The 286764-nt window shown below is 47.1% G+C and overlaps 4 protein-coding genes and 1 non-coding gene across 9 annotated transcripts; 4 read left to right on the forward strand and 1 right to left on the reverse strand.

Moving 5' to 3' along the window:
• Nucleotides 1–60422: 60422 nt before the first annotated feature.
• On the forward strand, nt 60423–67419 carry LOC128315007 (uncharacterized). The gene is made up of 4 exons (XM_053220347.1): nt 60423–60446; nt 63912–64057; nt 66565–67144; nt 67288–67419. Exons 1-4 carry the CDS (start codon nt 60423–60425, stop codon nt 67351–67353), a joined length of 816 nt encoding a protein of 271 aa, XP_053076322.1. The 3' UTR covers nt 67354–67419.
• Nucleotides 67420–67442: 23 nt separating this feature from the next.
• GFPT2 (glutamine-fructose-6-phosphate transaminase 2) lies at nt 67443–115074 on the forward strand. Its single transcript, XM_027076952.2, has 19 exons — nt 67443–67592; nt 83052–83159; nt 84744–84842; nt 85372–85497; nt 89128–89186; nt 89829–89963; nt 92524–92585; nt 95278–95357; nt 95801–95918; nt 100237–100400; nt 102013–102108; nt 102187–102284; nt 102564–102684; nt 104882–105039; nt 105202–105316; nt 108741–108868; nt 110653–110820; nt 111910–112071; nt 114198–115074. The coding sequence occupies exons 1-19, from the start codon at nt 67586–67588 to the stop codon at nt 114240–114242; spliced, it is 2049 nt and encodes a 682-aa protein (XP_026932753.1). The 5' UTR covers nt 67443–67585; the 3' UTR covers nt 114243–115074.
• Nucleotides 115075–125050: 9976 nt separating this feature from the next.
• Nucleotides 125051–183052, forward strand: MAPK9 (mitogen-activated protein kinase 9). 4 transcript variants are annotated; one of them, XM_027076948.2, is made up of 12 exons: nt 125051–125195; nt 141902–142072; nt 153415–153544; nt 156312–156370; nt 160280–160418; nt 169903–170068; nt 171404–171475; nt 174553–174735; nt 175889–176013; nt 177066–177129; nt 178152–178223; nt 179966–183052. In XM_027076948.2, exons 2-12 carry the CDS (start codon nt 141951–141953, stop codon nt 180106–180108), a joined length of 1275 nt encoding a protein of 424 aa, XP_026932749.1. In that variant the 5' UTR covers nt 125051–125195; nt 141902–141950; the 3' UTR covers nt 180109–183052. The 4 variants fall into 4 exon arrangements, with proteins under 4 accessions (XP_026932749.1, XP_026932750.1, XP_026932751.1 ...); XM_027076949.2 differs by lacking the exon at nt 171404–171475 and adding an exon at nt 170986–171057 and having other exon boundaries at nt 125056–125195; XM_027076950.2 differs by having other exon boundaries at nt 125056–125195; nt 179961–180117.
• Nucleotides 183053–196633: 13581 nt separating this feature from the next.
• RASGEF1C (RasGEF domain family member 1C) lies at nt 196634–283970 on the forward strand. 2 transcript variants are annotated; one of them, XM_027076947.2, is made up of 14 exons: nt 196634–196791; nt 245566–245748; nt 245904–246026; nt 247236–247373; nt 255038–255238; nt 256341–256415; nt 266673–266762; nt 268321–268423; nt 268917–268996; nt 269080–269175; nt 273828–273923; nt 275755–275878; nt 282720–282792; nt 283269–283970. In XM_027076947.2, the coding sequence occupies exons 2-14, from the start codon at nt 245572–245574 to the stop codon at nt 283291–283293; spliced, it is 1401 nt and encodes a 466-aa protein (XP_026932748.1). In that variant the 5' UTR covers nt 196634–196791; nt 245566–245571; the 3' UTR covers nt 283294–283970. The 2 variants fall into 2 exon arrangements, with proteins under 2 accessions (XP_026932748.1, XP_053075279.1); XM_053219304.1 differs by lacking the exon at nt 196634–196791 and adding an exon at nt 244174–245331.
• Nucleotides 202808–202913, reverse strand: LOC113604594 (U6 spliceosomal RNA). Its single transcript, XR_003426570.1, has one exon. It is a non-coding gene; the product is annotated as a U6 spliceosomal RNA (small nuclear RNA).
• Nucleotides 283971–286764: the final 2794 nt, after the last annotated feature.

Raw genomic sequence — 286764 nt, forward strand, 5'->3', positions numbered from 1 at the left:
GCTGCTTATTGCCAAATTATCTTCTGATGTTTGTATACTCTCACTATCAATAAATGAATATACTGGTTTTGCTACAGTGTTATTGGCATTGGTTCTTATCCTTAACTTTTCAAAACTTTTGCAAATAGCTTTAGTCTTCCATTTTCAGAAATACAGTTTGCCTGTCATAAGATTCTTAGACTATAGACAAACGGGCAGGTCACTGGTAATCAGACATCTTTCACAAAATAACTCAATTTTTGGTTGGCCATCATCAGAGCTTTACTTAAAAAGCAAATCCTATTTTGTCCCTACATTTCTCATTATGACACTAATGATCAAGAAGTCTTTGGTGTTATCAAATGTATAGTCCACAGTCACATTTCCCCCATTGCCTCAAAAATAAAGTCTCAAAGCTCCTGGGTGGCTCCGTTGGTTGAAGGTCTGACTCGATTTCAGCTCTGGTCTTGATCCCAGGGTCATGGGATTGAACCCCATGTGGGGCTCTGTGTGGAGTGTGGAGCCTGCTTGAGATTTTCTCTCACTCTGTCTCTCTCTAAAAAATTGAAAAAAAAACTTTTTAATTATAAAAATAAAATCTTTAAAAATAAAATAAAGTCTCTTCTCACTTATCTTTTTCAAATAGGCTCCATACAATGAATGGATGATATGTGGATGTTATGTTTCTTAATTCTCTTTTAATCTAGAATGCCACCCACCATGCCTTTCTTGCCACTGACTCGCTGCACGAACCAGGTCAGTCATGCTGTCGAGTTGCCCTCCTCCCCAGTTTGTCCAGGCTGCCCTACAGGGTCCTTTAACCGGACCCTCTATCTTCTCTTCCTCCTCTAACCTGGAAGTCAGTTTTAAAGTGTTCCCTAAACCCATTTGCACTGTTGGCAGGAATGCAAACTGGTGCAGCTGCTCTGGAAAACAGTATGGGGTTTCCTCAAAAAATTAAAAATAGATCTATCCTATGACCCAGCAATAGCACTGCTAGGAATTTACCCAAGGGATACAGGAGTGCTGATGCATAGGGGCACTTGTACCCCAATGTTTATAGCAGCACTTTCAACAATAGACAAATTATGGAAAGAGCCTAAATGTCCATCAACTGACGAATGGATAAAGAAATTGTGGTTTATATACAGAATGGAATACTACTTGGCAAGGAGAAAGAATGAAATATGGCCTTTTGTAGCAACATGGATGGAACTGGAGAGTGTTATGATAAGTGAAATAAGTCATACAGAGAAAGACAGATACCATATGTTTTCACTCTTTTGTGGATCCTGAGAAACTTAACAGAAGACCATGGGGGAGGGGAAGGAGAAAAAAAAAAGTTAGAGAGAGAGGGAGCCAAACCATAAGAGACTCCTAAAAACTGAGAACAAACTGAGGGTTGATGGGGGGTGGGAGGGAGGGGAGGGTGGGTGATGGGTATTGAGGAGGGCACCTATTGAGATGAGCACTGGGTGTTGTATGGAAACCAATTTGACAATAAATTTCATATTAAAAAAATAAAGTGTTCCCTAGACTCAGGCTCAGGTGTTTTTTTTTAAATTTTTCTCCAATGTTTATCTATTTTTTTTTTGAGAGAGAGAGAGAGATAAAAAGAGAGGGAGAGGGAGAGAGAGAAGGGGGGGGAGGGCAGAGAGAGGGACACACAGAATCTGAAATGGGCTCCAGGCTCTGAGCTGTCAGCACAGAGCCTGACGCAGGACTCAAACGCACGAACCACGAGATCATGACCTGAGCTGAAGTCAGACGTTCAACTGTCTGAGCCACCCAGGTGCCCGTGAGGCTCAGTTTTTTGAAAGAAACCTCAGAGGTCGGGCTGGGGGCTTCCTAGCACATCCCCATTTGGAGGCACAGGACATGTGGATGCTCCTCTCTTAGTGACTCCAACATTGGTCTCTGCAAAGTAAATGCCCCATCAACATTTTAGGCATTGATTGATGCCATCAAGGTTGAGATATGGTCTTGCCTGGCCTACGGACTCAGAGCCAGGAAGTGGCAGGGCAGGATGTGAGCCCAGGTTTCTTGCCTTCTGCCAGGCTCCTCCCTGCAGTTCAGGATGGGTCATGGATCACAGCTGGCCTTGGCATTGGCTGCCTTCAAGTGGTGGTAATTGAGGAAATGGTCACTGTGTAAGCATGCCCACCTAAGGCTTCTATGACCAACACTGTCTAGCTCAACAAATGTTTATTGGCCACAGTCTCTGCTCTTGTGGAACATAGAGGTCAGTTTGTTGGTGGCTGTGCCTATAAGCTGTCCATCAGGGTGGCCAGATGAGGTTTGCCCTGGAGATGGAGATGTGGAACATTGGCAAGAGATAAAAGCTGAGACAGGGTGCTTAGGTGGCTCAGCTGGTTAAGTGTCTGACTTTGGCTCAGGTCATGATCTCGAGGTTCACAAGTTTGAGCCCCATGTGGGACTCTGTGCTGACAGCTCAGAGCCTGGAGCCTGCTTTGTGGGTTCTGTGTTTCCATCTCTCTCTGCCCCTCCCTCCCCCACTTGTACTTTGTCTGTGGTCTCAAAAATAAATAAAACATTAAAAAAAATTTTTTTAAGCTGAGGCAAGGCAGTGGAGGAGACAGCCATAGAGCACGTGAGGAGTAAAGGGGGCAGATGGCCTTGGAGAAGTCCCATAATAATGGAGGAAAAATCATCTAACATAAGGAAGGGACGTGCAAAATCTTACCAGACCCCAAATATCCAACAGTAGGAGTGAGACTATGTGGGCCAGTCTAGTCATCCTGGGGAACACATTAAGAGAATGACATAGGGCCACGCACGGATGTATGTTCCACTTAACAAGACAGTTGATGGTAAGAAAATCAAACTGTAGAACAATATGGACAGATTATGCTGTTTATAACAGACATACAGATGCTTATAAGCACTAGAGGCGGACACTTGTGTCTGTAAATGCACAAAGAGTCAGCAAATCCAAATAATGTTTACCTGGGCCTGAGATTCACCGAAGGGCAAGTGGTCAAGGAATCCTTGGCTTTGTTGAAATAATTCCATTGGTATAAGAAAAATGTGTTCACCTGTTACTTGAATATTTAAAATTAATTGAACAGTATAAGTGGAAAGAAAGCTGCTCAGAGACTTTGTGGCAATGGCTGTTATCTCAGCCTGGAGGCTGCCAAGTCTGGGGACACTCCAGGCTTGGGGTGAGGCAAGATGGACAGCTCCCTGAGGCCCAGCCCCTGGCTACCACCCCAGGCACTGGGGGATGCAACATGCCAGCCTCCCATCATCCAGCCAGGCCTGCAGCAAGCCCTCCTTCAAGGTGGCAGGGGCTATTGTCTCCCTGGTTTCCTCCTGAGGATGGGGGAGGGACCAACAGGGGACCTGAGGGTCAAGACTCTGGTTGAGTGTATACTGAGAATGGATCCCTGGCCCACCTGCGACGTGGAGAGTTCTGGAGGTGAGACTGACCTTGGGTGGGGCATTTTAGTGCATCAGCTGCCATAGGCAGTCTATAGTCATCCAGGCTCCATCTGCGGTCACTCCCCCAGATCCAAAGCCCCTCCAGATGGGCTGCCATCCCTACCTCAGTCAGAACAGACCCAGGTATGACCAAGAGGACACAAAAGTCTCTTCCCTCCCAAGTCATGCTCAGGACCCTGGGACCCAGCTTGGAAAGGGTGCTCCTGGGCCTCTGGAAGGCTGGGGACGAAACGGAGCTGCAAAGTTAGAGGGAAGAGCAAACCCGGGCCCCTCCCTCTCTCTCTGCCCCTCCCCTGCTTACACTCTGTTTCTCTCTCTCTCAAAAAATATAAATAAACATTTAAAAAATTGAAAAAAAAAAGAATACAGCATGGGTTCATCTTCCCCAAAGAATTCCCCCATGTCACTCCTTTGTAGAAACCCAGTCCCTATATGTATCTCTTGGCCACCACTAATCTGTTCTTCCTTCCTATTGTTTTTGCTATTTTCAGGATGTCATATAAATGAAATCGTGGAAGTATGAAACTCTAGAGTCTGACTTCTTCATTTAGCATAATGTCTTTGAGATCTTTGTCTCAATAAATTTGAAAGGATTGAAGTCATACAAATCATGTTCTGTGACCACACTGGAATTAAATTAGAAACCCACAAAAGAAAGATATCTGGGAAATATCCAAGTATTTGGACACTCAATAATACAATTCCAAATAACCCACGGTGAAAGAATAAAGCAAAAAGAAAATTAGAAAGTATTTTGAATGGAATGAAAATGAAAGCAAGCCTATCAGAGCTTATGGAATTCAGGTAAAGCTGTACAAAAGGAAACCTTTAAAAAAAGGAGAGCAAATTAAAGCTAAAATAAGCAGAAGAAAGGACATAATAAAGATCAAAGAGGAAATCAATAAAGTAGAAAACCAAAAACAAAAAGGACAATAGAGAGACCAATAAAACTGATAGATGTTTAGCCACACTGAAATTTGAGAGCATACGAATTACCAATGACAGAAATGAGAGAGGTTCCATTACTACAGATTTCTAAAGATATTTAAAAATGATAGAAGAATATTCAGAAAAACTCTGTATAAATGTGAAAACCTGGATGAAATGCATAAATTTCCTTGAAAGCCACAAACTACTGAGGCCAACTCAAGACAAAATAGATACATATCATTGTATTCATTAAAGAAATTAATTTTGTAGTTACAAAGAAAACTCCAGGCCCAAATGGTTTCACCAGGGAATTCACCAAACATTTAAGGAGGAAATAGTAACAATTCTATACAAGTTCTTCCATAACATTGAAGTGGAGGCAATATTTCCCAACTACTTTCATGAGGCCAGCATTACCCTGGTATCAAAACCAAGCAAAGACATTCTAAGGCTAAAATTTCTATTTTACATGGAATTTAGATGAAAAAATTTAAGCAAAAGCTTAGCAAACCAAATTCAACAATATGTAAAAAGATTCATATGTCATGACCAATAAGGGTTTATTCCAAGAAGGTAGGGTTGATTGAACATTGAAAAATCACAGTGGAACTCAGTATAGGTAGTAGGTTGAATAGTGTCTCTCCCACCTGCATTCATGTCTACCCAGAACTTCAGAATATGACCTTATCTGGAAATAGTCTTTGCAGATGTCTAAAGATTTTGAGATAAAATCATCGTAGGTTTAGGATGGGCCCTAAACCCAATGACTGGTGTCCTTATAAGAAGAGGAGAAGTCACAAATACAAACATGAGGAAGACCGTGAGAAGGTAGGCAGAGACTGGAGTTATCTGGCCACTACTCAAGGAATGCCTGGGGCCACTAGAAGACACAAGGAAGTATTCTCCCTTAGAGCCTTTAGAGGGAGCATGACTCTTCTGACACCTTGTTTTCAGACTTCTAGCCTCTGTAACTGTGAGAGAATAAATTTCTGTTTTTAAGCCACAAAGTTAGTGGTAATTTGTTACAGAAACCCTAGAAAACTAGTAGACCATGCTAAGTAACTAACACCAAAAAACCGTATGATCATCTCAATAAATGAGGAAAAACCACTTGACAAAATCTGACATCCATTCCTCAGAAAAACCATCTCGGGGCACCTGGGTGGTTCAGTTGGTTAAGTGTCTGACATCAGCTCAGGATGCAATCTCACGATTAGCAAATTCAACCCCATGTTGGGCTCTGTGCTGACGCTCAAAGCTTGGAGCCTGCTTCTGATTCTGTGTGTCCCTCTCTTTGCCCCTCCTCTGCCCTGTCTCTCTCTCTCTCAAAAATAAGTAAACATTTAAAAAAAATCTCAGCAAATTAGGAATGGAGAGGGAACCTCCTCAATCCAATAAAGAGCATAGATTAAAACAAACAAACAAACAAACAAACAAACAATTTCCAGCTAACAGCATGAATAGTGAAAGATTGAGGGCTTTTCCCTGTGATCAAGAACATGACAAGGATGTTCACCCTCATCACTTCACTCAGGATTGTACTGAAGTTTTAGCCAGTGCAATCAGGCATGAAAAAGAAAAAAAAAGTCAGATTGGGATAGAAGGAGAAAAACTGACTTTATTTACAGATTACACAATCTTTTATGGAGAAAATCTGATGAAATCTATAAAAACAGCTGCTAGAACCCATGAGTTTAACAAGATTCTAAATTCAAAATAAATATACAAAAATCAGTTCTATTTCTACATGCTAGAATTGAAAAAATCAGATATTAAAAATAAATATCATTGACAACAGCATTATGAAGAGCTGAAAAAAAGTTGTATATTGACACTACAAAACATTCCTAAGAAATTAAAGAATATCTAAACAAAATAAATAGAGAGATAAACTTTGTTCATTGGTTGGAAAACTTTATATTGTTAAGATGTCAGTTCTCCCACAACTGGTCTAGAGATTCAGTACAATCTCAGTCATAATTGCAGGAGGGCTTTTTGTGGAAATTGACAAGATGATTCTAAAATTCACATGGAAATGCAAAGGATCTAGAACAGCCAAAACAACTTTGGAACAAAGTTGATGAGTTAACCTTACCTGATTTCAGGATTTATTCTAAAGCTACGACAGTAAAGACAGTGTGGTACTAGCCTAAAGATTCCATCTTTTGGATTATTTGAAAATTTTTTAGTATTCCATTTTAATTAATTTATATGATTTATGTATGTATGTCTGCATAAACTTTTTAGTGGGCATTCTAGGCATTATGATATGATATGGTATGTTATGATAATTTCTCAGTCTACTAAAAATCAATCCAGTAGAATGTAGACACCTTCACCATAACTTTTTCCTTTATACTGTAGCTGTCTTATGTATTATATCTACATACCATAATCTTTGCTTATAACATCAAATATGTTTTAAAGATTTTAAGATGAGAATATCTTGTTATATTTACTGAGATATTTGCCATGTCTTTTTTTAAATCAAAAAATATATATTTTTTCAGAATAGAATTTAATGATTCATCACTTACATGTAACACCCAGTGCTTATCCCAACTAGTGTCCTCCTTAATGCTCCTCACCCTTTGAGCCCTTCTCCCACCGAACACCCTGCCAACGACCCTCAGTGTGTTCTCTGTATTTAGGAGTCTCTTATGGTTTTCTCCCTTTCTGTTTTCCTATCACCTTTGCTTTCCTTACTTTATGTTCATCCATTTTGTATCTCAAATTCCACATGTGAGTGAAATCATATGATACTTGTCTTTTTCTGAGTTATTTCACTTAGCATAATGCATTCTAGTTCTAACCACATTGTTGCAAATGGCAAGATTTCATTCTTTTTCATCGCCAAGTAATATTCCATTGAATATACAACAAATCTTCTTTATCCATTCATCGGTAGATGCACATTTTGGATCTTTCCATACTTTGGCTATTGTCTGTAGTGCTGCTATAAACAGTGGGGTTCATGTGCCCCTTTGAATCAGCATTTCTGTATCCTTTGGATAAATGCCTAGTAGTGTAATTGCTGGGTCATAGGGTAGTTCTATTTTTAACGTTTTGAGGAACTTCTATACTGTTTTCCAGAGTGGCTGCACCAGTTTGCACTCCATCAGCAGAGAAAAAATGTTTTCTTTTCTCTGCATCCTCACCAACATCTGTTTTGACCTGAGTTGTTAATTTTAGCCATTCTGATAGGTGTGAGGTGGTATCTCATAGAGGTTTTGATTTGTATTTCCCTGATGATAAGTGATGTTGAACACTTCCATGTGTCTGTTAGCCATCTGGATGTCTTCTCCTCCTCCTCCTCCTCCTCCTTCTCCTCCTCCTCCTCCTCCTCCTCATTCTCCTCCACCTCCTCCTCCTTCTTTTTAGAGAGAGAGAGAGAGAGAGAGAGAGAGAACAAGCAGGGGAAGGGCAGAGAGAGACAGGGAAACACTCCAAGAATCCAAGACAGGCTCCAAGCTCTGAGCTGTCAGCATAGAGCCTGATGCAGGGCTCAAACCCATGAACCATGAGATTATGACCTGAGCCGAAGTCTGACATTCAACCAACTGAGCCACCCAGGAGCCCCTGGATATCTTCTTTGGAAAAGTGTTTGTTCATGTCTTTTGCCCATTTCTTCACTGGATTATTTGTTTTTTTGGTTGTTGAGTTTGATAATCTCTTCATAGATTTTGGATACTAACCCTTTATCTGATGTATCATTTGCAAATATCTCCTCCCATTCTGTCGGTTGCCTTTTAGTTTTGCTGATTGTTTCCTTCGCTGGGCAGAAGCTTTTTATCTTGAGGAGAATATATTATTATATTTACTGAGATATTTATCATTTCTTTTATTAATTAAAAATTATTTTAATTTTAGAGAGAGAGTGCACAAGCAAGGGAGAGGGGTAGAGGGAGAAAGAAAGAGAGAGAGAGAGAGAGAGAGAGAGAGAGAATCCTAAGCAGGCTCCATGTTCAGTGTGGAGCCCAATGCAAGTCTTGATTCCATGACCCTGGGATCATGACCTGAGCCAAAATCAAAATCAGATGTTCAACTAACAGAGCCATCCAGGCGCCCCAATATTGACCATTTCTGTTGTTCTTTTATTCCAGTTTTTCCAAGTTTCCTCTTCTGTCTGAAAAAATTCTAGCAATTCTTTTGGTGCTAGCAACAAATTATCTTAGTTTCCCTTCCTCTGAGAAGGTCTTTACTTCAAATCATTTCTGAAAGATATTTTTATTGGATCTGAAATTCTGTGTTCTTCCAACAGTTTTAACAGAAACCCATGGGGGAGGGGAAGAAAAAGGAAAAAAAAAGAAAAAAAAAAAAAGAGGTTAGAGTGGGAGAGAGCCAAAGCATAAAAGACTCTTAAAAACTGAGAACAAACTGAGGGTTGATGGGGGGTGGGAGGGAGGGGAGGGTGGATGATTGGTATTGAGGAGGGCACTTTTTGGGACGAGCACTGGGTGTTGTATGGAAACCAATTTGACAGTAAATTTCATATATTGAAAAAAATAAATAAAATAAATAAAATAAAATAAATTAAATAAATAAATAAACAAATAAAAATATTATTCCATTGCCTTTTGGGTTCTACGATTTCCAATGTAATATCTGTAGTCATTTGAATTGATATTTCCCTATATATGATGTGTCATTTTTCTCTGGTTGCTTTTAAGATATACAAATAGTCCCCAACTTACAGTGATTCAACTTACAATTTTTCAAGTTTACAATGGTGCAGAAATGATACACAGCCAGTAGAAACCATACTTTGAAGTCTGAATTTTGGTCTTTTCCCAGGCTAGTGATGTACAGTCCAATACCCTCTCTTGATGCTGGACAGCAACAGCAAGCTCCAGCTCCCAGTCATCAATATGATTGTAAAAGCAAATTACCAGGGAGCCTGGGTGGCTCAGTTGGTTGAGCATCTGACTCCTAGTTTTGGCTCAAGTCATGATCTCATGGTTTCATGGGTTCGAGCCCCACATCGGGCTCTGTGCTGAAAGCATGGAATGTGCTTGGGATTCTCTCTCTCTCACCCTCTCTCTGCCCCTCCCTCATTCACACTGTCTCTCAAAAGAAAGAAAGAAAACAACCAATGCACTTATAGCTACACTGTACCCATACAACAATTCTGTTTTATACTTTCAATACAATTTTCAATAAATTAGACAAGATATTCAACACTTTATTATTAAAACAGGCTTTGGGGGCACCTGGGTGGCTTCAGCTGAGAGTCCGACTCTTGGTTTCAGCTCAGATCATGATCTCACGGTTTGTGAGTTGGGATTCTCTCTCTCCTTCTCTCTCTGTCCCTCACCCATTATCTCTATCTCAAAATAAATAAATAAAAGTTTATAAATAAATAAATAAATAAATAAATAAATAAATAATAAAATGGGCTTTGTGTTACATGATTTTGCCCAACTCAAGGCTAGCCTAAGTGTTCTGAGAATGCTTAAGGTAGAGCTAGGCTAAGCTATGACGCTCAGTAGGTTAGGAGTATTAAAAGCATTTTCCACTTAATGCTATCTTCAGCTTACAATAGGTTTATTGGAACATAACCCATCATAAGTTGAGGAAGATCTATGTTTCTTTATCTTCAGATTTCATCAGTTTGATTATGATGTGTCTGGGCATGGATTTCTTTGAGTTTATCCTGTTTGAGACTTGTATGTTTCTTGAATCTGTAAATTTAAGGGGGTTTTTTTGGTTTGTTTTTGTTTTGTTTTGTTTTTTTGGAGGGGAGAAAACTTGGGGAGTTTTCTGCAATTATTTCTCAAATATTTTTTCCATACCTTTTTTTTTTTTCATTCTTTCTCCTCTACTTTCAAGACTCCGATGGGTTGAATGTTGACCTTTCTGTTATCCCACAAATTCCTGAGGCTCTGTTTATTTTTTTCTACACTTTTATCCTCTCTGTTGTTCATTTTTTATATTAAATGTAATTTATTGTCAACTTGGTTTCCATATAACACCCAGTGCTCATCCCAACAGGTTCCCTCCTCAATGCCCATCACCCACTTTCCCTCTCCCTCATCCCCCCATCTGTTGTTCATTTTGGATAAATTTTATTGAACTATCTTGAGGTTCAGTGACTCCTTTTTTAGTCAGGAAATTTATTTATTTTGGTTATTGTATTTTCCAAATCTAAAACTTCCATTTGGTTCTGTTTAGTATCTTCTATTTACTTCCTGAGACTTTCTATCTTTCCTTCCATCTCAAAAGCTGTTTGCCTTTATTTCCTGGGACATGAATGTAACAGTTGCATCAAAGTCTTCTCAGAATAACACCCATGTCATCTCTGGGTTGGCATCTGTTGATTGTCTTTTCACTTGGATGGTGATGTCAGTGTTTTCTTACTTCTTCATATGTCAAGCAATTTTGTTTTTTCTCCCGGAAATTCTGAATATTACATTTTGGGACTCTAGATCTTGTTTAAGTCCTGCACAGAATGTTAGGTTTTTAAATTTTTTGTGTGTTTTAGTAAGCAACCCAATTTCTGAAGGTTTTGGTTCTTTTTTTTTTTAAGATTTGTTTTATTTTATTTTATTTATTTATTATTATTATTATTCTTAAAGGCAGGACTCTAGGCTCCTGGCCTTTGAATGTTTACTTTTGAGAGAGAGAGAGAGAGAGAGGGAGAGCACACAAACAGGGAAGGGACAGAAAGAGAGAGGGACAGAGGATCCAAAGCAGGCTCTATGCTTATAGCAGAGAGCCTGACACAGGGCTCGAACCCACAAATGGTAAGATCATGACCTGAGCTGAAGTCCGATGCTTAACCAACTGAGCCACCCAGGTGCCCCTAAGATTTTATTTTTGAGTAATCTCTACACCCACCGTGGGGCTCACACTCACAACCCTGAGGTCAAAAGTCGCATGCTCCATTGCCTGAGCCATCCAGGTGTCCCTGAGGGTTTGCGTTCTAATCTCAGTTCTGTTTCCAAAGCCTTTGCAATGGTATTTATATATGCCCTGTGTGTGCACCACACCGGTGGCTAATTTGGGACCTGGATGGTGATCCGTCCTATAGTTCAGATCTCAAAGGCACTGATTTGCTGCTTACAGTCAGATCCATGCATGCACAGACACAGCTTAGAGGTTCATAGTCCAGGAATTTACAACCAATTTTATTTTGAGCTTTTTCGTCTAAGAAATCTCCCCAATGCTTTCCTGCTTCCACTCCCACCCTGCACACTACCTGGGTTTCTAATTAGAACACTAGGACTTTAGTTTTCCTGCTCTGGCACATACTTTCTGGAACTGTGTCTGCCTCTAGGACCAAGCAGTGAGAGGATCGAGAAAACAAAAGCCATGGGTATTATCCTTACACTCTTGAGCCGACAGTTCCTTTAGGCAGAAAGGGTTTTCCTACTTCAGAGTTTTAGGTGCCTTCCCAGCAGCCACTTCCGCTCTACTTCAGGGGGGTTGTCTGGGGTAGGGGTGTGAGCGAGACAGGAAGAAAATAGATTTCTTCCACTCTCTATTACACTTCTCTCCCATTCTTTGAATCAGGGGTTTCTCTTAGCGCTCTTTTTATTCACAACAGTGCATACATCTGGGTTTTGGTCTGACTTGAGTCTAGGCTGGGTAATACCAAAGGAGAAAAATGGGAAACTCACGGTGGTTCAGTTGTATATAGAGATCTGTTCTCATTCCCAATTCATCTGCTCTAATTTAAAAAAAATAGAATTTATTTTTTTCGAGCAGTTTTAGATTCACAGCAAAACTGAAGGGAAAGTATGGAGAGTGCCCATTTATTCCCTACCTCCCAACACCACAGCCTCTCCATTATCAACAGTCGATACCAGAGTGAACATTTGTTATGTCAGTTAACCTGCACTGGCATGTCATTATCACCCAAAGTCCGTAGTTTACATTAAGATTCACTCTTGAATCGTTGTACACTTAAGGGCTTTTTTTTTGACAAGTGTGTAATATGTACCCATCATTATAGTATCATACATAATAATTTTGCTGCCCTAAAATTTTTCTGTGATCCTCCTATTCATCCTTCCTCACCCCCACTCTATCTCCCCTCTCCCAGATTCCTAGCTACCACTAATCTCTGTACCATCTCCATAGTCTTGCCTTTTCCAGAATGTCACGTAGTTGGAATCATACAGTACACAGTCTTCTCAGACTGGCTTTGCTTTTTCTGAGTAATATAAATTAAAGTTGCTCTATGGCTTTCATGGCTTGATAACTCATTTCTTTTGAGCACTGAATAATATTCCATTGTATTCCATACATGTACTCATCCACTTACTAAAGGACATGTTGGTCACTTTCAAATTTTAAAATTATGAATAAAGCTGCTATAAATGCCCACATACAGGTTTTTGTATAAGTTTTCAACTCCTTTGGGTAAAACCAAGAAGCATGATTGCTGGATTGTGTAAGACCATGTTTAGTTTTGTTAGAAATTGCCAAATTGTTTTCCAGAGTGACTCTACCATTTTACACTCCTACCACCAATGAATGAGGTCCCTGCTGTTCCACATCCTGACCAGTATTTGGTGTTAGCGGTGTTTTGGATTTGGGCCATTCAAACATGTGTCCAGTGGTATCTCATTGTTGTTTGAATTTGCATTTCCCTGATGACATGTGATGTGGAGCATCTTTTCAAATGCTTCTTTGCCATCTGTATATCTTCTTTGGTGAAGTGTCTATTCAGGCATTTTTTTAAGGTTTATTTATTTTATTTTTTGAGAGATAGAGAGAGAGTGGGGGAGGTACAGAGGGAGAGGGAGAGAGAATCTTAAGCAAACTCCATGCCCAGAGCAGAGCCTGATGTGGGACTTGATCTTATAACAGTGAGATCATGAACTGAACTGAAAACAAGAGTTGGAAACTTAACTGACTGAGCCATCCAAGTGCCCCAAAGGTTTTGTGTTTTTTTTTTAAGTAAAGTCTATCTCCAACTCAAACTCACAACCCCAAGATAATGAGTCACATGTTCCAGTGACTGAGCCAGCCAGGTACCCTGTGTTCAGGTATTTTGACTATTTTTAAAATTGTGTTGTTAATTTTCTTTTTGTTTTTAATTTTTAAAAATGTTTATTCATTTTTTGAGAGACAGAGAAAGTGGGGGAGGGGCAGATAGAGAGGGAGACACAGAATTCAAAGGAGGCTCCAGGCTCTGAGCTATCAGCACAAAGCCTGACACGGGGCTCGAACTCATGGTCCTCGAGATCATGACCTGAGCTGAATTTGGACGCTTAACAGACAGAGCCACGTGTTTTCCTCTTCTGATATAATGTTGGGTGTCCTGGGTCTTCTTGCTTCTTATATAAATGTTAGAATCATCTTGTTGACATGCACAAAGTAACTTGCTGGGATTTTGATTGGGATGCATTGAATCTACAGATCAAGATGGGAAGAACTGAAATTTTGAAAATATTGTCTTCCTATCTACTAACATGGGATATCTTTCCACTTATTTAGTTCTTTGATTTATTTCATCAGAGTTTTGTAGTTTTCTTCATAGAGATCTTGTACATATTTTGTTAGATTATACCTAAGCATTTCATCTGGGGGAGGTGTTAATGTAATTGGTATTGTGGGGGGTTTTTTCCTCTTTTCTTTTTCTTTTTTTTTGATTTTATTTTTTATTTTTAAAAAATTTACATCCAAATTAGCATATAGTTAGCATATAGTGCAACAATGATTTCAGGAGTAGATTCCTTAATGCCCCTTACCCACTTAGCTCATCCCCCCCCACAACCCCTCCAGTAACCCTCAGTTTGTTCTCCATATTTAAGAGTCTCTTCTGTTTTGTCCCCCTCCCTGTTTTATATTATTTCTGTTTCCCTTCCCTTATGTTCATCTGTTTTGTCTCTTAAAGTCCTCATATGAGTGAACTCATATATTTGTCTTTCTCTGACTGACTAATTTCACTTAGCATAATACCTTCCAGTTCCATCCATGTAGTTGCAAATGACAAGATTTCATTCTTTTTGACTGCTGAGTAATACTTCATTGTATATATATATATACACCATATCTTCTTTATCCATTCATCCATCGTTGGACATTTGGGCTCTTTCCATACTTTGGCTATTGTGGATAGTGCTGCTATAAGCATGGGGGTGTATGTGTCTCTTTGAAACATCACATCTGTATCCCGTGGATAAATGCCTACTAGTGCAATTGCTGGGTTGTAGGGTAGTTCTATTTTTAGTTTTTTGAGGCACCTCCATACTGTTTTCCAGAGTGGCTGCATCAGCCTGCATTCCCACCAAAAATGCAAAAGAGATCCTCTTTCTCCACATCCTCGCCAACATCTGTTGTTGCCTGAGTTGTTAATGTTAGCCATTCTGACAAGTGTGAGGTGGTATCTCATTGTGGTTTTGATTTGTATTTCCCTGATGATGATTATGTTGAGCATTTTTTCATGTGTCGGTTGGCCATCTGGATGTCTTCTTTGGAGAAGTGTCTATTCATGTCTTTTGCCCATTTCTTCACTGGATTATTTGTTTTTTGGGTGTTAAGTTTGAGAAGTTCTTTATAGATTTTGGATACTAACCCTTTATCTGATATGTCGTTTGTAAATATCTTCTCCCATTCTGTTGGTGGCCTTTTAGTTTTGCTGATTGTTTCTTTCACGGTGCAGAAGATTTTTATTTTGATGAGATCCCAGTAGTTCATTTTTGCTTTGGTTTCCCTTGCCTCCGGAGATGTGTTGACTAAGAAGTTGCTGCGGCCAAGATCAAAGAGGTTTTTGCCTGCTTTCTCCTTGAGGATTTTGATGGCTTCCTGTCTTACATTGAGGTCTTTCATCCATTTTGAGTTTATTTTGTGTATGGTGTAACAAAGTGGTCCAGGTTCATTCTTCTGCATGTCGCTGTCCAGTTTTCCCAGCATCACTTGCTGAAGAGACTATCTTTATTCCATTGGATATTCTTTCCTGCTTTGTCAAAGATTAGTTGGCCATCTGTTTGTGGGTCCATTTCTGGGTTCTCTATTCTGTTCCATTGATCTGAGTATCTGTTCTTGTGCCAGTACCATACTGTCTTGATGATTACAGCTTTGTAGTATAGCTTGAAGTATGGGATTGTGATGCCTCCTGCTTTGGTTTTCTTTTTCAAGATTGCTTTGGCTATTCGGGGTCTTTTCTGGTTCCATACAAATTTTAGGATTGTTTGTTCTAACTCTGTGAAGAATGCTGGTGTTACTTTGATAGGGATCGCATTGAATATGTAGATTGCTTTGGGTAGTATTGATATTTTAACAATATTTGTTCTTCCTATCCAGGAGCATGGAATCTTTTTCCATTTTTTTTGTGTCTTCTTCAATTTCTTTCATAAGCTTTCTATAGTTTTCAGTGTATAGGTTTTTCACGTCTTTGGTTAGATTTATTTCTAGGTATTTTATGGTTTTTTGTGCAACTGTAAATGGGATTGATTCCTTGATTTCTCTGTCTGTCGCTTCATTGTTGGTGAGTGGTATTGTGTGTTTAATTTCAGATTCCACTTGTTCATTACTGGCATTTAAGAAAATGATTGACTTTTATATGTTAACCTGGTATATTATACAATCTTCCTTTAATTACTTATCAGTTCCAGGAGTGTTTTTGTCAATTCTTTTGGATTTTCTGCATAACATGATCATGTCATCTGTGAAAAAAGACAATTTTATTTTTTCCTTCTCAATCTGTGTACATTTTATTTCCTTTTCTTGTCTTATTGCATTAGCTAGGACTTGCATTATGATGTTGAAAGGCAGTGTTGAGAGGGGACATCCTTGCCTTATTCCTGATCTTAATGGAAAAGCTTTGGATTCCTCACCATAAAGCATGATGTTAGCTGTAGGTTTTTTGTATATGTTCTTAATCAAGTTGAGGAAGTTCCCCTGTAGTCCTAGTTTGCTGAGAGTTTTTATCATGAATGGGTGGTCTGTCATATCATTTTCCTGCATCTATTGATATGATACTTCTTTTTTTTCACTTTTCAGTAAAGTTGGCATTATACATTTACAACTACCTAATTTCACCTTTGAATACCACTATGCCTGTTCATGGATAGCGTAAGTACCTAACAAAAATAAAATATTCCTAATTCCTCCCTCTGATCCCTTGAATTATTGCTGACATTCATTTCACTTATATATGATCCTTGAATATACTACTGCTATTCTTATTTTAAGCAAATTATTATCTCTTAGATCAACTAAAAATAAGACAAGTAAGAGTTTTTATTTTACCTTTACTTACTTTTCTTCTGATGATCTTCTTTTCTTTATGTAGATCTCAGTTTCTGACCTCTATGATTCTCCTTTTCTCTGAAGCATTTATTTTAACATTTTTTTTTGGGGATTTTTTGGTGGTTTTATACCTTAATTTGACACAGAATGTTTAGTTCCCCTCTGTAGTAACTGTCTATGGATTTTTTAAAATGCTTATTTATTTATTTTGTGAGAGATAGAGTGAATGGAGGAGGGGCAGAGAGAGAGAGAGAGAGGGAGAATCCCAAGCAAGCTCCACACTGTCAGTGCAGAGCTGGATGCGGGACTCTTATCTCATGAACCAGGAGATCTTGACCAGAGCCAAAACCAAGAGTTGGAAGCTTAACCAACTGAACCGCCCAGGGGCCCTTGTCTGTGGATTTTTGAAAGCGATGACAAGTACTTAAGTAACCAACGTATAGAGCTTGTTTGGTGAGTTTTCATCCTCATTACTTTTCCTAAACAACAGCCCATGGATATTGAATGGGACGTTTCTTATTCCTTTGTCCCTGACAGCTTTGCTGAGCCTGGTGTCAGTGTGAACATCTGGTGTTCCCTTATCCTTCACAGCAAATTTCCAGATCTCTTTGAGTGCCCAAGGGACACGCTTCTTGAAACCCCATGGATGTGCTTGTGAATGTTGATGATATATTCTCTGGTCACTACCTCATTGATGGCAGAATGGTCCTCTTTCTTCTTGCCATCCATCATTGTAGATGCCATCTAACATCAGGTGACAAGGAGGCTCAGAGTGGAGTGGGACAAGTGCCAGTCAAGTCCTCTCTCCAAGCTCAGCTTCATGCTGCTGCACTTTGGGTGCTTGCAGGTGCCAGGACCCTGAGGCCTCAGCCGTGGAATTTCTTGCAAGGCATTTCCTTGGCAACAGTTTCTCCCAATTTTTCTTCATCCGAGGAAGTACTTCACTTTCACTTTTGGAAGATTATCTTGCAGAATATAAAATTCTGTATTTGTGGGAGGGGCAGTTTTACCTCAACACTCTAAATATTTCACTCCACTCTTCTTGCTTTGTGTGGTTTCTGAGAAGTCAGGTGTTAGTCTTATCTTTGCTCCTCTATAAGTAAAGTATTCCTCGCCCCCCTCTTGTTTCTTTCAATATTTTTTCATGTATTTTTTTTGGAGGGGCAGAGCACGTGTGAGTGGGGGAGGAGCAGAGGGAGAGAGAATCCCAAGCAGGCTCTGTGCTCAGTGGAGAGCCCAATACGGGGCTTGATCTCATGACTGTGAGATCATGACCTGAGCCGAAATCAGGGTGGATGCTGAAGCAACTGAGCCACCCAGGCACCTTGTCTTAGCTTTGATCTTCTGCAGTCTGAACATCATATTTGTAGTTTTTTGTTTGGCATTATTCCTGCTTAGTGTTCCCTGAACTTCCTACATCTGTGGTTGGTTCTGACATTAATTCGGGTGGATTCACAGTCATTATTGCTTCAAATATTTCTTCTGTTTTCTCTTTCCTTTCCTTCTGGTATTCCTGATATACATATGTCACACCTTTTATAGTTGTATCACAGTTCTGGGATTTCATGTGACTTTTTTTTTACTCTTTTTTTTTCTCTTTGTTTTTCAGTTTTGGAAGTTTCTTTTGACATATCCTCAAGCTCAGAGAGAGGTTCTTTCTTCAGTCATGTCAAATCTACTAATGAGCTCATCAAGGCATTTTTCATTTTTGTTACAGAGACTTTCATCTCTGGCATTTCTTTTTTTAAATGTTTATTTTGGTAGTGAGAGAGAGGGCAGGGGAGGGGCAGAAAGAGAGAGAGACAGAGAGAATCCCAAGCAGGCTCTGTGCTGTCAGCACAGAGCCCAGTGTGGGGTTCGATCTCACAAACTATGAGATCATGACCTGAGCTGAAATCGAGTCAAATGCTCAACTGACTGAGCCACCCAGGCGTCCCTCTGGCATTTCTTTTTAATTCTTTTTTGGGATTTCCATCTCTCTGCTTATGTTGCCTATCTATTGCATGTTGTGTATTTTTACTGTTTAGAGTCCTCAGCATACTAATCATAATTGTTCTAAATTCTCAGCCTGATATTTCCAATATCCCTGCCATATCTGAGTCTGGGTCTGATGATTGCTCTGTCTCTTCAAAATGTAGGGGTTTTTTTGTTTGTTTGCTTGCTTGCTTTTTGCCTTTAAGTATAGCTTGTAATTTTTTGTTGAAAGCCAGGTATGATGTGCTGCGTAAAGGGAGCTCCAGCAAGTGGGCCTTTAGTGATCTGTTAGTAAGGTGTGAGGGGAGAAGGGCTCAACAGACTTATGACTAGGTCCCAGTCTGTTAGCGAGCTTGTACCCTGGACTGTAAACTACATAAGTGCTCCTCAGTTTCTCACCCTGTTAGGTGGGACAGGATGGATAGAGGGGCTAGAGTTGGGTATTTCCCTTCCTCCAGGTACATAGCTAGTGGGGGCTGGCGACAGATATTTTCCTTCCCTGGGGTTAGTCAACTCTGCTAAAATTCCAATGGGTTAGGTTTTGGTAAACAGTTTCTCTTGAGAGGGGTGCCTGGGTGGCTCAGTCAGTTAAGTGTCCCAACTTCAGCTCAGGTCATGATCTCACAGCTTGCGGGTTTGAGCCCCATGTTGGGCTCTGCACTGATAGCCTGGAGCCTGCTTCGGATTCTGTGTCTCCCTCTCTCTCTGTCCCTCCCCTGCATGTGCTCTGTCTCTCCCTCAAAATAAATAAACATAATAAAACATTTTTTGAAAAACATTTTCTCTTGAGGACAGCACATTTATTTATTTGTTTGTTTGTTTATTGGGGTTGGGGGGGTAGACGTGAGAGAGAGAGAGAGACAGAGAGAGACAGAGAGCATGTGCACTCAGGGAAGGGGCAGAGGGAGAGGGAGAGAGAGAATCTTAAGCAGGCTCCACACCCAGCATGGAGCGCAATGCACAGCTTGATCTCAAGACCGTGAGATCATGACCTGAGCAGAAATCAAGAATTAGGTGCCTAGCCGACTGAGTCACCCAGGTGCTCCCAAGACAGGACTTTCAGAGCACAGTGTTCTCTGGTGTATATCAGAAAGGTTACTTCCCTGTCTCTACAGGCAGCACAAGGAGATTTTCTCTGATGTTCACTGTGAGGATCCGGTGGAGGTCTTGGAGGTAGAACTCACTCATGAGAGTGTGGGGGGCCCCCTGCCTGGGTCCCTCTGGGGTTTTTAACTCTCAGAACTGTCCACACCAAGCTTCCAATTGGTGGATTGCAATTCAGGTTTTCCTACTCTGGCACTGGTTCTGTTCCCCGGTTTCTCCTCCATTAAATTGTGATTCTCTGTATTCATCTGTGTGTCCAATTTGGGGAATAGCAATTTGCCCTGTTAAGTCACTTCTCTGACAGATTTAAGAAGAGATGTTGATTTTTAAACGTTTTTTAAAGTTTATTTATCTATTTGAGAAAGAGAGAAGCGAGCAGGGGAGGGGCAGAGAAAGAAAGAGAGAGAGAGAGAGAGAGAGAGAGAAAGAGAGAATCCCAAGCAGGCTCCGCACCATCAGCATGGAGCCTGATGTGGGGCTCAAACCCACGAATCGTGAGATCATGACCTGAGCTGAAACCAAGAGTTGGGTGTTTGACTGAGTCACCCAGGCATCCCAGGGGTTGTTTTTTAGTTTGTTTAGCCTTTTTCTTATCGTTACAGTGGAGCGATGACTTCCAAGCTCCTTATCTGCCAGACTGGAAACTGGACATCTCATTTATTTTTCAGAGGCCTCAGATAGCTGTTCCACATATTCTGTCCAGGGGTTTTCACTGCATTTAGAGGGAGAGATAGGAACTCTATCCTTCGGACAAAATACAATACACATATGATTGAAGATAACACTGAGAGGATATTTAACAAAATCTTACCAGTTATTTCTGGGTAGGACAATTTGGGAAGGGCTCTTATTCACTTTTTGGTCACTTCCAACTTTTGTCTAATGCACATTATTACTTACATCATTAGAAAAAGAAATCGTTAAACAATCTCCAAAAAACCGCAGGCATGGTAAACTCACATTTAGTGGTCAGAATAATTTTGAGGGCATATGTCATGGGCTGTTTGGACAGATGGAGAGTCCACACAAAGTGCTGCTTGGGGGAAAGATAGCCTCTAAACAATGTGAACATTCTCATTTCAGCCCCGGATACCACGTCTGCTCAGGTGGGAAGAAGAGGGAACCAGCAGATGCTGGCCCCCACTCTTTCAAGCAACAGGGCACTGACTGGGACTTTGTTTATTTTATTTTTCACTGTCTATTTTATATTGCCTAAACATTCTGTTATAAAAAAAAATGTAAAAGCCAAACAAAAGAGATATTATAGGGCGCTTGGGTGGCTCAGTCGGTTAAGCATCCGACTTCAGCTCATGTCATGATCTCACGGTTCGTGAGTTCAGGCCCCATATCTCTGTCAGTGCAGAGCCCACTTTCTATCTTCCATGCTCCTCCACCCCCCTACTCTGCTGCATGTTCTCTCTCTCTCACACACACACACAAATAAATAAACATTTTAAAAAGAGAGAGAGAGAGATGGTGTTATTGTTCTGAGGAGTCTTGAACCCTCATCCCACTCCTTGACCCTGGGGTCACACATAGTATCTGATTGGTGTGACCCACAAAAAGGAGGCCTAGGGGCACCTGGATGGTTCAGTCATTGAACATCAACTCTTGATTTCAGCTCAGGTCATGATCTGGCGGTTCATGAACTTGAGCCCCACATTGGCGTCCATGCTGACAGCACAGAGCCTGCTTGAGATTCTCTCTCTCCCTCTCTCTCTGCCCCTCCCTCACTCTCACTCTCTCAAAATAAATTAATTAATTTAAAAAAAAAAGGTGTGCCCAGGGTTGCTGGAACCTGTGAATGTTACCTCATGTGGGAAAAAGAGTCTTTGCAGATGTAATTACATTAAGAATCCAGAATACATTCTGGATTATCTGCATGGTCCCTAAATCCAATGACAAGTGGCCTTATAAGAGATACACAGAAGAGGAGACAGATTCAAAGGAGAAGGTGACATAAACATGAAGGGAGATATGGGAGTGGTGTGGCCTGAATCCAAGAAGACAGTAGTCACCAAAAGTTAGAAGAGGCGAAGGGTAGATTCTCCTCTGGAAACTGAGGAGGGCCTGTGGCCCCCCGACCCCACCCCATGCCTTTGTTTTGGACTTTTGGCCTCCAGAACCAGAGAGACTAAGTTTCTCTCATGTGAAGCCACCCAGATTGTGGCAATTTGTTACATCAGCCCCCAGAAACTCATATGGCTAGACTGCTGGCAGGTCACCCTGCCCAGAGCAGCTCAGGCCAGAAGCAAGACCTCAGGCAGACCGATGAAAAGTCAGCTACAGTCTGATGTGTGCAGGCAGAAGCCCTAGGCAAAGACTTATAACCAGAGAGGAATCCATGGTCCTCTGAGTAGGGATTCTTGTGATACCTGTGGAGATACCATAGCGAAGCATCTCTGTTGGGAATGCTACTCAGTGTTACAGCCTTTGGCAAATGGGTGCATCAGTTAGCACAGCAGAGGCCATGCTGCAATAACAAAGAGCCCCGAACTCTCTGAACTATAACCATAAAGGTTTACTTCTTCCTCGTGTTACATGTTTATAATGGATTATGCATGGGTTATGCTCCATATTTTCTATCTCCACTACCCAGGCTGAAGCAGCAGCCACCATTTGAAACACTATAGTCACCATGGCAGAGGTAGAGAGACCTGCATGGGCGATTAAAAGACACCAACTCATTTGTGTGATTCATTAGTCATTCAAACCCACCCAAACAAGGAAGTCATGAGGAGAGAGCTAAAACTATTTAGCAAACAGCATTAATGACTAGCACACTTTCTGTGAGTCCAAAGAGCCCCTCATTCCATTGATTTTTCAGGGATCACTGCCCAACACAGGGCCTGGCTGGGATTATGTTCAGTTACTACTGACTAAAAGGAAGGAAGGGTGGAAGGAAGGAAGAGAGGGAGGGAGGAAGAAAGGAAAGAAGGAAGGGAAGGAGGGAGGAAGGATAAAGTTCTTGGTGTGCAGAAAGTGTTCAAGATAGTTTCTGTAAACAGCAATGAAAATGGAACACAGTAGGAGCATTATAAACGTGCCTTGAATACAATTAAATTGACATTCATTTTTGTTACTCCTAGTTTTTTTTTTTATGTTTATTTTTGAGAGAGAGAGCTCAAGTGGGGGAGATGCAGAGAGAGAAGGAGACAGAGGATCTGGGCTGACAGCAGAGAGCCCAAGGTGAACCTTGAGATCATGACCTGAGCCAAAGTCAGACACTCAACCAACTGAGCCACCCAGGCAACCCTCCAAGTTTTGACTTGTAGCTTTTTGTCAAATCCAAGCCCATAGCCAGACATAGCCCAGGACAGGGGAGCTTGAATGCCTGAGGTCAGGAGTGAGGTTGCTGCTGATGGAGTTGATCTGAGCGGTCACAGCACAGTCTGGGTAGGTGTCAGAGCAAACTTCTGTGCTAGGTTTGGTGTCATAGCTGCTCTTCATTCCCCTGTCCTTAGGGTTGTGTCCTAATGACCAGAACATGCCCAATCCTACACTATAATTTATGTCCACTTACTCTTCTCTGGCAAGCTCTGTCTGAGCTAACTCTGAGAGGCAAGCTCTGTCTGCACCCTATCTCTAATCAGCCCATCTGAATGACAACACAAACCTAGGACTTCGTTCTCATTTCAGTCTTACCCCTGAATCACTTATGACTTGTACACAAGTGTCAGAAACTCCATTCAAATGGTTTACAAAATAGAGTACTAATGGTTTCAGGTATGGTTGGATCCAGCAGTCTAACCCAATGCTCTGTTTCTCAGTTTAGCATTCCTCTGTTAGACTCATTCTTGGACTGCCTGCTCCCCACTACACAGCCCTGGCCCACGAGCCTAGGCCAGTGCTAGGAATATTGTTAGGGTTCAACAAATACTTGTGGAATGAATGAATGAATAAACAACGGGTTTAGCACTCCAGGTTTACATCCTGTTAGCTTAGCAATTCCAGGAAAAAGAGAGTAGCTCTTTCCAAACCTAAGTCCTTGGGGATAACTGTAACTAGTCTGGCTTAGGTTTGGGTCATATATTTGTCAGAGTAGGCTAGACTTTGCCATGGTAACATGTAAATCCTGAAATCTCTTACTGCTTACTCACATCACAGTCCAATGTGTTTGGGACATGGCGGCCTTGTGCCAATTAGTCACTAAGGTGTCCAGGCTCCCCCCCATTTTGTGACTGTCTTCAATGCGAAGCCTCATGGTTATCAGGGAAAGGAAAGAGAATATTCCACATGGAACATACATTGGGGCACCTAGGTGGCTCAGTTGGTTAAGTGTCAGACTCTTGATTTCAGCTCAGGTCATGATCTCAGGGTTCATGAGTTTGAACCCCACATCGGGCTCTGTACTGACAGTGTGGAGCCTACTTGGGATTCTTCCTCTGTCTCTCTCTGCTCCTCCCCCATCTCTCTCTCTCTCTCTCTCTCAATAAACAAACAAACTTAAAAAAACAAAAGAAGATAAGTTGCAAACCTGAAAGTGACATTCACCACTGCTGCCCATATTCCACTGGCCAGAGCTGGTGCAGGAGGAGAATGAGGTGCCTTGTAAAATTGTAGTATTGTAGCTTGCTGTGGGTTTTATGACTCTCTGGGCTAATCTCTGAGGCCAGAAGTTCTCACTGCTCTAATTGGACAGGCCTGGGCCACACGTTCATCCCTAACGTTGGTGGAGTGGGTCAGCCCTTCAAACTTCCCTTGCTGGCTGTGGAAGAGGTCTGCTTCCCTGGAGGGATATCAGTGTGCTAATACCAGCAGGGGAGATGGGTGCCAGGCAAGCGGAGTTAATGCTGACCAGTAATCCCCGGAATACCCAGGTGATGCATCTTGACCCTCCGCCCAGGACCAGCAGACTATTTCTGAGCATTGTTTTCAGGGTCAGGCTGGCAAAGGGGCCCAGAACAACTCTGATTTTATTTAAATTACTCTCAAGTAACTTTTAGACCCCTGTGGTCCATCAAAATCTAATTTAGTGAGATTATTTAAGTCTTGTTTTTATAACAGACTCTGGACAGGAAAAAAGATTCAAAGTAATACATTAAATACCTAGAGAGTAATATGTATGTTAAAAACTTTTAGAAACTGATTGTCAGACTCATGTATAGTGTAGCAAACTTGGAAAATAAAAAAGAGTGTTAGTCAGCTTTCATTGAGATATGCTACAAATGATCCCCCAAATCTTAGTGGCTTATGGCAACAAAGGTTTATTTCTCCCTTGTGCTCTATCCTGGCCGTGGGTCTGCTAGGCTCTGTTCTGTGTCTTCATTCCAAGAAACAGGCTGCAGAATCAGTCCCATTAGGATATGCTGCTCTCATAGCAAGGAAAACAGAACTGGCTGAACCATACAATGGTTTATAAAGCTTCTGCACCGACATTGTACATTTCACTTCTGCCCATATAGCACTGGCTGAGCAAGTCAATGGCCAAGTGCAATGGCAGTGGAGGAAGGTGGCATATTCTTCTCAGGGGGAGGCCCTACAGTATCACAGGCAATGGGTAAAGATGTCTCACAGGAAGGTGAGAGCAAAAATTAGAAACAAAGTAGTATCTAGACAAATATTAAAAAGTAAAATATAATTACCACAATCCCATCATCCAGAGATCACCACTGTTACCCCCCAAGGGGGATTTCCTTCAGGATATGTTCCAAAGCAAGTGTAAATTAATTCCTGTATAATCACAGTTTATATGGATTACTCAAAACACTGAAACAGGGGCACCTGGCTGGTTTAGTCAGTTAAGTGTCTAACTTCAGCTCAGGTCATGATGTCACAGTTTGTGAGTTCAAGCCCCATGCCAGGCTCTGTGCTGACAGCTCAAAGTCTGGAGCCTGCTTTGAATTCTGTGTCTCCCTCTCTCTCTGCCCCTCCCTACCCCACACTCTGTCTCTCTCTCAAAAATAAATAGACATTTAAAAAAATACTGAAATCACACAGTAGTTAGCATATCAAACCCCAACCAAATGATTCAGTCAGTCTCCCCCAGGCAAACCCAACCTCCCAACCCAAATTGCCTAGACCAATTAACTGATTTGGCTGGAGAAACAGATTAATTGACACAACACTGGTAGAGTGCCTACACTATGCCACACATTGGTATTTGTTGTTGCCTTAATTGTATTGATTGGATGATGTCAGTTGAGTCCAACTGACTTCATTTGTGCAATACTGTAATCTATAAGAAATATAAACTATAGAAAACAAACTGAGGGTTACCAGAGGGGATGTGGGGGGGCGGTAAAAGAGATGATAGGGGATTAGAGAGTACACTTACCATGATGAGCCCTGTGTAATGCATAGCACTGTTGAATCACTGTATCATACAACTGCAACTATAATATAACAGTTTATGTTAACTATACTGGAATCAAAATAAAAAGCTTAAAAGAAAGAAATATATATTTGGCCATTCCGATGACCAAAATATATTTGTCCATGGTCCCCAGCTCACAGCAACCAAAACCCTTAAAATCTTTTGAGTGATAAGATAATTGGAACATATTTTGTTATATTGGGTCACCTGTCCTCAGTTCCTGAAAGCGCTTCACTGCCATAAAGGTGAAATGGGTGTCTTGCTTTTCATGACAAGCTCCTTTCCACACAACTGGGTTTTATGTCAATGAGGTGACTTTTGGAAAGTCCTAAGGGTGGGGGCTGGCTGCCAAGGGAACCAACCATGAGTAGAAGGTTGGAACTTTCAGTCCCACCCCCTGATGTCCACAGAGGAGAGAGGGGCTGGAGGTTGAATGGGTCACCAGTGGTCAATGATTTCATCGATCATGCACATGAAATGAAGTTTCCATAAAAAAACAGAAAGTGAGGGGTTCAGAGAACATCTAGGTTGGTGAACCAGACCCTCCATGTGTCACCATGCTGGGCCCAAGATCCATGGGAATAGAAGCAACTTTGTTGGGGATCGCCCCCTACATATCTCTTCGTCTGGCTGTTGACCCACCTCCTTTTATCCTTCGTAATAAAACAGTGATCTCGTGGGTAAATGGGTTTCCTGGGTTCTGTGACTGCTCTAGCAAACGGATTGAACCCAAGGACTGGGTGGTGGGAATCTCTGATTTATGCCAGTCAGTCAGAAGTACAGAATCCCTGGACTTGGGATTGGTATCTGAAGCAGAAAGCAGTCTTATAGGACCAAGCCCTCAATCTGTGGGATCTGATGCTGTCTCCAAGTACACAGTGTCAGAATTGAGTTGAATTGTAGGACATTCAGCTGGTTTTGCACAATAGCTCCATGGTGGGGAAAACACACACTCTCTATATATTGGAAATGGAGCTGAATCCTGGTATGTAAGTGTGTATTTTTTTCTAAATGATATCTGTTTTTTATTTTAAACTTGTGAATAAGGGTTTTATGTGTGTCTCTAAAACTTTTAATTTTTGTAATGTTTTATTTATTTTCAAGAGAGAGAGACAGAGTGAGAGCGGAGGAATGACAGAGAGAAAGAGAGAATCCGAAGCAGGTTCTAGGCTCTGAGCTGTCAACACAGAGCCTGAATTGGGGCTGAAACCCATGAACCTCGAGATCATGACCTGAGCTGAAGTCAAACACTGAGCCACTCATATGCCCCTCTGTCCCCATTTCTGAGACCAAGTGTCAGCAGCAACTTATCACTGCATTTCCCCGTTTCTCATGGTAGGGTAAGAGAAAGTTAAGAAAATGTTAAGATACAGAAAAATTTTGTTTCCATGTCTTCATTAAAGGCAGGTAAAGGTGAAGAGGGCCAGCAGTTCAGGCAGAGCACAGTGAATGACTCATATCTGTGCCATGTGACATCTGCTGGGGCCAGATGTCTGGGACGGCTTCTTCATTCGTCTGCTGGTGCTACAGCTAGAATGGCTCTAACTGCCAGGGATTTTTTTTCATTGTTTTCATTTTTAAGTTTATTTATGTTAAGAGAGAGTGAGTGAGTGGGGAAGAGGCAGAGCGAGAGAGGGAGAGAGAGAATCCCAAGCAGGCTCCATGCTATCAGTGCAGAGCCTGACATGGGGCTGGATCTCATGAATCCCGAGATCATGACCTGAGCCAGAACCCAGAGTTGGGCGCCCAATCAATTGAGCCACCCAGGCGCCCCTGCCGGGAAGTTGAGAAGTATGACTGCAGCTGAGCCAGATTGCAGGTTTGTGCTGCTGTCCACGGAATACACCTTATCACCTCTCAGGCATGGGCTGGACTGTACAATTGACTCAACTCGCCCATCAGGTCATGAGTCAGCCCCTTTACTCTGTGTCCCCAGCCAGAGACAGGGCCCAGCCTGATCAGGGATGCTCTAGGAGGAGGGCAGTTCTGAAGAAGCCATGGGTTAATGAATGCTAAATCCAGTTAGGGAGGTAAAGAGCAGAACTGAAGGCCAATGTCAAACCCCACCACAGGTCAGAGCAGAGGATAAGATGGAGAAAGCCAGAAACAGGCTGAATTCTGACCACCACCGCTGATGCCCACTTCATGTGCCAGTCATGGGCAGAAGCTTTATATAACTTCCCTCTAAGCTGCTGTTTGGTTGCGGGTGGGGGGATGGTGTCTTAAGACCAACCTCAAGTTTAATGATTCACTAGAATTCAGAACACTCAATGCCAGGTTATATCCATGGCTAAGGTTTATTACAGGAAAGGACACAGAGCAAAAGCAGGACAAAGATATGTGTTGAGTGAGGTCCAGAAAGGTCAGGCACAGACTTCAAAGTCCTTCCCTCATAGGGCCACCCAGAATACACTTTTCTCTGCAACAGAGAACTATAGGGACACATGTGAAATGTTCATCTAGGGAAGTCTACTGAAGTCTCAGGATCTCAGGGTCCTTTTTTTTTTTTAATGTTTATTTATTTTTGAGAGAAAGCACAAGTGGGGGAGGGGGTGCAGAGAGAGAGGGGGACAGAGGATCTGAAACTGGATATGGGGCTTAAACTCACGAAAAATGAGATCATGACCTGAGCCGAAGTCAGACACTCACCCAACTGAGCCATTCAAATGCCCCAGGATCTCAGGGTCTTACAGAGAGCTGGTCACATAGGCACATCCTGCTATGGCAACCAAATCTCAGGATCCCAAGGGTGAAACCGGGTGTATCAGCTGTCTTGATGTGTGCAGGAAACAATTCTGACAGGCCCTGAGAAGCCACCACTTCTCAGCAATACCCCATTGATCTGGGCATATGCAACATCAACAATCAGGAGCAAAAAGATTCCGGGGGTCACATTCCCAGGGATTGCCAAGCTTCAGTCTTGGTTCCAGGTTTGCCAGGAAACATACAAGGATTGGGGAACCGGACCTACTGTGTAAACTCTTTCCTCATAGCCTCATAAGGAGCTTGTGCGAGGGCATTCTAACAGGTGAAGAAACCGAGGCTCAGGGATACAAAGTAACAGGTTGGGGCAGAGACTTGAACCCAGGACTGTAGAGGTCGGAAGGCACACACTGACTAAAAGCAAGGACTCCAAGACGTGATGGGCCAGTGTTCCAGTGTGTTGTGTTTTTTTAATGTTTATTTATTTTTGAGAGAGAGACAGGGTGTGAGCAGGAGAGGCACAGAGAGAGAGAGAGGGAGACACAGAATCTGAAGCAGGTTCCAGGCTCCAAGCTGTCAGCAAGATCCCAACTCTGGGCTTGAACTCATGAATCCAGAGATTATGACCTGAGTTGAAGTCCAACGTTCAACTTACTAAGCCCCCCAGGGGCACGTCCCAACATCCCCCACTCCCTGCCAGTGTTGGTTGGCTCTGCCACTAAATTCCAGTATTGCCACAAGCAATTTCACCCATATAAGAAAAATAAAATAATAGTCTCGGAGGACTGTTCCTAGGAATGCGTGAAATAGCACAGCAGAAGGGTGCTTAGCATGGCTCACAGAGTGCTGTGAATGATGCATAGATATGCACTCTTGGGATCTCTGTGGTGGTGACAAGGTAGAATGGCTCACTTAATTCCAGCCAGAAGTGCAAAAATAGCTCTGGGGAAACTGGCAAGAGACACACTTTTTAATTTTTAATTTTTTATTAAAATTTTTTTTAATGTTTACTTATTTTTGAGAGAGAGAGAGACACACACACACAGAGTGAGAGCGGGGGAGGGGCAGAGAGAGAGGTAGACACAGAATCTAAAGCAGGCTCCAGGCTCTGAGCTGTGGGCACAGAGCCTGATGCGGGGCTGGAACTCATGAACCATGAGATCATGACCTGAGCTGATGTCAGACAATTAACCAACTGAACCACCCTGGCGACCCAAGATACACTTATAAAAAAAATTTTTTTTAAGTTTTTTTTTTTTTGAGAGACAGAGCTAGTATGAGTTGAGGAGGGGCAGAGAGAGAGAGAGAGAAAGGGAGAGAGAGAATCCCAAGCAGGCTCTGAGCTGCCAGCACAGAGCCCCACGCAGGACCCAAACCCACTAAACCAGGACATCATGACCTGAGCTGAAACCGAGAGTTAGACACTTAACCAACTGAGCCACCCAGGTGCCCCAGGAGACAACTGAACCACTTTTATTCCAAAGGGGGCTATCAAAGCTCAGCCTGGGGGACCCAGGCCTTTGCCTGCCACCTCCCCCCAGGGGAGCCACAGATGGGAAAGTCCTGGAAAGGTGATGGTGGCAGCCTCCTGGAGACAGCCCAGGCTGTGGGTCACATCTCTGGCATGCCAGCCTCTGATGGGATCTGTGGGGCAGAGGTTGGAGGTTAAGCTCAGCCTGCATATGTAGCATCTGGGCCTGGAGAAGCCTGGACCCCAGGCAGCATGTTCTCGTCTGCACAAAAGAGAAGTCAATGCCCAGGGTCTACGGATTGTTCCCAGGCCCAGGCCTGAGCTTCAAAAGCCTCTACTGGCGGCAAGACTCGGACAAGGTCCTCTGCATCAGGCATGGAACAGGGGCAGCAGCGGGGCTGACCATACTGGTTTGGGCCACCATCACGCCTTCAGTGAGGTAGCCAGCCCAGGGAGAGGTGCAGGGGGTGGTGGCAATTGCATTGACCTGGCTCTCCGTGCCAGATTCCCACATGGCTTCGCCCCCTGTGAGAGGCCACTGCGATGGAGCCAGTCTCCGGATCTCAGTAGCCTCTGTTGGGCACAACAGTGTAGTGAAAGGTCACGTGATTCAGAGAGAGGCTGTGCCAGCCCACACCCAGACCAGATGTATGTGATCTGATCCTCACGGATCATCTTAACATTTCCAGCTCGTTGCCGACATTTTAACATCCGAAGATGGGTGGCCGAAAATCTGAATTTGCAGCTCCTCTTTGAAGATGGGAACGGGCAGTGGTCTGACCACACGTGGTGACCCGCAGCCCCCCCCACAGCAGCCGGGAAGTAGCCCCGCCTTCCTACAAGGGCCTCCTCCACCTCTCCCATTGGCCATGGGCCCAGCTACTTGTTCCTCCAGGCAGATAGCCGGGTCTGGGCCTGCCAGCTTCACGGCACAGGCCTCCGGGTGACACTGCCTGAAAGTGTGGGGCACACCCCACCAGACGAGGCGTCCCCGGCATGGGTTCTCAGCTCCGGAACCAGCTCTGCTGTGTCCCAGGTGTTGTCCTCAGTCCTGCACGGGGAAGGCCCTCTTCCCGGGAACTGAAGCTTCCCTTCAGTTCAGGCCAGCTGCCGACTGAACAGGATGACTTGGGGGGGGGGGTGGAGGGCGTGGGTGACCGCAGACACCCAGAGTGGGGGCTGCCCTAACTGGTGCTCGACCTCCTCCTTCAGGTACAGGCCAGGACCCCCAGGGTGGTCTGGCCATGCAGGCCGGCCTTTGTAACTGAGAAGCATCTGCCTGGGGTGGGTAGGTGGGGTGTCCCTGGGAGGGAGGGGGGCCCCATCACAGAAAGCCATTCCTGCCATCCCCACGTGTTCTCCTTGCTCTAGGGGGCTGGAAGCAAGGAACCAAGACTGCCAGGCTGCTTGGAATCCGTGTGGCTCCTGCAGGGGCTCTGGGAGGCAGAATGCAGGAAACCAGGGGCAGGTGGGTCAAGAGTCCTGTGGTCCCTGCACGTGGCCTTCCTCCCCTGGGCAGCCCTTTCTGGCCTCCCTGCCTGGAGTCCTTTTCCTTAGCTTTCTTTGGAGAGTTACATCAAGACACAGTTGCAAAGCTTCCTCCTCCCAGAAGCTTTTTCTGACCCACAGCGGAAGAAATCCCTCTTTCTGCTGGGTGTCCTCAGGGCCTTGGACGCTGCTCCATTATCCCACTGGCCAGGCACTCTGTATTGTGATGGGAGAGTCACACGACCATGTTCCCCAGCAGTCCCTGAAAGCTGGGACTGAGGGCCATCTTCTGTGTCCCTGGTACCCAGGCCAAGGCCTGGCATAGAGAGGTGCCTGGTGCTTCCATGGTTCATGGGGCAGGGCCAGCGTGTCCTCTCCAAGCGGCCCATGTGCCTATGGCCCTTGCGCAAGCCATAGGCCCACCCCAGAAGTGCGTGCCCCATGGCGTCAGGGCCTGTGCGCAGCAGGCCCTGGGGACGGGAGGAGTCTGCATGACTTCAGAGGGGTGTGTTCGGGACGAGTGTGAAGTCATGCTTGTTTATGAGGCTCTGACACGGCGCCCGTCATTTCCTCTCTGCTGGGCCACACAGCACTTTCCCTACTCAGCCAGCCTCTGACTTATTCTCTGGCATCACACACTGTCACTCCTGCAGCAGCCCATTTCAGCAGGGATGACAGGGTCACAGCTATTTGTCTGCAGTTTGGATAATGAGCATCAGGGAAGCACTTTGACCTGGAGGTGACAGACCTTTCCGGCAGCTGTCTACCCGGGGTTGGCACAGGGCATGGGCTGTGAGGTGCCTCAGGGGCAGCTTGGCATCTCTGTGAGCAGCACAGAGCAGGCAGAGCTGGGGCCCCAGCTGGAAGCTCCTGGAAGGGAATGACAACAGGGACACAGAAGGGGATGGCCAGCTCTGTGCCTTATCCTGCCTTTCTGCCTCTGGATCTCCCATAAAAGAACATGCAAAGCCCAGATATAGGGTCCCAAGTAAGGGGGGCTAGGGAGCAGTCCTAAGGGCCTCAGAAAGAAGGAGGGAAAGAGGGCCCCACATGGGCCAGCACCAGGGAGGAGGGGGAGCAAACCAACCCTGGAGTTTTTGTTGCGAATAGGAGGGACCCTCAATTTCACTCCATCCCCCAAATACTGGTCCCTGAGGCAAAATGCCCTCAGGGACCAGATACTGAAGACACACACAGACTTAACCGACTGGAGAGTGCTTGCCCTACCCAAAGGCATTCACATTCATAAAGGTTAAAACACAAGTTTGACCTGATGTATGCCAAACATGCCTTTGGCTACTGGTATATGGGTGAGTGCATGAGGGGAGGAGAGTTTTTTGAGGCCTGTGAGGATGTGGCTGCCCTTGAGAAGGACTATGAGGACACTGGAGTGGATGGTGCTGAGGGAGAGGATGAGGGTGAAGAGTAATAGCCTGTCTGCTACAATCTGACACTCTGCTCTCTTATAACCGTCTCATTTCTGCTCTGGAAGGTGACCATTATGGTCCTAAATTGCCAATAAAGCGACCTTTCTTTCTTTCTTTCTTTCTTTCTTTCTTCTTTATTTCTTCCTTTTTCTCTTATAAATATTTATTTAATTTTGAGAGAGCGCAAGGGGGGAAGGACAGAGGATCTGAAATGGGCTCTGCATTGACAGCAGACAGCTGGATATGGGGCTCGAACTCACGAACCATGAGATCATGACCTGAGCTGAAGTGGGAGGCCCAACTGACTGAGTCACCCAGGTGCCTCTAAAAGTGATCTTTCTTGGGGCACCTGGGTGGCTCAGTCGGTTGGGCCTCCCACTTTGGCTCAGGTCATGATCTCACAGTTCAGCTGTTCAAGCCCCTTATCAGGGTCTGTGCTGACAGCTCAGAGCCTGGAGCCTGCTCCGGATTCTGTGTCTCCCTCCCTCTCTCTGCCACTTCCCCAGCTCTCGCTCTGTCTCTCTCTCTCAAAAATAAATAAACATTAAAAAAAGTGATGTTTCTATTTAAAACAAAACAAAACAAAATACTTTGCTGGCCAAAATGGAAGCTTAAACACACACACACACACACACACACACACACACGGACATATGCACACACGTACACACACTCTGTCCCATTTGGCACAGTTGCTTTGTGGTAACTGACAAGAAGCCTGACAGGTCCTCACAACTTGCAAGCAAATTCTTTTGTCTGCAAGGGCCAGACACTATGTCAAGCCATGCTGAAAAACAAGGAATTTATTATAAAGATAGCATGGGTGCGCAGTGGGGGGCAGGGTCTAGCTATTCTCTGTCTCCTGTTTTCTCATTTCTTCCTTATAGAGGTAGAGTTTACATACAGTAAAATGCATAAATCTTAAGTACACAGATGGTGAGTTTTTATCTGTGCCTACACCCGCATAACCTCCACCCAGATCAATATAAAGAATATTTCCATCACCCTAAAAAGTCCCCTTGTACCCCATCCCAGTCAGTTAGATGCACAGCTCCCCAGAGACAGCCACTGTTCTGATTTCTATCACTATGCATTAATTTCAGCTGTCCTGGAACTTCATATAAATTGAATCACACTATGCAAACATTCCTATACAAGTCTGTGTGAACTTATGGTTTGGTTTCTCTTGGGTAAGTGCCTGGCAGTAAGACTGCTGGATCACAGGGTAGTAGGATGTTCAACTTTATCAGAAACTTTCAAGCAGCTCAAAAGCAGTGGGGCCATTTTGCACTCCTACCAGAGATGCTCATGAATTCCACTCGCCCCTTTCTCTCTGTCAACACTTAGTATTGTCAGTTTTCCAAATTTTGCCAACACAGGGGGTCGGTGCTAGTATTTCATTGTGATTTTAGTTTGTGTTTTTCTGATGACTAGTCGAGCTAAGCACCTTTTCCTATGCTTATTGGTCACTTGGATATCCTCTTTTATGACATGCCTTTTGATTTTTTACAGGTTTTTTTTTTTGGTGTGTTTTATCATTTTCCTTTTTGATGAGTAGTATTTCTTTATATGTTCTAGATATTCTGTATCTTTCTTTGCCAGATATTTGTAGTATGAATATTTTCTCCCAGTCTGTAGCTTGCCTTTTTGTTTTCTTGATGGGTTTTGGGGGTAAGCAAAAGTTTTCAATTTTATTGAAATCAAATTGATCTTTTTTTTCTCATATTATTAGTGCTTTTACATCCAGTTTTTTAAAAGCTTTGTGTACATGAGATCATGAAGATATTTTCCTGTTTTCTTCTGGAAACCTTACCGTTTTATGACATTTAGGTCTAGGATTCATTTCAAGATAATTTTTCTGTGTGGTGTAAGGCAAGGGATCAAGGTTCTCTGTTTTGTATGGATCTTCAGTTGCTTCAGCTCCATTTATTGAAAAGATCTTCCTTTCTCCACTGAATTGCACTGGAGACTTTCTGGAAAATTATGTGAACATATGTGTGTGAATCTATTTTTTTTAATTTATTTTGAGAGACAGAAACAGTGTGACTGGGGGAGGGTCAAAGAGGGAGAGAGAGAGAGAGCTGACAGAACAGATTCGGGGCTTAAACTCACAAAACCTCAAGATCATGACCTGAGTCAAAACCAAGAGTCAACCACTTACCCAGCTGAACCACCCAGGCGCCCCTGTGTGAATCTATTTCTGGACTCCGTATTTCCACTGATTTGTGTGTCTGTCCCTATTGTGGCTTTATATATATATTATAATTTCACCCGGTGAAACCCTCCATCCAGGTTTCTCTTGTCTTTTTATGTTTCCATACACATTTGAGAATCAGCTTGTGGATCTCTACAAAAAGAGCTTGCTGGAATTTTTATGTGAATAGCTTGAGCTTATAGATCAATTTAATGAGAATTGACATTTTAACCACACTGAGAGTTATCAATCCATCAATATGGTATATCTCCCAATTATTTAGTTTTTTATTAATTTCCTTCAGTGATGGTTTGTAGTTTGTAGTATACAAATCATGTACATCTCTCATTAAAATTAAAATGTTTTATTCTATTGTATGTAAGATTTTTATACCACTTCGGTCTCTTTGTAATGGCAGTTGTCACAGGTTCCTCTCTCTCCCAACTATGGTGTACATGTTTTCAATGCAACTTTTGAAAGGAGCCAGTCTGATTGGCCCATTCAAAACCACAAGCTTCCTAAGTGTAATCTCCTTTGAATCTGAGGACCAACCTGATCCCATTACCAAGCACAGCATACTCCTCCCCTGAACAGAAAACTTCAGATGCAATGTTTTTTCATGGAAGGAAGGATGGTGTGTGGCAGCTTATTGACATGCCACAATTCTGTAGGGGGTTGGTGCTGCCCACCTGCCACCTCTAAAAGATAAGCCCTCCTGGAACTTCAGAATGTGGCCTTAATTGAAATAAGAGCCTTTGCATATGTAATTAAGATAAAACTCTTGAGATGACATCATCTTGGATTAGGGTGGACCCTAAATCCAATGGCAGGCATCCTTACAAAAGACAGAAAAAGAGAAAAGACCCAGAGAGACACAAAGGGGAGAAAGCCATGGGAAGATGGAGGCAGAGAGTGGAGTGATGCACCTATAGGCCAAACAACACCAAGGATTGCCCACAGCTACCAGAAACTGGAAGAGGCATGAGATGGATTCTCCCTCCCAGTCACCGAAAGGACCCATGCTGACACCTCAATTTCAGACTCCTGGCTTCCAGAACCATGAGAGAATAAATCTGTTCTTGTAAGTCATCCAGGTTGCAGTAGTTTGTTACCACAGCCCTAGGAAACCAGCACAGACAGAGAAATGTAACAGGCAACCCTAAACTGATGGATGGTTATAGCTAGAATACCTGGTCGATTGAAACACCAGAGGATGCAGGCAGAAGCACCTTGCCGTCACTCCACACCTTTCCCTCCATCTTGCGGAACTGTCCTCAAACTTCAATGGGGCCAGCCTCATACTGAAAGATTCCTGTAGTGGAAATGGGGGGGGGGGGGACTTGGCCAGTTCCTTTGCTGTCCTGTGCCGTGTTCTTCCAGCCCCTACAGGGTTGGGGAGAGAGGAGAGGTACTGTTTTAACTTGGTGTTGATTTCTTCTAGATGTGGCGTATATCCAGATGCTAATTCTTTCCCTGGTTGAGTGCTTCTGGGATTCCCTCAGCCACCACTGACAGGGAACCTCTGACTGGCAGTTTCCTTACACTGGCAGTGCTTCCTTCATCCTCTGTGAAGGACCCTTCCTCTGCTCCTGATCTGGAAGTTCACTCTGCAGACACCATCTTGGGTCTTGGCAACTCAAAGCCAGCGGCCTTCCAGAGATCCAGTGGCCATGGGAAGCTTACTCATCTTGCTGTGCCAGACTCTAAATACAAGCCATTCCCAACATGTTGTTTTAGTTAAAGGGATTTTAAAATGAGATTTAACATCTGGTAGGTCAATTCCCCCTAACCATTTTTATTTTAATAATTTCCTTTATACTTAGTCTTCACTATAATCTTTTAAATCCTTTGTCCGGCTCCCTATCTATTGTCCTATCTCTGTCCCCCCATTCCTCCAAAGCCAAAATATATTAAACTTATATTCTAACTAGGCAGAGGTTACATTTTTATGGTATTACATTTTCCCATTCAAGAATTTAAATTCTCTCTGTTAAACGTTTGACACTTTCTATTCAATTTCATAGGATTTCTCATACAGGTTCTGTATATTTCTTTTTTTATTTTTTCTAATGTTTATTTATTTTTGAGACAGAGAGAGACAGAGCATGAATGGGGGAGGGTCAGAGAGAGGGAGACACAGAATCTGAAGCAGGCTCCAGGCTCCGAGCTGTCAGCACAGAGCGGGGCTTGAACTCACGGAGTGTGAGATCATGACCTGAGCTGAAGTCGGATGCCTAACTGACTGAGCCACCCAGGTGCCCCTGTATGTTTCTTTTAAAAATCATTTCTGGGGCACCTGGATGGCTCAGTCGGTTGAGCATCCGACTTCAGATCAGGTCATGATCTCGCAGTTTGTGGGTTCGAGCCCCACATTGGACTCTATGCTGACAGCTCGGAGCCTGGAGCCTGCTTCAGATTCTGTGTCTCCCTCTCTCTCTGGCCCTCCCCTGCTCATCTCTGTCTCTCTGTCTCTCAAAAAATAAATAAACTTTGAAAAATAATTTTAATCATTTTTAAGATTTTATAGTTATTGTGAATGCATTCTTCTTGTTTTCCTTTCTAGCTATTTTAGAGAAAAACAGATATTTCTTATATGTCATATTTTCAGCTGCCTAAATTCTCTTATCGATCCTGGTAGCCTATTTCCAAAACTGTGTTGGCTTTTCTGTATAACAGTAATTTTATTTGCAAACAAAGATAATTCTGTCTTTATTTCCCCAATATAACCAATTAACCAATTATTTTCTTGCACTATTTCTTCAGCAAGAGCCTCTAAAATAGTCTTCGGTTTAATGGTGATGGCAGACATGTACTTTTGCTGGTAATTTTAATGAAAAATGGTTTCAGCCTATCAGTAATTAGTATGATATTTACCTTTGATTTTGATAAATATTTGTCTTAGTTAACACTTTTTTCTTCTATTCTTATTTTATTTGGCATATTTACTAGGAATGATTGCTAATGGGCAGCTGAGTGGCTCAATCAGTTAAGCACCTGACTCTTGATTTCGGCTCAGGTCGTGATCTCATGGTCCAGAATTCGAGCCCTGGGTTGGGCTCCAGGCTCAGCATGGAACCTGCTTAAGATTCTCTCTCTCTCTCTCTCTCTCTCTCTCTCTCTCTCTCACTCTCTCTCTCTGCTCCTCTCCCAGATGTGTGTGCACTTGCACACACACTCTCTCTCAAAAATAAAAAATAAAAAATAGTAATTAAAAAAAAAGAATGACTGCTAAATTGTATTAAATGCCTTGTTAATAGAGCCACATGATTTTTCACCTTTATGTAAATGTTCTCTGACTCTGACCCTGAATAACTTTTCATCTAGAATAAGCCTTATTTGATCACACAGTATAGATAGATAGATTATAGATACAGATATAGATATAAATATAGATGATATAGATAGATAGATACTGGTTTCAATTTTCTATCAACTTGCCATAAACTAATTATAATCATAAAAATAAAGTAGAAAGAAAATAGAAGTATAAATTAAATTCTCTTTATATACCATTGCCTTTGGGAGGCTATACAGCATAGAGGTTAGAGCACAGACCCAGGAGCCAGCCTTGCTGAATTTAAATACCAGCTCCACTACCTACTGTGCCCAGATGAGAAGCTACATTTCCCCGCCTCCCTTGCTGATGGAGAATGGCCAGTGAGTTGTAGATAGAAGTCTATGTGGGTCTTTGGAGAAAGCCTGCCCTTTCATACTTCTGTTGCTTACCTTTCCTCCCCATTCCTTCTATCTAGAAACTGGATGTAATGGCTGGAGGCCCAACATCCATCTTGTGACCTTGGGGATGAATGCTACATGTTGAGAATGGTGGAGCAGGAAGATGGAAGGAACCTGGTCCTGGTGACACCATGGAGCCACCACTCCAACCATAGCCTGCATAGGCCCAGACTACTCTTACATGAGACCGAAATGTATTTCTGCCTTGTTTAAGCCACTGTCCTTTCCTTTCCCAGCTGAGGGAAGTAACAAAAGAGTCAGCTCACCTTACTGCAAGAATAAAAGTGTGGCAATAAGCCCCATACCCAGTCCCTCCCACGTGCCACGGGTTAACCCTGAGGAAAGCAGGAGGGGGCTGCAGAGGAATCCCACGCCTGTGTTATCCAGCCATGTAGCCCACATGAGGATACAGGAGGCATCAGCCTGTTGTTCTGGGAGCCCCCAGGCTGTCCACTATACGCAGTAATCTTTGGGGGTTTCCCCAGACAGTCCCCAAACCTAGCCTTCTTGGGACCAAAAAGCCATGGATGTCTTCAAATCCATCAAGACCCCACTCCCCTATGTTCATATCCATGCTCGCTAGCCCCTTGGCCAAGACCAGTGAGCACCTCCCTCCTGCAAAGCTGGGCCTTATTGCAAAGAGGCTGCTATCTCCACCAGGGAATAGTTACCCAGGGTCAGAGGCCCTGCCTGAGCTCAGCACATGTTAGAACAGGGACTGCCTCGTGTAAGCTCTTCAGATTTCCTAATGTCTAGCATTTGTTCAGAACCACCGGGCACTTTTCCCCCAAAGTCTGAAGGTCTGGCGCTTCGACATTCTTTTCCAATCCCAGATGCTCAGAGACACTGTTGGCTGGGAATGTGTCCCAGTCTCCACTCTCACAGAGACACTATCCCTTTCCTGTGGGGACACTGATTCTCACCAAAAAGGTGTCTTCTCCCCTATCTGGTGTTTCCCAGCAGCACGGGCCCTGCCTTCTACTTCTGGTAAGAGCTTCTCCTCCATCCAGCTTCCTGCACACCCGACCTCCCACTGTGGCTCACATTTGTCTCCCAGTTTGGGAGGGCAGGATTCTTTCAGGGACATTTGGGATGCACATGACATAAAATCATGTCAAACTGCCTACAGTAGCAAAGGAAATGTAGTGGATCATGTACCTGAAAAGTCCAGGAGTGGACTTCAGGTGAGGCTTGCTCTAGCCTCGCAGAGAATATCACCAAGAACCCAACTCTTCTATGTCTGCTCTTCCTTCCATGGTGATTGCATCCTTTAGACGACCCTGGATCCTCCAGACTCTGCTCTCATGTTAACAAAACAGCTTTGCCAGCTCTACACTCATATACTTTCCCTGCAGAGGTCTCTTCTAGAGGTTCCACAATCAAGAGGAAGGGTTGCACTCCAAGAAATCTCAGCAAACAGCTCACATTGCATTTGCCCTGGTGACTCGATGAGATAGTCTCAATGGCACCTTCCTTGGGGTGAAAGTCATCCTGACTTTCCTTTGCTGACCTTGCAAACAGAGAAGAGCAAGACATCTGGCCACTAAGCGTACTCAGCCACTGTCCCCACTCCAGAACCCAGGTGCTCACTCTTGCTCCCTGGCTGACCTGGGGCCAGAAGTCTGAAGGTAGCAAAGGTGGGAAGGCCTTGGGGACATGGCGCCCCATGGCATGCGTGGGTAGGACCCACACTGGAGGAGTGAGGATCCCACTCACAAACTTCCCCTGAAGGCTCCAGCCTGTGGCCAAATTGGCCCAAAGGAGCCCCAGGCCAGGAGAGGAGGCCGTGGAAGTTTCTGTGAGGGGCGTACTTGTGGGCCTGATGGTCATGGACACTGAGGGCATCCCAGAGTAGGCCTTGAAGGAGGGGTGAGGGATAGTGTTTCCCACAGAAGACATGACCTGAAAACGAGGGATGCAGGGACAGGGACAGCTGCAGAGACAAAGCTGTTGGGTCCATCCAAGGGCCACATATGAAACAATCTATAGTGTCGCAGGGCTAGAGTGCACAGGGCAGGCCTCAGGGCATGGCCCCAGCTCCAGTGGACACATCTGGATCTTTCTCAGTGTCAAGAAGCTGTGTCCTGACCACGTGGCCCTTCCAGCAGCATTTTCCACCCTCCCAAGTGTCCAGTCTCTCCTCCGCCCCACCCCCACCCCGGCCAGCCAGCCGGGGGTCCCACCGCCCTGCCTGGTCAGGCTACTCAGCTGTACACCAGTCTGGAAGTCATTAGTGGAGAGTGGGGCCCTCCTGCTGTCTGCACCCAGCTGGGAAAGCAAACAGAGCTGGGGTGGGAATCATGAAAGGGTCCCCAGTCCTGGGCCAAGATGGGGAGGGAGGGGGATATGGAATGACATGCGGATCTGGGGGGTGTGGGCATCCTTGCGGGGAATAAAGAGGCCTGGGCCAGTCTCTGCGGGGGTGGGCGTAGGGAAGGCCTCAATGAGGACACCCACAGGTCACATGGCCACAGCTCTGCACAGTAGGCACAGCCATCCTCCCCTCACCAAGGAGGGTGAAAACTCAAAGAGGTCGGGGGGCATCCCCAGGGGGACCTGAGCATGACTGGAGCAGGCCTTCCTGAAACCCTCCTCTGGCCATTTTGATACAGAGGCCCTGGGGGCAAGGGCCCACTGAGAGGATGGAGCAGAGAGGTCAGCAGGGGTGGGACGCAGAGGGCCAGGCCAAGAAGGGACCAATGGAGGAATAGGCCTGGCCCACGGAGGCTGGGGTCAGGGGCACATCCCAGACCCTCTTACTGCCCTAGAGAAACAGCATCCCTTGAACTTTCCTGTTGTACAACAAACCCAAATGTTCTGGTTGCCAGAGTGAGCTTGTGTGCAAAAGGATATGTAGGGATGGGGCGGGAGGGAGACTCTGGCCTCACCGCTGGAGGACCAGCCTGAGGCAGGTGCCCTTGTACCCAGGGCTTCCTTCTGAAGTGTCACCACCACCTGGGGTGCTGTTAGCCCATTCTACAGAAGGGAGGTGACTAGGAAGCGAGGTCACTTGGGCAAGATCGCAAGTTGGGGCCTCCAGAAGCAGGACGCCCCAGCCAAGGCCTCAGGCTCCTCTGCCCCCCACCCCTCCCCCGGTCCTGGGAGTGAAGGGGGGAGCAGGGGAGCAGTGCAGGTGTGTTCCTGCAGAGCCTCCTCTGAGAACCTGGGAGTGAGGACACCAGCCTGCAGGACTGCAATGTGGACACCTTTATCCCAGGATCTGAAAGCCCCACTCCCTCCCACCCCCCTGTACGCCATCCCCCCCCCCCCCCCAGGGTGCTGGCTGCTTTCTCCAGCACATTCTTGGCAGCATCTTGTTCCAGTCCCCCAGAGGCAGACCTTTCCCAGTGCCTTCCTGTTCAAGTTCACGGGCACGGGATGTGGACTCACAGTTGAAAGGAGCAGGTGGGCGAACTTGGCTGAACAGAGTCTCTTTTCTTCCTCCACAAGAAGAGCGAAGGCCAGACCTTGGGCTCCTCACCCATGCTGGGAGGGGTTTGGCCCAGCCAAATTCTCAACCGGAAAAGAAGATCACAGCATCCTCAGATGTGGGGCTTCTCCTTTTCAAGGACTCGGAGTTCCAAGTTTCAAACTAGTCTCTAGGTTCATCTTAGAATTTTTGGCCAGGACTGGTGTCAGGTTTCCAGGACAGGAGGCCTCACGCATGTTACCAAGATGGTTTCAGGGTCCTCAGAGCTACTTCCCTTGCTCACAGATATCGCCCTGAGGACGAAACACAGGAAGCAGGAACGCTCATTAGCATTCCTCCCAAAAAGAACTTCTTAAAGTACTTGGTGAATTTCTTCTTTATTGTTTTTTTTTTGTATTGCTTTAATTGAATTAATTGCTTTAATTGAAGCAGTGAATCATGCTTTCATAAAACATAAATGCAAAATAGTCATTTTCTTAAAGAAAAGATTTTTTAGTGTTTATTTGTTTTTGAGAGAGAGACGGACAGAGCATGAGCAGGGAGGGGCAGAGAGAGAGAGAGACACAGAATGGGAAGCAGGCTCCAGACTCTGAGCTGTCAGCACAGAGCCTGACGCGAGGCTCAAACTCACAAACCGCGAGATCATGACCTGAGCCGAAGTAGGACACTTAGCTGACTGAGCCACCCAAGCGCCCCTCAGTTCTTTTTTTTTTAACTTTATTTATTTTGAAAGAGAGAGTGTGTGTGAGTGGGGGAGAGGCAGAGAGAGAGAGAGAGAGAATCCAAGCAGGTTCTGAGCTCTTAGTGAGGAGCCTGATGAGGGGCTCGAACCCATGAAATGTGAGATCATGACCTGAGCAGAAATCAAGACTTGGACACTTAAGGTGCCGCCCAGGAGCCCCAAGACGCAGTTCTTGAGAAAAAGATGCACAGGGAGCCTGTTACAGACAGACCCAGAGACAGGAGCAGTTAGACTTGGCAGTCGAGCAGATTCTGAAGGTCCTGGGCTTGAGTCTCCACCCATTTATGTAGAGCTTGGGTGGGCCCTGGGGGCCCCCTGTCTTCACCTCATCCTCCATCCTATCAGCACACACTGTTCAGTCAACATATTTATTGAGCAGGTACTACATGTCAGAGACCGTTCTAGAATCTGGGGCTGCAGTAAGGGACAAAACAGAAAAAAATCCGATCCCTCATGGAGTGGATGTCTTTATGAGGGGGATGGACCAGGGATACACACCCAGGGTGTTGCCTGCTGACAAGCCCTCTCCTCTGAAGACAGTCCGAGCCGGGAAGAAGGGAAGGAGACCTTGCCAGGACATGGGCAGGGGCACTGCATTAGTAAGCATGATGTTCAGGAAAAAGTTCATTGAGAAAGTGACAGGAAAGGAAAGGTCTGAAGAAGTGAGAGAGGAGAATGCAGGATTTTGAGGGAGGAGAGTGCCAGGCAGAGAGAACATAATGTTCCAGAAACATTCAGAGAGCTGACCATTCTGTGTGGCTGCACTGAAGGGATGAGGGTGGGGGGTGGCAGAAAGTGGAGGAAGGGGGCTAAGGTGGTGACTCTGAGCAGAGGAGGGACAGGACTCACTCGGAACAGGTTCCATCAAAACGAATGTCCACGTCCCAGAATCTGCAAACACCATCTTATTTGGAAGCGGGTCTTTGCCCATGTGATGAATTGAGGATCTCCAGATGAGAGCATCCTGGATATCCAGGTGGGGCCTCAATCCAATCACACGTGTCCTTATAAAAGACACACAGAGGGGAGGCATCGACACAGAGGAGAAGCCCATGTGAACTGGGAGGCAGAGATGGGAGCCATGCAGACACCAGCCAGGTAATCAGAGCCACCGGGTGCTGGAAGAGGCAAAGAAGGATCCTGCCCAAAGGGCCCTGCAGAGAGCATGGCCCAGCCGACTCCTTGATTTTGGCCCAGTGAAGCCGATTTCAGGCGTCTGGCTCTAGAACCATGTGAGGCTAACTGTGTTAAGTCACCCACTCAGTAGTGATTTGTTATGGCAGCCACAGGAAATGCATCCACCATTGCAAGGAGCCGGCGTGGATGTGGGGAGACCAGTGTGGAGGTCACTCTATGACATAGACACCCAGTGACACCCAAGCCCATCGGACCAGACTATATGCAGGGTTTGCCATGTTCACTCAGCACCTGGGTGTTCCCTTAATGTCTCACTTTGTTTTAACATCAATAAACTCATTTAAAATGCAACATTAGGGGCGCCTGGGTGGCTCAGTCATTTAAGCATCTGACTGCATCTCAGGTCACGATCTTGCCACATTCAAGCCCCACCTCGGGCTCTGTGATGACAGCTCAGAGCCTGGAGACTGCTTCAGATTCTGTGTCTCCCTCTCTCTCTATACCTCCCACACTCACACTCTGTCTCTCTAAAAAAAAAATTTTTTTAATTAAAAATAATAAAAATAAAAATGCAACATTAGATCACTAAGTTAAATATAAAAAGAAATTCATTTTCCATATGTAGAAAGTAACCATGAAAATAAATTCAAGGAAAAGCAGACTGTTGCCACACTCTAACGTCCTGCCCTGCCGCCCACCCAGCTGTCTGAGCCCATGGCCTCTTCTTTGTATCTAAAACCATAAAATAGTGCTAATGTCAGAGGGGGCATCAAGGTCATCAGCATCAGAGGGAGTCTTTCTCACACTGCCACTCCTTGTTCCTGTATCCCTGCGGTCAGCATGGCCCCATTCCACACAGCCTACATCTAGGCAAGCAGTGCCCTTGCCGGGGTAGGCAGGGTTTGGGGGGAACCACAAAGAAGGGGCACAGTAGCCAAGCTGGGACCCGGGCTTGACTGCAGAGGGGCCCCCTGGGAATGAATGATTTAAATTGGTATGAGCTTCTTCCTTGGACGATGGACAGGCCAGGAATAAGTCCAGTTTTACTGGGGTTTTTCAGATGTTTGGGTATAGAGTGAAGTACACCAATGTTTAGTTACAGCTTGGTTTTGCTTGGCATGGTTTTTGAATCATGTGCATGCATGAGTCTGACTTGAATTTTTTAAGACACAGGGAGCATGCAAAGGAATGACCCCATGGGCATACTCGTGTCCCCAAGCCCCAGTGGCCCCACCAGCTTGGGTGGGGGTGGAGACAGGGTCTCTGTGATGGAATGGGGTAGGGCAGCGAGTCCCTAGGGAGGTTTCGGGCTCAGAAGCTTGCCAGGTGCAAGTCATAGGAAACCCGACTCTCCAGCCATGAACTCAGAAAGGCAAGCAATGAATGCCAGTGACTTCAGTTTGCCCTGAAGAGCCATTCTGCGCCCTGTTTTGTGCCTCAGGTGCCTAACCTGTAAGGTAAATCATAAACCAACAGGCGAGGAGGTCAAGGTATTTCTTCCCAATGTCCCCTCCCCGCAAGATCCTCTAGGGCTGGCTATGTTCCTTTGCCAGAGATCACAGTTCCTGTTGGTGGCCCCTCCATACAGCCCCTTTCTTCCCAGGTTTCTGATAATGGCACCGCCCCTGCTCCTAAGGGCAGAGGGTGGTAGCAACACCTGGCTATTACCAGATGGACTGTACTCTCCCTCATGATTTTCCTATATCTCCTACCCACCTCCACTGAGCTCCTTTATTACACTTATCCTATTTGAATGTGCTTCATTCAGGAAGCCTTTCCTCGGAATGGTCTCTGGGATCCTGTTATTCACCTCTTTGAGGAACATCCCACCCTCAGCCAGGAGAAAAGGGGACATGGGACATCTGGCATGCGGTGGCATCGTGATTCCCCAAAGGAGAGCCAGTAGTGGCATGAGAGAAGCAGAGGTGGAGGGCAAGGCATTGGAGCATCAAGTGGCTGTGACACTCAGTTGCTATAGCAACCATGGCCCAGGGAATAGTAATGACCCTGGAGCATCATTTGTAAAAATGTGGCCCAGTCCACAAACTGGTGCCACCGACTGACTGCTTGCTGCTGATCAGAGATGAAAGAAGTACAGAAATTCGGAAACCTTTGTAGCATTTTGGTCCAGCTATGACATCCAAGTACATCCATGAGTATGGCCAGTGTTACTGCACAAGGCAGAAGGATCTATGTGGGTATTGTCAGAGTTACATGGTCAGCCGCACGTGCTGCAAGAATGTCCTGGGTGTGTGTAGCAGGATTGTGTCACCTGGTCACCTGGTGTGGGATTTTAGGATTCCAGTCTTTTGGGGGGGGGGAGGGAGAGAGAGAGAGAGAGGGAGTGTGAGCAGGGAAGGGGCAGAGAGAGGGAGACACAGAATCCGAAGCAGACTCCAGGCTCTGAGCTGGCAGCACAGAGCCCGACGCAGGACTCGAACTCGCGAACTGCAAGATCATGACCTGAGCCAAAGTCAGACACTTAACTGACTAAGCCACCCACGCGCCCCTGAAGATGCATTTTTTAAAAGCATTTTTTAAGAGCATTTGCTCCGTTGTACACAGAAATTTAAAATGAAAACCTTGAGGCTCACACTTTGAAATTTCTACATTCGTTTCTGTCAACATACCTCTGTGTGAGACTAATTTAACGACCATGAAAATTACTAAATTTAGTAGCACTGGTCAATTCAATTTATCTAATAAGTTAACAAGCAAGAAGCCAGTCCATTAAAACTTCAAACACGGGAATCATCAGTGGACTTCTTTTGGTTTATTTACAGTTGCAAAATGACAAAAAAGTTATTAATGTAATTATGATTCTTCATAATTGTTCATCTATATACACTTTCAGTGAAATATACAGCTTTAGTTGTTTTAATAGTTTTTCCTATGCTGTTTGTTGTAATTATTTTTTTAATTTTTTAATGTTTATTCGTTTTTGAGAGACAGAGAGACAGTGGTGGAGGGGCAGAGAGAAAGGGAGACACAGAATTCGAAGTGGGCTCCAGGCTCTGAGCTGTCAGCACAAAGCCCAACACGGAGCCTGAACTGACATGAGATCATGACCTGAGACGAAGTCGGACTCTTAACCGACTGAGCCACCAGGCACCCCTTTTCAAAAATTGTTTTTAATGTTTATTTATTTTTGAGAGGGAGACATAAAACAGGGACATCAGACAGACACAAATGAGACTAAACTCTGAATCCTCAAATGACCCCAAATTTCCCTTGATACCAGAGACAGCCCAGCCTGGGAGGTAGACTCCCCTGCATAAAAGCCTCTTTGACTAGGCTTGGGCACACCTGTGTCCCTCAGGACCATGGGGCCCATAGTGAGTCATGGCTCCCTAAAACCATTCAGAGAGGTGCAGGGTCTGAGGTCAGAGGGGAGAGCCCTAGTGAGACACATTCCTGCCAGAGAAGAGGAGGGAAATCATGGGAAATTCTGGGACCCCCCACATCAGCAAGCTTCCTAAGGATCCAGTGATGTTGGCTGATCCCTCTAAAGTAAGAGATAAGTTGGTACACCTTAGGCCACCTGCCAGGAAAAAATAAGCAAAACCATTGGATTTTGAAGCCAGTGTATGCCTGCTCCAACCACTTCCTGGGTAGCCAGTGGTTGCGAGAGGGGCCTGGAACAGAAAAGAGCCTTCCCAGGCACACATGCCGGAGGAAAGTCATGCCTTCTTCTACCAGCACAATTCTCCACCTGAAAACAGGCTCCTAACTTACAGCTGGGCCTTGGGAGGCAGCATGCATATTGACCTCAGGGGGGGCAGGTTGTAGGGCATGACCCAAAACACTCATCAGGAACTGGGCAGAATTGTATGTGCAGAAAGGCCTTCCATTTTTTTCCCTAAGTTTACTTATTTATTTTTGAGAGAGAGAGTGAGTGAGCACAAGCAGAGGGAGAGAGAATCCCAAGCAGGTTCCACGCTGCCAGCACAGAGCCCAATGTGGGGCTCGATCCCATGAACCATGAGATCATGACCTGAGTTGGAATCAAGAGTCAGATGCTCAACTGACTGAGCCACCCAGGTGCCCCCAGAATAGCTTTCCATCTTAAAATAGAAATAGTAAGCAAGCAGGTCTAGAAGGTCTGGAAGGTACAGAGTACCAGATGAGCTGGTCCATGACCAGTTAACAGAGTTAAAGTCCCTGTTTCATGCATGGGTACCATAGTAAGCCAGCACCACAAGTAACTGGCAGCCCCCTATGGACCCTCCCCCAGCTGACAGAAAAAGAACATGGTGAAGAGGAATCTTCCCCATGGACAGAACTTCAGGCAACTCAACCGGTTACCTGTTCTCTGTGGAAGGAAGTATGGCGGAGACAGAAACACTGGGATTCATGAGCGGTGGCTAACAGATTGGCTGGCTGGTCAGGGCCTGGAAAGAACAAGATTGGAAATTTGGGGGCCAGGTGGTCTGGGTCATTTGAGATGCGCACAGACTGTGATGATATCTGCGTCCTGTGTGAACACCTCCCCAAGGGCATCCACAGTGAAGGACATGCTCAGTAATCAAACAGGCAAGTTAACCCACCTGTGGCTGTCGGCCAGCTTCTCTCCCACCACCCCGTGCTTCCTTAAAGGGCTGCGTGTAAGGTGGCCATGGTGGCAGGGATGGTGGTTGGGTATGAAAGGGCCATGGTGACAGGGATGGAGGCCATGTACAATGTGGCTGTGGTGATGGGGATAAAAGCCATGTGAACGTGACTGTGGTAAGTAAAGGCTCAAGAGCACAGATTTTGCTGCATCAAGACTGACCTGGCTACCACCACTCCTGAGTGACCAACCTGCCAACAGCAGGGGCCAGTGCCAAGCCCCCCGCATGGCACCTTCCCTGGAGGGATCAGCTGGGCATTTCTTGGCAAGTTCATTATATTGAATCCCCGCCGTCACGGAAGAATTGCATTGTCCTCACCGGAATGTTGCATGTTCCAAATGCATCCTTGCCTTCCTGCCTATGGAACTTCTGCAGCACCACCATCGATAGACTCAGAGACCACCTTACCTACTGCATGGTCTCCCCACAACATTGCCTCCAACCAATGCGTGCATTTTGCAACAAAGGATGTGCCAGTGGTCTCTCACATGTCCCCTCACCAAGAAGCAGCTGGCCTGTGGGAGTCATGGAGGAGACTGCCGGAAGGCTCCTTTAGGACACCATCTGGAGGACAATACCTTTTGAGGCTGGAGTGCTGGCCTGCAAAGTGTGTTACAGGCATCAAACTGATGACCGAATATGGTGCCATCTCCCCGCTGTGCAGAATTCACAGGTTTGAGAACCAGCAGCAGGCACCTGACGTGTCCACCACTCCACTGACACCTTCCTACAGAAGTCTTGCATTCCCTCCCAGTCACCTTAGACCCTGTGGGAGCCTATAGGTCCTAGCATCCAGGAAGGAGTGCAAGTATGGTTTCCATTACTGGACGCTAAGAGTGTGCTCCCTGCCACGTGGGCTCTCCACTCACTGAACTAACAGGCAGATAGAAGGGGTCACTGTACCGGGCAGGGAATTGATCCCAATTACGAGAAAGAAATTGGATTGTTGTATGCAGTAGGAGGAAGAAGGACTCCGTATGAATCTAGGGGATTCCCTGGGGGTGCCTCCTAGTACCCCTGACCTAAGAGTACTAGTCAATGTTATAACCCAACAAAGATAGGCCCACTAAGAAAGGACTTAGATGCAGCAGGAGTAAAGATTTGGAAAAGAATCATCTGAGAAAGAACCTTACCTGGTCAAGGTACTGGCAGAGGGCAAGGGGGATGCAGAATGGGCAATGGAAGAAGGAGCCCTGATTGTCAACTCAGGTCTCCTGAGCATCACAAAGCAAGGACTTCGGCGGGTATGTCATCAGATTTTTCTCCACTGTCCCATCACACACTTTTTTCCTGTTATCACATGTGAAAAACGTATTTGGTGGTAAGCATTTTAGACTCCTAATGGGACCAACTAAGGAAGCACATCCATCCCATAATAAGGCTATAGCTGAGGCCCATGGACCAAACCCCTAATGCCACCTGTTTTTGTAAATAAGGTTTCAGTGGGGCATGGTCACATTCATTGTTTGTGTATCATCCATGGCTATTGCAGCGAAGTCAAATTACATCAAGGATAGTATGGTTCACAAAGCTCACATATTTATTATCTGATCTTTTACAGAAAACGTTGAGCTGGGAATGATGCGGAGAAAAAAGGAACTCTCGTGTACTGTTGGTGGGAATATAAATTGATGCAGCCACAATTGAAAACAGCACAGAGATTCCTCAAAACGTTAAAAACAGAACTACTATGTGCAGCAAACCCACTTCTGAGTAATTATGCAAAGGAAATGAAAACACTAACTCCAAAAGGTATATGCACCCAGTGTTCACTGCAGCATTATTTACAATTGACAAGATATGGAAAAAGTGTCCATCGATGGATGAATGAATATAAACTTGGTGTAGATATATACAATGGAATATTAGCCATTAAAAAGAAGGAAATCTTGCCATTTGCAACAACATGGATGCACCTTGAGGGCACTATGCTAAGTGAAATAAGTCAGACAGGGAAAGAAAATATAGTATGAACTCACTTATATGTGGACTCTAAAAACAAAAACAAAAAAAACCAAACTCCCAGATGCACAACACAGGCAGCTGGTTGCCAGAGGTAGGGGGTGGGGTGGGAGAAATGGGTGAAGGGGGTCAAAAGGTAGAAACTTCCAGTTATAAAATAAATAAGTTCTGGGAATACATTGCACAGCATGGCGACTATAGTTAATGATACTGTATTGTATATTTGAAATTTGCTAAGAGAGGAGATCTTAAAACTTTTAATCATGAGAAAAAAATTTCTAACTATACATGGTGACAGATAGTAACTAGATTTGTTGTGATGATTATTTCATAATAATGACATAGCGAATATCATCGTATTGTACACCTGAAACTTGTATAATGTTATATGTCAATTATATCTCAATTAAGAAAAGAAAGAGAGGGTTGGCCAAGCCCTGCTATTACTATTGGGAATCATCGGGCCCCTTGTGGGGACACAAAGTTTTCCCTGAATGAAAGGATGTGGAGGGCAGAAAGGGGCGGGATGTTTAGGATATCTTCCATTTGCCCCTCTAGACCCACTCTGCACCCACCCTGTTCTCTATCTGTTTAGCCACCTCAAGGGCTCTCTTTTCCTCTGACTTCCAGCAAATAGCAGGAGATTGGAGGCAGAAAGGAGAGTGTGATCTTTCCTGCAGGGTCAGCCTCCCATAGCCAAAAGTCACAGCTTCTGCTGGACAGCCCTCTCCACATGGCCCTTCCAGGAATGTCAGAGTTCCAGAAGCTTCTCCCTCCTCTTGCCCCTTCGGGCCTTGGCACACTAATGGTTCACTGCTGCTATATTCCCTCCATCCTCTCCACACCTTCACGAAATGTCCTTTTATGAAAATCTTCCCAAACTACCACGATTTGAAGGTGTCATCGTATCCCGCAGGAAGCCTGACTGGTACAAAGCATAACTTGGCTTATTTTTTTTCTATAACTGAATCCACCAGGATTGGGTTTAACTTTAGTAGATTTCTGGTAAACTCTGTTAATTCAAGGTTTCACACTCGCCTGCATCACAGACACCTGCCCCTGCCTTCTCTGGGGTTCTAAGTAGAGTGACCCTATGACTGACTTGTGGGGGAGACTCCCAGTTGACACCTGCTGTCTCAGGATCATTATTAATAGTGTCCCCTTCACTCTCGGAGTCCCGGGTTAGACAGTAAGTGATGTGGTGACCCTGTATAGAATATGCTGGGTCTGCCTAGAGGATGATCTTATTCTTTGTCTAGACTCTCCAGCTGGCATCAGCCACACTCTGCCTTATCTAGTATGGTCCTGAGATGTTAATCCTTGAAGACTCCAGTGGCATCCTCCTCCTCTGTCCTGAGCACAGAGCCTTCCCTCTTCTCTTTCTCTTAGTTTCTTCTGCCTCCTGTTCTAGGCCCTTGGGACTTATCAGTGAACAAGACAGGAAGGGGGGGAAAAGGTCCTGCTTGCAAGTACTTTTTCTTCTTTCTATTATTCTAAATGATGTTTTCATGGCTATGAGGTTTCCTCTGAATACCGCTTTGTATGCATTCCTCAGGTTTTCATGTGGATGTTCTTACCCAGCTTTAGTTCTTTGCTCTTTTTTTTCCTTTTTAATATTTAAATTTTAATTAGTTAACATACCATGCAATATTGGTTTGAGGAGTAGAATTCAGTAATTCATCACTTACATGGAACACCCAGTGCTCATCCCAACAAGTGCCCTCCTTAATACCCATCATCCATATAGCCCATCCCCCATTCACCTCCCTCCATCAACCTTCAGTTTGTTCTCTATCCTCAAGTGTCTCTTATGGTTCATTTCCCTCTCTTCTCCCCACCCCTGCCACCCCTGCTTCCCATATGTTCATGTTTTGTTTCTTAAATTACACATATGAGTAAAATCATATGGTATTTGCCTTTCTCTGATTGACTTATTTCACTTAGCATAATACCTTCTAGCTCCATCCATGTTGTTAAAAATGGTAAGATTTCACTCTTTTTGAAGCCTGGGTAATATTCCATTGTATATGTATACCACATCTTCTTTATCCATTCATCAATCAATGAACATTTGGACTCTCTCCATAGTTCAGCTATTGTTGATAATGCTGCTATAAATATTGGGGGTGCATGTACCCCTTGGAATCTGTATTTTTGTATCTTTTGGGTAAATACCTAAGAGTGCAATTGCTGGTATGTAGGGTAGTTCTATTTTTAGTTTCTTGAGGAACCTCCACACTGTCCTCCAGAGTGGCTGCACCAGTTTCAGTTCGAATCCCTCTTCTTCTCTAGGATTATTTAGAAGGATTTTGCTTCTTGGGTTCAAGACTTTTTTTTTTACTATGCTTTTACTGTATGTATGTATGTTCCTGACACCTTCTCTTATTTAGTCCTTATAGCAGCTCATGCAGCAGAATACCAGTCCCACTTCACATATGAGAAAACAGAAGTCCAGAAAGGGCCAGTAGTTAAGAGTCCTAAGGACAGAGTGGGGATCCCAGCCTAACCCGGAAGGCTGGGAGAGCACCCACTTCCCTGCCCTGAGAGAACAGGCTCTCCACAAAACAGCTTTCTGGGCAGCTGTTGTCAGCCCTGTCCTGAGCCTTGCTTCTTCTCAGTGGATGACAGCAGAGGGATGAGACTGTCTGGTTAGGGATGCACAGTCTCTCTCTCGGGCTGAGAAGCCACCCCTCAGATCCCAGCAGCATTCCGGGCCATGTTTGACCCTCCTTCCAGTGCAGCAGAGGGAAAAGTATGCTGGCAGGGAGGCAATCTATGGCCTGTTGTCCCAAAGGCATTGGAGTGACCAAAGCCAAGGAGTACAGGGCAAGTGGTGGGTGTCAGGTAAGAAGCTAGTACCATTAGGTGGCCACTTTCAATAGAGCTAGTGTTGGGGGGAGCTTTTCTTTCTTTTTTTATTTAATATTTATCTATTGTGGGGAGAGTGCAAGCAGGGGAGGGGCAGAGAGAGGGGGACAGAGGATCCTAAGTGGGCTTTGCACTGACAGGCTGACAGCAGCAAGCCTGATGCATGGCTCAAACTCATGAACCACAAGATCGTGACCTGAGCCAAAGTCAGATGCCCAACTGACTGGGCCACCCAGGTGCCTGGGGGTGAGCTTTTCTTTTTTTTTTAAATCTTTTTTTTTTTTTGAAGTTTTTATTTATTTTTGAGAGACAGAGAGAGACAGAGCACACGCGGGAGAGGGACAGAAAGAGAGGGAGACACAGAATCTGAAACAAGCTCCAGGCTTCCAGCTGATAGCACAGAGCCCGACGCGGGGCTCGAACTCACGAACTGCGAGATCATGACCTGAGCTGAAGTCAGATGCCTAACCAACTGAGCCACCCAGGCACCCTCGGAGGTGACCTTTCCTGATAGGTGACATGAATCAGACTGTGTGGCATTTTGGGACTGGAAAGAGGCTTCCCAGCTGAGGGAACAGCGAGGGCCTGGAACAGGGGACGAATGACCTGTGCTCACTAGAGAATGGAGCTCATACCTCTGAGAATGGCCCTGAGGTCTTTCACACTGTCTCCTGGCCTATGCTCTTTGTTCACATGCACGCGTACAGATGTACACACACACCTGCCCAGAACATGCTGGGTCATTCTGATAACATCCTGAACCAACGTGGCCATGGGTAGGTTTTGGGGATAATGGAGCATGTACCAACCCTGGGAGTTCACCCCACCTGCAGGTCCAGTGTCAGCACCAGCTGGTGGCTGCTCGAGGGTCCTGGCCCTGCCAGATGAATGCATGATGCACCCGGCCTCTCCAGCCCCTCTCCTGATCTGTTCAATGGGCGGATCGGCCCAGAAGGCCCCAGAGTCTCCGCAGTCCGGCACAGTCTGACTCACTCTGCAAACAAGTAACACACAGTTCATTTTCTTCATCTGCTGATGACAAGACAATCTTGAAAAATCCTGTTACGTTGGGAGGGGTGACAGAAAGGCCATCTGGGCAACACCCGTCCCTAAGGCCAGTGATCATTCACTTTCCAGCTGTGTTTTTAGGAGTAAATAATTAAGGCTCCAAATGCTCTCAAGAGGGTGGCTCTGCAGCTGTCCTTGGTGGTGACCCTGCGGCAGAGCCCCCCTGATTAAGCTCTCTTACCCTGGCTGGAGTCCCACTTGCTGGTCCTGGCCACGGTCACTTTACCTCAGATAATAGGGCACCGTCAATCCCTGGGCTGCGGTTCTCAGATCCTCTGTGGCCTCCCCTTGCCTCACCCACTTCTCTACTGTCCTGTAAGCACCTGTCCTGTGCTTGGTGGTTTGTAGAGGCCATCCTCATCCGTTCTCGTACTTGCCGGGGAGCTGGGCTTTCTCAGCCCCATTTCACAGAAGAGAAAACTGAGGCTCAGGGAGGCAAAGGGGCTTTCAGGGTCACAGGCCAGACAGAGGGGATTCCTCAGTATTCCTGTTCCCCCAATGAAATGCACCCTCCACCTCAGCTCCTCAGCTCTAAACCCTGCATCCAGTACAGTCCCTCTCTGGGCTCCAGACTCCCATCTGTGGAAGGGACAGGTATCCAACAGGGCCCTAACCTGCTCAGCCTGCTACCCTCTTGTGCTCCAAGGATCAGCAAATGGCTCTCTTGCTGCCCCCAGAGCTGGATACTGAGGGCCATGCCATGGCTCTCTTCCTCCCCACTGCCCCTAACTGATAGCTCTAGAGCTCTGCCTGTGCAGCCTCCTGGAGCTCCCTCCTGTTACCAGGCATGCACCCAAGCCCAGCCACCCAGCCTCTTCCTGCCCCAGACATTTTCTAAAGTGAAAAGCCCACCAAGTCACTTCCGCTTAGGGGCAATCACTGCGCCTCCAACCACAGAGCTCTGGTTCTGGCTGGTTGGGCTCCCCACATGCTTCTCTTCTGCCTGATCCCTGTCCTACCCACTTGTGATAGAAGGTTTTGCAACCCGTTCGCCATGCCCTTAGTCTGGTAACAGCACCTCAGACTTTCCTTGGCGAATGTTCACCTGCACCCCCATGGTGGGTATGTAACCCAGACCTATGATGGTGTATACAACAATTAGTTTGGGAATGCAAGAATCCCTGGACAATCTGAGGGATGTCCCCAGGACTTCTGCTGGGATCTCTGGGGAGGGGTGCTGCTGCCCACTGGGGTTGCTGTCAGTAACATATAAGCTTGGGACTGCCAGGGGCCAGCAAGTAAGGGAAGCTGACCTGAAGCCAAAGCAGAGCTGAGGGACTGCACACAGGATCCAAGCACCTGGACCTGAACCTACCCCTGCAATTTTGAGTTACGTGAACCAGCGAAGTCCCTTTATGACTTGCACTGGTTTGCATTTTTTTCCTCCTAGTTACACGCCATCCAGATCAGTTCTAGGAAGAGTGGGTGGCTTCCTCCACTTGTTCCCATTTATCTGTTGTTCTTTGCGTCTCAGTGAGGATTCACATCTGCCACCCAGCTTCACCGTGAGCTGTCAAGGGCAAGGATGGAGCCTGACTCACCATCATCCTTCACTGCCAGCATGAGGCTGGTGCATGGTCAGCCTAGGAGGGATCCAAGGGGGAGAGGAAGCCATGAGGGATATTTTCTGAGCGGATCCCCATCCTTGCTTTTGGTGTTACTGCGTTCCCTCTTGATCACCTCAGGAAAGAGATAAGATTCCTCCTTTTGGGAAAGAGAAGTAATGAGAAAGGAAGGTTCTCACTGCTTCTGCGGGCTCTCTCAGACTGAGCCCACCTGTGACCTTCAGACACTCAGTGAGTGTGATGGATGGATGTAGTGTTGGACTACCCAGCATCTTCCCTTTTTCCCATCTGAGGATGCTCCCTTCACCTCTCATTCTAGGTGGTTCCAGGGTGAACCCCTGTCCTCAGCTCCCAGGACTGGTCCTTGAGTGGGGAAGTGAGCTCATGTGTCTAACCTCACCAGGGTGGTGCATTGTATAGACCCGGCCACTAGGCCTGGGCACCTGCCTGACAGACCACAGGAGGTGGGGTGAAAGGGGGACAGCACCATGAAGATGCTATTTGAGCCCCTGGATCTACTTTTTGAGAATAGACCATTTCCTTCTTTTTTGATCAAGTTGATGTCTTAGTCAGTCAGGCTGCCGTAATAAAATAGTCAGGTGATTCAAACAGCAGACATTTATTTTTCACAGCTCTGGAGGCCAGGAAGTCAAGATTAAAGTGCCAGCAGATTCGGTTCTTTTAGTTCTTGGTGAGGGTCCTATTCCAGGAACATAGACCGAGCCTTCTTGCCGTGTCTTCCCGTGGCCTTTCCTTTGTGGCCCGTGTGTGGAGAGAGAGAAATCTCTTGTAAGGACTCAAATCCCACCGAGCGGGTCCCCCACCCTCATGACCTCATCTAAATCTAATCACCTCATCTAAATCTAAGTCCCCACCTCCAAACACCATTACACTGGGAGTTAGGGTTTCAACACATGAATTTTGAGGGGATGAAGACATTCAGTCAAATGGCCAGTTTGAGGTGCGTTCTTGGTCCAAGAACTGAACAGAGGCCTGAGGTCAGAACTGTGTGGGACTCCAGGCCAGCCTCGTGGCTGATTTAGGGTTTCAGGGGACAGAAGGCAGAAGACGGCCCACCAAAGTCCTGTGCTCAGTGGAGATCTTGGAAGTCCCATCAAAATGGAGCCATTGAGTGGCCCCAGTCACAGGATTACAAGGATTTCTTTGATGGCAAATGAGAGAACACAGAGTCACATCCCCCAGTATCTTCATTGTGCCAGGTGTGAAAGACTGGTAGGGGCACCTGGGTGGCTCAGTCAGTTAAGTGCCCAACTTCAGCTCAGGTCATGATCTCACAGTTTGTAATTTTGAGCCCCAAGTCGAGTTCTGTGCTGACAGCTTGGAGCCTGGAGTCTGCGTCAGATTCCGTGTCTCCCTCTTTCTCTGCCCCTCCCCCGCTCACACTCACACGCGCTCTCAAAAATAAATAAACATTAAAAAATAATAATAAAAGAAAAGCACCTGGTATGAAGTCCCATGGTCAGCCAGCATCCCTGAAATGGGCAATCACGGTGACCTGCCTGTGTGTGTGTAGGGTTGGTGGGAGCCAAGGCAGGGCTTTCCTTCCAGGAAAGGCTTTTCTGTGCTTGCTTGTTAGCAGTATCTCTGCCATGATTCCATCTGTGCACATGGGCATGCCAGGCTGGAGGGCTAAGAGTCTGGATGTTGGCCTATTTTCAGTTATTTTTGCTCACCAACATCTGCAGACCCACGAGAAGATCCAAAGTATTTCGCTCCATAGACTGAAATTGGTCAGCCTCGTGACATGGGACAATTTGCATCCCTGGAGGACACAGACAGCCTTGTTCTCCCTGCCCTGGCTTCTCCGCCACAGAGCAGGTCAGCCAGGCGGGCTGTGCCAAGAGGCCAGCCCCGCGTGTGCCTCCATAGCTTTTGGCCTCACAGGGCCGGCCGGGGCCTAAGTCACAGGCCTGCAACTGGTCACTTTGCAGGCATGACAGGAGGCCCGCACTGTTCTTCCTGGGCTGGGGTGGGGCTGTCTGCTTCCCAGGAGCAGGAGGCCCTTTGGACAAGAAGCCTTTCCTGCCAGGCTTGAAAGCTTTTGATTTCTTCTTTACGGGAGGATGATGAAAATATTCTCCAACGGATTGCAGTGATGGTTGCACAGTTCTGAGAATATACAAAACCATTTTACGCTGCATGTCATTGGATTATATGCCGACAAAGCCGTTATCATTATCAATACAACCAAATGCAGTGAGGAGTAGACACTACATAGTATCTTTGTAGCCCTTGTTGCCTACCGAATCACACAGCCTGTGCTCACCCGATTCTCAGAGTTGCACAGCATTTCATGGTGGAATGAAATGTTCCACACTCTTCATGAAACCAGGCCTCTGTTGATACATATTGCCAAATTGTTCTCTGGAAGGCTGTACTAACTGACACTTTCTTAGTGTGTCCGATAAGCTGCTATCCTCCATTTCATGGAAGGGATGCTGTTTTGCTCAAGGCCATACCTAACAAGGCAGCACAGAGCCGGAGTGCAAACCTGCTTAGTCCGGCTCTGGGCCGGAGGTCTGCTCCCTGGTGTCCACCTCTGCCCCCTCTGGGCCCTGGGGTTGTTGTTTTACCAGAAGCCTATGGTCTGTACATCTGTCTGTGCCTGGAGGGGCGCCTGGGTGGCTCAGTCAGTGAAGCACACACCTTTGGCTCAAGTCATGATCTCACGGCTTATGGGTTCGAGCCCCCATGTTGGACTCTCTGCTGTCAGTGCAGAGCCCTCTTCGGTTCCTCTTTTTCCCTCTCTCTCTGCCCCTCTTTCACTTTCTGTCTCTCAAAAATAAGTAAACATTTTTAAAAAACAAAACAAACCAAAAAACACTTGCTAATATCAGACCATCACATGTGGGGGAGGGAGGTTGTATATGCTGTTACAGACTATAAATTTAAAAGTCGGGGCACCTGGGTGACTCAGTCTGTTAAGTGTCCAACTTCGGCTCAGGTCATGGTCTCACCATTCAGAGTTCGAGCCCCATGTCGGGCTCTGTGCTGACAGCTCAGAGCCCGGAGCCAGTTTCGGATTCTGTGTCTCCCTGTCTCTCTCTCTCTGCCCTTCCCCTGCTCGCGCTCAGTCTCTCTCTCTCTCTCTCTCTCTCTCTCTCTCTCTCAAAACTAAACATTAAAAAAAACTTTTGTTCAAAAAAAAGAAAAAAATCTTCAAGACATACCAACCAAAGGCAATGGGTAAATGGTGTTGGTATCCTGATTTAAACCAACAAGCTATAAAAAGACGCTTTTGACACAATCGAGGAATATTGAATATACTCCAATATATATCAATATTAAAGATGAGGTGAGTGTTAGATAATATTAATACATTGCTATTAATTTTGTGTGGTGTGATACTGCTATTACAGTCTTAAGAGCTTTACACATAATGAATTATTAATGAATCAAATCATAGCAGGACGTGTTCCATTAAAACAAAAACTTGAAAGAGAGTTAAGACAAAATCAGTTACACATCAATAATTGTTGACTCTGGGGAATGAGTATGAAGGGGTCCATTCAATTATTTTTGAAATTTTTCAGAACAAAAAAAGCACATGTGGACGTGTATGTCATTGCGTGGGGATACATATTTGCCGAGACCCAAAATATTTTCTAAAGATAATATTGCTAAGGTTAAAAACTGCACCCTCTGGTTTCCATTTACAAGAAAAGAAAGACGGTTTTTGGAGACAGGTCGAGTCATTCCAGAAAGTGTGCAAGACCTGGACGTGCTGGCAGAGTGGAGAAGCCCTGTGAGCTGGTAGATCCCCCCTTACCTCCCACACTCCACTGAAAGTCAAAGTGAGGGTGACAGTTGGCTGTCAGGTTCCAGAAACAGGTGGCGGTACCACCCACATCCCAGGAGGAAGCTCAGGCAGTTCACAAAGATCAGTGCTTGGAGGACCACATCCCAGGAAGGACACGCCTCCACGGTGCACGGCACGTGAAAGTAATGAATGCAGTCTCAGTGACTGGGTGGGCCACCTGGGAGCCCCCAGACACAGCCGAGAGCAGAGTGACAGGGACCAGGGAGAGGGCAAACATGCACAAGGATCAACCTCCCCAGGTGAGCCAGGGCCCCCACCCACTCAAGGACAAAATGTGTGAGTGGTTCAGGCACACCTGCCTTCAGGCAGGGCTGGAGCCAACACAGATCTCCTTTCCTGTTTTATCTACACTCTTGGATTCTCCCCACTGGGGTGAAGCTGGCACAGGCAACACCCCCGTCCTATACCCTAATACCTGAGGGACTGGAAGAAAGCTTTTTTCTGATGGTTCCGGCCAAACTCCTCCGGGATGACACTCACTGGTTGTTATCAGCCCAGGTCCAGTCCAGACTCCATCCCTATGTTCCCAGTGGTGCCCTCATTGTCCAGACCTGGGCCATGTGCCCACCACAGCAGCCAGGAGGGAAGGCAGCCCCCTGGGATCCAAGAGGCTAAGAGGAGAGAAGGGATAGTTCCACAGAGGAATCCAGGGTGTTGATCCCAGAGGGAAGGAAAACAGGCCCGAACTCCCCCACTGCCCATCAGTCGCTCCAGAAGTCACTCCACTGCCTACGTGCCAAGTAAATGCCCAGGCAGACCCTCCCTGAAGCTAGAAGGGGCCAGGAGGTTCTTGCGTCCCCACTGCCTTAACAAACATGGAAACCAGGACACACATGACATAAGAATGGCTCTGGGTCTGCTCTGGGGCCCAAACGCGGCCTCATGGAGCTGGACGGACCCTTGTATAGGATGCTTTTCACTGCCCTATCTGCATGGCCCACCCAGAAATGCTCCTGTCTATCAGAGAGTGGAGAGGGATGCCAGAAGAGTCCTGGAACCCAAACCTTCACCCTCTGTCCCTGCCCCAGGCTCTAAAAATCATAGCCAAATGCCGCTGCTAGACTGGACAACATGGAGGTGACATTAGCCACCACACTCAAAGAGCCCCTCCTCTACCCACACCCAGAATCTACAGGACATCAGCAGTGTATGGAATAGTCAGTTCAGCTGCCCATGGGGCCAGGCAGGAAACCAAGGCTAAAAGGACAGCCAGCGCCCAGCCTGGAGGGAAGCACAGGGAGGACATGGAAGGCAAGCCCCTCTCAGGACACAGCCACACTCAAGCACTGGGAAACCATCACCAGAATTGCTAGCTCATCTGATTGGTGATGAGAAACTGGAAGCCCAGGACACCCCCTGGGCCCTTCTTAGTCTCGTCTTAGTAGACAAAAAGGTAAGAAAACAGGAATGCGGCATCAGAGTCGACATTAGTGGCACTAGAGTGACCAATTGCCACCCCCGCCTGGCTCGCCCAGGACTGAGGGGTTCCCTGGGGTGTGGGAACTTCAGTACTAACCCCAGGACGGTCCCAGTGAAACTCAGACAACTAGTCACCTTGGGTCACACCCTCAGACAGGATGACAGAGCATTTCCTAAAGGGAGTGGGGAGGGCTGGGTCAGCCTCAGAGGTGCCCAGCCAGAGCATTACCATTCCGAGACCTCAAGGGGCAGGATCCAGAGAGGGCAGTGTGGGAGAGGCCGCCAGACCCAAGCTGAGGCCTTAGGGAGAAGATTTCTATCCTGACCTCACCCCCTCCTTCTCCAGACCTCCTGCTGGCCAGAACCAACCAGAAGCCAGAGGGCCTGGGACCCCTGGGAAGGTCAGCCTCCCAGGGCACAGAGCGGGGGAGGGGTAAAGAAATGGATCTGGTGCCCTTTTGTCCCAGAGGAGATGCTTGCCTGAAGTGATGGGGCCAGAAAGAATTCACTGCTCGGAGTAGGCTGAGCTTCTGCTGTGCAGGTGTTACTATCACCAGCTCCTGCGTCTTGGCCAGAGAGCCTCCAGGGCCCGCACCTCCTGGGGTCAGCTGCTGCTCTCCGTTCACCAATGCCAACAGCCAATGCATGCAATCCCAGATTTCTACTCGCCCGAAAGGACAGACCCTCACTGTCTCCTGGCTGGGCAGAGCAGAGGCCCAGCTCTGCCTGGGTGCAATGGCACCGGAAGTGCGTTGACAGTGCTGGCATTTCTGGGCCACATCCGGGCTTCTTCACAGCACAATTCTTTCTTTCTCTTTTTCTTTCTTTCTGTCCCTCTTTCTTTCTCTCTCTCTTTCTTTCCCTTTCTTTCTTTCTTTCTTTCTTTCTTTCTTTCTTTCTTTCTTTCTTTCTTTCTTTCTTTCTTTCTTAATTTTTATATATCTAAGGGAGCCTGGGTGGCTCAGTCGGTTGGGTGTCAAACTTCAGCTCAGGTCATGGCTTCGCTGCTCTGTGCTGCAAGCTCGGAGCCTGGAGCCTGCTTTGGATTCTGTGTCTCCCTCTCTCTCTTCCCTCTTCTCTGCTCATGCCTCTGTCTGTCTGTCTCTCTCTCTCTAAAATAAATAAACATTAAAAAATTTATTTTTAAGTTTTTATATATTTATTTTGAGAGAGAGAGAATCCCAAGCAGGCTCCATGCTGTCTGCAGAGGTGGATGTGGGGCTCAAACTCACAAACTGCTTGTGAGATCATAACCTGAGCCGAAATCAAGAGTCAGACGCCTAACTGACCAAGCCACCCAGGCGCCCCCACAATTCTTTCTAATCCAAAGATCAAACTCTGGCTACAAAACAGTATTTGTGGTATAACCATATTATTGTTTAAATAATGACTACCAATGCAAAGAATATTGTTTTGGGGCGGTCGTAAAAAAACTTGACAGGATTAACCCTTACAAGATTCTTTTTTATTTCCTTCCTAAAATGAATGTGTATTTTTCCTGGAAGAACAAAGTTATACAGATTTATAATTAACTTTGTTATTTTGTTAAATTAATTTCCAGTCATAAAAGAATATGGGAGCTCAGGCTTGTGACAGAACTCCTCCTCAGTCCCTGCAGAAGACAGAAAGAAGTTGGAAAAAGTCCGTGGCTCCAAGGAGCTCTTTAGGAAGGTCACCTCCGTGCTGAGCTGAAAGGAAAGGGAGGGCCTCTCTTGCCTCAATGCTGGCCTTGGGGGTGGGAGAGTGGGGGCAGCCATCTGGTGACCCAAAATGAGCCGGACAACGTTTCCCCTCTCCCATGCCCCGGCCAACCTCCTGAGGCCTTACTCCCTCCAGGCCTACACTCAGGGCAGAATTCCTGCCTCAGTTTCCGAGCCAGATTTCCATCGCTGGCTGTCCTCGAACCCTGGTCCTGGGGCCAGTTGTTAAGACCCTCCCTAGCCCTGCGCCTCTGCACCCCACCCCACCCCTATCCACTCCACCAGAACCCAACCCCATAGAAGAGAAAAGGGAGGAGTCTGGGGGGCGTGGCTTCCTGCCCCAAGCCCAGGTCTGGCCTCATACCTCGCTCTGCTTGTGCTCCCCACCACAGATCTCAGCTGAGGACGAGCCACCCTGAGGCAAGGAACTCTACCCAGGTAGTCTCTGGCCTGGGTTCCCTGAACCTTGTCTGCCATGGGCACTATTCCAGGTCCCCTAAGAACCTCGTGCCCCAACCCCTGGAGGGAGTGATCCGATGCAGAGCTCCAGATACACACCTCAGCACCCTGCCCCCCCCCCCCCAGCTCCCTGGACCCTCTGCTGAAGCTTGGGAAGGCCTGCGCTGCACGGCTCTTGGCAGGGCTGGGTCCCTGGGACCTTCAGGAGCTGACATCGAGGTCTGCCTGGCATTTCTGCTCTCAGAGGGGAACAAGAAGATCAGGAGGAACAGGTGACTACCCTGGGCCACCCAGTGGCCACAGCCCAGCTGGGATAAGTGGAGACTGGTGGTGAGGGCCCCGATGACAGCATGGGAGCTGTTGAAAGCCCAGCTAGGAATCCCACAGGAGTTAGAGGGCAGCCCTCATCATACCTGGAACCCTATAACCCACTCCAGGACCCAGTGGAAATGTTAAACGAAAAAAAAAGCATCTGAACAGACGCTGTGGCCCAAGGCTAGCAAGCACATTCCGTGTCTACCAGGACAGCCGTGGGACTTAGTGGACTATGTGGAAAGAGGAGAAGGAAGTAGATTTCTGGGTTTTTGGGGAGAAACCAGTCAGTGAACAAATTCCCCCAGTTATATAAAAGTTGACTTGAGATCTGAAAAAAATGGGCAGGTGAAGAAACCACATCTGTGGCTGCTCTTACCAAATCCAGCATGTGGTCTTATTCTGTTGGCCAGAAGGGTCAAGGTCACTCCTGGAAAGTGAGGCCAGAGCCATCCCTGGTGATCAGCCAGGCCCTGTGGGTTTCTGGCTCCAGCTCGATTCTCAGGCACAGGATTCTCCTGGGAGCACAGGTATGGAGCCAGGCTAGGCAAGGCATCTACCCATGGTCTTGTATCCTCCTTCTTCTGAGAGGGGCCACGCCTGGGCCTCCTGATCCAGACCGGCCCCCTACTTCCTGGCTGTGTGACTTGGGGCAGATTGTTTAATCTTACTAAATCCCAGGGGCCTCCTGGGTTGTACCAGGACAGGTCCCTGACTAGGTTGAGGGCAGGAAGGGGCAGCACCTTATAGGTTGGGGCCACCAGCTGCCTAACTGCTTCCCTGAACCTCAGATCACAGTTCCAGGAGGTTGAAGCAATCAGGACTCAATTTGGTTGCGAATGACAGAAGTCACTTTGAAGTGCCTCCAGTGAAGATGGGAACTTATTGAGCCTTGATACCAAGAATTCCAGGAATAAATCTGGCTTCGGCCCCAGCTAAACCCAGGGGCTCCAAAAAATGTGCATCTTCAGGGCTCCTGATGGCCCAGTTAGTTGAGTGTCCTGATTCTAGATTTCAGCTCAGGTCATGATCTCAGGGTCATGGGATCAAGCTCCGTGTCAGGCTTTATGTTCAGTGTGGAGCCTGCTTAAGATTCTCTGTGTCTCTCCCTTTCTCTCTTTCCCTCTTTCCCTCTGTTCCTTTCCGCTGCTCGTGCTGTCTCTCTCTCTCTCTCTCTCTCTCTCTCTCTCTCTCTCAAAAAACAAATGTGCACCTGTCTCCATCCTAGAGATCTGTTTTGCTCTGGACTGCCTCACTCTTGGACAGCTCCTCCCCACCCCACCCCAAAGTTGACAAGAGGGTCCGCAGCATCACCAGTCTACCCTCCAGACAGCTGTGCCACCAGACAGGGAAGAAGCTCATCTTTTCTGATCTCTCCCATGTCCCTGAGCAGGTTGTCAAGAGCTCAGCATGAGCCACATGCTGATTCCTGAACCAATCCCAGGACCAGGGGGACCTAGTGGCAATGTGGTCCAGGTCACATAACTAGTCCCAAAGCAGGAGGGAGAATGCGCTAGCAGATGCAGATACCTCCACAGGGGTCCTAGCATCCATGCCACTCCTCACTGGGGAGCTGGATGGGAGATAGATCTGGAAGCTGCTAGGATCCCAGGGCTCCTGGTGTCTTGGTGCTTGCAGAGGGCCTGATGACACCATGCTGTTCCCACCTCAGTTACATAGGGTGGGACTCGAGTTCCCATCTCTGGGCTGGGGCAGAACAGCCTCATCTCCAGACTCCAAACTCCAGCTATCATTGTCAGCAGTGGGACCTTTGCACATGCCTGAACTTCCCTTCTCCAGTCTGTTAACTTCCTCTGGCAAGCTGCCCTGGGTCTACACTGACCTGTACCAACTCCAGCCCCAGCCCAGTCCCAGGCAGAGTCTGGCCCCCTCCCCACCAACCTGCCCTGCCCCCTCCCTGTCTCCCAATCCCAACCTGGAATGTTCTTGTTCTCCTGGTGTCACTGGATTAATGTCTGCCTCCCACCACTCCGTAAGTGCCACATGAGTCCCTGGAATGGACTATTTCCACTCATCATTAAGTCCCATTAAGCATCAGGACAGGTATGAAGCAGCTGCTTAGGAATGAGGGAATGAATGGATGAACGAAATGAAAGTGACCCTGCAGAGTGAAGGGTGAAAGGCAAACACAGCTGCTCCAGAACCGGTTCCACTGTTTCCCAGCAGGATGACTCAACCAAACCCCTTCCTTACTGTGGCTGAGCCTCAGTTTCCTCAACGGGCAAGTGGGTAAACCAAACACCTTCTCCCCCGTAGGACCTGCAGAGCCCTGGTGAAGCTACAGAGATTAATTACATCAGGAAAAATGCCAGAGACAAGACGTAAAAAGTTTCGTTTTGTGCTCTAACACGACTGGGGAGGATCTGTTTAGAATATCAAGATTTTTTTTTTTTTAAGTAAAATAAAAAACACCAGATGGCTTCAGAGTACGCCAGTGTTGGGCCAGTTCTCGTGACCTTCCTCGGGAGACCGAGGCCCGGAGCGCAGTGGGGAGGGGAGGAGACGGCCAGGAACCAGGGCGGAGGAACTCAAGTCTCAGTGACTCACAGCTGGGCCCCATTCGGGCTCTAGGCGGGTGGGCGGAGAAGCCCCTGGCTTGTGCAGGCCAGTGCGCTGAGGACAGGTCCGCCAGCGCTGCTCACAGGTCCGCCAGTGCTGCTCCGGGAGGGGGTGGTTCCCTGGGTCGCTCCTGCTTGGCTCACGACCTGGGGGGAATCCTCATCTTGAAGCTCCGGCTCTCCAGGAAATCCCGGGTTCGAATTCTGCCACTGCCAGAATTTGTCAATTCCGGCTGCCCTGTTTTGGCAAAGTCGCTTTCCACCTCAGAGGGGGCCTCAGTTTTCTCATTTATCAATCAGGCTCTAGAGTTCTCTCCTTACAGAGAGGGGACCAGGCTTGAACACCTACAGTGTGCAGCGATTCTGGTGCCCTCGGAGAAGCCCGGCAAACAGAAGGGCGCACAGGGGAACACGTGCGTCACGCCCGCCATTGTGCTCTGCGTCTTAATCCTCACCAGGACCAGGCAGGTAGGTTCCATTGTCATCCCATTTTACAGAATGGGAAACTGAAGCACAAAGCGATTCAGTCCCCTGTCCAAGGTCCCACGCCTAGACCGAGCCTGAGTCTGGGTCTGAACTCAGACGGTCTCCACCCCCCGGTCCATCTTCAGGACCCGACACCCAGGCGTTATAGACCGAACTTGAGCCTGGGAGCCGCCCCTCGCCCAGTTGCCTGACTCCTGGGGGCCCAGTCCCCACCGTTGTCACGACAACCGGGGACCAATGGGGAGCAGGCAGGCGGGAGGAGGCCCCGCCCTGGCCCCGCCTCTGGCGGAGGGCTCCGAGCTATAAGGTCCTGAGGCCGAGCGGCGGGAGTCCAGGCCCGCGGAGCGCCAGGCGCGCACGGAATTCCGAGTGTCCAGAGCGCGCAGAGTCCCAGAGCCGCGAAGGGCGCAAGCAGCAGCCACGATGTGCGGTGAGTGTGGTGGCCGCGGGTTCCGGCTCCCCAGTCTCTCGGCGCCTGGGCCCGAGAGCCGGGCGCCGGGGACCCGGAGGTGGTGCGGGATGGGGGCATCGATCTGTCCAGGTCCGAGAAGGGGCTTTCACCGACCGGGCCTGCCTCCTTCTGCCCCTTGTCTCCGAGTGGGTGTCCCAGGGAGGGGTGGGGGAGAAGGGTGCCCAACCCTGGTGTCGGACTTGGTGAGGGCGACCCGGCCCGGCCGCCCACGGAGGGGACGAAATTGGTCCTGTCCCGGGCCTGGACCCTCACAACACAGAGGTATCCTTCCTCCCTCCCCCCATGTCCAGTGAGAAAAGCACCCCAAGTCGCCCACAAAGGCGGCCACGCGCAAGCTCACGCATCCGGGGCGCGGGGTGCCCAGCACTGCTCTCAGCCCACCGCGCCCACCCAGGAGAGGCGACCCCACCTGCAACCTCCCGGAAGCCGGCCCGGCTCGCCCCCGTGGCGTCGGGAGCTGCCCTCGTGCGCTCGGGAAGGGCCTGTGCGTTCTCCTCGCGTGCCAAAATGAACCTCTTGTCCCTAGAAGGGTCGATTCCATGTTGCCACCTCTTTGCTGAAAGAGCTCTCGGCGAGGCTTGGGGGGAAAGGCAGCATGGACCGCCGAGCCTCGAGGCAAAGCTGGGAGAAGGAGTCCGGGACGAGGAGTGGGGCTGGGCTCCGGCGTCCTGAACACCGCGGCGCCTCGGCGCTGTCCCGGGAGACTGCTGGGCCATGGCGAGAGCTGCTGCGGCCCTGCGCGCACATCTGCAATTCCTTACTCTCCTGGCTGGGCCGCCTCCGCTGGCTGGGGAGAGGGCCGGGAACTTGTGCTGGGACAAAAGGTCACTGTGCCTTTTTTATTTTTTTTCCTTGAGTAGGATTCAGTTACCCATTCCAGCCTCCTGTGGCTGGAGGACCTGGTGGAACTTTTGAAGCCATGAAAGGCCTCTGTCTGACTTCGCCGAGGGCTGTGGGGCGGGATGTGCCAGCGGTGAGCCCTGGGCCAAGATCTGTACAGTCCTTGTTTCTGAGGCCAACGGCTCCTGAAAGTGTAAAAGAACCACTGACCAAGGAGCCCACAGCTCACTTTGGGATGCAGACTCCCCCAGGCCAAGCGGGCATCAATTTAAATTCCTGAACTTTCAACAAAAATCTCCGGGCTACAGGGCATCGTTAACAATGTATAGGGCTGCCTTGGATGTTTCCAGAGAGAGAGAGAGAGAAGAAGAAGAAGCAAAGGTGGCAGTTTTGCCAGAAGCCCTTTGGGTTCTAAACCCTTCAGTGTGGCATTCAAGGCCCCTGGCCAACTGGTGGCCTTAAGTGGGCATCAATTTAAATTCCTGAACTTTCAGCAAAAATCTCGGGGCTCCAGGGCATCGTTAACAATGTATAGGCCTGCCTGTGGATGTTTCCCGCGAGAGAGAGAGAGAGAGAGAGAGAGAGAGAGAAGAAGAAGAAGCAGCAGCAAAGGTGGCAGTTTTGCCAGAAGACCTTTGGGTTCTAAACCCTTCAGTGTGGCATTCAAGGCCCTTGGCCAACTGGTGGCCTTAGAGCCAGACTAGTGCACTGACCAAGACCCTTGCTCTGCCTCTCCAGCACTGGCAATTTCCCTCCTTTCTCCTCTCAGGTGCCCTTCTGGGCCCGCCTCTCCCCCAGCCTGCCTTCCTGCTTCCATCTTGCATCTAGCTTTCTCTGTTGTCTCTCTGAGCCCATCTCTGCAAAGAGAGATGGGCTCAGACTCTCCAAATCTGGGGTCCTGTTCTGCTCTCTTAAAGGGCTGCATATGTCTTGTCCCCTAAGGAAAGGATGAGCTTTGGCCCTGTGACTACCTATATCCTTACATCAAGCCCCCCCACCCCAGCCTATCCCACCCACCTTGCAGCCCTTGGTTAAGTCAAGGAGTGATATCCAACGTGGGAAAGTTATTTCTTTTCACCTGGGTGCTAATGTGTCATTTACAGAGCCCCTCCCCGCCCCCGACACTGGCTGAGCACCCCTTGCATGGAGAAGGCCATCCCAAGTCAAACCTGACAATAGCTGCTGTCGAGAATTAAACACGTTGTTCTCGTTTTTTGTTTGTTTGTTTGTTTCTGGATAATGGCCTGTGTGTGCATGACAAGTGACACTGGTTTTCCTTTTTATGGTTGTGTTCTTTTGTGGAGCATTTATGTCAGTTTTCAAACACTTGGTCAATTTTATAGAAAAATGTTAAGGCAATGATTGTGTACTTGGTACAAGGACAGGACAGAAATTGTGAAGAAGCTCCTGGAATAAGTCGCTTACCCTCGTCAACTTTCCATTTGGGAAACTGGCAGCCGAAGGGGTCTGCGCATGCCTATGTCTGAGCAGGAGCAGTCTTCGGTCTTCTCTCTGGGCTGGCTGTGTCCCTGCTGTGATCTGCCACCTCGAATGCCACCTGTGATGTGGTCACATCTTCAGGGCTGTTCCGTCCATGGTCAGCAGGGGTTGAGCTGAGAGCCTTCCCTTCAGCTGCTAATGACCAGGCTTAGGTTGGCTCTTACTCCCCGTTGTCTACGCCACTTCTCCTGCAGAAACCTGGACCCAGTGCTAGCTGACCCTGCACACACTGAGAAGATGTCCCTCAGAGCTTCAGTGCACTGAGAGTTTAGCTGAGGGACAGGTACGTTTTGTTGACATCTGAGAGACGCTGGCATGTTGCTGTCTGCCAATAGAAAGGTTACTATCTTCCCATTCCTCCTCTCCTTCCTTCTTTGCTCAGCCATTAATGAAGTGCTGCTCCTGGAGAGGTCCTGTGTTTTCCAGGCCCTGGGGCCACATGGGCACGAGCCTCCCCTCAGAGAAGGGGCAAGGAGTTGGAGAGGCAGGTGGTCACCAAGCAGGGATGGGGTAGCTCACTAGGTAAAAGCTGCCACAGAGAGAAGACATCTGACACAAGCCACAGCCTGGTAACTCTGTGCCAAACCAGTCGGCAGACATCTTTCTGTGTGGTACACAGGGCTTAAACTTTATGTTTTGAAGTCTTCCATTACAAAATTGGGAGATTTCACATAAGTAGGGAGGATTTTCAAGTTCTCTTGAAAAAATCTGAAGATGAGCAGCCCTGAGTTATATATATCTGAATAATGCACGGTGGCCCCTAGGATGATGGGTGCTAGCTCACCAGTCCTCCTGCCCAGCTGCCTCACTCACTGATGTTACCTGATGGCCCACACGCAGTCTGAGTTGAGACCCCAGCACAGCAGAGGCAGGGAGCACTAACTTTCCCAGGAACAGTACTGCAAGAGCCTGGCCTCAAGTATGAGCTCCACAGAGAGAAGAGGGTGACAGGTGTGCCAGGCTGAGAGCACAGCATGTTCAAGGGCATGGCGGTGTAGACCATGCATGCATGAGAGTTTGGCAAAAAGGATTGCACTTACCATCCGTGAATTCTTTTTTTTTTTAATGTTTTATTTATTTTTGAGAGAGAGAGAGAGAGCATGCAAGGAGGGGAGGGGTAGAAAGAGGGGGGCAGAGAATCCGAAGCAGGCTCTGCACTGACAACAGGGACCCCAGTGTGGGACTTGAACTCACAAACCATGAGATCATGAGCTGAGCTTATGTCGAGTCAGACGCTCAACCAAGTGAGCCACCCAGTTGCACCCCCATCCATGAATTCTTAAATCTGCCCTATCTTTTACTCCTGCATTTAGTAATTTATGAGAGGGGAGGAAAAAAACTTGGCCATGGAAAATTAGCAAATTCTTAGATTTTGCTAGAAGGTAAAAAGACTTTGAAGTCGTTATCTTTTGTCTTAGTTGGTATATTAGTTTCCGCTGGCTGCTGTAACAAATTAGCACAGACTTGTTGCTTTAAAACAACCTAAATTTATTTTCTCACAGTTTCGGAGGCTAGAAGTCCAAAACTCAGTTTTATGGGACCAAAATCAAGGTGTCAGCAGGGCCCCACTTTCTCTGGACACTCTAGGGAAGAATCTGTCCCTTGCCTCTTCCAGCTTTGGTGGCTGCCAGCATCCCTCGGCTTGCATCTCTTGATTCCAGTCTGTGCCTCTGTGGTCACCTCACCTTCTCTTCCATGTCAAATGTCCCTCTGCCTCCCTTTCATAACAATACTTGTGACTGCATTTAGGGCCCAACTGGATAATACAGGAAAGTCTCCCATCTCAAGATCTTTAATTTAATCATATCTCCAAAGACCTTTTTGCATCAAGATATTTTTATAGCTTCCAGGGATTAGGACCCGATATCTTTGAGGGCCATTGTTTATTTATCCATTATCCAATAATTTTTAAAAACATTTTTAATGTTTATTTCGAGAGAGAGAGAGTATGTGATCAGGGGAAGGGCAGAGAGAGAGGTAGACACAGAATCCAAAGCAGGCTCCAGGCTCTGAGCTGTCAGCCCAGAGCCTGACCCAGGGCTTGAAGGCTTGAACTCATGAACTGTGAGATCATGACCTGAGCTGAAGGCAGACGCTTTACCGACTGAGACACTCAGCTTCCCCTATCCATTATCCAATAATTTATCCATTATTATTTGGGCTCTGGCTTTTAGGTGACTTCCCCAAGAATAGTCCAGTGTTGCTAATCTCAGATGGTCAAGTCATGGCCACAGGGATGTTGGCCAGAGGCTACCAGTCTCCCCTCTATGTCTGACACACACATGGAAGTGCCCTGGTCCCAGAACTTGCAGACTGGACCCACCATAGTCAGAAGGTGAATGTAGGCATCAGTTAAAGACCCCATCCTTCACTGGCATGGTGCTACATACCCCGTTTGACCAAATAGTTTCCAGTTTTTCTAGAAGTCAGGGCTTGTGTCCTGTAAATATGGCACTCACTCCATTTGGCCTCCATGCATGTAGATATTCTTCCTACTCATCTCTTCCCTGTGAGAAGCAGGTGTGGTTTCATTCCCCAGAATCAAAAGGGGCCAGGACACACACACACACACACACGCACGCACGCACGCACACACACACACACACATGTCTATCTGCTTGCACAGCAGTCTTTAGGAGAGCTTGTCATGAGCTTAGGGGGGTTGTCTCTCATTTCAGCTGAGGAAACAGAGTTCCAGGGAGTTTACAAGACACAGGGGAGAGCTCAGACTTCTTCTGGCTCTGGGATATCTAACACTCCTTTCCTCCCTGTAATGGTTCAGTTCATGGAAGGGTACCTCAGAAGGGGCTGGACTGGAGTTCTTGGGGAACAGACTCTGGGGTCAGATTGCTTGCCTTGCTATGTCCCCAAGCCACAAGAGCCTCGCCAAACAGAGCCTCTGCTCAGGGATGTGCTGCTAAATGTTTGACCACCGGCTCACCATGGCTAATTTCAGGTCATCAATGTGAAGTCCCTGATGGTGGAGTTGAGAAGAGGTGCATATGGTTGGCTCACGGAAGCCAGTCCTAGAAGTTCCCAAACCCTGCTGGCATCGTGCCCACAAGACCACTGTGTGCACTCTCAGACAGACGGCTTCCCAGAAGCCATCTGGGGAGGGGCTCAGGGCTGGAAGTGATCTTCCCACCTCCTCCTCCCCTTCATCACGCCATTCCTCCATCAGTTGGTCTTATTCACTGGGGGTTTCCCAAGTTCACAGGAACCTTCTGGAAATTCGGTGATGTAACATTAGCAGACAGTGCTTTTACATTGAAGGATTATTTTCATATTTAGTGAAATTTGCTCGTAAAGGGAGATGGACTGGAGGTTACAAACACCCTTGGGAGAAAGTTCTGGAGATTGATGCAAAAAAGAAGCAAGTTGATCTGATCGGCTGTCTCTTTCTTTTTCCAAGGAAATATTTCACCAAAAAAAGTTTGACTTTATTTTTACGGCCAAGTTTTGGCAGTTTAAACGAGACTTCACACTTTCTTGAAAGCGTGTTTTAGTACAATTTAGAGTATATGTTGTTTCTCCCTTTGCTCTTTGTGAAATCCTGAAATGATAAGGACAACAAGAACTTTTTTCTTAAAAATAGAAATGCCTTGCCCACATTTACTGCAGGAAGTGGAGTCTCCTGTTATCACAGGGATTCCAGTGATATGGCAAACTTTAACCCATGGGGTCCCAGAGAAGCCAGAGGCAGGGTGAGGCCGTCCTCAGAGGAGCCAGTTCCCTTCTGACCTTGAGCCAGGCTTTGGGGTCCCTGTGTCTTTGTGTGAGAACACTGCCATGGGACCTCTCGTCCCCTTGGCACCTCTGCCTTTGGTCTTGCTTCTGCGAGGAGGCAGCAGGAATTGTAGTCCCCATGCATCAATATGGTGCTGCCCAGAGAGGTCACAGCCTCCACTGTGGTCCTCTTGGTTGGCCCAGTGGCCTCCCTGACCTGGGGGCCTCACCCAGGAGAGTAGACCTGCTCCATAACTAACACACCACATACAAATACCCAACAGTCAAACCCACACTCACACCCACACGCACTCACACACACCCAACACTCAAACCCACACTCACACCCACACACTCACACCCACACACACACCCTCAATGCTCAAACCCACACTCACACCTATACACACTCATACTCCACACTCAAACCCACACTCACACCCATACACACTCACACCCACCCAACACTCAAACCCACACTCATATCCACACCCACCCAACACTCAAACACACACTCACACCTATACACACCCAACATTCAAACCCACACTCACACCCACACACACTCACACTCACTCCACACTCAAACCCACACTCATACCCATACACACACACACCCAACACTCAAACCCACACTCACACCCACACACACTCACACTCACTCCACACTCAAACCCACACTCACACCCATATACACACACACCCAACACTCAAACTCACACTCACACCCACCCAACACTCAAACCCACACTCATATCCACACCCACCCAACACTCAAACCCACACTCACACCCATACACTCACACACACAACAGTCAAACCCACACACACATACCTAACACTCAAACCTATACTCACACCTATACATGCTCATACTCATACACACCCACAGACACCCAACACTCAAACCCACATTCACACCCACACATGCTCATACTCATGCACACTCACACCCAACACTCAAATACAAATTCACACATACACATGCACACTCATACTCTCACACACACCCAACACTCAAACACACATTCGCATCCACTCATATATACTCACATACCCCAACACGCTCACTCACACACATACACACCCTGATACTCAGACACTCACATGTATACACACATTCTCACAAACACACATGCTCAGGAATTTTGTGAGAAAGAAATCCAACTGGCATGTCTTCTGCCTGGGTGGAGAGTAAGCCGACTTGAGAACTGGACTAGTATCTAATCTGTACTAGGCTCGTGGACTAAGAAGGTCAGCCCCTTCAGTGCCGAGAAGCATGGGATGGTGGTGGAGAAAGCACCCTCAGTCCTGGGGAGGGGACGGGGGGTGCCCAGCCCGGCTGGGTGGTAATGTGCACCCGTGGAGTGAGCCCCTAACCCTTGGGGGATGCAGGCTGGATCTCTGCCTCGAACCGTCCACCCTCACTTACAGTGAGGGCAGGCCTTTCATTGGGAAGCTAATGCCTAGAGGGAAGGAGAGATTTTCCAAAACTGTAGTCACAGATTCATAATACAGACCCCAGCCTGCCCACTGTGAATTTGACCTCTTCCCTCATCCTCCAGGCCTCAAATAGCCCCTGCTCCTCTCCGCCACCCCAGGCATTCCAAGGGTTATAAAGAAGATTCTAGGAGTTTGGTGCTCTCAGTTTTGGCTATGTGTCCGGGGAACTTGGCCTCCCGATTTGATCATTGTCGTCATTTGTCACTCCGAGGCTGAGAGTCCCCTGCCTGCATGGAAGGACCTCATTGTGGTGCCTTTCATCCTGAGTTCCAGTATGATCTTTCATGCTGTTTGCAGAGGGTGTGTTGGATCCCCCAAGACCCCAAGGTGAGCCAGGCAGAGGGGCCACTAGTCTCCATCCTGCCTCCATCTGGAGCTTTTCCTGGGGTTTAATTTGGCTTTTCTCCTTTTCACTCACTTTCCCCATGTGATTTAAGAGTAGGGCCCTGGGAAGCTGTTTGGAAGCTCTGGATGCCAGAGTGGGGTGTGGGCACGGGGCAGGTGCTGAGCTGGGGTGGTTGGGCCAGAGTGGCCTCTGTCCCAAGGCTAGGCATTTCTTTAAGCCACCTCAGGAGGGATCTTACCGTCTTGCCTGTGCAAGGGAGGGAGGGACACAGGAGGAGCCAGACTTGCTGTAGTTGCCGTGACCCGGAGGGGCAGAGAAAGTGGAGTCAGAAGCAGGAATGTCTGGTGGGGGCCAAGAAGAAGTCTCCCAGGGATCGAGAGAGGGCATGGCAGCATGGCCTGGACCCCACCAGGGGAGCTCAGAGGTTTTTTCATCAGGGTGGGCATCTCCCCCCAAAAACCAAGTCACCTCTATGGGAGCTATTTCTCACTCCTTGGGGTAGGACCGTAAGACAGGGCTTATGCTGATTTGGGGGGAGCACCAGGGAGACAACCTGCAGTCACTCAGATAAACCCGGCTGTGACTCACTACAAGAGCCAGAGGTACTCTGTCTGTCCATGGGAACCACAGCCTTGGCACAGGACGTCATGAGGATCAGACAAGATAAGGTTCTGAAAGTATTGGCTTCCTGTGCATCCCCCGCATTTTCTACGTGGGCACCTCACACTACCCAGAAGTGGGAACACCCCTGGGTGACCCTGAGCCCGCCCTTTTATACATGGGAAGGTGTGCTCAGGCAGAGTTTCCCCTCCTTGTGCCCATCGTTCTTCTGGGTGAGCGGGACTGGGGAGTCATGGAGAAGTCTGCAAAGTCAGACTGGGCTGGATGACAATCCCATACCCCCCAATATCTCATTCATAGAGCCGCACATGGTAAAATAGAATATATGGGCATGTGGCGATATATTGTAACCTTACAAAGAGCACATGTGGAGTGGAAAGGAAGTTTCTGGCCTATATCCAGTTCCCTCCTCAGGGGCAACCACTGCCCCCACCCCCACCCAGGTCTCAGGTGCCCTTCCAGAAATACGTGTCTCCCCACCCCTCCTTGCATAATTTACTCCTGTTCTGTGAGCTGCTTTCTCCCCTGACACATCTTGGAGATGTAGCTTGTTTTCCAGGAAAACACCGAGCTTCACTTCATTCTCTATGGAAGGCCACTTGCCTATGGTCCCACAGGGGCCCCACCACATGGCTGCGCTGCCACTTCCCTGGCCCCTGCCACGCAGCAGGCTGTCCCCAGTCTCCAGCACTGAGCAACCATCCTCCTGCACTCACACATACCCCACTGCGGAGTTATCTGTTGGATACGTTCCTAGCAACAGCTCTGGCCAACAGATGTGTACATTTTTAATTTTGAAAGATTGCCAAATTGCCTCCCAAAAAGGGTGCACAAATTTAAACTCTTGCTTCTTGTCAAACTCTTGGATCTTTGCTGATCTCATAGGTGAAAAATGGATCCTCACTGCTGTTCTTTTTACAGATGCAAGGGATTCCAGACAGGAATTCTGACGTGCATGGCAAAAGAAATGCCTGAGAAAAGCAGTTTTATTCCATTTCTTAAATTAAAAAAAAAAAATCTTTTGGGCGCCTGGGTGGCTTGGTCGGTTGAGCGTCCGACTTCGGCTCTGGTCATGATCTCGCGGTTTCTGAGTTCGAGCCCCACATCAGGCTCTGTGCTGACAGCTCAGGGCCTGGCGCCTGTTTCGGATTCTGTGTCTCCCTCACTCTCTGCCCCTCCCCCACTCACACCCTGTCTCTCTCTCCTTCAAAAATCAATAAACATTTAAAAAAATCTTTTTTTGATGTTTATTTATTTTTGAGAGAAAGACAGAGCACAAGCCGGGGGGGGGGGTGGTGGGGGGGTGGGGCGGGGCGGGGGCAGAGAGAGAGGGAGACACAGAATCCAAAGCAGGCTCCGGGCTCCGAGCTGTCAGCACAGAGCCTGACGCGGGGCTTGAACTCACGAACTGTGAGATCATGACCTAAGCCGAAGTCAGACGCTTGACCGACTGAGCCACCACCCAGGCGCCCCAAATTTTTTTAAAATAGTAAGAGCATGGTGTCAAGGCCGTTTTATTTACTTCATCTCAGTAGAGTGCAAGGAGAAGCCTGCCAAGAGAGAGAGCTGCAAGGGGAGAGAGATGGTGCTTAGTTTAATGAAAGAGCTTATTGAATAGATGTCAGCATGCAAGAGATTTTATGTTGAAATTAGATTTATGCCTTCTTGCGCAAAGACCTCGGAAACCACTCCTGACAGCTGCCCCCCCCGCCCCCCCAGAATATTCTCCCAAACTGTGCCCCAGTGGCTGGGTGTGGACACAGCTGGTGGTCCTCTGGACAAGGGCGCTTTAACCAGCCCAGCCGCCGCTGGGGCTCTGGCAGCAGCACCCCCACATTCCCACCAAGAAGCTACTCTGGATCTGAGAGCCAGAGACACACTCGAAGAACATACATGCCTGACAGGAGTTCAGACTGCTGGCCGGCCCGGAGAAGGGGAGTTGCAGGAGACAGGTGGACAACAGAGGCCCTAGAGCACTCTCATGAAAGTATCTCAGATTTAAAACCTTTCCAGAGTTTGTACAGGGGCCTTCAAGTCATCTGCAATGCCTGTCAGCTCCCCTTCGTGAGGCGCAGCTGTAATTCTAGAAGGATTCCCGGGATGCCAGGGAAGACTCCAAAAATGATCAGACAGAATTGTCTCACGTAGCTCTGTGGTCTTTACAGTGACTGGAATTTGACCACGTTCCCCTCCCCTCCCCCCCCCAGAACTTTGATATTTTGCAGAATAATTAATATTATGAAAAGTTTCACCCACACAGAGATTATAAAAATTAATGTTATGAAAAGTTTCACCTGGGGACACCTGGGTGGCTTAGTTGGTTAAGCATCTGACTTCGGCTCAGGTCATGATGTCACAGTTCATGAGTTCAAGCCCTGTGTCAGGCTCACTGCTGTCGGCACAGAGCCCCGCTTTGGATCCTCTGTCTCTGTCTTTGCCTCTCTCTCTCTCTCTCTCTCTGCCCCTCCCCCCTCTCAAAAAATAAATAAACAGCAAAAAAAAAAACAAAACAAAACAAAACAAAGAAAGAAAGAAAAGTTTCACCTGAACATAGATTGTAGTGATGGTTGGACAACTCTGTGAACACAGAGTTGACCCTCGAACAATTGGGGAGTTAGGGGCACCAACACTCCACCCAGTCGAAAATCTCCAGATAACTTTTGACTCCCCCCAAACCCAGCTACTAATAACCTACTGTTGATCGGAAGTCTCACCAATAAGCAGTAACACATATTTTGTATGTTCTATGGAGTCTATACTGTGTTCTTACAATAAAGTGAGCTAGGGAAAAGAAAACATTATGAAGAAAAGCATAAGGAAGAGAAAAAGATATTCACAGTACACTACTGAAGTTATCAAAAAAAGTCCACCCGAGCACTTCAAACCTGTGTTGTTCAATGATCAACTGTACTGAAAACCACTGAACTGTACAATTGAAATGGGAGAATATTAAGGTATGTGACTTATATCTGAATGGAACTGTTCAAAATTTTATAGTATTTCCATTAGAAGGTAACTATTCGGTTGTTTTTTTTTAATGAGCAAGGTGACAAAAGTACATCATCTGCCCAGATGTGTTGAGGTCTGAAGTGTAGGGTAAAGTGTGAACTCCTGTGACCCAAACGCTCAGCAGCCCTGTGGGGACAGGCGCCTTCGCTGGGGAGGTGCCCCGACTATACACAAGGCCTTACACTCAACGCCTCTCACCTGATCTAGTGTCAGCCAGAAAGACAAAAATAGCTGACCACCAAAATTACCCTTAGCCATTTTAAAAAGAAAGCATCTGTAACTGCCCAGAAAGCACAGTGTTCATGTTTTTTATAGAGAAATTCTGGGAGCACGTGGGTGGCTTAGTCAGTTAAGCGTCCGACTTTGGCTCAGGTCATGATCTTGCAATTCACGGGTTGGACACCCGCATTGGGCTCTGTGCTGACAGCTTGGAGCCTGGAGCCTGCTTTGGATTCTGTGTCTCTTCCTCTCTCTGCCCCTACCCCACTGTGCTCTGTCTCTCTCTCTCTCAAAAATAAATAATAAAAGAAATTATATAGAAATTCTGCACTTTAATACTTGTGTGCAATATATACTGTGTATGGTAACGCACAGGACGTAAGAATGAAAAATAGCATTAAAAAAATTTTTTAATGTTCATTTATTTTTGAAGGAAAGAGAGACAGAGCATGAACAGGGGAGGGGCAGAGAGAGAGGGAGACACGGAATCTGAAGCAGGCTCCAGGCTCTGAGCTGTCAGCACAGAGCCCGACGCGGGGCTTGAACTCCCGAACCATGAGATCACAACCTGAGCTGAAGTCAGATGCTTAACCAACTGAGCCAGCCAGGTGCCCCTCAAATTACCATTTTTAGCACCTCTGAATTTCATCGCCTCTCTTTTGTCTACGTCTAGAAGAATGAATTTTAGCAAATTAAATGTTCATATAATGTGACCCTACTCACTGCTTAGGGATGCAACATTCCTTTAATGGACATTTTGTCATTCATTCAGATACACTATACTGATTTGAACCTAATCTTCTTAATGACTGGAGATATTACGGGAGGTTTTGTGTATAATTGTGGTCACCCTCAGGCAGGTTGTCCTCTCTGTGATTCATCTTTGGCATTTTCCCCCTTCCCCCCCCCCCAGTTTTATTGAGATATAATTGACATGTAACACTGTAAAAGTTTTAGGTGTACTCAATGCTTTGCTATATGTATATATTGTGAAATGATCACCACAGTAAGGTTAAACAACCATCACTTCACACGGTTAACATTTTCTCCTCCTGATGAGAACTTTTTTTTTAAGTTTATTTATTTATATTTGAGAGAGAGAGAGAGAGCACGGAAGGGGCAGAGAGGGAGAGAGGAAATCCCAAGCAGGCTCCACGCTGTCAGCACAGAGCCCCATGCAGGGCTCAAACTCATGAACTGTGAGATCATGACCTGAGCACAAGTCGGACACTTAACCAACACTGAGCTACCTAGATGCCCCCCTCCTGATGAGAACTTTAAGGAGCTACTCTCTTTGCATCTTTCAAATGTACAATACAGTATTGTTAACTATAGTCAGCATGTTGTACATTACATCTTCAGGACTTACTTATCTTATAACTGGAAGTTTATACCTTTTGACCATCTTTGCCTAATTCTCCCATCTCCTACTCCTCCACCTCTGGCAGCCACCAATCTGATCTCTGTATCAATGAGTTTGGTTTTTTTCAGATTCCACATATGAGATCATACAGTATTTGTCTTTCTTCTGTCTGATTTATTTCATGCAGCATAATGCCCTCAAGTGCCATCCATGTTGTTGCAAATGGCAGGATTTTCTTCTTTTTTATGGCCAAATGATATTCCATTGTAAATATTTATCCATCCATCTGTGGATGGACACTTGGGTTGTTTCTACGTGTTGGTTATTGTAAATAATGCTGCAATGAACGTGGGGGTGCAGATATCTGGCAAATTTTTAATCTTGGTCAGACCTTTCCAGCATCCCAGAAAAACAGTAGGAAAATTAAAAAATCAAATCATTGGGTGCCTGAGTGACTCAGTCAGTTAAGCGTCCAACTTTAGCTCAGGTCATGATGTCACGGTTCGTGAGTTTGAGCCCCGCGTCCGGGCTCTGTGATGAAAGCTCATAGCCTGGAGCCTATTTCAGTTTCTGTGTCTCCCTCGCCCTCTGTCCCTCCCCTGCTTGTGCTTTGTCTCTCTCAAAAATAAACATTAAAAAAAATTTTTTTAATCAAATCATTAAAATTTGGAAAATAAACCTTTTAACTCCATTCATCCCTGAGGAAGCCCTGCCTGGTGGTTAGGAGCATTTAAGTCCTAAGGTCAGGTCTCCTTGGTTCCCAGTCACAGCCTCCCAAGCTTCTGTTCTAGAAAGTAAAGGGAGGTAATGGTAGATACAGCCTCTGAACTTTGATTGACACCTCTGAGCTTTGACTGACACCTGTATGGGAATGGTTGGCCCAGTGCCTGGCACATAGTGAGTTCTCAATAAGATGAGTTACTATGGGGTACCCTGGGTGGCTCACTTGGTTAAGCGTCTGACTCTTGGTTTTGGCTCAGGTCATGATCTCACAGTTCATGGGTTCGAGCCCCATGTCGGGCTCTGTGGTGATAGTGCAAAGCCTGCTTAGGATCTCTCTCTCCTTCTCTCTCTCTCTCTCTCTCTCTCTCTCCCCTACCTCCCCATCTCACTCTCTCTGTCTCTCTCAAAATAAATAAACTTAAAAAAAAAAGATGAGTTATAAATATTCCTGAAGGCCAGTATTGTTCATGATCCATACTCTTGCTTCCCTGATTAATGCAGATTTACAGTCGTTCTATTCCACATGCATTTATTGAATAAGGACGGTATGCCAAGACACAGTGAGAAATGAAAAAATAGAAGTGCCAGCCTGTGTCCTTGTTGGCGGATGTAGATGTCTCAGGATGCAAGAGCACTGGGGTGGCCCCAAACCGGGGAGGCTGGGGCCTGAACAAGCCTGCTGGAGGGCGGGGGGGGGGGGGGGGGGGGCGGGGTCAGAGCTGAGCTTTGAGGACGGCAGGTTTTCCCAAGTGGAGCAGGGAGGACAGAAGGACAGAGGGACATCAGGGTAGGGAACTCGCAGGGCAGGACAGAGACAGACCAAGGGTCCATAGTCTTAATCAGGGAGGGAGTGGAGCAGCTTAGAGAGAGCCAGCGTGATGGCTGTTACTTCCTATTTGGGAAAATGTTATTTCGAAATACAAATATGGAGAATAAAGCCAAATAAAATCTTGGAGTGCAGGCCTCCCTTGAAGGTAGGGATTCTCCAGGGGCCAAGAGATGATTTTGGTTTTGCTGTTGCGAAAGTAGCATTTATTGATGCTAAAGCTCCAGGCAACAGGGCTGAGCAGGAAGGAGTAAAGGCCTCAGCCCTTGTCTTCACCTGCTGCAGCCTCCTTCACCTGCTGTGACCTCCTTAGGACCCTTTCCGGGCATATTCTGTGCAAAGCAAGGAATCCACATGGGTTGGGACCTCGAGATATCCCTAGGTGGTTGGGTGGTTTGGCTGATCTTTGCTGTTATAAATGTTGCCATGGTGAAAGCCGGGTCACATGACTGCGTCCATAGGAGAAATTCTCTGCGGTGAAATCCCAAGGCCAAGGCGTACGCATTCGTTCTTCACATGCTACGCGAGACTTCTCGTCCCTGGCTGGGCTGCTTGCTGGGGCTGTCCTTTCGGAAGCAGAGGGGAGCACACCGTTCTTCGGCTATGTCAGGGGAAGGCCACGCATGCAGCCAGGAAGGCCTCCCGGGATGTCAGCTGGGTGGGCGTCCCCAGAAGCATTTTTTTTTCCCTCAACACCAACTGAGTGATTTACAAACATGTTGGTTCCCCCTCTGTCAACAGGAATCTTCGCCTACATGAACTACAGAGTCCCCCGGACGAGGAAGGAGATTTTCGAAACCCTCATCAAGGGCCTGCAGAGGCTTGAGTACAGAGGCTATGACTCGGCAGGTAGGCCCCGCAGACTGCCCTCATAGATACAACGCTTGTTCCTGTCACTTGAGAACTAGAGAAAAGGAGGGGCGCCTGGGTGGCTCAGTGGGTTAAGTGCCCAACTTTGGCTCAGGTCATGATCTCATGGTTGGTGAGTTTAAACCCCACGTTGGGCTCTGTGCTGACAGCTCGGAGCCTGGAACCTGCTTTGAATTCTGTCTCCCTCTCTTTCTGCCCTTCCCCCACTCATGCTCCATTTCTGTCTGTCAAAAATACATAAAAAAACATTAAAAGGTTTTTTTATTTTTTTTTATTTTTTTTTCAACGTTTATTTATTTTTGGGACAGAGAGAGACAGAGCATGAACGGGGGAGGGGCAGAGACAGAGGGAGACACAGAATCAGAAACAGGCTCCAGGCTCTGAGCCATCAGCCCAGAGCCCGACGCGGGGCTCGAACTCACGGACCGCGAGATCGTGACCTGGCTGAAGTCGGACGCTTAACCGACTGCACCACCCAGGCGCCCCTAAAAGTTTTTTTTTTAAAAATAAACTAGAGAACAGGAGAAAGAAGAAATAACGGTAAAAAAAAAAAAAAATCTCTACCAAAGCTCTCCCATCAATATCTTCGTGTCCCTCTGCTGGTCACTGCTGTGCATATGTTGAGGTGGTATGGGGATGTGGGGGTGTCACACGTAGCTACTTTTTGTTTTTAACCTGATCGTAACTATAGAATTGTAATTTTATGTCCTGTTTTCATTTATCTCCCGCATCTCCCGTTATCCTAAACTCTTCCTAAGGATCTTGCTCAGTGGCTGCACAATCCTCCCCTGGGTGACTATCTCAGAGTTTACCTCTTCATCCATCTGACTGGTGGATATTTAGTCCACTTCCCATTTTTAATTAAGCAGCCTTAGGAGAAAGGGGGAGCCAGATACTTTCATATCCCCGTGAATTCTTTTCTTTTTTTTTTTTTTGTATAGTTTATCTGGAGAGAGACAGAAACAGCATGAGTGGGGGAGGGGCAGAGAGGGAGGGAGACAGAATCCAGAGCAGGTTCCACTCTGTCAGCACAGAGCCCTGCTCAGGGTTGGAACTCACTAACTGAGAGATCACGACCTGAGTCAAAACCAAGAGTCAGATGCTTAACCGACTGAACCACCCAGGCTCCGCTCCCTGTTCATTCTTAACGGAAAGCATGTCAGATGAAGGCTCTTAGGAACACTAATGCAGTAGGGATGTCAGCACAGGGCATGGCACCATCAGTGCCCTCAAGTGAGCCCGCCACCTTCAGTGGTGGGCGTGGAGGAACCTCCTTCACAGGCAGGCTCCCGGGGATGCACCCTGGTTCAAAGCAAGGTGAGGCGGCCACAGCCCAGGTCCCAGGTGCGCCTCCCCCTGTTTGCTGCTACATCATAATCTTGCTGAATTGACATCCTGAACACTGTGTAGTTCTCTTCCAGGCTGCAAGCCTGGCCAACGGGAACGGACAAATCCACAGCACTGTGCAGCCCTCACCCTGGGTTGTACTCTGTAACAAAGTGCAGGAGACCAAACAAATCCCAATGCAAAAAAAAGGAAAAAAAAATCATGTGTGTCCCACAGGTGTGGCAATCGATGGAAATAATAACGAAGTCAAAGAAAGACATATCCAGCTGGTCAAGAAAAGAGGAAATGTCAAGGCTCTTGATGAAGAACTTTACAGTAAGTGGGACACATGCCCAGTCAAAGCAGCATGGGTCAGTTTAAAGTCTTTTATTCCAATAGCATTCGAGACTAAAAATATTCACTTATCCAAGCATGGATAAATAGAAGGAGAGTTAAGCCTACATCATAAAACTGTGTTTCTCAGAGTGTGGGATTTGTTTTTGTTTTTGTTTTGTTTGGGGGGGTTGGTTGTCTGGGGTTTTTTGTTTTTCTAGGAGGTGGTGCATGAGAATTTTTTTAATATTTAGTACGTATGTATTTATTAATTTTTCTGGCAAATGATACTATTTTTCCGTTTATAGTTATGATCTATAATATTCTTTTTAAAGTAAGCTCATTTTGGCTGGTGACTTAGGTTACTGATAAGCACTAAGTAAACTACAGCAGGGATCTGGCAGAAATCCCCAGGGTGGGGCCTTTGCAGTCCAAGGTGGGATGTGCTTTTGACATGGCTGAGGTGTGTCCATGTAATGATGCCACCTCACCATAACAGTACTGTGTCAATGATTATTTTTCTTGCTTCTAGAACAAGACAGCATGGACTTGAAGGTGGAGTTTGAGACCCACTTTGGCATTGCCCACACGCGCTGGGCTACCCATGGGGTCCCCAATGCTGTCAACAGCCATCCACAGCGCTCAGACAAAGGCAACGGTATGTAGCGTGGCCCTGCGTCCCCTTCCCGAAGGTTCTGCCTGGCTTTGACCTGTACCACTGTGGATCCACACCCACTGCCAACTGGCATGCTTCTCTCCCTGCCTCATCTTCCCCGAGGATCCAAACAGATAGCACTGGGCCTTAGACAGGAGGCAAACTCAGCCTGGCTCCTGGGCAGGGCTGACCCCCACCTAGGCCTCTACAGGAAAACAGTGGCGACTTCCCATGACTGCTCCCAGCTTCTGAGACCCAGCCTGAGTGCGACTTGGCAGCATGAGAGGTCTAAGAGTCGGGCACTGTTCCGCAAGGGACTGTGTTGTTCTGGAGGGCTGGGTGCCCGAGGGAGGGATGGGTTTCATTTCCCCAGAGCAGAGTGGTCTTGAGCCAGGGCAGTGCTGATCTTGGTTAATGTCTGAAGTTCCTGCTCCAATCCTGGGCCCTGCCATGAGGCCTCAGCTGCCAAAGGCTTGAGGTTTGGAGAAGCAGAGACTGTAGCAGGCAGCCCAGGGCCTCCCTCCAAGCAGCAGAGCCCTCTGCTTGGCTTGCGTCATGTTTTTTAAATATGAGAATTACCAAACCTGAAAGTCCAGACTTCTGTTATTCCTTGAAAAACTAGAAGATATGGTAACTGGGCTCACAGTACCTTGGAGTTCCACTGAAAAAGCAGTGGTCTAGGGTCACAGAGAGTGACCCCACAGAGAGTGGGGACATGGTGACTGCTCAGGGCAGTCACGGGGATACCAGGCCCTCTTTGGTGAGCTGCAGGATCCCTGGTTCTCCCAAATGCCCCAGCTCGTGGGTCCATGTCCCATGCCTGGGCCCACAGGATAGTTCTCTTCAGTGACACCCCCAGGCCCTCTCATCAGAGAAGGGCTGGTAGGTCTGGAGATTCCAGTGGGTCTCCATTCTAGGTTAGGCCTGATTAGGTCAGAAGCCTCCAGTGACCCACCCCTGGGCATGATGGGGGAGGGTGACCGGCAGAGAGAATGACCTCTGGAGTCCCTTGAGACCCCCACCCCAAGACATTCCCTGGCATAGTGTCAGTTCTTACCAAGCCCCATAGTAGAGTAGAAATCAGATCCACCAGAGTCGTTGAGGAGTGCTTATTGGCAGGAAACTTTAGCTAAACACTTGGCAAGAGTCACTGCAGTTCATCGTCATGGAAGTTGGGCCATAGGAGAGACTGGCATCTCTCTGCTCAATGTCCCTTACTACTGGGAACACTGGCTCATCCTGCCCAATTTGGAAGGGAAGGACTCCTCTGCAGAATGGAAGGAGAGCCCCATACCTCCTGCTCGGCAGAACACCTGGAGAGAACCCTGGGGGCTGGGCTACACGTGCATCCATGTGGTCGGGGTCTTGGGTAGTGAGGACAGATCCTTGGATCTGGTCCATGCCTTGAACCATAGGGCATCCCACTTCCGGGGTCAGTGCCCCACATCCAGGAGGGGGACAGCAGACCCCATGGTGCTGAGGACCTAGAATGTTACTCCAGCCAAATCTCAAGCCAGATACAGAGGTTGACCCCTGGAGCAGTGGGGCTGGTGGGAAAAACTGTACCAAGACCATGTACCCTGAGAGGTTGCCACCCTAGGTGATAAAGTGAAGCCTCACTTCAGTGTAGTCGGGGATTCTGTGTCCCTAAAGCAGGGAGGCTCCAAGCAGATCCCCCTGCCCCACACCCAAACTTGAAAATGCCTGCCCTGACTCAGGGTGAGTAATTGAAAAGAAAACAACACGAGAAGTAAGCAGAGATTCGTAGAATTTCTTTAGCAACTCATCAGGGATAACCGAAGAGCACATTTTTGAGGAACACTTACACCCAGCAACAGCGTTGCACAAGAAAATTACACAAAGAAGCATTCGTAAAGAAAACACAGATTCTAGGAAGCCAACTACCGATGAGAAGACAATTAAATGAAAAAATGGGACAAGGTTAAGAAAATAAAGCAACTGTGTCACAGTCAATATGAAAACTATTGGAGAGGTGGATGAATATGGAGACAGTGAATAGAGATCCAATAGGTGAGTTACTGGTGTCCCCTAAGAAGAGAACAACACAAGTGAAATAGTAAAAATAAAATAAGATAAAATAAAATAAAATAAAATAAAATAATAATAATAGGTAAAGCCATAAATGAGTTCAGCTGTGCCCAGCACACTTGTCGAAAATGGCTTTTCTATTCAAGCCCTTCCAGTCTGTGTGTGACTTCACAAGTATAACAATAGGCTGTAAAAAAGAGGGAGAGAGAGAGAGAGAGAGAGAGAGAGAAAATTATGATAAAAACAAAGAAAAACAGTAAAGGACTAGCCTGTACTGACCAAAAACTGAATTAGAGATCCAGAGTTTCACTGAACAGTAATCTTTATGAAGAACACCCACCTTCTAGACGCATCCTGGTGGAATTACTGAATGCCAAGGATGATAAAGGGTCTATCATCTAGGCTCAGGAGGAAAGGGAATTCCTTACCCAGAAAAACTCTCAGGCTGCTTTTAGACCTTCAGGTTATCCATCAGCTATTTATTGAGGAAATGCAATGGTGACTGAGGCATATCCCTCTTCCAGGGTTGGCCAGGGGGTCCCCTCCCCCCGCCAGCTGGGGGCAAGGAACCCTACTGGTGCTCAGGGAGCAGGGAGGAGCCACAGCAGGCAGACCCTGTAGAGAGAAATGCTCATGGCCATACAGGAATGGGGGTGAGCCCAAAGATGCCAGAATTTCTGGGGTCACCCAGAAATTTTTAAGTTTATTTATTTAGAGAGAGAGAATGGGGGAGGGGCAGAGAGAGAGGATCCCAAGCAGGCTCTGCACTGACAACAGAGTGCCCGACCTGGGGCTCAAACTCACGAACCATGAGATCATGACCTGAGCTGAAGTCAGACCCTTAACTGATGGAGCCACGCAGGCACCTGAAAATCAGGATTCAAAATTTCAGACTTCACTCTTTTCACAATGTGGTGTGGATCAAATGGAACACGTGTGGATTGCTAGCTTGTGGCCTCATTGAGCCTAAAGCTATTTCAGAATGCCTGAACTAGTTTCTGGATAATGAAGTGTTCATCATCCCCTATTTGACATAAATGCCAAAACACATTTGACAATACTGTAGGCCACAGGTCAGAGGTCTGTGCATAGTCAGGTTGGTAGGTGCTTTTAACCCAAAGAGAGCAGTGTATTTCCTCAGGTTTAAATTGTAGTCGTAGGGGCACCTGGGTGGCTCAGTCGGTTAAGTGTCCGACTTCGGCTCAGGTCATGTTCTTATGGTTGGTGAGTTTGAGCCCCGCATCGGGCTCTGTGCTGACAGCTCAGAGCCTGGAGCCTGCTTTGCATTCTGTGTCTCCCTCTCTGTCTGCCCCTCCCCCACTTGCGTGCACGTGCTTTCTCTCTTTCTCTCAAAAATAAATAAATGTTTAAAAAAATAGTTTAAAAAATTAAATAAATAAAAAATAACTTGTAGTAGATGGTAACACGTCCACTCTCATCACCGCTAAGTGATGTTTGCTCACAGGAGTCTTTGTGGGAGGAAAGCTTGTAGAGAGTTTCAGACTGTCAAATCGTTGTCCTTCACTTCCGAATTGAACTTCACCTTTTCATAGCATTTCTCTCTTCACCAAACTTTTCTTCCAGAATTCGTTGTCATCCATAATGGGATCATCACAAATTACAAAGACCTAAGGAAATTTCTGGTAAGCTACTTCCCCTGGGTTAACATGTAAGTCAGGTGGTGTCGATCTTCCCCAGAACTTTCCAACCAGCTCATTTCCCTCTGGAAGCAAAAGCAGTAGCTGAGTAAGACCCATGTCACCACATTGGACATAAACCTCATCCTGGCTCCGCCACCTTTCCAGATCTTGCAGGAGAAGATAGCAGGGCATTTCCATGTCCCTCAGGGACCACCGCAGATTCACATAATCAAAAGAACATGAACTTCCTTTTATTAAAGTATCTGCACTGCCTAACATATCGACTCATACACCACATGGAATGTGGGGTGAGAAGGCAGACAGTGTTTGTCTCACATATGAAAAGGTTGTGGCGTTGGTTGGGATGTGGGTGGGTTTGACTCAACATATTTGGTCATTTTGACTGCTGTTATTTTGCAATGTCCAGATTAATGGCGAGGACAGGCTTCTGAGGCAGGATGATCTCAGGGAATACTGGAATGACTCAGCTTGCTATGTGATTCTGGCAGACATTTCTTACCCCCCGTTTTCCTTGTTCTTATCTTAAGTCACTGTGAGCGTGGATCATAAGGGAGGAGAGGGAGCTGGCCGGGCAACATTATGCAATGACCGTTATCTAACACTCTGTCCAACGAAATATTCCAGGAAAGCAAAGGCTATGAGTTTGAGTCAGAAACAGACACAGAGACCATCGCCAAGCTGATTAAATACGTGTTTGACAACAGAGAAACTGAGGACATTACGTTTTCAACACTGGTCGAAAGAGTCATCCAGCAGCTGGTGAGTTACCAGGCCCACCTGTGTACATAAATCGCCCTTTCATTCCTTCACTTTTCAGTAGCATTTATGAGTCGAATTTGTGCAAAGTACCTGAGGATTAAAGATGGCTTGACTACAGTGGTGCCTGGATGGCTTAGTTGGCTAAGTATCTGACTCTTGATTTTAGCTCAGGTCTTAATCTCAGGGTCATGAGTTCAGCCTCGCATTGGGCTCTGTGCTGGGCGTGAAGTTACTAAAAACAAAAAAAGTCTACGATGTCTGGCCTTAAGATGTTGCATCATGGAGAACTGAGAGAAATCCTGAGGTTTTGGTAGTAAATATCGAGTAAGAAGTGGCTTGTTCCATCTTAACCCCTCTGAATCCGTGATCGGAACTTCCCATCAGTGGTTCCTCATGATGGCACACTGCACGCGGAACCTTTGTCATCTTGTCCGCTGTGTGTGCCATTAGTTACATACCCAGGGTGCATTGAACTGATGTTGGAGACTCAGAATTGTAGTTTTTCCTCCAGTTTCAGTGAAGTGATTGTTCATCAAGGGGCAGAAATACCCACATATCTTTACTGAGCAGAGTTGGAAGGAAAGGGAAGTAAAAGCAGGTGTGAACTTTTGAGAAGTTTGATTCTAGAAAAAGAGTGTCAGGAAATGGCCCAGTGGTGGTGGGAGAGGCTTGCATTTCTGAGGGAAGACTGTTTTTTGTGATAGGGGATACCAGGTCACGTTTGTGTGCTTATCCAGGAAGAGAGAGAGAGAGATTGGTGATGTCCCAGAGGGCTGGACCCACAAAACTAAGCCCCAAGAAGGGGCACATGCTGGGGCAAGGGCGGGGTAGAGGGGGAGTTGTCCACAAGGACGAGGCACAACAGACTCAGGCCGTGCATGAGATGGTAGGGGTAGGAGGAGGAGTGGTCTCCAGATTTCCCAGAGTCCATCCTCCTGGGCATCCCTGCCATCCAGGAGCTCCTCCGACACAGGGGCAGCCTGGAGACAGCATTTGGGGCCAAGAATCTGGAACATCCAGGGTCAGAGGGTACAACGCTATGGTTTAAAATATATCACCCTCTGGTATTTTCAGAGCCTTTTTCATAAATAAGTCTACTGTCAAACACTTTGCTCCCATTTTTGGAAGTCATAATTTAGAAGACATTTATAGACAAGAGCCTGTCCTATACGTAATACATAGTATAATTACTATGTAATTTACAGTAAACCAGTTTGGTTTTGCTGCACGATATCTTCTCATTTCCATTTGTAATTTTAAATTTTGGAAATGCCTCCCCAGTGATGACAGGTGTAAATTTCAGTGATTTCTCTTAGCTGAAGCAATGAGGGTCTCTTTGGGGCTCTTTGGGACTGGGAAGTATTTTTCTGTTCAGTACCACGTTATTGTTGACAGAACTGGCAGGGTAAACATCAGGCTCCTGGGCAGTTTGAAAGGCCCCTAGAGGCCTGGGGATGCTGACTCTGGGTCCCTCTGGCTGTGTGACTGAGTTGACAAACTGGCCAAGGCTGCGTGGGGCCTTGGGTCTGCCATTCCAAAACTTGGGGCATTTCACATGAAAATCCAGACTTCTAGCTGGTTATACATAACCCCAGTCTACTAGGGGCATGGTAAAATTAGTACAGGGTGGTCAGAATGTAGGAGTGAATTTTGCACCAGGGATTTAAATAGAGCATTTGGAGTCTTGAGTTAGGAGAACTAGGTTTGTTCTGGTTTGCACAACGCAACAGAGGGTGAATGACAGTCATTGCTAAAGAAATAATAGCAACACTAATAACAACCCATGCCACTGTTGGGTTTTTCATATGGCAGGCCACTGTTCAGAGCACTTAAAGTGCATGAGCTCACATGGGAGCTCACATGGTGGGCTCAGTTGGTTGAGCATCTGACTTGGGCTCAGGTCATGATCTCACGTTGGTGAGTTCAAGCCCCAACTCAGGCTCACTGCTGTCAGCACAAAGCCCACTTTAGATCCTCTGTCCCCTTCTCTCTCTGTCCCTCCCTGCTCACACACTCTCTCTCAAAAATGAGCAACAAAAGTACATGAGCTCACAGAAGCCATGCAAGGTAGAACTATTCTCATTTCCATTCACCACGAGGCACAAACTAGGCAATTGCTCAATTAAGGGGTGGAGACAGGGTTTGAACCCAGGCTCTACTGTGTTTCATGGAGTAGTCCCTTTCGTTCTCACAGTTCCAGGGCAAGACCCCTGGCCACAGTTCTCATTTCCTGAGGCTCTAACTGCCCCCATCCACCCAGATCATCACAGAGCTGGGAATCGCTCCTTGTGGCCCTGAGCAGGGGTGGGTTCTGCTGAGCACCATGAAATCCACAAGTTCTGGTCTTTGGATTTTCCTCATGGTACGGACTGTGTCACTTTCTTCTCCTGACATCACCCTGAAAGAGCTGTCCTGCATTCAGCACCCTGATGGAGGAACCCCAGGACCACCCACTGTGAAGAGTGACCCCCCTGTGGGGTGGTGGGCCGGCTGCAACAGCCCTGGCAGCTCAGGTGGGGCCGGAGCACATGCGGCTCACTCTTGTTTGCTGTGTTTACAGGAAGGTGCATTCGCGTTGGTTTTCAAGAGCATCCACTACCCGGGAGAAGCTGTTGCGACCAGGTGAGGCAAAAACACATTGACATTTCAAGAACAAATAAATAAAATAAGATTGTTTAGCTTGAGACAACAGGGGAGAAGTGAGACCGTGGCTTATGCACCCTACCATCTCTGTGGCTGGGCTTCTGATTTTTAAAAGAGAAAGCAGAAAGTTGATTTTTTATTTGAAATCTCCAGATTTTCAGAAGTTGACAACAAATTCAAAGTAAAAATAAAACTGTATAGCAAGGGGCAGATCCAGGCTGCAGGTCAGTTTTGGAGATGCCTTCTGGAAAAAGCTTGCAAAATTATGAATGTGAAACTAGGAACAAGTGAACATTAATTTGAATCCAGTAAGAAGAGGCCTTGAAGGCCCCACACTCAAGCTTCATCACCTGCACACCAGAGGTGTCCTAGAGGGCAAGCCGACATGTCCCTCTGTTGGATAGAGCCACATGGCCCCCAGTGATGTGTGGATTCGCACAAGTGGGAGCATGAGTGCCATCCTGTTATTTTATATTCAGATGAACTGATTATCCATCTGTCCATCCGCCATCAGTCTGACCATCCATCTACACATCTACCTGTCCATCTGTCCTTCCCTCCCTCCATCCATCCAACTGATATTTGTTGAGCACTTAGTCTATACTGGGTCCTAGGGATCTATTAACACCTGACCTAGTCCTGTCTTTAAGGACTGGACATTTGTGCAGGAGGACAGAGCAGGGCAGAGGGTGTTGATACTCCGTGTTGGGGGCTGGGAGGCAATGCATTGGGGAGCATGAGGGGGTACAAATGTCAGCCTTGGGGAGGTGGCCAGAAGCACCAGTGTGAGCAAAAGGAAGGGGCCTAGAGTGAGCTCAGCATTCGGGGATCTGACCCAGAGCAGCCTGAGTCCCCTTCAGAAAAAAAATAGAAAAGACCCTGGTTGAGGGCACAGATGGGGTCACCAGGGACACGCCAACCCTTGCTCTTCAAAGGATCCCCTGGAATGTGGCCCAGATTCTATAATGAAAGCAGTGGCTATTTCCAAGACACTTTGTAAGCTCATTCCTCATGGTAGCAGTCATGGGGGGACTTTCTGCTCTTTCAGAAAGACAGACTGACACCTGCTGTGTACCAGGCATTGGAGACAGCAGTGAGCAAGGTCGTGTACACTCTGCCCCTCTAGCTTCAAGGGCTGGTGGGGAGTGAGGATGTTGGCAGAAGCCCTGCTCTGCAGGGTCTCAGGTGCACTGTGGACTGAAAGTTTCATTCTGAAGCCTCTGAGGAGCCATGGAGAATGCACCTGTGGCCTGGAAGACGCAGAGAGAATGAGGCAGTCCCTCACAGACAGTCATATTCTCTAGGCAGGAAATGATGGGAATGTATCATGATTTAATTTTTGTTCAGGATAGGAAGGAATTTACCGCTTGGCATTCAATTTCTTCAATCATAGAATTATAACAGACCGCTTGTCCCTATTAAATTTAGAAACCCCGGGGCACTTGGGTGGCTCAGTCAGTTAAGCTGCCAACTTCAGCTCAGGTCATGACCTCACGGTTCATGAGTTCGAGCCCCGCATCAGATTCTGTGCTGACAGGTCAGAGGCTGGAGCCTGCTTCAGATTCTGTGTCTCCCTCTCTCTCTCAAATATAAATAAACATTAAAAAAAATTAGAAACCCCTTTTAAAACTTGATACTATCATGGTATTACTATTTTAAATGAATGCAAAAGAAGGCCATGTGAAGAAGCAATAAACTTTATATTTCTAAATTGTCCATAACCTGCCGGCCCTGTAACCTCCTGGGCAATCTTTGGGATGCCTCGGGAGCATTATCTGAGGCGAAGTTCAGAGAAATCATAGAGCTCTATCTACAACAATAAAATCTGGGGGAGACGTTTGCCAAGAAAATTAGATAACCACAGTACTTTCTCATTGTCAATGTTATAAAGGCCATTCGAGCTGGCTCTCCATTGTACCAGAGCCATGTCTCCTCTGCTTCAGATATGATAAAAGATGGTCCAGGTTATTCAAGGTGCTCACAGCACTTTCTTCAAAGCCACAGACTTTGTCCCCCCACTTGGGGAAGTTGGATGCGGGGCTGGGAGAGGAAACCTGAGTTTGAGGCTGCAGGAACTCCCACAGAGGAAACATCACTGTCCCCTCTGTGATGGAGTCCAGCTCGTGCAGGTCAAGGAATTGAAACTTCGTCCAGGAGGTGACACTCAGAGACAAAACCACCCTTGAAAGTGTGTTAAGTGGCCCACAAAGTTGAGCAGATCCAAAGCCAGTCATCAGAATGCCCCTCAAAGCTGGAGAACAGCCGAGCTAGGCAAAAGGGGCGGGGCAGGGGGAGGGAAGAGAGTCTTTGGGCAGGTCATGGGCGTCCAGGGCTCCTGCTTTAAAGATGGCAGTAAATAGCAGCAAGCTGGAGCCACGAAGTGAGGGCCTACTGATGCCTCAGCCGCAGTGATCTAACCATGTGGGGATTCACTGGGCAGGTGGGTGGTACCGTGAAAGCGAGCCAGAATTCTGCCAGTCGGTTGGTCCCTGCCCCAAGCCCTGGGAGCATCTTCCTGTGGCTCAGGAGTCTGTCCTGTAGGATCTCAACAGGACACTTTCCCCTGTTGGAAGGGCTAGATGCAGGGACCCCTCCTCAGTGCTAAGAGGCCATCCAGCCCTGCCTGGGGTGTTGAGACAATGAGCAACTCGACTCCCTGTTGTCTCTACAGGAGAGGCAGCCCCCTCCTCATTGGAGTGCGCAGCAAATACAAGCTTTCCACGGAACAGATCCCCATCTTGTACAGGACACGTAAGTTTTTCGAGAAGGACTTGAACAGGGCAGGGGGCTCTGGTGCAGGCAGATTTCTTCTGTCTGCCGGGGCCCGTCCGCATAAGGCTCCAGGTCAAAAAGGCTTTCGTGCAACTGAGACTTGGGTCCCTCTTTGCAAAAGCTTTTTATTATAGATATTTTCAAACACATACACAAGTCCAGGGGAAGGCATGCAGCTCCATTACATAAAGGCATCCACGCTCTGGTATGAGTGTTGATTTGCTTTGTTTTGTTCACAGCCATTCAAAAAGCTCTTGCAGTGGCACCGTGCTATTTGGGGATCATTTTCACGATTTGGCTGACGCAGCCAAAGCTAAAAATTGCAGATTTCTCCCACACATATTCAAAGGGAAAGCTGGCGCCTTGCTTCATGTTATTCAAACAAAATAGTTTAATGTCACTTGCAATCCTTCCTTCACCAGGCAATTTCGAGAACGTAAAGAAGATCTGCAAAACAAGAATGAAGAGGCTGGACAGCTCAACCTGCCTTCATGCCGTGGGCGATAAAGCAGTGGAATTCTTCTTTGCTTCTGACGCAAGGTAGCTAAAGCTTGTTTCCTTTCTTTGCTAGGATTATGTAACCAAAAATGACTGGCCAGACACCACCATTTTTCATTTATCCCCGCTTTTCAGCTGTTTTCTTACAGCAAGGGGCAGGGATGATGGCAGATTTCAGTTCTCTGTGACCCTTCTCCGAGAATCTTAGAGAACCACTGAGGGTACCTCATGACCAAGGGCAGGATTCACTGACCTCCACAATGTTTTGGGGCCTGCACAGAATAATTGAATTATTTGCCAACATTTTAAAAGGGGGGAGATTTCACATAAAATTCTGGATTTCTAGCTTCTCTGGAAAATCAGCAGATCTGAGCACCCTGGGTTGTGCTCCCTCTGGCCCAGGATGTCTGGGGCCACTCAAAGGCTATGCTCCCTTTAGCTAGCTGAGGCAGGTGTCTTCAGACCTTTGGTCCTTCTCTCACCCCACCTGACTCTGCCTGAGTCTGAGCACTCATGATGAGAGGGCCAAGACCTAGGAGTGTGGTCCAAGTCATTTCTAAGTCCATGTTCTCATTAACAGACAATACTTCTGAAATTTGAGGAAGTCTGCTTCATATCCATTTTAGTACAAAAAATTTATACACATCCATATACACATACTCAGAAAAGACCAAAACACTTTCCTGGTAGTTGAAATAGAAAACACTACCATAAGGGTGCCTGGGTGGCTCAGTCAGTTAAGCGTCTGACTCTTGATTTGGGCTCAGGTCACGATCTCACGGTTTGTGAGTTCGAGCCCTGCATTGGGTTCTGCACTGGCTGCTTGGGGCCTGCTTGGATTCGCTCTCTCACTCCCTCTCTGCCCCTCCCTGCTTGGGCTCTCTCTCTCTCAAAAACAAATAAACATTAAAAAAAACTTTTTAAAATCCAACTGAAAGCCTGTTCGAACTAATCCTAGAGGCTAGTCAGAGAATGAAGATGTGGAAATCAGACATCCCAGCAGTTCAGCTATCAGCTGAACAAGGCTGCAGAACCATATCCACCCCGTTTCCTCTTGTGCCTCCTCACATGACTGGCACAGTAAACCCTCAGCAAGCCTTTCTTGAACAAAAACCAAAAAAAAAAAAAAAAAAAAAAAGTAATCTATTTACCCGAGCTAGAAAAACTATTTTAATCCCTTAAGATAAATCTTAATAAAAATAGTCCAGAGTCTCTCCAGAGAAGACTACAAAAGTCAGCAATGAGAAACAAGACCAGATTTGAATAAAGGGAGAGTCCACACTCCTTGGTAAAAAGGCTTAACATTATTTTTAAAAAAACTAATTGGTTTAAAGTTATTTTAATAATTAAAAATTGTTTTTTAAAGATAACTGACTCTCCTTAATCTGCAAATTTGATGCTATAATTAAAAATCCTCACGATTTCTTTGCTTGTTTAGGATTTGGAACTTGGAAAGATGATTTTACAGTGTATGGTGTGTAGACCAGATACGGGTGACCCTCCCAGATACGAAGGCACACTGTAGAACCCGCAGGGCAACAGTAGCCAGTGCTGAGGGCTTTACCAGGATGGTCTCATTTAATAAACACAACCAGGGCACCTGTGTGGCTCAACTGGTTAAGCGTCTGTTGATTTCGGTTCAGGTCATAATCTCGCAGTTCGTGGGTTTGAGCCCCGAGTCAGACACTGTCAGCACAGAGCCTGCTTGGGATTTTCTCTGTCTCCCTCTGCCTCTCCTGTACACTCTTTCTTTCTCTCTCTCTCAAAATAAATAAACATGAAAAAAGTAAACACAACAAACTTCTAGTGAAGGCACAGTGATCATATCCCATTTTACAAATGAGGAATTTGACATAGGGGCTCAGAGGGGTCATATCTGGGCTGCTTGAGGGCACAATGTTGGTAACAGACAGAAATAAGGATACCATATTGGGTCTGTCTAACTCCTGGGCCAGTAGTCTTTTTTTTTCCTTTTTTTTTTTTTACATTTATTTATTTTTGAGAGAGAGAGAAAGACAGAGTGTGGGCAGGGGAGGAGCAGAGGGGGAGGGAGACACAGAATCAGAAGCAGGCTCCAGACTCCAAGCTGTCAGCACAGAGCCCAACGCAGGGCTCAAACCCAGGAATCGTGAGATCATGACCTGAGCCGACGTTGGATGTTTAACCGACTGAGCCACCCAGGCACCTCTGGGCCAGTAGTCTTAATGATGGACTATATCACCATCCATTTTGTAAATAATAATAATTATATTTAAACGTGCAGGGGCGCCTGAGTAGCTCAGTCAGCTAAGCATCCAACTTCAGCTGAGGTCATGATCTCATGGTTTGTGGGTTCGAGCCCCACACGGGGATCTGTGCTGATAGTTTGGAGCCTGGAGCCTGCTTCAGATTCTGTGTCTCCCTCTCTCGCTGCCCCTTCCCCACTCATTCTCAGTCTCTCTCTCAAAAATAAATAAAATATTTTAAAAAATAAATAAATTAACATGCAGACATACACGCATACATAAATGCAAACACACGTGTATTTAGCACTGCCTGGAGAGCAATACAATATAAGTGGTGTTTCTCTCTTGGAGATGGGATCAGGCCATTTTCTTCCTCTTATTATTCTGTGTTTTCTACTGTTTAAACAATGCATGTATACTGTTCAAAGTATTTTTTTCCAGTGCGGTGGTTTCCCATCCTTCTTTAGAAGTCTGTCTTCCTGAGCATCTGTCTAGAGACACCTTTCTTAGGGCCATGGAATGTGGCCACTTCTTTCTTTAACTTTACATCAGGAATTATAAATGTTCATTTTTTGGCACAGGGCAGGTGTGGGTGTGGCACTTGGTGGAATGAGGATTTTTTTCTCCCATGGTCTTATAAGTGCCACCTTCATGGTTTTGTTTTTTATTTGTTTTTTATTTTTGACCATAACTATGTACCACTTGTGCTATTGATTAGTTTGCTTTTTCACCTACCAACTTTTCTAACGCCATTTATTTTTAAAAGAAACTTTGTATTGCCATTTTGCAAGACAAAAATTATCATTACTTTCCATACAAAGTTATTATAAAAATAAGCACAATGGGGCACCTGGGTGGCTTAGTCAGTTAAGCATCCAACTCTTTATTTCAGCTCAGGTCATGATCTCACAGTTCATGAGTTCCAGTCCTGCCTTGGGCTCTATGCTGACAGCACGGAGCCTGCTTGGGATTCTCTCTTTCTCCCTCTTTCTTTGCCCCTGCCCTCCTCCTGCACTCACTCTCTCTCTCTCTCAATAAATAAATAAATAAATAAGCATAATGACCCCACATTTCATTGGTGGACGTATTTTTTACTTTGCTTTTAAACTATCCCTTTTTCCTTGCAGGGAGTGTGTGTGTGTGTGTGTGTGTGTGTGTGTGTGTGTGTGTGTTATGAAACTGAGTCATTTGTCCTGATGACTTTCCCACTGTCTGGATTTTGCTGAGAGAATCCCCCATGGTGTCATTTAACACGTTCCCCTGCCCACTGCATTTCCCGCGCACTGGCGTTCACAGGTGTCTACAAACTTGATCTCCTTCTGGTTTGATTTTTTGGCAAGACGGCTTCATAGATGGTGGTGTGTCCTTCTATCAGGAAGCATATATGTCTCATTGTCTGTCTTTTTATGCTGTTAAGATTGATCAGGGGGTTCATGCGCCAGACAGCCTCACCCATCGATTGTAAAGCTGCTCTCTGCTTTTCACCTCTTGGTTTCAGCAGAGCACTTCATGGTCCTTACTTAGAACTATTAGTATTAGGAGTCCATAAATTGACTATTCTGATGCTGTCATTCCTTATTTATTAGCTGTAGTCCATCCATAAATTTGCCTTCATGAACAATGTGGTTATTCTGAAAGATCAGATCAGTTTAAAAAGCAAGATAAATGTTTCATTCTTTCCTGTTCCGATTTAGAGTAATGTGTTGGTTCCCAAGCATTCTCCAAAGGTGACACTGTCTGGATTATGATTTGAAGAAAACGGTCGTAAAAGGCCATCTGTGAGATTACTGGGGAAATCTGAACATACTGGATATTTGATGATATGAAAGAATAACTACTAATTTTAGATGTGATGATGGTATTGTGGGTTTAAAATTTTTCCCTCTCTTTTAGAGATAGAAGCTAAAATGTTTACAGATGAAATGATGTGATGTCTGAGACTGGATTCAAAACAATTCTGGGGGGAAGGAGGAAGGTGTGAATTGATGTGTATAGTGTAGTGTCCCTGTCCCTCCTAAAATGCCATCTGATGCTACTGATGGGGACCCATACTGGGGAGGCAAGTGAGTGACTGCCTTGTAGCTGTCAAGCACGTGCAGGCCCCGTCTGTGATGCCCGTGTTTCCCTTGCTCCAGTGCTATCATAGAACACACCAACCGAGTCATCTTCCTCGAGGATGACGACATCGCCGCAGTGGCTGATGGGAAGCTCTCTATTCACCGGGTCAAGCGTTCAGCTAGTGATGACCCATCTCGAGCCATCCAGACCTTGCAGATGGAACTGCAGCAAATCATGAAAGGCAGGTGTCCTTTGAGGGTCCGTGTGCAGCGGCCTTGGGGGGGGGCAGGTGCTCGATGGGGGAGCTCCTGAGACTCTCTGTCCTACCCTGAATAGGTGCCACAGCCCTCCTACCTGCCGTGGCCATTAGGGTGGCGTTGCAGGTGCTCTGTGGCTTGCCCAGCCCAGGGGATGCGGGAAGCCTGGTCCCGCTCCCCCAGCAGGAGTTCCTGACTATATAAAGGCACTAGGTCTCCCTGCTTGATCTGACAAGTCCATCAACTGCCTCCCTTTACTAACTCTCTGGGACACATTCTTCTACCCAGACATTTCTTCTCTGGGTCAGAGGCCTGCAATAACAGGGGTCTGTGGACTATTTCCTCCTTGCGAGGAGAGCCTGTCTCCCTACACCCCCTTCTCCACAGGGCAGCCTGGGTAAACATTTAGGAATGTGAATCAGACCTTTTTATCCAGCTGCTTAAAACCCTCCAATGGCCACCCACTGTTCTGAGAATAAAATCCACGCTTCCTGCCACAGCCCACAATACCCCATGCCCAACCTGGCCCCACCTCACTCTACCCTTTTCCCACTATGCCCTGCCCCCTCTCCAACCACCTCACTGTTACTTAGGCAGGCCAAGTGCTTACTCACCTGAGGGTCATTGTACTTGACTGATTACTTTTGGTCATTCTACCTTGATCATCGCCCAGTCAGAGAGCTCTTCCCTGACCCTCCTCACTTGTCTTGTTTGCTTTATGGCACTCTCTGTCAAGTCCCCAGCTAAAGGTGGCAGACAGGAAACACTGCAGTGTTTGGAACATTCCCACCCTGTCTGTGAATGCTTCCAAAGCTTGAGGCACAACACCTGTCAGGGGCCTTAACCCGTTGCGGCCAGATCATCCCTTTGATGTCATCCAGTTCCATTCAAATCAGAGCCCTGGAAATGCATGTGTTGGCTGAAAAGGTTTTTATTTAATACAGAAGCTCGGAGGGCATCTGTTGAAAAGAAGATTGCCAGGGCACCTGGGTTGTTCAGTCGGTGAAGTGTCCGACTTCGGCTCAGGTCATGGTCTCACAGTTTGTGGGTTCGAGCCCCGCGTCAGGTTCTGTGCTGACAGCTTGGAGCCTAGAACCTGCGTCAGATTCTGTGGCTCCCTCTCTCTCTGCCCCTCCCCCTCTCACACTCTGTCTCTCTCTCTCAAAAATAAATGTTTAAAAAAATTAAAAAAATAAAATAAAATTGCCTATTTCTCAGGGCTTACTTCTTTTGTACTTCCTTAAGTAGGTTGGTTTTTGGAAGTAAAGCATTTTCCTTTCCTCTGCCCCTGCTGAGAGGAGTATTGCCCCAGAAAGACCAGCCACATATTTGTTTCTTACTTCTTTTGCTCCTTCAAGCTGCAGGGTCTGATATGCACACTGGAGATAGTAATCTTATCTGACCTGTTTGCCTCTCACTTGTTACCAGGAGAATCAGGTGGGACGGCCCCTGGGACGCCCTTGGTAATGTGCAGTGGCCTTCCCATGTGTCACTGACACTAAACTGCATATCAGCTTTCCATCTTGATTGGAAGTTAAGCAGTGGTAAAACAACTGAATTAAAATTGACCTGCTTTGTTGGTGTTTATTTGACCAGGTAACTTCAGTGCATTTATGCAGAAGGAGATCTTCGAACAGCCAGAATCAGTTTTCAATACTATGAGAGGTCGGGTGAATTTTGAGACCAACACAGGTAATCCCCCATCCATGCCCTAGGTTGAGGCGCGTCCCTGTGTGGGATTAGCACTAATGCCCTGCATGTGCCCCACAGTGCTCCTGGGTGGCTTGAAGGATCACCTGAAGGAGATTCGACGATGCCGACGGCTCATCGTGATTGGCTGTGGAACCAGTTACCACGCCGCAGTGGCTGTAAGTCCAAGGCACTGGGCCCTCGATAGCGCTGGGTAGGGAGCAGCAGCCCAGGACAAGATGTGTCTTAAATGCCATCATGTGTTTGACCTCCCAAATTTGGTGCCCACAAGCCAACATGAGAGCCTTTCTCCTGCAGTGTGGCCCGTGCACGTCTGAAATTCCCTTCACCACGAGGACCCAGAGGTGCCACTTCATAAAACTGTCCCCAGAAGCCCAGCTGCCTGTGTCTCTGTAGTGTCTGTGACTGACTTTGGTCCCCATTCTTGTTGGCTTCAGACACGGCAAGTTTTGGAGGAACTGACTGAGCTCCCTGTGATGGTTGAACTCGCCAGTGATTTTCTGGACAGGAACACACCTGTGTTCAGGGATGACGTTTGCTTTTTCATAAGCCAGTCAGGTAAGGAATACGGGTTTGCGTGAGTTCATCTCAGGGCTCTGTCCTTTTGGTAACACACCATGTATCTCCTTCCCTCCTTCATCCAGTAGAGTTCTCTGCACACTGAGCATGTGCCAAACTCTCTTCTCAGTTGACCCTCAGAGCCATCAGTCACTGTCTCATTTTAGGGGGGAGCCATGCGACCAAGAATTCTCCCTCCTCCTGCCATTCCAAGTCCAGAACTTAAGGGACCACTCACCAAAGTGCTTATACATAGGTGCCGGGTTTATTTCAAAGAGAGAAAGTTCTTCAAAATTCTGCTGGTTGAGTGTCACTTCAACAACTATATGGATGCTTTGCAGTTCCCATGCTGTCCAGCAGGAGATGCATTGAGAGACCTTGCTCAGGTGTAGGCCCAGCACACCCTCAGTAAACCCTGCCTGGGTGCCATCCTAACTCTAAACGTGGGCACCTGCTCCAGTCAGGCTGGGCAGAGAGTCAGGGAGGTGATTCATGGCCACATGCTTGGACTTTCTATGACCTCCAGAAGGATTTTTAAAACATTTTAATTATGGAAAATTCCAAATCTCTGTAAAAGTAGAGAGATTTACATAAGGAACTGCCTATTCTCAGCAACGATCAGCTGAGCAGAGTTTGTGTCATCCAGATCCACATTAACCTGTCCCCTCCCCTGGGTTATTTTGAAGTCAATCCCAGACATCATGTTGCTCCACAAATACTTCAGAATGGATCTCTAAATGGTAAAAGAAAAAAAAAAAAACATAACCGTTATGTCATTATCACAATTAAAACATTAACAGCAATGCTCTAATATCCACTGGGACTTCGAATACTGCTTCCGGTTTGAATTTTGAAGACCCATTTCCATTTCCATGACAAACTAAGAAAAACGAATACAGACACACTCACCCTCCGGCTGACAACTTGTAGCCATGTGCTGCTGTGTGACTTCATTTTGTTTGTTTGTTTGTTTGTTTATTTATTTTGAGAGAGAGGGAGCCCATGCATGCACAAGTGGGGGAGGGGCAGAGAGCGAGGGAGAGAGGGAGAATCCCACCAGGCGCAGACCCCGAAATGGGGCTCGAGCCCATGAACCAATGAGATCATGACCTGAGCTGAAATGAAGAGTCAGACGCTTAACCAACTGAGCCACCCAGGAGCCCCTTGATGGGTTTAATTTTATGATCGGACTGTATTTAATTTAGTTTGAGGTTTCAAGGCTTACAAATACAGGGTGCTTGTGCTGGCTTATTTGTGAATCTATTTAAGTAGCTTAGTTATAAAAATAATTTTGAGTTCACACTGGCAGGCTGCAGAAGTGTTTTGCTTTAAAGCAATGTTAGATCTATTGGAGAAATGCCATTTAGTGGCATTCTTGCTTTTTTTAAATTTTATTTATTTACTTAATCTCTATACCCAGTGTGGGGCTGGAACTCATCACCCCGAGACCAAGAGTCACATGCTCTTCTGACTGAGCCAGCCAGGCGCCTTGCATTCTTGCTTTTTATTTGTATTTATTTATTTATTTTAAATATTTATTCATTTTTGAGAGAGAGCAAGCACAAGCAGGGGAGGGACAGAGAGAGAGAGGCAGAGAGTCTGAAGTGGGCTCTGTGCTGATAGCAGCAAGCCTCATGCAAGGCTTGAACTCACAAACCATGCGATCATGAACCATGAGATCATGACCTGAGCCGAAGTTGGATGCTCAACCGTTCAACCGACTCAGCCAGCCAAGCTCCTCACATTCTTGCTTTTTAAATGTTAAATCTCAGCACATTCTGAAGAAGGCAGCTTAAAGTCCTAGAAAGGATGCTGGGCACCTGGCTCACCTGGGTTGGCACCAGTCTGTCGCCCACAGCTGCATGGCCCTGAAGGAGCAAGGCTTTGGTTTCTTCCATCTCTGGGGATCTCATCCTCACGGGGAGAATGGGGACAATGGCCCCATGGGGTTGCCAGGAGAGTTCCATGACATAAGCGGATGAGAAAGTGCTTCCCACATAAATAGCAGCTGAATCTTGAATCCAAGAATCCACCGGAAACATGGTTGAGTGTGCATTTTCCTTTCTGAGCACACGCCGGCTGCCTGTGGGCCCTGATTTCTGCATAAAAGAGTAAATGAGTTGGGGGACAGGGGGTTTGAACTGGCAGAGCCACGCTCCTGAGAACACATGGCTGAAAAGTGGGGCCCGTGTGGCAGGTGAGACCGCAGATACCCTCCTGGCATTGCGCTACTGTAAGGACCGTGGGGCCCTGACCGTGGGCGTCACCAACACCGTGGGCAGTTCCATCTCCCGAGAGACCGACTGCGGTGTCCACATCAACGCAGGACCAGAGATCGGCGTGGCCAGCACCAAGGTAGTCACCTCCTGCATGTGTCCTGAGGGAGGGCTTCGACCAGATGGGTGGACAGGAGGCTGTGGGTTGGGGAGGGGGCACTCCCAACAATCTGTCTCCTCCTGCGTGGTTCACATGCACACATTCGCCCCTGCTCTGCCAGAGTCACCGTTTTATCCACAGGCTTATACCAGTCAGTTCATCTCCCTGGTGATGTTTGGTTTGATGATGTCTGAAGACCGCATTTCACTGCAAAACAGAAGGCGAGAGATCATCCATGGTTTACAGTCTTTACCTGGTATGTTTCAGAATGAAACTTTCCTTATTTTGAAATCCAGTAGACTGTCCACGAAATGCCTCCAGAAGCTCCCACTGGGCCAAGATTAAAGTCCTCACTCCTCTCCGGGTCCTTGAACACTGCACACTGGACCCCTGCCACCTCTGACCTCATCCCAGTCTCCTTCCCCTCCCTGGGCTCCTTCATTGACCTTCTGATCCTCAGCAATACCAAGCTGTCTACCACAGGACGTTTGCACTGACCCTTTCCTTTACAGGAGCCCTCTTCCTCCAGCTCTCCATACAACTGATGGCTTTTCATTATTCAAGTCTCAGTTCAGATGTCACCTCCTGGAACCCTTCCTTGCTATCCTAACTAACCCCCTGCCCCAGCCGTGAAATGTTAGCCCATTTCTTTTCTTTACAGCGTGTGCCATGGTATGAAATTACCTGTCCTCCAGTGTGCTGGCTTGTCTCCCAATGAGTATGTCAGCCCAGTGAGCATATAACCCTAACTGTCAGGGTCACTGCTGATATCCAGCCAGGGCAGGCATGGAGTAGGTGCTCAGGAAATATCTGAGAAGGAGCAGATGGCCCTGAGCCTTTTCCTGAACCGGAGTGCTCCGTCAGTCTCCCCAAACTTCCCTCTTTGGCTGGGTCCCTCCCATCTATTGTAGTCGGTGAGATGCAGTGTTTATCACACTGAATAGCAAGCTTTTAGGGAGGACAATGGTTTCCATCATTCGCCCACTGGTGTGCCCTGTCCTGTGTGTCATCCTGAGGGCCAAGGAGATAACAGCTCCTTTCCTTCAGACACTTGCTCTCCAGGGAAGGAGAGAGACCTATTGGGTTTTCTTTGTGCAGCCCTGAGATTGCAAAATGAAACAGACCTCACCCCTTGGCTGACATGAAATGCGGGGGGCAGGATGGTCACAAGGCTGTGGGACAGCCCCTTCCAGAGATGGGGTAGGCACTGGGTCCATCCTGGGAGCCAGGGGCAAACCCCAGAGAAGGCAGTGAGGGAAAGCCAGCATCTAATCATACAAAGGCTAGAGATCTGAATCTGGCCCACACAACATGCTGAAAATTTACTGACAAAAAACTGGTCTTCACCTTCAGCCAGGTACCAACAGTGCGAAAACAGGACTCTATCCTGATGTCTAAGTCAGCCGTTCTCAAGATGTGGTCTGCAGGTCCTATTACTATTTTCACAGTAAACATGCTATTTATAACAAATAAGATGTGTTTGCCTTTTTTGCCGTGTGGACATTTGCAAAGGCAGCGGTGGCTACCGCTGGCACCTTAGCACATGCCTCCACACACCCCACTTCACTCAAGGACTTCTTCACGAGGCAGTAAAATGCATTAGTCTTAGTAAATCGCAACACTCTTTAGTATTCTGTTTCCAAGAAAAGCATCCTGGGATTGTTTGAGTAACAAGCTGATTAGAGTACTTGGCAGATGTTTTCTCAAAAATGAACAAAGTTAGCCTGCCACTCTAAAGAAGAAAAACTGACAGTATTTGTTGCCAGTGATAAACTTCAAGCTCTCCAGTGAAATTTAGGATTTGGGAAAACTTGTAGCTGCCAGCATGAGCTCGACCACTTCCCACACTTAAACACAACTCTGATGAAGCCATGGTGACTTTAGCATATGTGATTTCTAAAAAATATTTTATGATGAAGTGTGTCCATTTTTAGAAGATTTGCATAACTCAGTCAACCTATGTTTTCCAGATGGTCAATGCATGATGTGACAAAATTATACACCATGTAAAACATCCATTTAAATAGATGCAAGATTGGGGCACCGGGTGGCTCAGCCAGTTAAGCATCTGACTTCGGCTCAGGTCGTGATCTTGTGGTTTGTGAATTCAAGCCCTATGTTGGGCTCTGTGCTGATGGCTCAGAGCCTGGAGCCTGCTTCCGATTCTGTGTCTCCCTCTCTGCTTGTCCCTCCCCAGTCATGCTCTGTCTCTCTCTCTCTCTCAAAAATAAAACATTAAAAAAAATTAAATAGATGCAATAGGGGTGCCTGGGTGGCTCGGTCGGTTAAGTGTCAGACTCTTGATCTTGGCTCAGGTCATGATCTCACAGTTGGTGAGTTCAAGCCCCATTTCAGGCTCTGCACTGACAGTGTGGAACCTGCTTGGGATTCTGTCTGTCTGTCTCTCCTCTCTCTCACAGTAAATAAACTTAAAAAAAAAATAAAAGTTTTAATGTAACAAGGTAGGAAAAGCTTATTGAGATGATTTCAAATTCTACATTTGCAACTACTCTTTTAAGAAATTACTGTTTCTCCAGACTGGCTGATTCAGTCACTAGAGTATGTGACTCTTGATCTCAGGGTCATGTGTTTAAGCCTGCAGAGATTACTTAATTAACTAATTAGAAAAAAAAGAAATGACCATTTCTTGAGTTTCGTGTAATATCAGAGAAGAACATTCACAATTTTTTGAAAAAGTTATTTAAATACTCCTCCCTTCTCCAACTACAAATCTCTGTGAGGCTGGATTTTCTTCTATACTTCAACCAAAAAAAAATGTATCATGAGAGTTTGAATGAGGAAACAGATATGAGAATCTGTCTTTGTTAAAAAGTCAGACATTTAAAAAATCTCCAAAAATTTAAAACTACTATTCTCACTAATTTTTAAAGATGTGTAATAGGTTTATTGTTACTTTTAAATGAATGAATACAAATATCTTTACTTTTCTCAATTTCTAATCTGGTAAACATTGAGAGACAGAACCAACAAAAATAATGGCTCTTAGGGATTCACAGTAATTTTTAAGAATAAAGAAGTCCTGAGAACAAAAAGTTTGGGAAACACTGGTCCATCTTACACTGGGCATTGTCTCTAGATTTAGCATGTGGCCTGGATTGGGGGGGGGGCATTAATTTGGAGTGTCAGCTCTGTGTCTTTCCACCTGGTGACTTAGCCTCTCTGAGCCTCCGTTGCCTTACCTGTAAAATGGAGCTAGAAATAACACCTCACTGCTTATCTTACATGCTCAAGAAAGTATGAACGTAAATATGAGTTGCCACCCAACAAAACCCAGGCAAATCCCGCAAGTTATTGCCCAAAATCTACATTTAACTTTTTTTAATGTTTATTCTTGAGGGGGGGGGACAGAGTGGGGGAGAAGCAGAGAGAGAGGGAGACACAGAATCCTAAGCAGGCTCCAGGCTCATCAACACAGAGCCCAACATGGGGCTTGAACCCACGAACTGTGAGATCATGACCTGAGCTGAAGTCAGATGCTTAACCGACTGAGCCACCCAGGCGCTCTTACATTTAAAATCCTTTTTAAACCGAGGCAAGGAAGCCAAGTGTATTAAGTGGTGTGAATTCCAAAACTATGTCTTATACACCATGATTTTTCTTTGTGAATCTTGCTGTAAAATCTGTGTGACTCACAACCCCTCACTGTGTTTGCGGCTTAGGGCTGATTAAGGAAGTGCTGTCGCTGGACGAGAAGATTCATGACCTGGCCCTGGAGCTCTACACCCAGAGGTCACTCCTGGTCATGGGACGGGGCTATAACTATGCCACATGCCTGGAAGGAGCCCTGGTGAGCCTCCTTTGCGCACCCCCCCCCACCTCCACCAGCCTGGGCATGAGGGCAGACATGGGAGACACCTCGAGACACCAGCGGGAACGGGGGAAGGGCGCTGGGCTAGGGGAGGGGAGCGTTTGGGGACTTGCTGCCACCTGTGTGAGGCTGCATCAAGCACCAACTCATGACCTGTTCGGGCCCTGGGGATCCTGAGATGGACGCTCCCAATCTCCTGAGGAGAAAGGGGCAGGGCACCCTTGGGTGAGCCCCTGAGGTGTCAACCTGCACCAGGCTCCATCTGGGATGGTCCATTCGTTCCTCATGAGCGTCTTCTGAGAGGCTGGCAGTTATTGTCCACATTTCACCTAGGAGGGAACTGGACCCCCAAAGGTTCATCTTGCTCAGGAGGGAGTGATTGGTCTGAGATTCAAACTCAGGTCCATGTGGCCTTGGGTTATTTCCACGACCACAAGCAGACTGTGCGGGAGGATTCAGGCCGATGAGAATTGCGGGGCAGGCTCTCTGTGGAGTTTCCCTGTTACCCCTCAAACTTCCAAGGGGATGCAGAGATCCTGAAGGAGTGAGCTCTGAAGGCCCTGCTTTTGTCAAACTTTTAACTGGCTGTTTTGTCCCGCTGCGGCAGTAAAGAGCCAAACCTGAGTAAGAGAGCTGGGTAAGGGGCAGGTTCCAGGACCACAGAGCCACAGAGAGGGTGAGACAGTGCTGTCCAGGGGGCTGAGCCTACACTCACTGTCTGCTTGCTGCTTGTGGATGGGACTGCCCAACCAAAGAAAACGGGAGACAGGGTCACAGGTGAGGCAGCCATTGGTACCCGGGCAAGGGCATCCTTCCTGACCCAGCTTGGCTCCCCTCCTCTTAGTAGGGAGCAGGTCGCTGCAGGGGGCTGGGTGGAGTACACTTTCAACTCCCCCCATGCCTCTGCCGCCTGGTGCAGGGGGTCGGGGGGGGGCTCAGCTGCAGTGCCCCCAGCGCGCTGCTGAAAGATGCGTATTCAACTGCAGCTCCCAGTCAGTCTTGGGGGGAAAGAAAGAAGCTTTGACGCTGCTCCTGGCACACATCAATGGTCCCTCTGTGGTCTCCTGGGGGCCAGCACTCCAGCTGTCTGTGGCATTCAGGGCGGAGTCACCCACACTCCTGACAGTGTCCTGCTCCCCCCCCCCCAAATAAATAGTTCTAGGGGAGCTGAGAAATATTTTACTAGACACTCAGCAGTTCAGTGACATAGGTTTAACGGGAACTGAATAGAAACGGATCTCCTGAACATAGGGGGAAATTCTAGTAACGGCCTGATGTGTGTGATTTTGCCTCATAAGTAAATTGGAGCGTCCCTTTGGAAGTTATTAATGGTCTAGATTCGGGGGGATGATCTATCGGATAATTGAAGAAAGGTATTTCTAGATAGAATACAGTGCCATCATTACAATTTATAAATGTGGGGAGGCCACGGGTTAGTCACATAGCAGAAGGAAGAGCCAGATCGACATTGACTTGTCTATCCAAGGGTGGTGGCTGTGCTGGGGGCTGGTCTGGGGGACACAGGCTGCGTGCTGGGCCTTGTGCATGCTCTGGACAGCAGCCAGCCCTCTCCCTTGGGCCTGGCATTGCCAGCAGCCCTCAGTGCTGTTGACCACCTAATGCATTCATCCGCCTTGCAGCCCTCAGCTCCCTGCCTTCTGGATTCATCCCTCCCACAGCTCCCCTTCCTCCCCTCTCTGATTGATCTGCTCCAGCCCCCTGTCTGTCCAGTGTCACACTGACCCCGCCTTGTGTTTCCCTAGAAAATTAAAGAGATAACCTACATGCACTCAGAAGGCATCCTGGCGGGGGAGCTGAAGCACGGACCCTTGGCACTGATTGACAAGCAGATGCCCGTCATCATGGTCATCATGAAGGACCCTTGCTTTGCCAAATGCCAGAATGCCCTGCAGCAGGTCACAGCCCGCCAGGTGAGAGCTCTCAGCTGGGCCAGGGTCCCCTTCTCTCCTGTCCTCTCCCACACAAGCCCACCTCACCCACTGTCGGCCAGCACTGGTTATGAGCAGCCCTACCACTGAGCAGGTGTGATCACGTGCTCTCTCCTAGGCCCCCTCCTGAGGGGCACACACATTCAGAAATGACTGGCCAGCCTGTGGCCACGTGCACAATGGCTCTTCAGTGAAACCTTGTGACCCAGACTGCCCCCAGCTGCCCCAGATTCCAGGCGTGGAGCTGCCCTGAGATGGGAGTGCAAAGCCCCACAGATCCATCCTGGGAGGGCTCATGAAGTTATAGGGAGGTGAAGTCCAACAATGCCCTTGAGCTAGTGGCAGCCATGCCTGGCTTGGCACAGTGGCCAGAGAGAAGGTATAAAACACAAATCACTTCACTGCCTTGCTTGAAACCTCCCGGTGGCTTCCCACAAAACAAGAGTGACCACAAGCCGGCATTATGTGGCCCCTTCCTTCTGTGTCCCAAGCTGAAGGAGCCCAGCTGATTTCTGCCTCTGAACCTCTGCTCTGGCTATTCCCTCTGCCCTGAATGTGCTTCCCACCTCTTTCAGAGAATTGGTCTGTGGTTATTCACGTCTTAGTCCAAACATCCCCTTTTAAGAGAGGGCTTCCCAGACCTCACCAGTGTCTCCCAATCACATTACCATGTTTTATTGCCTTTCTGGCATTCATCTGGAATTCATCGTTACTCATTGGTTGGCTTGTTTACATTTTTATTTTCTACCACTCAGCTATGAGTCCCCTCAGAGTGAGGAGTGGGCATGCCCTGCCCTTGGCAAGGCACATGGAAGCCACTCAACAAATGGGTGCTGGATGAATGGCTCAGAATGGCAGTCATCCTACCACGGAAGGGAGAGGAACTCACCAAACAGCATCAAACACCTTGCCCCTCACACTGGTCGTGCACATCACCTCACACATAATTCCACAAAAGCAAAAGAGGACTGTTATCCCCTCAATAAGATTGACCTCAGAAACTGCTGGTATGTGAGGGGTTGCTGCTTTCAGAGACCACCTGCCCATTGTGATCCTATTTCCCTGCTCTAGGGTCGGCCGATCATACTGTGCTCCAGGGACGACACTGAGAGTTCCAAGTTTGCGTATAAAACGATCGAGCTGCCCCACACAGTGGACTGCCTCCAGGGTATCCTGAGTGTGATTCCGCTGCAGCTCCTGTCCTTCCACCTGGCTGTTCTCCGAGGATATGACGTATGTCTAAAATCGCACCGAATCCCCCAGAGGGGAAAAGCATAACCCCAGAGTCTGACTCTTTTCTTTTTTTTTTTTTTTAAGTTTATTTACTTATTTTGAGAGAGGGACAGGGGATCCCAAGCCGGCTCCACAAAGCCCGACATGGGGCTGTGAGATCCTGACCTGAGCCAAAATCAACAGTCAGACCCTTAACCACCTGAGCCACCCAGGCGCTCCTGATTTTGTTCTTAAATGCTTATTTGGTGTAAATATTCATAGGAAAGGTAATTTCATTTAAAACAACTCTGTTTTTAAAGTAACTTCTATCCCTTGAAAACAAGTTGGGACTGCAAGATTACGAAGACCATATCATTAAACTCATCACTCAGAGAGGCAATGTTAATTAGCAAATTTAATCATTTATTCCAGTCTTTTCCTTGTGCATGTGGATTTTTTAACATTTTTGACAGTATATCAAGGATGACATTTTACACTTTCCTTTTGAGTGTATTTACAAGTTTTTTCTTACATCTTGAGTTTCATGTAAGCAACATTTAATCATTGCACAATATCCCAACATGGTCTTATAACATGGATTATAACAATGACTTAGCCGGTCTTCTATTATTTAAACTGTTGCTGATTTGGGAGAATATCTGCATAAATCACAATTGCAGTGAACATCTTTGCATGTACATCTTCCTCCCACATTTAAGATATCTCCTCAGTCTAGCAAATGATTCAACATTTTGAGACTCCTTTTTTAATTTTTTTTTAATGTTTCTTTTTGAAAGAGAGAAAGAGAGAGTGCAATCCAGGGAGGGGCAGGGAGAGAGAGGGAGACATAGAATCTGAAGCAGGCTCCAGGCTCTGAGCTGTCAGCACAGAGCCCAACGCAGGGCTCTAACTCACAGACCATGAGATCATGACCTGAGCCGAAGTCAGATGCTTAACCGACTGAGCCACCCAGGTGCCCCTTGAAACTCCAAACATATATCATCAATTTATGTTCCAGAAAAGAACCACCAACAAGTATGGAAGAACCTACAATTCACTGCATATAGAAATAGTTTTATTACAATTGTATTTTGAGAAGCTTTTGAAGATACATAACCTTACAGAAAACAATGTAACAAGTACCTGGTGGTATACAAATCCAGAACTGCCACGGCTAACATTTTGTCCTATTTGTTTCTCCTTTTTTTTTTTTAAAAGTTTTTTTTTTTTAACGTTTATTTATTTTTGAGACAGAGAGAGGCAGAGCATGAACGGGGGAGGGTCAGAGAGAGAGGGAGACACAGAATCGGAAGCAGGCTCCAGGCTCTGAGCCATCAGCCCAGAGCCCGACACGGGGCTCGAACTCACGGACCGCGAGATCGTGACCTGAGCTGAAGTCGGACGCTTAACCGACTGCGTCACCCAGGCACCCCTGTTTCTCTTTTAAAAACAAGAGCCAAATAAGGGTGCCTGGGTGGCTCAGTCAGTTAAGCATCCCACTTCGGCTCAGGTCATGATCTCACGGTTCATGGGTTTGAGCCCCGCGTCAGGCTCTGTGCTGACAGCTCAGAGCCTGGAGCCTGCTTCGGATTCTGTGTCTCCCTTTCTTTCTGCCCCTCCCTCACTCGTGTTCTTTCTCTCTCTCTGTCTCTCTGTCTCTCTCTGTCTCTCAAAATTAAATAAACATTAAAAAAATTAAAATTAAAATAACTAAGCAATATAAGACACTGCAGATAAAGTTGAAGCCTACCATATCAACCATCTCCCATCACATTTTCCTCTCAGCCCCCACCCTGAACTAATGAGCCTCATGGATTTAGTGTGTCTCCTTCCAAGAAATGTGAACAGGACAAGCTGAGTTAGCATTTTAATAGCATGCATCATATCCTTTTAATAGGGTTAACACAGCATGACACATGTCAGGTGCACAATAAATGTATATTGAATGAACTAAACCTTCTATAGTTGAGTGAAGTTCCTGGAGTAAGGAATGCTTCCAAGATGCAGGTCTCCAGGGGCTCATGGTCAAAGGTGACCGGGAACACCCATCACCTCGTCTTCAAGTACCCCAATAATAGGCTTTATAATACAGCAGGTTGCTGGGATCTGTGGGCTCCTGAGCAGCTCCTTTCTATGTATCGTTGCAGGTCGACTTCCCCAGAAATCTGGCCAAGTCTGTAACAGTGGAATAGAGAACAAGAGCCCGAGAAGGCCATCACCACCTGCAGTGTGGTTCAAGGCCTGTCCCGGTGACATCAAGTGAGAAGAACAGCAGGCGTTCTGTGTGTTCCAAGTAGATCCCAGTAGAACTTGACAAGCTTTCACGTGCCTTGTACCCAAGTGCTTTGCTCACAGCAGATACTGTTTCTCTGTGTCCTGAAGTCGCCAGAGGAGAAGGGAATCATTGTTTACACATGGGGATCAGAGCGGACTTTTCCACTACTGTGCAATAGAGACACAGCTCTCTTCAGAGTAACTGTGAACCTTTTTGTAACCAACGCTAGTTAGTTTTGAAAGACAAAATATTTATAATGATGATTGTATAGCTTTTAAGTTATTTTTCTAGTATGTGGCTTTCTGTAGCCAATGTAATGCCCAGACCATGCACCCCAGCCTCCTGGCAGAGGGCATTCATCTCAGATTTGAGCACAAGGCATTGCCTCCCTGCACTCCTCTCTCCTCTCCTGCCCTCTCTTGGCTGCCCCTGAATCCCAGTCCCCTGACGTCAGGGAAGCCCTCCCACCATTTCCCTGTGCCTCCTGTAAATCCTTTCAAAATCTCAATGTCCTTTGACAGATTCTTCTCCTATAAATCCCTCTGACTCTCCAACTTCTGTTAAATTTGATCATGGTTCTTTTTAAGCCCAGGCAGCATTTTTGGTCCCTGCTTCTACCTATAGTAAAACAGCTTGAAATATCCCATGCAAGAAAGTAGTTTTCAAGTGGGCTATCTTGCCCTCTGTTTAAAAGCGTGCACAATCAAGATACTATGCAATTTTAAGACAATAAAGACAGTACAATTCTTTTTTGGCTTGTGCATTTGGATTTTTGTTATTCTCATTCTTTTTGTGTACTTGGATTGTGAGGGCTTCTCAAAACAGGAACTCAGCAGTGTCTGGTGGGAGTGAGCCCCGTTTCTTTCTTTCTTTCTTTCTTTCTTTCTTTCTTTCTTTCTTTCTTTCTTTTGAAGTTTATTTATTTTGAGAAAAAGAGAAAGCATGAGTAGGGGAGGGGCAGAGAGAGAGGAGAGAGAGAGAATCTCAAGCAGGCTCTGCACTGTCAGTGCAGAGCCCGATTTAGGGCTCGAACCCACGAACCATGAGACCACAACCTGGGCCAAAGTCAGACACTTAAACCACTCAGCCACCCAGGCACCCCAAGCCCTGTTTCTTGGTAGCCCATGGTGCTGTGCCCACACTTGTGACCTGTGTCCTTCTTGTATGAAAATGAAGACTGTTTATTTTACACGATGAAACAAAATGCAGGATGTTTGAGACTCTTCATTGAGTCCACTGAAGAGCTGTTGGAGGGGGCTGGACCACGTGATGCTCTTTCAGATGGCTGCCCAGAACCTGAAAGCATCATGCAGGCATGTGAAACTCTCTAATGTATACTTTTTTATTTCCATGAGTCTATCTTGGTCACCGATTTTATTGATATAATCAGGCAGGAAGATCAGAAGCTAGAGATAGGGTTCTGAAGGCTTGTGGGGTCTGACTTTAGGCTCCCAATGAAAGTGGCTCTCCCAGAGGCTTGTCCTCATGACCACTATGTCCTCATGACCACTGGTCGGTTTGAGTAGCTCTAGTATAGCATCAGACCTTTGTTCAGAATTATCTGTGGGCTACTCATTAACTTTTCCATCCTCTTCTATGCTGTCCCCTGTATCACAAGACTTGGAAACCTGGGAATTACATTTCCAGGTTAAATTCCACCAGTGAGAAGCATCATGGAAGATTTGGAAGATACTTTAGAAGTCATATTGTTTTTGAGAAATCATGTTGTTTATTTCTCCCCTGGCAGAAGCAGACAGAAGTGTGGCTTCAGCAGATAGGAGGTCCTGCCATGGCCCTTAGCCCCAAAGCACTCGCCATGGCAATATTGCCTAAAATTCACCTACCCCACAGTGGGGGCCACCAGCAGAGGCTTCCTGCAACTACAGCAGCATCCTGCTTTTTAAAAGAAATTTTTTTCAATGTTTATTTATTCTTGAGAGACAGAGCAGAGCAGGGGAGGGGCAGAGAGAGAAGGAGAATCTGTAGAACAGAATCTGAAGAACAGAATCTGAAGCAGGCTCCAGGCTCTGAGCTGTCAGTACAGAGCCTGACATGGGGCTCGAACCCACGAATCATGAGATCATGACTTCAGGGGAAGTTGAATGCTTAACCGACTAAGCCACCCAGGCACCCCCAGAATCCCGCTTCTGAAGAGCTGGCAGGAGCCCAGGAGCCACAGCGGCACTCTCCAACCCACATCCACCAGCCCTTCCCACAGATTAACCAGGGCATAAGTCCTGCTGGAAATACTACTGGTGCTGGTTTCTGCCTTTTTAACCAGACCGTGGTCGTTACAATTTCAGAGGTTAGGAGACTTTACGAACTAGCCAGAACATTTTTATCTGGACAAGACCTAGAGAGACGCATTTCATTTTTACACCCAAGAGGCAATGACCATTCTGACTTTTGTACAAATCAGTCTCTTGCTTTTCATTATAGTTCTACCTGTGTATCTCTCCCCAAGTCATATACCACCTAGTCTCAAAAACAGAAGGCAAGCACACACGAGCTGTGCAAGGAGAGGGCAGCACTGCCCCCGCTGGACAGAAGCTCCAGGAGTGGGGTGAGGAGAGCACTCTCCCGGGTCCGGGGGCTGACTTCCCCTTCACTGGGAGCTAACAAGGCCCCTTCTGGGGAAGTGGCAAGCAAGCTCACAAGTGACTCTGGGGAAACACAGGGCTCTCCACAGCTGGGCGCCTGGCAAGGCTGAGGTGTGCACCGGGTACCCAACAGAGGTACGGTCAGAAGGAATGGGCTGCCGTGTACTTTCCACTTCCGAGCCCGCCATGGCCCTCTGGCTCTCAGGGAAAAGCTGAGAACTTCTGGGAGTGATATGTGTGTCTTAAGCAGAGCATGAGGGGAGATACCCTCAGCAGCACACGGTCACAACAAGCCAAGTCCTGGTGAGAATCTGGGCCAAGCTCTCCTGGGTGATCTGCCCTTGGGTTAGGAGAATGGTCCAATGGAAGTAGTGGGGGGAGTCTTGGTGATGACCAGCTGTCTGCCTCTCAGGTCACACTGAGGCAGGACAGCTCAGCTGCCCTCCACATCTGGAGCAGAGCTGCTGTACCGGGATCATTCCATCATCCTCTGAGGGATTCCCTTGTCCTCTTCCCATATCTCATGTCTTCCTTCTTAGTTTCCTTTTTTCATTTTGGTGGAATACATCCTTCTTGAGTAAAGGAGCCTGGGAGGTAAACTTTTGAGACCTTGAGAAATAAATGGCATTATTCCTCACATGTGACTGGGGATTAGTTACACATAGAATTCTAGGTCACCAAAAAAATGTTTTCTTCAGAATTGTAAACGTGATACTCTGTTATCTTGTTCACAGTTTAAGAACTTCAAAGTCACTCTGATACAGGGGACCTTTTTATTTCCTTCTTTGTCTCCCCCTGTGTTCTGAAATATCACAGCAAGGGGTCTTGGGTATCTTCTTACTTAGTGTTGACTTCAGGCTTGTACGTCCTGCCCCTCCACTCTGGGAACTTTCCTTGAATTACTTTTTGGTGGATTTCTTTATGTGTGTCTGGCCTCCCTTATTTCAGAGGTTGGAGCTACTAGACTAGCCTCTCCTTTCTTATGTTTTTTATTGGGCATCTTATCTTTTTTGCTCTTACTAAATAGGAGATTTAATTTATTCTCCCAACCTGTTTACTACTAAGAGTTTTCATTTCTGCCAATACAATTTAATTTCCAAAAGTTCTTTTATTTATTTATTTTTTGCTTTGGACATATATACTTTTAATACATATTTTTAAAATTAACTACAGCCCATACTTTATTCATAGTTCTCAGTTTTTATCTAATGTTCTTTTTCTGCTGCCCTTTTCCTGACATCACATGACACGTCTCCTTAGGCTTCTCTTGGCTGTGACTGTTTCTCAGATTTTCCTTTTTTTGTATGATCTTGACATTTTTGTCAAATACCAGTCGTTGGGTATTTTCGAGAATATTCCTCAATTGGGCTTCTCTGATGCTTTTTGCATGGTTAGACTGGGGTAATGTGTTTCAGGAAGGAAGCCCCAGGAGTATAGTGCCATTCTCATTACTTCATAATGCAGAGGGGGCACGTGCTATCAACATGTCTTGTCACTGTTATGTCAGTTTGGTCACCTACCTCAGGTAGTGATTGTCACGTGCTCTAATTTTTCTCCCTTTCCATACTGAACTCTTTGGAAGGAAGTCATTATACCCGCCCCACACTTAAAACAGTGGGGCGATGTGGCGCCCGGGTGGCTCAGTCAGTTAACCATCTGACACTTGATTTCAGCTGGGGTCACGATCTCACGGTCCATAAGTTTGAGCCCTGCGTCAGGCTCTGCACTGACAGTATGGAGCTTGCTTGGGATTCTCTCTCTCCCTCTGCCCCTTCCTCACTTGTGCTGTCTTGATAAAGATAGATGATTGATAGATAGATAGATAGATAGATAGATAGATGATAGATAGAAGTTATGCATCACTTCCTTGAGAGGGGATTATTTACATAAATTATTTGGGGTTCAGTACAGGTTTGTTCTCCCCCATTTATTTTTTCATTTATTAAATCATTTATATCCATTAGTATAGGCTCATGGACATGTATTTTATGCTGGGTTATAATACAATACTGTTATTTCGTTTATTGCTCAGATTGTCCCAGCTGTGGCCATTGGGAGCTCTTTCTGTTGGCTCTTGTGTCCCTTCGACATACCCCTCCATGTGTGTGTGTGTGTGTGTGTGTGTGTGTGTGTGTGTGTACTTCGTAAGCACTTCCTTACTTTCTTTTTTTTTTTATTTTTAACATTTATTTATTTTTGAGAGACAGAAGGAGACAGAGCATGAGCGGGGAGGGGCAGAGAGAGAGAAGGAGACACAGAATCTGAAGCCGGCTGCGGGCTCTGAGCAAGCTGTCAGCACAGAGCGTGATGCGGGGCTCAAACCCACAAACTGTGAGATCATGACCTGAGCCGATGTCGGATGCTCAACCGACTGAGCCACCCAGGTGCCCCTTCCTTACTTTCTTGTACCACAAGATGCTCCAGACTCATCTTGTACATCTCCTGCCCCAGCCTGAGAATCAGCTACTGTTGATTTAGGACCCCTGGTTTCTTCTGTTGGAGAATGGCATTAGAAAACAGTTCCTGGGTTCTGGGTGTGCTTTGGCTGCTGCGGTGTCATTGCTTCTAGGCCATCTCAGCTGAGAGAGTAAGGACATATAGGCATGCTAAATATGTTTTTGATGACTTCAAGGATGTGATACTTTTTCATTCTGTCTGAAGCCGGCAATATATTATTCCTTTCAGAATTTCCTTTTTCACATAGTCTCTGTTTCTTTCAAGATAGTTTTGTTTGGTTATCTTCGTTGGTTTCTGTTTTGACTTTGCCACATGACCTTGGGCTGTCCAGGCAGATTCAAGGTGGTGGGAAATTTCTTGAGTACATGGTGGGGCTTGTTGATGCCGAGATCAACTGCTGGGCAATCTGGAGGGTTTGTTTTATGTTTTAGGGCTGGTCAGACTTCTGAGAAGAGTTTTCCAGTCCCTTGCTGTCAAGGGACTGCTGGTGCTCTGGGAGATGCCTGGAAAAAGGGGACGAGATCTAGTCTATTCAGCATTCAGTTATATGGCACCCACGCCCCCTTTCTTATCCCCTGGCTTCTGCCTTTCCCAGCTGTTTCTGCCCTTTCTCCTGCCATGTCTTCACATGAGTCTGACCGCCCAGCCCACAGATGCAAGCCCTGCCCGAGGAGCCCATCAGACTCCTCTTCTGGGGATTTTCAAACTTAATGTGGCACAGAGGGCCTGCCCCTCCTTGGGTGGTGAAAGAGTAGCAGCTGAAATGGGGAGGAGGAAGCTGACCCAGAGGAGAAAGGAATGTGATGAAGCGTTTGCCCATAGCTCCCAAGGCTCTGACCAGGTTCCTAGGCTGTGGTCCCAGGGCCGGCTCCACCCATTGATCTCCCAGGTGCAACAATGCAGGAACCTCCCAATAGTTGTCCCCATTGGGTTCAGTGCGGCTTGGCTTTCTCGAACACACAACCTGAACAGTCTTGGCTTGCATCCCCTGGCACATCGGGTCCTGGTCAGGGGTGGGGAGGAGGTGGGGAGGGAATGGGGAAGTGGGAGGAGAGCAGTCAAGGTCGGGAGAGGGGGGAGCAGAGGAGGCCAGCATGAAGACACTCATTGTCCCTGTGTGCAGTCTATTCCCCGAGCTTGGTACTTCTCTCCCTGAGACCTCACAGCAGCCCCATCGGGGGGGGTCACCACCCATGCCCACTCCCCATGGAACTGAGCCTCAGAGAAGCAACCTCCTGCCCGCAAGAGCACAACAAAGTGGAAAGCCCAGTCGGAACCCAGTCAAGGCAAGTCAAGAGTGGATGATGAGATTGGAGCCAAGGAAACCTGTCAGCACTGTGACCCCTGGGCCAGCCTCAGGCCAGGGAGTGGAGCTTGAGCTCTTCTTCCTTCCCTCCTGTGTTCTCTTCTCCCCTGTGGGGCAGGGAAGTGGATAGTGTGTGCCAGATGGGTGGTATCAGCTGTGCCATCAAGGAACCAAGTGCAAAGCAGGGAAGGGAGGAGCAGGGAGCAGTGAGGTCTCAGGAAAAAGGAATGGCCAGTGGCCTTCATCTCAGAGGGCACATAGCCAGAGCTGCAAGGCTAAAGGTGACAGGAAAGGGGGAGGTGATAGAAAGCAGGTGGGCAGCTGGGATGCACATTCAATAAGTCCTTCCTCTCCACAGGTGGGTGAGCAGGCCAAGGCCAGAGGTCCCCACCCCAAAAATCAAGTCAGGAACCTCCCTGACTCCTCCTCCTGACTCACCCCTACATCCTACCTCTTGGATGGACAATTTTGCCTCTTTTTTTTTTAATGTTTATTTATTTTTGAGAGAGAGAGAGAGAGAGAGCATGAGCAGGGGAGGCACAGAGGGAAAGGGAGACACAGAATCCAAAGCAGGATCCAGGCTCTGAGCTGGCAGCATGAAGCCCAATGCGGGGCTCGAACTCATGAACTGTGAGATCATGACCTGAGCCGAAGTCAGATGCTTAACCAACTGAGCCACCCAGGCGCCCCAGGACAATTCTGTCTTTTAAAGGGACATCTTTTCCTTACATCAAGTTTTTTAGTATAAATTACATATGAAAAGTCACCTTCTTTTAGGTGCTCAGTTCTGAAATTTGATAAACATATAGTGATATGACCACTGCCATAATTAAAATAAAGTATACCCATCATCTCAAAGTATTCCTTCCTGGCCCCTGGTTATCATCCCCCACTTCCTCCACTTGACTTTGGCAACCACTGATCTGATTTTGCTTTTTCCAGAATGTCCTGTAAACAGAATCATAGAGGATGTAGCCTTGTTTGGCTTCTTTCACTTAGCATGATTTTTTTTCTAATGTCTATTTATTTTTGAGAGAGAGCAAAAGCAGAGGAGGGACAGAGAGAGAGGGGGTCAGAGGATCCGAAGTGGGCTCTGTGGTGAAAGCGGAGAGCCTGATGCAGGGCTCGAACTCATGAACCGTGAGGTCGTGACCTGAGTGGAAGTCAGACACTTAACTGACTGAGCCACCCAAAGGCCAAGCATGATGTTTTTGTATTTATCTATGTTGTGCATTTGTCAGTCAGTCCTTTTTGGTGCCAGGTAATATCCCACTGTATGGATGTACCTCAGTTTATTTACCCATCTGCTGGATTATCTACAGACATAGGCTGTTTCTAGTTTTTGACGGTTTTGAATAAAGTTGCCATAAACATTTACGTACAGCTCTTTGTGTGGACGTGTCTTTATTTTTCTCAGTTCCATATCCAGGAATAGGATTGCTGGGTGATACGACAGGTGTTTGTTTAGTGTTACCAGAAATTGCCAAACTGTCTTCCAAAGTGGACAAGCCATTTTGTTTCTCCGCCAGCGGTGGATGAGGGTTCTGACTGCTCCACATCAGTCATCACCACTTGATATTGTCCGTCTTTTTTATCACAATGGGTGTGTAGTGCTAGCTCACTGTGACTTTAATTTTCATTTCCCTCAAGTCTTGAAGCAGTTTTAAAATCAGTTCTTTCCTTACACCTGGCCCCAGGCCAGGCCTCACCTTCTCCTACACAGGCCTTTGCAACAGCTCCCTAACTGGTCTTGTGAATATAAGCCCCTCATCCTAGAAACTTCATGTGCTCTAGTGATCCTTCCAAAATAAATACCTAATCGCATCATTCACTTCCTTTCTTAACACCCCTCAGCAGCTGCCCTTGACCTCCAGAGATGGAGCCCCTACCCTGCAATGCCTCAAGGGCCAGCAGGTAAAGATGGTGAAGTCATGGCCAGAGTGGGGTGATAGGGAGTGGTAGGGGATGTGGTGATGTAAGGGCCTCCCCTAAAGGGGCAGCTGCCACTCAGCTCCAGCTGACCACTACCTTCTGGGAATGCAGACCCCATGTCGTCAGAGCTTCTAACTATTCAAGAGAAACTGCCAGTTGAGATTTTTCAAGTGAAAGCTCCCAATTTTCAAATGTTGTCAACTAATAAAAAAAAAAAAAAGCCACACTGGGCTAAACAAGCGTATCAGTGACTTGAAGCGAGTCCATGGGACTGTGGTCAGCAGTACCCATCCACCTCAAGGCCATATTTCCCCATCGCCAACAAGACCAGGTGACCCTTGGTTTCCTGAACACAGCATGCAGGTCCTGACTTCTGAATCTTTGGGTCCCAGTGTCCTTTCTGCCTAAACCATTGGCCTAACACATTCTTGCTAGCCTTATAGCCTCGGCTCAGGCTTCCTCTTATCCAGAGGTTTTCCTCAACTATTCCTCTCCAGCTAGCAGGCTAGGTCAGCTGTCAGTCAGGCTCATGTGTATACCCCCCCACCCCCTACATGCCCCCGCTTCTCATCTCCCTTGGTCTCCACCAAAATTCTGTGCACTCTTCAAAGCATGGACTAGACCCTTCCCTACCTTGTCACCTCAGCTTTGTGTCTGTAAGTGTTCGCTGTTATTTCATAAACCAGAAAAGGCAGAATCCTTTTAGAAAACTCAGCACGAAATATGTATAGGTGTGTATGTGTGCGCAGTGATTTTTGGTACTCACTTTTCATGGGATGAGTGTTGTAAACTTGACTGGAGAGTGAAGGAATGGGTGCCCCTTCCTAATCCAAGGGGAAGCACCTACTAGTGCTCCTTAGTGAAGCCACAGCTCTGACAGCCAGGCTTTACTAGCCTCCCATAATCCTTGATGATGGCAATTTTTGGCTCCCTGTTTTCTCCTGTGCACCTGGAGCAGGTGGCAGATGAGGCTGATGTGAGGACCAGTGTGGGCAGGAACCCACCAGGGGGCCCTCCTCAATGCAGATCACATTCAGGAGCTACAATTTCAAGCAAGGATGGGCCATACTCAATTTTAGAAAACTCCCTCTGGTGGCCAAGGTAGGGGGTGGCCTAACGAAGGACACCATGCCTGGATCCCTTCCTCTACCCTCCTCCTCTGAGGCCCTGGTGCCCTCAGCTGGCCCTGCATCACTGGCTTTCCATCCTCCCCAAATTCTGCCACCACCCTCCATGCCTCCCAGCCCCTTGACCTCCCCCTCGTTAGGATCCTGCTCCTTCCTCCCAATTTGGCCCCTGCCCTGATCACCGGCTGGGCTCTGGCCTGCTGGGCTCCTGCATCCTGCGAAAGCTGCTCCTCCTCCACAGTACCCCCTCTCCCTGTCCTCAAAGTGTGCACCTCCCCCCACCCTATCCACGGACCTCTGATCTTTTTTCAGTGTGTCCAGACTCCCTCCCTCCCTTCCAGCTTTGCTTATTTAAACGCAAATCTGGCAACACGAAATATCCTGGCCTCTCCCATCGTTTCATATGACCTCAGGCCTGCTGGAACCCGACCGAGGGGCCAGAGGGCTGCAGGAGTTGGCTCATAAGAAGGTCGGTGTCAAGGGACCCCAGGACCTAGGGGACCCTCAGCACTGCACTCCCTTCTCCCCATTTACGACCTTGCCTTTCTCTGAGCCAGAGGTTTGACCCATGGCCCGAATACGCCAGGCTTTCCCCTCCTCCCTTCTGTCACGGACCCGCCGGGGGCACTAGTCTGCACGTGGCCATCTCCTCGCACTCCGCCCTCCCCAGCACCCGATTTCTAGCCGTTAGCAAGCCGCAGAGTCCAAGACCCCTGCCTCTCCTTCCCGCTCCCCCGCCGCGTCGGTCTCCTCGTCCTTCCAGGGGCCACACCGTGCCGGGTTCCTGGACGCCGGATGCCAACACCACGGTCTCCCCTCGTCCTCGCCCGGGACTCTCCCCCAGACGGGCCGGCCCGTTCCCCTACAGGCCGCCTCGCCGCTGCCACCTTGCACCTGCAGCCCAGAGGGCCCGGCTCTCCTGCCGCCGGTCGGCCCTCTCCACCGCTTCCTGGCTCCGCGTCGGGCCTCTGCTTCGAGGTCCCCGTGGGGGGATGGAGGATCAGCGCGCGTACTGAGCCGGACCTGCGTCCCCAGCCCCGGGCGTGCACAAGCCGGAGGAGCTGGGCGGCTGAGGGACACCAAGCCCCATCGAACCCCGCACGGTTATCCCGGCTCCGCCCGCCCAGCCCGTCACGACCCGCCCCCTGGCGCGATTGGCCGCGCCTGCCCGGCTCTCCGGACGCTGATTGGTCGGCGCGAAGGTCGTTCAGGCCGGGCGCCGCGGCGGCGGTGGCGGCGGCGGAGGAGGAGAAGGGAGCCGGACCGGAAGGGTCGAAGCGCCCCGGCGCCCCTCACACCCACTGCAGCGGCGGCGGCGGGGCGGAGCGGAGCGGGGCGGGGCGGCCGGCCGAGCCCGGGGCAACGGAGCCGCGAGCCGCCAGTGCGCAGCGCCGCCAGTCCGCCCGCCCGCCCGCCCTCTCCCCCTGGCGCGGCGGCTGGGAGGCGAGGTGAGCAGGGCGGGCGGGCGGGCGAGGCCTGGCGGGGGCTGCTCGAGCGGGGCCCCGCCGGGGAGGGGCGGCAGGAGGGCCGCGCGGCCGCGGTCTGCAGGGCCAGGGGGCGCGGGGTCGCCGGGCTGGGGGCTACGGAGTGGGCCGGACTCTGTGGGGCGCAGACGGCCCCGGCCGCCGCCCCTGCCCTCCGGGCTGCCGCAGTCGCCTCCTCCCGCCCGGCTGTCAGCCGCCAGGGGCTTGCGGGCCCCGCTCCCTGGCCTGGCCCTGGCAGATGTGTCGTGGGGGATCTGTGGACGCCACCCCTCCAGATTGGGGACACGCAGTTGCATACCCGCGTCGGGATGTTAAGGATCCCGGAGTCTGGTTTTCGCGACCTTGGCCAAGGCACTGACCCTCTGTTTTCCCCCAGGGAAAGTGGGGAAATGTCTACCCTTTTGGACAGGATTGTTGTCAGGCTATGTGAATGTGTGTGAAAGTGCCTGGGCACGAGCCCAGGTTGATAGGTGGAAAATTGGGCGGGATACTGCCCATGCTGATGTGAGTAGGGCACGAACCCCCTCCCCATCCACGCAGAGACCCCCCATCCCCATGCTTCTCCAGTGCCTAGTCATTGCATATTCAGTGCCTAGCAGTGCCAGAGCGGCCCTGCCCACCTCCCCTACCACTCCCACCACCCAGAGCTCTGCTCTCCTGTCCCACCCATCTTCTCACCGCGCAGCCCCGTTTGCCTCAGGACCTTTGCACTTTCGTTTCCAATGCTTGGAGCTGTCTCCAGCGGCTTTGCACAGCTGGCTCCTTCTGGTCTTTCCTCTGGTCAGATGTGTCTTTTTCTACAAGGCCTTCCTTGACTACTCTTTTCTCCCCTTAGTCATTCTATCTCATTAATTTAATTTTCTTCTTAGTGTTCACTCTGGTTTGAAACGATTCTATTTATTTATGTTTACTTTGTTTCCTCTACAAGGAAGTAGCTTTATGAAAACAGGTAGTTGTCGGATTTGTCCACTGCTTCGTCCCCAGTACTTAGAAAGCACACAGTAAGCTCAGTGATATCAGTTCAATGAATGAATGAATGACCCTACCTGCTGTTGCTTCTGCTTTGTCAGTTTATTGAATGACTTCTAACTAACTTGTGAAACCTGTAAGCAGATGGAAGCTTGTTCTCATTTAAAAGTCCTTGACCCCTTTATTTGGTAACTGTCAGAACAAGCTGTAATATAAATTTTGACATTTTTGTAATATTTTAGCTCTCATTTCCTTCCACACATTCAGGAGGCATTTGCTGAATTCTACATTATCTAGGTCAGGCTTTCTGCTCGGCCTTGGGGACACAAAGGCAATAGCAACAGGGTCCCTTCCTCCTGAGAGTCCCAGTAGAGGAGGCAGACAGGCAGACAGGTTAGTGCCAGCACAGTGTGATGATGCTTGTTGTAGTGGAGGTGCTGTGCCATGGCATGGAAAGGTGGAGGTGACAGGTGGCGCTGGAGTTGGGCCATGAAGTATTGTGAGAAATTTGCCAGGCAGGGAGAGGCACCGAAAGGGAAAGGGCAGGGTGAAGGAAGGACATCAGCCCAGTGTGGGGTCAGGAATCAGCCTTCAGGGCCAGGTGTAAAAGAGCATGGAGTGGTGGGGACCCTGGAAAACCAAACCTCACCCAGCAATTTTAAAAAAGAGGTCAGAACTCTACATTGCATTTCTGCTCTCCTGATTTTTAAGTGCTGGCAATTAATTATTAGTTGTAATAATTAATGATCTGAACCATGTAAAATTCATTTAGTTCGGTTGCAGGATTGTCGATCTCCAGGGCAGGTTACATAGGAGGCAACAGCTGCAGTGAGCTGGAAACGTAGCCCCAGGCCAGCGAAGCTAGGCCCTGTTTGTCCATGTACGTCCACTTAATTTTCACTGGAGTCCTGTAAGTGGCAGCTGTGACACCCGTTTCTTCAGAGGAGTACATGGAGGCTCACAGAGTCCCAGCAGTCAGCTTCAAGGCAGGTAGCTGGAAAGTGAAATTTGAACCCAGGTCTCCCCCAGCTAAGCGTCCTTTCCTGGGTGCCTCAACTCTGATGGTTCTCTTTTGGCTTTTAATTTGTTCTGAAAGCAAAACATCCAATCTAGAAGTTTTCCTTCACTTAACCCTTTTTTTTTCTTTCAAAAGGATCCTGTGGGGTTAAAAAGAATCCTATTGTGGCATAGTCTTCTCTGGAGAGCTTTGATTTTCCTAAGGATTTAATTTTGGGGATGCCAGGACAGATGAAAATGTGTTTCAAATAAGTGTTAGAGGGCATATTCAATTTGTCGATTTAAAATATAGAGTTCTTGGGGTGCCTGGGTGGCTCAGTCAGTTAGTTGAGCGTCCAACTTCGGCTCAGGTCATGACCTCACGGTCTGTGGGTTCAAGCTCCGAGCCTGGAGCCTGCTTCAGGTTCTGTGTTTCCCTCTCTCGCTCTGCCCCTCCCCACTCATGCTCTGTCTCTCGCTCTCTCTCTGCTCCTCCCTACTTATGCTCTGTCCCTCTCTCTCTCTCTCTCTCTCTCTCTCTCTCTCTTTCTCAAAAATAAAAACACTAAAAAAAATTTTTTTAAATAAAGGGTTCTTAATTTTCTGGATAAAGACAAAGGCCAGATGAAGCAATTAATAGTAAAGCAGTCGTTTTTGTGATGCATAAAGTAGAACAGAAACCACATTTGGCAGCAGGACAGATATTTGTTATATACATATGTAGCTATACTTCACTACTAGTTAAGAAGGTGACATTTTTGGGGTGACTCAGTCAGTTAAGCATCCCTCTTCGGCTCAGGTCATGATCTCATGGTTCGTGAGTTCAAGCCCTGCATCAGGCTCTGTGCTGACAGCTCAGAGCCTGGAACCTGTTTCGGAGTCTCTGTCTCCTCTCTGCGCCTCCCCCACTCGCGCCCTGACTCTCTCAAAAATAAGTAAACATTAAAAAAAAAATTTTTTTAATGTATAAAAAGAGAAGGTGACTTTTTAACATTTTCTTTAAGAATAATTAAATTCATACTTGACCTTTTGTGATTGTGTGAGCTAGTTTCAAGGTCAGTCTTTATTTTTACTGTTTATTATGAAAACTTTCAAACATATGCAAAATTAAACAATAGTATCCAGCTTCCACAGTTATCAGCTCCTGGCCCATCTTGTTTCACCCCAACCTCATCTACTTACACCCTCACACCCCCCCACCCATGTTATTTTCAAGCAAATCCTAAATGTCATGTCATTCAATCCATGAATATTTCAATATATGTATCTAAAAGATAAGGACTCTTTTAAACTTGGAAATACAATAATTCCTCAGTATAATCAAATAACCAGTCAATATTCAAATTTCCAGACATCCCATAAGTTTTATAGTTCTTTAACAGTTTGTTTATAGGAATCAGGATCTAGATAAGTTCCATACGTTATGATTGGTTGATACATCTTTTAAGTTTCTTTTAATCTGTAGATTCCCCCTTTATTTCTCTTCTTTTGTCTTCCTTGTAGTTTATTTGTTGAAGCAGTTGGTTGTTCTATACCATTTCCATAGTTGGGATTTTACTGGCTGCATCTCTGCAGTGTAATTTAATGTGTTTCTCTGTATCTCCTGAAAATTCACAGTGGGATTAAGATGAGGCTTAATGCCCTAGAATCAGAATGCCCTCGGTGGGGTGCTGTCTTCCATCTCATTAAAAAAATTTTTTATTTTTACTGTTTACTATTCATTTTTGAGAAAGAGAGAGTGAGAGAAGAAGGGGCAGAGAGAGAGGGAGACATAGAATCCAAAGCAGGCTCCAGGCTCCTAGCTGTCAGCACAGAGCCCAACTCAGGGCTCGAATTCACGAACCACGTGATCATGACCTGAGCTGAAGTCGGATGCTCAACTGACTCAGCCACCCAGACACCCCCATCTTCCATCTAGAAGCAGTTAAAGCTGGCTGGCTCATGCTGCGATGTTAGCAGCTATTGAGGCTCAGTGTCTAGACCCATTGATTCATTAGGGGTTCTATTATTTGGGAGGCAAGTTTATATATCTTTTGCACAACAAGAGCTCATTTTTTTAGAGCTCATTTGTGGTTTATTATTTTTTAAATCTTTATTTATTTTGGAGAGCGAGCGAGAGCAGGTGAGCAGGGGAGGGACAGAGAGAGGGAGACAGAAGATCTGAAGAAGGCTTCGCCCTATCAGTGCTAGGCTGGATTTGGGGCTCAAAACCATGAACCGTGAGATCGACCTGAGCTGAAGTCCACACTTAACAGCCTGAGCGACTCAGGTGCCCCTTATATTGGCCTTTGAATTGCCGTTTAAAATATTTTTAATTGACACCTCAAATCCTCTTTGGAAAACGTTGGTGTATAAATTAATAGGTATAAAAATAATGAGCAAGAGTAGTCACTGTTTTAACATAGGACTTTCCCATAACTAAGGAAGTTTGCTCAACATTTGAAGGTGAAATTCAACAAATTTGATTTTATTTAATTCATTTGGGCTTTTTTGTTTGTTGTTTTTTTGTTTGTTTGTTTTTTGGTCTCATAAAATAGTGTGCTCTCCCTCCCTGCCCCCAGCTAACTTTACATTAAAGTAAAAGACAGCAAAGACTATATACTCTGAAACTTTTCAGAAATAGTAAAACTAGATTCTAAGGATATGTAGTTACAAACAGGATAGTTGTTATTTCTTTCTTAAAAATGAGGCATTAATATTAATTCCCTTTATGTTAAATAGGTTCTTGCCTATTCTGAAATTAGAATTTGAAGTATTTTTATAAGTGAATTTTTTGGCTATTAGGAGAATGGACAGTGTGAACACATTTTAGTGGTATGCCAAAAGTTTGTCTTTCCATAGGCCAGGATAGGAGAAACTTGGGGATTTGTTTAAAAAACATTTTTATCTCCCCTCCCCCACAGCGATGCTAAGAGAAAGAATAATTGAGAAAGAATGACTGGCTTTTAAAATAACTTCCTTTAAAAATTATGTTAGTGTGTGTGTATATGTATAGTTGTACAGAACTGTGATTTAATTTGTTAGACTATTTAAGTATTTGTATATCTTAACCAATGCTGTCACTAGTTTGATTTTAGCATATCTAGGCCTGAACGTGCAGCCCACGTAATAAATACACAAGCTCTGATTCTGTTTCATCAATTCTTAACTATGCTCTCAGAAACATAGCACACACATCCTATGAAGCAGATGTCTTCAAAAAATGTCCTGAAACATCATCTGCCGGTCACAGCCTAGAATGAAAAGTAAATTCTGTGCAGTTTGACCGAGATGCTCACCCACCATTGGCCATGTCATCAACTTTTGCATTTCCCAGATTTTAGTTCACATTTTCAGAATGCAAACGTTTATTTGGGGGAGCAGGAAACAGAATGGGTGTAGTAATACCTGTCCTAATGTCACCTGACATTGAGACCTTGCCCTGTGCTGGGCACTGTGCTCACTGTCCCCTGAGGGTGATTCTATGCTTATCCCTGTTTTACAGATGTGTGTAATCGCTGGTCTGAGATCATCCAGATAAGTGGTAGGCTCTTTGCCCTCTGACCCCAGAGTCCTAATCTGTGTTTTTTTAAAACAGATATCTTTTACTATGCTATTATGTGTCACAATTAAATATCTAAAAAGAAAATACAGAAATCCTAATCTAGACAGCTATTTTGACAATTCTTGTAAAAATATACACTCTGAATCTTAAGTCTGTATACTGTAATTTAGAAGAGAGTAATACACATTTTTTTCTTTTTCCTTTTCACTTCCTTCATTCATTTCTTTCCTACACCTAACCCGACCTTTGGCAACCACTAATCTGTTCTCTGGATTTATAAGGTTGGCAGTTTCATTTTGTTTTGTTTTTTATATCCCACATATAAGAGAGATCACACGATGTTTGTCTTTCTCTATCCGACTTACTTCACTTAGCATAACACCCTTGAGGTCTGTCCATATTGTCACCGATGGTAAGATTTCCTTCTCTTTTAGGCTGATTAATATTCCATTGTGTATGTAGACCACCTCTTCTTTATCCACTCACCCACTGATGGACACTTAGGTTGTTTCCACGTCTTAGCTACTGTAACTAATCCTGCAGTGAGCATGCGGGCACAACTATCTTTTCAAGTTGCACAACTATCTTTTCAAGTTAGTTTTTGTTTGCTTTGGATAAATATCCAGAAGTGGAATTACTGGACCATATGGTAGTTCTATTTTTAACTTTCTGAGGAACCTCCATACTGTTTTCCTTAGTAGCTGCATCAGTTTGCATTCCCACTGACAGTGCCCAAGTGCCCCTTTCTCCACATCCTCACCAACACTTGCTATCTCTTGCCTTTTTGATTTTAGCCATTGTAACAGGCGTGAGGTGATAATCTCGTGGTTTTGATTTGTGTTTCCCTAATGATTAATGATACTGAACATCTTCTTATGTACCTGCTGGCCATCTGTATGTCTTCTTTGGAAAACTGTCTATTCAGATCTTCTGCCCATTTTTTAATATCAGATTGTTTGTTTGTTTTGCCATTGAGCTGTATGAGTTTCTTACATATTTTGGATATTAGTCCCTTATCAGATACCTGATTTGCAAATATTTTTTTCCAGTTCCATAGTTTGCCTTTTATTTTGTTAATGGTTTCCTTTGCTGTGCAGAAGCTTTCTAGTTTGATGTAGCCCCTCTTGGTTTTTTGTTTTTGTTGCTTTTTGTATTTTTGTTTTTGTTGCTTTTACTTTTGGTGCCAGATTACAAAAATCCTCATCAAGACCTATGTCAAGAAACTTACTGCCAATGTTTCCTTCTAGGAGTTTTGTGGTTTCAAGTCTTATGTTCAAGTCTTTAATCCGTTTTAACTTAGTTTTTGTGTATAGTGTAAGAGTGGTTGAGTTTTATTCTTTTGCATTTGGCTGTCCAGCTTTCCCACACCATTTATGGAAGAGACTATCCTTTCCCCATTGTATATTATTGGCTCCTTTGTCACAAATTAATCAACCATATATATGTGGGTTTATTCTGGGCCCTCTGTTCTGTTCCATTGATCTATATGTCTGTTTTTTTTAATATTCTTTAAAAAAAATTTTTTTAATGTTTATTTATTTTTGAGAGAGACAGAGACAGAACGCAAGCAGGGGAGGGGCAGAGAGAGAGGGAGACACAGAATCTGAAGCAGGCTCCAGGCTCCAAGCTGTCAGCACAGAGCCTGACGCGGGGCTCAAACTTACAAACTGTGAGATCGTGACCTGAGCCGAAGTTGGTCACCCAGCTGACTGAGCCACCCACGTGCCTCTGTATGTCTGTTTTTATGCCAATACCGTAGTGTCTTAATTACTATAGCTTTGTAATATTTAATTACTATACCTTTGAGATCAGGAAGCATGATGCCTCCAGCTGTGTTCTTCTTTCTTAAAATTGCTTTGGCCATTCAGAGTCTTCTGTAGTTGCACACAAGTTTTAGAATTATTTGTTCTATTTCAGTGAAAAATGCCACTGGAATTTTGATAGGGATTGCATTGAATCTTTAAATTGCCTTAGGTAGTGTGGACATTTTAACAATATTGATTTTTCCAATCCATGAACACAGAATATCTTTCCATTTATTTGTGTCTTTAACTTTTTTCATTAACATCTTTTGGTTTTCAGTGTAAAGGTTTTTTACCTCCATGTTTAAATTTATTCCTGAGTAGTTTATTCTTTTTGATACAATTGTGAGAACATCATTTAATTTCTCTGACAGTTCATCAGCATATAGAAACACAAAATATTTTTGTGCATTAAGTTTGTATCCTGAACCATTATGAATTTGTTTATTCTAACAGTTTTTGATGGAGTCTGCCCAGGAGCCTGCCCTCCCACTTGAGAGTCCTCATGCTAACCACTGTACCACACTGCCCTACATTTATTCTTCTGCTTAGTTTTGCCTATAACAAATATTTACTGGGCACCCACTATGTAATTAGTAGAGGATTAGGAAATGAATCAGACGCATTTTCTGCCCTCAGGGACCTCACAGAGTAGAAGTAGAGGTAGACTTGCAATAAAATGAATATAGGTTGTGGTGCCAAAAACGGGGGCATGCCCAGCACAGCTTGAAGTTTCCTGTAGAGGAAAACTTTCAAGAGAAGCAGGTGCATGCACTAGATTTTGAAGGAAGATGAAGGTTGGCCAGGAGAACAAAATGGGGAGGAAAGTCATTTCAGGCAGATGGGACAGCTCGGGAAGAGGCGTGGAAGAGGCAGTATCTGGTGTGTCAGCTGGTCTCAGGTGATTCAGTATTGCCCAAGAGTGGGCTGGAGGTCCTGTGAACCCCTCTGCCTGCTAAAGATCAGAGTTTTACTCTCAAGGCAGTTGGTCACTATCCAAGGAATTTAAACAGAAGAGCAGTATGATCACTGCATACGTTCAACAAATCTCTTTTTTAATTCCTTATTTGGAAATAATTCTCCATTCATAAGAAATTGTAAAAATAGTACAGAGAGGTCCCATGCACCCTTCACCCATTTTCCCCCATTGGTTGTCATTTACATACCCACAGTACAGTATCAAAGCCAGGGAAGTGGCATTGGTGCAGCGTATGGGTACAAATCTGTGTCCTTTTATCACATGGAGAGATTTGTACAAACACCACTACCACAGTCAAGATACAGAACTATTTCATTGTCCCAAAGTTCTCCCTTGTGCTACCCTTTATAACCACACCCCGCCCCCACTGCCCACCATTCATAACCCCTGGCAACCGCTAATCTGTTCCACAGCTCTATAATTTTGTCATTTCAGAAATGTTGTGTATGGGCACCTGGGTGGCTTCGTTGCATAAGTGTCTGACTCCTGGTTTCGGCTCAGGTCATGATCTCACGGTCTGTGGGCTCAAGTCCTGCGTCAGGCTCTGCGCTGACAGTGCGGAGCCTGCTTGGGATTCTCTCTCTCCATCTCTCTGCCCCTCCCCCTCTCAAGCATGCATGCACACAACCACTCACGCACGCTCTCTCTCTCTCTCTCTCTCAAAATAAACAAACTGAAAAAAAAAAAGAATGTTGTGTGAATGGAATTATACTGTATGGACCCTTTGAGATTGGCTTTTTTACTTAAGGATAACGCCCTGAAGATCCACCCAAGCTGTTGCATGTATCAGTAGTTGGTTCATTTCTACTACTGCCCCGTATTCCATGATATGGATGTACAGCACTTTGCCTAACTGTTAACCCACTGAAGGACACCTGGATTGTTTCTAGTTTTGAACTGTAGAAAATGTCACTGCTGTGAGCATTCATATAAAGGTTTTCCTGGGGAAATGCCGTGTGAATAGTGGTTTGGAGGTAGCAGGAATGGAGGCTGGGAGAACACTTGGGCGGTTGCCCCATCAAGGGAACACTTAGAACACCCCAACCAGAGCACTGGGAGTCGGGGCTGGGGAGGAGGAACAGACAGGCCCAGTGCCTCCAAGGGGCCCATGGGTTGGAATCCTCGACAGATCCTTAGGATCCACCCATGGATGATGTGATTACCAAACAACTAGTGGCTGTTCTTTATCATAGTAAGCAGTGTAGTTGAAGGACTGATGTCCAGAAGGATGGCTCTGAGATGTTGTAAGGTTCTTCATTATCAAAGAAAGATTGAGTTGTGCTCTGCCATTTTTATTAAGAATTAAAGAAGGGGGGAGGCGCCTGGATTGCTCTGTTTGTTGAGCGTCCGACTCTTGATTTCAGCTCAGGTCGTGATCTCAGGGTCATAAGATGAAGCCCTGTGTCAGGCTCTGCGCTGAGTGTGGAGCCTGCATAGGATTCTCTCTCTTCCTCTTCTCCTCTGTCCCTCCCGTGCTTACAAGCTCATTCACCCTATCTCTATCTCAAAAAAAAAAAAAAAAAAAGCAAGGAAAAAGAACAATTTGATTAAAAATTTCAACAAGTATTAAAGCTAAGAGAAGGATTTTGAAACTCTGCTTTTAACCAGAGCAGTCAATTAATTTAACTATTGCATGTCCTGGGTATTCTGTACCATTAGCGTAGTTAAAAATTTTCTTGAGGCTGTGGATGACTGATTCATTATCAGAAGAAAAATTGTCTTGGTGGAGTAAAGCCAGCAGGATGAAGCATCCAGTCCTGTGTTTTCTCCTGGCCTGGTCCTGACCAGCCCTTGGACACATCACTTCGGTTTCTAAATGCAGTTAGGGATGTTAATTAGAATGGAGTATTGGGAAGAACAAGAAGATTGTAGTCAGACACACCTAAATTCAGATCCAGGCTGCGCCACTTCCCAGCTGGGAATTTGGGCAACTTCCTCACTGTCTTCTAGCTCTCTTCCTTGTCTGCAGAGGGGGGACAGCACTGCTCACCTGACGAGCTGTTAGGGGGATGTTTATAACTGTGGAGCTCAGAGTCCGGCCTACTCTTCTGCCTCCAGTCTCGTCTGCCCCAAACCTTCCCAACTTTTAGGTCTTGGCTTTCCATTTCAAAGGTTTCATTTATTTTTTTTTTTAATGTGAAATGTGTGTGTGACTAAAAAAAATAAAAATAAAAAACAACAGAAAGTTGTAATGGGAAGAGTCAAAGTCTCATTTCCCACTGTGTGTCTGTATTTGCTAGTATACTCGTGTGTGCATGTGCATGTGTGTGGGGCTGTGAATATTCACATTTACTACAGGCACTTTTTTAATTAAAAAAAATTTTTTTTAATGTTTATTTTTTAAGAGAGCAAGAGAGAGGCAGAGCTGAAGCATGGGAGGGGCAGAGAGAGGGAGACAAAGAATTGGAAGCAGGCTCCATCCAGGCTCTGAGCTGTCAGCACAGAGCCTGATGCAGGGCTCAAACTCATGAACCATGAGATCATGATCTGAGCCAAAGTCAGACTCTTAACTGACTGAGCCACCCAGGTGCCCCTACCATACACACTATTTAACTTGCTTCATTTCCTTTGTTTCATCTTAAACATCATTCCTCATCAGTACACAAAGTCCCTGCATTATTTTTAATGGCTTTTTTGTGCTTTTATGCCATAGTTTACTCATTCCAAGTGTATGTTTTAGGTTATTTCTTGGTTTTTTGTGGGTTTTTTTTTTTGTTTTGTTTGTTTGTTTGTTTTGGCCTGTTATAAAAAGTGCTACAAACATTCTTGCACGAATGTCTTTGAACATTTGTACATATATATTTATCAGGTACATTTATAGAATTGTAGTGGCCAGTTTAGGAGTCATGTGCATTTAAAATTTTCATTAGATGTTACATATTTTCCTCCCTAGAAATGTTTTGCCAACTTACAGGACTCACCAGCATGTATGAGAATGCCTGTTCCCTCACACCTGGGTTGATACTGTGCACAAATTTGCACTCCGGTCTTGACTCGTCCTGGAAACCTTCCTTTATATCCATGTCCCACTCACACACTCCCTCTGCTCACTCACTGGCTGCTATCCCCACACCGCCCTTGGGCCCACTTCTACGTCTGCCCCTACGACACACTTCCCAGTAGTGTGACAATTACGCTCTTGGCGGTTTGAGGGAATGGACTGTCTGGTTAGTGCTCTCTCAACAATCCGTACCTTGTGCTTGGTGCGTAGGAGGCCCTCATGAGATATTGGGAGATCTCAGTGAATGGTAGCCGATGTCCCCACAAGACTTGGACGTAAATAGTATATTTACAGTAGTTGAACTGCTTATATTTAAAGGATTCTAGAGTTAGAGAATTTTTTTTAATATAAAGCTGTTTTGAAATTTTTATTTAGTTTTTTATTTTAAGTTGGCTCCATGCCCAATGTGGGGCTTAAACCACCCTGAGATCAAGAGTCATGTGCTCTACTGACTGAGCCAGCCAGGCACCCCTAGAGAATTTTTTTTTTAAAGGCATTTCTTATTCTAAACTCCAAACAAAGTAGGAACATCCCTCCTACCCAACGTTTCTCTGTAGAGTGGGTAGATTTTACTCTAGAATCCTGGAGAGGATTCTATAAGGGTCTTCAGTCTTAGACAAATAGGGATTTTAGTAAGTTTTTTAAAATTTTTATTTATTTTGAGAGAGAGAGAGGGAGATGCAAGGGGAGAGGGAGAGAGAAAATCCCAAGCAGGCTCCATGCTGTCAGCACAAAGCCCAATGCGGGACTCGGACTCAGGAACCATGAGATCATGACCTAAACAGGAACCAAAAGCTGAATATTCAACCAACTGAGCTACCCAGGCGCCCCCAGACAAATAGGAATTTTAGATTAGAGCCTTTCATTCAACCAGGATTCATTGAAGCAGCATGGTAAAGTGGGAAGGGTATGGACGTGAGCCAGATGGCTTCATCAAAGGCTGTGCTGACTCCTTCCCCCTGGGCTCTGCCCACCACCCTCAGATCTGAAGAACCCAAGGAGCAGAGTGTGTCCCCCTAGAAGCTTTCTCAGTGGATCATTGGTGGGCATTGGACATTTCCTTAAGTTTATCGACATGTGAGAGGGAAGAAAGCCCCTCCCTGCCTTTGAGGTGCTACCAGCCTTGGGGGAGGGAGACATGGGCAGACCTGCAGAAACTGAGTAACAGCACAGCCTGGCCGGGGCTGCACAGCACAGAGCAGCGTGGGCAGAGACGGGGTCCCACTGCTTGGAGCCAAGGTACGGAACCAGCACCCACTGGTGAGGGAAGTGAAGGCAGTGCCTGTACCTCAGTGTGTTGATAATGTGGTTGTACGAAGAATTCTTATATAGTACTTCCCAATTTGTAAACTGTTTTCTAAAACCCAGCTGACATCCATTCTGTTGAAATATAATCTCAACAGTTGATTTCATTAATAGCTAAATTACTTGGCTTTCTTGTGTGCTTTCTCATGTTCACAAAGCCCAAGTTTGACGGAGAAGATGGCTTTGACAGCTTCTCACTTAGGTAGCTTTTTCTGCCTACTAAGGGCAACTTATTTTAATTTAAAAATTACTTTAGGGGCACCTGGGTGGCTCAGTCGGTTAAGAGTCTGACTTTGGCTCAGGTCATGATCTCACAGTTGGTGAGTTTGAGCCCCACATCAGGCTCCTCACTGACAGTGCAGAGCCTACTTGGGATTCCCTCTCTCTCCCTCTGCCTCTCTCTTCTCTTCTCTTCTCTTCTCTTCTCTTCTCTTCTCTCTCTCTCTCTCTCTCTCTCTCTCTCTCTCAAAATAAATAAATAAACTTTAAAAAAATTAAAAATTATTTTAAATCCTGAGATGAAAATATGTTAATTCTCTAACCTAATGATGTGACATTCTCCCCAAATTCACAAAAGCTAACCTAATCGTGTGCCAGTCAAAGTATAGGTTACAACAGCTGTAGCAGAGAGAGAGTTCCAGAGTTGCTCAACAAGGTTGAGATTAGTTTGTACCAGCCTGAGTGTGGTCAGGTGGACCAGAATGGGGGGCAGCTCTGGGCCACAAGGTCATTCAGGACTCTGGCCAGTGGGCAGCTCTACCAGCTTCAACATGTGACTGCCATCTCTGGGTCTGTGACAGCTGTTCCCCCAGCCAGCAGCAAGGGAGAAAGATAAGTTGGACAGCAAGCAGCTTTTGAAAGAGAGAGAGAGAGAGAGAGGAAGGAAGGAAGATAACAAGATGGATGGATGGATGGGTGGATGGATGGATGGATGGATGTTGAAATGGCACACATCACTCTGCTTACATCTCATCAGCCAAAAGTTGGTCATCTGGCCACACCTGGCTGCCAAAAAGCAGCCAGATGTCCTCTCTAGTTGGGCAGCCATTTGTCCAGCTCACATAGGGAGGCTTCTGTTCCTGAAACAAAGGAGGGAGGATCTGGAGGATGTCAGCAGCCTGTGGCTGTCATGCTGCCTGTCTCTCAGGCACTGCAGACTTACCTGTCTGAAGCCGGATTTGCAGACTGCATGCGTCTCCTGCCCACCTCCAGCTGCTTCACCCGCATTCCTCCTCATCTTCTCCTGGGCAGCACAGGTCATGCACATTCTTCCTCCATGCCGTGCATTTACTTCTTTTCCCCATCCGCCACAACCCTGCCATGTTTTGCTGGGCCTCCCTGCCTTCAGTCCTGCCCACCCCAGTCCATCCCTTTCACAGCTTCCTGAATGACGCCTCAGCAAAGCAAGCCAGAGCACATGCCTCTCTGCTTTGATGGCTCCACAGCCCTCGGGCCCAGGTCCAGATGGCTCCCAGCAGCTTCCAGGGCCCATGGTGATCTGGCCTGGTTTCCTCTCTCCAGCTTCTTTCCCCCACTGCCCAGCAAAACTAACTCTTAAATGACTTCTCACATTCAGAATGCACTTCCACCTCTCTGCACATGCTCTCTCTCTTCCCCACAGCTCAGAGCCTTCTCTGTCCTTCTCGGTTTAGGGGTCTCCTTGCATCGGGGCTCTTCCTGAACATGCCCGCAGTGTGCACTCTGTGTGAGCTCATCAAGGGCAGGCACACTGGCTGTTCCTGCACAGGACTTTGTCCACAGTGGTGTCAGGAAGTGCTTTTTGAATGACTGGCAGTGCAGGTGTATTCCAGTAAGGCAAAGAAACAGCAGGTTGTAGTGGCTACCTGCCTTTTCACCTAGTCCATCTCTGAACCTTTGCACTTGTACCCCAAGAGCCAGTTTGAGCAATTCACCATGTCTGAGCACAGTCAGCTCGAGCTCTGTACCTCTGCTGTCTGTCTCTGGCAGATCCAGATGCAACCTCCTCCATGAAGCTCTCCTTCTCTTCTGCACCCCTGCCAAAGGGTAGGACCTCTTTTGCCTTGGTTTACTTTTTGCTTATGCCCTTATGTTATTATGACTTGTGTTGCAACTTGTGTTACAGTATTCCCCCAACTAGCTGCTTTAAGACGAACTGATCTTGCTTTATCACCTATGTTACTTACCACTTCTTATACAAAAGCACCCCATAAACGTTGAGTTGAATTGTCTCAGCCCCATAAAAACTGTAAAAAAAAATAATCTCTAGAAATAGATATTCCTTCAGATGTCAGTAAAATGAAGCAGCCTCGTCAGGGAATCATTAGGTACTGAATTATGGGTCAGAGCAGCAAAAGTTTATTGAATGCTTCTATTGTGGTCCTGTCCCCAGCAGTGTGAGATGCCACAGTAAGCAACACAGACCTGCCCTCACCGCCCTGGAGCTTAGGGCCCCCTCCTCACCGCAGCGTGGCTCAGCCAGGCTGTTTAGCTCACAGTGTAGCAGGGGCTGATCATCCCACTGTAGGTTGTCATGAGCAATGTGTTGGTTCATCTAATGCAGTGCTGGCCTCCCGGAGGCACTCCCCAGCCTGTGTACAGCACATTCAATCACAGTTGCTGGTGGTACTAAGAGCTGTGCCTCAGCCACTGCCCTGAGAATGGTTAAAAGAGGGGGAGGGGTGCCTGGATGGCTCAGTCAGTTGGGCATCTGACTCTTGATTTTGGCTCAGGTCATGATCTCATGGGTTCATGGGTTTGAGCCCCTAGTCGAGCTCCATGCTGAGCATGGAGCCTGCTTGGGATTCTCTCTCTCTGCCCCTCCCTTACTTGCTCTCTGTATCTTTCCCAAAATTAATAAAAATAAACTTTAAAAAGATGAGGGGGGGAGCGGGGGTGAAGCAGCGGTCAGTTGGAGAAGCTATTCATTTGATTTAAATTCTTTGTTTAGGCCTGTTATTCATGAATTTATTTCCATGTTTAATGGAAATTCTAGGCATCACTGTATTGAAATACAAATCATCACTCCAGAGAACTTAGCAGGTAGGCATTAAATATTAGATGGTAGAACAAACAGGAATTTGCTGAAGCTGTAGAATAAAATTTAAATTCCATGTTTTTAAATAGTATATAATGTTTACCCCTATGATTTTATTGTTGGCTTTTTAATTTTTTTAAAAAGAGCAAAAGAAATAGTTTTATGACTTCTAAATAAACATCTTCAGACAAGAGCCAGGGATCCAAATCAGTGTAACTGCTGATTTGTGTTTGGTTGTTTTCTATATAAAATCACATAGGCTCTTGCATGGTGGGGATCTCAGCCTACTGCCTAAGCCACCAAAAGGTGGCTGCCTAAACCACCAGTTTATACTAGTTTATCATGAAAAATTGTCAGAGCATCCATGTTAATGACTATAGGTTACAATGGCTCTCTATCTACAACTGTCTATATTGAGCCCACCAGTGATGTGGGGTTTGGGGAATGTGGGGCCTCAACGTGCGCAGTGGGCATGCATGGCCACACACCCATGTCTCCAGGCCCAGCACCCCAATGTTCCATCACTTCCTCCTTTTACAATCTAGATATATAGTAGGACTTGCTTTCTGCTCCATCATTTCACCTGAATTTGTGGACTTAGAAGAAGACTGGCCCACTTGTGTTTTCTGCAGGAACTGTAGACAGAATCCCTTGAAAACCTCTCCCCAGTGCCTTCATCCCTGGTTGAGGCAGCCCAGCATAAGCTAGTTCCAAAGGAGGCGAGCTGATGAGAATCACTCAGTGACATAATCCTGTCATGGCTAGCAAAAATGGACAAATAAAAGAAGGGCTGTTAGTTTCTAGTCCGCTCCCTTAAAACATGGTCATGTGGGGCCTCAATGTTCCTTCCTTTCATGATGGTCTTGTGCCTCTGAAATGTCGTTGCATTTTTTTGTTTGTTTGTTTTGCACTTTGCTTAAGTTCAGAACTTGGTCCAACCAACTTTATCAACTTACAGCCACGTTGTCTTACATGCCAATAAACTTGCAACCCTATGAAGTGAGCTGTGCCTGTATCATCTCAGAAAGAGTGCATGTTCATTCTGTTTCTCTTTTAAGGAACCTGACCACTGTACCAGCTCTTTGGAATATTCTATGATACTACATCATGAGTGACAGTAAATGTGATAGTCAGTTTTACAGTGTGCAAGTGGCAGACTCAACTTTCACTGTCCTGAAACGTTACCAGCAGTTGAAACCAATTGGCTCTGGAGCCCAAGGGATTGTTTGGTAAGTATGCTCTGTTTCAATAGCATGGACTGAGTTTTTGTCATAATAAAAACCCAATAAAATGAAGTTGTCAGAACTTAGAAACGCTGATGATTAAAAAAAATACTCTTTTCTTTGCAATAGGTTTTTGAACTATATCAGATCAAGCTCTTGCTCTAGTTATATGTAGTCATATTGTAGGATACAGACCTCAATTCTTAGAATGCTGCATAAATTTATAGTTTGCGATTTTTCTTTTTTTCCCTTTGTTTTTTTTTCTTTTCTTTTCTTTTTTTTTTTTTTTTCCATTTCCCTGTCATTAGATACTAGAGTAATAGGTATGACAGTGAGTTGTAACAGAAATTTGGAGTTTTATTCATTTCTTCATCCTGGCCACCTTTCCCCTCTCCCCCTTTTATCCCCAATCACTCCTATTCATTTCTAGGCGCCGTCACTGCAGTGCCTTGCCCTTCATTGGCAGGATGAGGCCAGTCAGTGTCATTATCACCCCATGGATTAACCAGGAAGGGCTGCTGTGTGAGGGGTTGGGCTGGCCGTCTCTTCCTTGGTGTCTCACTTCAACCATGTGTCCAGCCCGTCAGAACCGTTGGTCTGACCCTGAACCTTAGTCTCTTGCATGGTAAGACAGTCAGCTGCCGCGACATCACCGGCCAGCTAAAGGTAAAGTCTTTCACGTGTTTTCTAGACTACAGTTATCAGCGCTTCCCAAACTTTTCAACCCATAGTTTTCTGGGCAAGGCTTTTCTTTTCTTTTCTTTTCTTTTTTTTTTTTTTTTTTTTTCTTTTTTGGGTCAATAAAAACAAGGTTGTCTTTGCATCTAAAATAAACTGTGTTGGAGCTAAATATCCACTGTTTGCAACTTCTAGGCAGAGGGGATTCAAGATAAAAGAGAACTAACTCTTCTAGATGTTCTGGTAGGGGGGCTTAATGTTCTCATTAGAGATTTTGAGTCTAGAGACCCAGCGCTTTGTAATTGATCCTCGGTTATGGAGACGTGAGATCCGGGAAGTCCTTCCCATTGTTCCCTTTAGCCTAGGTGGTTGGAGCCCTGGGAGCTAAGAGGAAATGACATTCAGAACTTCACAGAAAAACTAATGTAGGAGAAGGGGCTGTTTGGGAGGAATGCCCAGTCTGGGTCTAAAATAAGGGTGATCTTAATTTCCAAAAGATAACACACTGTATTGCTATTTAAATCCATTGTGCCAAGAGAAGTTTTAAAGTCATTGGATGGTTCAAGTGAGGACACTTTGAAATGTATAAAAAGTTCTAGACAATAAAACATTCTTTTGATTTATAATCCATCTCTTACTTGGAATTGCCTAGTAATTTGATAAAGGTAATTTGGCAAGGCTGATATTAACAACATTTAATGTAATAATCACATTGAGAGTCAACCTCTCAATATGGTTCATAAGTAATTCTAAATAAAGTTCATGAGTAAAAAAAGTTCATAAGTAATTGCAAAATGGAAGGTTTTGTAAATGGGAGGCAGTTAAAATTAATGACTTCATTACAGCATATAAATAACAGTAAAATCACGTTACTTTATAAAATACCATTTTGCAGAGATTGGTTTTGACTTACAGGTTGTATACGCTACTTTTCATCTTTAATTTTTACAGACATGTTTAATAATGAAATTATTCATCACAGATGTGTATTTTTTATTAAAAAATTTTCAGTTTTTAAACAAAAGTTCCTAATATGCCATTATAAGCTAAACCTCATCTGAGAAAGCAGTGGCAGAATTATAGTATGGAAAGTTCTGAATTAAAAAAAAATTTTTTTGACTCAGAGCCCAGAAATAAACCCATACATTTATGGCCAGTTGATTTTGGAAAAGTTCTCCATGGTCATCCATTGGGGAAAGAGCAGTCTCTTCAACAGATCGTGCTGGGGCAAGTGTATGTCCACATGCAGAAGGCACGTCATGTGTTGGACCCTTGCTTCACATTGTGTAGAAGGTTAACTCAAAATAAATCATTGACCTAAACGTAAGTGCTGGAAGCATAAACTCCTAAAAGAAAACCAGGGAAGCTTCATGACTTTGGATTCTTAGAAATGACACCAAAAACATGAGCAACAAAAGAACAAATTGGACTCCATCAAAATTTAAAACTTTGGTGCATCAAAGGACACTGTCAACAGAATGAAGAAACCACCCACAAAATGGGAAATGTTTGCAAATCATATATCTGGTAAGCGTCTAGTATCCGGAATGTATAAAGAACTCTTACAACTTTAAAAAGACAACCCAATTAAAAAAAAAAAAAAACACAGCCGAAGGACTTGAATAGAATTTCCCCAGAGGGGATATATAAATAGATAATAAGCACATGCAGAGGTGCTCAGCATTAGTCATTTGGGAAATGAAATCAAAACCACAGTGAGTTACAACTTCATACCCACTAGAATGGCCATGATCAACACAACAGAAAATAAAAAATGTTGGCAAGGATGTGAAGAAGTTAGAAGCCTCATGCATCGCTGGTGAGAATGTAAGATGCTGCGGCCTCTTGTGGAGAACAGTTTGACGGATCCTCAACGCAGAATTACCACGTGACCCAGTAACTACTCCTAGGTATATACCCCAAAGAATTAAAATCCATTGTACCAACAAAAACTTACACAAATGCTTTGTACACTGTAACAAAGGTGTACACAGATGCTTGTAGCAGCAGTATTCGCAATAGCCAGAAGGTAGCCCAAATGTCCATCAGGAGATGATGAATAGATGCACAAATTGTGTTCTGTGCACACATAGGGTTTGATTCATAAAAGGACCAAAGCCCTGACACGTGCTACAACGTGGATGATCCTCAAGAGCACGCTAAGTGAAAGAAGCCAGACGTTTATATGAGATGTCTAGAGTAGGTGGGTGCCTAGAGGCAGATGCAGACTGGTGGTTAGCAGAGGCAGGGGGGACGGGGGGATGGGACACAGCTGCTTACAGGGTATGGGCTTTCCCTTTGTGTTGACAGAAATCTTTTGGAATGATACAGAGCTGGTGTCCGCACAACATCATGAATAGACTGAACGCCACTGAATCATTCACTTTCAACTGGTTAATTTTGTGTGTCTGTGAATCTCACCTCAAATATTTTCTTTAAAAAAAGAAAGCAAACTGGAGGGATGCCTGGGTCACTCAGCCTTGATCTCAGCGTTGTGAGTTCAAGCCCCACATTGGGCGTGAAGTCTACTTTAAAAAAAAAAAACCGGAAGGTGCCTTACAGCAAGGCTATTTTATCATTTTGTCATTTGGATATTTAACTCCTGATACTAAAACATTGTATGTAATGGTATTTTTACACTGTACAGTGTGTAAAATATGTTGTCATTTCCCCATAGTAGCTTGACTTCTATATTGACAGAATCTTAATAGTAAAGTCACTTAAATCTTAATGTTTTCCTTTACATGATTTCATGACAATTTTGTTAATACTTGTGGGAGCAGCTTTTATCCCACATGCAGAAAGGTAGGCAGGAAGACGTACATGAGGGCTAAAACCCTGACGCTGTTCTAAATCTCATCTCTTGCAAATCCCCATTTCCATTAGCCTGAGTTTTGATTCTAAGGCAAGATCAAAGGCTGGGTTTTTGTTGTTTTCTGCTCAAGTGAGAAGTCATTACTTGGAACTAATTAAGCTTAATTAATTAATTAAAACTTGATGAGCCCATGCACAGCTAACAGTTTATTTCACAATCTTCGATGTCACTATTCACTTACCTTTGTAACCCAGACGGTTACTTGTTACCAAACCAAAGCCTGTTGGGCTAACTTCACAGGATGCATGGAGAAGGGGTTAGTTAACTTGATTCAGATGACTGATGTCTTCTGGTAGAGATGTGTGTACAGCTGTGAAAATCTTTCTTGGGCTTCTGGGATGTTTCATCTGTTGGCCTTCAAATGAAGTGCTATCCTGGGAGCTGGGCCCATAGTTGGAGACCTGCCTTCTGTTATCATGTCATTGCTCCTTTCTCCCAGAGTCTGTGTGGCCTTGCTGTTGGCCAGGCGGGTGGGTGACTGACTGCTCCTCGCCTTGCCGGTGGGTTGAGGCTTTGGGGTCCCCTTGAGCCACAACAATGGTGATCCTCAGAATAAGAGAGTACTTCCCCTGTGATACCCCCTCCACCCCATCTTCTGAGTATTTTTTCCCAGATCTGTTTTGCACAGCATCGTGGGTATTGGCATTCTGCTTTGAGGGCCTCAAAAGAAAAGTGTTCAGTATGCGGTGCAAGGAGAGGGTCTTTCACCCTCTCCTAGAAACTACTAACTACTGTTAGTTAGAAACTACTAACGGTGCCAGTCAGGCCCCTTTCTTTCCTCCAGTGACAGAAGGATCCGAGTGTCCCCCACCATCAAGCCCTAACTTCTAGATAACTGGTTCTCTGCAGCCGTTCTTTCCCTGCAAACATGACCATTACTTTTGTCCCTACTGCATGTGGGGATTGGATTGTCCTCAGAAGCCCACCAGTCTTTAAGACACTGTCACTGGTCTTTCAAGACTAATCCATCTATGAAACATCCCCAGCTAATCTCAGCTCACATTTAGAAGAAAGCCTCCTCTCTGGTTGAACCAAATGCTTCATTGATGTGCACACCACGTGAGCGCGCACACACACACACACACACACACACACACTTCAGAACTAGAAGATAATAGATTTGTGTTTTAAACCAAATTTGTGGTAATTTGGTACAACAGCAATAGGAAACTAACAGAGGCATGTGTGTTCTTACATTTTTGAAAATAAAATGTAGTAGCAATAGTGCATGGTTTGCAAAACTTGTTAATCATCTGTGTAAACTAGAGCTTTATGAAGACCTAGGGACTAGGGTGCAGCGAAACCAAAGTGCAGGTACTGGTCTGGGATTAAGTGGAAGAGCTGGGACCAGAGGAAAATATTCTGCCTCTTAATTTTGAATAGCTTTTGCAATTGCCTCTTGTTTCCATATTTTTGTTCATTAAAAATGTTAGTGAAATAGGGGTGCCTGGGTGGCTCAGTTGGTTAAGCATCCGACTCTTGACTTCAGCTAGGGTCGTGATCTCACAGTTTATGAGATCGAGCCCCACGTTGGACTCTACACTGTCCAGCATAGAGCCTGCTTGGTATTCTCTCTTTCCCTCTCTGTCTCTCTGCCCCTGCCCTGCTTTCTCTCTCTCTGTCAAAATAAACATTTTAAAAATGTTAATTAAATAAATTAGGAAGTAAGTTTTGAAATGTTTATCACTTTGAATCATTCATAAATATCAACTATATTATTTCATAAAATTAAGTAACTGCAAGATTTTGTTGAAGCTGTAGCAGGGGAAAAGTGTGTACATTTCTTTCTTATCTGTTCAGTTTTTCTTTCTCCTAAAATCTCAAGTTGTTCAGCCAAAATAGTGAGAATTATCTGTTTTATGGAACACTTGCATGAAGTTTTTAACTTAAAAAAAAAAAAAGTTTAATGTTAGATCTGGCAGACCCTAGAAGTCACAGTTACAACCTGAGCATTAAATGGTTAGTCTAGCCTTTACTCGTTTATCTTTCTAGTTCTGTTCACCCATGAATGTCAGCCTCTTCTTACACTGTTTTATTTTCTCTCCACTAGTATGAGTAAATAAACATATAATGTCTGTAACAAAATTTCTGCGATAAAGAAGATTTATAGTGTAAAACACAGGAAGCCTGTGATGTGGGAAAACTGAGCTCCAAGACCAGCTCTGATCCACACACTCGTAGTTCTTTGTGACCTTGAACAAATCCTTGGGTCTTTGTATGTCTTAACAGTCTCACCTCTAAAGTGAGCAGTTTTAGAGCTTCTGTATTAGAATGATGGATCAGATACCCAACAAAGCAGGAGGGCACTGACAGTAGTCAGTGGGATGAGAGCTTTTAACACATTTCTGAAATGTAAGAAGTAATTGGAAACTTGATGCAGATAAACAGAGCAGGGGAAGTGAGAATAAGTAGCTGAGACATTTGCAGTGAGGAAGAGAACCTATCTAGAGTAAAACCCCAAAGAGGCTGTAGGTGTAGGGATGACAGAGACAGAAAACGAAGGTGAAACAAGTGCCCAGAAATAGGGATGTTAATTAAAAGTGTGTCTATGAAACAGTTGTGCTAGTTGGCTACCAACATCTGCCTGCCATCCCCGTGCTCAGCATTTGCGCCTAGAGAGCAAGTAGGTGAGTGAAGAATTACTAGGCTAGGATCTGGGGATGGACAGAATCCTAGTAGGGGAAGCCCAAAATTTGGGGCTCCTTCCCCTGAGGACATTTGAGAATTCTAGAGTGCATAGCTGAGAGATTGAGTAATACTTTGGATTGCCTTGGGTGACCAGCAGATTGGAGCCCAGGGTCCTATAAGGGGCCAGGTGAACTTTTTGCCTTGAACTGGGACCAAAAAAGGACTGCACCCAAGAAGCTAAAAATGAACCCGAAAGAAAATGTTTAAAAAAAAATTTTTTTAAAGGGGGGAGGGGGGGCCTGGGTGGCTCAGTCAGTTGAGCATCCAGCTTTGGCTCAGGTCATGATCTCACAGTTCGTGGGTTTGAGCCCTGCGTCGGGCTCTGTGCCGGCAGCTCAGAGCCTGGAGCCTGCTTCGGATTCTGTGTCTCCCTCTCTCTGTGCCTCTCCCCCACTCCTGCTCTCTCTCTGTCCCTCAGAAATGAATAAATGTTAAAAAAAATTAAAAAAAAAAAGAATGAACCTGAAAGAAATGGACCCTTGCAGGCACTGCCACTCAGCCTCAAATCACCTCATTTGCTGAACTTGAAGTGAACCCAAATTGCTAGTGCCCCCCACCAGGTGCCCAGCAGAAGTGAATTTAAATTCTAGATATCAAGCTATATCTAGATAGCAAGCAGTTTTGCAAGTGTGAGGCCCCACACACCATCACAAATGACTTGTCACACAGGAGAATAGACAACATGCATGTGACCCAGCACAAACAGAAAAGAAACAGATCCACAGGGGATATTAGTGTTATTGGATCCAAACTTTAAATAGCTATGGCATTGTGTTCAGGATGGTAAAAGGCAAGATGAAAAATTTTTGGTAGAAAAGTGGAGACTTAAAAAAACTAAATTGAAATTCTAGAACTGTAAGATGTAGAAATTAAATTATGAAGTTAATGGATGGGTTTAATGGCATATTAGATATAACCAAAGAGAGATTTAGTGATCTGAAAGGTGGGTCAGGAAAAAAAAAAAAATTCAGTGGAGCACCTGGGTAGCTCAGTCGGTTGAGCGTCCGACTTCAGCTCAAGTCGTGATCTCATGGCTCATGAGTTCAAGCCCTGCGTCAGGCTCTGAGCTGAGCCTGTTTTGGATTCTATGTCTCCTTCTCTCTCTGCCCCTCCTCCGGCTCACACTCTGTCTCTCCAAAAAACTAAATAAACATTAAAAAAAATTTCAGAATGAAGCCTGGAGAGACAAAAGGTTAGAAAAATACATAAGAGAGGATGTTTTCATTTTCTATGGCTGCATAATAAGTTACCACAAACTTGGTGTTTTAAAGCAACACCCATTTATGATTTCATACTTCTCATAGGTCAGAAATCTGCATGGGCTTGCCCGGGTTCTTGCCCAACATCTCATGAGGCTGAAATCAAGATGTTGGCTGGACTGTGCTCTTATCTGGAGGCTCCAGGAAAGAATGTGCTTCTGAGCACATTCGCAGGACCCAGTTGCTTGCAGCTGTAGGTCTGAGGTCCCCATCCCTCGCTGTCTGTCAGCCAAAGGCCATTGTGCTCGTAGGGGCTCCTGCATTCCTTCTCACACGGCCCCCTCCACCTTAAAGACAGCAGTGGCACGTCTAATCCTTCTCAGGATAAAAATCTCTCAGACTTTCCCCTCTTCCCACCAGCCAGAGCAAACTCTGCTTCTAAAGAGCTGTCGTGGGACACCTGGATGGCTTGGTTAGCATCTGACTTCAGCAAAGGTCATGATCTCATGGTTTGTGAGTTTGAGCCCCACATCAGGCTATGCACTGACAGCTTGGAGCTTGGAGCCTGCTTCGGATTCTGTGTCTCCCTCTCTCTCTGCCCCTCCTCCACTCATGCTCTATCTCGGTCTCTCTCAAAGATAAATAAACATTTAAAAAAGGGGGGGTCTGTTGTGATTAGATTAGACCCCATGTCCCATTTGTTAATGAGTATGCTTAGCCCCGTTTATAGAACACAGGGTCAGCATACATAAAAACCAAATGCCTAGAAATTGGTACAGCAAAACACTTTGACAATGCTTCGGCGTTCCTACTCTTAGCTATCTACTCATCAGAAATGCATGTATAAGGGACCCAGAGCCATGTGTGAGAATGTTTATGACCATGTTTCTTATAATTGCTAGCAAACTGAAAATAACTGAAGTATACATCAACGTTATGTCATGTAGTCATGCAAAGGAATATTATAGTAATGACACAGAATGAATTCTAGCTACACACAACAACAGGTGAGTCTCCCAGATGTAATGTTGAGTGAAAGAAGTCAGACACAAACGGTTTAAAAAAACAGACAAAAATAAGCCATGGGGGTGGGAGGGGGAGGGAGCTTGAAGATGCATGTTTAGCTGGTAAAAGCAAGGAGGTGATGATCATAAAAATCAGAATGAGTTATCATCTTTGGGGACAGGAGGGATAGTGATTAGTAAGGGGAGGCTTTGGGGATGCTGACGAAACATGATTCTTTGTGACACATCATTGAACTGAGGAACAGGAAGAGAAGCAAAGGGATGAAAGTGAGACAAGCAACATTGGAAATCTGTGGAGTTCCAAAAGAAAGCTGATTTTGAAGTCAGAAGACAAACTATCAGTCAAGGCTGAGGGCAGAACAAGATAATTTATCTTCCATGGACTCTTTCTGAAGCAATTCCTTGAGGATGTACTCCACCAAGAAAGAGAATACAGGAACATATATGACCAGAAGCATGGAGACCAGTGAAAAGAAGTCCCAAGGTGGTGGCTTTACAGCAGGCCGTGAAAGAAACTCCAAGAAAACGTATCTTCAAAAAAATGGAATAGACCTTAAACAATAGCTCATGTGAGCAAGGTGGGAAGCACGGGGGATAGACTTTAGAAAGGGATATTTTTCTTCTCTTAAAAAGAAAAAATGCTGGGGTGCCTGGGTGGCTTAGTCGGGTAAGCATCCGACTTGGGCTTAGGTCATGATCTCATAGTTCATGGGTTCGAACCCCACATCGGGCTCTGTACTGATGGCTCAGAGCCTAGAACCTGCTTTGGATTCTGTGTCTTCCTTTCTCTCTGCCCCTCCCCCTCTCATGCTCCATCTCTCTCTCTCTCTCTCTCTCTCTCTCTCAAAAATAAATAAATATTTAAAAAAAAAAGAAAAAATACTTATTGGAAACTTATGGTGGAACAGCTAGAAGAAGTCATGGCCTAAAGTGTCAAACAGCTTTAAAAAGACATGATGTTTGAGCAACTGATGGGATGTAAGAAAAGAAAATCCATCTGACTTTGATGCCAGAAACAATCTCATTCCCTTGTGAGTGACAAGAAGGGTCATGTGATCCTTGGAAAATGAACTGTCATCCTGGCTCTGCTGTTAGAGACATTTGCGTGTGCATGCATACATACTCTGTGTGTCTTGGCTTTCAACTTGTAGACACATCCGAAAGAAGACACACGGAAGACGTAGTTGTAGAGACCGAACAGATATGTTCTCTAGCTTGACCATTCGAGACAGAAGTTTGGAGGAGGGGAAAGAGAGTAGAGCCCTGAAGGCAAAAGAGATGGAAGGTGATGGTCTTATCTTACATACTGGGAGTCCAGAGGCTCCCTTGAAGGTTGATGGAACAAGAAATTTAGGCACGTTGTTTCAAGTTACAAAGGTAACCAAGGGAAAAGTTCAAAATGACGTGAGAGAAAAAGCTGGGAAGAGTTGGGGGTTTCAAGTAAGTGGTTAAATCTTCAGTTTGGCGGAGTAGACAGACAATTTCTGAAGTTGATACATGAGGAAACGGTAATAAAAGTATATTCATCTGGAGTTGAGAAGTGACCATAAGAATTAAAACCAGGAAAAATCGAAGGGGGTTGCTCCTGCAGTTCAAACTACTAGTGGGGAAGTAGGTGTCTGCTCAGAGGCTCAGAATTAGTCCATTTGGCTCATTTGGGACAAAAACTTTTGAGATCAAGAAAGGTGTGTCTGTTTTCAAGTTCTTAACACTGAAAAATATATGTAGGTACAAATGCCCATGTATATATATACATTAATTATCTGTTGCACAATAGATTTATCTTTAACATTTCATAATTCATATGAATGATGCATTTCCATATGGGCATGTGGATTTACATATGTGTATACGTGTACACATAATGTGAACTGAATTAAAGAGAAACAATTACAAAGCCACGTGAAGTTTCTAATCATTAACCAAATGCTACCACGGACAGCCTTCAATTTAAAACCCATTCAATTAAGTTAGGGCTGTTGGCAAAAAATAATAATAATAATAATAATAGAAGTGTATAAGTGGAAACAATGTTACAAACTGAATAGAATAAATAGAAACAGTGTTTTAAATGGTGCTTCAGTTCTGAGGTGGTCTTTGGCAGCTTTTAACCTCTGATGTACTATTAGTACTAATTTGTATAAAATGTACCATCAGGCTACTCAATTCTCCCTATTTTCTGGAGGAAAAGGAACTATAAATTTCAGCTGGGAACTTGAGATGCCAGAAACACAGCCTCTGCAGGATTTTATTCTTACTATAACAGTACAAGGAGTTATTTCTAGTAGAATTTTATATATAGTAATTGCTTACGTTAGCGGTTTTGTATCTTGAGGATTTACCATGAGCTGAGATCTTGGCTTCTGTTTTCTCTTTAGATTTTTTTGTCTGGGAAAAACAATCAAAACTTACATTTATTATATTCTTCTCATGATCTCAACCATTTCCTCCACCATGATACTCCAGAATATACTTCTATTTTATTCTGTGATAACCAGTGACCCTCCCACCCAAACTTATTGGCATATTTAAACTGAAGAGTTCGTTTCTTGACTGGTCTTACATCCTGTGTATTGAATTACTTGGTTCCGAATATAATGATATCAACTAATATGATGAGAAGTCAGTGTGCAAGGAATCATTGAATCCCATCCTAACTGTAGCTGCCCTGTCTGTACCTCTGCAGAGCAGTGAGTCCGTCCCACATTCTCAGACAACTTACCTTGGTCTTGACGTGTAGAAGTACCTTGAGTAGAAACAAGCAGAAAGAGATTTCCTTATTTGTTACTTATTTAAAAAGATAATGCCTTGAATGTACATTCTACATTGCAGTATTTTCCAGAATCATCCTAATGGGTTCCTTATTATATTTCCTAATTATAGTGCTGCTTTTGATACAGTTCTTGGGATAAATGTTGCAGTCAAGAAACTAAGCCGTCCTTTTCAGAATCAAACCCATGCAAAGAGAGCTTATCGTGAACTCGTCCTCTTAAAATGTGTCAATCATAAAAATGTAAGTTATGTCTATGTTTCCTCCATATAATGTTGTCCATAATGGGATAATCTTCTGGGTCTTTGGATATATGTTGGGTTTAGACTTAGGGTAAACTGCTAATAACAGTAACCATTTAAATGGTTATATTTTATTTATAAAATTCTTTTTTTAAATAACTTTTTAAAGTTTATTTGTTTTGAGAGAGACAGCATGAGTGGGGCAGGGCCAGAAGGAGAGGAAGAGAGAGAATCCCAAGCAGGCTCTGCATTGGCAACACAGAGCCCCATGTGGGGCTTGAACCCATGAGACCGTGAGATCATGACCTGAGCTGAAACCGAGAGTCAGACGTTTAACCGACTGAGCCACCCAGGCACCCCTGTTGATAAAATTCTTAATTAACCTTGGGGAAATTGAAGTCAGCCAGAAGCAGCATGGTCCAGTTTGGGTCACTGAAGAGGGTTAGCAATATCAATTAACCCTGTAACCATTTGAGTTTCAGTATTTCTATTTCTATAAAATGGCAATAGTATGAACCTAACAAACTGAGACACTACATATTCTTTTTAGAAAAACGTTGTTCTAGAAGTAGCTTTTTACCTTGTACTGTGGACATTTCAGGTTTAAATATGTCAGTAGATGGTGTGATATTCAAGATAGCTGTACTTGGCATCTCCACAGAAATCAAAGCACTGTAAATTTTAAGGAGAAATTGTAAGTTTCCAGAAAATGAGGTACTCAGGCACATTGAATGTCCACCACTAGTCTCTAAGCATTATTGCAAGCATGATTTTGATAACTTTGCCTTGTTATAAAAAAAATCGTCACATGTTACGTCTGGAAGGGTCTTTGGAGATCACCCCTTGTGACCCCTTTTTTTATTGATGAGTATTTAAGACTACACTCAATTTCATGCTGCTCCCTTTGTTTTAGCATAAATGCTGGATCTTTCTGGTATAGGGACATCACATACAAAACTAAGATAAGTTTATTCTTTTGAGTTTGTTTTTAATTTCTCCAGTGTATGCTTTATTTTACTTTTACATTTAAAAATTTTTTTCAGATTATACAAAAGTATGGTTATTATTTTTTTAATTCAAACAATATAAACAAAGAGGCAAAAATCCCTGACTCCCACAGTTCATTATCATTAACATTTTGGTGAGCATTCTTACATACGTATGTACATACACACATGAACTCGACCTTCTGTGTTATTGTAAATACTGCTTTTTCCCTCATGGAATGTTTCTGGACCTCAGATATATTAATGAACATAGATGGAAACCATTTTTTAAATGGTACAGATGCACAGTATTTATTTAACTAGTCACCTGTTCCTGGATATTTAGATTGTTTCCAGTTTTTGCTATTATAATCAATACTGCCACAAACATCCTTAACATGTACTTCGCACGCTTGTCCAGGTCAACTTCTTGGCCAAAGCATACTCTGCGCACTTCTGGTTTTAATATGCTGACACATTGACCTCAAGAAAGACCATCAATTTTACACTTCCATTAAGAGTATCTGAGAATGGGGTGCCTGGATGGCTCAGTTGGTTGTGTGTCCAACTTCAGCTCAGGTCATGATCTCATGGTTCCTGAGTTTGAGCCCTGCATCAGGCTTACTGCTGTCAGCACAGAGCCTGCTTCAGAGCTTCTGTCTCCGAAGCAGTAAGCCTATACATATGTATATTTATAAAAGACTATCTGAGATTTTTGTTGTACTTTACCAATCTAAGAGATGACAAATGATATCTTATTCTTGTGAAGTTGAGTTCTTTTCCATATTTCTATTAGCCATTTATTTTTAAAGAATTTGTTTTCTGTGGCCTTTGTCCATTTTTCTCTTGGGCTGTTGGTGTCTTTCTTATGCATTTAGGGAGGATCTTTGGATGCTAAAGCTACCAACTCTCACTTCTTTTCCATTTGACCCCAATTAAGTTGTTTTTGCCATGCTTTTTTTTTTTTTAATTTCAGTTTGGGTTTAATGTAATAAAATTTTGTAGGTTTCCTGTCATGCTTAGAAAAAGGCTTTTCTACATTAGAATTACATAAATGTTTATCCATGTTTTAATGTTTTATGATTTCATCATTTGCATGTAAATCTTTGTTGCATTTGGAGTTGATGTGAAGATTGAAGTATGGATCCGATTTTATTTTTCCCTCAGTTAACCAGCCACCCCGGTTCTATATACTGAATCATTCCTCTTTCCCTTGGTCTTTGAAATGACTGAGGATGTGTGTTTGATGCTCAAGCAGTGGGACTCATCACTTAACTGTTGGGGTGCCAGGACCAAGGCCTGTGGTAGAGGCCTTTCTAGAACCCTCTTTAAGTAAATACATAACACTGTGAGGGGTTCATCTTCATCATACTAAAGATACAAGTTTCACCTTCATATTTCAAAGCTTTAGAAATTTGTAGATAGTATTTAAGTTTTCACAGTTAACATATTGCTTTGTTTAGTCTTTTTCTACCCACAATTTCTATTCTTTTATGTTCAGAGCCTGAAAGACATTATATGTTAAAATTCTGTCATAATAAGTTACTAGAAACACATAAAATGTGATTTGATTAAAAGTACATCTTATTTCCAAGGTGAGAACCCTAATCATTTTACTTTTCTCAAATGCCACGTAATAGGATATTTTGGTAAAGCTAATAACAATAATAAATACTGAGTTCTGCTGTGATTTGTTTTTCAGTTTTAGTACATTTTAACGTTAAACTTAATTTTTATAGTTAAAGTTACGACATGCTGAGGTAAAATAAATTTTCTTTTCAGATAATTAGTTTGTTAAATGTGTTTACACCACAGAAGACTCTAGAAGAATTTCAAGATGTGTAAGTATCATTTTTACTCAGTGATGCACTGTGTATCAAAGACTGAAAACTTAGAAAAGTAACTGCTTGTTTTACTTAGGAAATGTAGGTATTAGCTATACATTTATTTATTTGTTTGTTTATTTATTTATTTATTTAAGAGAGAGAGAAAGAGAGAGAGAGCACATGTGAGCAGCGGAGGGTCAGAGAGAGGGAGAGAGAGAATCCCAAGCAGGCTCTGCACTGCCAGCATGGAGCCAAACGCTGGTCTCAATCCCTCAAACTGAGATCGTGACCTGAGCCGAAATCCAGAGTTGGACGTTTAATTGACTGAGCCAACCAGGCGCCCCAAGTAGCAATATAGTTTTAATGATAGACACTTTTTTCTCTGGAGAAATGTTAAGAAAGATCGATAATAATATTCAGTATTTGTGCCTAGATATTATCATCTCCATAACAGGTAAAGGATGACCGAAAATAATTCTTCAGAGGAGACAGTGACCATTAATGCTGCCAATTCACTTTGCTGAAATACAAAATGTTTTTCTCTACTCCCCCACAACCCAGGATTGTAGGGTTTGAGTGTTTATAATTATTATTTGAAATGATTATGTTGTTAAATATTGTATGTTTCCACAATCTGAAATAGAATTATCTTAGAATAAAATGTTAATTTATCATTGAAATGCCCAATTCATCCTGAATTTACTGGTGTATTCATTGAAAAAATATTTGATTGCCATTTGTGTGCTAAGCACTCTTTTGAACCTGGCATACTTTAGTGACCCAAAGCAGGCAAAAATCCCTTTTATTATTTAAAATTGCAGGTGAGGGGCATCTGGGTGGCTCAGTTTCTTAAGCATCTGACTCTTTTCTTTTTTAATTCTTTTTTTTAATGTTTATTTATTCTTGAGAGATAGAGACAGTGCAAGCAGGGGAGGGGCAGAGAGAGAGGGAGACACAGAATCCAAAGCAGCCTCCAGGTTCTGAGCTGTCAGCACAGAGCCCGACCCAGAGCTTGAACCCACAAACCACGAGGTCATGACCTGAGCCAAAGTCAGACACTTAACCGACTGAGCCACCCAGATGCCCCTTAAGCATCTGACTCTTGATTGATCTCCCCTCAGGTCTTGATCAGAGTTGTGAGTTCAAGCCCCATATTAGGTTCTGTGCTGGGCTTGGAGCCTACTTAAAAAAAAAATTGCGGGTGGTCATAGTCCTTCTGAGAACTTTTGAGAAGGCCAGAGAAGGTAAGCAATCAACACAAGCAGGGCAATGATGCCATCATAAGAATGTGGCAAGTGCTCTGGAAGAAGTGGGGCATGGTGTAGGGGTCAGTAGTGCTGGCAGTTAGGAGTCAGGCTGCAATCGTAAGCAGGGTGGTAGGAGAAAGACATCACTGGATTGGTGACATTTGAAGAAAGCCTTGAAGGAGGTGAGGGGTTAGTCCTACAGGTATTTGAGGGAAGATGGTATCAAGATAGAAGGAACGGCAGAAGGTGTGGAAGTGGGGCCACTCCTGGTGGGCTCTGAGTTGCAAGTGGCCGGTGTGGCTGGAGTTGGGCAGCAGAGGAGAGAAGTGGGGGACGCCCAGAGAAGTGATGGGGCCAGACACTGCCAGGCCTCTGGGCTATTGTAAGGACTTCCTTCTACTCTAAGACAAGGCAGTGAGGCTTGAGCAGAGGCATGAGCGTCTCTGACTTACATTTATATTTTCAAAGAATAACTTTGGTTTCTGGGTTGCGGTGTGGAGGACTGGGGTGTGGAGGAGTGCGGTGTGGGGACTGTGGTGCAAGGACTGCAGTGTGCAGGACTGTGGCATGGAGGACTGTGGTGTGAGTACTACAATGTGAGGACTGCAATGTGAGGACTGCAGTGTGGAGGACTCCACCATGGAGGATCACAGCATGACAACGGCAGCATGAGGAAGGCGGTGTGGAGGACTGCAGTGTGGAGGACTCCACCATGGAGGATTGTAGTGTGAGGACTGCAGTGTGAGGACTGCAGTGTGGAGGACTGCGGTATGAGGACTGAGGTGTGGAGGACTGCAGTGTGAGGACTGCGACGTGGAGGACTGCAGTGTGAGGACTGCGGTGTGGAGGACTGCAGTGTGAGGGCTGCAGTGTGGAGGACTATAGTGTGAGGACTGTAGTGTGAGGACTGCGGCATGGAGGACTGTGGTGTGGAGGACTGCAGTGTGAGGACTGAGGCGTGGAGGACTGCAGTGTGAGGACTGCAGTGTGGAGGACTGCAGTGTGGAGGACTATAGTGTGAGGACTGTAGTGTGAGGACTGCGGTATGAGGACTGAGGTGTGGAGGACTGCAGTGTGAGGACTGCGACGTGGAGGACTGCAGTGTGGAGGACTATAGTGTGAGGACTGTAGTGTGAGGACTGCGGCGTGGAGGACTGTGGTGTGAGGACTGTGGCGTAGAGGACTGCAGTGTGAGGGCTGCAGTGTGGAGGACTGCAGCATAGAGGACTAGTGTGAGGACTGTGGTGTGGAGGACTGCAGTGTGGAGGACTACAGTGGTGTGAGGACTGCAGCATGGAGGACTACAGTGTGGAGGACTGTAGTGTGAGGACTGCGGCGTGGAGGACTGCAGTGTGGAGGACTCCACCGTGGAGGATTGTGGTGTGAGGACGGTAGTGTGAGGATTGTAATGTGGAGGACTCCTCTGTGGAGGACTGCAGTGTGAGGGTAGGGGAGTCGAGAGTGGAGCCTGGCGCTGGCCCAAGCCCCTTCTAGGTTGAAGGTGCTCCCAGCTGAAATGAGGTGGGCTGTAGGCTAAGCAGACTGGAGGGCGAGGTAGAAGCCGGGATCAGTGTTGGACATGGGCCTCGAGACATCTCTTGGATGCCCAAGTCGGCCTGGGAGCTGGGCGTTTGGGAGAGGGGCCTGGGTGGAGGGTAGGAACTTGAGAGTTGACGGTCTGTGAATGGTATTTAAAGCATTGAGATCAGAGATCAGAGTAGATGACCAAGACTTGTGATAGAGAAGAGGAGGAGGCCGAGGACCAAGGGTTGGCAGCCCCAATGGTAAGAAGTTGGGGAAAGGAGCAGGGCACAATCAGCCAGGGACATTTTGACACGGCAGTAAGTCATCAGGAGCCTTGAGGAGGACAGTGTCAGCAGAGGGGTGGGGCTTATGCCCCACTTACTCAAAATGGGAGTAAAAGAAAATGGGAGAAGAATTGGAGATGCCAAGTATACAGACCTCTTTGGGGAGTTTTGCTTGCAGAGAGAATAAGAATCTGGAGCACAGCTGGTGGGAGAAGAAGGTCAGAAATTTTCTTTTTTTTTTTTAATTTTTGAAAAAAATTTTTTAACCTTTATTTTTTGAGAGAAAGAGTGTGAGTGGGGTCGGGGCAGAGAGAGAGGGAGACACAGAATCTGAAGCAGACTCCAGGCTCCAAGCTGTCAGCACAGAGCCTGACACGGGGCTCGAACTCATGAACGAGATCATGACCTGAGCCGAACTCAGACCCTTAACCGACTGAGCTACCCAGGTGCCCCAAGGTCAGAAATTTTCTTAAGGTGAAGCAAGTAACAGCATGGTTTCTATCCTGGTAAGTATGATCCAGTAGCAAAAAAAAAAATGTAAAGATTTAGGAGAATTTGAATTTTGAGATTCTATTTACTATGATATAAAATTGTTTTGTCTTTAACTTGAAATACATCACAGTGGCAGTTTTTTCCTAAGCTTCTACTAAGTTCCATTATATGTTTACTTCTTGACAGGATACCTTATAAATGTTTGGAGGAAAGTTATCTTTCTTTTCTTTTCTTTTCCTTTTCTTTTCTTTTTCTGCTTTAGCCAGTGCAATAACTAGGTAGTAAGTTATTACTGTTTCCTATAAATACAGTTGAGTAACCATGAAGGAATTTGGGGTAATTTTTATGTGTACATGGCTGATCTTTTTTTTCCTCAGGTATTTGGTCATGGAATTAATGGATGCTAACTTATGTCAGGTTATTCATATGGAGTTGGACCATGAAAGAATGTCCTACCTTCTCTACCAGATGCTCTGTGGTATTAAACATCTACATTCAGCTGGTATAATTCATAGAGTAAGTAGTGATGCCGTGTCAGTTTTGTTTTTAAAATCACAATCATTTTGTTACTGTGATTCTCAAGGTACAAAAGAATTTAATATTTTCAAAAAAAATTTCTTTGATGTTTGTTTATTTTAGAGAGAGACAGAGACAGAGAGAGGGCAAGTAGGGGAGGGGCAGAGAGAGGGAGACACAGAATCCGAGGCAAGCTCCAGGCTCTAAGCTGTCAGCACAGAGCCTGATGCGGGAGTCAAACCCACTAATCATGAGATCATAACCTGAGCCAAAGTTGGACACTTAACCGACCACCCAGGCACCCCAATTTTTTTTAAAAGTTGTCAGCATTGAGAATCCAAAGAAACCGTGGGATCGTGTCGAGTTTCCAAATCCTGTTGAGAGTAGATGTTTTTGTGAAGTGCCTGGTTCTCCCCAGCCCGCTTGAGCCACCCTGGATGTAGGCTTGAGCTGCTCCATTTGATGCTGCAAAAGAAAAAAATAAAATTTTAACCTTTAATTTTGAAGTGACTTAAAAATTACAAGAACAGGACAGAGAACTACCAAATTATCCCAAACTATTTACCCAGACTCATCTATTAATATATTCACCATTATTTGAAATGGCATTTTTAAAGAGCCAGGAATTTAGGTTTGGGGTTGGGAATGGTTAGAGGCTAAGTAGTAAATTATGCCATTGCTTGAGAAATCTTACCTAAATTATGGGCCAAATATCCATTTCTTATGTTGTAAAATTTTGCCACTCCAGCATCCCAGCCCCACTGTTGGGAACTCTGGGAATGGCCTTGGGTGGGCCTCTTGACTGGGCTCTCCTGGGATTTGAACGACAGCTGCCTGGACTATCAGGAAGTAACATTTAAAAACCAGTGAGATACAGTGTAATTCTGTAAGCTGGTTTTAGGAGTTCTTGTTTATTTTTTGACTTGTAGCACTGTGTAAGCAGACCATCATGATAGATTTTTTCTTTAACAACTAAAATGTTGTGTGAGGCTATAGGCAGAGATAATATAATTTTGTTGGAAACATTCTTAGCATTCCCTACGTTATTACCATACTAATTTTGTTGACAGACTGTTGTTAGATATTCTCTTCCAACATCAAGAAGTTGTAATTTCTCTGAACGAAAATCTGTGCAGGGAGAAAGATAGTGAGACAGGAACAATGAAGCCTATTCACATAGAAAAGAATAGAGAGATTTTCAGTGGTGCAGAGTAGATCATTTAGGTGCCAGGAAATGTTGGCCACAGCGGCACAGCCCACCCATTCTGAGAGGACTAATCTGCCCTCACCCCTCATCCTCGTCCTGGGCCTCAGGTCTGTGACCCCAAAGCCAGCATGCGTGGGCAGCGTACCTGGTCCTCCCAGGGCCTGTCTGGCGCATCACACACTGAGACGTCCTCCTGACTGGGTGCTGTTTCTTAAAATGTGGCCTTTGCTGCCACCAAGTGTTCAGTTCGAATAATACAAATTTGGTTTAAAAATAGCATTACTTCTCTTTTTTAAGTTTTTATTTAAATTCCAGTTAGTTGACATATAGTGTAATATTAGTCTCAGGTGTACAGTATAGTGATTCAACAGTTCTATACATCACCCAGTGCTCATCACAACATGTGCCCTCCTTAATCCCCATCACCTATTTAACCCATTCCTTACTCACTTCCCCTCTGGCAACCATCAGTTTGTTCTCTAGAGTTAAGAGTCTGTTTCTTGGTTTGCCTCTCTCTCTCTCTCTCTCTCTCTCTCTCTCTCTTTCTCTCTTTTTTATCCCTTTGCTTGTTTTTTTGTTTTGTTTCTTAAATTCCACATATGAGTGAAATAATGGCGTTTGTCTCTGCCTTCTTTCACTTAGCATTATAAGTAATATTAATTTTTTTAATTAAAAATAGACTTCCCAACATACCATTCTATTTCTCTTCCTAAAATTTTCATAGGCCTTTATATAAACGAAGACACTCTTGAACACATTTTGTGTTAAATTCACGTTTTAGAATAAATTTCCAGCCTTATTATTACTAGGCCTCGTAATGTTCAGCCTTATCAGTTTTGTAAAGGGAAACGCTTTGCCTCACTTGTTTCTCCCTTCTTGGAGCAGGAGATTCATGGGGAAGCAATACCTTCACATTCCTGGGGACCTTTTCAGGGCTGAGGCACACACATGCCCATGTTACAGAATGTTCCATCCCTGAAGGTTGGTCCCACTCCTGCTGACCACAAAGTCAAAAAGAGTCCAAAGTCCAAAGAGGTGTCTGCATTGCCCAGCACAATGTTTTGAAACCAGAGGACACCTGAGCAAATGATTCCACGGACCACTTCTCCATCCTGTCCACCACTCCACAGGCCTTGCCATTCTTGGATCTGTTCACACATTTGTGTGCTTGCCAGGCTTTGTTTTACTCATGAAAAGTCATGCATGTTCGTTGTGGGAAAGAGAGAGAAAGCAAAGAGTGAGAGGCCCTGTTGGGACCCCTCCAGGACCCAAGACGTGAACTGCAAGAGTCCTTTAGTGGGTTAACGGTTGTCCGTGAGCCTCTCCAGTCCTTTCTCCTATACACAGATCCATACACAAGAGACACCCTTTCGGTTTGGCTTAATAAAGTGCTTTCATACTACACGTAAAATTTAATTATTTGAAAAATAAAACACCCACGGTCCTACCACTTTTTAGAATCACTTCTGTGATTCAAAATTTAAAAGAGGTAAAAGGCCCCCAGCTCTCCGTTGCTGCCTGGAGGTGGCCAGTGATAGCAGTTAGGTGTGTTTCCTTACTAACTTTACAGTGACACTCTCTCCTTATTTATGCTGATACCAACATATCCGCATGTACTTATGTCCTTTTGAATTTATATTTTTCAGAAAGGGGATCAACTTTTATGTAATTGTTCTGCAACTTGCTGAGCAAGTCGGTTGATTTGTTCCTTATTTTAATTAAGGATCAAATAGTTCTGATATTTATTTTAAAAGAGGGTCCCCACTCTCTCCTTCTCATTTCTCACTCCCCAGAAGCAAACCCTGTTGTTTTAGCTGTCACATTGGTGTTTCTGTCTGTATATTGAAATAATAGTGGATCTCTATGCATTGGCCTTTTTTCAGTAGGGGACGTAAGGTACCAATTTAGCTCCATTTTACCCACCCAGACCCACTCCCTGCCACCTTTCCTGTCCCCTGCTTTCCCAGGTATTTACACTGTTGTGAATTGTAAACCTGGAAATCTCAAGTTTGGGCCAGTATCGATAGTGTGTTTTACATCATCGTGACCCCCTAATGCTCTCCGCTGCACAGCCTCCTATTTATACGATGATTGTATTTCTTTTCCTTTCAACATTTTGTCCCTGAAGTTAACAGTACTTGTTTTTTGATTTGTTTGCATTTCTGTTTTCATTGTTTTGTTTTTCTATGCTCTACTTGCTAAGTTAACGCTAAGCCTTCTGCGGGGCATCTAGGTTTTCTCTCAGTTCACCCAGATGATGTGCTGTTGCATCACCTGTGAGATCTCGCTCTTGGAGCCTCAGTGCTGCTCCCAGATGGATGGGCTGCCCCCATACCTGATGTGGAGGGATTGTCCTGGACCTGGCCCAGCATTTTCCTGGTGGTTCTCTTCGCCTTTTCCTGGTGGTTCTCTTTGCCTTTTCCTGGTGTTGGACCCCCTGCTTCCGGACCCCTGTCCGATCTTTCTCGGATTACTCCCTTGTTTTGGTGGAACACATCCTCCAGTAGCTTCCCCAGAAGTGGTGCATGGGAGGTAAATTTTCTGAGGCCTCGTATGCCTGAAACTCTTTACTCTGCCCTGCCACATGAGTCATAGTATGGTTGGACATAGAATTCTCTGCTACACATCAGTCGCCCTCCAGGTTGTAAATGCAGCACCCCATTGTAGTGTGGTATGATTTGGCTTTTGAGCTTTCTAATACCATTCTTCTTCCTGATCCTTTGCAAGTGCCCTGTTGGGTTTTATCTCTGGCATCTTCTAAAAATATTCCTTTATTTCTTGCATTCTAAAATGTTATGATGATATGCCTTGATGTGGAAATTTTTAATTGTGGTGGGCACTTCGTGGCCCCTTCAGTCTGGAAGGCCATGCCATAGAGCTGTGAGAATTGGGGTGGGGCCAGGTTCTCACCAGGTGGGATGCAGGCCTCCACCACAGAGCCCTGTCTTCAGGCTTGCGCCCCTCACCCATGCCCTCCCTGGGCCACATACCAGCACATCTGTTGGTATTATGCCTGAGGCCCTGGTCTGGAAACTTGATTTCAGTTTTTCTCAATTATGGGCCAGTACAAGTGAAGAAGGAGCCCAGGCCTCTCTTCTGGGGTGAAGCTGAGGGGATCTGGAAGGTCTACCATTACCTTTACACAGATCTTTCCAAAACCTCCCTCAGTGTCCCATCCCTGCTGCACGCTGCCTTCTGGAGCACCTGTCGTTCACTTCCTGAGTGTCTCCTGGATTTGTGGTCCCCCTTGTCTTGCTTGGGCCACTCACTGAGGTTGGAATATACTGTACTCAGTCAGGTCATTTCCTGCCCCTCTGCTGCTCTTTGTCCCCATAGAGCATGTGGGGTTTTTCACTGACAGCATTGGCGTGCCAGGATAGGCTTGGATCTGCAGGATACATTTTGGGAGAAGACCTGTGAGGAAGAACTGGGGAGTGGGCTGGAGCAGCTGGAGCAGGTGGAGAGGCCAGAAGGAGGCAGCACGGGTCTGACCCTTTGGAGGGGTTGAGGGCAGAGTTGCAGGACAGCTCTCAGAAAGCTTTGCCCGCCCTGGAGTCCATGAGCCACCTGCCAGGGAAGTCTGGTGTCTCACAAGAAGGGGCTTCTGCCACGCACAGTCACTGGTCAAGAGCCACACAGGTCAAGAGAAGCTCCCCGATGCTCCCCATGGGCCTCTCTTCCTGAGGGGAACTGAGAGGAGGTAGGCCACTGGGACAAACTATAGCTCCTGTCATTGCAGCTGCTCTCTGGGCCCCAACAGATGCTCATTCTCTCCCTTCTCCATTCTCCCTACCTTCAGCCACCACCTTGGCAGGTCACTATGGCTTGCCTACATGTGACCCAAACCTTCAGATCTGAGGGGTCTGACTCTGGTGGCTCACGGTGGGCCACTGGGTCCATGGATCCACCCGGCAGTCACCTCCCCAGCCCTGCAAGGGTATGATTGGAAAGGATACACTTGGCAGTTGGAGTGACCTCTGCATTGGTTCCTTGGCCTGTGAGGTAAGAAGTAGCACGATGGGGAAGGCCAAGTGGAAACATGAGACTGTCCCCTCAAGTCAAAAATATTATTGATCTCGGGGGGTTGGGAGGGATAGAGGAGATTAGCGCCACCATTGCAACTTAAGGAATGCAGGGATAGCAGTTCTGTCATATCTCAGTTTGACTTACTAGTCCAGCCCGGAAGGAACTAGGTGGTCCTAGAGAGTGTAGACCTCTGCGACATAACCAGCTCATAGTCCTGGTTGCAGCTGCTGTGCACGACGTGGTAGAGTTGCTGGAACGATTAATAAGGCCCCAGGGATGGCGTGAAGCCATTGACTGCACAAATGCATTCATCTACACGGATTGGAAAAGAGGATCATAACATAGCTGGAAGAGGTCTGGACCAGTCTCCGTGTTTTACCCGGCCTCCCAACCCCCTTCTAAGTGGGTCTTTGAGTTGCAAGGTCCATGCAGAGCTTTTGTCCAGTAGTCCTCCAGATAACTGCTTAGCCTCCCATGCCAAGGTTCGGTCACCCAGGCGAGTGGCTATAGGTATACCCTGTGGGGAAGAATTGGGGAAATCAAGGCAGTGGATGTTTGTCCCCATGTGCAGAGTCCTCCTTCCTAGGATACCTCTTCAGTCAGTGGGTTCTGATCTGAGAAGTGACCAGGCCTTGTGGTGCTTTGTGGGGTGATGCCCTCGGCCTCCTCCTCTTCTGCTGCCCTCGCCCTTCTTCGGTTACACATGCTTTGTGCACTCTTGTTGGCTGTCCCAAGGATGCCACACTCTGTTTACTATCCCCACACCCTGTGGGTCAAGCCCCAAGTTCAGGTGTCCTTCCTATTTTAATGTGTGTTTCTTATTTTCCTTGTTTGGGGTGTTTTTCAAGATTTAAAGGGACAGAACTGTCTTGACTCTGCTGCCTTGAAGCTGTAAGTCCAGTTGATTTTGGAAAGCTGCACCTGGTTTTGTGTGAAGGCTGATGAGAGAGCGGCACGGAAGTGGGGAGCCTCCCATTAGCAGGCATCCAGAGGTTGGCCACCTCCCCCAAAGCCTGCCAAGACCACTGTCTACACCGGACAGCCTGATTTGCATTTTATTATCACAGTTTTCCAGCAGATGGCAGTAAAGTATGTTCCAACCAAATCAGTAGAAGACAAGAATTTTCTGACAGGTGAAAGGGGCATGTTTTCTTTTCTTTCTTTTTTCCAAATTTAAATTCAGGTTAGTTAACATACAATGTAGTCTTGGCTTCAGGAGTAGGACCCAGTGATTTCATCTCTTACATATGACACCCAGTACTCATTCCAACAAGTGCCCTCCTTAATGTCCATCACCCATTTAACCCATCCCCCTACCCACCTCCCCTCCAGCAACCCTCAGTTTGTTCTCTGTATTTAAGTCTCTTATGGTCTGTCTCCCTCTTTATTTTTATCTTATTTTTCCTTCCTTTCCCCTATATTCATCCGTTGAGTTTCGTAAATTCCACGTATGAGTGAAATCATATGGTATCTGTCTTTCTCTGACTGACTGATTTCACTTAGCATAACACCCTCTAGTTCCAGCTACGTAGTTGCAAATGGCAAGATTTCATTCTTTTTCATCACCAAGTAGTATTCCATTGTGTATATACACCATATCTTCTTTATCCATTCATCAGTCAATGGACATTTGGACTCTTTCCATAATTTGGCTATTGTAGATAGCACTGCTATAAGCATTGGGGTGCATGTGCCCCTGCAAATCAGAATTTTTGTATCCTATGGATAAATACCTAGTAGTGCAATTGCTGGGTTGTAGGGTAGTTCTATTTTTAATTTTTGAGGAACCTCCACACTGTTTTCCAGAGTGGCTGCACCAGTTTACATTCCCACCAACAGTGCAAAAGTGTTCCCCTTTCTCCACATCCTCACCAACATCTATTGTGTCCTGAGTTGTTAATTTTAGCCATTCTGACTGGTGTGAGGTGATATCTCATTGTTGTTTTGATTTGTATTTCCCTAACGAGTGCTGTTGAGCATCTTTTCATGCGCCTGTTGGCCATCTGGATGTCTCCTTTGGAGAAGTGTCTATTCACATCTTCTGCCCATTTATTCACTGGACTGTTTTGGGGTGCTGAGTGTGGGCATGTTTTCTAACTCACTCTGCAGTTCATTGAACTGGCCAGTGGTGTAGCTGTAGTAACCCTTCTCCCTGTGGCTGTGCTTTAGATCCAAGGCCAGAGTGTATTTCAGGGGCTGCTGGGTGGCAAAGTATAGACATTACAAATTTTTCAAAAATCAGCCTCCTAAAAAGAAAGCACCTATTGACATCCCCACCAACAGTGTAAGGAAGGTTCTGTGTTGGCTTCTTCTGCCAGCCCGGGATATTATCATGATTTTCCTCATTGCCATGGGAGAGACCAAAAATAGCTCCTTGTCATTTGGAAATTTTAAAAAATTAAAATAATAATAGTTTTTTTTTTCACAAAGTTGAGCATTATTTCGTTTGTTAGCAATTTGTATTCTCAGTTGCCTCTTCTTGCCACAGTCTTTGGTTTTAAAAAAAAAAGAAACTAGGAACAGGTTGGTTTATTTTGCCTTAGCTGTATTACTGCCTCCTCATAGGGAAGAGTCACTGGTTTGTGTGAGGGGCTGATTCAGCGCCTGCAGAATTGTGGGTGTGGGGTGGTGGTGCTCCCCCAAGTCTTTCCCACATCAAGACACACGGAGAAGGTGGTCACATGGTGCTCTGGGGCCGATGAGGGGCCAGAGCGTCTGCATGGGAATTGGTCGGAATTTCATTGCAATTTTCACACATTAGATGTTTAAACCAAATCCAGGAAGTTTGGAAGGAGAACATTTAACAGTAATGGAACATAAGTTCAGCTGATGTTATTTTTAAGTGGTTTCCTGCTTATCCTGCTAACGCATTGTAGCCATCACACACACCTGTGTGTGCTCATCTGTGACACGTCACTTGAAAAGTGTTAGGTAGGTACTGGGCCTGAAACCTCACACCTAAAGCCCTCCCAGGTCCTCCTGTGTGATGTGACTTGGGAAAAGAATAGATGGGGATAGTTTGGAAGGCAGTGTCTAGGGTGAGTTTTCAGGCTGCTGTCTCAGGCAGAAGTTGGATTCCTGTGGCCTGAGGAAGGTTCTGGGATCGGGGGTGGAAGGTGGGGTCACCATGAAAAAAGGCCTGGGGTTGTGGGGGAAGAAACTGCAGAAATTGTGTTCATGTGTTCAGGGTATGGGGTATAGGCGAGTGTGACCTGTGTGTTCACACAGCAAGCATTTTCTGAGCTTCTGCTACGTCAACCTGGGTCCTGCATCTCCTGTCACAGAACTGGTGCTGGCAGGGGAAGATGAAGGTGCCTCAAGGGTGGGGTGGGCTTTCTTTTCAGAGAGAAGGAAGTGATTGTGGAATTCTTTTTCTGAAAGAAGAAAGAGCCATCCGAAAGTTGCAGAGTCAGAGAATTCTAGCTCCGTGCTGTGCAGCAGGGCGGCCACTAGCCGCATAAAGTTGTTGAGTGCTCAGAATGTGGCTGTTATTGTAAATACACAGATGTCAAAGACAGTACCAAAAATAGAATGTAAAGTATGTCATTAGTAATTTGTATATGTTGCTTACATTTTAAAATGATAACACTCTGGGGGCGCCTGGGTGGCTCCATTGGATGAGCATCTGACTCTTGATTTCAGCTCAGGTCATGATCTCACTTGTGCACTCCACATTGGGCTCCATGCTGAGTGTGGAGCCTGCTTGAGATTCTCTGTGCTTCTGTGCTTCTGTCCCTCAACCCCGCTCATGCTCTCTCTCTTTCTTTCTAAAATAAAACAAAAACAAAACAAAAATAAGATGATAATATTGTGGATATATTGGGTTAAATAAGGTAGAGTATTAAAATTCATTCCACCCATTTGTGTTCATTCTTCCTGGTGTGGCTACTAGCAAATGTAAGTTCAGTACGTGGCTTACATTATATTTCTGTGGGCAGCGGGATGAACAGGAGGAGGGATGGGTGGGCTCTGGGGAAGCACTGAGGAGGTTTTAAGCAAAAGGATGTCACGAAGCTTCCCACATGGGCCTGAGGGTGACCATCTGACTCCTTTAGGCTGATCTGTATTCATTTCAACTTAAGAGAGAAACATTTTCCAAAATCCCAGTGTTCAATTCTAACTCTACCCGCCCCTCCCCCCCGTTTCCCCCAGGACTCAGGTACGTCAGCAACCCCCAGCTTCACAAATCCCTACCCACACAGTGTTGTCCACTCCTGTTCATTGTGTTCATTTAAACCATTTCTGCCCTAGGATTTGAAACCTAGCAACATCGTAGTAAAATCAGACTGCACGCTTAAGATCCTTGACTTTGGCCTGGCCCGGACAGCATGCACCAACTTCATGATGACCCCGTACGTGGTGACGCGGTATTACCGGGCACCCGAAGTCATCCTGGGCATGGGCTACAAAGAGAATGGTGAGTGTGGGTGACACATGGCTGCTGGTCACCACCAGCCTTGTCCCATGAGCCAAAGGAAGCACAATGTGGGGGCTGCGTTATACACAAGTCATTGTGGCCCATCTCTACTGGCAGAAATCACCCACTGTTACAAATTCACTTCCAAAATGAGTATCTGTGAACATCTATCAAAGTATAACATATTTATTATAGAGAAGTATGCAAATCTATAACAGCAGTGGTACCCAAGACCTCCCCAGCCCACCTCCGGGTCTCAACCCCCAAAGGAAGCCACTATCCTAATTTCCAGCACCAAAGCTTACTTTTACTTATTGGTGAACTTGGTATAAATGGAATAATACATGTTCTCTTTTGTGTAAAATGGGTTTTTTAACACCAAAACTTAACTTACTCTAGCAATATCAGAGCTCTTTGTAACTTAGACCTTGATAAATTTGTCGAAAAGAACTCAATCACATTTCCTTGCTAAGAGTCTGAAAGTTTGCACAAGTCATCGGGGAATGAGCTGTGCTTCAAGTTTTAGATGCTCTGTAAGCAGTGTTCTGACTCTGACAGATGAGGGACACAGCCCTGTGGCTCCCTGCTGGCCCTGCTGGCTCCTCCCGCCCCACTCCCACCTGCAGTAAATAGCCCTCTGCCTGGCTGAGGCCTGGGGTTCAGCTGGGACCCATGGAAGAGGGGGAAAGGCCGGAAGTCAGGGCACCTCTGGCGGGTCCTCACCTGGAGCCCACACGAGCAATCTGCCTCTGTGAGTTCCCACCGACATGGCAGTTTAGCGAGGACCGTTCGGCGGGTGTCATGTCCATATGTTACAAAAGTTCCCATTGACAAGCTGGGTCTGTCTCTGTTGGGAGGGGGTTTGAGAAAGATGCGTGGGGGTCTCCGGCTGGTTTTAATCACCTGGTGTTTGGTAGTGGACATCTGGTCTGTCGGGTGCATCATGGCAGAAATGGTCCTCCATAAAGTCCTGTTCCCAGGAAGAGACTGTATCCTTCACAGGGAGAGACCCAGCACTGGCCACGGGGGTGGGGGTAGCGATGGGGGTGGGCACATGGCCACACAGATTTGCGGGGACAGCCACCTCTCCTTTCTGGGGTTTTGTTTGCTTCTCAAGCTGGGAAGTCCGGGAATCTTTGGCGCTAAAGCCCAGATTGCCGCTTACTGAAAGCCAGAGGAGAGGCCAGCACTCATTCACATTGTGTAAAAAGTTCACCCTTAGCCAGCAATTTATTTTTCCATATTTGTGTGTTTAGTACACTGTTAGAATTCCTTTTCCTCACCTTTGTTTTGTTCATGGCACTTCATAATTTTGTCATTTCATTTTGTTTTCAGTTGATATCTGGTCAGTGGGGTGCATCATGGGAGAGCTGGTGAAAGGTTGTGTGATATTCCAAGGCACTGATCGTATCCTTCCCGGGACCTTCCCGGCCATGCTTTCCATAAATGCCAAAGGCAGCAGGAGCTCAAAAGGAAAATGTTATAATTCTAGACTGTGTTCTAAGGGGGTCTATATTATGTTTGTTAAAGTAGTGTCACAAACCAAATGGTTCAACTTTACGTTTTCTTTTTTACTTGACTACCTGTAATGGTTTTATTAAACCAATTATATTAGTTTTTAATTTTATCAAAAATAGCTTAGAAATTTACTTATTCTTTGACAGATGTATTCTGATATTTAAGTGAAAATACCATTTATTAGACCATTCAGTTAATTTAACAAGGAAAGTTGCTATCTAAATTTAATAAGCCAATACCCTTGTGTCATTTAATTAGCATACCATTTTGTTAGTTACCAGTATGGATTAAAATATTTTCCCCCCAAAGTAAGAACTGAAGCACACTACATAAGACCAAGTAAAAGAGAATAAAAGGAAAAGTTTGTGAGAAACAGGATATGTTAATTTTCTTGCCTATTACTCTGCTGACATTTTGTAGAAATTTTTAAAAGATCCATCTAGAAGGTTCTTTTGTGACACACCTGGAGAAGTCTTAATAAATATAAAATGCAAAAGATTAATTTATACTGTGGTTAGCAAATCACATTAATGACATCAACCATAAAAGAGAAGAGATAATGTAATACTTATAATAGCTTTCTTTCCTCATATTCCTCCATCGTTAATATTTTTTACTCTAACATGGTTCTTCACATATTCCCTTTTTCATTTGTGTTCCACTTACTATTTTCATTAGTCTTTGATTTTGTTTTTTCGTTATGAAAGCTTAAAGTGGTCTCTGTCCATTGGCAGATTGATGGTTAATTTTAAAGGAAACCAAGCTGTGTAGTCAGTGTTTTGTATGTATTTTATTAAAGTTGCTTTCATTTTTTATAATTTTATAAGGGTGATTTTCTTGTAATATAAATTCTTTACAACACAAACATGGAATGAAAAGATTTTGTTCCTGTCATTTTATTTGCCTTCCTTGACATTTTTCACATCACAGATTTTATGTGGAGTTAAATACAGCATTTTATTTTATTCTAATAAATTTTCCAGCAGTTTTCCATAGCCTTTCCTTTGATTTGCTTGTTCCAAACTATTAATAAGTCTGCAAACAGACTCAGTTTAAAAAGGAAAACTTGATAAATTCTAAAGATAAATAATTTAGAAGTATCTATTTAACATCTCGTTTGTCTCAATTCTTATTCATTTTATGCCTTTCCTTTTTTAAATTGAATGTTTTTTTCAGAAAGTACAAAAACGAAAACTGTGAATACTTTTTGGAGCATTATTAAGTAATTTAAAATTCCTACTTTACATATTACCATCTTGCAGTGTCAATAATTAATAGTTTTATATATAAGGCCACCTAATGTCATTCTCAAAATACACACCGAGATTAACGTCATTCTCCAAAGACAAGTTTTGCACACACCTTCAAACATTAGATTAAAAATTGTAAGCATGGAAAAAGATTCTGGAAAGCAGACTGCAGTTCTCTGAGATTTGCTTTCAGATGTATGATCTGGGATAGAACAGGAATGCCTGTCCCCACAATAGCCCACAAGGAAAAGACAGCCTCAGCCAGACCACCTTGGGTGCACATTGTGGCTGTGTATGCTGGATGAGACAGGGCCTCTCTGAGCCTTGGTTCCTCTTGGGTATAATGAGAAGCCCGTGGTAGCTAAGGGATGGTAATGCACGCACACACCTGGAAGATCAGCCAGGCTTCTTGGGATGGTCTTTTCCTTTCCCACCACCCTTTAGTCTACAAAAACGACCCTTTATCATAAACACACTAGACATTTATTGAGCGCCCACCCATTTCTAGGCTCCTGTCTGACTCACATTGGGAACAGTTGTTGCAGCTGCTGAGCCGAAGCCAGACTGTCAAGGGCATGAGCAGAAGCAGGGAGATGAGGGGCTGTTTCAGTTGTTTGGTGAGAAGGGCTTGAATGCCGCACAATTCTGCTTCAGCATCACATAGGAACAAAAGAGTGAGGGAAGAGAATATACTAGTGACTCGAATGGCCAGGACTCCTCTCCCAAGCAGGACTGCAGATGGCCAACATTCTGGAAGAACGCAATTGTCTTCTTTGTTCTTCTAAGAGCATTTCTGCCGCCTGGGTTCTTTCATAATGATGTAATTGCATTTTTTGAGGTAAACCTCTATTAGATTTTTCTAAAAACTTTTAAAAACTGCTTTTTAAACATTGCTGCCTACATGATTTTTTTCTGTCCTACGTTCTCTCGTATGATTGTTAACAGTTTCAGAATCCCTCTCCACCTCATTATTCCAAGCCCCCTGTGAAACAGGCAAAGCTGGTATTTTCTGAGTTTTACAAACAAGGGAGTTGAGACCCAAGGGAGACTGACTGCCCGGCACCTGATGCATGTCTAGTGCACAGTGGAGTCTGGAACCCGGTCATGTACTATGAAAGGAGATAAAATGTGCTCCAAGGTACTGCAGTGATGGGCATGGTCAGTGCCAAGTAAAACACAATGACCTCCCAAAGCTGTCTAAGCCCAGTTACAGGAAGGCATGTGGTCCTGTGAGAGAGGACGAGGCTCAGAAAGCCCCAGCTCACGTGCCGCACCCCACCTTAGACCGAGGACTCAGATCTGTCCACTTTAGGGAGCTTTCCAATCTAAGTAACTTTGATGTGAAAATTAATTTCAGTCTGCCTAAGTAATATCTAATTTCATCTTTAATCACTTCTGTCATAAGTATTCTTCAGTTACAAGATTAACTGTATTTTGATCTAGAAGGGGAAGGCATACATTCCTCAGTGTGTTGGTTTAATAAACCATGATCAGAGTTTATAAAGGAGCAGAGTTTTTAAAAGTAGTGTCAACTTTGGAGACCCCAACCACCATGTGAATATTATTTTAGAATACCTCGGCTGCCCCAGTGGGACAGCCTAGTTAATTACCTGTCAGTAGGTGAAAATAGGATCTAAGTGTTTCTTTGAATAATGCTACTCCGTGTAACGTGACTGTAAGCCCCTTCAGTTGTATTTTCCTCAAGAGACTCCTTAGATATTGATCAGTGGAATAAAGTCATTGAGCAACTAGGAACGCCGTCTGCGGATTTTATGAAGAAACTTCAGCCGACCGTGAGGAATTATGTAGAAAACAGACCAAAGTACCCCGGAATCAAATTTGAAGAACTCTTCCCAGATTGGATATTCCCATCAGAATCTGAACGAGACAAAATAAAAAGTAAGATGCCCTTCCCCTCCCCCCCCCCCCAATATTGGTTTTCTCAATCCAGGGGCCGCTTTCACCTTTTCAGGTTTGCATTCTGACAGCTACGAACATTAGGAGATAACATAGTTGAAATTCTCAAAGTTATTTACTAGAATGAAGGCTTGGTGGAGAGAAAGCCTAAAAGACCTGAAAGTTCTGTCCTCAATAAAATGGCCTCACTGAGCCTTTGGTCCAAATAAAAAGGTTCACGTCAGTCTGAAAGACTCTGATGTTAATTACAGCAATTGGAATTCACACAGTTTTCAGGCATAAGGAATAAGGAATACTTAAATTACGATTCTAGCCCAATTGAAGAGTCAGAAACTGTATTACAGTTCAATTTAAAAAGTTTCTCCTCTCTTCCACCTGTGCCCACCTCTAAAAATGTGATTTAAGGCAAAGAACAGATTTCTCTCCACATCAGGGCAAAACTGTGCCTCAGTCAGAAAAACCCATCTGTCCTTTGCCCACCCATGTGAGCTTTAATTGCTGAAACCTAGGTGAGCCTTATATTTGACTGAGTTATTGAACTTGTTGGGTTTTTTCCTAACAACTGATCTCTAGATTCTTTTTCAAGTGTCTGTTGCCAACATTCTATACAGGTCAGCATAGCAGAGATATCTGCGAAGTGTTGTCTAGTGTGCAAACGTGAGATTATTTGTATGGCTTAAAAGGTCTGCTCTAATTTCATTTTGATGGGACATCAGGTGGGAAAAAAAGCCTGCCCGCGTTTCATGCCTGCACTTTGGGCAGTGCCGCCCTTAGCTGCATCCTGTGCCTTCCCTGGTGGGTCCTACCCCCCTCCCCGGACCCCCCCTTCAGCCTCCGGTTGGCCTGTGTCCACCTGGTACCCTTTCCCCAGGCCCTGCCACCCCTCCTCTCCTCCCAGATCCAGAGGCAAGAAACCACATTTGAAAATCTGTGTAGTGAAAGTGTAGTGTAGTGATGTGTAGTGAAAGTGGCTGCTTGGCTCATTCTTAAAGAAAAAGGCTCGATTGATCAGGAAGCTGTCACAAATTTCTCAAAGATCACACATCTTTGTTCTCTCTGTACTGTCATGTTGTCTTTATACAATTCCCTGTGTCTGAGTATTAGTTTATTAATCTAATGTTTGTTTTCACCCCAGCAAATCAAGCCAGAGATCTGTTATCGAACATGTTAGTGATAGACCCTGACAAGCGCATCTCTGTAGACGAGGCTCTGCGTCACCCTTACATTACTGTTTGGTATGACCCTGCTGAAGCAGAAGCGGTAAGCACCTGTTTTCCAAGGCTTGTGTGTAAAGGCAGGGCTGAACATTCCCTCGGGTCTTCCGTCTGTTAGTCCAGAGTGGCCACATAAGGATAGTAAGTTCTAGATTTCAAAGGACCCCTGAATACAAAGGGGCCTACAGTCGTCTGGACCTGGTTCCCTTTGGGGACACTTGCTGCGGGGGCTGCAGCTCAGTGTAGCTCGGGAGGGAACATGCTTCTGTGGTGGAGATACTATTCCTTTACGCAGATGCTCATGTGTGATTGTACTAACATTGCCATTTGCTAAGCTTCCATTGTTTGCCTGGCACTGTGCCATGTGCACCTTGCTTGGAACACCTTCTTCAGGCCACCCCATCAGAGAGGCTAAGAAACTCGCTGAAAATCACAGGTTTATTTATCCTTCCCTTGAGGCACCTGCCAGGGGAGTCCCGCTTCCGAGTTTGGTGCCCAGGTGCATTTTTCCTTAGCGGCACTGGTGTGGATAACCTCTGACTACGAGCAAAGTAACCACATAGTGGCAGGCTTGCTTTATGCCACCGTAGAGCACATTTTTATGACTTGGCCTATGGATTTAACCACCACATGAAACACTGTTTTGTGTGCAAGGAATCCTAGTTATAAGTGTGTGATTTTTAAGTAGGTTTTGGGAACAGCTCACTGTGAGTTGAGGATTGGGTTTGGGGGCTCTACCATGAAGCACTGCAAACCTGAGCTCTATTCCGTACCTTCCGGATTTCCTAGCCCTTCCCTTGTCTGGGGCAGGTCTCCAGAAAACAGCCTTTGATTACCACTTTTTTAGTTCCATTTGGGCAGATGTCATTAGAGTGAAGGTCATGTGATTGTTAAGAGGGCCATATTTTTTTGGTTAATTTTTTCCCTAATTATTTTGATTCCAAAACTGATGTAATATCACACTTAGGAGGAAATCTCTAAGAAGCCATATATTGCATGAAAGCCACATGACAAATAGATTAGAATCTTCACAGTGATGTTATGGACTTATTCATGCCTCATTCCTGTTTTAACCGTTGACTTTAACTGTGATTTCAGCCACCACCTCAGATTTATGATGCCCAGTTGGAAGAAAGAGAGCATGCAATCGAGGAGTGGAAAGGTAAGGGCTGATTTTGCCCCTTACTCATGGCACTTCTTCAAGTCCTGTAAAGGGGCGGCTTTTCACTTGTTGCAGTAGCCTTCCTAGGGAAGGGGCAGAGTCTCTCTTGGCCCATCTCTTGCCCCTCCCTGATAGAGAAGGAACTTGAAGATAACAGAATTAGAGAGGAGCACATTGGAACTGCATACCATTTGCTTCCAAAGATTGTAAGATTGACCAAACAACCCACCGCAAATTCAGCCAGTAATCAGGAGGTTGAACTAATAATTTTTCATTAAAAAGCAGAATCAGGGGTCATTGAGAAAGAACCCTGGTCAGTGCAGGTCAGAAGTGGCAACGGGTCTTGCCCAAGCAGATTATGTCTGCTTTCTCCAGGGTATCGAGGATGCTGTGACCTTCATGAACACTCAACAGTGTGACACACATGGCCACACTCTGGCCAAGAGCGGCCTTGTGAGCCTCAGGAAATGCTTACAAGGTGCTCATCCTGGTTCACAAATACCAAAATTGTAGAAACCCCTAATGCATCTTTAGTAGGTTGTTAGCTTTTCTCACCAGGGAGGATGGAAGAAACGGAAGTTGAAGCCAAGAAATGACTGAGGAATTTGGATTAATTTCTGGCCACTCTGGAGGGGCTTCTGGCCGACATATGGGTACTGGTTCCATTTGGAGAATCCCAAGTAACGATGGAGAGAAACATGTGCAAACAGTACAAAAGCATCCAATCCTTTAAAATGTTCTGTGAGAGCCACTTTACTAGTCCCCTGCCCCTCGTAAAACCCACATGTGAATTTACAACTGCCTGCATTTTTGGCTGCCTTAACAGTTGGGCTGAAAGATGTAATGGATCAACAAAGTGTGGATGTTGTGATCTAGGCAAAAGATATTATTGAATTAACTGTATATCACAATTAAAAATAAGACACCACAGTGCCCTTGGAGGGGTTTCAATTGATTTGGAAGCAGGGTTCAGAGATGCAGAGAAACTGATGGAGCCTTTTAACTTGCATTTCTGTTTGAAGAGCTGATTTACAAAGAAGTACTGGACTGGGAAGAAAGAAGCAAGAATGGTGTTGTGAAAGATCAGCCTTCAGGTTAGTGATTGCTTTAATAGTTGATGTTCTCCTTTTCCCTGTACAACTTTTCCAAATGGCAGTGATGCATTAAATGCCAGCTCGACCGGCCCTGGATCTGGAAGCTCCTTGTGTGAGGTAGTCTTCCTGTTTGGGTTTGTCTTGGCTGTGACAACTAACATATTACTGACAGGCCAGGCACTAAGCTAACTGCATTATAGACAATCTCGTCTCATGCTTGCAACTGCTGCCATCAGCTCCATTTACAGACGAGGGAGTTGAATTTAAAACGCTTCCAATGTTTTAATTTAATGAGCGCCTGGGTGGCTCAGTCAGTTAAGCGTCCAACTTCTGCTCAGGTCATGATCTCACGGTTGACGAGTTCGAGCCCCGCGTCAGGCTCTGTGCTGATGGCTCATAACCTGGAGCCTGCTTCAGATTATGTGTCTCCCTCTCTCTCTGCCACTCCCCTGCTCGCTCTTTCTCTCTCTGTCTCTTAAAAATTACTAAACATTAAAAAAAATTTTTTTAAACATTTCTTATGTGCATGACCCTCTTCATATTGGCTCCACCCAGTTTAAAAAGAAAATCAGTGCAAATCTAAGAAAAATGGAATTTGGTTTTCTTTGAGAAAAACTGTTCATATAATTCTCCCATATTTCTATTTGATCTACCTAGTGGTAGATTCATTGTATGACTGCTAGAGACATATGTGGTGTTAATTTAGGTCCGTAGGATCCCACCTGCTTCCTAAATGAAATCCTTCAAGTTATACTTACTTCCTCACCTCGCACCCCCCCTCCCCAAAAGCACACGTGCACACACACAGAGAAGTGCAGATTGTACTGCTTACTTTTCTTGAATTTTGTATTCAGCATGATCTATGTGTCAAGCATCTAGAGATTATATAACTTCCACACTTTAGGTGCTTGTGGTTAACTAAGCACAAATTTCAGACTGCAAGCACTGACCTCTGAGAGCTTGGATGTTTTATTTTTGCTCAAACCAGACTAAAATATGGACGGTAGGAAATAGGATAGTTTCACATACCTTAAAAATTCAAAATGTCAGTTTTGGGGATGTATAAAATAAAATGAACAAGAGGCCGCTAAATTTTTTCCTTTTTTTTTTTTTTTTGTTGTTGTTTTGTTTGTATACAGTCTTTGTTTCTGCTAGCAGGTGTTTTTATTAGAAAAGAATTCTTCAAAGATTACTGCTTTTCTCCTTGGACAAAGTGTTGATGGACACCTGAACCCTATTTGGGCTTCAGCCTTTTTGTGACACTGATCGTTGTAGGACAGGTTCAGTAGTTTTTCTATTAAAAATCTTTTTTAAAGCAGCAGGTTTTTTTTTTTACTTTTTTGTTAATGTTTATTTTTGAGAGACAGAGACAGAGCGTGAGCAGGGAGGGGCAGAGAGAGAGGGAGACACAGAATCCAAAGCAGAGGCTCCAGGCTCTGAGCTGTCAGCACAGAGCCCAACATGGGGCTTAAACTCACGAACTGTGAGATCATGACCTGAGCCAAAGTCGGACGCCTAACCAAATGAGCCACCCAGGCACCCCTAAAGCAGCAGGTATTTTTTAAGATGATTATACACATGCACATATGTGACGTTTTGCCACTGGGAAGAAAAGAAGAATGTTGCAGGTGGGCCAGGGAACCGCACGAGCACGGAGCTGAGGGATGGCCTAAAGTCTCACTGCCCGAACCTGCAGCAATGTCGTGCCTCAGATTTTATTATATTTGGTTTTCTTAGCACAGATGCACCAGTAAGTAGCAACGCCACTCCTTCCGAGTCGTCCTCCATCAACGACATCTCATCCATGTCAACCGAGCAGACGTTGGCCTCAGACACAGACAGCAGCCTCGATGCCTCGACGGGACCCCTGGAAGGTTGTCGATGATAAGTTATGAGCAGCAGAGCTTGTCATCAGTGAAGGAATTCTCGCTTCCATGGGCCTGAAATGCTTGGGGGGGTTGATGGAACCAAATAGAAAAAACTCCATGTTCTGCATGTAAGAAACACAATGCCTTGCCCCTACTCAGTTCTAATAGGATTGCCTGCCTAGATTATAAAATGAAGCAGATCATGTCTGAAGGAAACAAGTGCAAGCCACACTCTTAGAGATTATGTTCAAGGTCATTTCAGGTGAGCAATTAGAATAGGTGATTTTTTTTTTTAAGTTGTACGGTAATAGTGGTGACAATTTCTCATCCTCAGTAACTGTTGGGACTTCTATGCATGTGACCACATGTGCTTGCTCTTGCCATCTAGCACTTTGGAAATCAGTATCTAAATGCCAAATAATCTTCCAGGTAGTGCTGCTTCTAGAATGATCTCTTAATCCTCTGAAGTGATTTGGTGTCTGTCCAAAAAAAATAGATTTATGTGTATTAATTGGCCACCATCATATTATCATATCTTACCTTCTTTTATGGTATGATTTATTCTATCTTTTGTATTTCAGAAGGAATATAATTAAATCTATTTAATAAATAAAAAATACAACTTTTCTTAAATTTGTCATGTTTTGGGCTGAGAATTATCACTGCTAAAACCAAGACACTTGTAGGGACACTTTATTTCCTCTAAATTGTCTTAGTCTGGGATGACTGTGCATTCAGCTTTATTGCATGATAAAATTTTAAGTTTTGTGCTGCTTAGGCCATATATACCTTTAAAATCCTATCTACCCTTGCTCTGTTTTCCTGGTCTTCTGGACGTATTAATTTAAGATGCTACCTAAAACTTCACCTTCTTTATCAGGCACCTAACACTCCACATCAATGACATGATGGCCGACAGATTCTTGAATCCATCAGCGGCAAGGGTAGAATTTTGCGAAATGGTCACTGAAGGCGACCGCAGTCACTTTCCAAGTGCTTGCTTTGCCCGAGACTGCTCAGGGTCCTCTCTTACCTTCCCTCATTCAAGGTGAGACGCACCATCTCCCAAGGCAGCGTTTCCAGTTTCTAATCTAACGTTCGTTCATACTCGATTTTCTTTCTTTGCTGAAAGAAACCACATTAAATGCCCCCCTCCCTTGGGTCTGTTTTAGGAAGCAAGGTGATTTGGAAGGCCTGTGTGGTGGTGGTGTTTTCCACTTATGGAGCATTTCCTTTTCCTGAGGGAAACCCATGAATTTTGTGGGAAAAACTCCTCACGGGGATATGAGGAAGCACCCTCAAGAGTAGTGATTAACTCTTGAGTCTTTTCTGATTTAAAACTGCTCACCTGAAATTGATGCTTTCAGACTTTCTGATATGGAAATCATTCAGAGTTCACTAACATACTGAGTATTGAAGCATCACTGCAGAAATGGAGTTACAATGGTCACATTTGGGCCACCTGTGCTCATGATGCTTGTCCCTTGAGCTTATTGTGTTACAGATTCATATCTTGTGTTTCACTGTTGCAGAAGCTATCGACTGGGTTAACATTCTATAGAATGTGTTCTGAAGAGGAACTTTGATAAGAAAGTCTATCATAAATATTACCTAAAATATACAATTCTGTCTGTACCAGTTGCGTATCTTATTGGTTGGTCTTATCACTGGAAACGGGAACCCTTGATGAAAAAAAATCATACTGAAGTAAGAAATAGTTTTATATTGTGAGGTTTAGACACATTCAAGTACAAGATGGAAATACTAACTTGGACTGAAGCAGAAACACCTATTAGATGGCTTAGGGTGGTTCTAGTTTCGGAGGCCTGATGGTATAGTGAAGAAAGTTATCATCATACACATATAAACATTTACAACAGCCTTCTCACTAATACGCATTCTTCAAAAAGACTTTACTAAATCTATCTTTAAAAAGAAAAGCAAAGAAAGAGGAGAATCTTTCAAATGCTTTATCTGCCCTAGGCTTACATGAACCCAGCACGGGGATGCCGTGGGCACATTCAGCTCCTCGCTGGGCGCCATTTGTAAGCGGAGCTGGGTGCCCCCGCAGACTGGCTTCCTGCTTACTCATTCCTCCGTGCATTCATGGGGGGAGCCTGTATTGGTGCAGATGGGTTTCCTGCCGAGCCCACCTTCTACCAGGTAGCAGCGAGGGCACCGAGGACAGGCCACAGGGCTGCAGACAGCAGAGCTCCGCAGAAATACCTCACCCCACTTCAGGGTCCTCCCTCCTGAGCCGAGATGCACCAGGGTCCTGGTGCAATGCAGATGGTTTCAAACCGCTCTCTGTGGGTGAATGCTGACGTTAGATAAAGAACTAAAACGTGCTCAATTTTTTCATCTTTTCTATTTTATTTTTGTAATTTATATTGTACACAACCCTGGAAGTAACTATTTTGGACACATATTTTTATAAACCAGGTAATTTATTATTAGCCTGGAATTTGGACTAGGTTTATTTTATTTGTTGGCTTATTTTTTGGTCAAAAAGGAAATGACTGCCTCCCCCTACGTCGGGTCTTGACCTCAAGAGCAGGTAGAGTCTATCAGAGTAGGAGAACATTGTGGAAACACAGACTGCTCAATATTGATCAGTTGTGGTGGTGGAAACGGAAGTGGGGCTCTATTTTTCTCTTCGGGACACAGAACTCAGAGCCTCAGTGCTGAAAGGAAAAAACTCTTAGCGGGGCCCCTTGCTGACATCCCTGGATGGGATCCCGATTTAATCCAGATTCAATACCGTGTGAGTCATGGTAATGATGTACGAGTTTGTCTGGTTGATTTCTAATGTACTCCACTGGTGTTTCATACTGGTAGTAAATACAGGTGTGACCTTTCAGACTGCATATCTCAAAAGTAACATTGCCTAATGTTTTATAATAAAATATATTCTGTGTGTTTTGATTGGTGAAAATAATATAGATACATTTTAAAAGACAAGTGTATAGCATGTCCAATTTTTGTGTGTTTTTAAGTGACAATTGACTATATTTCTACGTCACCATCTCCGATTACAGATTTAACGTGAACACGGTCAATGTCGGAGTGTCATCATTTCCAGCAATATTAACAGATATTTTTAATTGAAAGTCAAAACATGTCTTGGACTTCTCTCCCTGAAAATATTCTGCAAATTTCTGAATCTCGGTTTTCAAAACTAGGCAAGTACAAAATCCAGTATTCCCAGTATTGGTGTAATTGTTTTTCTCACAAGGCGTGGCTCATCAGTCTTTCCTCATATTACTTAAAATCCTAAATCATTAATGGTGCCTGTGTGCTTGTGGGTTTGTGCACGGGATGAGCCACCTTGACTTTGCTTCTGTTTCGGAGACACTTTAAGATGTTCAGGACTTAAAAACCACAGGACTAGGGGCGCCTGGGTGGCTCAGTCGGTTAAGCGTCTGACTTCGGCTCGGGTCATGATCCCGCGGTCCGTGAGTTCGAGCCCCGCGTCGGGCTCTGTGCTGACAGCTCAGAGCCTGGAGCCTGTTTCAGATTCTGTGTCTCCCTCTCTCTCTGACCCTCCCCTGTTCATGCTCTGTCTCAAAAAAAATAACTAAACGTTAAAAAAAAAACAAAAAACAAAAAAACCTACAGGACTAGAAGTGTCCTTCACAGCTCACTTTCTTTTCTCTGCTTTTTAAGAGGGCTAGCTAGAATCAAGGGTGCCTGGGTGGCTCCATCAGTTAAGCGTCCAACTCTTGGTTTCTGCTCAGGTCATGATCTCAGTATTTGTAAATTCAAGCCCCACATCTGGCTCTGCACAGACAGCTCAGAGCCTGGTTGGGATTCTTTCTGTCTCTCTGTCCCTCCCCTGCTTGCTCTCTCTTTCTCTCAAAAAAATAAACAGAAAAAGATTTTTAAAATAAAAAATAATACAGATAATAAAAGGGCTAGAATCATTCCAGATAGATGAGTTCATCAGTCTTATTTTTAAAGTTCTGTAAAGAAGGAACACATGTCCCTCATATAGGTCTGGGTTCCATTTCTGTAGCATACCCCCTTCAGTACAGATGGTACTAAAATACTTTTCAGTTATTGAATGGAATGGTGACTGTATTGGGGTGGGGCTTTTTGGTAGGGGGGAGGGTAATCGTTCAAAACAACCTAACGTCCTAAAGATGCTATGGTGCCTTATATGAATTTAAGCATAAGGTTACCTTTGGCAATAAGGCAATTACTCAATATTTTGTTTTTAAACAGGACAACTGGTAACAAACAGACAGAGTGGCCAGTCATGTATTGCTGAGACCATGTGACCAGGATTTAGAAGGGACGTGCCCATAATGGCCATTGGGAACTATTCATTAACCGAGTCCTCAAGGCCTTTGGCCACACGCTCCTTCACAGTTGGAAAGACCAAGGTTTTGGGGGCCTAGGGTTCTTGTGAGCAAGAGTGTTTGCCACTACCCTTTCTCTGCTGGCGCTTTTTTTTTTTTTAAGTTTACTTATTTATTTTGAGAGAAAGAGACAAAAAAAAGAGAGAGTACATGAGCAGGGGAGGGGCAGAAAGAGAGGGAGAGAGAGAATCCCAAGCAGGCTCGGTACTGTCAGTGCAGAGCCTGATGTGGGGCTTCAGCCCACAAATCATCAGATCATGACCTGAGCCGAAATCAAGAGTCAGACGCTTAACGCTCAGGCGCCCCCTCTGCTGGCACTTTAAAGTGGGAAGGGAAGTTCTCTAACACAGCCCCAGCCCCGCACAACCCCGAGGCTGCAGCCCTGGTGGAGTCAAGAGAGAGTGCAGAGCCTCTACGCGCTGCCTTATGTTCCTGCAGGTGCAGAGCTCAGGCTTCTTTTATTCATAAGCCCCTTTGGTGGTCTGAAGCAGACAGGGCCCCTCTCCCAAGAAAAATGCCGTGAGCACAAAATTCTGCCACACTTTCCAAGGGGTACTGCCCCTGGTAGGTAACCGTGTTAAAAGCTCCCATCCCTGGAGCAGCTTCTAGATGCTTTGTGTCCATCGAGGGAAGCAGAGACTGTAGAAGCCTGTTTTGCTCTTACTGGCCCTGACACTTGCACGTGGGGTGACATGGGACATAACCAGGGACATCTTCACTCTGAGCCCCAGCACTACTGAGTAGGGCTTATTTGATGTCAAAAAGAGAATATAAGGGTCCAGGTCCAGTGAAATGGGTCATTTCAATTCCTTCCATGTGGAATTTAGGTGCAAGATTGAAAGGAGCTACAAGCTTATACAGACTTTGTGAAGATGTGGATAAAATGAAATCCAACTCTTCATTTTAAAGAAGTTCGAGCTGAGCTTTGAGATAAACTGAACTCGCACTTCAATCGCTACTTTATTTTTTTAATGTTTATTTTTGAGAGACAGTGTGTGAGCGGGGGAGGGGCAGAGAGAGAGGGAGACAGAGAATCCAAAGCAGGCTTCTTGCTGACAGCAGCAAGCCTGATGCAGGACTCAAACTCACAAACCGTGAGATCCTGACCTGAGCTAAAGTCAGACGCTCAACCGACTGAGCCACCCAGACGCCCCTGAAATCCCTACTTTAAATTGTTGATTCTCCAGTAATATTTTCTCCCGTTCTTCTAAAGCATCCCTGTGACCTTCTTACAATCTTTATAAGCATGCTTTAAACTTCATTTCATTCATTCACTTGGCTTTCATAAAACATGACGATGGATGGAGAGGCCCTCCAGTCAACACCTCGTTCACGGCCGGAATCCACCAGAGATGGCCGCCAAGCCTGTGCTCACATGGCTTTAGTGAAGGGAAGGGCCCCCTTCCCATGGAGTTTTTTGTAGTTTTGACCATTAGAAAGTTCTTCTTTAATCAGAACCGCACCCTGACTCCCAAGCTTCCACCGCTGGACCCCAGGCCTTCCCCTTGGGTGAAACAGAGGGAGTGTGATCCATCCCATGAGACAAGATTGACTACGTTAGTCGAAAGAGTAAGCTCCACGTCTTCCTTTCTCCAGCTTGAACCCAAAGGTCATCCACGTCTCTCTCACATGAAAAAGCCCCCAGAGCCTCACCACCTTGGCTCACCCTGCAAATATGGGCCCCGAGGGGAACGTGTAATATTCCAGATGCAGCCTGAGGGGCATGCTCTGCATCCAGGGCCTCCCCAGCTAATTAGCACATCAACTGGCCTTAGTTTTAACAGCCAGTCACACCCAACACCTGTAGTCCATCAGAACCGCCGGGTTTTGTGACATTGCACTTAATCCAGGGTCTGTCATTCTTCATAAGGGTTCTCTCTGCTAGCTTGTGACCTCTGTCAGTTTTATGAGCACGAGCGGGTCTTCTGAAAATTCATCCAAGTGGTGATTAACAGCCTTGAGCAGCAGGACAGAGCCCAAGGGCAGACCCCAGCAGTCACAGAGAGGGACCCACATGGCCAGTGTTTTGTCACCTTCTGGGGGAGGAGGGCCTCAACAGCAACGTCGTGCAGCCCATGTGGAAGTCTTATCTTGCCACGAGGTCAGGAAGAAGGGTCTTGGACCCACACCAAAATCACAAAGGCACTTTGGCAGCACACTCTGATCTACTTCCTAGTCACGTTTCAAGAAGAGAAATCAGTTTGTCACCACGTGCTGGTGCTCCGAATTTTGTTTTCTCTTGGGCGGTGAGTGCCAGCTTCCCCTTCTATTACATTCTTGATGTCCTGTGGCCACTTAGAAAACACAGCCAGTCGTCCCCATGTCCCCAGTTAAGTGAATTGGGGAGGGGAGCAGGGTGGTAGCACGTGGTGGCCTTATTTTTTTTCCGGGTGAATGAAGGCGGGATGTGTTCGGAAGTCTGTAACCGTGATTCCGCAGGGGCCTGCTGATGACAGCATTCTCGTGGGGCAGAGCCAGGCTCAAGCCGTGTGTGTGTGTGGCCTCAGAGGTTTAGCGCCTTGAGTAACCTCTTCTGAGGCTTCGCCTGTTTGCTTTCCTTTTCAACTAAAAATATTCATGCTACTTCGTTTTCATCTGATTTTAATCCAGCCTAGAGCTCCATACAGACCCTCAGAGGTACATTTGGACAGTTCTCTGTTTCAAAGTAGATCTCTTCAGTACTTTCAAGCAGTCAGTTGACAGACCAAAGAAGCTATAAGATGGGGTGCCTGGAAGTGTCTGACTTCTGCTCAGGTCATGATCTCACAGATCATGGGTTCAAGCCCCGCATCAGGCTCTCTGCTGTCCACATAGAGCCCGCTTCATTCAGATCCTCTGTCTTGATCGTCTGCCTCCTTCCCTCTCTGCCTGTCCCCTGTTCATGCTCTCTCTCTCTCAAAAATACATAAACATAAATTTTAAAAAAAGAAGCTATAAGAAATAAATATTTGAGCAGCAACACTCACCTGTACGTGTTTATTCTCACATCTTCTCAGTGGTGGTGGCTAGGGGAAGTGCTAGGGACCAGCACGGCCTGCCCCCCTGCCCTCACCCGCTCCTGCACCCAGCCCTCTGCAGAACCCTCACTCCTACCGGAGTCTCTGTGCTGTGTGATATCTCTCGGTCCCTCTCCTCCGTATCCCACCTTGAGTTCAGCCAAGTTAGAGAGAGTGAGCTCAGCACCTAATATCACCCTCAATTGCTCCTCTTTGCACCAGAAGTCTATATTCCCTTTCTTCACCTCCTCTCCTCCCATCTGCTCCCTATTTCAAAAAATGCAAAGGGGCTCCTGGGTGGCTCAGTCAGTTAAGCATCCAACGTCGGCTCAGGTCATGATCTCGTGGTTCATGAGTTCGAGCCCCGCATCGGGCTCTGTGCTGACAGCTCAAAGCCTGGAGCCTGCTTCTGATTCTGTGTCTCCCCCTCTCTCTGCCCCTCCCCCATTCATGCTCTGCTTCTCTCTGTCTCAAAAATAAATAAACATTAAAACAATTTTTTAATTCAAAATATGGATATTCCATGTATACATACTGAGAAACTTAGGGGCACCTGTGTGGCTCAGTCAGTTAAGTGTCCACCTCTTGGTTTCGGCTCAAGTCATGATATCACGATTCATGCGTTTGAGCCCTGAGTCAGGCTCTGCACTGACAGCATGGAGCCTGCTTGGGATCCTCTCTCTCTGCCCCTCCCCCAAGCATGTACTTTCTCTCTCTCTCTCTCAAAATAAATAAATAAACTTAACAAGAAAAAAGAATGAGAAACTACCGTATTCCCCCCTTCAGAGATCACCACTGTTAATAACGTTATTTGTGTATTTTTCACATGATTTTCTATGGACATGTAAACATCTAGATGGTTTTCTTTTTTGTTTGGGGGAATTTTTTTTTTTTTTTGGTTTTGTTTTTTTTGCCCAAATGAAGTCATGCCATATGTGCTTTTTATAACCTGCATTCCTCATTTACCGATCTCCAACCATCCACATCCATAAGTTCTCATCTGGCCTAATACCTAGGCCTTGGGGTTTCCCCAGTATCCCCAAAGTCTTTTCCTGGTATATCCAGCCAGGATCCAGTAGAAGTAATATTTACAACGTTCTAATGCATGTGGTGAAGAGAAGCAGACTATTTTCCATAGAAATAGAAGGGATTGAAATTGTCTCAAGAATGATAACACTATGGGGACACCTGGGTGGCTCAGTCGGTTAAGCGTCTGACTTTGGCTCAGGTCATGATCTCTCAGTTCATGAGTTAGAGCCCACGTCGGACTCTGTACTGATTCTGTGTCTCCCTCTCTCTCTGCCCCTCCCCCACTTGCTCGCGCTCTCTCTCTCTCTCTCTCTCTCTCTCTCTCTCTTTCTCAAGAATAAAAATTAAAAAAAAATTTTAAGGGCCAGTGTGTGCCCAGACAGGGTCTGAGGCTGGACAAATATGCTCTGGATGGCCTCCAGAAAACTCCAATGGACCAGTGATCATCAGAGAAAGGGAAATGGCAACCAAAGCCCACCCCTACACCCCTAAATCCCTCCAGGACCAATCAGTCTTACAGGTCGATTTTTACTAAACTTCCACAAAAACAGAAAAACCCTATCTTATCCAAAATTTTCAAACCACCCAACTCAGTTTAGGAGGTTGGTATTATCTTGATTCGAAAACTGGAAAAAGATCAAGATTATGTGCCCTTTTCAGAGATGCTAACTGAATCCAACATTGTACAGTTTATTCCAGAATTCAAGGGTGACTCAACACAACTGTGGCAATAAATAACCTATTTTTGTTTTTTTTGTTTTTTTGTTTTTTTGTAAATTGCCCACAAAACTCTGAATAGAAAGAGCTTCCTTTGGGGAGTGTCCAGGCTTATTCAGGGAAGAGCAGGAGGAAGCAGAAAATGTCAAACATCCCGAAGCCACGGCCTGAAGACACATCCTGATGGAGACTGGAGTGAATGTGTGTGTGTGTGTGTGTGTGTGTGTGTGTGTGTGTATGTACACGCATGCAAACTCGCCACCAGAAATGCACGCACACCACCAGTATGGGACCACCTGGCACCACTGACCAGGACAAATAGGCCATGGCTGTGCCCAGCAAGAGGACATAGACCAGGCCTAGCCTTGCTGAGCTCAGATCAGCGGCCCTGCTGAAGCTCGGTGCTGGCGTCCCTTTAGCCTGAACCCCCACCCCTGCCCCTGTCTAGAAACAGCCAGCAGCCCAGCTGGAGGCAGAAAGCACTGATGCCCAGGGAAATCCTGCCACCTCTGTGCAAATCTAAATGCATCCTTCCCCCAGGACCACGTTCAGACTCCTCAGCCGGGCTGTAGTGCTCTTCAGGCTCCCCTTCCAGGACCCCTCCTGTCCCCTCTTCACCTCACCCCACCACAGGCTATTCCTTCATTCATTTAGACAAATGCTTGCCAGGCAGCTCATAAATAAGTGGGCCATAAATCTGACACTCTGCCCCTGCCTCTGGAGACCTCACTCTGTGGCCGCCATCAAATACTTAACGCAAGTCAGTTGACAGCTAAAGACAAAGAGAAGTTGCTTGGGTGAAGGAAGATCTAACCCCCAACTTTATCACCCATCTCCACCACCACCCGCACTGTAAACCAGCCCTTGTGCATGGGGACATGGCTGTAGTGGCCAAAGGGTCTCCTGGCTGCCACTCTTGCCCAGCTACTGTCTGTCCTTCACCCAACCCTGGAATGAGCCTCCTAGGATGCGGCTGTGACCACCGTGTCCCTGTCACCGTGGGCCCCCAGTTGCCTCCCCAGGTGTTTTTCAAACTTGAGCTCCCACTGCCATCCTGCTCATTGCCAGCATCACATTTAGGACAGATGGATGTCCTCAAACCACCTTCTGTGATTTCCTGTTGGTCAGTTCTATTTATTTTTAAGTTTATTTTTGAGAGAAAGAGAGAGTGAGAGAGCGGCAGAGAGAGAGGGAGATAGAGGATCCGAAGTGGACTCTGCACTGACAGCAGTGAGCCGGATACGGGGCTTGAACCCACATAGGGCAGCCAGAGGAAAGCATGGAGGGCTTGGGCCCTGGCTCTGCTGTGCCACCCACACAAGCCACCTGCCCTCTCTGAGCCTCTTTTGTGGAATGGGGTCTTAGTTTCCTATTGTTGCTGTCTCCGATTACCACAGACTTAATGGCTCAAAACAACACGAGTGTATTAGCTCACATTCTGTAGGTCAGAAGTCCCACATGGGTTTCTGTGGACTTAAAGCAAGGTGTTCGCAGGGCGAGTTCCACCTGGAGGCTCTAGGAGGAAGATTTGCTCCTTGCCTTTTCCTGCTTCCAGAGGCTGGCCACAGTCCTTGGCTCATGGCCCCTTTCCTCCATTTTCAAGCCAGCAGCCTGGCATCTCTCTGACTCTGCTTCCGTCTACACATCTCTTTCTCTGAATCTTCTGCCTATCTTCTGCTTTCAAGCACCCATGCGAATCCATGGGCTCCCCCAGATAATCCAGGATAAGGTCCCCATCTCAGAGTCCTAACTGAATCACACCTGCCACGTCCCCTTTGCTGTATAAGATCAAATATTTGCAGATTCCAAGGATTAGGATGTGGACAGCTCTGGGTGGCTTCTCCTCTCCCCGCCACAAATGGGGTGATCACTCTATACCCCTGGCCATCAGCACTTCTCAGAGTGTGCCCCATCTTCTGCCTGTATCTGTGTCACCTGGGGCTCTTGTGACACATACAGACTGGGGGACATCTCAACCCCCCAAACCCAAGTCTCAATGGGGGTCTTGGGGTACTGCCTCTCCTCAAGTTCCAGGTGATGCCTCTGCACAGGGACATTTGACATCCTGGACAAGTGAGGTCTCCGGTGTGGCAAGTGCCAGGAGCACTTGGAGGAGACAGGACGTTTATGCCATTAGTCCCCCCAAGAACCCTGTGGGCCCGTTACATTGCAACTGTGCCCCGAGCTTGGAGGCTGAAGACCCTCAGGAGGTGTTTCACAGGCCTGCAGATTTAGGCTGCCTCCGGGACCCTGTAAGGGCTTCTCTGAACCACAGTGCACGCCTGTGGGACACTGGGTGCCCCTTGTAGCCACCCAGGCTGGCGGAAGTGCTTCCTGCAGGTGACTCTGGCAGAAGAGGAGGGGCGAGCATGTGACCCTTACGTGGCACCTGAGGGAACCTGAGGGTTCCCAGACAGGGGACATGTTGCAGGCAAGCGTTGCACCCTGCGCTGAGTCTCGCCTACCTCCGAGCTGGGTGGACAGCTCTGTGCATGTGCCAGGAGGGGCCCACCTCACACTCTGCTTTTCAGCCTCAGAAATTTTGCTTCTGATGCGAAGTCTGCTCAGCCTTCACGCAAGAGCCACCAGGAAGTCAGGAGACACAGATAAGCCTCTGCCCAGCGGGAGAAGTGAAGACGTTTCCTATGCAGCTCCCTGAAGCTTGGGCCTGTGACACCCATGATGGCAACCATCCTAATAATGCACCCTGTGTGGGCTGTCCCCCCTCCCCCTTTAGCCCTCTCTGTCCTCCCTGGCTCCCCACCCACATAAACCACCTGCACTAACGTCTCAGGCTCTGCTTCCCGGGGGACCCCACCTGTAATGCCTGCCCTTGTCCTCAGACCAGCCCTGTTTGGAGCCTTGTGCTGGAGGACCCAGCAGGGGATCAAACCCACACGTGTCCCCCCAACACATGCATGCCAGACACGAGCCACACACACACACACCACACACGTGCACCATGTACATACATGGAACACACAGCACAAGTGCACACACATATGTGCACACTCACTCTCTCTCTCGGGTCCCAGTGGGAATTGGTGGGTAGTCAGGGCCCTGGTCTATAAACAATAATCGAATGTGACTGTTTCAGTTCAGTCAGGCCTCTGTGGCAAAGTACCACGGGCTGGGCAGCTTATAAACAACAGAAACTTCTCTTTCACAGTCCTGGAGGCTGGAGGTCCAAGATCAGGGTGTGGGTATCACTGAGTTCTGGTGGGAGCCTGCTTCTTGGTTCATAGATAGTCATCTTTTTCCTGTGCCCTCACAAGGCAAAGGGGCAAGGGAAATCTTTGGGGTCTTTCTCTCTCTCTCTCTCTTTTTTTAATATTTATTTATTTATTTATTTATTTATTTATTTATTTATTTATTTTTGAGAGAGCACAAGCAGGGGAGGGGCAGAGAGAGGGGGACAGAGGATCTAAAGCAGGCTCCGTGCTGATAGCAGTGAGCCCGATGTGGGGCTTGAACTCAAAACTGTGAGACCATGACCTGAGCTGAAGTCATGACCTGAGTCAAAGTTGGATGCTCAACCGACTGAACCACCCAGGTGCCCCAGGGTCTCTTTTATAAAGGCAGGAATCCCATTCATGAGGGTTCACCTTCTTTTTTTTTTTAATGTGTATTTGTTTTTTAGAGATACAGAGACAGAGTATGAGCAAAGGAGGGAGACAGGTAGAGAAAGAGGGAGACACAGAATCTGAAGCAGGCTCCAGGCTCTGAGCTGTTAGCACAGATCCCGACATGGGGCTTGAACTCACAAACTATGAGATCATGACCTGAGCTGAAGTTAGAAGCTTAACCAACTGAGCCACTCAACCACCCCATGAGGGTTCATCTTCTTGACTTAGTAACCTCCCTAAGGCCCACCTCTTTGTAACACCATGACTTTGGTGTTTAGGATTTCAACATGTAAATTTGCTGGGGGTGGGAGGACACATTCAGTCCCTAACAGTGCCCCCCACTAGTGGCTGCCAATATGATGACTTTTTCCTGGAGCTTTGCTCTTATAGTAAATTTGAAGAATTTTTCCCAGACCCAAGAACAGATGAGTTACGAGTTAGTTACACTAGTAAACACACGGGCCAGGGCCCAGAGTTCATTCCTCACCATTCTCTGAGGTTATTGGTGACACTGCTCAGCAGTCCCTCTTGGTGTCAGGCTCCTCCCTGAGTCACCTGCTCTGGCTGAGCCAAGAGTTGGGGCAGACAGGTCTCCCAGGGTCCAAGGGCTGAGTGTCTGCAGCGACTGGAACCCTGGTGTCTCCTTCTGTCACCCATGACGGCCACACCAGGCCCTGCAACCCTAAATCTGGCCGCCTCCAGGCGTCCTCCAAATGCCGCCCTGGCCCCACAGTCTCAGAAGGCCCCCTGTCCACTCTGGCCAGGCTCCAGGCTCCTCTGTCACCCCTCACACATCCTTGTCATCTTTCCATCACCCAGTGGCTTCTCCCCCAGCAATAACTCTCAGGACTCCCCCACCCTCCTTCCCACCCAGTGGCTTCCCCCCCCTCCTTCCCCACCACCCCCTCCCTCTCATCCACCCTCAGTACAGCAGCTCCAGGGGCAGCCTCCTCAGGGGACAAGGACCCCAGCCCTGCCATCCCAGTGCTGGGCTAGTGGAGCAAACTCAGGTGGCTTCAGAGTCGCTTGTGTGTGACAGGTACCATCTGGGCCACGGGGTACCAGAAAGGGCTCATGGGTGCCAGGACCAGTATACCTGGTGACAGCACATTGCCTCCCCTGGGCCAGAATCCCAGCTTCTCATGCCCCAGAAGGCCCCGACCTGCCTTGCCTCCTTCCACCTGGGCTCCTGCTCTCTCCACCACCCTCTTCTCCCATCCAGGCACCCGGCCTCTTTCCTTCCTCACAAAGGTGAGAAGCATGTACTGTCCACAGGGCCTTTGCTTCTGCTATCCCCTCTACCCGGGACGCTCCTCCCACAGACTTTGTGGGGCTGGCTCCTTATTCAGGTCTCAACCCAAACGCTACATGCCCTGGGCAGAGGGGTCCTTCCCTGAGCCTCCCCTCCAAAATAGTCCCAGCCCCGCTCCACCACCTGACCCTGTACTAATTAATGTATGGCACTTAAGCGCTCTCTGAAAAGATTGCTTTTGTTATTCTTTTGTTTGTATGGTTAGTTTTCAGTGTCTCCTCTCTAAACTGTGGGCTCTGAGGGGGCAGGGCTCTCTGTGGCACACACAGGGCTTCAGGTAGTATTCACTGGATATCTCAGGAGGGGTGGGGGGCAGGTAAGCTGAGCTGACAGCTCACAGGAGGCTACCCCTGCATCCCGGACCCCACATTCTGGGGAGCAGGAAGGTAGGTGGGGCGGGGCAGGGTAAGGGGCCTTGCTGGACAGTGTGTTCTCAGAGGAGTTAGGAGGGGGCTGGGGAAACCTGGTACCAACACTGGGCCAGACCTCTCCCGGGGCCCGGATACACACCAGCAGCCAGTACTACCCTGGGCCAGAACTCCATGCTGGCCTCAAGACTCGGCCCAAGGGACTGCTGGGCACCGCCGACCTGACCTCTTGTGCAGTGGGAGGGGACATGGCCACCTCCTCTCATCACAGGGCAGAGCCCCGCCCACTCACCCACTTGGGACATGAACTGCGGCCACAAAAAAGGTTGCTTTCGGGTTTCAGCTGCTCTCCCGGGCCCGTCCCCTGACTCCCAGCACCCCACCCCTCACTCAGCAGGACAATCATGCATCAGTGACCCCCAGGCTTTTGCTCAAAGAGACGGGACAGGGTAGGGAGAGACTGCCCTGCTTCTCTGCAACTACAGTCAGTTAGAGGGTCCCTCATGGCTGCTCTGGCCCCTGTATGTCACAGGTGAGTGGGCCAGCTCTTACAAGTTCCCTCCTGCAACCTTCTCTTCCTAGACCCCCAGCATGCCTCTGGGTAACACACCTGAGAGCCAGGGGTGTGGGGTGGGAATTGGAGCAAACACACCAGCCTAAGGATTGGCCCCAGCACCTGCCGTCATCCCCAGCCTGCCTCTGTCTCCCCTTGCCTCTTCACCCCAGCCTGACCCTTGACATTGGTCTTGGACATCAGCCTCACTGGGGTCAGCCTCTGGCCTGGTCTTGTCCCAAGGCCCTGTTGCCTCCCTGCCAGTCCAACCAAGCCACAACCCTAATACATGTGTGCACCCCAGGCAGGCACCTGCTCACTCACTCCAGGCCTCAGTTTCCCCAACTATGCAAGCCACAGGCTGGACTCTGTTGTTTTCACTTGTCCAGCATTCTGGAAACAGCCCTCAAGACATGCTTGGAGCAGACAGAGCCCTACTCCATCCATTCTCAGGGTTGACACAGACCTAAATTCACCCCAGCTCCAGGGAGGCAACACCCAGGCCTGTGATCCTCACTGTCCAGGTCTCTGGAAATGGCCTGAGCCAGGTTCCTCTGAGCCTATGTGTGGCAGCCCGGGCTCTCACCAGAACTATCAGGCAGGTATGCTCTTTCTGAGGGTGTCAACCCAAGGCTGCTGAGGGCCATTCTGCTACAGCGGGTCTAGGAGATGGGAGAGGTAGATTCCTATTCATATTGTTTCAGCACCTGGATCTAGCTATTCCTGAAAGCAGCATGCCCTGGCTTTAAAAAAAAAATGCTTCATGAGCCAATAAATTATTTTTGCTTGAGCTGTTTGGGTTGGGTTTGCTGCCACATCTCATTGGTCAGGTTACAACTGATACAGAGGACTGCTGTCCTGACGTCTATGTTGGAATAAACCAGGAAGCTTTCAATGTCCAGGTGGAGCCAGTTCAGGAAGTTCACCAGATCCTCTTCAGGTTCTCTCCACCATTCTAAAAGTGAAATAGCACACCATTTTCTTTCTAGCACCCAGCGTCCTCAGAGTGGTGACCTACCCTCCCTGTCGGCCAGTTCTTGGGCCTGCCGTCCCTCTCCCACGGAGGGCAGTCGGGGGATTACATGCAGTCTTCCCCACCCCCTTGATGCCCACTCTGTGCCCACATGACTCAGGGACACAAACCACAGTTGAGTGGCCATGGAAGAAGGAGGAGAGGCCAGAGGAGTGGCCAGAGCCCAACAATGAAGAAAGGGGGTAAACCAAGGTCTTAGGGTACCAGAGCTTTGCCAGGTGAGGAAGTCAGTGAGGGGCAGTTCGGGTGCAGAGTCCAGCAGGAGCCACGCTCGGGGTAGCAGCGAATGATGCTCATAGTGGGTCTTGGCCACAGGGGTGGGAGGTGAGCAGCAAAGGAGGGCCCTGAACGCAGGGCTAGACGCTCGGCCTTGACCCTGAGGCTTGGAGCAGAGGCGAGGCGCGTGGGCAGGGCGGCCCGCGGTACCGGAGGCCCCAGGAGAGGAGCTGCAAGGGCCCTGCTTGGCCAGGGCGCCCGCAGCCCCACCCCGCGGCCCGCGCGGCCCGCACTTCCCCGTGTGGCCGCGAGGGGGCGCCGCGCCGCGCTGCTCCGGGGCCGGCCGTGAGCGCACGGCGGGCTGCGCTTGGGAGCCGCGCTGACAGCGGGCGACGGGCAGCGCCCCGGGTCCGAGGCGCCGCGGCTCGCAGCGAGAGCGACGGGCGCTGCCCATGGGCCGGGCCCGGGGTCCTAGCGCGCCGGGAGCCGGTGAGTGGGGGCGCGGCCGGGCGGAACACGAGCGCTGCGGGCAAGGGCGCGGGGCTGCGGGCGCTGGGGAGGGGCTGCGGGCGGCGGCGGGGCGCGGGTGCCGAGGCGGGAGGTGCGGGGCGGCGAACGGGCGGGGACAGCGGGCGTCCGGGCTGCGGCGCGGGGACGCGCGGGCCTGACCCGGAGCACAGGTGCGCGCGCGGGTGACAGTGCGCGTGGCCGGCCGGTTGGCGGGCCCCGGAGACGCGGCGCGCGGGAGTGTGCGGCCGGAGCGGCGGGGGGGGGGGGGGGGGGGGGGGGGGCGGGAGGGGGCTACAGGGTGCGTGCGCCAGGGCGGCGGCGGGAAGGCCACCGGCGGAGGGCACACCCCCCGGCCGCCCGCCGGGGCGAGAGACTGGCTCTGCTGCACGCCCCCCGCCACTCACTCGGGGTGAGCAGCCACCTCCTGCCGCCACCGGAGTGGCAGAAAAAGCCAGCCTGGACCCAAGGCCTCCACCCCGCGCCGGACCTCAGTTTCCCGGTCTATGAAATGGGAACAGCTGACCTGCCGGTTGCTTGTGAATGAGAGAAAGAGGGTATTGTCTCTGAAGCTGGGATCGGATTGAGGAAAGGATCAATGCTACGATCAGAGAGCCTGCAGGGACAGTGGAGTCAGCTTGGGATTCTGAGTGGTGCCTCACACGGTGGCAGCGGACAGGGTCAGGGGACCCCTAGTCCACTCCTCTCTGTGTTCAGGTAGGGAAAGGCAGGCCTGGAGGGGAGGTGGTGAGGTGTGCTCCCAACCCTGTCCCATGCTCTGCTCTGTATAGGGGGCAGTGTGGAGAGAGCAGACTTGGCAGCTTGGGGTCGTGGTGGAGGGGCTCACCCCAGCCTCTTCCCTCCTGCCTCCTGGGCCCCTGAGGCAAATGACCTGCTGGGCTTCAGTAGCCCAAGAAGCACCCTGGGGAGGCTTACCTGCGGGCAACAGCTATGTCCTCATCTTACCATGGAAATAACTAAGGTTTAGGGAGGTGACAGGACTTATTCAAGGTCACAGGACTAAGAATTGACAAAGCTGCCTTTCCAACCACGGAAGCCAAACTCCAGCCGTTATGCCCGGCGACCGGGGTGAGGTTGTCCACTCCCTCACCCAGGGCATTCACTGAGCCCCTATTGTGTGCTGTCTGCTCCCAGCCCCAGTAAGTGCTTAGGGAAGCTGAACAAGTAATTGAAGACTGAGGTCATGGCCGAGGATACCTGCTAGGAAGAAAACAAAACAGAGTTATTGCAGAGAGAGAGACTGGGGTGGGGGCTGAGACTTAGCCTGGTAAGGGGAGGATCAGGAAGGGTCCCTGAGAAGTGACCACTAGCTGTGATGCAGTTACAAGGTGGGAGCCCACTGAAAAGTTCTGAGGGAACAGCAGATGGGAGGCCCCTGAGGCAGACACAGGTGGTGGGTGGAAGGAGCTGGAACAGAGCTGTGAAGTTTGGGTTTTTCTCTGGGTGCGATGCACAGTCCCGGTGGGAGGGGGGAAGGGGAGAGGGGAGAGATTACAGTTTGTGTACTGCAAGGATGGCCCCCCACCCCAAGTGGGTAGAGAGGACTTGGGGCAGGATAGGGAGCAAGCAAGGAGGAGGCTGCTGGAGTCCACCAAGGATTTTCAAGGAGGAGCGAACCAACCCAATGTGGAGTCACCCTCACTCCAGTGGGACTGCAGCCACGTGGAGGCTTCCTCCCTCCTCACAGGGCAAGGAGGGCATGAGTATGGAGGGGCTTTCTGCAAGTGGTGCGGTTGCCAGCGGTAGTGGCCAGAGGAGCCTGGTTTGGGCTCAAGCAACTGCCCCACTCCTGGCATGTCCCCAGCGGGCCCCCGCTGCTCTCAGACCTCCCCGTGGAAGCAGGGCACCTGCCGGGAGTTCGCAAAGATAAGACAGGGTGCTGCTGGATACTTGGGCTGGGTGTTCAGGCTGGTCTCTCTGCGTCCTTTTGACATGTCCCCAGACGTCTTGGCGCGTTGTTCCAGCTCTCACTTGTATTTTGACCCAGACCTAGAGTCAGCCACTTCTCCAAGAAGCCTCCGTACCTCTGAGTCGGGGGGTGGGCTTCAGAAACTAGTATCTGGACTTTCAATGTGCTCAGAGTGCTTGGCGTCATTGTCTCTAGGCCTTCTCAGTGCACCGAGGCAAGAAATCAGGTTTTTGTTTTTTAACTAAAAATTTGTATTTTCATCTTCCTCCCACAGTAAGAACCTGGTTCTCCCCAAACATCAACATAGGTAATCATTTGCTTAGTCTTAGAATATATCCCAAAGAGTTTTAGAGTCACTACATCCAAACCACTGCTTACCAAAACCTACCAGGTCAAGTTCAGGATGTCTTTGGGTGTGTAGTCGGCCCTATGTGAGCGTGTTATCAGTTTGTTTATACCAATAGCTTCAGCTATTTCTGTTTGCATGAGATTTGGGGTTTTTTTTTCCTTTTTAGTGTTTATGATATAATTTTATTTTTTGAGTACGTAAAACATTTACATGGTTCAATGCCAAAATTTCAAAAAAAAAAAAAAGCTATACCAAGAAGTCTCAATCCAGTCCCTGATTCTTCCTCCTTGTTCCTACACTGGATGTAACCACTTAAAACCACTTCTGGTTTATTCGTCCATTTATGCGTTATCACAAAATTAACATATCCATCTCTTTTGCACCTTGCTTTTTGCAATTAAAAATGTCTCCTTACCAGTTAATAGAGACTTTCCTCTTGGTTTTGTACAAGGACCTACTCTACGGAGTGGCTGTATCATACTTACTCAGCTTGTGCCCTGCAGAGGGACATTTGGTTTGTTCCAGGCCTCTGTTATTACAATCAGTAGGTTAAGGATAGCCTCACATACATGTTGTTTTCATTTGTGAAGGTGTATCTTTAATTCCTAGGAATAAATATGTATTTGTTTTGTTAGCTACTCCCAAATTCCCCTTTCCCCAGCAGTGAATGGCTGTGTCTGTTTCCCCTGCAACCTCTCTCAGAGCCAGGAAATAGTATTTCAGTGTGTTTTAATTTACCTTTCTATTATGAATGCAACTGGACATCTTTGTATACGATTTCAAGTCACTTAACTATCTTTTTCTGTCAATTGCCTGTCTATTTTGCCTGCTTCCTATTGGATTTTTGGTCCTTTTTCCCCCTTGGATTGAAGTTTGTTTAAATACATAGATTAGTGCTTTATCTATTATTATTATTTTTTTTGCAAGTGTTGCTCCCAGTTTTTTAAAAATTTTGTTTATGGCAGGTTTTGCCAGTAAAAGCTTTCTATTTTCACATAGTTGATTTAATTATTCTTTCATTGCATCTAGATTTTGAATCCTAGTTAGAAAGACTGTTCTTATATCTGATTGTATGGAATGTACCCATGTTGGGTTTTTTTTTTAAGTTTTTTTATTTTGAGAGAGAGAGAGAGTGAGCAGGGGAGGGGCAGAGAGAGAGAGGGAGAGAGAGAATCCCACGTAGGCTCTGAGCTGTCAACACAAAGCCCCATGCGGGGCTTGAACTCGTGAACCCTGAGATCATGACCTGAGCTTAAATCAAGAGTTGGATGCTTAACTGACTGAGCCATCCAGGCGCCCCTACGTGTGTTTTCTAATGCTTGTTTGGTTCATGGATCCAGTTGAATCTTCTTCCAAATGTCTGTCTCTCTATCCCAGCACTATGTATTGAAGAGGCTGTCTTTTCCCCAGTGATCTGAAATGCACCCGTGTCATATAATAAGCACCGAAATGCATTGGACCTAATTCTGGGCTTTCCAGTCTGTCTCACTAGCTCTGTCTCTTCTTGTGCTGGTCCCCCATGGTGGGCATTGTAAAGGCGTCATTATGTTGCGCGTGTGTGTGCAAACAGCAAGGAAGGGCTTCATCCACAATTGTTTCAATAGGAGGGAGAGATTGAACTCAACTCCCATTACTGTGTTTGAATATCTGGCAGAGTTAGACCTCCTCTGTCTGCTTCCGTGTCAGGGCATCCTAGCTATTCCTGCGTGTGGCCACTATCTTTTGTTGGGATATCACATTTACAGACAAACTTCAGGGTAATTGACACCGTTATCAAGTTGAGCCATCTTATCCAAAACCAAGGAACATCTTTCTGTGTGTTCAAGACTACTTAGTCTTGGGGCGCCTGGGTGACTCAGTCGGTTGAGCGTCTGACTTGGGCTCAGGTCATGATCTCACAGTTCATGAGTTCATGCTCCGTGTCAGGCTCTGTGCTAACAGCTCAGAACCTGGAGCCTGCTTCTGATTCTGTGTCTCCCTCTCTCTCTACCCCTCCCCAACTTGTGCTCTGTCTCTCAAAAATGAATAAACATTAAAACAAAATTTTTTTTAATAAAAAAATACTATTTAGTCTTATTTGTTCAAGACCACTTTCAGGAGCATTTTGAAGTTTTCCTCACATGTTTTTATTAAGTTTATTCATGAGGATGTGGCTTTGTTTGTTGTTATTATAATTTTTTTCTTCCATCCTGTCTAGAATGGGTCAGTGTGTGTATGTGTGTGTATGTGTGCTGTTTTGTGTGCACCTACCTCACTGAATTTATTTTGTTATTAGTTTCAGCATTAATCCTTTTAGAGAGTTTAGGGATTCTATCATCTGAAACTTGAAATAGTTTGACTTCTTCTTTACTGATTTTTATGCATCTACTTGCTTTCTCTTATCTAATTAAATTGGCTAAATACCTCCCATTCAATATTTTCTTATTTTTTTTTAAGTTTTTATTTATTGGGGCACCTGGGTGGCTCAGTCGGTTAAGCCTCTGACTTCAGCTCAGGTCATGATCTCGTAGCTCATGAGTTCGACCCCGAGTCAGGCTCTGTGCTGACAGCTCCAAGCCTGGAGCCTGCTTCAGATCCCGTGTCTCCCTCTCTCTCTGCCCCTCCCCCACTCACGCTCTGTCTCTCTCTCAAAAATAAATAAACATTTAAAAAAACTTTTTAAAAACATGTTAAGTTTTTATTAATTGAGAGAGAGGGAGGGAGAGAGCACAAGTGGGGAAGGGGCAGAGACAGAAGGAGAGAGAAAATCCCAAGCAGGCTCCACACTGTCAGCACAGAGCCCCATGTGGGGCTCGAGCTCCAGAACTGAGAGATCATGACCTGAGTCGAAATCAGAAGTTGGACATTCAACCGACTGAGCCACCTGACACCCTTCCCATTTAATATTCAATATTAGGTATAATGAGCCTCCTTCCCTTGTTCCTGAGGTTAGTAAAAAAAGTCTCTAGTACTTCTCCTGTTACAGGAGATGCTGACTTTAGCCCCCCCACCCCCCGCAAAATAAAACAAACACCAGCCAGGATGTTACATAGAAGGTGATGGATGATACACATCCATCCTTTGACCACATGTGTTAACATGTTGTATTGTGTTAGTTGATCCCTAGCCTGTTCTAGTGTTAGTTTTCTTCATTTATTGTATAAATTGTCAAATATCAATTTAAAAATTTCTGTAATAGGGGCTTTCTATCTTTTAAATTATTGTTACCTAAAGTCAATCCAGATTTTGTGGTTTTTACACTATTCAACACAAAAGTGAATAACATTCTGCCTTGCATGTCAAAAAAGAGAGAGAGAGAGAGGTACTGACTTTAGAACAGAGATAGGGAGATGTATGTATGTATATGTGGGGGTACACATTAATTCCTATTTTATTGGGTGGTTTCTTAAAATCAAGAATGAATATTGATTTTCATTGAAGACCTATATGGAGATAATTATATGATATTTCTTCTAGCACTGTTAATAAGATGAATCTTTTATTTTTATTTTTTTATTTTTTTAATGTTTTATTTATTTTTGAGAGAGAAAGAGAATGCATGCAAGCAGGGGAAGGGCAGAGAGAGAGGGAGACACAGAATCTGAAGCTGGCTCCAGACTCTGAGCTATCAGCACAGAGCCTGACGCAGAGCTCAAACAAACCCATGAATCGCAAGATCATGACCTGAGCCGAAGTCAGATGCTTAACCGACTGAGCCACCCAGGTGCCCCCCACCTTTTTTAAATACAGAAGGCTTCATAAACTTACCTCTCTTCTTGTGCAGGGTCCATGCTAATCTTCTCTATATTGTTCCAACTTTAGTATATGTGCTGCCAAGGCAAGCACGATAAGATTAATCATACTAATGGATTTCCTGATACAAGGTCCAGGATGAGAGGATAAGGCAAACAATAAGACACAAAATTTATTAAATATGAATATTAAGCCATCCTTGCCTTCCTGAAATGGAAGCCACTTGGGCATGATATATTATGTTTCAATATGATTGTGTTAGCCATCTGGATGTGAGGTCCAGGCGTGGCTTTGCTGGGTTCTTACTGGTGTCGGCCAGGACTAATCCTCATCTAGAGGCTGAGGTAGGAATAGATCTGCTCTTCTATCTATGTGGTTGCCAGCAACACTCACCTTTTTTTAGTTGCAGGACGAGAGCTTATTGCCATATTCTGTTGGTTAGAGGAAAGTCAATGGTTCCAGCCACACTCCAGGGCGTGAACTCCAGGAGATAGGGATGGCAGGTGCTTTAGTCCATCCAGCACAATGGTGTTAGATTTGGTTTGCTGATAGTTATTTTTACTAGTTTTCCTAGTCATTCCTTGGTTTGATAAAGTGTAGCTTCTGACAGGTTCTTCAAGAAGGACTCATGAGTATGACGTTCCCTGATTCATTTCATGTTGGCATTGTTTTCTGTCCTCTTGATACCTGAAGGATAGTTTGGCTGGTTATAAAATCCTAGCTCACACTTGCTTTCTTTGAATTCATTATAACGTTGCTCTGGGTTGTATTGCTTACATGCAGTTGTCAAGAAGTCTGATGTAAACATGCTTTTCTTCCTTTTATGAGTCACTTGATCATTTTTCCTGGAGCTCCAGAAGATTGTTTTTTTCTTTACCTTTAAAGTCTAATCATTTTACTAAGAAATATCTTGGAGTTGCCCATTCAGTATCGATTTTCTCAAGTGCACTGGGCAAGGGGTGGGGGGAAGTTAGCTATGCAGATTCAAGTCTGCTTTTACTTCCAGAAAGATTTCTTGGAAAATCATTATGCTGCTAATTATGTTGTTTTTCTTCCAATGCTATGTCTATACACTAGATCTTTTTTGCCCATCTTCTGTATCTACCACTTTCTATATAATCCTCTTTGCTACTGTTTTTATTTCATTTTGGTTTTATGGTTGTTTTCATTCATTTCCTCAATGAACTTTATTAAAATTTCAGTCAAATCTATTCTCCCTAAAAGAGCGTCTACTTTAGTGTTCATTTCTGAGATGATGTTGTGTTTTTCATTTTCTCTCCTGAGTTTGGGAATTCTAGTTTTGTGTGTACCTTTTTTGTGTGTGTCCATTTCCGTTTTGAGTTTTCAAGTTTATATGTAAGGCATTTTGTCACGTCTCAGACGCTTTCGTAAGGCTATTCAAGTCAGGATTCTGTGTTACATTATTCCCATGTAAATTAGTTTCTGGGGAGAAACTATGACTATCCATGGGATTGTCAGCCCCTTATATTGCTTTTGTATAGATACTGTTTGTTACCCTCTGTTAACTTAGAAGTGTCTTGGGGAGCCTGGGTGGCTTAGTTGGTTAAGTGTCTGATGAATGATTTTGGCTTAGGTCACAATCCCATGGTTTGAGGAATTGAGCCCTGTGTCAGGCTCCAGGCTGACAGCATGGAGCCTGCTTAAGATTCTCACTCTCCCTCTCTGCCTCTCCCCCCACCCCAAAATAAATAAATAAACTTAAAAAAGAAAAAGAAATGTCTTTATGTTTGCAGGTAGTGGGAATAATAGACCAATCATAGGCTAGCCTTGGGGATTTGGGTAACATCAGATTTCTTAGTTCAGGAGTGCCCTCTTCTGTTGGTTTAAGGACTCCTTTACTTGGAGTCTTACCCGGTGTGGGATGGTTTGGTGTCTGCCAAATTTACCATTCACTTTTGCTTCTATAGGCCTTTGATTTCCCCATACTACTTTTTTTTTTTTACCGTATCCATTTACCCCCAACCCTCTAAAGGCCTCCACCTCTGAGCCACATCCTCTAGAAGCAGGATCTTTCCAAGACAGCCAACCCTGGTCCTGCACGCTTTCTGTCCCTTTTGAATCCCCCCCAGAATCCAGTGCTGCCTCTCACCTGGTCTCACATCTGCTCTCAGAACTGCCCCACTCTAGTGGGACTTTCTCCTTCTGGTGTCATTTTGTCTAAATTCTTGGCCCCAGTTCCCTGCTCCTCTTTCCCACCTGGTCTCTGCCCGACCTGCCATGCCAGCGGTTCTCTGGAGCGGGCTCTGCAGGTGGGGTCTCTCGCCTCGCTCACACCAACTACAGGTGGGCAGCAGCCTGTCTCCTGGTCACGCTCTAGGCCCCAGTGTGGGTGGTTTTATTTGCGCTCTTGGTCGATCTGTATGGAGAAGTTTGCCTTTAGGTGGCTGCCATTATCTACAGGGACTTGGAGATGTCCCCAAGCTTTTTACTCAGAAAACTTCGTATGGAATGGTGTACACCCCACTTCAATCCATTCCTCATTAACATCTGGCAGTGTGTGTTTTATCTCAGCCCTCATAACTTTAGCTGAACCATTTAAGAGTAAGTGTATCAGTATCTCCTTAGAACAAGGACGTTCTACAAAACCTGAGGTCGGGTGTCACACCCAGGAAACATTAACACAAAAACATTTCTCTTATACAGTCCATATTCAACTTTTCCCAGTGGCCCCAGTAATGTCCTTTTGGGCCTTATTTTTACATCTGGGATCCAATCAATGATCAAGCGTTGCACTTGTTTGTCATGTTTATTAAAGTCTTTTAATCTACCACAGTCCCTCCATATTGTTTGTCTTTCCTGGTGTCATGAAGGTTCCACATCAGTTTTCTCCCATAATCTGGATTTGTTGGACTCTTTCCTCAAAACTCAATTCAGGTGAAGTGTTTTGGGTTGAAGTTGTTTTAAAATTACAGACAGGGGGGCGCGTCGGTGGCTCAGCCAGTTAAGTGTCAGACTCTTGATCTCAGTTCAGGTCATGATCTCATAGTTGTGACATCAAGCCCCACATTGGGCTCTGCACTGACAGAATGAAGCCTGCATGGGATTCTCTGTCGCCCTGTCCCCTTACCCTTACCCCACTCATGCTCTCTCTCTTTCTCTCTCAAAATAAGTAAATAAACATGTATAAAAAATAAAATAAAATAAAATAAAATAAAATAAAATAAAATAAAATAAAATAAAATAAAATAAAATAAGGGCGCCTGGGTGACTCTGTTGGTTAAGCGTTAAACTTCAGTTCAGGTCATGATCTCACAGTTGGTGGGTTCGAGCCCCTGTCAGACTCTGTGCTGACAGGTCAGAGCCTGGAGCCTGCTTTGGATTCTGTGTCTCCCTCACTGTCTCTGCCCCTTCCCTGCTAGGCTCTGTCTCTCTTTCTCTCAAAAATAAATAAAATTTTAAAAAATTTTTAAATAAATAAAATAAAGTTACAGACAGGGATGCATACCTAGGAAGAGAAGTCCACCCCGTGTTCTGCCAGCCCATCCTGTACCCTCCTGGGAGCTGGACAGGGGCCAGCAGCAGCGTGGGAAGGGGCTGTTGGGAGAAGAGGCCAGGGCCTTGGGGCTGCAGGCTTTACTGGGGTGTCCTGTGGTACTCTTGGGCTCTGGTCTCAGTTTCCCTTCCCACCCTCCTGTCTTCCTTCCTGGTCCTCTTCCTGTCACTGTGCCCTCCCAGCAGGCTGCCTGGCCTATGCACCAGGCTCTGCCTTAGCAGGTTCCTTCTTTCGGGAAAGGTGCTTACCATTTCATGCAGACCCCACAAAGATTCCTCCAGGAACCATAGGTAGCAGAAGATGCCCACATCACCAAGGCCAGGCTTTGAACCCCTTGCTTCCTCGCTGGGGGACTGCTCTTACACTCCCAGGATCACCCTGCGTTCCAGACACAAAATGGGGCTCATAATGGCAGTGTCTGTGCAGAGAAGGCCTCCACTCTGTTCATTTCCTTCCCTTCCTGGAGACCCAGCATGTGTGCGTCACTTTCAGTAATAATAGCAAGAGTGCGGCCTGGCGCTCCCTTGCCCAGCAGAGCTCTGTGGGCTCCAAAAGGAGCCTTCTCATGCATGTCATGTCTATCTCCATTGCTTCCTTTTTTTTTCAAGTTTATTTATTTATTTTGAGAGAGAGAAAGAGGTGCAAGCGGGGGAGGAGCAGACAGAGAGAAGCAGAGAGAGAGAGAACCTCACGCAGGTTCTGTCAGCACAGAGCCCAACACAGGGCTCAAACTCACAAACAGAGAGATTATGAGTGGAGATGAAACCAGACACTTAACTGACTGAGCCACCCAGACGCCGCTGTCTCCATGACTTCCGGAAGGCCTTACTACCCAGTCCACTGCCACCCGGCCATCAAGGATGCCCCAAACCCCAAGCCACATAAACTCAGCCAGGGAGAGTCTTATGGACTAATCTGTGAAAGGCCCATGACTGGGGGTGGAAGGAGTGCTCAGTTTTATTATTTTTGGAGAAAGCTAACACAGGCTCCAATATTGCCAGTTAACAGCCTTTCCATCCTGCACCAGGATCATCCTAATTGGTGAATTCCTGCTTTACACGAAACAGATCTCACCAAGAGTGGGAAGGAGCTCAGCCTCTTGAAACCAGCAAAACACTGCCCCCTGCAGAGTAAAGATTTCCTTGACTTATTTGGTCAGTATATTGTTCATTTTTAAGTTTATTTATTTTGAGAGAACAGTGCAAGTGGAGAAGGAGCAGAGAGAGAGAGGGAGAGAGAATCCGAGCTCCGAGCTGTCAGTACAGAGCCCGACGCAGGGCTCAAAGCCACAACTGCAAGATCATGACCTGAGCCAAAATCAAGAGTCCGATGCTCAACCAAATGAGCCACCCGGGGAACCCCGGTTCTCTCATTTCGTGAAGCAGACAGAGGTTGCTGTGACAAGTGCCTGAGGCCACAGGTACACAGTGGCCCTGTGTGGGTGCTCCAAGCATCAGAGAGAAGTGATCCTTTCATTATTATTATTTAGCCAAACTCTGTTGCTTTTGGATGCTGTTTGGATTTAAAAACAAACAAATGAACGGGACACCTGGGTGGCTCAGTCAGTTAGGTGACTCTTGATTTCAGCTCAGATCATGATCTTTCAGTTTCCTGAGTTTGAGCCCCACGTCGGGCTCTGCACTGGCAGCACGGAGCTTGCTTGGGATTCTCTCCCCTTCTCTCGGTGCCCCTCCCCACCGCTCTCTCAAAATAAATAAAGTTAAAAAATAAAAAATATGAGAAAACAGAGGTTCAGGGACATAAGGGGACCTCACAGGGTCATCCAGACCATGCGAGCCTTAGAGCTTGGTCTGTGTGTTTATTTCTGAGATGTTTACATTCAGGGCTGTTCACATTCAGATGTTTACATTTAGGTGGTGTGACCTGCCTGCTCCTTCTGTCTTCATGGGGACTCCACTCTGCTCAGCCACCCATTTGTCCATCCATCTGACCACTGGCCAGACATGTGCTAAGCAGACAGGAGTGCCTATCTGAGTGCTTACTATCTTATCAGGCAGTGTGCGCCACGTTGTTTTTTAAACATTACCTCACAAGAAAGGAAATAAATAAAATAGAAAGCAAAAGAGAAAAAACTCTTTGAAAAGATTAATAAAATTGATCAAGTCTTAGCAAGACTGCCTAGAAGAACACACAAGTTACCCAAATCCCACAGACATTAGAAGGATAACAGATTTTTATGAGGAACTTTATACCAGTACATTTGATAAAAGGGACAAATGCCTTGAAAGACGTAACTTCCCAAAACTGACACAAGGAGAAATAGAAAATCTACTTCTGTTAAAGGAATTTAATTTATAATTTTTTTAATGTTTATTTAATGTTTAGAGAGTGGTGGGAGAAGGAGAGAGAGAATCCCAAGCAGGCCCCCATTCAGTATGTTTGCCTTTTAGTTTTGTTGATTATTTTCTTTGCTGTGCAGAAGCTTTTTATTTTGATGTAGTCCCAAGAGTTTGTTTTTGCTTTCGTTTCCCTTACCTCAGGAGACATATCTAGTTAGAAGGTTCTACAACTGATGTCAGAGAAGTCACTGCCTGTGTTCTCTTCTACAATTTTTATGGTTTTAGGTCTCAAATTTAGATCTTTAATCCATTTTGAGTTTATTTTTGTGTATGGTGTAAGAAAGTGGTCCACTTTCTTTTGCATGTAGCTGCTCAGTTTTCTCAACACCATTTGTTGAAGAGACTGTCTTTTTCCCATTGCATATTATTTCCTCCTTTGTCAAAAATTAATTGACCATATAATTGTGGGGTTATCTCTGGGCTTTCTATTCTGTTCCATTAACCTATGTGTCTGTTTTTGTGTCAGTACCATACTGTTTTGATTGCTACAACTTTGTAATATAACTTGAAGTCTGGGATTGTGATACCTCCCATTTTGTTTTTCTTTTTCAAGATTACATTGGCTGTTCAGAGTCTTTTCTGGTTCCATACAAATTTTTGTATTGTTTGTTCTAGCTCTGTGAAAAACGTTGGTGGTATTTTGATAGGGATGGCTTTAAATGTGTAGATTGCTTCAGGTAGTATAGACATTTTAACAATATTTGTTCTTCCAATCATGAGCATGGAATGTCTTTCCATTTCTTTTTGTCTTCTTCAATTTCTTTTATCAGTGCTGTATAGTTTTCAGAGTACAAATCTTTCTTCTCTTCGGTTAAGTTTATTCCTAGGTATCTTATTATTTTTTGTGCAATTATAAATGGGATTATTTTATTGACTTCTCTTACTGCTGCTTCATTATTAGTGTATATAAATGCAATGGGTTTCTGTACATTGATTTTATGGTGCAACCTTGCTAAGTTCATTTATCAGTTTTAGTAGTTTTTTGGTGGAGTCTTTAGGCTTTTCTATTTAGGGTATCATGTCATCTGCAAATAGGGACAGTTTTACTTCTTCCTTACCAATTTGAATGCTTTTTATTTCTTTTTGTTGTCTGATTGCTGTGGAGGGGACTTCCAGTACTATGTAGAATAAAAGTGGTGAGCGGACAGCCTTGTCTTGTTCCTGCCCTCAGGAGGAAAGCTCTCAGGTTTTCACCACTGAGGATATGTTAGCAGTGGGATAGCACGTTGTCTTTATCCATTCATCCATCAGTGGGCACTTAGTTTGTTTCCATATCTCGGCTATTGTAAATAATGATACAATAAACATGGGGGCGCAGATATCTTTTCAAGTTAGTGCTTTTGTTTCTTTTGGGTAAATACCCACTAGTGTAATTACTGGATCATAAGGTGGTTCTATTTTTAATTTTATGAGGAACCTCCATCCTGTTTTCCAGAGTGCCTCCACCAGTTTGCATTCCCACCAACAGTCACACAAGGGCTCCCTTTTCTCCGCATACTCACCAACACTTGTCATTTCTTGTCTTTTTGATACTAGCCATTCTGACAGGTGTGAGCTGCTATCTCACTGTACTTTTTTTTTAATTTTTTTAATGTTTATTTATTTTTGACAGAGAGAGAGAGACAAAGTGCGAGGAAGGGAGGGGCAGAGAGAGAGACACAGAATCTGAAGCAGGCTCCAGGCTCTGAGCTGTCAGCACAGAGCCTGACGTGGGGCTCAAATCCACAAACATGAGATCATAACCTGAGCCAAAGTCAGATGCTTAACCAACTGAGCCACCCAGGCACCCCAATCTCATTGTACTTTTGATTTGCATTTCCCTGATGATGGGTGACGTTGAGCATCTTTTCGTGTGCCTGTTAGCCATCTGTCTGTCTTCTTTGCAAAAATATCTATTCAGATCCTCAACCCAAATTTTAAAGTTAAAATGTAAGTGATCATTAACCATTAATTAATCATAATTAATCCATTCTAATTGTATTGTTTGGGTGCTTTTTGCTATTGAGTTATATGAGTTAGATAAAATATTCTTAATGAATTTTTTAAAAATTGCGGATAGTGGGAATGATGGAAGTGGGGTGGGTAGGGAGGATGGCCCAGGTGGACGAAATGGAGGGATTGATCATGTTTCCCTGCCTGATTGGATGGAGGGCCTCTAGGCATCTAACTTGTTATCATGCTTCATAACATATATGTTACAGGTAATCTTTTTACATAGCAACCATTACATAATAAAATCACTTTTTTTTTTTAGTTTATTTCGAGAGAGACAGAGAGCATGAGTGGGGGAGGGGCAAAGAGACCCAGAATCCCAAGGAGGCTCCACACCATCAGCATGGAGCCCGACTAGGGGCTTGAACTCATGAACCATGAGTTGATGACCTGAGCCAAAACTAAGAGTCGGACACCTAACCGACTGAGCCACTTAGGCGCCCACGTAACAAAATCACTTTCAGTGAATGCAAAATATTAAAAGGAGTTCTCATATTTTCTTCCCATACTCCTCATGTTGGTCTGTGCTATGGGGCACCCTTTGCCCTTGGCAGACCACTAAGTTCATCCAACCACAAGGTCACCAGCCCCCACATGCCCCCGCCCCTCTGCAGCAGGCCCAGGGCATCCCTGAGCTCACACCCCAGTGAAGGAGGGCTGCAGGTGGGGACAACTCAAGGGAGGCTCCCTGGGGGAGCCCATGCCCCGGCTGCTCTGGAGGGGGTCAACCAGGAGCCCAGGCAGAATGTTGGTGGTCAGGTAGGAGGGGAGGAAGGAGCAAGGGTCCAGGCCCCCAGTATCAGAGACTCGGGCAGTATGGCTGTGTGCAGCTTGAGGACAGACACTGGACCACTGTCGCTACCTGCATGCACACAGGCTGGGGGTGCGGCATGGGGTGTATGGGAGAGTTCTGGGCCTTGTTACCTTCTTTTTGTTTTAGTGTTTATTTATTTTGGAGAGAGAGAGAACATGAGCTGGGGAAGTACAGGGGTGGGGACTGGACAGGGGATCTGAAGCAGGCTCTGCACAGAACCCAACCTGGGGCTCAAACTCACAAACTGTGAGATCATGACCTGAGCTGAAGTCAGATGCTCAACCAACAGAGCCACCCAGGCACTCCTGGGCCTTCTTACCTTCTTAAGCCATTTCCTGGCTTCCTTGTCAACCCTCAGCATACACAAACACAACAGAGAAGCAGGCAGAGGAGCCAGGAGAAAGGGGCTGGGGCTCTGGACTGGGTCACATACCCAGACCCACCCTGGGCAGGTGACGGCGGGGGGGTGGGGGGGGGGTGTGGGGAGTGGCTGGCTCTGATCCTCAGAGGTTAATAGTGCATCGAAGGCCCACACTGTTGTGACATATCCCCAGAGAAATGAACTCCCTAGTCCTTTCGAGTTTAATGGTGGTGCCCTTCAGTCACCCAGGGGCACTGTGTCCTGACCACACCAGGGGCTTTCGCGGCTCAGCAGTTCTGATACCAGGGCTGTTCTGACAAGCCCCTTCAGAATCAAACATTGCACACTTGGTGGTTTGTGTGAATGTGTGCAAGGGGATTGTGGAAAGGGTTAAAGACACTGAGGTGACAGAGTGTGTGACAGCTGCTCCGGGCGTGAATTGCAGGCCCCCGGTGGCCTGCGGATTGAAAACAGATGTTTCTGCATGAACGCAGCCAAATTGTATTAGCACTTTGGATGATGAAAAGGGCTTTAAGTGTCTGCATGTTGCAGTTCTGAAATGTTTGCTGGGGAAAATGTCCTTATATTTTGCAAACAGCGAGTGTAAAGGGGGTGGGGGACAAATTAGGTTATTGGCTGTAACCAATTTCAGGAGCAGAGTTGTTGACAGATGCACATTGCATGTAATAAACTGATCAGCAGTGTTGCCACTCACCTTAATGAGGAAGCCTGTGTCCCTGCTGCCGTCTTCGTCCCTGGCTCAGTCAGGGAGGGCAGCCCAAGGTCACACAGCACCCATGTCTCATGGGACTTTCAGGGAGAAAGTCACAAGCTTGCCTCTCTTTTCTTTTCTTTCTTTTTTAAAAAAATTTTTTAAAAGTTTTTTATTTATTTTTGAGAGAGAGAGAGACAGAGTACTAGTAAGGGAGGGGCAGAGAGAGAGGGAGACACAGAATCCAAGGCAGGCTCCAGGCTCCAAGCTGTGCAGAGCCTGATGCGGGGCTTGAACCCACAAACCATGAGATCATGACCCAAGCCAAAGTCGGATGCTCAACTGACTGAGTCACCCAGGCGCCCCTCTTTTCTCTTCTAACTTTTTCTTATGGAAAATTTCAAAAACTTAAACATGCAAAGAATAGGGCAAACATGACCCGCCACCACGTACCCGTGTCCCAGCTCCTCTGCTAACCTCACAGCTCATTTTCCTCTGTGTGTGCGCCCAGCCTGCCCCTTCCCTGCCGTGACTCCAGTGTGGAGTGCTTGTATTTGTATAAGCGCCATGCCACTGACACAACTAATGAATGGATAACAATTTCTTAATATTGTTTAAAAGCCAGTCCATAATCAGATGCTTCAATGACTTCAAAAATATCTTTTCACACTTGGGTTGTTCAAACCAGGATCTAAGACATGCTCTGCACATTGCATTTGATTTTTTAACTTCTTTAAAATTTTTTTTTTTAAGTTTACTTATGTATTTGAGAGAGAGAAAGACAGCACAAGTGAGGGAGGAGCAGAGAGAGAGGGAGAGAAAGAATCCCAAGCAGGCTCCACACTGTCAGCACAGAGCCCTGCATGGGGCTCGAACTCACAAAACTGCAAGATTGTGACCTGAGCCAAAACTAAGAATTGGACGCTTAACCAACTGAGCTGGCAGACACCCCCATCTTTTGACTCTTAAGCCTCCTTTATTCTGGAATTGTCCTTGTCTCCCTCTCCTCTTTGTTTGTTTCTTTGTTTTGCTTTGGGTTTTGTTTTTGGTTTTTTTTTTTTTTTTTTTTTTTGTTTTTGGTCTTTAATCCACTGATTTCCTTGAGAAACAGGGACATTTGTCCTGCAGAGTGGCCCCTCTTCTGCATTTGTCTGTCTCCTGGTGTTGTTGATCTTGTTTGTGAACCCCCTACTTGCCCTCACCGAGTACTCTGATCTAGACCAGCTCTGTCCAGTAGAAATACCACAGAGTCCTGTGAGTCATGTGAAATTTTCTTGTGGCCACATTAAAAAAGGTGAAATTAAGATTAATAGTCTATTTTGGGACGCCTGGGTGGCTCAGTCGGTTGAGTGTCAACTTCGGCTCAGGTCATGATCTCGCAGTTTTATGAGTTCGAGCCCCACGTCGTGCTCACTGCTGTCAGCGCGGAGCCCGCTTCAGATCCTCTGTCTCCCTCTCTCTCTGTCCCTCCCCCACTCATACTCTCTATCAAAAAAATAAATAAGCATGTTTTTAAAAAGATTAATAACCTGTTTTATGTAACCCAGTATCTCCAAGATGTTACCATTCCAACCTGTGATCAATATAATACAATGATACAGCCTTTTTCATACTGTCTTCAAAATCAGATGTGCATTTAGTGCTTACCACACATCTCAGTTTTAATGTTAAGTTTCCATCAAAAATAGTTGACTGGGGGGGCGCCTGGGTGGCTCAGCCGGTTGAGCATCCAACTTCAGCTCAGGTCATGATCTCACAGTTCAAGAGTTTGAGCCCTGCATCTGGCTCTGTGCTGACAGCTCAGAGCCTGGAGCCTGCTTCAGATTCTGTGTCTCTCTCTCTGCCCCTCCCCTGCTTGTGCTCCGTCTCTCTCTCTCAAAAGCAAATAAACATTAAAAAAAATTTTTTAAAGAAATAATTGACCTGAATTTAAATTTCATAAAAATAATGGTAGAAAAGTTGAAAAGCATACTTAAATGTTTTCTAATAACTATCAAATATCAGATTTTATAGTTATTTTTTAAACATCTGTATAGTTGTTGTACAATAAACACTCACAACATATATAAACATATGTAAATACTCATGAAACCATCACCACAAAATGTTCCATGTATCTATCCAGCTACTTTCACTCAGCATGGTCATTTTAAAATACACCCATGTTGTTGTGTGTATTGAAAGCTTCATTCCTGGGGCGCCTGGGTGGCTCAGTTGGTTGAGTGTCCAACTTCGACTCAGGTCATGATCTCAAGGTTCTTGAGTTTGAGCCCTGAGTCAGGCTCTGTGCTAACAGCTCAGAGCCTAGAGCCTGCTTCACGTTCTGTGTCTCCCTCTCTCTCTTCCCCTCCTCCACTCATGCTTTGTCTCTCCCTCTCTCTCTCTCTCTCTCTCTCTCTCTCTCTGTCTCTCAAAAATAATCAAAAATTAACATTAAAAAAATTTTAAAGAAAGCTTCATCTCTGTCATTGCTGAGCAAGATCCCCATTGCATGGATATACCACAATTTGTTTCTGTGGTAGGCAACATTCTAAGATGGCCCCCAGGGTTCTCTCCACCCCAATAGATACACATTAGATAATCCCCTCCCCTTGAGTGTAGGAAGGACCTTTGAATATGAAGAAATTTCTGGCGATTTGTCAGTTGACTTTGAGTTACTGAAAAAGGGAGATTATTCTAGGTGGGTCTGACCAAATCAGGTGAACCCTAAAAGATGAACTGAGTCCTCCAAAAGTCATCTTTGAAGCCTGAGAGAGATTCTTGTCTTCCTTTGAAGAAGCAAAGTATCATGGCGATCAGAAAGTGGGTGGCATCTTAGAGTTGAGGGTCTCTGTCCTACAAGTGCAAGCAACTAAATTCATTGAGGTTGGAAGAGGATCCCAATGCTCAGATAAGATGGCAGCCCCTGCTGAAACCTGATTTCGGCCTGGTGAGTCCCTGAGCAGAGGACCCAACCAGAATGTTCCAGAATCCTGACCCAGAGAAACTGGGAGATAATAAGTTTGTGTTTATTTAAGTTCATGGTAATTGTAAACAAAATTTGTGGCACTTGTTACGTAGCCATAAGAAACTGGTACATGTATCTGTTTCGCCTGCTGATGGACATTTGGGTTGTTCATGTTGTGGGACTATTATAAATAATACTGCTGTGAACATTTATATGAAGTCTTTGTGTGCATATATGCTTTTATTTTTCTTGGATAAATACCTTGAAGTGGAATGGCTAAGCTATGTGGTAAGTTCATGTTTAACTTTATAAGAAACTGCCAAATTCCTTTTCAAAGTGCTTGAATCATTATACATTCCCACTAGTGATGTGTGGAAGTTCCACTTGCTGTACATTCAGTAGCTGTGTAGTAAATTTTGAAATCAGGATTGTGAGCCCTCCAACTTTGTTATTCATTTCAAGATTCTTTTGTCTCTTCACGACCCCTTGCAATTCCATATGAATTTTAGAATGGGTTTGGATTTCTGTAACAAAAAAAAAAAAAAGGCCATTGGAATTTTGGTAAGGATTGCATTGTATATACAGATTGCATTGAGTAGTATTGCCATTTTTATGACATTAAATTTTCTAATCCATGAAAATGAGATGTCTTTTTTTTAATTCTGATTTTCTTTCATGTCTTTTCAATAATATTTTGTAGTTTATAGTATAAAAGCCTCTCACTTTCTTGGCTACATTTTTTCTCAGATATTTTCTTCTTTTGGATGCTATTGTAAAATGGTATTGTTCTCTTAATTTCCTTTTCAGTGTGTTAATTGCTTGTGTATAGAAACACGACTGATTTTTGTGTCTTGATCTTGTACTCCACAATTTTCCTGAATTTGTTTATCAGCCCTGGTAGCTTTTTTATGGGTTCTTTGGGATTTTGTCTATATGGGATCATGCCATCTGTGAATAGAGATGGCTTTACTGTTTCCTTTTAACATAATACCTTTTATTTCTTTTTCTTGCCCAGTTTCCAATAAAATATTGAGTAGCAGTGATGAAAGCGGGCATCCTTGTCCTATTCCTGATGAGAAGGTTTTTAACTACAATTTCCATTTCTTTCTTATTTGGTGAGATTGGGTAGTTTGTATCTTTCAAGAAAATTTTCCACGTCACCTAAATTGTCAATTGATTGGCATGAAGTTGTCCATTACATTTCCTTATTATTCTTTTGATATCTTTAGAACTTGTATTAATATCTTTCTCCCATTTGTGATATTGGTAATTTGTGTATCCCCTCTTTTTTCCTGATTAGCCGGACTAGAAGTTTATTAAATTTGTTAATCTTATCAGAAAACCAGCTTTTTGTTTCATTGTTTTTCTCTATTGTTTTTCTGTTATATACACCATTGATTTCTGCTCTGAATAGTATCACCTCCTTTCTTCTGCTTTGTGTTTCATTTGTTCTTCTTCCAGTTTCTGAAGGTAGAAGCTGAGGTCATCAATGTGAGTATATGATTTAAGATCTATTTTTTTAATCTTTATTTATTTTTGAGAGAGAGAGACAGAGTGCAAGCAGGGGAGGGGCAGAGAGAGAGGGAGGCACAGAATCCCAACCAGGCTCCAGGCTCTGAGCTGTCAGCACAGAGCCCTACTCAGGACTTGAACTCACAAGCTGTGACATCATGACTTGAGCCAAAGTCAGATGCCCAACTGACTGAGCCACCCAGGTGCCCCTATTTTTTTTTTCTAATATAGGCATTTATATGTAAAATTTCCACTAAGTATCACATTAGCTGCATCCCACATACTTTGACATGTTGTGTTTCTTTCTTCATTCAGATCAAAATATTTTAAAATTCTGTTATTATTTTTTCTTTTACCCCAATAAGTTATTTAGAAGCGTATCTTTTAGTCTCAAAAGGTTTGTTAATGGTATCTAATTTAATTCCACTACAGCCAAAGAACATACTTTCTATGACTTGAATCCTTTTAAATGTACTGAGATTTGTTTTATGGCCCAGAATATGGTCTGTCTTGTTAAATATGCATGTGGATTCTGCTGTTGTTGTGTGAAGGGTTCTATCAATATAAATCAGGTTAAGTTACTTGGTAATGTTGAAATGGTCAATATTCTTCCTGGTTTTCTGTTTACTTGTTCTGTCCATTAATGAGTAAGTGGTGTTCAAATCTCACCTGCAATTTCCATTACGAAATGGCCCTCTTTATCTATTATAATGTCCTCTGCTCTGAAATCTGTTTTGTCTGATGATAATGTGGACATACCAACTTTCTTTCCTTTTCTCATCTTTTTACTTTTAACCTATTTGTGTCTTTATATTTAAAGAGGGGTTCTTATAGGTGTGCTGGATGGCTCAGTCAGTTAAACGTCTGACTTCAGCTCAGGTCATGATCTCACAGCTCGTGAGTTTAATCCCTGCATCAGGATCTGTGCTGACAGCCCAGAGCCTAGAGCCTGCTTTGGATTCTGTGTCTCCCTCTCTCTGCCCCTCCCCGCTCATGCTCTGTCTCTCTCTCAAAAATGAATAAACATTAAAAAAAATTTTTTTTTAATAAAGAGGGGTTCTTGTAGACAGCATCTATGTGGTTCTTGCTTTCCTATTCAATCTGAAAATTTCTGGTTATTAATCCAGTTGTGGAGACCATTTACATTTAGTGTATTCATTGATATTATTGGATTTAAATCATCTTGCTATGTTTTTTAGTTGTTTCATGTACTCTTTATTCCTTTTACTTTTTCTGATTCTTTTAAACTAATTGGGGGCAGGGGATGCCTGGGTGGCTCAGTCGCTTAAGCGTCTGACTCTTGATTTCAGCTCAGGTCATGATCTCAAGTTCGTGAGTTCAAGCCCCATGCCAGGCTCTGCGCTGACAATGTGGAACCTGCTTGAGGGGCGGCTTGGGGCCAGAACTTAGCTCCCTGAGCCTGTAAGCAGGGACCTAGGACCCAGGGGTGATGACAGCTGTTAAAGGACTCTGCAAACTGTAAAGTGCTTGCACACACCCATCCGAACCCCCAAATAGCAGGTTGCCTTCTGACTACTTCTGGTCAGTGGTGGCAGCTCTGGGTTTAGAGGAGAGGGGCCCTGCAGCTATTGTGTCTGAAGGCAGCAGCCAGGCCACCCCGTAGGCCAGCCTCTGCTTTGACAGATGACTTGGAATCAGTTATCCCTGCCTTTTGTTAAACACGAATGTGCCCTACATGCGCCTGCATGTTATTACCTCCACGGATTCATACAAGCCTGGAGAGAGAGGAGACTGTTGCCTTTTTTTTTTTTTAAGTTTATTTATTCTGAGAAACAGAGAGAGACAACAGGGGAGGGGCAGAGAGAGAGGGAGAGAATTAGGGAGAGAATCCCAACAAGCTCTGTGATGTCAGTGCAGAGCCCGACACAGGGCTTCAACTCACGAACCGTGAGATCCTGACCTGAACTGAAGTTGGACGCTTAACCAACTGAGCCACCCAGTGACAGTTGCCTTTTAGTGGAATTGCCTGGTTTTCCCAGAGCAGCAGACAGGTGCAGCCCCAGTAGGTGGCCTCCACCTGGCGCCTGCGGAGTGACCAGCACTCCCGCCCACCTGAGGCCCCACACTTCACCCCCACCACCTGTTGGCTCTCTCCTTTCTTTTTGAAGGAACACAAAGAAGTCAGAAACGCAGAAAGGGTTAAATGAGAAATTAAAACCCCTCACTAGCCCATTAAATGAGATGATCCCTCTCGTCGTTGAATGTACTGGGGCTTTTTCTCTGGGCGCATGGAAGTGTCATTTTCTTCTGCAAAGATCCGTTCCTCCGAAAGCAGAGCCTGAATTATAACTGGCTTTTCTCACTCCGCCGCTGGCAGACATTCTTCTCAGAGGCTCTGGCGCTGCTCTGACGGCCAGGTGGTATGAAGAATGGGCTCACACTTTGTTGGTCAGTGCTCTGTTTCTGGGCTCCCCTCATGTTCAGCCTGGTGAGGTGCTACTGATGGTTACACACACACCCCAACGCTGGATTGGGTCCCTGAGTAGTTGCTGTGTAAGGTCAAAGGTGTTGATCCAGGCCACCTTCTGCCTTCATGCCATCCACCAGGGGGTCTTGGGAGGGTCCTCAAAGCCTCAGGCATCACCTGTGGGGTCACTGTACCTTGTGGTCCCCTGCCCCTGGCTGTACCCTGGACCCACTGATCAGCCTTTCCGTCCTGCACCACCCTCCTCCAGGCCTCCAAGACCCCCTCCCCCAACCTCCTCCCGCTGTGGTGCCCATCTCTCCCCACCCACCCCTCCAATCTCTTCTCCCTACAGTCTCCCTCATCTTCATCAAGTCACCCCGGTGGTCAAGTGTTACCCAAGTAGCTGAGTGACCTTCCCATCAGCAATGCCCCTACCATCTGAACATCAGCATAAGCTGTGGGCCTCACCTTCCCAATCTGTCCAGATTGCAGCCACTCCTTTCCACCCCAATTCCAGCTCGTTCCATACTCCTGGCTCTCCCTCCACCTGGTCTTCTCCCAACAGTCAGAGACCCATCAGAGACCCTCCAGGCCATCCTGCAGCACTTGACCAAACCTACCTCCTCCCCATCCTGTGCCCCATGGCAAGGGACCCTATCATCCTGCTGCAGCCATAGTAACCTTGCCCTTCCTGGCTTACTCCCTCCTCTGGGCCTTGGCACTAGCTGGCCCCCTCCACACACCCTCCTCCCAGTCCCCAGATGTCCTTCCCAAGGCTGGTTCTTCCTGCCATTGAGTTTGACCAGATGTCACCTCCACACATCAGCCTGGGAGCTGGGGTCACTAGGCACATTTTACAGACAAGAATGTGAGAGGGAAAGTGACCTCCTCAGAGTGTCCTGGCCAACAAGGACCAAGCCCACCTCTACCCTCTGGTCCCATAGGCCATTGCCAATTCAGCACAGCTCCTGCCTACTGGTGACGGCATATTCCAGATAGGCATATTCCATCCATCTCAAGAGTCTGGGGTAGTATGATTCTTCGTATTGCATGTGCAGAAGCTCAGCTCAATCAGACTTAAGCTCAAAGGGATAATTTGTTTGTGTCTGTAAATAAAAAGCCCAGGGGATGGACTTCAGGCATGGCTAGATCTAGGACATGGCTTCAGTCTCTCTGCCTTTGGCTCTGCTTTCTCCACATGGGTTCCTCTTACAAGGAAGCCCCAGCAGCCCCAGTCACACTTATTTTCTATGCTTTCCATGACCTGAGCAGAAAGACAGAGTGTCTGCTCTGACAGTTCAAATACATGTTCCAAGAACAGAGTGCAGTGGCCCAACCAGGTAACGTGCCTACCATGAATCGATTTCAAAAGCTGGAGGAATGAAATATGCTGAGTGGCCAGGCCTGGATCACATGCCCATCTCAAACCGTTGCAGGTCAAGGCAGCTCCTGCCTGGAGTGGCTACCAGAGCCGTGGGCGCCTTCTACCTGAGACAAGAGAGGAAGGACAAAATGGGTTTTGTTGACAGAAGAAGGAGGGACAGATGATGGGCAAGCAGAAGCCACAGAGGCCGGGGACCCTGGGCAGCCATGGCAGGGTCAGGTCTTGGCGTGAAACCTGGAGGCAAACCTAGCCTCCCTCTGGCACCTGCCGCCCCTGGCCTTCCTCGATCCATTAACTGCTGCAGCTTGGCGGGAGGGATCATGCAGACACTCACCTGAGTGCCCTCACTGGGGCTGCTGGAGCTGAGAGGAGGCTAAAAATGGAGCCAGTTAACAGCCTACTTCCTTAGGGAAGCTGCTAGGTGAGCGGAGCCTGAGCACTCCGTGAACTCAGCTTGAGTACTAAGGGACTAAGGCAGACCAGCCCCTGTGTCGGGAGGGGGGCAGGCCCCAAGAGGGAAAGGACTGGGGCTGCTGAGTCAGGGGTCTGATGCGCAGCTGGCCCCAAAGGCATGCTTTCCCCCAGGGTGGATGTTTCTGGAAGTAGCCCCCAGTCGTTCTATGGCCCTTAGGCCAGCCTCCCCATCACTGCCTCTCACCCAGCCCCTCCTTCTCACCCCGAGGGTCTCACTGCCCTCACCCCAGTTCCATCCATCCCTGGAAGCCCCTCTTGTCTGCAGCCCCCTCCTCCAGGAAGCCAGGTTTACCAAGGTGTTCCAGGAGGGGATGCACGCAGGCACTGGCTTCTGCCAAGCGATTGCCAGAGCAGCAATGTTTTCATTGAATCTGTGTGGCTAAATCTTTTCTGAAGAAAGATACTAGCCTGAGCAAACCAGGGCCCCCCTGTCACCTGAGCGGCGGGGCCTGTCTGGACCAGCAGCAATTCCTCCCTGGTGTAGCCCGACAGGGCCAGGAGGTGTAATGGGTGACACCTGGCCTGGCCTACGGCCCACACAGAGCCCACAGTCATTGCCCTGATGACAGGATGGATGGCCACTCAAGCTGAGTCTTTGCAAGAATGAAGCAGGCAGTCAGCGAGGCTGGCTCATCCAGTGTCCTCCTTGGCCATTCATCTGCAGGAGCCCACAGAAGCCAGGAGGGCTGCGGGGAGGGTGTGGCCTCTGCCTCAAGGGCCATCTGCTGCCCAAGGGTGTCACCTGCTGAGGTCCAGGCTTCCTGCAGGGCTCAGGCATGTCAAGGAGCCAGCTTGGTTTGCCTAAGAGACCCCAGTGTAGGAGGTCCCAAAACCCACCCCACTGGCAGCCAGTGATGCTGCCTCTTCAGGCTGGACTGAGGATTAAATACAGCCATGTGTTTGTTCACCATTCAGTCATTGTTACGTGTTGATGTGGTTACTTTAACACATTTTGAAAAGCATACAGCCAGCACACATTAGACCCATGAGGTCATAGATACTGTTGGTAAGGACGATGCTAATTTTATAAACATTTTTTTTAAGTTTATTCATTCATCTTGAGAGAGAAAGAGAGAGTGTGTGTGTACTCGAGCAGGGGAGGGGTAGAGAGAGAGAATCCCAAGCAGGCTCTGCGCCGTCAGCACAGAGCCCGATGAGGGGCTCAAACCCGCGAACCATGAGATCGTGACCTGAGCCGAAGTCAAGAGCTGGACGCTCAACTGACTGAGCCACCCAGGTGCCCCAGGACGATGCTGATTTTAAAACGTGGATTGATATGAGGAACGTGATTGACTGAATAGCTGTGCAGGAAGCAGTCAGGCCTGGAAATACCCGCAAACTGACCCTGGAGTGCCTCATTCAACAAACGCTGAAATGGAGGGACCATTTCCCAAAGGCCCTAAGCCTGAGGCCGGGTTCTTGGAGGGACCCTAGGCGCTGCCCAGGACAGGTGTGCCCAGGGGGAGCCCCGTCCGTGTCACCCACCTGTACCTGGCATACAGGTGTCCCCGATCCTGGGAAGGCCCCCCTCCTGGTGGGGGTCCTCGCTCCTCCAGCACCCCTCAGGGACTCCACACGCTGCCACCTGTAGCCCAGGGCTCACCACAGAGGAGGTGGGGTGAGCTGGGTTCTGAGTCACACACCACCACAGCCCAGCTCCCTCGCCTGCAGGGGCAAGTCAGGCACCACAATTTCGTCACGTGAAACAGAACAAGAGCAGCCTCATGCAGATGGGCAAGTGCAGGTGACAGTGCTGGCTGCTGGAGAGGAGGCAGTGAGCCCAGACTCCTGCTGTTGTGATCACGATGACGGCTCCTCCCCCTCGCGACTGCTCCAGACCCCTTTCTTCCAAGGCATTGTGGTGCTTTCTGATATCACATGCTCATGTTCGAGCACGTGTGTATCAGCCATGTTTGGACTGTGACTTTGTCTGAAGCAAAGTGGCTGGTTCACAGCTGTACCCTCCCCTCCACCAGCACAAGGCAGTGCACTGGTGGCCACTTCGTTAGGAGGCTCCAGGTGAGGACCCAAGTCTGTGGCCTCAAATCAGGGACCTCGCTGGTTTAAGGTTCTTGCCAGCCTGAGCATCAGAATTATGCAGGCTGACCAAGATCAGAAGCATCTGTGAGCCCCCTGGAGGCAGAGAGCAGGGACAAATGTCCAATGCCCGCAGCTGAGCAGGTGGCTCTTCCCCCAGTGGTGAGACGGCCTGGCCTCTGAGGCAGGGACTTGCTGGCTTCTGCAGTGGTGGACACGACCATGTGGCCTTCAAGCCAGGATTCAGGTTCTAACCCAGCTGCCTCCTTGACCATCTTTCAGGACAGTGGCTAGGGAGACTCCATTTTTCCCGGGTTCCTGGGGTTGACCCTGTGCAGGGGGGCAGCCTCTAGGGCCTGTGGTCAGTGTAGCCTGCCATCCTTCATCCTTCCTGAGCCTTTACCCACATGAGCTGCCTGGGGTCTCCATGCAGAGATCCTCCCAAGTCAGAGTCAGTCCCTGTTTCGGGCTATTCTGGACCCGCTTGCAGAAGATGGTAAAAGCCTGCTATCAGTTTGAGTCCCTGGAAGCGGTGGGGGCCATTCTGTCCCCATCATGCTCCAGCTGGGTGACCTAGCATGGGTCAGGTCCTCTTCCTGAGCCTCAGTTTCCCCTTCTGTGAAATGCAGAGAAGGACGAAACTGCTTTTAGGCAAGTCTTGGGGACAGCAGATTCACAATGGTGTGTTTGTGCACATGCAGCCTGGGTGTTGGCTGCAGCCCAGGACAGGGACTGAACCCACAATTGCGAGTGTAGCCGCCAAGCTGGGGGGTGGTTCAGATGCACACATGCACATGTCGTCCCAGCCTTTCTGACAACGGCCTTTTCTCTGTTTGCTGGATGTTTCTGAGAGAAGCCGGAGAAAAACAGTATGTTTCTTTGTTTTGTTATAACACTGATGACTTCATCCATCCTTGTTCTTCCGAGAAAAGACGATGACGAATTTGTTAAAGTTCAGCTGCGAGAGCCCCCTCTTATAGCAAGAATGAGAAGTATTTAAAGCCAGCTTCTTGCTTCTTGGAGTTATTTTCAGCTAAGTGGCCCTTCCCGGTGTCACTCAGGCCTTACAGCAGGTCTCCAACTCCTCCTGTCCATGGGGAGAAGGGCTAGGAGCCCGTGTCCTGGTCACTTGCCCGCCGACCCCCTGGGACTTCCCCGTATGAGTGGCCCCCATACCTGTGGATCCCAGTCACGGGTCACCATTAACAAAAACCTGCACAATTTCCAACTCATTCCCCCAGATTACCAAATTCAGGGCAGAAATGAAATGATTTCTCTGTCCTTGAAGATTTTCCAGAACCTTGACAGACATCTCCAGTTAGAAGGAAATGAATGGCTCCAGAGGGTGATGTCTGTGCAGCCTCAACTCTGTCCTGGCTTCTGGGCATCCCTGGACCCCTGGGCCCCACTTCCTTAGCCATCCTGTGATCCCCGGGCCCTGACCAGGACAGCCCCACGCTCATGTGGCCAGGCCCTGGGTCTAGACTCAGAGGGAGCAAGACAATGCAAGTGGCAATGGAGAGTCAGGAAGCCTGGGCTGGGGGGACATTCCTGCATGGGTAGAGGTGCAAGAGCAGGCTGGGATGACCACCCAGCTGTCTGGGCATGACGGGGGCCTCAGTGTGTCCTGTCATAGACAAGGTAGCTCCACTGGTCCTCCTTGGCCCCCTTTCATGTGCAACGGGGCAGGGTACACTGATGCCTGCTCCCAACCCCAGTGGACCCACCTATTGGAGGGTATTATGAACCCACTTTACAGATGTGGAAACTGAGGCTCAGACAGGTGAGGGGGCTGTCTCACAACCAGACAGCGAGGAAGACCCCCAGCGAGCCACACGCTGCCTCCCCCCTTGGTCACAGCACCGGTCTCTGGGTCCCACAGGCTTACCTCTCCAGACCATTCTTTCAGACAACTCCCAGAAGCTGCAGGGAGAAAACAAAGCATTTATTTTTGCCAACTGTTCCCCATCCCTGAAGGCTCCTGAGAGGTGTTTGTCAGGAGGTGTGGGTGACTCATGCAGACATGCAGAGATGGAACTGGCTATTTTTGTCCCAGACTCTGGCAAGCTATGGCCAGCATCCCTGCCGGGTGAGTGGGTGGCCCAGGCTGACCCACAGTGGAGGAGACAGGGCCGTGAAGTCAGTGTACCCAGGGTTGTAAGCATGCCTGAAGACAAGCCCCTCAGCCCAAAAGGCAGGCTCTGAGTTCCCTGGGGTGCCAGTCGACCCCAGGGTCTCCTGCCCTCTCAGGGACTATGTTGGCTCCAGGCTGTGGGGAGGGAGGACCGTAACTCTGGTGGCCGCCCCCTGCCCTGCCGACTCCAGGCTGTGTGCCCCCAGATGGCTCACGCTTTCTTCCAGATCCGTCTGAGCCTTCCCTTTGTGGCTGCAGCTGTGGAAGCTGAAAATCCCAAGCTCTTGTGGCCCAGGAGCTACACATCTTCAGCACAGGGTGGTTTATCTCCTCTGTGCTGCCACTAGGTGCTCCCTCCCCAAAGAAGTTAAGGGAGTGGGGATACCCAGACTGGAGGACCGTGGCCAGTGTTGCACAGTGTGGTCCCCACATCCTGGAGCCAGGGCTGTGGCCTTCTGACTCAGGCTGTCCCCCGCTGTCTGGGACTCAAGGGCTTCAATTTGGAGAAGCTCTGCGGTGCTTACGAGAGCCCCTTGCCTCCAGGCCCACACCGGGTAGGGGCCACAGAGGGGTCCTCCTGACTCTATTTGCAGGAGGGAGACACACATACCCAGGTTGGACCTGGGGACAGCTCCCACAGCTGCCAACATGTTGGTGACTCAGCCCTGAGGACGAGGGGAGCAGGAGAGGAACATGAGCGGGTGAGCAGGTGCCGCACAGAGAGGGGGTACAGGCCAGAGGAGGCAGGCAGAGGTCTGGGGAGCCCCAGTGCAGGATGGCAAGGAGGGAGGGCTGAGGCCACAGGAGCCATTGAAAGGTTTGGTGGGAGAGGAAACTTCGAGCATCCGACCCTGGGTGGTCACAGGAGGGCGGTGAGCCAGCCAGGGCAGTGGTCCTGCAGGGATGAGGCAGGCAGTGCTGGGAGAGTGGCCTAGAAGGGGGCTGGTGGAGCTAAAAGCATCTCAGCAGAGGAACAGTTAGCGCTTTCATGCCTGGCCCTCCCCTTACACGTCTCAGTGGCAAATGTGTTCTTCACACAGTCTGATAGTCATTCTCCATGATGGTAAATAAGACACTTGTTTCCCTGCACAAAACAGGCCATGTTGCTCCCTGACAGCTGCTGCCTTGCTGGCCAGGCCGCAGAGCAGCCTGGTCACCGCTGTCGACCTCGGCTGGTGGCCAGATGCTGCGGAGCCCTTTTTCCATTCTCCTCCATCGGCCCCTGCATCCAGTCACCTCCTGGTGACTGTCATTCCTTCAGCCGTCCATCTGTCCATCCATCCATCCACCCATGCATTCATTCGGCCAGCAAGTGTTGATTGCCTGAGCTCTGTTCCAGATGCCGTGAGCAGGACAGACAAAGCTGTATCCCCGAGGAGCTCACAGCCCTGTGGGGAGGAAGGCAGATAAACAAGTAGATAAAAAGACGCCTGTTAACTTCACACTCGGATGAATGCCACAGGCGCACGAAACGGGGCCCAGGGCACAGTGAGTGGGCTCTGATGGACGGTAGTAGGTGAGGGTCTGGAGGAAGAGCATTCCCAGTGAGGGCACAGCAAGCACAGGGCCCCGAGGCAAGAATGAGTGCGGCGTGTGCCAGAGGGCGGTGTGGGGGGCAGGAGGGGGAATTAGACACAAGGTCAGAGAGGTGGGAGCTCATGGGCCACAAGAAGGACTTTAGGGAAAGGCCCAGGCATGTCACGGGATGTCACCAACGCTGGTGCCAATCATCACTCACAGCCTCTCCAAGCTTACACAGACTTGTTAGCCTCCTTGTGTATGGGGGGAAACTGAGGCACAGCGAGGTGCCTGCACACTCCCTTGCCCCACACATCCACCTGACACAGCTCTTCCTCTCCCAGCAGACCAACCCTCAGACATGTCCTCTTCAGGGACCCCACTGGCTCAGAGGACCCTTTGTGCATCCTCCAAATGCATTCATTGGCCCCTGCCCCCTATCCGCTGCAGTTCTGAAGGTCTCTTCTGGGAGGGGACATGGCATCTGGACCTCCTAGGGGAACAGGAGAAGGGTGCTCTAAAACAGAGGAGACCATGAAGAGCCTGACTTGGAGGTGGCAGTGTGGACAGCATGTTTTGGGCACAGCAAGCAGGCAGATAGGTCCAGTGTAGGCTTACTGTTTTTTTGTAAAATCGACTCATTTATTAAAATTAATATATCTTATAATGAAAGTTTATGTTCCTACCTAAATCACCATAAATAGAAAGTGACTATAAAAACTAACATAACAGGGCACCTGGGTGGCTCAGTCGGTGAAGTGCCCGACTTCAGCTCAGGTCATGACCTCACGGTTCATGAGTTCGAGCCCTGCTTGGTGCTCTCTGCTATCAGCACAGAGCCTGCTTTGGATTCTCTGTCCCCCTCTCTCTCTACCACCCAACCCCTCTCTGCCTCTCTCTCTCTCAAAACTAATACAAAATAAACAAAACAAAAAAAAAGTAGTGCAACAAAAACAAGCATTATTAATTTGTAAAAAGAATAAAATTAAAAATAAAAAGACCAGGGTTCTGGTTCTAGGATGGCTCCATTCTACCTCTCCCACTGAATGCACCTTCGAATCTGACAGAATGCATGGAACAGCTATTTGGGGACTTGGAAGAGTAAATAATAGCAGGCAGGCTGGAGACAAAGAGCAGAATTTGAAGTGCCACCAAACTGACAGTGAGTTTGCCATTTTCCCTTTCTTTCTTTCTTTCTTTCTTCCCTTCCTTCCCCTTTCTTTTCTTTTTTTTCTTTTTGAGAGATAGAAAGAGGGAGAAAGAGAGAGACTGAGCATGAGTGGGGAGGAGCAGAGAGAGGGGAGACCCAGAATCCGAAGCAGGCTCCAGGCTCTGAGCGGTCAGCCCAGAGCCTGACCTGGGGCTTGAACTCACAAACCACGAGATCATGACCTGAGCCGAAGTTGGACTCTTAACCGACTGAGCCACCCAGGTGCCCCATGGGATGAATGTATTTCTTATTATGAATCACAAGATCACAGAGGTCCCCTCTGGGAGACACATCCCAGCAAGCCCTGAATGATGGGGAATCAGCCAGGTGAAGTGAGGGGACGGTGCTCCCGGCAGATTGGTTTCAGGGGCTGAGCCCAGCGGAGGGCAGATGGTATCTGATTGACCTCTCTTGCCCTCCAGCTGTTTACTTTAGAGTCCTGGCAATCCCCACCCACCTGGGAGTGCAGATCAAGGTCTGTTTGGACATCAGCCCTCCCGGCTGCATCCAAGGCACTAAAGTGTGGGAAACTAGGATGAGGCACTGATGTCAGTGGATTCCCCTCAGCCTGGGAATCCCCGTGGCCCCATCTGGGCCATGCAGGTGAATCATGTTTCAGCCCCATGGCTCTCTGCAACCCCTCCCTCTCTCCCCCAAGCCTGGGAGACACTTCTCTAGCCTGGAGGCTGTGGAGGAGACCTGCCTGTACCCATGGTGTCTGTCCCAGGCATATAAAATGCAGAGGCCTGGGAGAGGCCTGTTTCACATCCTTTCCGGGGCTCTGAGCAAAGCCTGGCTGGGGGCAGGCGGGGTAGGGTCTTAAGTGATGCCCCTCCTCCTTTCAGTATCCACGACTTTCCAGGGGGAGGGGCCAAATGGAGGCATGTACCCCTGCTCAGGTTTTCTGTCGTCCATGGCGTTGACACATTTCTCTAATGCCACCACCTTTATGCCGTAAATACGGATGCCGTGGATGTGTATGTAAATAGCAGCATGCCAAGACAAACACACCTTAAAGCATTTGTGGGAAGTACCTCTGAATCCACCCTAGGGATCCGCCAGGTTTTCACAGGCAGGTTCTCAAGCCGTGTGTGGATTATTGCTGCCAAGAGACTCAGCGAAGGAGATATTTTTCTCAGTTTTCGCCCCCTCTTGTGCTCCTAGCTAGAGGTTAACTTTCGTTTTCTTTTTTTTTTAATTTTTTTATTTATTTTGAGAGAGAGAGAATGAGTAGGGGAGGGGCAGAGAGAGAGTCAGAGAGAATCTGCCAGTGCAGAGCCCGATGCCGGGTCCGAACCCACAAACGCTGAGATCATGACCCAAGCTGAAACCAAGAGCCAGACGCTCAACTGACTGAGCCACCCCAGGCGCCCCAAGGTTAACTTTCTATTTGTTACCTTTAAAGGCATTTTAAAGGCTTTTCTAACACTGTATCATGGGTGACGGACACATAGTGTATGGCTTATCTGTGGTAGGGAGCCAGGTTTTTTCCTCGCAGACGCAAGGCTGGCACGGATGGTGGGGATGATGCTGGAATTGCATTAGGGTAGGGATGTGTGTGAGAGCAGCTTAAGGGTCTCTCCCTGGAGGCTGTGCTACAGGGAGCCAGGTGGAGTGACCCCAGGCCAGTGGCCAGTGTGTGTCACCGACACAGGGGACATTCTTCCCAGTGTGGAGCCCACCCCTCACACAGCCTGGAGAAAGATGTCTGAGTTTGCAGGACAATATACCCAGGTGTGTGGGAGACAGGGGGCAGCCAGTCTGGGGGTACCCAGAGGCCAAGTGCACATGGAAGGAAATGGTGCCTTGACTGGACCCCGGAGCCCTTACTGACCCCTCTCTGCTCCTCAGGCCCAGCCAGAGCCAAATGGCTTCTTGCAGAAGGGATCTGGGAGGGGTGCTGCGCTGAGCCACCAGGAACTAGGGGGAATCTGCAGGGAATACCTCCAAGTTACCAAAGAGTTCCACCTTTCATGGGATAAATGAGGCCACAGGTGGGCGGGCACGAGCCCTGCAGGCAAAGTGTCACTGGAGCAATTTGGGGGCATCAAGACTCTTTCCACGTCCAGTGATATCGGCCCAGGTCAAGTTGGCCGACACAAAACAAAACAAAAAAGGGAATCAACTGTGTCATATACAAAAAAGCCTAACACCGGGGCTAACTTTGAGTGCAGCTGGATCCCAAACACGGTGCTCAAGGCTTTTCCCCCTACCCCCTCTCAGGGGCAAAAAGGGGCCTTCCCAGCCTCCCCTTGGTGACCAAATGGCCACCAGCAGCTCAGGCCTGCATCTGCTCAACCTCCATTCCTGCTGGAAAGAGAGCATTGGGAGGACAGGCTGAACACCCTGCCCCCACTGAAACCTCCACTAAAATACACTTTTGTTAAACACACACACACACACACACAGGGAGGATAGGGATAGCAACAACAGCAAGAAACTTTAGGAGGCTGGAAAGCAGGTAGATGAGTAACCAATGACAGAGCAGACCTGAGAAGTCAAAGCCCAGTGGACTAAGTAAGGGGGTTGGTTCCGGCGAGGAGTCAGGCCCATGGCTTCTTTTCCAGACTCCTGTTAGAGTTCCTCCCCCAAGCAGCCCACCATGATTTCCCCACCAGGAGCTACTCCACAAGCCCTGCCTTCTCCCTCAGAATATCCAGCCAGCTTCTTAGTCTCTATGTGACAGCCGAAGATTCCCGGACACCCGAGGAATACTACCAACAGGGAACATGTTGACCAAGACAAATGAGGGGGGAAGGTAAATTGGGGCAAACAAAAGCAATGAAGGAAGAAGAAATTTTCTAATAAAACGAAGTCGCTAAAAAATAAGATTACTAATATCCTCAGAGAAGTAAGAGAGGATTTTACATCTGTGAGAAAAGAACAGAGTGTCATATATTTGAAAAGGAACATTCAAAGGAAAAATACATCATAGAAATTCAAAACATGTCAATAGAAATAAACAATAGAAGGTTCGGAATACAAAACTGAAAAGCTTTCAGAGAGTAGAATGATATGGTTTTTTTAAAATGGAAAATAGGAAAGAGGGGCACCTGGGTGGCTCAGTCAGTTGAACGTCCGACTTCAGGTCAGGTCATGATCTTGTGGTTCGTGGGTCTGAGCCCCATGTTGGGCTGTGTTCTGACAGCTCGGAGCCTAGATCCTGCTTCAGATTTTGTGTCTCACTCTCTCTCTCTGCCCCTCCCCCACTTGCTCTCTCTCTCTCTCTCTCTCTCTCTCTCAAAAATAAATAGACATTAAAAAAATTTTTTTTTAATAGAAAGGGTAAAAAACTGGAGGACAAGTCCAAGAGGTCCAACATGAATACTAAGAGTCCCAAACAAAAAAAAAGAAAGTCTTCTGTGAAATTACTTAATAAAATATCCCAGCACTGAAAGGCCTGAGTCCATCTGGAAAGTGCTCCACACAAGGGATAGAAATGACCCATACCAAGGTGCATCATTGTAAAATTTCAGGACACTTAGGGCTGGGATGAACAACTGTCTTGATTTGCCTAGGACTGAGTGGTTTATTAGGAAATGCTTTCAACGCTAAAGCCAGGATGGTCCTGGGAAAGCCAGAATGACCGGTCATCCTACTGAGAACCAAAAAAAAAAAAAAAAAAAAAAAAATTCTACAAAGCTCAGAGAGGTAAGCCACAAGAAAATGTCTTCAAAATTCTGAAGAAATATGATTTCTGATTTAGAATTCTATACCCTGCTGAGCTTTCAAACATACTAGAAGTATGATGGTAAAGTAAGAACATTCCCAGGCATGTAAGGTCTCAACATTTTGTTCCTAAGTATCTATTCGCAAGAAGCTACTGGAGGACGTGCTCCATCAAAATGAAAATAAGCCAAGAAAAATGAGGAGACAAGATACAGGAAGCAGAAGACCCAGTAAAAGAAGTGAGGAGGGAATTCCTCAAAGGATGACAGAGTGATCCCAGATCAGCAGCTCTGCTCCAGATGTGGGGGCAGCTGAGCCGTTCTGGCTCTGTGTGACACAAGAGACAGACAGACGGTCATCACTAAGATCCCCCTTCCCCTGCCACTTCCATCGGGCCATGCCCTTAACCCAAGGACAGATCACCCATGAGAGGTTGGCCCAGATTTTCATCAGGACTTGGCTTGCCTTGACCATGTGCTGCTGAGGATTTCTCCCCTCGTGCTCTGCTGAGGACACATGTATCACTCCCAGAAGTTCTTGGCTTTCCCTGAGAGCCAGAGGGCCATGGCAGGCTCAGAAGTGGAAAATACAAGGCAGCCCATTCCCTCTGGCCATACTTCTGTTGGGTGCCCGGTGCACACCTCAGCCTTGCCAGGCGCCCGGCTGTGGAGAGCCCTGTGTTTCCCCAGACTCACTTGTGACCTTGCTTGCCACTTCCCCAGAAGGGGTCTTGTCAGCTTCCAGCGAAGGGGAAGTCAGCCCACGACCCAGAGAGTGCTCTCCTCACCCTCTCCTGGAGCCTCTGTCCAGTGTGCTTACCCTCTGTTTTTAAGAATAGGTGGTATATTGTCTGGAATGGATACACAGGTAGAACTATAAAGAAAAGCAAGGAAACAATTAGCATGAAAGGATGGTCATCAGCTAGAGTTGAGGGTTAGGAGGTCAGCTTGTTTGCAGAAGGTGAATAAGGGGTTTTAAGGTACTGATAATGCTTTTTATATCAGCCTGGACATCAGTTCACAGATGTTCATTTAGTTTTAATAATTAAAAAATTGTTATAATTTAAATTGTAGATGTATTTATAAACTCTTTTGTGTTTAATTTTTGTATAAGTATAAGAGAGGAGGGGCACCTGGGTGACTCAGTCGGTTAAGTGTCTGGCTCTTGACTTTGACTCAGGTCGTGGTTTCATGGTTTGTGAATTCAAGTCCCACATGGGGCTCTGTGCTGAGAGTGCAGAGCCTGCTTGGGATTCTCTCTGTCCCTCTTTCTCTGCCCCTCCCCCACTCACACGCATGTGCGTGAGCTCACACACACACACACACACACACGCACACACTTTCTCTCTCTCAAAATAAATAAATAAACTTTAAGAAATAATAATAAGGTGCCCGGGTGGCTCAGTCAGTTAAGTATCTGACTTCAGCTCAGGTCAAAATCTCATGGCTTGTGGTTTCAAACCCCACGTCCAGCTCTGAGCTGTCAGCACAGAGCCTGGAGCCTGCTTCGGATTCTGTGTCGCCATTGTTCTCTGCCCCTCCCCTACTCATGCTCTGTCTCTTTCTCTCTCTTTCAAAAATGAATAAACATTAAATTTTTTTAATAAAATAATAAAAGTATAGAGAGGAAAAAATATCGAGGGAACATCTCTGGGTTGATCTCCAAACAAGGCCCAGGATTTATTCTGATTAGATAACCCAGGTCCCTGATCAGGGATGGGAGAAGGGGATGCTGAACTCTCACTGGCCAGGCTTCAGTTAACCCCTCACCCCATCCTAACCAGGATTCCATCCAGTGGTGAGAAATTGTCCCGGGAAGTAAGGAAGCATGACCATTGGGAATCCAAAACAAAACCCCTTCTCTGTGTTCAGGGGAGCAACCGGGCAGTATATTTTGATCCCCTTGAAAGGACTACCATTCTTCAGCCCAGTGGCTCTCCTTATAGAAGTGTGTCCTCAGGAAATAATTGAGGATGGAGACCAAGAGTGAGGGACCCTATGGATTATGGAGCAACAGAGGGGCCGACTGTTCCCTCTTTGAAGAGCTCTATTTTCAGTTACCAGCCTATGGTGGGTCTTGGTGCTATCAACCTGCATGTGGCAGACTGGCTGCAAGTTGGACCCTGAGCTTGCAGACACAGGAGCTTCCTGAGATGTGGAAGCAGCACGTTCTGTCAGCAGGAGCTGAGAGCCATATGGCACATAAAAATAACTGAAGCCAGTCCTCCCCTCACAGCCAGGTCTATTGGGTGGCCTCCTGAAGGCAAAGCCAGGTGCATTCCCAGCTGAGGCAAGCAGAACCCCTGGGCTCATGCCTGGGGGAGGCCCTCATACCTCCACGGCATCCTTTCAGACACCAGGGAACAGGGAGGAGCCCTTTATGGGGCCCAAATTGGAATGAGATGAGTGCCTCAGCCCCAGGCTTTGTTGGGGAGGGAGAAGTGGAGGACTACAGCATTTTGTGGACACTGGACAAGATACTGCCACTGCTCGGAGCAGCAGGCATGAGTTGACATGGTCCAGGGCCCTACCCAGGGTGGACTCTTTTCTCCCCTAAGGTTCCTATGAGAGTCAGGAAGAACTTGGCTATCGACTGAGGTCTCTTCTTCAGCTGAGTCCATTAGGGGCTGCTCAGTGGGCTCCCTGCTTCCTGGAAGCCAGGCCACATTGGGGTTCTCAATATTCAGGTTGCCCTCCCCAAGCTCCCCGCCCCTGAGCCCCACTCCTTTGCTGAATCTCTAGACCACATCTATCTCCTGCTCAGGTTGTACCAGTTTCCCCTCCCAGGGACAGGGCCAAGAGCTGGGCCTAGAGTCAGGAGCCCAGGGGCCTGGGGTACTAGTCACTGAGCTGGTAACCCTGCCCATCCTGTTTTACCTTTTAGGGTCCAGATTTTCTCATCTATAAAGTAGGTAATCATTCCCATGTGTTGTTTTAAGGATTAGGTGACATATGAGAACAAAAGACACATAAAGCATGACACATGTTTTCTCTTGAACTGAAACCTGGGACATAGAAACTGTCCAGGTCAGGTGGAGCAGGCACTTTGCCCAAGACCTTTGAAAAAGACTCCAAGTTCAGTACCCCCACCACCACCACCCAACCAAGGACACAGGGACTGTCCCTGTTCCTGCAGAAGTAGTCCCAAGCAAAGATGCCCATTTGACTCTTTTAATAATGCCCTGGTCTGGCTGGACCTCCAGATACACTATCTGGGGAGCAAGTCTGGTGTGGACCCTATGAGGAAACCTGTAATTCAGGCCTCTTCTTGGAGCTTCTGCAGGCCCTGCACAGATAGAAGTAAAACTGAACAATGCTGAAACATGGACTCTGCAGAGGTATAGCTGGACAGGAGTAGGCACTCTTTCTCATGTCAAGGGAAGGAAGAGAGATGGGGCTCTCGGGACACACACAGTGCCAGGAGCTGTGTGCCTCAGCTCCTCCCAAAAAGCTGCAGGGGGACTAGGAACATCATCCTAAAAGGGCTCTGAGCTCTATCCCACGGCACACCCGGCCCTGACAGTAAGATAGAAAAGTATAGGATGCTTATTCTCACCAGCACTATTCTCTTTGTTTCTCCTGAAAAGTTCTGTCCAATGTGTTATGATAAGAAAAGTGTGTGAGGTTTAACCACCAGAAAGGAAAAGATTAAATTACCATGAATTGTAGACATAACTGCCTTCTGGAAAAACAAGACTGTTAGAACTAATGAGATATAAAACCCACATGTAAAATCCAATACCAATATGCAGTTAAAGATATAATGGGAAGAGGAGGGTATCAGGGAAGACAGTGGAGCAGGAAGCACCAAGACTTTTCAGCCAGACAGCTGAACTGGCAGAATCCATCTGGTGTAACTATCTTAGAACTCTGGAGCCTGTTCAAAGACCTGCAGCTTCCATCAGAATGCTTGGAAATGTTCAGTTAATTTTGGTCAATTTAAGATCATAGCACAGTAGCAGCTACCCATCTTCCACCCACCTCACCCCACCCAGCCTCATGACAGGCAGCCATACACAGGTTCCTGGAATAGTTTACCCACAGCTTGTGGGAGCCAAGGTGGACAATAAGGGCCTTGTCTGCAAATTCTGGAGGATCTGATGCTTATTGCTGTTTCTGATCACAGAAGTGCAGATACAGAGGCAGGCCACCATTGCTTCAATCTGTACTGGCTGAAGAGGCTTCCAGGGGACTTCAAGGGCCTATTGTTTTCCCCCTTCGTTTCTTCCTTTTTCTCCTTTTAGAAGTTGGACTTTTAAGGATTTGGCTATTTAGAAGCAAGCACATATACAAGGGAATTTAGAAAGTTACTGCACATGCAGAGAAAGGCATAGGCTCAGAAAAGACCCAAAAGGACCTTAAATGTATCTCCCAGCCCAGAGGCACCCTACAACAATTTTTTAAAAAGAAACAGATAAAACCCTGCAGAAATCTCACCTCCAGAGTTACCACATTATAAGACTCAAACATCCCATTTCAACAACAACAACAAATCACAAGACCTACAAATAAACAGGAAGGTATAGACAATTAAAGGGAGGAAATTAATCAAAGAAGCCATCCCTGGGGCACCTGGGTGGCTCAGTAGGTTAAGTGCCTGACTCTTGATTTCGGTCCAGGTCATAATCTCACAGTTTGTGGATTTGAGCCCCATGTCAGGCTCCACACTAACAGTGTGGAGCCTGCTTGGGATTTTCTCTCCCTCTCTCTCTACCCCTCCCTTGCTTGTTCTAAATAAATAAATAAACAAAAAACAATTGAAAAAAAGGTGGATAGCCAAGAAAACTATGTATGAATAAAATAGAAATGTCAATAAAGAGAGAACATAAAAAGAAACCAAAAAGAAATCTTGAAAAAGAACAATGCAATACCTAAAATTAGAAATTCACTACAAGTGTGTAAAAAGCAGATTTGAGCAGACAGAAAAATCAGTGAACTTGGAGATAGGACAATTGAAATTATTGATTCTGAGGAATAGGGGGGAAAAGATTAAAGAAAAATGAACAGAACCTAACAGGTCTGGGGGACACCATTAAGTAAACCGCAATGCATGTTGCTAGAGTCCCAGAAAGAGAAAAGAGAGAAAGGGAAAGAGATTATTTGAAGAACTAGTGGCCAAAAACTTCCCAAATTTGATGAAAGACATAAATATAAACATACAAGAAACGTAATGAACTCCAAGTAGGGTAAATACAAAGAGACCCACACTGAAACATATTATCAAACTGTCTAAAGACAGAATATTGAAAGCAGCAAGAGAAAAGTGATTTGTCCCATACAAGGAATGCTCAATAAGATTATCTGAGGATTTCTCATCAGAAACCTTGGAGGCCAGAAGGCAGTGGGTTGATCTATTCAGACTGTTGAAAGTAAAACAATTATCAACTATCAATTATATGTAGCAAAACTCTATGTCAAAAATGAGGGAGACATTAAGACATTCACAGATAAATAAAAGCTGAGGGAGTGCATTACCACTATACCTGCTCTACAGTAAATACCACAGGGAATCTTTAGGTTGAATGAAAGGACACTAATTAGTAACTTGAAGCCATATAAACATCTCTGGTAAAGATATATACATGGGCAATTATAAAATCCTGTATTATGATAACTTTGTTACTCCACTTTTTGTTTTCTATATGATATTGTAGACTAATGCATCCTTTTATTTAAAAAATAATTATTGGTCTGTGTCTCCCTCTCTCTCTGCCCCTCCCCCACTCACACTCTGTCTCTGTCTCTCAAAAATGAATAAATGTTAAAAAAATTTTTTTGCGTGAAACAAGGAATGTCTGTTGTATTTTTTTAATATAGTTTATTGTCAAATTGGCTAACATACAAAAATTTTTAATTAAAAAAAGGGGGGCACCTGAGTGGCTCAGTTGGTTAAGTGTCCAACTTTGGCTCAGGTCATGATCTCATGATTAGTGGGTTCAAGCCCCATGTCAGCTTCTTTGCTGGAAGCTCAGAGCCTGGAGCCTGCTTTGGATTCTGTGTCTCCCTCTCTCTCTGCCCCTCCCCTACTCACACTCTGTCTCTGTCTCTCAAAAATGAATAAATGTTAAAAACTTTTTAAAAATAATTATAAGGGTGCTTGAGTGGCTCAGTCAGTGAAGTGTCCAACTCTTGCTCAAGTCATGATCTCATGGTTGTAAGATTAAGTCCCACATCAGGCTCTGCACTGGGTGCTTAAGATTCTCTCTCTCCCTCTCTCTTTCTGCCCCACCCCTGCTTGTGCTCTCTGTCTCTCAAAACTGAGTAAAAGTTTTAAAAAAAAATTTTTTTAAGTTGGGAAATGAGGGGCACCTGGGTGGCTCTGTCGGTTGAGTGTCCTGCTCAGGTCATGATCCCAGGGTCATGGGATCATCCCCTTCTCACGCTCACTCCCTCTTAAAAAAAAAAAAAAAGAAAAAAAAAAGAAACAGGAAATGAAAGAAAGATTATCCTCTGGGTCTGGGCCTTCCTTATAATCCCACCTGGTCCAACACTTGTCCCTGCAGACATTTCCCCCTGTCTCCCATAAAGGAGTTAGGTTTAGGCCACACAGTCCCAAAATGTCCAGCACTAGATCCTGGCCGCCAGTGGGCTCCGGGTCTGAACCTCATGCAACACAAGAAGGAAGGATGCCCACCTGCAGGGTGGGTCTCCAGGGAGGCCTTCCCCCCACTCTGCAGATGCCATGCAGACTGGCTGCCTCATAACTGTCAGGAGTGCCCCAGGACCTCCAGATACTGGGCTTGGAGACCTGAATGTGAAGAGACGGATGCATCTGACAGGTGTGGGCTGGGCAGCCGGAGTAGGGGATGTGAGCAGGGACATGGAGGCAGAAGTGCATGCCTAGTTGGGGGAAGCTGTGACTCAGAAGCCTGCCTTCAGGGGTTAGGCCTCTTCGGGTCAGGTTCCCTTCAGGTGCATTTTTCAGTATGGCAGCGTCTGATTGGCCCAGCCTGTGATGGTGCCCACCCTTTGGCCCGCTGAAGGCATAGCCTTCCTGACAGTCTCACCAGGATGTTCAGTGTTCATTAGAGAGTGTGGTGGTTATTTCCCCAAGCAAAACCCTGGTGTTCTGGCCAGAAGGGAAAGGAAATGGATGCTGAGAAGGCAGACTCAACAGATGGAGGCACCAGGAGGGTGGACTTGGGTCTGGAACTAGGGTCTGGGGTGGGAAAGAGACACAGCACCTGAGGCTGGCACCCACAGGCCAAACACAATGTTTGGAAGGGCTGGCCTGTCCCAGGAGGGGCCGCGGTGATCCCTCTGCCAGCCAAGTCCCCTGGAGGCTGTGGTTTGGGGATGCCAACATCAGTGCCCATGTGGGCTGGTGAACAGAACAGGGCCCAGGACCCAGACACACCTGTGCTCAAGTCTCAGCTCTGCTGGGTACTTAGCTTGTGAGCTGGGCACTGGCCATTCACTCTCTGAGCCTTACTTTCCTCATCTGTAAGATGGGAAGGCTAGGGGATGAGATGAGGGGGCAGGCAGGGAGAAGTGGCCCCATCATCCTTCCTGGGCCAGGACCCCAGACATCTCCCCTGCTCCTCCCTCCCCACTGACTACCACCTGAATCCCTTCCACATGTATGTTAGCCACATCCCCTTTGCACTATTTAATCTCAAGCTTCACTGCTTCTCACCTGCATTACTGAGTCACTTGAACACCACACATCTTGACCAAGCACCCACTATGAATGTGCCAGGTGGGGGGGCTGACCCTAGGAGTTCAGCAGTGAGCAACCCAGTCCCCTCCTAGAGGAATCACAGCACAGGGAGAGCCACGTGGTGCTGGGAGGCCACCAGGCAGGCAGGTCTGGTGTGTGCCAAGGCCTGGTGAGTCGCTCATCCCGGAGTGCAGGGGTCCTCCCCTGGGCAGGTCAGAGAGTGCAAAGAGTGGCTTGGCCACTCTCGGTTGTAAGTCAGAGCCAGGCATCTGTGCCCCCTCAGTGACATCATCACAGGGTGGACATGCCCCTGACCCCAGCACCCCTTGCAGCCCTGGGATTGGTTCAGGTGTTCCTGGGGCCTGTCATCCTTGAGGCTTTGTTTGATGACTGGGCTGGAATAAAGGACACTAAAACAATAACAGTGGTGGGGGTGGGGGGGATGCATATCAGTGACACCTTTTGCAGTGCCCCATTGTAGTCTTATCCACTCCAATATGTTTTGTATCGCGCTATGTGTGCAGTGGTCTCTCCTTTTTTTATATAAATTTTTAATGTAACTTGTTTGTTTTGAGAGGTGGAGGGAGGGACAGAGAAAGAGGGAGAGAATCCCAAGCAGGCTCCACGGCGCTCAATCTCAGGAACTTTGAGATCATGACCTCAGCGGAAACCAAGAGTCGGACACTCAACCAACTGAGCCACCCAGGCGCCCCTCTCCTTCTATACCATGACCGCTTCTGTGTTGCCACCAAGTCTTCATTACCCCATTATCGGTGACAACAGACACCGCACTAACAGGTGCATGCTAATGTTCTTGTCCCATCTCCTTTCGTTCATCATGTATGGTGCTCTGGATTTAATCCCCTGCTTATAGTTCATGCCAAAGCAGACCCCTCTCCCCAGCTTTTCCCCTTCAGATGATTTTCTTGGGATGCATTTCCAAGCATTTGACTGAGGTGAAAGGCGCTATCAAACTTCAGGCTGTTGGCACATGGGGCCAGATCTTGTACGATTCAAAGGGGCCGTGACACAGTACACCCGCCCCCCCCCCCAGCTGTATTTAATGGGATGCTCCAACATACCTGATAGCACCGGCTGTTTAATGCAGTCTTGTGCATTAATGGGTATAAAGCAGAAGCCTACTGGAGCCATATCATGCACGTGTCTGTTCACACACACAGAGCCCCAGGCCCCCAGCAGGGCAGAAGGAGAGAATCGAAACCTCTCTTTAGAGGTCACAGGCAGAGCAGCCTACCAGTCTGCCCAGTGTCCCCAGCCATGGTGAGCCCCTCAGGCTCAGACCCTGTCTATGCCCAGACCCCCAGCCCCCTGCACATACACCATGCAGTCTGTGTTCACAGAAACACAGATTGGAAGACTTACTGGTGATCTCAAGGATTTTTCAAGGGAAATTGTGACAATAAACAATTTTCCCATCATCACTGGCTTTTTAAAAAAAATTTTTTTGGTAGAGGCGTGTGGGTGGCTCAGTTCAACTTCAGTCATGATCTCATGGTTTGTGGGTTTGAGCCCCACATCGGGCTCTGTGATGACAGCTCAGAGCCCGGAGCCTGCTTAGGATTCTGTCTTTCTCTCTCTCTCTCTGCCCCTCTCCCACTCATACTCTGTCTCTGTCTCTCTCAAAAATACATATTAAAAATTTTTTAATTGTGGTAAAATACACATAACATAAAATCTACCATCTTAGCCATTTTTAAGGGCACAGTCCAATGCTATTAAATACATTCATGTTGTTGTGCGGCCGTCCCTGCCATCTATCCTCGTAACTCTTTACATCTTGCAAAACTGAAATTCTGTCCCCATTAAACACTAACTCCCCATTTCCCCCTCCCTCCAGCCCCTGGCAACCACATTGCTTCCCCTGTCTGTCTCTATGAATGTGACTACTCTAGTACCTTGAATAAGTGGAATCACACAGTATTTGTCCTTTGGTGGCTGGCCTTTTTCACTTAGCATAATGTCCTCAAGCTTCATTGTTGTAGCACATGTCAGAATGTCCTTCCTTTTTAAGGCTGAATAATATTCCATTGTAAGGATAGCCCACATTTTGTTCACTCATTCATCATCAGTGGACACTTGAGTTGCTGTATCATTGGCTTTTTTAAAAAAAATTTTTTTTGAGAGAGAGAAAGCAGGGAAGGGGCAGAGAAGTGAGAGAGAGAGACTCCCAAGCAGGCTCCACACTGTCAGTGCAGAGCCCGATGCAGGGCTCAAACTCACAAACAGTGAGATCATGACCTAAGCCAAAGTCAGACGCTTAACTGACTGCGCCACCCAGGTGCCCCTGCAACATTGGCTTTTAAAAATTATCCCTGGGGGAGCCTGGGTGGCACAGTCAGTTAAACATCCAACTCTTGATTTCAGCTCAGGTCAGGATCTCATGGTTTTGGTTCAAGCTCTATGTCTGGCTCTGCCTGTTTGGGATTCTCCCCTCTCTTGTGCTCACGCATTCTTTCTCTCTCTCTCAAGATAAATAAATAAACTTAAAAAAAAATTATCCCTAGACATCTAAAGCATGGAAAACCATGAGGTGGTTAAAAAAAAAAAAAAAAAAAGAACAAACACCCTCTATGCTGCCAAGGAAAGATCTTCAAAATACGTTGTTAGTAAAAAGAGCACAGGAGAATGCGTACAATATTCTAATAAAGACAGAAAAGGTGCCATATATATATATACATATTTTTTTTTCTTCATCCTTGCATAAAGAAGCTCTCCTACAAGCAGTTGCTTATGGAACTGGGGCGTTGGGTGGGGGGGCTCTGTCTTCACATGGCTGTGTTTTTGCACATGGGCGTGGGATGCCCCCAACACCCAGTACTTTCCCTGATCCCCTACTAGGTCACTCAACCCCTATCTCTCCAGGAACCACAGCCTGGCTCCTGCCACCCAAGCACACACTCCCATGACCACAGCGTGTTGCCCCCCAGCTTGCCTAAGCTTTTGCACACGCTGATCCCCTTGGCCTGGCAAGTCTCCAGACAGACTGCCTCCTGCCCTCAGTCCTCAGCACAGACAGCACCACCTGCCCCCAGCCCTTCTCTGGGCTCCTTCTCTGGAGCCCCTGCTGGAGGAAGGAGGAGGCTGGCTTGTGCCCCCAGGGTCCCTACAGCCCTGTGCTCCCCAGCACACCTGCAGGAAGGGGCAGAAAGATTGGCCGGGCACCACCATTCCCCTCTCCCCTCACCTGGGCACACCCTGCAGAGCACATGCCTCCGTGGGACACTCTCTCTGCACACATTGGTCTGCTCGTGGTCTACTTCCCACCGCCAGTTCTGAGAGATCCCACTGAGTCCACGGCACCTAGAATGGTACAGAGGGAGCCAGAGACTGCAGCAGCAGGAACACAAGCCCATCCACTGAGCCCCAGGCCTGGGCCCAGCCGAGGTCACAATGGGTAGCTGGAGGTCGGAGGGGTGATGCCAGCAGCCTGTCCACTGTTTGGGCATCCCTGTGGACCACGATGGTTCTGGCCTCCAGCTCCGCTCCAGCCTCCAGTGTGAGCCTGTTGCTCCAAAGCAGAGCTGAGTCTGAGCCCACCCACCTCCCCACGTGCCCAGCATCCCGCATCCAGCCCCCAGTGGCAGTCCAGGCCTGGAGGTGATCTGGGGGTTTCCCAGCTCACCTCTTGAAGTGGTGGCATCCTGGCCTCCCCAGAAGGGCTTCTCCTACCCTGCCCTGCAGAGAGGTTTCTAGAATCACCTCCACCCAAGATAGTGGCTCATCTTTGAGAAAATTGGACTGGGATCCCTGAAGAGAGAAGGTGCCAGGTATCCAGCAGGAGAGACCACGCTTTGCCGGCCTGGCATGAGTTCTGTCTTATGGAATTAGGCTCAGACACCAGGCCTTGGGTGTGGGGCAGAGCTGGCCCTCATCCCAGAGCTGACAGCCACCCCCCCCCCCCAGTGAGCTCAGCAGCCTCCCGTGTGCCCACGTGCACACCTGCGGCCTCCCCCACAGGTTGGCAAGAGGTGGTTTTGTGACATTTCACAGTTGCATCAGCTGAAAATTGAACACTTACAGCTTTGCCAGGGAGGTGAAAATAAAGTTGCCGCTGTGCTCAGGGCCAGGACTGTGCCGGCAGACATCCACGCTGGTTCCCACACTGCCAACCCCCACCCCATGCTGTGACCCAGTCCCTGTACACCCTCAGGACAGCCCTCCTCAGGGCTCCCTCCAACCCCCAACCTCAGCTCTGACTCTGCACACCTCTGTCTCTACTTTCAGAGCCAGGTCACCCAAGGGGTCAGGAAAGACAGAAATAGGCCTGGGTTCCAGTCTGCCATGGGAAATGCACAGGCAGAGTGAGCAGGGTGATGGGGAGACTCTGTTCCCTGGAAGGTCCCTACAGGAACCCTGCAGGACTCCCTGGTTAAGAATGTGGGGGTGATGGCAACTGGATGACTCAGTCAGTTAAGTGTCTGACTCTTGATTTCAGTTCAGGTCATGATCTCATAGTTCAGGAGATCGAGCCCCAGGTTGGGCTCTGCACTTACAGCTCAGAGTCTGCTTAGGATTCTCTCTCCCTGTCTCTCTGCCCCTCCCCTGCTCGCTCTCTCTCTCTCTCTCATTCTCTCTCTCAAAATAAATGAATAAACATTAAAAAAGAGGGGCAGCTGGGTGGCTCAGTTGGTTGAGTGTCTAACTTCGGCTCAGGTCATGACCTAACAGTTCGTGAGTTCGAGCCCCACATTGGGCTCTGTGCTGACAGCTCAGAGCCTGGAGCCTGCCTCAGATTTGGTTTCCCTCCTGGCTGTCTGCCCCTCCCCCCACTCCTGCTCTGGCTATCTCTCTGTTTAACAGAGAGATAAACATTAAAAAACATTTTTAAAAACATAACATTAAAATAATAAACATTAAAAAAAAGAAGAAGAAGAAGACTGTAGGTGACTTCAATGCCCAGCATGGGGGATGGTTAAACAGTCACAGGCTTGGCCAGGACTCACAGACATAAGTGCCCTGAAGGCTTAGTTCAGGAAGACTGGCCTACAGGGATATGCGGAAGAACCTGGGGGAGGAAACCCGGGTCCACAGCACACACACGGATGGGCACCTGCTACAGGCCAGCCCTTGACTAGTGCCAGCTCAGAGCACGTGCACTGAGCCCCACCTGGATGAGGTTCGGGTGAAGTCACTATACAAACAGGCCACAGGTGGCCTTTCTCTGCACCAGACACCACCAGCCACATCGCAAGCACCCAGCAGCGCTGACAAGGAGAATCTGGTGCTGCCCACCTGAAGTGAGGCCCAGCCTTGGCGGGAGTCACTGTAGGGAAGAAGGGAAGGCTTCACGGATGAGGAAGCATTTTAGCCAGGTGCACAGGGATAAGCGAGTGTACATGGCGGGAGAGCATTTCTGTGGAGGAAACAGCTGGATGGGTCAGTGGGTCTGAATCACACAGAGTCTGGAGCGCCAGGCTACACAGGGCCACCTGAGAGAGCCACACGTCAAACAGGCTCACGCAATGGAGGAGTCCACACAGCAGCTTCAAGCACAGCAGGACGCAAGGCCCCACCCAAGGAACTCAGGAATGTGCCCACCTCCCTGTCTCCTTGCGGGGCCAAGATGGCCCGAATGGTGCCATTCTTGCCTGCTCAGGGACTCCAGGGGGAAGAGAGCTTCTGAGTACCACAGAAGTTCTGGGATTGCACATGAGCTCTCCAGTTTGGATCAGACCCATCCCTGAACTAATTGTCTTTGTGGCCAGGGGCAGGGGCAATATGCTAATTGTCCAAGTCTTATCAAAAGCAACCTTCATTGCTTTGAGGTAGGAGTAGAAGGGGTTAGTCCCTAAATGGCTTGGACCAAGAGTAGAGGGTGGCTGGTTCCTGAGGAGTGCTGTGCTGTGGGGCTAAGGATCCCTGGAAGGCCTCCCAGGAAGTGATCACTGGACTTGGGTGGACACCAAAGTGCCTGTAGGAGTCAGAGCCACGCAGCCAGGAGCCCAGAGGACCAGCAGGCCCCAGCTCAGGCGTGCCTCAACTTCTCCTTGTTATTACAGGCAGGCATGCCCCGGACACTGAGCGCCTCCGACATGGTCACCCCAGGCAGCCTTGGCCCACCCCCCACGGAGCCCACGGATGGCGAGCAGGCCGGGCAGCCCCTCCTGGATGGAGCTCCCTCCTCAGCTTCCCTGGACACCCTCATCCAGCACCTGGTGCCCACGACTGACTACTACCCCGAGGTGGGTGGCCCACTCAGTGGGGAGGAGGGGCCTCAGAGTGGGCTTTCTTCCACCAGGCATGGGGAGACAGTAGGGCTGGGGCTGGGCTGGGGCCTGAGGGCACATCCCTGCCATGACTTGGGGAGCACATGCTGCCTTTCTCTTTGTCCCCCCAGAAAGCCTACATCTTCACCTTCCTTCTGAGCTCCCGCCTCTTCATCGAGCCCCGGGAGCTCCTGGCCCGGGTCTGCCACCTGTGCATTGAGCAGCAGCAGCTGGACCAGCCGGTGCTGGACAAGGTGAGGGGCAGGGCAGGGGCCCTCTGAGTACGCAGGCGCTCCCCTGACGTGTCCTCACACATCTGCATCTTGGAGTGGCAGTGAGTCCCCATTCTCCGGAGGAGAAGCCCACAGGGGTTTCTGACTTATCAGAGGACCAGAGACAGAGGGGACAAAGTTGCAACCTTTAACCAGGTACTGTTTTCCAATGCCCTATGGGAGCCCTTGGGCTTATACCAAGTCCAGACCCGGGCCCCCAGAGCCCCGTCAGTAGGACTCTTGCCACGTGGGATGGTTCTGCAGCCTCTGCTGGGCTTCCTGCCCTCCGCACACTCTGTTCCAACCTTCTCTCCTCTGTGGGGTCCGCTGATGGCCTAGCCTTCTTGTGGTTCCCCACATCCGTCCCTGGCCAGATCCTGCAGGCTATGATTATTTATAGGTGTGTCGATCAGGCTCTGCTACTACAGTGATAGAAACCCACTTGCAACTGGCCTAAGACAAAGGGATTTACTGGCTCATGTAACTGCAAAGTCTCAAGTGTCTCTGGCTCCAGGGGCTCAAATGACCCGCATTGAAATCTGGTCTTTCTCCCTCCCACCCTCCGCCCTGTTTTCCTCTGTGCCAGCCTCACCCTTTCCCTGCACAGTGGCACGTGGCCTCTGCCGCCCTAGGCTCACCATCTACTCTTACCAATTTGGGTGGAAAGAGCATGCCGCGTTCTAAATAGTTCCCAATAAAAGTCTCTATCTCATTGGCTTAGCTTAGACGCCATGTCCATGTGTGAGCCAATCACTGTGCATGATGGGTGTGTACTGTGTTCTGATTGGCCAGCACTGATTCGGGCCCATGCCATGAGGCCTGAAGTTAAGTAAGCTGCTACTGAACCACAAGGACTGGGAATGAGTGAGAGGGGAAACCCCCAAAGCAAACTGAGATGTTATCACCAGAGGAAGGGAGACCGGATGCCCGGCAGGCAAAAATAAGAGAGGACCCTGCCTCAAAGGTGTGTCTGTCCCTGTCCCACGGTGGTCAGCCCCATCCCCATGTCGCATCCCTGTCACCTGACACAGAAAAGGCACGAGGCACACCTCCCTTGGCCACCAGCGCTGCCGCCTCGGTGGTCCAGACCCCGGCAGTGGATGAGCGGTGAGGGGCTGATGCAGCGGCTGATGTGGCCCCGCCTCCAGGCACCCTTCACCTGGCGCAGACGCTCCTTGGCTTGCCTTGCAGGCCCGGGTCCGGAAGTTTGGCCCCAAACTCCTCCAGTTGTTGGCCGAATGGACGGAGACATTCCCACGGGACTTCCAGGAGGAGTCGACCATCGGGCACCTGAAGGACGTGATGGGCCGCATCGCCCCCTGTGACGAGGTGGGCAGGCCTAGCGCGAGTCCTACACCCCCGTCTGCACCCCTACACCCGGGACCTGAGCCCGTTCCTGTACACTGTAGCTCCTCTAAAATCAGCCCCTTTCTGCCCCATCAGGAAATCAGGCCCTACAGAGCTGACAGGGAAACCACGCCTCTGGTTCCAGGCGTCTCTTGACCTCGCTCCTGGCCTGTACTCATACATGGCATCAGATGGCAGGCGAGGAAGGACCCTCTCATGGGCTCTTGGGATCAGGCCCTTGGTCAGTGATCCATTAAACTGACCTGGAGGGCCCTGGTAGTGGCAGAGGAGGAGAGAGCGCCCCCGTGTGGCCAAAACCTCATCCCAGGGTAAATGCTCTAGTGGCTTGGAAGGCAGCCAGTGTACTGGGCATCAGGTGCCTCCGCACCCCACACCCTGCCCTGTTCTCCCAGCCGCATTACTCTGGGAAAGACACTTAAAGGTAAAAGGAGGGCAAAAATCCCCACCTCTAAGCAGAGTACAGAGAAGGGCCCGGCGAAGGGGATGGAGATCTCCTGGTACATTTAGAAGGGGCAGGTTTATCAGAATCTCCACGATGACTCTGTGGCCAGCACTGATGTTGCTTTACCTAGGAGAGAACATTGGGGAGAATGCACATCATTTGTCCTGGGAGGAGACTGCATATGGCAAGCTGGTAGCTAGTCATGTGCCTCAAAGTGGGTCTGGACATGGCAGAACCAGGTGCTTGTGAAACAAAGGAAAACTAAATCAGGCTGGGCAATAAGAAGCCATAAGGTCCACGACCTAACTGAGGCTCAGAGAGGGAGGCCTTGCCTGTGGGTCACTTCACAGAGCAGACAAATGACTTAGCCATTCTGAGGGCTCAGTGAGATAAGTCATCTCTTCTTCCTCCCTCTCCTCCTCTGCCTCCCCTAAGCCATCTGGGGATCCTGACACTTGGCTTAGGTTGCAGCAGGAAATAGGGTCAGAGAAAGCTCAATGATTGGATGAATCAGGAGGGTGGGCAGGAGCAGGGAGGGAGATGCTGGCTGACTGGCTGGATAGATAGTTGGCTACTTTGGTGAATGGGTGGAGGGGGAAGATAGATGTTTGGGTATTCTGATAGACAGATGGACTTTTGATGTGAGCAGATGTGGAAAGGTTGATGGGTAGATGGGGGGATGGATAGATGGATGGATGGGAAGGTTGGTGTGTGGGTAGGTGGATGGGTCTATGTGGGTGTGGGTGAGTGGATGGATGGATGAATATGGATAGATGGATGGATGGATAGCTGAATAATGGATGGGTGGATGAATTGGTGGATGGATGGATGGATGAATGGGTGGGTGAATAATGGATGGGTAGATAGATGGATAGATGGATGGATGAATAAGGGTGTATGGTTGGGTGAATGGATGAGTGAATAAGGATGGATGGGTAGATGGGAGGATGGATGGATGGATGGATGGAGTGGATGGATGGATGAGTGGAAAGATGGTTGGGTGGGTGTGTGGATGGTTAGGTGGGTAGAAGTTTGGGTTAGGTGGGTAGGTGGATGAATGTATGGGTGGGAGGGTGAGTGGGTGAGTGTATGGAGAGATGTAGGAGTGGATGGATAGATGGATGGATGGATGGATGGATGGATAGGTGGATGAGTGGCAAACATTAGGAAGGACAGAGGAAAGATAGATGAGTGAATTAATGGATCTGTTGGTAGGGGACTATATAAAAAGGGAGATGGGCAATAGCAGATGAGGGGAGAAGAGATGGATGGATGGATGGATGGATGGATGGATGGAATGGAGGGTATGCAGGGGGATGAGAGCTCCCTCTCCCCAGGAGGCCTTCAGTAGAATGAGATCTAAATCATCGGTGGAACTATCCACCCTTGTCAGGCCTGCCTCTGCCATTGGTGAAGCCACTTCAAAGGCAGACCCTGCCATTCTGGCTACAGTGGTGGGGATGGGTGTAAGTCCTGGACTGGTTCCCTAGGGAAACAGGGCGCAAGTGCCAGCCCCCTGAGAAACTGCCAGGCCTGCCACCAGGGCTGTGCTGGGAAATCTTTTCTAACCACCCGTGGATGAGAATAACTGAGGCCTAGGAATGGCTGTGAAGAGCAGTCATCCACCAGGTGGAGGTGTTTGGAGCAGAAATAATTCATTGCAGATGTCCTCATTCCCTGGCTTGGGATCCAGTTAGGTGGGTGTGCTGAGCAGTATGGGCTGGAATGAGGTTTTGTGGCCCCCTCCCCACCCGCCCAGGCCCAGGCCAGGGTGCTTCCATGTGTCTTTGAGATCCCCAAGTTGCCCTTACACAGGAGCAGCCCCTCCAAAGCAGATGTCCTCTATGTGCAACCTCCTCTCCCCTAAATGGGGCTATGGGTTGCTCCCTGCCCCCAGCAGGGGCAAAGGCTGGGCTCAGAAAGGAGCTGGTGACCAGACTGATAAGGTAGGACCAGTAGAACTCTCAGAGCATGAGGTCTGGACCATACCATGTGAGCCCACATAGATCCAGGCTCAGAAACCACATCTGTGTGACCTCGGACAAGTTACTTCACCTCTCTGAGCTTCAGTTTGTTCATCAGCAAAAATACTGTTCCCACTACACAACTTTGCAGTAAAGAATCCCTGAAGTCACTTGTGTTCTTATTTTGGCACTTGGTAAATGTGAGCTGTGATGGGGAACAAATTATTTCCAAAATTCAGGCATATGGGGCTTATTTTTAACTTTTATGGAGTTGCTATTATGGAACATTTCAAGCATACACAAACACAGAGAATAGTAACTGTGAACACCTGTGTATTTATCACCTAGGTTCAACAATGATCAACATTTTGCCAAATCGTTTCTTCTATCCCTTCACACACTTCCCCCTCCCTCCAAATTATTTTTTTAATGTTTATTTATTTTTGAGAAAGAGAGCACAAGCAGGGGAGGGGCGGGGGGGGGGGGACACAGAGGATCCGAAGCAGGGCCGACAGCAGAGAGCCCGAATGTGGGATTCGAACTCATGAACCGTGACATCATGACCCCAGCTGAAGTCAGACGCTTAACCAACTGAGCCACCCAGGTGCCCTCATCCAAATTATTTTTAAACAAATTATAAACATTATATCTTTGGCTCCAAAAATATTTCAGCATCATCCGATAAAAGATTTCTCACATAGGAATAGGATCAAATGATATAAAATGCCATGCATAAATCCATGAAATGAGCACGAGTGTTTTCACAGCTGTGTGTCTTTGGACAAGTTACTTAACCTCTCTGAGCCTTAAACTTCTTTCTATAATGAGGAAGCATGGTAAGGACTGTGACATAACAATGGAGCTCAGGGAAGAAGAGGAAACAGCACAGGGCCAGGACCAAGGAGGCTTTCCCACTAGTGGACTGTGAAAGGTGACACCTCTCTCTTATGAGCTGCCCCCTCTCCTGAACCCTCATGTCCCTCCCTGTACTGCCCACTGCCTCTCAGTATCTGGGAACAAAAGGCCAGAGAGGAGCTGAAAAGGCTTTTCTCCATGACTGAACATGGAAGTCTTCCCAGCACCTGGCCCTTGCATTGAACCTGCTCAGGGCCACCCTGTGCTAGGGAGAGAACCCTGCCTTAGAGGGGCTTCCGGTGGGTTGGACTCAGCAGTTTTGGCTCAGGGAGGCCAGTGCTGAAGCTGAAGGAGAAGCCAGGGAAGGCCCCAAGGTCATAGCTCCAGTAAGGGAGACAGGACGGGAGGATCTTGGTGCCCTGGCCTCACCCATGGGGCCAGCCACACAGGAAGCTGATACCATGGGCTCTCCGGGGGACTGACCTTGCTTTGCCATTCACACAACTGTCTGCTGGGCTGACCCACTGGCCCCTGAAACCTCACCCGCACCCAAGGGCACAGGTAGCAGAAAGCTGACATGGAGAACAAACTGGCAGCAGGTGCCAAGCTCCTGCCCATGCAAGGTGGGCCAAGCCCGTTGCAAGACACCCTGGGCTGGCTCGGGTGGGATTTGCAAGAACTCCAAAGAACAGAGGCCCAGGGCTGTCCAGCCAGAGATGAGTTCTTACCATGAAAGTCCAAGAGGCACCTTGGAGAAGCACAGCCTTCACTCTTGGACAACCTCTGCACTTGAAACCCAGCTCTGTGCACACAGCAGGTGACTCTGTGGAAATGGATGGCATGCAGGAAAGCCACGTGTTCCAAAATGTGGATTCCTGATGGGGACAAGGACGACCTCAACATTCTCAGTGCTAGGTCTCTCTCGGCCTGCTCGGATGCACCTAGGGGATCTCTCAGCCTCTATCCACAAGGGTGTAGGAATCAGCGAGGAAATGAAGGGTAAATACCATCCCCATATTCTGAGGGGGTGCAGAAGATTCGGGAAAGAACCAACAGTAAGCTTGAGGCTAACACCACCAGATAAATTCTAAAGGAATGAGCTAACAGGAAAATGGTAACCATTTGGAGTGAATATTAGTTCAGTACAAACAAGTCTTGCTAAATTACCTGCATGTTTTCAAAAAAATTTTAACACTTATTCATTTTTGAGAGACAGAGAGAGACAGAGTGCAAGCAGGGGAGCAGCAGAGAGAGAGAAGGAAACACAGAATCTGAAGCAGGCTCCAGGCTCTGAGCCGTCAGCACAGAGCCCAGCACAGGGCTTGAACTCATGAACCGCAAGATCATGACCTGAGCAGAGGTCAGACGCATAACTGACAAAGCCACCCAGGCGCCCCTATGTGTGTATTTTTAAAATAGGGTAAGCACGTGGTTCTAGCAAACTAGAACAGATACGCTGCATCCTTGACTTCAGGAGGGCTCCGACATCTACATTGGAGAGGCCAACCAATGAGAAGCAGGTGAAGGCCACATTAATCCAATCAGCACGTGTGTGAGTCCCCGTGTCCTTCACGCTGGGGATGAGCAAAGAGTGACACGGTATTATCTTCATGGAGCCGACAGTCCAGAGAGAGGAGATACTCAATCCCCTGATCGAGGTTTGGCCGAGGGTTTGAAGGAAGCCTGGTGCTCTGAGGTCCCAAGGATAAGAGCATGCCAAGAGAGAGAAGGCTGCACAGGCCCTGCCGGGGGCAGGGAAGGGGTCAAGGGACGAAGGAGCTGCATGTGTCTGGAGCACTGAGAAGGCAGGCAGGGGCCGTGTGGAGGCCATCGAGTGTGGCCAGAGCCTGATTTCAGGACCCCCCAGTCCTGCGGGGCCTCTGTCTTTGCAAAGGCATGGAGGTATTTTAAAGAAGGGAGAGGCAGGGGTCAGATGTGCATTTTCGACAGACGGTTCTGGCTGCAGAGTGGAGTCTAGAGAGGCCAGCATGGATGCGGGGGGCCCTCTGAGGTCTCTTAGGACCACAGAGACAGAGCATGGAAATGTCAGAAAGCAAAATCAAGAGGGTTGGTGATAACCGGGAGGGATGTGAGGGAGAGGGTGGCTTGAGGATGGCTCCAGGCCTGCGTGCCTGACGGCAGTGCTCCAGTCACTGAGACAGGGTTGCAGACAGGGGGCAGCTGTGGACAAGGTGAGGGTGACTTCCACTTACATGCATTGGGTCAAGGTGACCCCTGAGCCGTGATCTGATCTGGAGATCAGAGAAGTTGGATGTTGTCCACACACAAACACTAAGTGACACTCTAGACAGCGTATGACTGAGGGGAAGGGGAGGACCAGATGGAGACAGGGAGGACCACTCCCCCCACATACCCCGAAGGATGATGCAGACAAGCCTGCTGACAGCCTGAGGCAGGAGGAACTGGAGGCTGAGGCGATGAGGCCAAGGCAGATGCCGCCTGAGAAAGGGCCCTGGGCTCTCCTGACAGGAGGTCCAGGGAGGCAGTAAGGGCCAGTCCGAAGGCTGACAGGAGTGGGCGACTAGTGGGGTGGGGTGGTGGAGGGGTGAGTGGGGAAGGAGGGAACATGATGACAGTGTGACCGCTTAAATCTGAGTCTGAGTGAGGACAGAGATAGGGGGCCAGTGCAGGAATCGGGGCTCACAGGATGGACCCAACTCCCCATTTTCCCAGCACACAAATAAAGATCTGATAGGCAGCGTGCTGACCACACTTTTGGACCTGACACAGCTAGTCTGCAGGCAACCTCAGTTTATCCACATACTATCCAGCTAACCAGTGGGTCTGCCCACCATGGCTCTGGAAGCAAGGCTTAGCGTTCGGGTTCAGTTAGGGTTGACAGCCTCCCATCCTGGTTCCCATGTCCTGAGGGTTCTGCCCATGACCGCTTGACAGAGAAGCACTTCCATGAGCACCAAGCGGATGCCATCTTGGTCTCCCAGAGCTCTGGGCACCACAACAATGCTGGGCCTCAACCGCCCCACCTGGAGCCCTGTCAGATTCAGTGTTGAGGCCTCTCCGTGCACACTTGGCCCAGCTTGCCAGACACCCCACCTGCAAAATGCTGCTTCATTTGTGTGATTCAAAGCAGCATGAAGAAAGCACACTTCTTCTGTCTGAAATAACCTGGCAGCGCTAGGGGCACCTGGGTGGCTCAGTCAGTTAAGGGTCCAAATTTGGCTCAGGTCATGATCTCACGGTTCATGAGTTAGAGCCCCACATCAGACTCTCTGCCATCAGTGCAGACAGCCTGCTTCAGATTCTATGTCTCCCTCTCTCTCTGCTCCTCCCCTGCCCGTGCTCACTCTCTCTCGCTCTCTCTCTCTCTCTTTCTCTCTCAAAAATAAACATCAAAAAAATTATGAAATTACCTGAAGTACTGATGACTGACCACCCATTATTCTTCCAGCCCTCTAGGCCCTCTGGGCACCCTGCCTGATGGTTCATCATGGCCAGGAGGCCAGGCCTCAGACACTCCCACCCAGGCTCCTCGGCCTGTGGGGGTTGAATCAACCTCTGGGGGGCCATTTGCTGACAAGTTCAGGAGCTCCTTCTGTGGATTACTGAGAAAACCCTTGGGAACAGTGGATGTCAGGCTTAGTAAACACAGCCAGTCTAATGGTGCTTTCCTTGGAAATAGGGGTCTCTGATGGGGGGGAAATAATCAATCTCCCTGTGGATGTGGGAGGGGAGGATGGGTGCCCCTCCAAGGTGGGGCCCTGGCCTTTCTTCCCCAATCCAGGGCAGCCCAAAGCAAGAAGGCATCTGTCTGAGCTGAATGGTGAGACACTTTTGTCAGTACAGTCAGTAGTTATTAAAGGCCCACCGTGTGCCCAGAGCCAGGCCTAGCCCTGACAGCACAGAGGTGGCAACACAGGCTTCCCTGAGCCTGCCGAGCTGTCATTCTGCTGGGGCAGTAAACAACCCCGATCACCTCCCACAGTGGCCCCATAGAGAAGTCACACGCAGCGACCTGGAGAAGTACTGTCGGGGCAGAGATAGGACAGCATGGCTAGTCAGGAAGGCCACTCTGGGTCAGGAGAGAGGAGGGCCCCCAGTGGAGGGGCCCCCATTAAAGCCCAGCAAAAGGCCAGCACCTGCGGCATCTCCCTCCTCTCTCCCTGCCTCTGTCCCCCTGGCAGTGCACACCCCAGCCCAAAGAGGCGGGGCAGCCCTGGACCACGGTCACCCTCCCCGATGTGTGATCTTCCAGCTTCCACAGGAGGGGATGGGCGCAGGCACATCAAGCAACAGCTTGTCTCTGCCAGCCTGGAGCCCCAGACGCTGGACATGGGGAGATGCGTGTTCGGGCACGAGCCCCTCTCTTTCTGCCTCCTCTCCAGGCGTACCGGAAGACAATGCATCAACTCCTGCAGGCTCTGCACCAGAAGCTGGCAGCTCAGGGCCAGGGCCCAGAAGGCCTGCTGGGGGCCGACAAGCCCATCTCCTACAGGACCAAGCCACCGGCCTCCATCCACAGGGAGCTCCTCGGCGTCTGCAGTGACCCCTACACTCTGGCCCAGCAGCTGACCCACGTGGAGCTGGTGAGCAGGCCTGTGCCATCCTCTACCCAGACCCAGAGCCAGGAACAGCTGAGAACCGGCTGTCCCTGATCCCAACCCCCTTCCCCACCCTCCCCCCCTCCACCGCCACGCATTGTGTCAGCATAACCCAGGGCTTGGAGCCTGTCACAGCAGGGCCGGCCAGCGTCTCCAGGATTCCCTAGCTCTGGAACAGTCTCGCCACTCCAGCAGGAGGGCTGGATACGCTCGGCCTGCCTGAGAGTCTGGGCCTGGGGCAGAGGACCTGGGTTCAAGTACTGGCTCTGCTACCACCTGCTGTGTGATCTTCCACCAACTAGTGCCTTCCCTACCAGGGCCTAAGTTTCCCCAGCCAGGACTCACAGACACACTGCACCCACCCTTGCTTCCCAGAGGAATCCATATAGGCCTTCCTGCTTGTGAAGGGGATACCCCAGCCTAGCCTCCAGCATGGTGGAGTCCCTATAGATGCAGAGGGTAAGGGGCCTGCCCCAGAGAGAGAGGGGGAAGTGGGGGGATAGGTTTCTTCTCTTTTAAACCTCCACCATTTATGGCCCCCTTACTGCTTTCTGGCATTAGACTCAACATGTGAGGTGCGCTGCTGTATTTTGTCTTCCCACCACCCTGCCCGGTAGGCACTGTTATTCTCCTCTTTGCACAAATGAGGAAACCAAGGTCCAGAGATGTTAAGTGACTTGCCAGAAGTCACACAGTAGAAGGGACAGAGCCGGGATTTAATTCTGACCCAGACCCCATGCTCTTAGCTACCAGGCCACCCCTGGAGGGAGCTGGTCATTTCAATTACCCAGTTTTGAGCCTAGTTTCCTGGGTATCACACCCCCCATGGGGACATTACTTCCTGCCCCCCATGAACCATGGCAGCCCCTGGGCATGGGAAAGGCAGGGCGCCTCCTTCAGGTTGGTTTTGAGCTCCGTGACAAATCAGTATAGGGGTTGTGGAGCCCTAGTGAGAAGGACAGGTGTCCAGAGACCCTTTTGGGTGGGCTGAGAGGGAGGGAGCCCACAGGAGCACCATGCCAGGGCCCCAGTGGGCACCCTCTCCATACCTTCCCCCCTTTCCCGACTTCTCTCCCTTCTGGTGCAGGAACGCCTACGACACATCGGGCCTGAGGAGTTTGTCCAGGCTTTTGTGAACAAGGATCCTTTGGCCAGCACAAAGGTAGAAGGCCCTTGGACGGCTGTCCCAGCAGCATCCCCCCCACCCACTGGTCCCTCTGGGGAATGTCACGAGTGTCAGCAGGAGCTTCGGAGGGGCCCAGAGTAGAGCAGATGGGCTTGGAGGGGCTGTGTCCACTCCACCTGTGTCCCTCCAGCTTGCCACCCAGCCCAAGGGCCTCGAACCCCGACAGTCCCGGAGTCCTGGGGAAGCCAGCTGGTCACCTACCCAGGGAGGGTGGAGGGGAGGGGCAGAGCCAAGGCCCTGGGTGAGAAGGATAGTGGAGGGCGCACCAGATGCTCTCCAAGACCCCCATGCTCTCCCTGCGCGTTTCTGTGGGCACTGGTGCCCTCCAGTGGCCACCCGGGGTAGTGCGTGCTACTGCCCACTGCCCAAGAAAGGTAAACGTGTGCTCTCCCCTCTAAGTGGTGCAGTGGCCCCTGGGCCATGCGCTACAGACAGCATCTGCACACCGGATCTCAGGTTTGCCCCTCCTCCCTCAGAGCCCAAGCAGCAGGGTGCTTGGTGTTTATCAACCGGGTTCAATTCTAATCAGAACTGGAAACACTGTTGTCTTCTGCTCTCTGACCTAATAAAAGAAGAGCAACTAAATATGAATGCCTTTTCACCTCTCAGATAAGCAAAGATTAAACGTTGTGGGTGTGTAGGGAAAGGGACACCCTCACATACGTCTGGTAGGGGGTGAAATTGGCATGATCGCTTTGGGGAGCCACTTGGCAATCACACCAACACTTATCATGTACACCCTTGACCTCAACTTCCCATGCCTCATAACTTATCCTACAGATGTACACACCCATGTACACAAAGATGTATGCGTTAAGATATTTGGGATACACTGTGGCTATTATGGCCAAAGGCCGGAAGCGAACTACCTTATGGGGGCTGGATTACATCACGGTGCCTCCACACATGGAATGCTGTGCGACCCTTACAAAGAATAAGAACAACTGGAAGAATAGAATAATCCCCCAGATCCGTTGTAGAGACAAAAAGCAAGAGCGAAGAGCAGTGACAAAGAGGATGTGACCATTCGTGTGACAACAAAAAGGAGGGTTCATGATACATGTCTGCTTGCACAGTACATGCATGTAGACGATCTCTAGGAAAACCAGAGGGGTGTCGGGGGTCAGGCGGGCGGAGTAGGAAGGAGACTTTGCCACTCGTAGCAGATTGTTTTTTTACATTTGGGTTTGGGTTTGGGTTTTTGGCCATATCCAAGTATCACTTTTTTATTGTGAACCACGTCAAGATTGCAGTGACCTCTCTTTACCCACTCTATGGTAGAGGAACGTGTGTGGTCTTTCCAGCCTCCTGCTAGTATAGATCCTGCTGCTATGAACACTTACAAGTTTTCATGTACATCAGGGCATATTTTTCTAGGGCATCAATTCTCAAGTGACTTGGTCTTACGGCCTTTTTTATACTCTTAAAAAGTATGAAGGACCCCAAAGAACTTTTGATTATTGAGATTATATCTACTGATATTCATCATATTAGCCATTAAAACCAGTAAATTTTAGGAGCACCTGGGTGGTTCAGTCGGGTAAGCGGATCGTTCTTGATTTCAGCTCAGGTCATGATTTCGTGGTTTCTGAGATAGAGCCCCTAATCGGGCTCTGTGCTGACAACGTGGAGCCTGCTTGAGATTCTTTCTCTCCCTCTCTCTCTGCCCCTCCCCTGCTCATGCTCACTCTCTCTCTCAAAATAAATAAACCTTAAAAAAAAAACGGTAACTTTTAGAGATATTTATTTATTCAAATTAGCAATAACAACCTAGTATAGGTTCACATAAGTAATATATTTTAACTAGATTTTCCAAAGTAAAAAAAAATTGAGAAGAGTGACGTTGTTTTATAGTATTTTTACAAATCTCAATAATGACCAACATAACTAAAAGACAGCTGTATTTTCTTATCTGCTTCTGCATTCAATCTCTTAACACATTCGCTCCACATTATTTTGGTTGAAAATCCAACCTCCCACAAATATGTAGTTGGAAAAGGGAATGGTATTTTAAGCCTTTTCAGATAATTGTGAATATTTTTCCTTGATACTATGCTAAAAACTCAGCAGGTGGTAGTTTTTTAAGATTAATTGCAATTTGGAATCTGAAAATATATCCGTGGACTTCCTGCACTCTATTATATTGAAATCTATTGATTCGTCTTACATCCGGAATGTATCTTTTGCTCATGCATGATTTTATAACATCATACGTTGGTCATTTGGAAAATAGGAGTTGACTGAATCAGGCAGATCTTCCAAATGTTGGTACCTTTCATCATACAATATTTTTTAAATCCTTTTTTTCTTTTTTTTTAATATTTTTTTAACGTTTATTTATTTTTGAGACAGAGAGAGACAGAGCATGAACGGGGAAGGGGCAGAGAGAGAGAGGGAGACACAGAATCGGAAGCAGGCTCCAGGCTCTGAGCCATCAGCCCAGAGCCCAACGCGGGGCTCAAACTCACGGACCGCGAGATCGTGACCTGAGCTGAAGTCAGACACTTAACCGACTGCGCCACCCAGGTGCCCCCATACAATATTTTAAAATCATATCCATTGATATCACTACTGATCTCATCCTTCCAAAACAGCCCTTGAGTATTGGAAAACTGTCAAGGTCACAGAGACAGATACATGTTTTACAAGTTCCAAACCTTCTCTTAAAAACTTGAATTTTATCATTGGCAACAAATACTATCAATTGCTTCCTTGAAGTGACAGACTCATCTTGTTGATTTTCAAGAAAATATTAACCAAATACTGAAGTCTGAAAAACCATAGTTGGTCAGTCCTTCTTTTGAGTAAAAATGGTGTCTCCTGAGAAAAGTGGCCAGTTCTTCTCACAAACCAATCACACCAGTGCTTTTCCTCAAGACCTGAATTCTGTATGCATCAGAAGTGTTTTGTGTTTAGTCACTTAGAACACCAAAAAGAGGGGCACCTGGGTGGCTCAGTCATTAAGCATCCAACTTCGGCTCAGGTCATGATCTCACAGTGTGTGCGTTCAAACCCCGTGTTAGGCTCTGTGCTGACAGCTTGGAGCCTGGAACCTGCTTTGGATCCTGTGTCTCCCTCTCTTTCCACCCCTCCCCCACTCATGTTTTCTCTCTCTCTCTCTCAAAAATAATTTAAAAAATAAAAATAAATTTTTTAATTAAAAAAAATACCCAAAAGATGTGTACACAAGGATGGAGATTTAATAAAATTGAAATGTTTGCCTCCTCAAGGACATTCTGAAGTCACACTCACTTCTTTTCTTTGACCTCGAACGTGTGATAGTGAGGAACAGAATGACCACTGATTATGGCTTGGTGACTCTGCCTTGCTTCGGGCTAAGAGGGAAGCCATTTTACACGATTTTCTTTTACACGTCAGTGCAAATGTCAACACAATGAAAAGACAATGACATTGTATGAATATGAAAATAGTTGTGCCCTAGGCTCCACAATATACCTAGGACAGAAAACACTGTGTCACAGGCTGGGCCCATGGCCAGCCTTACCAGGCGATGCCCGTTCGCGCTACCGGCAGGGAGGCATTCTTGCTTCACACCCTCACTGACACGTGAAACTGTCCCACCTTTTTTTTTTTTTTAATGCTTATTTATTTATTTTTGAGAGAGACAGAAAGAGAAATCAGGGGAGGGGCAGAGAGAGAGGGACACAGAGAACCCCAAGCAGGCTCCCTGCTGTCAGTGCAGAGCCCAATGTGGGATTCGAAACTACAAGTTGTGAGATCATGACCTGAGCCGAAACCAAGAGTCGGATGCTTAACTGGCTGAGCCACCCAGGCGCCCCTCAAATTGTCAGACTTTTAAAGGTCAAGCTATTAAGCGGAACATCTTTTCATGTGTTTTGGACATTCTTGTTTTCTATGAAATGCCAGTTTCCTTTTGGTGATTTGGCTTTTTCTTAAGGATTATCAAGAGCTTTTTTTTTTTTTAATAAGTTGTTTTGTTTTTGTTTTTTTTAAATATGTAGTAGGTGATTATTTTTTGTCAGTTAGGTTTTGGGGAGGTAGTAAAGAAATCCCTCCCTACTCCCTACCCAGGTCATGAAGATAATCTCCAATGTTTTCCTCTAGAAGTTTTAAAACTTTTGCCCCTCACATTTAAGTCTTGGATTTGAAATTCACTCTGTGGCTATGGATTGAGGTGGGGATCCATGTTCATGGTTTTCCACACAAATAGGAATTGTTCCTACACCATAATTTATGGATTGCCTTGCCCACCAATATGCCCAGACAGTTCTGTCACTATCGTGTGTCAGGTTTCCACACACGTGTAGATCCGTTCCTGGACTGTCTCTTCTGTTTCCCTGGTCAATTTTTCTATCTCTGTGTCAATATACACAGTCTTCATTTTAAAAAAAAATTTTTTTTTAACATTTATTTATTTTTGAGACAGAGAGAGACATGAACAGGGGAGGGTCGGAGAAAGAGGGAGACACAGAATCTGAAACAGGCTGCGGGCTCTGAGCTGTCAGCACAGAGCCCGACGCGGGGCTCGAACCCACAGACTGCGAGATCATGACCTGGGCTGAAGTTGGACGCTTAACCGACTGAGCCACCCAGGCGCCCCTACATAGTCTTCATTTTTATAGTTGTATGATCAGTCTCGCTGTCTAGTCAAGTAAATTCTCCTGTTCTTCTTTAGGGGTGGCTTGGCTGTTCTTGGCCCTTTGTTTTTCTTTTTTCTTTTTTTAAGTTTTATTTATTTATTTTGAGAGAGTGTGTGTGTGCATACATGCAAGTGGGAGAGGGGCAGAGAGAGAGGGAGAGAATCCCAAGCAGACTCTGCACTGTCAGCAGAGCCCGACATGGGGGCTTGAACTCAAACTGAGAGATCATGACCTGAGCTGAAATCAAGAGTCGGGTGCTTAACCGACGGAGCCACCCAGGTGCCCTTGCCTTCTGTTTTTCTGTTTGACTTTTTACATCCTTTGTCAAATTCAATGAAAAATCCTACTGTGATTTTGTTAAGATATATGACATGTGGACCAGTTTGGGAAGAATTATCATCTTCATGATAATAAGTCCTCCAATCCATACAAATGGTGGGTCCCTCCATTTACTTAGATCTACTCTGTAATACCTTTCTTTTTTTTTAATTTTTATTTATTTTTGAGAGAGAGAGCATGAGTGGGGAAGGGGCAGAGAAAGGGAGACACAGAATCTGAAGCAGGCTCCAGGCTCTGAGCTGTCAGCACAGAGCCCGACGCGGGACTCAAACCTATGAGCCATGAGATCATGACCTGAGCCAAAGACGGATGCTTAAACTACTGAGCCCCTCAGGCACCCCTCTGTAATACCTTTCTAATGCTTTATAACTTTCTCCATAAAAATATTAAACAGATTTTGTTAGACTTTTTTCCTCTGAGCACTTTATGCATATTTTTTTATCATTTATTTTTGAGAGACAGAGAGCATGAGCAGGGGAGGGGCAGAGGGAGAGGGAGAAAGAGAATCCCAAGCAGGCTCTGCAGTGTCAGCACAGAGCCCGACAGGGGGCTTGAACTCACGAACCATGAGATCATGACCCGAGCCGAAGTTGGACGCTTAACCAACTGAGTCACCCAGGCACCACTCCAATCCTTACTCTTTTTATTTCTATGGTAGCCATACAAAGAATCCTCACTGATAGGAAATCGACATGACAGACGGATCCTAGTTTTTAAAACTCTGAAATGTTGGGATTATTAGTTACTGCAGAATAGCCCTGCTAATTCTGACTAATAAGAATTTCTCTTTCTTGCTTATTATGCTAACTAGGACCTCTGGTAAAATGCTAAATAGAAGTGTTGCTACCCGGCATCCTTCTTTTGTCCTGATTTTAAACAGAATGCTTTTAACAGGTCACAATAGAGTATGGTGTTTACTATAAGATCATTTTTTTAGATGTCCCTTATCAGCTTAAGGCAGTATCCTGGTCCTACTTGGCAGAGAGTTCTTATCATGAATGGTTGTTGTATTTTATTGACTACTCTTTCTTTTTTTTTTTAATGTTTTTTAAGTTTATTTATTTATTTTGAGAGAGACACAGAGAACATGAGCTGGGGAGGGGCAGAGAGGAAAGAGAGAATCCCAAGTAGGCTCTGCAGAGCCAGTGCAGAGCCTGACATGGGGCTTGAACTCACAAAACCGTGAGATCATGACCTGAGCCGAAATTAAAGAGTCAGACGCTTAACTGACTGAGACACCCAGGTGCCCCTCTCAACTACTTTTTCTGGATCGATTGACCTTAGGTTCTCTTCTCTTTTAAACTGTTAAGTGATTATTTATACAGTAGGCTCCCTCTTTATCCACAGGGTATATACTCCAAAACCCCAGATGCCTGAAACCACGGATGGTACTGAGCTCTATACTATGTTTTTTCCTATACATACTTACAATGAAGTTTATAAATCAGGCACAGTAAGAGATAACAACTAATAATCAAATAGATCAATTATAATAACATACTATAACAAAAGTTGTGTGAATGTGGCCTCTCTCTCTCAAAATATCTTATTACACTGCACTCACCCTTCTTGTGATGATGTGAGATGATAAAATGCCTACGTGAGGAGATGAAGGGAGGTGAATGATGTAGGCCCAATGACGTGGTGTTAGGCTACTGCTGACCTTATGTCAGAAGGAGGATCATCTTGCTTCCAGACCTTGCTCGATGGCGGGTAATTGAAACCACAGAAAACAAACCACAGATAAGGGGGGAACTACTTACTGTATTAGTCGTTTTTTTTCCAATGTGGAGCCCCCCCATCCTTGCATTTCTGGGATATATGAAATCGGGTCGTGATCGTTATCTTTTTTGTACATCCTAAGATTCCTTTTGCTCTTGTTTTGTTTAGGATTTTTGCAGCTATAATCATGACACAGTCTTCTTATTTTCCTGCCTGCCCCTCTTCTTTTCTAGTCTTTATTTTCTCTTTCCCTGTTCTCTCTTCTGTATAAAAGACTGAATTTCCTCCTCCTGGATCATTGGGCTATAATTTGCCAGCGAAACCATGTGGGCCTGCTATTTCCATTTAGGGAAGACTTTCATGTACTGATTCAAGATTTTCCTTGTTTGTTTTAAACAAGTCATACTCACCTCTAATATTCTCTGTATTTACATCCGTCCTTGTTCCATCATCCCTCTTGCTAAGTGTTCATCAATTTTGTTAGTCTTTTCAAATAAAGAGCTTCTAGCTTCCTTGATCCTATGTGTTGCATCTTTCTTCACTATTTCATTTTTTTCTCTAATCTTTATTATTTCCCTCCATCTACTTTAAAGAAAGTAGAAATCCAAAAATCCAGAAAGCTTTGGATTCTTTCTTTCTTTTTCCTTTTCTAATTATTTTTTATTGTTGGATATTCAGCCTGTTGTTATTGTTTCTTCTTCTTTTTTTCTTTTTGAGAGACAGAGCACACGTGTGCAAGCGTGAGTGGGGGAGGGGCAGGGAGAGAGAATCCTAAACAGGCTTCCTGCTCAGCATGGAGCCTGACGCAGGGTTCAATCTCACAACACGAGATCATAACGCAAGCCAAAATCAAGAGTCAGACACCTGACCAGCTGAGCCACCCAGGAGCCCCTGTTCTAATAAAAGCATGAAAGACTATCCATTTCTTTCTAAATATATTTTTTGTTTGCATCCTCCACATTTTGTTTTTCAACATTTTCGTTCTTGCTTTAATTTCAGCGACGATTTCATCTTTGACCCATAGATTATTTTAAAATGTGTTTTTAGATTTCCGACTATTTGAAAAGAATGCACATTCTCATAGGGTGGAGGGTAGACAGGCTTCCATATCTGTCCATTACTTCAACTATGTAAATTGTGTTGCTCAAATTTATATTTATACTGTCTTGTTTGTCTCCATAATCTATGGATTACTGCCAATGTGTGAAAATCTTCCACTGTGGCAAGAAGATGTGATTTCTCCCTATAAAGAGGTTTACTTTCTGACTGCATTTGCCTTCATATTTTGAAGCTATGTTGTTAGGCGCAAGCAAGTATGGACTTGTGACATACCCTCAATTGATCAAACTTTTACCATTATGTGGTTACCCTTTAATCTTCTCTGATGCTTTTTGCCCTAGAGTCTTTTTTTCCTGCCTTAAAATCTATTTTGTCTAATATTAGTACAGCTATGTGATATTTTTCATATATATTTTTCCATTTTTTTAACCTATATCTTTGGATTTGGGGTGTCCCACTTGAAAATAGCAAGTAGCTGGGGTTTTAAGATTACAGCAATTGGGACAACTGACTGGCTCAGTTGGTTGAGCATCCAACTCTTGATTTCTTCTGGTCATGGGATCAAGCCCCGAGTCAGGGTCTGCACTGAGTGCAGAGCCTGCTTAAAATTCTGTCTCTCGGGGCATCTGGGTGGCTCAGTCTGTTAAGGATCCAACTCTTGATTTCAGTTCAGGTCGTGATCTCATGGTTCATGGTGGGATTGAGCTCCACATCAGGCTCTGCACTGACAGCATGGAGCCTGCTTGGAGTTCTCTCTCCTTCTCTCTCTGTGCCCCTCCCCCTCTCAAAATAAACAAACATTAAAAAAAAATGATTCTGGGCACCTGTATGGCTCCGTTGGTTAAAGCATCTGATTTCAGCTCAGGTCATGATCTCATGGCTCATGAGAGCCCAGTGTGGGACTCTGTGCTGATAGCTCAGAGCCTGGAGCCTGCTTTGGATTCTGTGTCTCTGCTTTCTCTGCCCCTTCCCTGCTCATGCTCTCTCTCTCCCAAAAATGAATAAACCAAAAGAAAAAAATTCTCTCTCTCTCTCTCCCTCTGCCCCTCTCCTCTGCTCACGCACACACACACACACTCTCTGAAAAATAAAATAAAATAAAGTAAAATAAAATAATGTAAAATAAAATAACAGCAATTATAATTACTGATATATATGGATCAGGTTTTACCACTTTCTGTGCACCTTTGACTTGTCTTCCCACCTCTTCCCTATCTTTTTTCCTCTTTTCTTTACTTCTTTTGGATTAATAGATCCCCAATTCCATCTCCCCCTCTACTTACTGAAAGTCACCCTGGCAATTTCAACACGAATATTTAAGTTAAGTTAAATCTTTTAAACTTCAGTACATTTATACAGCTGAATATTCCACATCAATTGAAAAATTATGTTTCCAAGGGATATTTTATGACACATGAAAAGGTTCATGTGGAAAAATACGGAAGCATATATACAGTTATGTGCAGATAGATACATACAGTTGACTCTCATAATTTAACATGATTATATCCATGAAGTTGTCATGAACACAGAATTAGCAAATGCCACTGCTCCCAAGGGAAATACAGGGGTAAGTTCCTTGCAAGCCTCCCACCACATTTGCATCGACCAGCCAATACATAACCTTGCATTGTGCGTGTTTCTGTTCAAAGACACCGTATTTGACGTATATTGTTCTTCCAATAACATTGAACTCATGATTCATGTCTGAGTGCAGCTTACGTAACACATATTTTCTAGTTAGGGCACATCACAACCTTCATGTGCTCAGGAACTGCAGCACTGTGCTTGGAGCCACGTTAAGCAGGGAACTCACCATCACACTGAACAGACCACAAAAAACAAGGACAGTTTCTTCACAGTAGGGGAGCTGAAACGAGAAGGCAGGGTGTCAGCTCAACCTCTGCTGGGAACAAAAAGGCACTTTGAGTGACTCAAATATTTTTTTTTAATGTTTATTTGTTTTTCAGAGAGACAGAGAGCATGAGCAGGGGAGGGGCAGAGAGAGAGGGAGACACAGAATCTGAAGCAGGCTCCAGGCTCTGAGCTGTCAGCACCAAGCCCAATGTGGGGCTCGAACCCATGAACCGTGAGATCGTGACCTGAGCCAAAGTCAAATTTTTTGCCACTCTGCACATATCCATGAATGACAGCAAGTGACAGTGATATGAGTAGCGATTTGGGGCTACAAATACGTTTTTTTTAGGAAGCAGACAGATTCACAAAGACAGAATCCATGAAAAATGACAATCAGATGTGGGGGAGCTATATATATATATATATATATATATATATATATAATCATATTAACTTACATCTTCGAGTATATAGAAAAAAGACTGGAAGGATACACCTCAAACCATTGGTATTTGTGGATGATTTTGAGGTTTCAACGGTTTCCAGATTATCTACAATAATGATCAATGAACTGACTCCATGTTCCAAAAGTTATTGACAGAAAGATTGAGTATGATCCTTGTGTCTTTCGCAGCCTTGTTTCAGTGACAAGACCAACAATCTGGAGGCTTATGTGAAATGGTTCAACAGATTGTGCTACCTCGTGGCGACTGAGATCTGCATGGTGCGTAGAAAGCCGGGGGGTATGACCTGGCTTAGCCAAAGGTGGTGGAGGTTGGGGGAGCCCACCTGGGAGGGAACCAGAAGGGCCTCTTGAGCTTGTCCGTGTCCAAGCCCGGGACCAAGCTGGGCACCTCTCTGGGACACCAGGTGTCACCACCCAACTTGCCTACCGTGACATTTCTCTCTGGATGGAGCCTGGCACGGATCCACTGGACTCTGACAGAGAGTGTCAGAGATGGCTTGCTGAAGGAGTCAGATCTGCCAAGTGGTCCCACCCCCATCTCTTCCTATCTGCCTTGGGTGGCGTGGCCTGCCCTGCTGCCACACTGTGTTTGGCTCTCTCAGGATTTAGAGTAGAAATGCCCCAACCTTTTAAGAACTGGGAGATTGTACATGCAAAGCCCAGGTCTCCAGCTTCTCCCAGAAGGCAGGAAGACATCAATACTGAGCCAGGTGCCCTTGTCACCAAGTCACGGTCCCTCAGGGCCAGACCCTGCCCACCCTCTTCTCTTCCTTAGAGCGGAGGAACCTCCTCCAAGCCCCCTGTCACCATCAGGTGAGGCCCTGGGGCCACTTGTGTCAGGGAAGGAAAGACTGAAGGCAACACAGGTGCCAGGTGGGGCTCTCGGGAAGCAAATGCTGAGATGGAAACTGGGGTAAGGGGCAGAGAAAGGGGCAGAGGCAGGCCTGCTCAGAAGGAGAAACTGGTCTGTGATGCCTCAGCCTTGGGAGTGCTTCCTGTTGGGCACCCACAGCGGGCTGAAATGCCTGGCCTCCATCCCTGCCAGGCTCAGCCATCTCCACCACTGTACAGACACCCCGACAGGGACAGGAAGGACCTCAGGTGGGAGGCTTTCTGAACGGGGTTTGGGCAGCAGGTCTCATGCTTCCTTGTGGCAGTAAAGACCACTGCTGCACGTAAGAGCAAGCTGGCAAAATCCATATGGAAAGAACACAGGGTAGGGTTCCACGGGCCCCATCTGCTTCCTGCATTTGCATCACTGGCCTGGCAGCTCAGGTGGCGGTTTTTACATAGGCAAAGCTGGACTGAGCCCTCCCAGGAATCAGGCAGTGCCTCAGTCTAGGACAGCCCAGGGGATGATATTGTTTGGAGCCATCAGAGAAGTCAGGGTCCCAAGCACTTGGCCACAAGCTGGAGGTGAAGTCATGCAGTCATTCAACAAGAAGCAGTGGAGGGGCCATTCTGGGGACAGCCCCATTGTGGGGAGAGCAAGCTCAATGCACGGGGGACAGGTGAGGGAGCCAAGGAGGATGCTGGAGCTGGGCCTGGAGGGAGGAGCAGTGTCTTGGAGGGAGAGCCCCTCAGCACTCTGGATGCCCCATGGAGTCCCGTCAGACCCCCTCCCCCGCAGGCCGTCATGGTGGTGGGCTCTGCTGGCTCTGCCGAGGACGCGCAGAGACCCTGAGCTCTCTGGCTGCAGACTACCCAGCATCAAGCGTCTCCACCGTGAACTGGGTTGAGAGAATGTTGATGAGGGACTGGCCTAGTGACGGGGTGGGGCCGTGTCACCACTAAGGCTCAGATGCCTTGTCCCCAGCCGGCCAAGAAGAAGCAGAGGGCCCAGGTGGTGGAGTTCTTCATTGACGTGGCCCGTGAGTGCTTCAACATTGGCAACTTCAACTCTCTGATGGCCATTATCTGTGAGTAGGCCAGCCGGCCCGGTCCCCGTGGGAGCGCCCCCAGAGGCACATGCAGACAGGCCAGGGGTGGGGTGCGGGGGGGGGGGACCAGGGCCCTCCTCTGAGCAAGGTTGGTGCTGCTGAGCCCATACTCCCCTGTCCCAGAGGTCCTGGAGACTTGACTCCCCCCCCCCTTGAGGCCTTCCTTGCCAGGGTGTTTGGTGAGGGCTGGACAGTGTGTCCACAGAACCAGGGACAGCAGGGGCCCAAAGCAGACCCTGGTCATGGTGTGGGGCCAGTTTGGCGGGGACTGGGACAAGGGCCTGCACACATGGGCCGGTTCGCCCAGACACAGTGTCCCCAGCACCCATACACCACCATCGGGCCGTCTGCAGAGGCCTCAACCTTGGTTCAGGCGGCCAACTGGGCCCACCCCCCAGGCCTCCCGCCCTAGGGAATTAAGCAGACTGTGCAGCCCAGAGACGCTCCCCTAGCTCGACCCTCCCTCTTCCAGCCGGCATGAACATGAGCCCTGTCTCCAGGCTGAAGAAGACCTGGGCCAAAGTGAAGACAGCCAAGTTTTTCATCCTTGAGGTAAGCAAGGCTGCCGGGCTGCCGGCTGGAACTGGCCGACCCTGGAATGCAGCTCCCCCACATGCTTCCCTGTCTCCTTCCAGCACCAGATGGACCCGACAGGGAATTTCTGCAACTACAGGACAGCCCTGCGGGGGGCAGCCCACCGCTCCCTGACTGCCCACAGCAGCCGGGAGAAGGTAGGTCAGAGGCTTGCCTGGCCTTGAGAGCTCCTCTCTACTCCTTCCTACTGCCTACCTTGGCCTAGATGGGTTGTATCAGAGAGCCTCTATGCCGACTCCAACGTCACTGGGTCCAAACCCCTGCCCTTCTACAGCATCTTTATAGGCAGCCATGTTCCTTCTTTGCCTCCAATTTGGGGAACTCACCACCTTACAGAACAGATCAGCCCATGCTCACGCAGCTCTAGCTGGTAGGAAGTGTTCCCTTATGGGGCTGGGGTTGTCCTCTCTGGAGGACCATGCAGAATGAGGCTGCTCCCTCTTCTACCCACCAGTCCCTTCGGCGCCCCCGGGTCCCCTTCCCCTCCCTCCTAAGTCAACAACCCAGGTCTGCCCCACCATACTCGGTCTCCAGTCCACTCCCCACTTGGATCTCTTTGGTCCCTGAACAGTGTGACTTGTCAGAGTCCCTTCTGTTTCAGATCAAATTGTTTACAAGTACATAGGGTCTTACACCTCCTTACTCTAAACGCAATACCTTCATTGATGTAGCTTCAGGTCACATTCACGGTTTTGGCAATGACTGAACCAAGCTTCTCGCTCACTAGAACTGCCTTTTCACAGGCTCTGTTCTTATACATTTGCATTTGGAGGCCTCGCTGACCCTGATCAATTGTATTTGTCTCCCAAATTCTCCTGGTGGCCTCCAATATAAGAAACTGGGCCCTGGGATTGAGGGGAACCTCTGGCTTAAAACCTGTCACCAGCCCGATGATTAGAGTTATCATATCCATGGGGAAGAAACACCAAGACCTTTTCTGCCTGATCTCCTGGCAGGAATATTGGCAGAATTAGGTCTCTGCCATGTTTGTGGACGTCTGTTTCCAGTTTGAGAACAAGTTGCTGTTCTTGAAATTCAAAGTCCCTGTGGAATTAGATGAGATGGCTACCAGGGTTTTAAGTCTGGGGAGCAGGCCAAGACCTGCACGTTTGTGCCACCCAGCCGGCCCTCCCAGCCCTCCACCCCCCACCCAGGGGTGGGGGTGGGTGTTCACAGACCCTGGCCCCACTGATGGCTATGTCTTATCCAGCTGGCCTTTCCTATTCAGGCTGTGAGCCCTTCAGCAGCTCTGGGTCTGAGGAGGGCTGATGCCAGGGAGCAGCATTCAGTGAGACAGAACCTCAAAATCCCGGGCAAGTGAGCCTGTCCCCCAGGAGCCAGGAAGCTGCAAAACCAGAGTGGCAGGGACAGAGACCTTGCTTCACTGAACACCTACCACGTGAGGACTACTTGACTCTGTCTCTCCCTTCCATTCAATTCTGATGACTACTTACCGGGTGGATTCTAGCAGTGCCATTTCCCAGATTAGAAGACTGAGTCTCAGAGAGGAGACCTCACTTGTCCAGTCTCACAGCAAGTAGGTGACAAAACCAGGAGTCAGCCTCTCCAGCGCACCAACAGGCCTCGTCTTATTCCCAGAACTCAGGTGCTGTGTGGCAGTCACAGAGGTCCTCGCCTGTGGCCCAGGAGTGGGACTGTGGAGTGGGGGCAGATAGAGTTGGCTGCCACCTTTGGTCCAAGATGTCAATTATGGCACTGGCACTCTGCACTATTTTTCTTCCATCCGTGCTCACCAGGTGGCTGTGGAGTGGACTGTGATGTCCCGTTCCTGCACTCTGAGCCCCCTTCCAGCTCTGGGGTATGGGGGCTCGAGGTGGGTGATTTACAGAGCTGTGCCTTTCATTTTGCTGCATTCTCCTCTAACGTCCAAAGAGATATGGATCATCGGCTGGGCCCACAGAAGGTGCTTCATAAATGGATAGGAGACTGGAAGATGGATGGATGAATGGTTGGATGGATGGAGGGACAGATAGAAAGAAGGAAGGAAGGAACGAACGAACGAACGAACGAAGGATATTTGCTGATGCTCTCACAGTTCCTCACTGCTACAGCTGAAATTTTGAGGCCAGGAGGTCTCAGTGGTCATGACATTCTATGCTTTCTTCTTATCTATAGCTAGTTCCTATCTGCCCCTCTTTCTCCCCATCTCTGTGATGGGGCCCACTCCACACAGGATTCTTTGGCTGACCCCCTGTTGCCACCGCTTAGCTCCAGAAAACAACATCAGTGGGTTGCAGTCAACCCATGGGGGCAGGAAGACCGGCCAGGATGCTAAAGCCTGATAGGATGGTAGCCTGAGCCCATGTGGGCAGGCAGAAATGGTGAGAAGTTCTCAGAAAATGCTGCCTCTTTGAGGACCAGTTCCAATGTCCACCCTCTAGGAAGCCTGCACTGAGTCCCCGAGGACCACTGCCCTTAATCCCCTCCCTGTCCTGGAACATTTCAAGCACATTGCAACCCAACGCAGCCATCATGCCCCAACCCTGGGACTGGGGCTCAGCACTGTGGTGGGCATAGGGAGATGCACAGAGACTGCTCTCCCTCCTGGCACAGTGAGAAAGCAGGCAGGACAGGGGCTAGTCCTTCCTCTGCTACTTACTGCTGTGTGAGCTTGTATGAGTTGCTTAACCTCTCTGGGTCTTGACTTCCTTGTCTGTAAATTAGGGTAATAGAACCTTGCATCTCGGAACTTGCTGAGATGAAACTCGATCCCCATGCATGTATAGCTTGGCACAACGGAGCACTCAGGCCCCAATGCCCCTGTGACAAGGGCATGAGTGGAGGGCTCTTTAGGGGCCCAAATGGGAATTAAACCCAGCCTATAGGTAGCAAAGACTTCAGGGAAAAGGCTCCACTACACTGGATGTGTCTGACACACCCTCACTCTTCTCCAAGCCCCAGCACCTAGCACAGTGAAGACCTGAGCAAATGTCTGAGGAGTTGACATAAATCTAAGGTGACCAGTTTGTCCCAGTTTCCCTGGGATGGCTCCACTTTTAGCACTGAAACTGTATCTCATGTAACCCCTCAGCCCCGGACAAACCAGGCAATTCATCTCCCTGCTAAATCTGGCTCTGGTCCTAGCCTCAGCATTCACTCACTTGGGTGACCTTGGGCCAGGCCCTGCCACTGTGTGGGCCTCAGTTTCCCATCTTCCTTGACCCACTGAGCCATCCATGCATCTGTACTGTGCAGAGTGGTCGTACCCAGGTCCTGATCTCAAAGCCTTTATCAACTTAGATAAGGGGTTAGCCAGAAATGTCAGGTCCTGGCGCCTGGTCCCAAGGGTGATGGGCTGAAGGCCGCTCCTGGCTGGACTGGCAGCACGTGCCCAGCTCTAGAGCCTGAGGGCACAGCAGGTGTGTTAGTTCCCTGGGAACTGGCTTAGAACAACAGAAATGTTGGGGCGCCTGGGTGGCGCAGTCGGTTAAGCATCTGACTTGATCTCAGCTCAGGTCTTGATTTTGGGGTCATGAGTTCAAGCCCTTGTGTTGGGCTCCGCACTGGGTGTGAAGCCTACTTAAAAATGAAAAAAGAACAGGGGCACCTGAGTGGCTTAGTTGGTTGGGTGTCCAACTTCGGTTCAGGTCAGGATCTCACGGCTCATGAGTTCCAGCCCCGCGTTGGGCTCTGTGCTGACAGCTCAGAGCCTGGAGCCTGCTTCGGATTCTGTCTCCGTCTGTCTCTGTACCTTCCCCACTCATGGTCTGTCTCTCTTTCTCAAAAACATAAACATTTATAAATGTTATATATAAATTTATAAACATTAAAAAATTATAAAAAGAAAAGAACAACAGAAATGTATTGTCTCCCCATTCTAGAGGCCAGATGCCAAAATCAAGGCAGTCTGGGTCGTGCTCCCTCCAAAGGGGGCATCCTTCTTTGCCTTTCCCAGCTTCTGATGGCCCTGGGTGTTCCTTGGCCAGTGGCCAAATCACTCCCATCTCTGCCTCTGTCTTCACATGGCTCTCCTTCCTGTGTGTGTCCAAATTTCCCTCTTTTCACAAGGACGTCAGTCACTGGAGGAGAGCTCATTCTATCCGGTATGACCTCTACTTAACTCGATTCCATCTGCAAAGACTATCTCCAAATTAGGTCCCATTCACAGGCACCAGGGTTTAGGACTCAAATATATCTTTTGGGGGGACACAGTCCAACCCACCGCAGCAGCGTGCACCCAGCCAGCTCCTCTCGGGTCGCCAGAGCTGTCAGCAGTGGGTGTCCCTTCCCTAGGGGCCAGGAATTGGCATGTGCAGAGCAGGGAGGGAGAAATGAGACATCCAGGCAGTGATATGCAGAGACCCCCGCCCTACTCAGGCCGGGCTCTAAAGTCTGTTCCTTCAGGCATCAAGAAAGGCATAAAATGACAAATCATGAAATATATATTTTAAAAAGTAGGCTGCAGAATTTTACAACAGGTGACTCACTTTCCATACATATCTCATGGTGGGCTCTGCATGCACCTGAAATCCTCCTGGCACACTTGAACCAGGTGGTCTGCAGATCCCTGGATGGTGGAGGGTCGAGGGGAACCGCCACCAGCCTCTCCCAGCAGAGAGTGGAAGAAATGTTAAAAGGGCATGAGGACCATGCATCTTTCATTCAGCCCCAACACGGGGAGGCGGTGGGGGGGGGGGGTGCCGTATACAGTAGGCGCTCAGTCAGCACTGGAGTCTGATGGAGCCTGGGGAGAAAGAGTCGGGTGCTAGGGTAAAGGGGCCTGTGCTTCCTGCCGACTGAGGGCTGACCTGCACCCTCTCTCTTCCAGATCGTCATTCCCTTCTTCAGCCTGCTCATCAAAGACATCTACTTCCTGAACGAGGGCTGTGCCAACCGCCTCCCCAATGGACATGTCAACTTTGAGGTAGAGTCCAGGGGCCCCCAACAATCAAAGCCCCCAGGGCAGGGGCACCAGACGAATGGGGGACGGTTCACAAGACGTCACGGTGGGATTATCAGGGTCTCCCCACCCCACCCCTTCCACAGGAGACTGAGGCTCATGCAGGCACTGATCCCCCACTGCCTGCCACAGGTGAGGCAGACTCATTTTCAGCCCTCGAAGAGCACAAGGCTGTGAGAAAGCCCCACGGACCCACAGTGACAATGGGTGAGGTGCTGTGACCTGCACAGGGCACAGGGCATGTGTCAGGGAAGGCCTCCCTGAGCACAGGAGGAGGTGAGCAAGCAGTGTGGGCAGAGAAGGAAAGATTTCTACTCCCTCTGCAGACACTCACTGCCATCAGCTCAAGTGTCCCCCCCCTCCAGGAAGTTCCCCTTGACCTCCCAGACAGAGGGTGGCCCAGGCCATACTCAGTGGACTGGGCATTCCTTGGTCACAGCTCTCCAGTCCCTGAGCTCCTTAGAAGCAAAGGCAGGCTGACCCTCCCCACACACACATGGGACCACCCAGCACACATATCTTGGAGTGGCTGGTGGGCTAGGCATGGTAGGAGCTGAGGCCCAGGAGCCCTGAGAGCCCTGGGCAGTGACAGCAAGTGGTCACTGAGTCAGACAGACAAAGCCAGCCATGCAGCAGTGACAACCCCCGAATCTGCAGGAAGGAGGAGACTCTTCTCCCTAGGAAGGCTGGCCCACACTCGTGCTGGCCCCACCCAGCCTCCAACACCAAGGGACAGTCAGTCCTGGGCTGGCCCCTGCGCTGAGCCCCAGTCTCTCCCTCTCTAAAACAGGGCTTTGGCACAGAGCCCACCAAGGGCTCTGTAGGGACAGCATCCCCTGCTGGTGGGTCCGCCACCCAACGCCTGGGCCCTCTGGCCTGGAGCTGCCTCTGCTCTGGGGCCTTACACAGACTCCCCGGCAGACTTTCCTGTGCTGCCTGCAGGCCTGGTTAGCCCTGAGAACCTGTGTAGCAGGGAGAAGTCCAGTCCAGCAGGGAGCCTGGGCACCCCATCCCCAGGACAGTCCGGACTGGAAGTGACATGGAGGAGGCTGGCCTTGGGTTAAATTAACAGAGGGGCCCGGGAGCCCAAGATCACACTTTCCAGAAGACCCCACACATACCAGCTGTGGAAAGCCCTGTATTGCACTCTTCTTAAACTGGTCCTCAGACCTGAAACCGAGGGAGGAAAGGCAAGACTGTAAAGTGATTCTGAGGCCCCAGATTTGGGGCAGGGGCAGTGGGGGCTGGAGCCAGCCACCAGGACTGATGAAAGATGCCATAGAGGGTCGTTCCCACCCGGTCATGACTTTATGCTGGCAGTTTATTTAAAAGCCTTCTTTAAGTCAGCACAGATTTTTTTTAATTTAAATAAATGTATTTAAATTTTACTTAAATAAAATTCTGCTTTAAGTGGATCCACTTAAATCTTCCTTAAATACATTTATTTAAATTTATTTGCATCATTCTCTAGATAAACAAACGCAGGCATAATCATGAAAAAGAATGAAACTAGAGTAATACTCGCCTCTCGCTGGATGTGCTGCCTGCCAATGACCTGGCCCTAGATGCTCTCTCTCCCCAGATTCCACAGAGGGAATGAAGAGATGTGGCGAACACCCAGGTTTCCTAATGGGGGGTCTGTCATTTACTGCCTAGTGCTCTGCCTTGCCCTGCCCAGGAGTGGGCCCCCAGGGACAGATGAGTGAGACTGGCCCGCTCTCACAGGTGACCTCCAGGCACCGAGGGGTGGAGGCGGGGTAAGGGGCTCCCATTTGTGTTTCAATGACCCTGGCAGAAATTTCTGGAGCTGGCCAAGCAGGTTGGAGAGTTCATCACGTGGAAACAAGTGGAATGTCCCTTTGAGCAAGACCCCAGCATCACCCACTACCTGCACACCGCCCCTATCTTCAGCGAGGATGGTAAGGTGACCCTATGGCCTCTGTCACCCCCAGCTCTGGGACTCTGGGGTGGTCTCCTAGTCACATCTCCATATGGGGCCCCTGCTGCGAGCAGGACGCATCACGCCCATGTTTGCTGGATGTGAAAGGGAGCAGAGAAGGCTGAGCACCAGTCAGGGCCTGAGGAGCTGCAGGCTGGGGACCTCCAGGGTCCCCAGGGCCAGGCTTCCCCTTGGACACAGTATGGCTGCTGCTGGGCATCATAAATTGAAACCATCAGTCCCACCCACTTCCTTCATTGGTAAAATAAGCAAGATGGTGAGAACTACCCTCCCTGTGCTCACATAGGGAAGGCACAGCCCTGGGCTCCCCATGGGTCTTTCCACAGCTGGGGGTGTGTGCATGTTTGTGTGAGTGTGTGCATGCCTGTGTGTGTGTGTGTGTGTGTGTGTGTGTGCGCTGAGGCATCTTTTCTCCAGAGTGCCATTAATGTCTGTGCCCTCCAGTAAATCAGCATTCCCATCTGATCATTTATCAAATGTGACAAATTTGCTGTGAATTTTCTAAGCAAGCATACTCCAGGAAGAGAAAGTGCTGGAAGCAAGTGGCCATTTGGTCCTGAGTTGATCATCTCAGGAGAGGCAATGTGGCCCCATGGTCAGCTGCTTCCTGGATCCAAGACCCTCAACCTACCCCAGGAGGTCCCCACTGAGCACAACAAGCATTTAAAAAAAATTTTTTAATGTTTATTTATTTTTGAGAGATAGAGAGACAGAGCGTGAGCAGGGGAGGGGCAGAAAGAGAGACAAGTAGAGAATCCGAAGTAGGTTCCAGGCTCTGAGCTGTCAGTACAGAGCCCAATGCGGGGCTTGAACCCACAAACCACAAGATCATGACCTGAGCTGAAGTCAGATGCTTAACGAACTGAGCCACCCAGGCGTCCCCACAGCAAGCATTTTATAAAGGGACCCACACCCGTGCCTGGGAGAACATGTTCTGCCAAAAACAAAAACTTAGGAGAAAGGAGTTTTTAATGATTTTGCTTTTAATTGTTAATACTTTCAAGTTTGCCATTTTATATGTTATGTTTTGGAACCATTAACTTTTGGGGGTGGGTTGGGGGGAGGGGAGTGTTCACCTGAAACAGCAATCCCTACCTGCAACAAGAAGTTCAGCAGCCTGATGGATAAGCCAGCCTGGGCTGTTCCCACCCCAGCAAGCTGTGTGACTCTAGGCAGGTGCCTCAACTTCTCTAAGCCTCACCTGCTGCATCTAGCTTAGTGGCTCAAAGCAACACTGATTTATTCTCTTAGAGTCCAAAGTCAGTTCCACTGGGCTGAAATCATGGTGTCAACAGAGCTGGTTATTTCTGGAGGCTCTGAGGGGAAGACTGTTCCCTGGCCTGTTATGACTTCTAGTGGCCACCAATATTCCTTGGCACATGACATCCTTCCTCCATCTTCAAAGCACATCATTTGAACCTCTGCTTCCACCATCACATCATCTTCTCTCTTGTGGTCATCTCCTCTGTCTCGCTCTTAGAAGGACACTTGCAGTGTCATTTAGGGCCCTGCTGGATAATCCAGGATAATCCCCCCATCTCCATATCCTTAACTTAATCTCATCTGCTGAGTCCCTTTTGGCCACGGAAGCTAACATATTCACATGTCCCGGGGAGTAGGATCTGGATATCTCTGGGGGCCATTATTTAACCTACTAGTTACTGTGATAACTGTTGTCATTAACCAATAGAACTTGTGTAGTAATGTGTCAAAAGCATATTAAGAAAGGGGTGGGAGAGCCTGGGGGCAGGGAGAGGAGTGAGAGAAGGGCATTTCTCTTCTCTCTCTCTTTCTCTCTTTTTTTTTTTTTTTTGAGAGAGAGCATGAACATGGGAGGGGCAGAGGGAGAGAGAATCTTAAGTAGGCTCCATGCCCAGTGTAAAGCCCATTGTGGGGCTCCATCTCATAACTGTGAGATCACGACCTGAGCTGAAATCAAGAGTTGGACGCTTAACCGACTAAGCCACCCAAGTGTCCCAAGAGAAGGGCATTTCATTCACTCCTTCAGCCAATGGTATCTCTAGAGAACCTGCTGTGTGTGAGGCAGTGATTCAGCCATGACTATACAGCAAAAAAACTTAGCCCTTCTGAAGTGCCCTTAGAAAGGAGCACCTTCCAAGGCACCTGGGTGATTCAGTCAGTTAAGCATCCAACTCTGGATTTCAGCTCAGGTAATGATCTCACGGCTCATGGGATTGAGCCCCGTGTTGGGCTCTGCACTGACAGCATGGAGCCTGCTTAGGATTCTCTCTCTCTCTCTCTCTCTCTCTCTCTCTCTCTCTTTCCCTCTCTCTTGCCTTCCCCCACTTGCACTCTGTCTCTCTCTCTCTTGCTCACTCTCGCTCTGTCTCTCTATTTATCTCTCTCTCTCTCTGAAAATAAATACATAAACTTTAAAAAACAAATCAAAAAAGAAAGGAGCTCCTTCCAGTGACCCTTGTTTCATCCTCTCCTTCCTCCCACCAAAAAAAAAAAAAAACACAATAATAATAATAACTGGAGAAAGCAAGAGAAGGGACCTAAGCTGTATTGAGCCCCAACTGGGTTAGTCACAGCCTCTGACAGAATCCTGCCCAGCACTCAGCTCCAGGCTTCCTCTGGCAAGACCTGCCTAGCAATACAGCCAGCCGTGAGGCTCTCTGAAACAGGTGACAGTATAGAAAGTATCAGCAAAGAAACAGAAGATATAAAAGGGAGCCAAGTAGAAATTATAGAATTGAAAAATACAATAACTAAAATAAAAAACTGAGTAGATGGTCTCAACAGCAGAATGGAGAAGACAAAGCAAAGAATCGATGAGCTGGAAGATGGAACAATAGAAATTAAACAATCTGAACAACAGAGTGTCAGGGACCTGTGGGACTATAACAAAAGATCTAACACTCTTGTCATCAGAGTCTGGGAAGGAAGGGGACAAAATTGACAGGGTTGAAAAAATCCAAGAAGTAATGGCTGGAAAGTTCCCAGATTTGGAAAAGATAGAAACCTACAGATTCAAGAAGCCAAGTGAATCCCAAAAAGGATCAACCCAAAGAAACCCATACCAAGATACATCATAGTCACATTTCTGAGCACCAAATAAAAAGACACAAATTTTGAAAACACTGAGAAAGAAATGACACTTTACCTATGAGGGCAAAACAATTTGGATGACTAGAGTACTCATCAGAAATCATGGTGGCCAGAGGCAGTGGCATATTTTTCACGTGCTGAAAGAAAATAGCTGCCAACCCAGAATTCTATATCCAGTGAAAATATCCTTCAGGAATTTACTGTACATAAATCAAAATGGAATTCTAAAAACTGTTCAAGTAACCCACAGGAAGTTGGTCCTTTGAAAAGAACTGTAACATTGCCATCCTCCAGCAAAGAACCTCTTAAAGAAAAAGAGAAGACAGAAAATGCTAATATCTAGAATGAAATGGAAGATGTCACTATAGCTTCTGTCATCATTGAAAGGCTAATAAGAAAATACTGTGAACAACTCTAGACCCATTAATTTGGCCAGTTAGATGAAATGGACCAATTCCTTAAATAGCATAAACTGCCACAAACTCAACACAAAATAGATCATTTAAATAGCCCTATAACCATTAAGGAAATTGCATTTGTAATTTAAAAGCATCCCAAAAATGAAATCTCTAGGCTCAGACAGTTACACTAGAGAATTCTATTAAACATTTAAGGAAGACTTAATATGGATTCTACACAATCGTTTTCAAAAAATAGAAGAGGACAGGGCACCTGGGTGGCTCAGTCAGTTAAACATCCAACTTCAGTCCAGGTCATGATCTCATAGTGCATGGGTTCGAGCCCTGTGTTGGGCTCTGTGCTGACAGTTTGGAGCCTGGAGCCTGCTTCGGATTCTGTTTCTCCCTCTCTCTACCCCTTGCCTGCTCACTCTCTCTCTCTCTCTCTCTCTCTCTCTCCCAAAAATAAATAAACATAAAAAAAAAAATAGAAGAGGACAGAACTTCCCAGTTCATTTTATGAAGCCAGTATTACCCTGACACCAAAACCAGATAAAGGTAGTAAAATAAAGAAAGTAAAGACTAAGATCCCTTGTGAATATAGATGCAAAAATTCCTTAACAAAATATTAGCAAATAGAATTTGGCAATATTGAAAAATAGTTAGATATCATGACCAAGTGAGTTTATTCCAGAGATACAATACTATTCAATATTTGAAAATCAATCAGTGTCATCTACCATATTAACAGACTAACAGAGAAAAATGACTTGATTATATCAACTGATACAGAAAATTCATTTGACAGATTTCTACACCCATGCATGGGAAAAACTCTCAGAAAAATAAGAATTGAGGAGAATTTATCAATCTGATAAACTGCACCTACAAAAACCTTTCCAATAACATCATTTTTAATGGTGAAACACTGCTTTCTCACTAAGATCAGTAATAAGGCAAGGATATATACTCTCACCACTTTTGTTCAAGATAATAATGGAGATCTAGTTCATGCAATAACGCAAGAAAAGAAAATAAAGACAGATCAGAAAGGATGAATTAACACTGTCCTTATTTATTAAAAAAATGTAAAAAATCCCAAAGAATCTCCAAAACTCCTAGAACTAAGTGGGTTCAGCACAAGTTGCAGAATACAAGATAAAGACACAAAAATCTATCATATTTCTGTGTGCTAACAATGAATATGTGGACACTGAAATTAAAAATACAATACCATCACTCAATATAATCTCTCAAAAGCATTAAATACTTAGGTATAAATCTAACAAAACATATCCAAGATTTGCATGCCAAAATCTACACGATGCTAATGAAAGAAATCAGAGAAGGTCTAAATAAATGGAGGGACATGACATGCATGAATTGGAAGACTCAGCATAGCAATGATACCAATTCTCCCCAAGTTTAAGTACGGATTTAATGCATTTCCTATCAAAATCCAGGATTTTCCCATCAAAAGACAGTATTTTTTTTTTGCAGACAAAGATACAATTATTCTAAGATAATTGTATACGGGGGTGAGCCTGGGTGGCTCAGTCAGTTGAGCATCCAACTTCAGCTCAGGTCATGATCTCATGGTTCATGAGTTCGAGCCCCATGTTGGGCTCTGTGCTGACAACTCAGAGCCTGAAGCCTGCTTTGGATTCTGTTTCCCTCTCTCTCTGCTCCTCCCCCACTCACACTTTGTCTCTCTCTCAAAAATAAATATTTAAAAAAATTTTTTAAATGAAATGTATATGGGAAGCCATAGAAACTAGAATAGCTGAAACAATTTTGAAAAAGAAGAATAAAATGGGAGGGATTACTCTACCCAATATTAAAGCTGATATTATACAGCTACAGTAATCAAGGCAGTGTGGTATTGGTAAGACAGATACGTGGATCAATGAGACAGAATAGAGAACCCAAGAATAGACCCACACAAATGCCCAGTGACTTTTTTTAAATGTTTATTCAATTTTTAGAGAGAGAGCGTGTGCATGGGGAGGGGTAGAGAGCAAGAGGGACAGAAGATCCGAAGCGGTCTCTGAGCTGACAGCAGCAAGCCAGATGCAGGGCTGCAACTCACGAACCACAAGATCGTGACCCAAGCCTAAGTCAGACGCTCCACTGACTGAGCCACCCAGACACCCCACTGTGCCCAGGGATTTTTGAGAATGGAGTAAAAGCAATTCAGCGGAGGAAAGTGAGCCCTTGCAACAAATGGAACAGGGGCATCTGAGCATCCATAAGCCAAAAAATGAACTTTGACCTCATCCTTACACCTTTTATGAAAAATTAACTCAGAATGAATCACAGACTCGAATGTAAAATGTAAAACTGTATAGCTTTTAGGAAGAATAAAAGTAACAGGAAATCTTCAGGATGTAGAACTAGACAAAGAGTTTCTTATAAAACTAAATTTGCACCGACTATCTGACTCAGTAAATGTGCTCTCGGGCATTTATTTATCCCAGAGAAACGAATACTCATGTTCACACAAAAAACCCGCACTCCAATGATTACAGCAGCATAAATAGTTCTAGAGAAACACTGGAAGCAATGCAGATGCCCTTCAGTGGGTGAGTGGCTAAACACACTGTGGTATATCCATGCCACGGAATAGTCTTCAGCAAGAAAAAGGAATTAAGTATTGATTCATACTACAGCTTGGATGAAACGCAGAGAATCACTCGGAGTGAAAAGAGACCATCCCATATGTTACATACTGATTCGATTTATATCACATTCTTCTTTTAAAATTATGTATTTATTTTGAGAGACACAGAGACAGCAAGAGTGAGAGAAGGGCAGAGAGAGGGAGAGAGGGAGAGAGAATCCCAAGCAGGCTCTGTGCTGTCAGCATAGCGCCCCACATGGGGCTTGATCTCACAAACCACAAGATCGTGACCTGAGTGGAAATCCAGAGTTGGACACTTAACTGACTGAGCCACCCAGGTGTCCCTATATCACATTCTTGAAGTGACAAAAATCTGGACATGGAGAACCTATTAGTGGTGGCCAGGGATTAAGAAAGGGAAGCAGGTGGGCCTTACAAGGGCAGCGTGAGGGATTCTGGTGGTGATGAGGGTGTTCTGCAAACTGTCAACATGCTGGTGGTGGTCCTGTGCTATAGTTTTGCAAATGGTTACCACTGGGAGAAACTAGGGAAAGGGTACACCGACCTCTCTGTATTAATTAGCACATACAACTGCATGTGTACCTCCCAACAGGTTTAATTTAAGAATAAAAAGCAGGTCGGACTCTGGGTATAGGGCAAGCTATTATCATAGGCCGTAACTGTGTGATTTTACCTCGTTTTCTGACCAGGTCTTTATTTGGCTTCTTATGAAAGTGAGAGCCCAGAGAACCAAACAGAAAAAGAGAGGTGGAAATCTCTAAGGTGAGTCTGTGAAGACGGGAGTAAAGACTGGCATGGGGGAGAAGGTGGGTGCTTGGGGCCAGGCCAGGGCCGAGGGGCTTCGTGGATACCCAGGTCCGTGGGGAGGGGGCAGGACAAGCTAGGCTCTTAGGGGTGGGGGTGGGACTCATGCACTGGGTGGGAGGGAGGTTAGGATTGCAACCTACCCCCACCCCCACCGCCATGGCCGGAGGCTGGCACTGCAGGCCGTCAGGATGTGTGTCCAGGTCCAGGAAACCCCAGTCCATATTCTTATGCCAGAAAGTGAGACACCACCTCCTGCTCGTTCAGCCTATTAACACGGCCCAGCGGAGGTCAGACCAAGCCTGCAGCAGTGGGCTCTGAGGACTAAGCCAAGAGGGTTGTACAGAGCCCCTCTGGGGTGGGAGTCACCTGCCTTGCAGGGGACTGGCTGGAGGGAAGTATAATCACCACCCTGGGCATGTTTAAATCTGCAGATCTTCTATTTTGGGGAAGACGTGAGAAGCGCTGAGCAGGAGGAGGAGGAGGTGGAGGAGGAGGAGGGGAGGAAGTCAGCAGAAGCCTTCCGCAGCCCTGCCTCAGGCGGCCCAGCAGAAAGTGGAGGTGTTGGTGCTTCCCTGCTTTGCAAACCGTGACCCCACGGCCTGGCGCCCGCCCCAGCGACCACACGGCACAGGAGACCTTCCTCCACCTTTTGTGGAACTTCGGCCCCGGCAGGCCCAGGGGCCTCCTGACATGTGGGTGGCACGTGCCTCAGGGGCCCTGCCTTCAGGATGGTGGGGGTCACATTACTGTGACCTCGGCAAGGACACGGCACGACCCCCAGAGGGCCGGGTGACTGCACTGTCACTCTCATTGGGTGATGAGTGCCACAGGGGCTGACCCCCAGTCTGTCACCAGGTGGCCTGGGAGCCTCTACATCTCCAGCAGGCACCACGCCGCTGGCCCCTGCCATTCTGCTGATGGACCCTACCCTGTCCCCCTCCCCTGGCCCCAAGATGGGCTGGTTTCTGCAGCCCAATTCACTCCCTTTCTGGATCCTGCTGGTATCAGGGGATAGCTTTCCGGTGACAGCTGTGACACAGGTCATGGGACAGATTTGAGTCACAAAAATGACAACATGTACAGTACATTGTAAACTCTAGAGTTGGTATAAACATGTTCATACACCCTGCATATCCACGTCCACACTGTGCTTTTCACTCGTGGGTCTGGCATAAACTTCTGGCAGGATGAAGGGCAGTTTCCCAGCTCGGGCCTGGGGATGCGGTGGCCATTTCCACTCTGTAGACCCCATGTTGCACTGACAGGGCCTGGTGAATGGACACCCAACAGCCCTACATGTGACCAGACACTTCTTTTATGAGGGCTGGAGGGTGGGGATGAGATGGGGTTGATGAACCTACCATGAGACTCCTCCCATTACCCGCGCCCCCACCCCACCCCCCCACCCCAGACCCTCATACACTGAGTCACATTTCTGTGCCAGGAAGCAGATGGGCCATGGAGCTGCTGAGCCCCCACCTGGCATGTGACCAGGTCACCCAGCCAGGAAGTCAGGGAGTATGATGTGTACCTTTCACCCAGTCAGGGTCTGCTGGGGAGAGGGGTGTGTGTGTTAGGGTTCACTGACCCACCCTGGCCAGTCTCAGGCCCTGCTCAGTCCCAGACCTGGCTGTCCTGGTGGCATGGACTTGGGTCCCATCTGAAAGGGACAGGCAGAGACAATGCCACAACATTTCCAAGTGCCTACTCTCTGGGGAATTCTGCCCAGCAAACCCCGGATGTCAGCAAGGCCACAGAAGGCATGAGAACATAAGGGTTGGGCAGGATCTGCTCTTTGCCCAGCCCAGCACACCCCCTTTTCATCCGAGACCCCAGAGAGGGCAAGTAGTGCAGGGAACAGAGCACGGATGGGCTTTAGCCAGCAGCCAGGCTCAGGCTGCCGCCCTGCCTCATGCCACATCCAGCCCCTGATGGGGCCTCAAGGAGCCCTGGCTAGAAGCACCTCGCTCCCTCACTCTCTCGCTCCCTGGTATCTCTTGGGCAACATTAGACAGGACATGCAGACATCAGCAGGGACTGTCCCTGCCTTCTGATCACACTGAGTCCTGTATCAGAGGCAGGAAGCAAGCATCACAGGAGTTAGTGGCCTCTGAGACACATGATGGCAGGTCCAGGGCTGGTGCCCATGAAGCTCAGGGAGGCCTGTTCAGGGTCCAGTGCCCACCCGAGAAGGTTGTGTCCTACCCCAGCCACGGGGAGACAGAACACCCTGGACCCCAGCCCTTGCCAGTCACCCAGCTCCATCTCCTGGTTCCTGAGTGACTTGGTGCAGGGATCTGTGAGGAAACCCCAGAATGCCAAGCTTTGGGAGAGGCCTCGGGGCCCAGGGTTCCAGCTTCTTCTCCAAAGCCAGGCGCCCAAATGCCTCCCCACAGCCATGCCTCCCCATAGCCAAGGCCCAGCTCAGTCCTTGCTCTCTCCTGTTCAGAAATGGCAGCAGCATCTCCCCTACCAGGCTGCAGGGAACATGAGGAAAGGACATTGGAGAAAGCGGAACAGCACCACAGTTGCAACTCCAGCGGTTAGACAGGAGGTAAATCAAGCTTGTCGGTGCAGGTAGAGGGAGGGCTGACCCTTCTGCCCCCACGCTTGTGGTCCCAAGGCAAAAAACACTCCGTTTCCTGTTTTCTGTGACCTTGTGCATGCTGTTCCCCACCTTGTCAATCTAGTCAGAATGCAGCCTCTGGGGAGGGATTCCTGACATGCAGCTCTGTCTTCATGCCTGCTTCCACCAGCCCCTCAGTGGCTCAGTGCAGAGTGGGTGTTGGGAGGATGGCAGGGAGAGGCTGGGGCTCACCCCATGCTGGGCAGGTAAGAAGGAGAAAGGCCATGACCAGCCCCACAGAAAACGCAGGGCCTGAGGAGGCTCAGGCCAAGTGTGTTTGTATCTCAGGTTCATCCAATAGGCCCTTGAACCTGCTGGGTCGAGGCCCCAGTGCAGCGAGGAGGAGGCTTTCTCTGAGAGACCTGCCTGGCAGCCCCCAAGGTGAGGATTGTGGTGGCCCTTCTCCAGGTGCAACCTCAGAACCCCAAGAGGGATGGCGCCTTGCTTACAGCCTCCCAGATGGTTCTTTTGCTGCCTCCAGGACTCATGGCCCTTCCCCATAGAGACCCTTTCTGTCCTCCTGCCGACCTGGCCTCAGTCCTTACAGTTGGGTTAGATGGCCCACAGGGGCTCTGAAGGGCGGGGCCTCCACCTGTGAATCGAGGGTCAGCATCATAGGTGGCACCCAAGACTGATGGCCGTGAGGCTTGGCGCAGTGCCAGGTGGGTGACACGGACCCCCCCAACACACAGCCCAGAGTTTGAAGCTGCCCAGCTCGTCCACAAGGCAGGCATCTGGGCCTTGGGGCAGCCAGCAGCCAACAGCCCCATGGTGCCCAGGAGGCCAAGGAGAGGGTACAGCCATGGTCTCTTTCTAGTGCTTTTTCCCAGAGCCCTCCAGAGAGGGCAAAGTGGGGGAGGACAAGAAGATATCCCTGACTGGGGTTTGCTTCAGAGGCCCCTGGGCCTGGCTGAGATTCAGAATCAATCACAGGGGATCCATGGGAGAGCTGAAAACCCTGACCCCACATTGCTGTATCACTGAAGATGCATCCCACTATCCCCAACCTCCCACACTTCCTGAGGTGAGGGCGTCTCCATCATGACCAGCAACTTATTCCAGTAACTTAGCCACATATAGGCTTCTGCAGAAGCCTAGTTATCCCACCCAGCAGCCCTCCGGGGCAGGACCCCAAGATATGACCTCAGAGTGGTTCTCAAAGGCGTGGCCAAAGCTGTCCCAGAGGAACCCACAGAAAACCCCCTGTTCCCTTCCTGTGCTGCCAGCACGGCCCCTGGTCCTTTGAACTTCTCAAGCAGCCAACAGACCTCAGGCCATTGCACCCGCCACCCCGGGCCTCC

The sequence above is a fragment of the Acinonyx jubatus genome, chromosome A1, assembly GCF_027475565.1.
Source record: "Acinonyx jubatus isolate Ajub_Pintada_27869175 chromosome A1, VMU_Ajub_asm_v1.0, whole genome shotgun sequence".
In the NCBI taxonomy this organism is placed as follows: domain Eukaryota; kingdom Metazoa; phylum Chordata; class Mammalia; order Carnivora; family Felidae; genus Acinonyx; species Acinonyx jubatus.

What these genes read in the sequence shown, in the direction of transcription:
- LOC128315007 (XM_053220347.1), top strand. Translation starts at nt 60,423, where the DNA reads ATGCACAAGGATCAACCTCCCCAG. An exon ending in ACAAGGATCAACCTCCCCAG is followed by an intron (nt 60,447 to 63,911) that starts GTGAGCCAGGGC and finishes CCCCCCCCCCAG; the next exon opens with CTCCCTGGACCCTCTGCTGA. An exon ending in TCCTCACCAGGACCAGGCAG is followed by an intron (nt 67,145 to 67,287) that starts GTAGGTTCCATT and finishes GTCCATCTTCAG; the next exon opens with GACCCGACACCCAGGCGTTA.
- GFPT2 (XM_027076952.2), top strand. An exon ending in TCGGCGTGGCCAGCACCAAG is followed by an intron (nt 105,040 to 105,201) that starts GTAGTCACCTCC and finishes TTTTATCCACAG; the next exon opens with GCTTATACCAGTCAGTTCAT. An exon ending in TGGTTTACAGTCTTTACCTG is followed by an intron (nt 105,317 to 108,740) that starts GTATGTTTCAGA and finishes TTTGCGGCTTAG; the next exon opens with GGCTGATTAAGGAAGTGCTG.
- MAPK9 (XM_027076948.2), top strand. Translation starts at nt 141,951, where the DNA reads ATGAGTGACAGTAAATGTGATAGTCAGTTTTACAGTGTGCAAGTGGCA. An exon ending in GGAGCCCAAGGGATTGTTTG is followed by an intron (nt 142,073 to 153,414) that starts GTAAGTATGCTC and finishes TCCTAATTATAG; the next exon opens with TGCTGCTTTTGATACAGTTC. An exon ending in TGCAATCGAGGAGTGGAAAG is followed by an intron (nt 177,130 to 178,151) that starts GTAAGGGCTGAT and finishes TTCTGTTTGAAG; the next exon opens with AGCTGATTTACAAAGAAGTA.
- RASGEF1C (XM_027076947.2), top strand. Translation starts at nt 245,572, where the DNA reads ATGCCCCGGACACTGAGCGCCTCCGACATGGTCACCCCAGGCAGCCTT. An exon ending in AGCTGACCCACGTGGAGCTG is followed by an intron (nt 255,239 to 256,340) that starts GTGAGCAGGCCT and finishes CTTCTGGTGCAG; the next exon opens with GAACGCCTACGACACATCGG. An exon ending in CTCTCTGATGGCCATTATCT is followed by an intron (nt 268,424 to 268,916) that starts GTGAGTAGGCCA and finishes TCCCTCTTCCAG; the next exon opens with CCGGCATGAACATGAGCCCT.